This window comes from Pyrgilauda ruficollis, unplaced genomic scaffold (genome assembly GCF_017590135.1).
Source record: "Pyrgilauda ruficollis isolate IOZ18807 unplaced genomic scaffold, ASM1759013v1 scaffold23, whole genome shotgun sequence".
Lineage (NCBI taxonomy): Eukaryota > Metazoa > Chordata > Aves > Passeriformes > Passeridae > Pyrgilauda > Pyrgilauda ruficollis.
The window spans coordinates 14575567-14863924 of record NW_024522539.1 but is presented as its reverse complement, the minus strand read 5'-3'; the positions used below and the strand labels follow the sequence as shown (position 1 = coordinate 14863924).

General features: G+C 39.7%; 5 protein-coding genes across 13 annotated transcripts; 3 read left to right on the top strand and 2 right to left on the bottom strand.

Annotated features, from left to right (window-relative positions):
- The first annotated feature begins 72869 nt into the window (after positions 1-72869).
- BNIP2 (BCL2 interacting protein 2) lies at positions 72870-89687 on the top strand. 6 transcript variants are annotated; one of them, XM_041468742.1, is made up of 13 exons: positions 72870-72974; positions 76784-76921; positions 77403-77533; positions 78233-78300; positions 79182-79355; positions 81167-81343; positions 82116-82218; positions 82336-82467; positions 83109-83195; positions 83327-83425; positions 84825-84860; positions 86793-88356; positions 88436-89687. In XM_041468742.1, the coding sequence occupies exons 3-12, from the start codon at positions 77484-77486 to the stop codon at positions 86839-86841; spliced, it is 975 nt and encodes a 324-aa protein (XP_041324676.1). In that variant the 5' UTR covers positions 72870-72974; positions 76784-76921; positions 77403-77483; the 3' UTR covers positions 86842-88356; positions 88436-89687. The 6 variants fall into 6 exon arrangements, with proteins under 6 accessions (XP_041324676.1, XP_041324678.1, XP_041324680.1 ...); XM_041468744.1 differs by lacking the exon at positions 72870-72974 and adding an exon at positions 73052-73070; XM_041468745.1 differs by lacking the exon at positions 72870-72974 and adding an exon at positions 74500-74589 and having other exon boundaries at positions 86793-88327; positions 88396-89687.
- Positions 89688-91498: 1811 nt separating this feature from the next.
- GTF2A2 (general transcription factor IIA subunit 2) lies at positions 91499-95907 on the top strand. Its single transcript, XM_041468747.1, has 4 exons — positions 91499-91937; positions 92430-92534; positions 93834-93960; positions 95601-95907. Exons 1-4 carry the CDS (start codon positions 91866-91868, stop codon positions 95624-95626), a joined length of 330 nt encoding a protein of 109 aa, XP_041324681.1. The 5' UTR covers positions 91499-91865; the 3' UTR covers positions 95627-95907.
- Positions 95908-101751: 5844 nt separating this feature from the next.
- Positions 101752-103029, bottom strand: GCNT3 (glucosaminyl (N-acetyl) transferase 3, mucin type). Its single transcript, XM_041469139.1, has one exon. The coding sequence runs from the start codon at positions 103027-103029 to the stop codon at positions 101752-101754; it is 1278 nt and encodes a 425-aa protein (XP_041325073.1).
- Positions 103030-135710: 32681 nt separating this feature from the next.
- On the top strand, positions 135711-234694 carry OTUD7A (OTU deubiquitinase 7A). 4 transcript variants are annotated; one of them, XM_041469217.1, is made up of 18 exons: positions 135814-135992; positions 139401-139480; positions 171330-171406; positions 177009-177126; positions 177680-177783; positions 192022-192154; positions 198028-198182; positions 199384-199538; positions 209729-209911; positions 211842-212060; positions 217190-217291; positions 218596-218723; positions 219454-219566; positions 224967-225094; positions 226642-226791; positions 230956-231070; positions 231316-231400; positions 233160-234694. In XM_041469217.1, exons 8-18 carry the CDS (start codon positions 199454-199456, stop codon positions 234591-234593), a joined length of 2742 nt encoding a protein of 913 aa, XP_041325151.1. In that variant the 5' UTR covers positions 135814-135992; positions 139401-139480; positions 171330-171406; positions 177009-177126; positions 177680-177783; positions 192022-192154; positions 198028-198182; positions 199384-199453; the 3' UTR covers positions 234594-234694. The 4 variants fall into 4 exon arrangements, with proteins under 4 accessions (XP_041325153.1, XP_041325151.1, XP_041325154.1 ...); XM_041469219.1 differs by lacking the exons at positions 135814-135992; positions 139401-139480 and adding an exon at positions 135711-135778; XM_041469220.1 differs by lacking the exon at positions 139401-139480 and having other exon boundaries at positions 233163-234694.
- Positions 234695-251008: 16314 nt separating this feature from the next.
- On the bottom strand, positions 251009-284054 carry KLF13 (Kruppel like factor 13). The gene is made up of 2 exons (XM_041468989.1): positions 283076-284054; positions 251009-256536 (listed from the first exon to the last, which is right to left on the bottom strand). The coding sequence occupies exons 1-2, from the start codon at positions 283614-283616 to the stop codon at positions 256244-256246; spliced, it is 834 nt and encodes a 277-aa protein (XP_041324923.1). The 5' UTR covers positions 283617-284054; the 3' UTR covers positions 251009-256243.
- Between the last annotated feature and the right edge of the window lie 4304 nt (positions 284055-288358).

Below are 288358 nucleotides of genomic sequence, written 5' to 3'. Positions count from 1 at the left end.
TTCTGTTTGAAGCTCTGTTATTTATTGATTTATTTTCTTTTCATATTAGAATTCTAGTAGTGGAAAGAAGAGAACCAATGAGTGCAGCTGATTTCATTACCCTAGATAAAAAATAGGGAGTCTGTAGTCATGGTAGTCATGTAATGACTTTGTATCCTAAAGCAAAATCTGAAAGAATCAAAGTGAAGAATCTCTTAGAATAAATATAAATAGCTGGATATGAAGAAGCAGTTAACATTCTCTGTCTAATATCATTGCTAGTCTCAATAACACTGTCTTGTCATCAACCCCAAATCAAGTATTGCATCTGCTTTTTTAAAGCAGTTGACTGAATGAATACAAATGTCTTGCTGTTGTCACTTGGGATAGCACTTCATACATCCCATTTTCTAGCCTCTAATTATTCCATTTGTAGACATGAATGCCATTTAGATGTAAGCTAATTCAGCATGGTAACTCAATTAGATTTGTACTGACTAGGATTTATGAAACATCAATGGATTCTTGGTGAGACCAATGGGACTACCAGTTATTTATCCCTAAGTCTTACTGATACTGCCTCTCAGGAGCTCAATTAAACACGCCAGTGATGAGAATATTTTGTAACAGTAGTCTTCCACAATTAGTCTAAGATTTTTGTAAAGCATATCACATGTAAGGCAGAGCATCATGTATTATGCAATACAAAGTTCTCATCTGACTAGTTCACAATGTTGAAGGGTAAAAGAAATTCCCATCATTGTGTTGTTGTTGTAATTATAGAAGCAAAACTCAAATTGAGTTCATAAGAAAGTATGATGAAAATTCTGCTTTGCTCATTGAAAAAGTAAAACTCAAACTATATTTATAAATAGTATCTGCATCTTACAGGCTACAAACAGGTTTCTCTACTAATGTAAGTCCCCCTGGAAACCATGAGTTCCTTGTGTGGGTTTAGAGCTCTCATTGCGCTTGATCCTGGAATCATTTTCTTGTTCCAGTATCAGAGTCTGCAGTGAGCAAACAGACTGTTGGAGAGCATTATTTTATTATTGCTAAGGACCCAAATTCTGGCAGAAGAGCTGTTTGGGACACACTGTGCTTTCCACACTGTTCTGTAGAGTGAGAAAGTGAACTGCTGCAAGATTGGGATTTTATGTCAGCACGTGGGAGGAGTGGGCAGTGGCATCTGAAATTGGTGTATTGGGGTTAAAAGTCTTGGCAGCTTTGCATGGAGGGATGGACTGTAGTTCTTGTAAATGCAGACTTGACCAGCCAGCTGTGCTGCACAGCTATGGACACCAGCAGGAATAAGGCAGGTTTGTGCATGGCCAAAAACCAGATTTATGCTGACTGGTTCATGGCTTAGCCCCAGCAGGCAGACTGGCAGCCACTGCACCCCCAGAGGAGTGGGAGAGTCAATTGGAAGGACAAAAGTGCAAGAATTTTTGGGTTGAGGTAAAGACAATTTAACAGATCAAGCAAAAGCTGCCCAAGCAAGCAACACAAAGTTAAGATTCATTCACTACCTCCTATCAGCAGGCACATATTCACATATTCCAGGGAAGCAGGTGTCCTCACATGTAAGTGTTACTTGGGAACAAAGGTGCCATCACTCTGGAAGTCCCCCCTGCCTCCTTCTTTGCCCCAGTTTTGTTGCTGAACATGATGTTGTAGAGTATGGAACATGCTTCAGTCACCTGGGGGCAGCTGTCCTGGCTGTGTCCCCTCCCAGGCTCTTGCCCACCCCCAGCCTCCTCCCTGCAGGGGCAGAGTGAGAAATGGAGAAAGCCTGGGCACTGTGTGAGCTCTGCTCAGCAGTAGCTAAAACATCTGGGTGGTATCAGCACTGCTTGGTGACAAATCCAAAGCACAGCACTTGGCAGCTGCTGCGAAGAAAATTAACTGTATTCCAGACAAAACCAGTCCAGCTGGAATTTGGGGATATGGCTGGTGCTGTCTGGCATTGTTAGAGTCCCTTTGCTTTGCCTCTTGTTTATGCTGGGAAGTGGGATGGAGGGAATGCCTGGCACTGTTGCTGCCCAGCTTACCTTAGAAATCTTCTCCCACTTGACACCCACTGAAAAGCAGAGCAAATCTTAAATCTCAAATATTAAAGCCTCTGTACCTCTATTGAATGGACTCAACTTTTGCTGAACAGTGCAGGAAAACCAACACGGGGATTTTTGCCTAAACATTTTCCTTCTAGTAGGTAAATTGCATATTCTTCCTGCAGATTAGACATTGACTAATCAATGTGCATTGATATGGCCCAAGTATTTTCAAAATGATCTGTGTGTGTTCAAACACCAAAGCACTGGGCAGCATGCTCAGTCTGGTGGGCTGTAGGCTTTTGCAGGTGTGATGTCAAGGATAATAAAGCAATATTTAGGCATTACAGTGTACATCACATGAGGAACAGACAGGTCACTGTAACCTATTAACTATGAAATCATATTGATTTCTATGTGCTGAAATGCCATTTCGCTTCTTCAGACTATTTTGTCCATATGATAAATTTGAGTCTGTATATTTCTAAAAGAGCTGTGCACAAATTTTCAAATATGGTTGTTCTCTCACATCCTCTGCTGCTTTTGATGGTACTACCAAAATTGAGAATTTGTAGAAGGAAAATGTATTAGGGGACACTCAGATTCAAGCTGATTTCCTGTGCCAGACACTCTTAGGCTCCCTGACTTGGAGCCCTTGCCCCACGTTGGTCAGAATGCTGTAGCTGTTATGGCTTGGAAGGTGGCTGAGACCACTTTCCTCTAGGAAATATTGACATATTAACATTCAGCAGGACTGAATGTTAATATGTCAGCTTATCTGACATGGTGGCTGCTGAAAAATGAACATATAAAAAACTTATTTTGCATGGAATTACTTCACGGGAGGATGGTGTTTGAAGGGCTGATTGCTGAAGTGGCATTGTATGGATATTGGTTTTCTGTACCATGTGCCATTTCTTTAATCAGATTTACAATAATGTGATTACCCTACTCTGTCACTCTGCAGTTCATACTGTTAACACTCCACTTGTGCTCCTCAGTGCTAGTAGGATTCTGTATTTTCTACTTTTTCTGAAAGCTGTGCAGATTTGTGCTTAAAATCAGCTGGTTAGAGAGTGGCTTTTAATTTAAAAGCCATCCTGCTATTCAAATATTTTCATCCTATCATTCTTACTGAATTTTTGCTTTAAAGCAATATAATAAAATAATTATCCACTTGCCAAATAGTTTTCAGAGGATCCTATCTGCTGTCTTAATTCTTGTTGCTGCTTTCACATAGGATCAGGTCAGTATCTTCTCACACAGGGAGAACTCATCATGGCTCCACATCTAAGAACAAATTCATTACTACATTAATATAGATTTCAGTTACAGTAATTTTTGTGCAAAATAAAGTATTACTAATCTTAGTACAGGGTAGTAAAAATCTTCCAGTAAATGGTTGGTGTGTTAGAAGACATTTTTGTGGGCATTTTTTCCCAAAAACTGTGCTCTTTTTAATGGCTATATGCTTGGGAGAAGAGAGCTCTAATTAAAAACCAAAAACCAAATGCCACAAAACCAAACAAAACAAACCTTGTCAAAATTGAATATTTGCATCTTCTTATTTTAAAATACTTCCTTTCATGTAAATATAATTAGCTGGAGAACAAAGAGTCAGTTGGAACATTCTTTTTCTACACTTTAAGCCAAACCTGTTTCAAAAATATCCCAGGAATATTTGAAAACATACATATTTTGGGTAGAGAGGGAAGTGCTGGTGAGTCTCCACAAAATCACCTCAGTCACTTTTTCTGTTGGCAAACTCAGCAAAGAGGCCGGGCTCAGGCCTGGGACCTGAGCTGTGGTGCACAGAGCAGCTCTGGATTTACAGGTGCATCTGGTGCCTGTGCAGCAATGCTTTGTGTCCCACGCAGCCCACAGCACTGCAAGAGGGGAACTGCTTGGAATTTTACTTTGTCTTCACCTCAAGAGGTTGACTTTCTGAGGTGAACAGCACAAAAAGAGAGGAGGGACAGAGACACCAAGGAATCCTTGGCCCTCTTTGTGTCCTGTTCACAAGGAAGCTTTTGCTTCCCAGCCCTTCCTCAGTCTCTTCCTTTGATTCCAACTCACTCCTCATCCTTTTCACTTCCGTGGCTAATGGGAGTGATCTGCATTCTTCTATGCAGCACCTATAATTTTATCTTCTTAGGGAGCTGAAGGCCTCATTTAAACACTGTAATTCCTCCGAATCCCCAAAACTGACCTTAAATTTCTCTTTAGTCATACTGCCAGATTTGTAGTTGTAGTGCAAAGACACATACACAACCACAGCTTTTGCATAAAACTGAACTCATTCTAGAATCAGGGCTGGGATACTCAGAGAAGACATGTAGCTTGTCTCTCTCCTAAGTCTAGATCAGTCCTACAGAAGTCATTCCTGACTGATATTTGTCTACACTGCTTTTAAACCTAGATAATTAAAATGCACAACATATTCCAGTGCTAATGCTAATATTTAATTTTCCTCTTGAAGTACATGACTAGTTTTTCTTATTACCATCATCATGGATGTGGGGGAAAATAATTTCCCTAGTAGCAGACTTTAGCTCTCTCCTGTGAGAAACCTCCTCTATGGGACAAACAGAACCCCAGTTGTTTCAGTTTTCCCCAATGGGATCTGCTTGCTCTAATGTTGTGTTATGTCTGGTTGTCTTCCTCTGGGTTTATTTCCATTTAGTCTATGTGTTTTTTATATGGTAAGATTACTTGAATTCTACTCCTTGAGAGCATTCACAGTCCTTCCCACCTTGCAGTAGATTTATAGGCATGCTGTCTTGTCATCCAAGTCAGTAGTGAAAGTATGGATTGATACTAATGTATGGAGAGCCCAACCCCACAGTGGAGTTTGACACTGGAACACCAGGAATTGCTCTTAAGGGTGATTTTCTACCTGTTTTAGAGCTCACTCTTGTCCTGGTTTTGGCTCATAGAGAGTGAATTTCCTTCTTAGTAGCTGCCACAGTGCTGTGCTTTGGATTCAGTGCAAGAGTGATGTTGATAACACACTGGTGTTTTAGTTGTTGCTGAGTAATGTCTACACTAAAGGACTTCCCAGTGCCTCATGCTCTGCCAGTGAGCAGGTACACAATGCATTGGGTGGGGTGCACAGCCAGGGGAGCTGACCTGAACTGGCCAAAGGGATGCTCCAAGGTGTGGAATGTCACACACAAACATCGTGAGAGTGACTGGGGAGTGCTGATTGCTGCTCAGAGACAGGCTGGGTGTCAGTCAGTGGGTGGTGAGCAACTGTTCATCAGCTCTTTCTCTTGGGTTTTATTTCTCTCAGGTCTTATTTCTCTTTAGCCCTCCTTTTTGTTATGATTATTATGTTCTATTACGTTTTAGTTAGTAAACCATTCTAGTTAGTAAACCATGAAGTTTGCCTTTCCTTTTTGATTCTCCCTCCCACGGGATGGTTATCCTATTGCAGAGAGATGTTAGATTTGTGAAAGCAAATCATGTCAAGTTTTACACACAGCTTGTGTGTGTAAAAATGTAAAACTGCTGGTGATGTTCAGAGAAGCACAGCTGCACTGGTGCTCTTCTGACAGCTACCATCAAATCCTAGTTCAGAATCCACAGAATTCCATTGTGATGGCTCAGTATGAGCCCTGTATCTTTGGTCCTCAAACTGGGGCTTCCACCTGAGGACTCCTCAGATGCCTTTTGTACTGTGTACCAGATACTGCATTCTCAGAAGCACAGGTAGCAATGAAATGGTGCTGCTGGTAGAGACAAGGAATGGGGAGAAAGGCCCAGCAGGAATTCTCCTCAGCTGCTGCATAAAGTGACACCAAATTACCTGAAAAAGTTTCTTCAATTGCTATTTCCCCTGCAAGCTGGGCCCACCCTCATATTGCAGCACTCCAGCAGTTTCAGGTGATTGTTGCTCCAATGAGGTGTTTCATGCCTGGAATTATTTCTTTGATGGAAGAAATAGAGAGCAGGACCAGGAACAGATGGTTGATAATGACATCTTAATTCTAGAGAGAATGAAAGTGCTATTTCATTATGGAGTGCTATATTTAAATTGCCTTCAGGTGTTAGTTTAAGAGAGTAGAGGAAGAAAGAAAAGTTAAAAAGATTTTTAAGATTTAGTAAAAGGGATAGATTGGTACAAATCAGAGCTAGTAATAATGCCCTACAAACCTGTCAGATTGTAGTAATGTGACAAGTGCTTGCTAAAGGGAATCATTGCCCCATGTATGGTGATGGACTTGTTTCACTTTGATGAATCAACTGGTTTGAATTATTAGAAAAATGAAATGTTTGCCCTGGTTCAGAATTTCCAAATGCCCCTTCAGGATAAAAGGACATGCTTTATATCTTTTTAATAATTTGAGAATCAATTTTATGCTATGCAAAATACTCTCTCTTTAAAGCACTAACATACACTTTAAAACAAATTCATAATCCAACTGAGTTTGGTGACTAATAAGCTTAATTTAAGGAATTTCTTTCTTCCTGCTAAACTTTCCTACTAACTGGACTTCTTTTAGTAAACATGTAATCCTAAAGGTCTATTATGACACTTTCATTAAGCAGAATCCTGGCTGATAGAAATGTTGACATAAATTAGGATTAATCATTCTAATTCCTATGTGAATTTGTGGTATCTGTGTATAAGAGAATTGGAAAACTACCAATTCAAGACCTGTGTGATAGAAAAGCTACACTCTGACATCTTTCTTTCTGTGAAAGATGTCATTGAAGGGCTGTTATTCTGTTATATATGTCATCTAAAATGCATGAAAGATGAATAGAGATCCATACACAAACACTTTTGATCTGTTTGTATGCATTTGAGGAAAAGCTCTCATAGATTTCTTAAAAATACACAAATTAATATTGCTTACTTTTCAGCAGGGGTAAATTAGGGTCTTTGAGACCTTCTTAGAACAGTCTGGAGTTAAATAATATGCATGTTTTTCATTTTACTATGATGAATGCAAGGCTATTAAACAACCTTTTAAAGAGTTGGTGTAATTATCTGTAAACAGTAATGTTACAAAAAAAGGTCAAGTTGTCCTGCCATTAGAAGTTTATGGATATAAACTGGATTTATGTTGCCATAAAATGGGCACCGACTAACTAGATTAATTCTACACAACTAAACCAACTGTAGTAATATTTAGAAACAATAAAGTGATACCAATTAAAGCAATTTTATTTTTTGTGTCATATTGATTAATGGTGCACTAAAATTAACCAAAGACCTTAAAATCAGAATGGTTGCAGGAGGCATCCACATCTCAGCATTATTACCAACAAGAAGGAGCAGTTAAGGGAGATGGCCCTGCAATAGTATGAATATTTAATTAATAATTAGTCATGTAATTTCTCCTCAGGAATTATTATCCCTCAAACTGGTTTGTGAATTTAATTATTAGCAGCCTTTTTGTTTCCATGTCCCCTCATTACTGTCAGGATTGATGTAACATAAACTTCATTAAAAATTAAAGCAAGAGTCTTAATTACAAGGCTACCCTGACTGAAGTCAGAATTAGCCAAGTCAGTGATGTGCAAATGAGTGCATTATTTAAGAAACATGCTGGAAGTAGTTATGCTAATGTGGAAGGTTCACAGTAGCAGACCTTTTCACTTGCAGTTGCATATTCATTAAATGCACTATGCAAATTTAATGTAGCAGCCTTAGTAATGCGTTGTTAATTTATTCAGATTTATTGAGTAGGACTTAAAAAAATGTACAAATTTAATTACTCTATCTGCTAGAATGATATTAGGAGAGATAGTGGAGGTTTAAAATGTGTTGATCTGGATTACTGCAGTTTGATGGAGGATGTAGTATCAAAGGACACAATTTTGATAACTAGGCTTGAAAGAATATTTGATTTACTTATAGAATGATCTAAGAAATCACTAAAATTGCACATGCTACTTCCCAATAGGAAAGTAAAAAAAAAGTCTCAGTTGTATTAACTTAAGAGCTAAAGCAGTGCTGAGTCCACAGTCTAATGGATGTAATGATCCTACTGAGACCAGTAAAGGTTATGTATGGAGATCTATGGGAAGCAAAGTGTCTTTGTGGAAAGTTCAGCGGTTGTTAGGTGTTCCTCGCGATGCTGCTGCTCATCAAGTTTAACAACAGGAATCCTGTCACTTTGCAACATTACTGGGAGCACACGGTCATTTGTTACCACTGGCTGATATGAAGATTCAATTTCTGTTTTTACTTTACAGTCTGCAGAAAAACCCAGCACAAAGACTGCAAATTTACCATTGTGGAATAATTCGCTCCTGGTACATTTTTTCCCTACAAAAGCAATACATATGGGAAAAAACCCTATATGATTGCATTGTAGTATTCCCTTTGAAACCTATCCAAAATTATTTGGTCTCTGGTGGAAAGACTCATGCCAGCAAGTGTGACCCTGTTACCAGTGAAGAACAGAAAAGCTGAGCTAGAACAATTTGTTTTCAAATGTCTTTGATTCTCCCTCATGTAACAGTTTCCATATTTTTATTTCCCACCTGATGTGTGGTTTCAGAAAAGTAATTGCTGCAAGTGTGTCTTGTGCTTTTCAGTAATCGACTTCATAGCTGGGTATCTGTAAAAGTTCAGGCAATTTTCAGACACTTGTAAGGGCTAAAGCCTGGGCTGCTTATCTGGGCAATAAGAGTAGAAAGGACTCCCTCCTGCCAGGTGTGGTAAATCCTTGCACATTCTCCCTGCTGTGGGGTTGCCTGCTTTGCTCACTACTGGATTGTCGAGACATCCAGGCTGTGTCAGGCCACTGGCTTGATACTATGAAAAAGTGACTTCTGTTCCCTTGCAAAGGTCTGCTCCTGCCTCCCCTGTAAGGAAGCAGTGAACAGTCCACCTGTTTATCTCATTGTTAAAACTTAGAGTTTTCTGGCTGCAAGTACGTGAGTCTTCAGGTCAAAGTGCTAGTGCTGGGCACAGCCAGGTCTGCATTATGAAACCTTTGGGTAAAGCTTATCTGAGAAGTTCTTTTTCTTCTGCTCTTGCCTCTTGTTCCTGCTATGGTGAGGCTGCTGTCTCGTCTGTGCTCTGAACAACACTGCAGAAATTAATTTGACTGTTCACTTTTACATCATTAAAAATTAGCTGCCATTTAAAATAATGATAACAATAGAGATAATCTGATGTACATTCTTAAGTCTGCATGGATTTGTTTTACAAAACCAACCCAATCCCTAACACCTTCCTCATCTTTTCACTTTCCCCGTGGTTTACTGGTCTGCCGGGGACTTATTTTCAGCCAAACCTGATCCAGCTGAGAAATGCTCTGCTGCTGAGGTGTGAACTGGCACCACAGGTTTGACATTGAAGTCACTGGATAAGGGAGATGAGGGACTGCCCTTTCTGTCACACTGCCACCCTCTGTGCATGCCATGGAGCAGCCTGAGAGGACAGTATCCACTGGCACCAGGGACGGAAACAAGTGGTTGGACGCAATGTCAGGAGGGTCCTTTTGTGGTGACTCTCCTGTCAAATATGGAATACAGCTTCTCTGCCTGTGTCTTAGGTTCCTTTCATTACTAAAGATTATAATTGAGACTCCCTGTCCATGTTTTTTAATCTATTCTGGAATCCATCCTGGTTTTGCCAGCTGGCTTGAGGAATCTGGAGAAATCTGTCAATCTCTTTCCCTCTGTTCTCCTCATAAACAATTGGATCTATTAGGTTGGGGAAAAAGCTGACTGCCCAATGTATCAATTTTGATTTTCCCTCCATGCAGCAAACTCCTTTCAGATAAACTCTTTTGCTCCAGAAAGTAGCAATCTTATGACTGCTACACAAAAAGGATCTACAGGAAAGTATTTCCCTCCTCTGTTGTCAGGTCTCTCCCCTGGACCACACAAGGCAGTCTGTAGCACTGTAGGTCAGTTCCTCTCGTAGATCACTGAGACATTGCCTGGATGTGTGCACACACAGCCCAGGCTTTCTGGAAGTGTTCTGAGGAAAATGTATCCTCTTTGCCCAAACAAGGATCTATGCAGAGTCCTACACTTTGCAGGAGTGTTGTTTGAAAGGCATTCATGGTCTTGTAAAGCCTTTCATAGTGTGGCCTCTGTAAGTCAGAAAAATCAAGAAGTGTGGGTGTGCTGCACCATAGAGAGATTCTCATTTCACACACACTGTACTGGAAATTACTCTCTCAGTAAATTCACATTCACTCTTCTTTTACATGTTTATCCAGTCATTGGAAATTTCTTTTTTGTGTTGAAAGCATAGGCTGGCTTATTTGAAATAGCTTGATTGCAGTGAAGTCTTAGAGCTGTGCCTTCATTGTGTGGGAGGGGAGATTAAATGATATGCAGTGTATTCTTGGAATAGTTGAATGATTAGGCACTTACATCTGTTTAATTAAACAATGAGCTTCAAACTCTGTTTAATTAAGGCCTAGCTCATTTCAGTTGTGGTCGCATGCTGGGAGTTTTAACACTTCTGTAATTCAAATCCAAGGCTAGAATAGAAATAGGCTGCTCTCCTTTCAATTCTTAATAGCCAGTGGTGCACAGCGCAAGGCAAAGAGATGATCTGCAGGTGAACAATGTAAGAATTTAGGTGTTATCAGGGAAAAAGGTGTGTTTAAGGTAAGAATTGGGTCAATGTGAAATCCTATCTGTTAGATGATGGGGGAACTGAAGGCCAACAAATATCATTCATCAACAGAGTATATTATAGTCTGGCTTTATCCCTGGAAAGTCTTGATTCCTTAACATTATTGCCTTAACTTAGTCTCTTAAGAATTTCACCCACAAGGCTGAGAACCTTGTGTTTTTCATTGCAATCCTCTGAAACAAACTTCACTATGAAAAAGAAATGTAAATGTCTTGGTTTTTTAGAGGAAAAAAAATATTTGAGACATGAGGCTGGAGCAAAGATTTGAGAACCTTGCTGTATCCAATTTAGCAGAATTCACAAAAGAATTTGGGGCTGATCTGGTTTCCTGTGCTCTGGGATTGTCTGCCAGGCAGTGGGTTTTCCTTTCTCTGTCTCAATTATGAATTTGAGACACAAACCTTGTTGTGTAGGGAAGCTCAAACCAGTGTTAACCAACAGGCAAAGACGCAGCAGCTGAACAGAGTGTTGTGTATGTTCTTTCAGTACTGAGCTGGGAAAAGGAAAGAAGAAATTTGCATGGAAATATAAGAAAAATAGGAAGTGTTACAGATCTGTTGAAAGAGATTCAGAAAAGCAATTCTTTAATCAGACTTACAGGTCTAAGTATTCAGTTCAGATTGGTTGGGAATTCCAGCTTCCTTGTGACTTGTTACCTTGACTGTCTCTAAGGAAGAAGCACAAAGACATGGTGCTGCAGTGAGTAAATGTGATTGTTTCCACTTTAATTAGCATGAGCCTATCCTGAAATATTTGGGGAAACTGGATTTACTTTCAAACAAACATGGAGTTTGCTCACCTTGTGTTTATCTTGCACATGTCTGAAGTGCTGGTGGACCCAAAACCTGATCATCTTCCCCAAGCACCATATGAATAACACACAATTGCTTCATGCTTAAGATTTACTCTATTCTGTGACTGGTGAGAAGGGAGGAACCCCTAAATGAGTAAAGCAAGTCTCAACTTGGACACCCAGGGTTTCCAAGGACTGCAGAGTTTCCAAGCTAAACAAGGCAGAGATCCTTAAGTGCCTGCATGTGCCTGTCTCCCAGCAGCTGCAACACACTTTGTGCACTGCCAGTCCACTCCCCATCTGGCAGTGAGCAGTCTTGTGGCAGTGCTTGGTACTTCTGCCTCCAGGAAAACACAGGATTTTGGTGGATGCTTTTTCACAAATGTGCCAAAGTTTAAGCTTACTGAACTTGAATTTTGAAAGAAGCAGTTAGTTGGCAAGCAGCTAATTTTTACTATTCTTTTTAAAAACATTTTCGTAATAAGCAATTTAATACGCATAGGTTTAATTTTGGGAAGTTGGTCTGTGTATGTATATATAACCAAAACAGTACCTTTGTTGGAGAGTACCAATCATTCATTTCAAATGAGAGTTGTAAGGACCAAAAACAGCAAGAATTTTGGCTGAGATGGTCTCGTGTTCTGATGGTTACTGTAACTAACACAGTAGCTAAGCATTGCTCTGAGTGGGTTTCTTCTGGATTTACCTGCTATTTCTTCAGTCTGTCTCTGTTGATGTGTGGTATCTGCTAACAGAGACAAGGTATAAGGTTATGTTGCCTTTTGCAGTGACACTCTGTGCATTTTATTTGCAGTTGTAGGAGCAGCAATTTAGATGGTGCCCGTGTATAACCTGCCCCCCCTGCAGTGACAGCCATTGCCAGACTGTCTCAATTGCTTTACAAAGATGATACACAGAATATTGCAGTTATTGGGTTGAGACAACAGCACATTATTTTACTGAACCTTAAAAGAAAAAGGGATGTGGCTTTCTTGTGCAACAACCCTGTGTTTCAGTTCCTTGCTGGAACTTTAAAAGCACTGGGTTAGTCTGGACCGTGGGCAAGCAGAGCTGTATCCTCAGTGGGGAGACTGTAGCCCAGTGAATAATGGCTCTGCTTCTGTGGGTCTTATTCTTTGTTGCAGATTAAATTAGTTTAATCAACCTCATGTGTTTGGGCAGCCTCTCATCTTCCGCTTCTCTCTGCTCTCCATCCTCCACCTAGTACATTAACTGGAGGAAAAATTTATGATCTCATTAGTTTTGCATATTGGTTCACTTAGGAGCTTAAAAATGTCACTCATCTTCAACCTGTTATGAAAGCATTTAATCCACTGAAGACTACTCAGGTGTTTCTGAGCCATCTGACAGCTCAGGCATCCTGTAAAAGTTACATAAAAAATGGACTTGGTACACGTACTTCTGATCACCAGGATCACTGCAGGTTCTAAGCTGGGCTTCTTGGGCAGGATGTTCTTGGCTGTGCCAAGGTTCACTCTGGGTGCATTCAGAGGTGCTTCCCTGAAGATTCACAAATTCCATGAGAGTGGGCTTGCATGGGGATGAAGTGAGGCAGCTTCTCCCTCTGTTGGCTTAGGCCCTGCATGTTCCAGTTCCTGTTGTTCTCTCTGTGTATTTTACAGCACTTTCTGCAAAGCATTGGCCTCTGAACTCCTGCTGCAGGGAGGTCTGGAAGGTGACTGAATGCTGGTACTGCTGGTGATCCCTTCCTACACAGCAGACCTCTGCTTTCCATGGCACAGAGGGAGAACTGTTGCTGCTGGAGCTGCAGGTTTTTTTTGAAAAATCTATGCTTCTAAGCAATTTCAAGAGTTTGGTTAAATCTTCTGAGTGATCTTTTTATTATCTTGTACCAAATGTATCCTGAAAGAGGACTTCAAGGATCTTGCTGCAGGAATCAGGCATATCTTCCACTTTCAGCCTTTTTCCTTCATGCCAACTTTGTGAATTTTTAACTTGAGAGAATGCCTTGTGTAGATGGAGAATAATCTCCTGATGCAGTTCTTGACAGCACTAACAGGTTGGGATGTTCTGGGATAATGCTGTGTCTTATGCTTCCTGCTGTTTGAAGCAATTATTTTTCATGTAAGATGTGTTGGTCCTTCTCAGGGATTTTACAGGTGTCTTTGTATCCCATGGCAAAGATTTGAGGCCTGATGATACTTTTTCTATGTCATCATCTTAATTCCAACATAGAGAAGCTATTTTGGGGGCCCCTTTTCTGTCAAGTCTTTGGAATTTACAGTCTGTCTCCCTTGCCCTCTTTGTCAGACACTAAGGCTCTCTTGCCTTAACTGAAGATGACTTGCCATATGGTAAAGTGGGTTTTTTCTCTATTAAATGTTTTTAATTGCAGTATGTTTACAAAGAGCTCTGTAAATACTTACATATCTGATGCAGCTAGAAATTAGTTTTATGCTGGGTTTTCCTGGGACTATTCCAAATGATGCTGTTCAGAGAAGTTAAATTGCATTTGCTGCCATTCACTGCTTAATGACAGCATGCCCAGCGTGGGGCTGGATGGCATCGTGCTTGCCATGCATCCATAAATAAGACCTCAAAAGGATTACTTCAAATGATATAGGTGAGCAAGCTCCCAGTGAGGTCTGGCAGGAATGCCTACTCTGGTAGCACTAGTGAAATTACTTGTATGATTTAAAGCCAGAGACTCAGCCAATGTAATTAATTTTAAACTCTGTTGATTGCAGTAGGATTTTACATTCATTTTTTAAAGTTGTCCCAGTATGACTTCTACACATAAACAGAGTCTGTCAAAGCTTTTTCTAAAGGCTGCTTACTGCCCTCCATGAAAAGTTTAATTTGAGGGAGAGATTATTTTCTGGTCTTGGGAAGCCCAAAATCAAGCTTCAGACTTGCAGAAACAATGTTCACATAAAGACCTCAGTCACTGTAATACTGACTTTCATGTAGAGCTGGTGTGTAAAAGCCTACTAGATATCTTAAATATTTACAGTAAGTTACAGATGTGAAGTGCATGTATGCCAAGTCAACACAAAGCACCCCAGACAGGAATTGCAACACAAAGCAACCCCATCCAAGAAACTGTATTATGTGAAGTGCAAAAATTCTTATCTGGATGAAATCAGAACAGGCTAAATTTGTTGGAATACACATTGGATAATTACACAGTTGTCAAAATATTTATTAATCATGTCTGAATCCTATGAAAACCTTTTCTAAATGTTCTTGGAGGAAAAACAGAAAATATCAAGTTATCCAGGGCAACTTAATTCTGTAACAAGTAGAGAATATTCCACTTAAATTACTATTCAGCAGACTAAGTTCCATTTTGGCAGCCAAGTTGTTTCCATGTTGTTCAGCCCAGGTACAGGTATTTAAAATTATCATCTGCGTGGATGGAAAGCTTGTCCTCAGCAGCATCCTGAGAATCATACCTGCATTCCTTCTTTGTCTTCACTATCCTGTTTTGAAGTGCAAGTGAGACCAAATTCAAACTCTTGGGCAATGCTGTCCTTGCTTTTAGGTGACCCTCAAGCTGTCCTGAACTTCTCCATGAGCATTCTTTAGAGACTGCAGGCATGAGAAACACCATGGGCCTGTTTTGTGTTTCCTGAGGCCTTTGGAGTATCTATGCCCAGCAGCACCAAGGTGGGAAGGGCTACCAACAGCTGGATAAAAGCTCTGCTGGGAAAGGGTTCAGCCTGCAGCCACAAGTGTTGGAGTACGGTATGGGAAAGTGTGTGAGGAACTTCCACTGCTGCTTTTTGGAATAATTTTGTGTTGCTTCTTTTACATAAATAGAACTAAAGTGCACTGGATCCTCTGCAAACCGATTATAGGTCTTCATTTGAAAATTGAATGTTCTCTCCCTATATTCTTATCCTTGGACTTAGAATGTATCATATCAAAACAGGTTGTATTTAATGTAATGAAATCTTTAATTTCTGTGTCTCTGTAGCCTGGAGAGGTCAGAGCAATGATGAATGATTTCAAAAAGTAGATTTAGGATTTCATAGCTGCCATAGGTACTGGGCATAAATGCCCTGGGTAAGGGGGCCAGGGGATGCAGGAGCACCCCTGGTGGGAGCACTGGCATTAACTGTGACAGCGTGGCAGCATCTCACTGAGGAAATTCAGGAGGAAGAAGTTTGGAATGAAGAATACTCAGAGACAAATACTTTTCTGGTGTACTTTAGCTACCCTGGCAGGCTTGCACATATGAGGATGTGTGCTTGTATCAAAAGAGAATTTTTTCTCCCAGGATATCTGACTCTGAAATTTAGAATCAAGGCTCTAAAGCACCTTGATTCTCCAGCATCCTTTAAGTTTTAAATGTCTGTCTTTTGGGTATGGTCTTAATAGACTAGGGCTTTAGGACCAGTTTCTCTGAGAAGCAGTTCTGTTCAAGAAGGGCCCTTGACACCATTCTGGCTTAATGCTAGACACATCTGCTGCTACTTGGGCAAAATTGACACTGTCTAGAGAGCAAAGCAATCACCTGCTGTAGCATTACAGAGCATTTACACTTGAGCCATGTTACCAGGCAGTAAATCTTGACCTTTAGGAGTTCAGAGATTAGATTTCTTTGCTGCAAGCGCTCAAGATCTTGTTAGGCATTTGTTGCTATTCAAAGCAGATTTCAGGGGTTACCTATGGGTTTAAATCATAGCCTCAATCATATTTGGAAGGTTCTTTTAAAGCTGAGATAGCTTCAAATAAAAACTAGGATTACTTTTACATTTATTGTTAGTAGTTGTCAAGAAGCAAACGTGGGGGGAAGAGGGGGTTGTGGAAGTGAAGACACTGCTCTAAGTTTCAGTGTTTATTTCAATGTGAACAGAAACTTTTCAGTGTTTGGGGAGAAATGGATTCTTTTCAATATGGACAAAGAGAAGCACTTATTCCACTGGAACAATAAACAAAAAGTTGTATTCAAAATAGCACTGAGGCAGATACAGCTTAAAAGAAGCTATTTTGAAAATAGGCGCCCCTCAGATACCACTGACTTATACAGACACAGTGTTAATAATTTGTTAATACTGAGGAATGCCTGAAAGCTTGTGCTTTACACTGTGTACAAACTGAGCACTGCAGAAGGGGGGTCAGGCAGATGCCAAAAGAGGTCCATGAGTCCTCACTACTAACAGGAATCCTTTGTTCCCATTGCAAAAAGCATTGATGGTCAGGTTTGTGTACGTGCACACAGCAGTTTACTGGGACTCTCATCTCCTTTGACAACAAGACAGAAGATCAAAACTCATAAGACATCTTCTCCTTTCTTTCTCCCATTTCCCCAAACCATTGCAGTGGATCTTAAATCCTTATTTCTCTTTTTTTTTTTTAAATCCCAAGCTTATTTTTCCAAACTAAGAAGAGTTACAGTCATTAAAGAAATCCAAAGTTTAAAAAAAAAATAATGCATTTGTGAAATGTAAGTATAAACTAGATATAAAATGGAAAGCTAATGACTGAAAAGCAATACAGTAAGAGCCTGTTGTAACTGATAATACGAGCATGTTCTGCATGGCACTGGAGTTTAAATGCAGTGGTAATTCTGGAATGAATTCAGAAAAGAATCAGCCAGAAGAATGAGGGTTTTTTGCCCTTTGCTCAGGCCAGTGTTCCAGAGCTGGATCACACTCTAACCCTCTGGGCATTGTATTAGAGAAGGATTGGAGATCACTTGGAGAGCACAGACAGGGAAACTTTTATTGAGGAAAGGAAGCACGATTAAAGTGATTAACTACCATGAAACAGTTCATTACAGAGTCCTTTAAAGTCCAAGTCTCCCAGCCCCCAGGGTTTCACTTTCTTGCTTTTTTTAATCCTGTAAAGTAAAATAATGGTGATTTTTTTTTTTTCCTATAGAAAGGAAGGGAAAGCTTAACAAATGGGAGGAGCTCAGAAGGGGGCAGAACCTTTTGCCTTATTGCTCTTTGGAATCTATAACTGATATTGTAAAACTTCCCAATGAAACACACTTTTCCAGGCCTCCAGAGACCAGAAACTCCAGAGTTATTTTTCTAAGCTCACAACTACAAAGTGTAAGAATGTGTTTGAACTGGTTGGACACTCTTCAGCTGAACAGTTCCCCTCCTCTGTGCAGATGACAAACACCATCCTCACAAGTGCCAGGTCTTGTTCCCTGTTCTGTGATAACTAGGCATTAAAAACAACAGATGGAACCGTGAGTGGTTAGCTAAAGTTGTCTTGGTCTCTCTGGACATATCAGGTGTCTCACACGGTATTAGAGTTTGGTCTTGCACAGCTGGTCTTGCAGTTGTTGAAATCCTGGCCAGTGGAAATGGATTTTGGCTTTAGGAGATAATGAAAAAAGCTCTTGGTGTGTTCTGTAGGAGCATAAAGGCTTCTCTGATGATGCTGGCTCAGCTAGCTTTAGGCAATTGAGCTGTCCCCAGTGTATCTCTGCTTCTGTTTTTCATGCTGGGGAAGATCTGAACTCCCCTGGTCTGTCTTTTGTAAGACATTCTTGGCCCTGGTTCTACATCTGTCTTTGTCATCTGTTGTGTGGTTCCACTTTGAGAACCTAAGGATGTCAGAGTCTACAGTGTGTTTGCAATAAAGCAGTTAGGGCAGTGCCACTTCCATTTTTATGGATGGGAGATTGTGTTCTGTTTTCTGTGATTGGGTCCTTTGAGGAACTGGGGCGAAACACAACTAAATGTCTTTTGAGTGTCTGGGTTTAAATGGGAATTACATTGGCCTTCTGATACAGAGAAGAAAAGGAAAAAAAACCAAACAACCCCAGGTTCCTCACATCTTCAGCTGCAGCCCAGCTTGCCTTGGCAGTCTAAGGGAGATCAGAAGAACTGGAGTACGTAAAGTGCTATTGTATGTAAAAGCACCAAAGGGCTTTGGTACAATGCTGTGTGAAATGTTGACATACTATGTTGTATTTCTAAATTCTAAAATGTTTGCTGCTTATTTGAAACAGTATCCTTAATATAGGATATGGTATTTCAATAAATAAAATGCAGGGAAACATAATCTAGTTGTGCCTGACTGTGCCAAAACTCTGTAGAAGTTTTTGTTTTGACTCATTTCCCTCCCACTTCTTCCCCACAGAAGATTCACTGTTGGTGCCAGCAAATGCATGGTGTGCAGTGGTTGCTATGGTAATTATTCCTTGTAATGAGTTAGTGTTATAAATGGCTAGGATTTAATGAAGAGTTCCCTCAGGAAGATCCTGATCAGTTTGGTTATACATCCCTGTGGGACATGCCAGGGTGCTGGGCATTCATCCACCGCAGAACCAGGGGAGCTGTGGTGGTCCATCACTCCTGAAATCCCCCACACTCTTCACAAGCTAATTCTGTAGGAAATACATGTAAATGATGCAGGACTTACTAATAACTGGGGCTGGCAATCTGCACAGATCTGCTGCTCCGTACCAAGGGGGCACTCAGAGCAGCTTTGTGCACAGCGCTGATTTACTGAAGGGGCAAGAAGATTTTCACATTTACAAAAGCTGAAAGAACATTGCATCTGTTTAAAAGGGAATGATTCCATCCTTGTGTATACAAGTAGTTTTTACTGTTCTGAACGGTCCATGAACTGTGCAAAAGCAAGTGATAGCTTAATGTGGCAATTTGCAGACCTCAAATCATATGGAAAATGTGAGTTTTCTAAAAATATTGTATTTTAACTCTTTATAGAGACTCATCAGATGACGTTTTTAAAGCAGGTGTCTTTCCCAATTTTAATCTTAATGTCTTAATTTCATTTTGAGACTGTGGAGAACTGGTTAACTTGGTTCAGCAATCAGTAATGTATACCTTCCTGGAAATCCAGACCTAAGGCTGTCAAACAGTAACAAGGCTGCTACCAGATATGTTAAAAAACTGTACAGGTGGTTGTAATGCTCCATCACACAGATAGAGGTTAAGGGACCAGTCATTTTATGAGGCCACATGTGGGTCCTCCTGCAGTTTTGTAAAACAGAAAATGACTTAGTCTGCTTAGCAGAGGAGATTCAATGTGGTGTTTATTTTTTGAAAATAGTGTATGGGAGAACTGAGATAAAAAAAGGGGGTTTAAAATGTCAAATACAGATATGGCTTTATTTATAATTTTTTTGAGGCAGTCTCTCTAAAGGTACTTTGTAAGCCATGATCAGTCCATACCAAAAGAAAATATCCAAGCAGCTGCTTCTCTCTGAGGGCACACTAATTATTACAGGTCTGACCTGGGCTGAATCAAAATCTCACTAACTGCTGGTGTTTGTGGTTGGATTTTCCCTGATCAGGAGCTGAGACCGAACACACAAGTTGCAGAAGTAATGTGTTTTGAGCTGGCATGAGACATTAAATCCATTTGTTGTATGTTAATTTATTTGAAATTAAAGTATCTAGGTCATGTGTAACATATTTTTGGCTATTCCACGAGCCAAATTTAATACTTGGGCTGCGTAATTAGGAAAAGAGTGGTTTTTTTTTCTAGATTTAGAGAGCTTTTCAGAAGTGATATGTTTTATAGTGAGATTGTTTAGAATTTACTCTGTCTGAGCAGACATATTTTCATCTCAAGTATTCCAAAACGTGAGACTTTGTTAGACAAGATCAGATTCTTTGGCTGTGTCTCACTCAGATAATCTCTGCTGCTCCCCTTTTACCAGAGGACCAAGGGTTCTTTTGTCGAGGGCCTTGTTTGTCAGACTGTGCTAATGCATCTTTAATCATTCTTCTTCCTCTTTCTTATGCATTTGCTGCACAGTTCTAGGTGGAATTGCCTCTTCAGATTTTTTCTGTCTTGCAGTGGCACATTCGGGCTCAAATTGTTGTGCTCAGTAGTGCCATTGTCACATTGTAACAAGGAAGATGCTTCATCGTGTGTAGTAAAATGAGCTGAAATCTTCTGTTAGGAGCCGAGGGATCGTGTTGTAGAAAAACATTCATTTTTAAGCACCAAGTCATTACACTGGAAAAGGACACATTAAAGCTGTCAAAGTGTTTTCACTCTGTAATGCCAGGGTATCATGTTAACAAGTTGCAGGGCATGAGGTTTTCTGTATTCTCATTTACAAAGGGGTACAGTGCAGATGTTTTTAAATGGGCAGTTTTCATCTGGGTTATGAGTTTGGCAGTGGCTAACAGAAAACTTTGGTTTCAAAATATTAGCAAATTAGATAATGCTATTTGTCAAGTCTAATTAATGCAGTCAGTTCAAGCACTGCCTCTTTTACTGTTGCTGCTATGTAATTATGATCTTAGATTAATCTCATTTAATATTTCCAAAGGAGGCAGCAAAGTAATATAGACCATTTCACTGTTAATACAGTAGTTCTAGATTTCTGCTTATATGCTGGTCAGGAAAAGAAGAAAAGGTTTAAGTGAAAGATAGTGAGGGAAAGACATCTATCCAGGGACAGAAAGACCATATTGTTGTATGAAAAGAAAAAAGATACCTGAGTTCAGCCAGCTGAAAGTTTAAATTACAAAAGTGTGACAGTTCAAGTAAAATAAGCCCCATGAAATGTTGAAAATATCTGCTTAAATCATCTTACTGTGATCATTGGTACAAACAGTTTTGAAATATTTACACAATCATAATGTATCTGTGAGTCCATTTCAGATCTAGTGGGAGCAGGAAAGTGGGACATCCGTTGCTCAAACCCTTCCTGTGGAACTAGGAGTGTTTGGTTATGACTTAGCTGGGTGAGCAAAGAAGTTGCAGCATTTGCTTGCAGTGTCTGCTCCTGGGCTGTCTTGGTTAGTGTAGGTGATTAACACACTGAGCACACAGGAGTAAGGTCATATCCAAAGACAGACCAGGTTGAAGAATCTTTGATAGCTGAAGAAGACAAAAGGGACAGTTTCTGAGGTGAGATACAGAGAAGATACAGGCATTCTACTGGGAGATAGGATCCCAGAAAATCCTTCCAGCTGGCTAATAGAAACAGAAGGCAAGGAACGGGAAGGAAGGCACTAGAGCTGGGATCCTGTGATGTCTGCACGCGTGAGATCAGAAAAGAGAAAGTGGGTCTCCTGCCAAGGAAGGAAGAAATAGGGCTTCCCTTTGTGCAACTCAAGGTACTTCTTCAGGGGCAGAGGAGCAGAAAATGGATCAGAATAAGGATAATAATTAAGGGACAAGATTGAGGCTCCCTAGGAACACTAGGCACTAGTTGGTGGGAGAAAATTTCCTACGGAAAAGGGTCAGATACAGGTGGCAGCAGCCACAATTCACCAGTTTGATCAGCTAACAGACAAAGAACAATTAGAAGATCAGAACCATTACAGTATTATACATTACTGTGTTCAGTATTATGGGAAGAATAGCCAGAGGAGCAAATGGCAGTGAATCTTTCCTATAGACAGTAAACAGAAAAAAAAGAGAAATTCCTGTGATGTTGTCAGAATATGTGCTGGAAGTATGGAGAGAGCAGAGTTCATTTTTTTAGATCATGTCCTGAAGAGACACATGTGGTGATATAATATTAATTGCCTAAATATAGTATAAAAAAAAAAATCCCACCCTTGTACATTTATCTTCCAGGCAAAACTAGATGCTGTAGAGAATGTGGCACTGATGCTAATGATGAGGGATTGTGCTGCTGATTGGTGACTCTCAAAGGATGGACTATTTGCTACTTTTCTCTTTCCAATATTGTGTCCCTCCTGTGTCAGACATGTCAGAAGACATCAATCGGTTAGCAAAGAATCCCACTCGGTAGCAAACTAGACCATAAATAATGCCCTCTGCTAAGGCACAGACCGTTCTCCAGCTGATGAGAACAAAACAATACAGAGGTATTAATTGCCTCTTTAAGAGTATAAAACCACTCTGCTGCTTGGAGCAGTGCAGCTCTTTAGGATCTTTAGCTGCTAATGACCACTGGAATCTGAGGGGCTACAATTGTCTTCCCAATTATTTAAGAACCTGAAGCAGTCTGTGAGTGGTGAGTACTAAAAAGAAAAATCAAAGCAATGTGTTATATTGTGCACTAAAATGATTGGTTTGTATGGTACTGTATTTTTATGTAATTTAACATTTTGAAAACTAAAGACAGCTAAATAAATAAAATAAATCTGTTTTTTTCCTATTTCTAAGTAAAAATTTGTTTTATTATTATTTTGAAGGAATCCTTAAGGAGATTTCTCTCAGAAATGAGGAATATGCTGTTCCTTTATTTCTCTTCATGAGACATAAATTTTAAAAGGTTTGGCCTACTGTTGAGAAAAGCAGTGCTGAAGGACCTGTGCTGCTGTTTGTACAGACACATGAATGGAAATTCAAGCTGAGCAGAACCAGTATTGCCTTTCCTTTGCTGAGTGGTAGGTGTGTTCTGACCCAATCCCAGCTGCTTGGTGAGTGATTTCACTGCCTGGCCCTGGGTATTCCTGTCCAATCCCTCTTGCCCGCGCCAGTCACACTCTGGAAGAAGACTTGTGACCTTCAAATGACTGGCTTATTTATACCTGTGACTTGCAAAAGGGTAGGTGCCCCTCCAGTGATACCAATTCCTCCAATAAACACAAAAAACCACATAATAATTCAAGGTGAATCTTTGGAAGCAGGGCTGGATAGGGTTGTTCATGTCTGTGTCAAGCCCAGTTTTGAATATCTGTAGTGTTGGAGTCTCCACAGCCCTGAACTGCTGTGAATTAGAAATGAGTAACTGAGAGGAATGAGCAGTCTCCACAGCAAAACACAGCTGGATACTTTCACCCTGGCTGAAGGCTGAGAAGCTTCTGCTTGATTTTTGTCTGGGCAGATGGAGGTAAAATACTTAGTGAAGGCATAGTAGAGGAGAAGCAGTCTGAGCTCTCCAGAAGACCAAGAAAACGACTTCAGTTGGATTTAGCCCCAAGAAGGGCCTGGAAAGGATTTTTTTGTCTGAAATGGTTTTGAAGTTACAAAGAAAGGGCACTGTCTTGGCATCTTTGTGCTTATAAAATTGAACTTCCCCCATTTTATGTCTTTGCAGAGCTGCACCAAAATCCCTGATTCCAAACTATGTTTGCTTTCTGTTCATCACAAGTGTTTGTGATTTGCAGCCACCATTGATTTCAGAAAAACAAAGTCAAATTAAAACACATTTGTTAGAGGTCTAGTTCCTGTTTATAGGAACTAGAAGGGTGGTTTGGAAATGCAGTACCAGATAAACATGCTCCTCTAGAAAGATACCGAACACTGAGCTGCTGCTGTGTGTAATAAGGTTGAATGAATTCAGTGATGTTTGACTGTAAAACGAATTGCTGAAGGTTTGGGTTTAACCAGTTGGCCAGACTGTTTCACTGCAGTAATTTTAAGTAGCGTGGGAGTTCATCTTCCTGTAAGAACAGAGATGAGGGAACAGCAACTCTACTGCTTTGTGAAGTATCAGCCAGAATAAAAGTGGCTACTGCTGTACCTGAAGGAGTGTTGGTAATTGCCCAACATCCAAATGAGCAATTAGCTAAAATAATTACCAGCCTTGAGATGAATCTACACACTTTTTTTTGCCTGTGACAGTATCAAGGATAACAGGTGTTGAAAGTGCCTTGAAGGGACAAAGATTAAAGATTATTTCATTATCTGGATTCCTTTAGGCAGAGAAGTCTTGTGTTTTATCCTGTCATGCACAGAAAGGTCTAAGCAGCACTTTATTCTCCTCATGCTTTGGCAATTTTGAAGCTGAGCTTCTGACAGAGAGTGAACGTTGTTTAATCTGGGAGAATTGTCTGTCCTTGAGAATTCAGTAAATTATTTCTGTGTCTCTGCAGAGTCTGCTTCCTACTTAGAGACCCAAAGAAAACCGAAACCAAGGACGCCAAAGAAGCACTAAGCAACAGTCTTGCTATGACTGATATTTAGATTAATTAGGAAAGTATTTGAAGGGTTCCTTTACTTGGAAACTTACTAATGAGACAGTGTGTATGTTTCCAGTAGTGACTTGCAGGAATAATGTCTCTCAAAACTATCACTAGATTATAACATATTCTTGCAGTGTGCACCAGCATTACATCCATGACAGATCTGACAGTGCAAGTCAGTATTTGGATCCCAGGATGATGTGATGGCACATGGAGAGAGATGGGATGGGTGGAACTGATGGAAGCTGGCTGTTGGAATAATATATCTACATAAACATTTTTCCATTAAAAACTTTACTTTGTCCCCTATTTTCTCCTCTAATTCCATTATCATTTGAAGGAGGTTTTTGCCTAGGTAGTACATGTTTGATTTATGGCCTTTTAAATATCTGTTTTCATTTGATTCTTCACCAGGTCAGCATTAGGTGTTATGCATAACACTTAGGTGTTATGCCTTTTTCTGATTCGTTATCCTCTACTTTTGTTTTTCACTAATCTCTTTGTTTCTGTTTTTTGTTTGTTTGTTTTCTATTCTGTTTCTCAGCTGTGATCCATGATTCTCCTGAGCTGAAGCAAGTTAGAAAAAGGACATGACTTGCAGCTAGCATCCAATTATTTGTAGTGGCCCCTGCTAACATGCTGTGATTCCAAGCCCACAGGTTCTTGCTGTTTTATGACTTTGACTGTTCATGGAGCAAGGTCCATTCTGCTGGTGCTGTGTGCAATTTATCTGCCTTTCAGAAGAAGAGACTTGGTGCTGGTGCTAGAGCTGGACAGCACCACAACACTGACTCTTCCTTACTATGAGCTGCCCTCTCTGAAGTTAGTCAGTTTTGGTTTAGGAGTTTTCTGGAAGAAACTATGGAAATACCTTGTTTTCTACAGTGGAGAGATTCCAGCTGACTGCAGCTGAAGATTTCTAGTTCAGAACATTGTACAAACTTGTGCTGCACTTTCCTTAGTACTTTGGTTCTGTAGCCTTAGTACTTTGGTTCTGTACTGCAGGCCAGCATTTCCACAGGAAGAAACTCTCTTCCTTTTTGCTGGATTTCAGTTTTGAGGGTTGTCTGTGCTTTTTCTCTGACAAGTCATGTAAAACCCTTGCATGGCTGAGCACACTTTTTAAGTTACCAGATAGCTGCTCTCTTCCAGTTGACATTCACCTGCAACTCCCTTTGTCTTCAAGAAAGGTCATGAACGTGTCCTCTAGCAACAAATAAAGCAAGCTACACAGACCCAGTTACAGATACAAAACTGGACTAAAGATTGCACTGAGATGTTTTCCAGTGAGATAAGGATTTCTGCTTTCTGCCGAGGTGGCAGCAGCAGCCAGCGAAGATGAGGCAGATGCTTGTGAGCAGGTTAAGTGCAAAGGAAATGCAGGCTGGCTCCTCTTTCCCACTGAGAACAGTTTCCTCACATCTAATTGTGCCTGTCTGTATTTCATGTAGTACTGCTGCCATAGTTTTGAACATGCTTTTAATTTTTTTCTTTTTTTTCCCCCTCTCCCTATGGTTACTTAGGAAAACTTCTGGATGATTAATCCACCTCATAAATATTCATATTTAATTTTATATTTTCAGTATGGATATGTAGTACACTTGCTGAGAAGAGCTACCTACAATAAATAAGTAAGGCTGAGGATAAATTGAGCATTCAGAACTCCTAGAATTTGCCAGGGACTGACTTAAGTGCAAGTGGATGGTTTGAAATTCTAGTACCCACAGGTCTTTGTAAGCTGAAGTTCTCAGTCTCCGTGTTCAAGGAATGAGGCTGTAATGAAAACACTTTGATATTCAGGAAAAAAATTAAAGCTTCACAACACTTCAGCTGAAAAGATCAAAGTCGTTTTTGAATAAATGTGACTGCATTTTGCCTTTCAGGGACTGATCTGTCTTCCCTGAGATGATTCCTCCACTTCTCATGGGATTCTCCCTTCATGTTTGTGGGCTCTGCTTCTAGAACATGATTTTTGTTTACTCTAGTGCTGTAGTTTGATGGCTATTAAATGGCTTGCTGGAGAAATGACAGATTGTGCGACCTTTTTTTGTACAATGCTATGAATAATTCCAGTAACTTTCAATTAGTTGTCTTTTCAAGACTTTGACAGGTTTAACTGCTGCTAATAGTCCTGGAATTAAGCTGTCTCGAGCCAGGTCAATATGACAGAAGAAACATAAGCCTTTATAGCATACCTTTCCTGAAAAACTAGGGAAACTCTACCATTGATTGAGAAAAACAGGGAAATATAAAATATTTGAAATAAGTTTTGGTAAGATCTCATGCTGCTTATTTACAGAGGCTCCTGTGGGAAAATGGAGATACTTAATGTGTAGGTGGGATGAACCTGGACAGTGCAGAGCATCTGTAACTTAGCTTCCAGGTCAAATGGTTTAATGCTGCTGGAGAAGTTAGAGATACTTTCCAGAAGGTAGAGAAGGCAGATGCTTAACCTGTCCCGGGCTTCCCAGAGGAGCTGGGTACTTCAGGGCAATCAGCACAGTGCAGTTTTCATGTTTACATGCCCTGGGGGTAGAAATATTTTTCCACTCTATCTATAGGAGACAGTTATGTGCAATCCAGAAAGTTCCCAGCTCTCTTAGTGACCCTTCCAAATCCTTTCCTTAAGTATTTATACTTTAATAAAATGAACAGTGGGTTACTGAGGTCCACAGGCAGATGGTCAGTGGGAAGCAGAGTAATGGCACCAATCTTAAAACCTTCTGTTTGTGTTGAGCACTGATGAAAAGTCATCCAAGACAACCCTGCAGGTTCCAGCATGGACCCCACTGCTGTGCCTGCCCAGTGCTCCCAGCAGGCAGGATGCTTCCAGGAAGGCTCACTTGCTGCTCTCTGCTTTGGACTGCATTTCCAAGCAAACACCTGCTTGGAAACTCATTTCAAAAGCACACAATGCAGATATCTTTTAGGAAGGAAATTGAGCATGCAAAGAATTAAGGTAGTGCATTGATGAGACTGAAGCTATTTTGAATAAGAACAAACACCCTTAGGCTTTTGGGATTTTAATACAGAATTTTGAAAAAACATCAAAGAGGGAAAAGTAAATACTGGTTTTGCAGCTATTGACACTTCAAATTTTATTTAACAACAGCAATATCAATTGCATGTTTCACACAGTGTGATTTCCTTAGCTAGATGAGCAAGATTTGCCTTTGAATGTAGAATCAGACTTTTTGCATGGAATTGCAGGATGGTCTTGTTTTAACCAAGTAACTATAGTTTGAGCGTTTGCCTCTCCTGCACCTGATCTTAAAGCTTCAGTTACACAAGAGATGTATGACCTGGGAGCTCAAGCTAGGGCAATCAATAGCTAGTAAACTGATTTAGAGTGCCAAATGCCTTTGTGAAGTGTTTGTACGTCATTATGTGTTTGTATAAGTGCAATGTAGCAAATGAAATTTTAGCCACCTGTGATTCATGTGTTCATACCTTTTAAAAATATTCTGGGCTTTTTAACTGTAAATATTATCAGCTAATTTTTGTCCTAATCACTAACAAAAGATTTTGTATCTGCTGACAGGGTTTGACAAGGTTACTCATTTTGCCTCCCTTTTTTATCACTCCAGTCATTTCCATACAGAAGTCACTATTCCTCCATTATCTGGAAAACAGCACCCTGAAAAACAGTGACACTGTGTGTCAGCATCTGCTCCTGTGCTGCCCTGAGATGAGCAAGGTACTCTGAATTTATAAGGTCACTTTTTATAAGGAATTAATTGTGGGTTACTGTCTACTTAACTCTTGGTTCACACTTAAAGGATGACAGCTTTTTAGTCAGCTCAGGATTTTGGGTGGCCCATCACAGTAATTATCCTGCAGGACCCAGACCTGGTCAGTGCTTGTTTGGTCTGGTTTTTATATACCATGTAAGCATTACATACAGTAATAGAGTACTGGTATTTTATAATGAAATACCCCTTTTATTACTGAAATGGCCTATGGAAAAGCTAAACATAGTTGGGATAAATACTTTTAAATAAAATCAAATCTAGGGAATAGTTAAGTTATGCAAAGCTTGGACATTTTAAAGAGAGGTATGAGTCGTTTGATGAATAGGAAATGTGTTAGGAAATTCTGATTAATTATTAATCTATTGAAAAAGGAGCTAGAAAAATTAATATTTTATATCACAGATATATTTATATAAAATAATTCTGTACTTGGTTAGTTAGCTGGTTAGAGTGCAGCTTCAAACAATCTACAGAAACAAGTGAATCCTCCTTTATCTCAAATATAATTAGCCATTTAAATGTCTTGGGTCAATTTATTAACACTTTATTCATCGGGGTGTAACTTTTATTAGGCTTTATTACTATCAGAAATTATATCCTACACAAATACAATAGAGATTTAAATGTTCTGTAGAATGAGCCAATGCTTCCTGACTTTATTGCACAGTATTGTAATGAACCTTGACCAGCTGTAGATTTGATAAGTGTAAAATATTGCTGCTTGCTGCTAATTTTGTTCCTTTTTAATGACTGATAATCCATGTCGATTTAGTGTGATAGTCACAATCCAATGCTGTTTTCCTGCTATAAATGTGATTGTAACAGGAGCTATTAAGTGTGTCTATGTAATAAAATTAGTCAGGGAAGCTCTGTATATTGTTTCCAGGTCTTTGGATTTTCATTATAGTAGTGGAACTTGTTAGACTGTAAAGCTTGATCGTTGCCAGCTCAGACAAGCTCTTTTCTACTTCTGTGCCAAGCAAAGGGGTAATGATGCTGCACTAAGAAGTCTGTTCTCACTGTTCTGGAAAATTCATCATATATAAACATAGGGGATCATTTTGGGGAGAGCAGGAAAGGTGTCACAGGGGAAGAAAGAGAGAAAACTCATCTGGTCAACTACAAGTGCACAAGAGTTGCTTAAAGAGACAAACCTGGCAGCTGAATGTCTTGTGTTGGGAAAGGTAATTGTGACATCTCTTAGCAATTAGGCAGCACTGGTAAATCAAATGTTCCTGTTTGTCAGGATGCCAAACTGTACAAAAGGATCTCAGTGAGGAAAACTCGGCAGAAGACTCTCTTTTTCTTTGGCTCTGTTCAGCAACATATGCCACTTTTAGATAATGAACTGTTGCATTCTGAGAAACACACACCTCCTCATACACTTGCTTTTGGTCTCACTTGATCTTGTCTAACCTGAACAGTTAGTTCTTGGGCCTCTAGGTTTGAAGTGGAAGTATTTTTACAAGAGTAGTTGAAGTCCCAACTGTGAGAATAATCAAAAAGCAGTTTCTGTAGCTTAATATATATATATATATATTTAAGTGAGTTGTTATGTGATCTCCATCAATATCTTGGCAGAATAGTAACTAAAAGCTGTACCCATATCTGGGTAGTATCTCAAAACACTTTATTCTGTGGTAAAGCAGATATCTAACACCTGAATTTCTCTTCCTACTGAAATAGGTAATGGGGGATTCTGCCACTGATGTCAATGTAGGCATGGTTTTGCCCACAGTAATTTTGTCTGGAGAAGCCAGACTCTGGCTCTCATGGTGGGAGAGCTTTGCTAGGCTCTCTTTCTGCTCATGTGGACTGAACTGTACTGACTGCTGGGGTAAGACAAGAACTTTTTGCACACATCCACTGGTGATGTTTGCTCAATAAAGGCTTCTATCAGCAGCTTATAAGGGGCAGTTTATAAATTTTCACTGACTAGATAACAGTTCATCCCTTTCAATACAGGGCAGGAATAAACCTAAAGATTCATAACCTTCTACATTATTTATTTGCAACATTTCCTCCAACACTTGGAAAAGCTCCCCAAGGAAAAAAAAATGCAGAAAGCTGGCAAGTACATGCAGAGAGAGCTGTATTAGCCTAAGGTTTACTGGAGCATGTTTGCATTTTGGTGGCTGTGTGGTAGAAGCTGTGAGGCCCTTCTGACCTTTGAGTTTATGCTTACATGGATGTTTAAATGTCATTGCTCAGTCTGTGCATTATCCAGACCTGCTGTACTGGGGACCATTGAGATGTTCATTCCATATGCCTGCAGTTTCTATGAAGGCTCTCAATGCAGAGCTGTAGGACAATAAAACAGTGGTGTAAAATACATCTAGCATAAGCCTTTCTGCAGAGATCTCCACACTGCCTTTATGGCATACTCCTTTGCAGAGGAATTCTGCAACTACTCCAGGATTCAGAGGGACTTCTGCTTTGCTGGCCCAATCTGCTATGCAGCAATACTTGCATAAGGCTCCCTGCAGCAGTTTTGGGGAATGCTGGCTGGTCAGGGCTGCTTCCTGCCAGAATGCTGAGGCTGGTCAGCAGGTAACAGCAGCTGAAACCCTGCCAACATCACTCAGAGGTTAAGGGGGTAGTCAGTGCACCTGCAAATTAGTGCATCCATCCACAATCAGCACCATTTCATCAGTATTCCTTGTGGAATCAGTGTTCTCTGTGGGAGAAGTCCAGTAACTGCCTCCTTTATGCCTCTACAGCAAAACGAATTTGAGCAGGGAGAAAACATTTCCTCTGCCCAGACAGAGGAAATAAAGAAAAGGGAACTTACTTCACCAATTTATAATTCAAGTTTTTGGAGTTAAGTTCCTAGTGTCCCATTCATTTTTTGCCAGACTAAGATGTCCCATATAGATTTAACTGCGGGCTTTTGCTCTAGCTCAGCTTGTACACTAATACAAAGGGTATTCCTTGCAAATAAACACTGGACAGATACAAAGAAACACTGAGCAAAACCTAAGCCATGCAATGAGCTTCAGAAAGATCAGATCCACAGATGTGCTGACTGAAGTTTAAGAGACAACTTAACAGATGTACAAAGCTGTAGATCAGAGGGGATATAAAACAGTTAAACTTGCTTAAAGGCACAATGTGTCACAATCTAACGATTCCATGCATCCTCAGCCCGACAGAAGAGGGAACATACGCTCAGCTCGGTGCTCTGGCTGTAGGCATGCCAAGAAGATTATAAAAATGCCATGCTGTGATATGTTGCCCTCCTGCCTGAAAGGCTACCATTAAGCTGCTTATTTACTGCACCTATTCAGGCAGCAGTGCTGTTCAGAGTGCTACCTGTCTTCTTGTTGGATAAATTAGTTGTGGATATCACAGGATTGTTGCTGCCCATTGTTCAGTCTGGTGAAGGTGGGAAGAGATGAAAGGCACAGATATGACCTTGTAATGTTTTGTGTAAAATAGGAGATGCCTTTTCTTCATAGTGAGTGTCATGGTTGATCTTGGTAGAACTGACTGTGTTAGCAAGTTTGGAGTTAAATTTAAAAGGCTAACATACTAATGAAGACAATATTCTTTTTTCAATCTCAATCATATATATATAAATATATATATGTAATATATAAATATATATGTGGGGAGAGATATGGACGTGTGGAGGAAAGTGCATGTCATTAGAGCTTTGTGCTCTCCATAAATCAGCACTGTTTGAAATTAAATCATCAAGAGAACACACAGGAAAACTTAGACACCCCTCAATGTAAAATGTTTTGTTGTTGTCAGTTGGGGTTTTTTTAATATATATAAATTGTTGAGCCCTCATATTTTTATGATATATGGAGCTGTGAACTTTAAATTAGTGATAATAGAAATTGACAAGTACAGCATTAAAAACTAAACCATGCAGCCCTACAGGCTTAATTATGAAGTGAGCAGGAAGATAGACACAGAAAATCCTGTTTCAAAATTTTACCTCACATAATATAAATAAAAGATTATGTCTTCCACTGGTAGCCTAAGATCAAAAGGATAATATAAAATGACTAGCCTGTATTTATTTTGCCTTTATTATGTGTATAGATAAACTATACATTTCTCATTTCCTTGTGTCTTTTAGCTATACACAGAGACACTTAGATATAGATTTAATTATGGATAAATAGCTATAAATTAATATATGTAATTAGTTTTAATTTTTCATTTAGTCATTAGAAAGAGGCCTTCTCATTGTCAAAACTTAAAAATAGAACGTTTTTGAATAGTGTTCTAACTGATAGTATGGCAAGTTGAATACCAATTAGGCAAATAAAAATATTAATTAGAATTTATTTTAGAAAATGTGGTTCTGAAGATAAGTTTTAGATAATCACTAACAAACAGAGACAAGTTATAACAGCATTTACTGTATAGATGTATATATGTTATAATGTAAACAGATATCTTCACCACTTAGCTATCATATGTGCTGAACTGATAATTTTCATTGCTATTCTAAAAAAACCCTACTAAATTTGAGTAAGACACTGGAGGCACTGCCTGAGTAAGGCACTTTCTTCTTCCTGATGAGCCATTACTAGCTCAAAACATTTTACATGGCTTTGGAATAGAAGGTTAGTCAGAAAAAAAGAAAAAAAAAAAAGAGAAAAGAATCTCAAAGCAGGTACAACATTCTCCTTCCTTCCTTGAGCTACTTATCTGATCATTTTTGGATGCCAGTATAAAAACTGCCTGAATAGCAATCGATGTGCAGCCAGTAAGGTTTTGTAACATTCAGGGTGGATGTGTTGTAACACAGAATCAGGCTCAAAGGAAGAGTGAAGAAACACTAACACCTTGTTCTAAGGGTTTCCTAAAAGGGCACATCAGTATTTTTCTTGTCCTACAGTGCACAGGCCCTCAGTGATGGGACTGTCAGGAGTGCCAGGCCCTAATACCCAGGCTTGCTCTCTGTAACTCTCTGTTTCCATACTTGTTTGGCCACAGTTTAGAACCATTTCATACAAAGCCTTAGATGCTGGCTGAATCTGAGCTTTTCTGATGCTGCCTTACAGCACTGAGTCCTCTTGGAGTAGTATTTTAACTGGCAATTATTGTATTTGATTATGATCAATCAGGATGAAAATTGACTTGACTCCTAAAAGTCTAAATCTCTTTTTATCATTATTAACCCAACATTTTCTTTCTTGCGTCTCTGCCTCATTGAGCCTCCTCCATATGCGTTTGCTGAATAAAGATGGCCCTTTGTAGAAATTAAATGAAAATGTCATATTGTGAACATTCCTAGATTTAATTTAATACAGAAGACAGAGGATAAAAAAATACTGTTTTAATACTTGTCATTTTTCAGTATGTTTGGTAATATTTCAAAAACTTTTATAAACAAGGAGACATTTGCAGTTATGCTAACTCTCATGAACTCTCACCTAAGTCTCTGCAGTTGCAATTAATGGTAATCACTGGCAAATCTGTCTTAAATGTCTAATTAATCCTAAGCATGTAAGTAGTGTGACTGTTGTAAATGGAACTGCTCACACACTCATGTACTGACATGCACAAAATTAGTCAGGCACTTGGCTCCTCCAGTAGGTCCGGATGGAAATGCAAAACTCTTGTGCTAAATCACTTGGGCTCAGGAGAATGGTGCAGTTTAATTATCTCCAGCCAGGGTTAAAGAGGGCTGGAAGTATCCTTTTGTGCCAGAGAAAATCACCCAGATGTCATTTGTAAGGGCAGCAAGGACCAGCTCCAGGGAGCCAGCACAAGACAGGTTTTGCTGTGTGGCTGTTACTTGCGAAGGGAAACTACTTTAGGATATTAAGGCAAGCCCAGTAATCAGCCTGAGATGGGCTTGAGATGCTTCATTCAAATTTAGAGATTTCTTTCTGTTTGGAAGTGTTGACAGGGAAATTATCTAGGTCATGTAAATGAGAGTAGGGATCATTTGGGGAGACTTCGAGTACTGCAGTACTAATGGGCAATATTGAAGCAGACTTTTCATTTTTCATGTGTACCAATCACCTGAAATATCAACTGTCTGCACATTCCTAAAACAAAGGATGTTGTAAGGCGGAAAAGTGGGAAAAATCCTAGAGCTAACTAGAACAAATTTAGAACCGGGAAAAAATCAGGATAATTGGTGAACAGGAGGATGAAGAAGTATGGCTGTGAGTTTTGCAGCACGATTATCAAAGTTGTTTTATCCCACACCTGCTAAAACTGCAAGGTCCCAGACAGAGGCCAACACTCTTCAGTCACTGTAACTGATAAAAAGGCTTCCAGGAAGAAGAATATGATCATTAAGATCTTGGGGGGTGGGAGTTGGGTGGAATGTTTGCCAGAATTTAAAATTATTAAGAAAATTGGAATTTGGTGTGGATTTGGTATGTGACAACCCTACAGAAATTTCTCCCCAGTTCTAACAGCACTTACATAGCTAAGTAAAACATAAATTTATTGTTTGGTCGTTGTGTTGGACAGTTAAGCCTTGAGAATATTTTTGCGTTTATTACAGACTGTAATAGTCCTTATTTTTTATATAAATCTATTCCATATAATTTATGATGTAAAAATATAAGTGCATGGCAATCTGCAGTTAAATCAGTGGTTACTGCTTCAAAAAGCATCTAATTCTGGTTCAACAGTCAGTAGTTCTGGCAAAGGACTGAACCACTGTCATGTGATGTACACTTAAAAAATAAACAAAAATTGCTGTGATACTGAGCTGAAGATTACTTATAGATTCGTTTTCTTTGAAGGGAAGCTCCATGAGGCTTTGCTGTACAGAACACTCTTCTCCAAAACACAGTGATTCAGTGACTTACTGTATATACAGCATTTTTTACTTAATTTCTTTCATATGTGTATTTTCAGATGATGAGTTTGTGTAACCTCCACAGGATATTTAGATTTTACAGAATCCTGAAGTTAATTGCAGATCTTTTGAATAGTTTTATTTTGTCCTGCTTTGTGTTAACCATGATTTGGTATTTAGTCCTGGGCCAGAAGGATTTTTTCATTGTTTGGAACTTCAGAAAAGGAAATATTTTTGTTCAGAAATTTTCAAAGCTTGTCAGATTTTAGGGCTCCTCTGACAACACCCAGCAGATGACAAACAGTTCCTGGGAGTGCTTGGGTAACCAGTATCTTGTGCATAACCAACACCTTGTGCGCTGCAGTCCAAATGCAGAAAAGTGTGTACAGATGTAAGGAAAACACCTGGCTTTCACAGTCCTTCTGGCACCCAGGCAATGACCCAAACCAGTTTCATTTTGAAGTGTTTTTTTACCCAGTCAGTGCAAGTCTGGTGTTCTGAGGCACCCTGAGAGCTCAGTCTTTCTGACAGGACTGCTCTGGGCTGGCTGTTCCTGAGCTGCAGCACAAGGTTTATGTGCCCAGAAAGAAAAATGGAGACGTGAGCTCAGCTTGGCTCCAGCCTGGTGATGCTTTGTCAATATTGGATTGGCAATCCTGTTATTATAAGAAACAAGGACATCATGTAGCTGTTAGGAGCTAGAAAATAGATTGTTTACTATGTTCCGTGCCATCAATCAGTTTTGTGAGAAAACTTGAGCTCTGGCTGACTGGCATAACTTCTTTTAAAAGCCCCAAATGTCTCTGTTGCTTAATATTTATTGAGATTCAATTAACAGCAAATTAAAACTATTCAATTTTTTATGGAAAATAATTTAGAATATTAACAGAGTTTTGTAAATCAAATTATTTTAATTTGAATCACAGTAATAAAATTGAGATGATGCTTTAAAAAAGACTGGATAGCTGCTGCAGGAAAGTCATACCAGTCAATGTGTATAGATTGCTAATTTACTTCAAACTGGAGATTAGTAATATAATAACAGATTACTTCTTTATTAAGGTATTTGTCAGTAAAATAATGCAAAAGGCCAAATTTAAGTGATAAAGGTTAGTTTCCTTGAAATATTCCTCTTTGGTATGCAGTTTATCTGCAGACTAAATGTATTTTGTATTTTATGTCACTCAGTATTAGACCAAGTCTTCTACATTCTTAATGTTTATTTCTCTATGCAAATTCAAAATTTGGAAAGCTGTTGCCTTCCAAGTCTTCTGTATATAATTATATACATAAGCATATATATAAGAAGGATATAAGAAGTTCCACTTTGCAACAAGAGTTCCTTCTGGTCAGCTGCATAGCATAAATTGAAGCCAAAATATTTAAATTTCATCCTAGGAAAAAAACCAAACTTCTTAGGGCTTACAAAATGCCATTTTTAAAAGCTCACTGTGTGAAATGACCTTAGTAGTTAAGTGACATCCTCCATTTTAACAAAAGAATAATTGCATAATGTATCAAATGTTTGCATTGAAAACCAGAATATTTTAAGATAGGATCAAGGATCAGCTTGACACATCCCAGTAAGAAAGAAAAATGAGACGTACAGTAGAGAAGAACAAGTGTGAAGCTGGGCCTTCCTTCCTGCCAACCCCATGCAATCACTCATGTTACTGTTTTGAAGCCTTAGAGGTTTGATACTGGCCATGGTCTAATTCAAGCTCTAGTGAAGTTTATCAAGTGCCTCACCTGGAAAATGAAATTTAAAAAAAAGGGGTTGGGGAAGCTGAAAACTGGTCAGATTTAGAAGAAAATGTGTAATGGATCATCCAATGAAAACAAGACTAGGAGCTGAATACTTTGCCCTCACTGAAGTCAGAATATTTTACGCCTAAGTTGCTCAGTTCTCTGCACTTTTACATTCCTGTCCTTCCAAGGAGACAAAAGCACAGATACCTGAGGCATTCTCCAAATATTAAGGACAGCCTTCTCTCTCTGAAGTGAGTACACTGTGGAACTTGACGGTGCCATTTGGTATCCTGGTGTTGGACTGGTGACATTGCACACGCCTGTTAGGCAAGTTAGTGTATCAGAAACAAGAAAAGCTCTCCAAGTTAGAGCTGTACAGTGCAATCTTCCTCTTAATTTAATTCTAATGTGGTAAGTCATGGCCTCTTCTTCAAACCCTACCTAGCCTATTCCCTTCCGGGGATCTGACAGCATGCAGCCATGCAGGTATTTTTTTAGGTGGGTGCACAGGCACAACTGCCTGCAGTTCAGTGTCTGTTCAGAAGTGTTCTTCAAACCACTTGACCTGGAAGTGGATATGAAAACCAACTTCTCAGGGCAGAGTCAAATGTTCCCATGGTCTAAAGCTGTCCACACTTCTCTAAACACATCCCTAATTGGTATTCAACCTTAAAAAATGTCTTTCATTAAAAATATAATTTGACAAAGTAATTGACTTGCATTTGATTAAGTCACAATCTATTGGATTAACATGATTAATAGATAAAATTATAATCAAACAGAGCAGTACAAAAGGTGAATTAAGTAATGGGTCACAATAAAATACTAAATTTAAGAAAGATTGATATTGGCAGGAATATTCATTCACAGTATCAGGCTGTTCCCTTACAGACAGTGATGTCATTCAGATGGATTTGGGTAGTCAGGGCTGCTTCAAAGGGCTTTGAAGTTGGTGAGAGTTAGGCCAGAGTTCTGTTTACAGCACATAACACCCACAGTGTAAATATTCACTGCTCCCATACTGATAGCAAAATGTGGGGTTACTATTAGAAGAATTAGTTCTGAACTGCAAAAGTGAAAAAACAGTTTAATGATCTTAGAATCAAAAAAATCACTTAGCCAAAGAAGAACTGCTGTAAGACTTCCTCTTCCACAGCACTGGAATACAGTGTAGCATTTCATTGTACATATCTATTAGGAAGATAACTTAAAATTTGTTATGAATTTTGACCCACCAATACATAGGACACTGCATTGACTGAAAAAAGGTTATTCAGAATAAACATTCCAGTATTGAAGTTACAGTTTTTCTTTTAAGTGAACAAGTAACAACATAGCAACTGACAGCAGCCACATCTTAAGATAACTGTAAAGTTGCAGGTAAACCATTAATGCTGCATGGTCCCCACCTGGATAAACTGTCAGCATTAATGTGTGTATCTGGCTTGTACTTTACTTTGAAAAGGCAAAATAAATTAATTAATTTTTGTCTAGCAACTGGAGTACTCCTTTTCTGAAGCTAAATGTTTTCCTTCGTGCCCACCATGGCATGTCATTTTAGTGCTCCCCTTTTAGGAGTGCCAAGCTAACAGAATGGTCTGTGTGTGGTGCATTAAAGTAGTCATGGCTTGAAATGCATGAAATACCACTGGGTGGGGTGGGCAGCTAGCTGCACCCTGATTTTGGAATTATCTAAAGATAATGTTTTCTCTCAACCTCTGTTTTATTTCAAAACGATAGAGCTAGTGGAAATAACTATACTTACAGTTTCCTAACCTTCCTACACTGACAGCTGGTCAGTAATTAGATCAGATTAGTTAGTAATTAGATCAGCACTTGGTCTGCTACTGAAGTTAGTGTGTGTGTGGGATCTGCTAAGTTCTTTGAAACAAAAAATTGATGGCTAAATTGAAGATACTGGTAAAACATAAGCAGAAAATTCCCACTATTGGAAGACAGACTACTGACTGTTTCAAATTTAATTTGCAACAGTCGTGTTCATTGAGGCGCCTGTAAGATAAGGAGAAACAGGTGAATTACAGACTTTATTATAAGCATCTGAGTTCAGGAAGCGATAAAATCTTTAAGCTGTCTTCAGCATTGTCTCAAGATTCACTAAAACAGAAACTAAGTCCAGTAAATATATTGAGCATCTCAACAAGTTCAAAGTACCCAGGGAGTTATGGGATCTAGTTGCCTATGGAGCCCATCCAGGGAGTGACTTTGTGTTTAGAGTCATGATTGTTTTAGCCTAGTCAAGTGGGGGATGATGATGCCAAAGCTGTCACTGCAAGTAGTTTTCTGCTGGTTGGCTCCCAGTATCCCAAATACAGAGACAAATGAGAATGTTTGTTGCCTAAAGGAGAATTTCTTGTAGTCTAAGTTCACATGCTCTAATAAAATGGAGTGCAAAAAGACTGCCAAATATTTTCCTGACTGTTCTAGCAGGTGCCAAATGATTTAGTCGTGAAACATAGCTGTATTTAACATCCTCTAAATAGTTCCACAAAGTAAAAAAGTGTTATTGTACCAGTGACACCACACACCAGAAAACCTGCAGTAGGTTGGAAGTGCTCATTATACCTCCACAGAGACTCCATGCTCAGATGGCACAGGTCCCACTGCAATTGTGCCCTTTTTTTGCATTTCTTTTTCTTTTAGTTAGAGTCAGCTCAAGTGCTGTTCTGAGAAGAAATGGCATGCTTATTTTTCTTAATGAGGATTCTGTAATTGCAGCCATTTAGTGGCTGCTGCCTCTGATAGACCGGATTTCTAAAATCAGGAAAGTGGAATTATAGAAATGGCACAAATAATGCTCCCTTTCTCTACAACAGCTTCTGCTGCCTCAAGAGCCTACTTCCACCATACTGAAATTTGGCTTTAAAAGAGCCACCAAAAGCAGAATAGTTATTATTGTTTAGTCATTCTTGTTCAGCATTAGACAGCATGGCTCAGCCATATGTGTATTTGCCTATTAAAATACAAAAAAAAGAAAATCTTATTTCACTTCCAACTTTACTTGAAATCTCTTGAACAGTTGGCACATGATATCAGTGTTTTAGTGCCAAAGGTAATAAATTTTGTGGTCCTTATGACAGGTTTGGGAATAGCTTTAGCATTAGAAATGGAAGGGCTAAGCTGGACTCTTCTCTCTATACTAGGATGGTCAAAAATTAACAAAAATTAAGAAATCAATAGAATTTAGCAGATGTATTTTTCAGTAATTTCACTATTGTTTTCAGGATACCCTGAATTTCAGAATGTGTCTGAAATTACCTCTGTCCTCACTCATGAAGCAGAGTACTTGCCAAGGTAAACTTTCAATTAAAATAAAAATTAAGTTAAAAAATTAAAATTAAATGCTACACTTTTGTACAGTGCAAAATGGAAGAAAAAAAAGAAAAAGGAAGACTATGCTGTTTCCAATGTCATTAAACTTAGGCAGGACACTTTACATAACTTTAAATTGTTGTTTTGAAACCACTTGATCTGTTTACTGCAGAAACAGTGTTTTGTTATGGATGAACTTAGCAATGACCAACTAGGGATCCCTGTATATTGATTTTTTTGTTTTATTTAAGAATAAATTTAGATGGATGGATGAATTTGGAATGCTGTTGCTTCATCTTTATCCCTAATTGAGATACTACCATGGATTGTAAGGCTCTGGAGTATAATGATTTGTCAGCACAGGACACAGAGTGGACCAATTTAATAGCTGCTAGAGGGGTTAGGATTCCTAGCGCCTTTGATGAAATCTTTTTTAGGTCAGTAACATTTAGAGATATAGGAAAAAAAATGAAGTAATTGGAGAGAAATCAGATGGTTTGTGGCTAATTTGGAAAAGTACAGATTATTGTTGTGCAGCATCTTATTCATTAAATGAAAAGGCCTCAAGATTTTATAAGGGATAGATTAATATTGATATCATGTTATGATTCACACTGTTTAGTGTGCAAACATCAGCCATCCCTTATGTTTTTCTGCCCATGCTCAGTGCTATCACTGAAGCCACTGTATGATGAATTGCCATGGTGAGTCAGTAGGTGACAGACTTACATGTATATTTTTCATTTATGTTTTCCTACTGTGGAAAAAAAAACATTTGCATGCTGTAAAACACATACCCAAGTATTACAGAAGCAGTCAAATGTATGCTTATCATGGAAGTACCATGGGTGAGTGAAGTGTCACAAGCATAAGCTGATCTCTGCATTCCCTGCCATTTTTTCAGAGTATCTTGCCTTGCAATTTGCACAGGCTTCTCTTCATTACAATTACATCATTAAATATATGTTAATTTTTAAGTTTCTTTATTGTTCCATTCTGAAGTAATACAGGCACACCAGCTAGGAATTAAGGTGTGCTTATTTTAGGATAAAGGCAAAATGTTTACCCATCTCTAACTGGGTAAATACTATTTTACTCAGATTTATTACAATAATGTGCAGGGACTCTAAAAGAAATTGCTGAGCCATTCATAGGTACTGCAAGGGGCAATCTTTGCCTCACACACTTTGTAGCAAAAATTAGCAAGACAGAAAAAAGATGAGAGTGTGCACACAGCCTGGTAAGTGACTCTTTTAGAGAGGCTTTATGAGAGAGAGGTGGAATGCTTAGGAACAGTGTCTGCTGACTGAGCTGAGAGATGCTGATCATACACACAAAGGGCCCACATGTCCCAAAAGATACGCAAGTGAAGTATTTTTAATTGAGGAGCATGTGTCATATAATATATATTTAATACATGAATATATATTTTTATTTGTGTATTGATATATATCTGTGTCTAATTTTGTCACATTTCAAGATGTCATTACAAATTGTTCACTGTATATTGCAACTGGTATAGGGGATTTTTTGGCTCCCATTAGCTTACATAGTGTTCTTAAGGCCTTAACCTTCTGTTGTGGGATGAAGAGATTTAAACTTCACAGCCTCTTGCTGTCACTTGCTGGCATAATTGAGAATATTGTCTCAGATTTTTGGAGAATCCTTTCCATTTGGCAGAGATGTTTGGACACGCTTGTTAGGAACTGAACACTACAAAATAGATGGTCAGCTCTGGAGGGGATTCTTCAACATGGGAATAGCTGTAAGAAAACAGTGCCAAACAAGCAGCGTTTTGCTGAGAGGTTTTCAGAATAACATTCTTGACTTAGAGCCCATTATCTAACAGATGTGTATTGATTTAATAAGCCTCCCTACTGTTTCACTGTAAGCACTTAGTTCTCTCATCTTCAGTGGAGGACGTGAAACAGGAATCTATTAATAAAAAGTCTCTTATTCCAGCAAAACATGTTGGTGACCATATTTGTCAAGGACAGTTAAGTATTTCAAAGCTAATTAAAACTTCATTTTTTTGATTGGGACACTGTGGGCAAGACCCTTAGTTGGATATAGTGCATCATATATATACACTGCTGTCCTTTTGCTTCACCAAAGAATAACATTGCAAACGATTTAATCTACAATATTTTTTCCTGGCATACCTCAAAATGATCTTACAAAATAATATGATTTTCTGTATCTACAGAAGAAAGTACTTGATAACTTGCCACTGTCGAGTCGTTAATTCATTCTCATTTCTTTTTCTGGACATATTTTAATATTTTTTTCTAGATGACTTTTACAGACCAAGAGCAAATAAACAGGAAAGATTAAAATAGGTGTGATTTGGCACAAAATCTGTTGAAAGGATGCATAAGTGTGGGAGGGAAGAGGGAGGGCCAGCTCTACAGCAGCTGCAGAGTTCTGTCAGGTTTAGCAACAGATTTGGTTTCTGTGACAAGGCTTTGGTAGTGGGAGGCTCCAGGACTGGTGTCTGTGAGAAGGTGCCAGAAGCTTCCCCCATGTCTGATAGAGCCAATGCCAGCCAGCTCCAGGACGGACCCGCTGCTGGCCAGGGCTGGCTCAGCAACAGCGGATGGGATAGAGTTTATTCCAGAAGTGGGGGAAACCTGCACAACAGCCATTGCAGCTGGGGAGATGAGTGAGAATACAGGAGGGAAACTCTGCTGACACCAACTTTAGTGGAGAAGGGGAGGGAGGAGGTGCTCAAGCACCAGAGCAGATTTTCCTGCCACCCACGGAAGTTCATGGTGGAGCAGAAATCTATCCACCTGCAGCCCCTGGAGGGAGACCAGGTCAGAGCAGGGTGCCTGAAGGAGGCCATGACTCTATGGGAAATCAGGACCAGCCGGTCAGGACCTATGGAGAAGAGCCCACGCTGGAGCAGGTTTGGTGGCAGAACTTGGGACCCTGTGGGGACCCACACTGGAGCAGGATGTGAAGAACTGCAGCCTTGGGATTGGACTCATGTTGGAGAAGTTTGTGCAGGACTGTGTTCTAGGGATCCTATGCTGGAGCAAGGGAGAACAGAGTGAGGAGTGGTCCCCCTGAGGAGAAGGAGCAGCAGAGACAGATGTCTCTGTCTCCTCAGCCTCTTGAAGAGTACTCTTAATGTTTCCCCATGCACATCCCAAAGCAACAAGTCACTTTGAAAGTCTTGTTCAAATGTTATATCCTTTCTTACAGATGCCTCAGTTAAAAACACTGGATTTGCATTCCTGTATTTCATGTTTCTGTCATGCATACAATGTAAAGCACCCTAAGTCCACCACAGGAAGCATTCTATACAACACAGCTTTTTGGAGGCAAGGTGTGAGTAGTTCAGCAGCTGTTTTGAACATCGGATCTCTTCTTTCACAATCTATTACTACTTTCTGTAAAGTTTCAAGTAATTTGCTTCTCTGAATCAGCCTATAAAGCTTTTAACTGTAAAACTGATCTCCTCATATGTTCTAATGCTGTAATTACTTGAGGCCTGATCTTCCAACCCTTGACAGCCTAAGTAATCTGTACTTGTGTCTAATCTTTGTGATTGAATATAGGGAGAGTCAAGTGATTCCAGAATATCTACTAGGTCTCTACTCAACTTTCCTAAATCACATTTTGTTTTCACATAGATAAGTGATCTAAGTGAAGGGTTAACAGTGTTCTGTCTCTCTTAATTTGAGATTTGGAAGACAATTATAATTCAAAATGTTTCTTCTAGTTGAGACTCCTTAGGAAAGACACATGCATAGCCTAGAGCTAGAAGTCCAACTTTGCTTTTAAATGCAAATATTTTAACAAGTATACACACAGAAGCATGAACTATCAATTATTACTACTAGGCATATGTAAAACATCTTGTTTATCACAAAGAGACCAAATTAGGCTAAAAATAAAATAGAAATTTGTAATTGAAATGTTGCCTGTTCTCCTTTAAAACTGCCCATTGTTCTTCTCAGAAGTAGCCTTCAGGTTGTCTTGATGCATCTAAATAGATCTTTCAATAAGAAAAGATGGAAACTGCCAGTGTTGGCAGACTGTTTGTCATGCAATGAGACTTCCTGGGAATGGTGTTAGAACAGTGCATTATTTACAGCACCAGCCTGTCATTTAAGAGTTAAGGCTTTGTTTCCCCTTACTTTCATTCTCTAGAGATCTTACGGTACTTACAGAATGACAGGAGGAAGTTTCAAGTCGGGGAGAGGGCATTTCCCAGCTGAACTACCAATACAGGAATGTAGACAAAAGTCCATGGAAATTTTGAAAGTGTTAACTTCAGCACATATTTTGAACCCAAATTTAACAGCATTCAACTGAAGATGAAACAAGTGCAAGTTTCAACAAAAGTTGGATTTTTCAGTATAGTACTGTCTCAGCCTCAGTCAAGTCAAATTCTACTGTCTATCTCCAATGCCCAGAAGACCTTGTTCTGAGACAGTAATACCTTGAGGGTTTGGTTGATTTGTTTGTTTGTTTGTTTTTCTAGGCTACGACTACTTATCTTTTAAGCTTCTGGCTGCATTGAGCCCTAGAGGTGATTTAGTCGCATCACTTTGTAGACATGACAGTTTTACCAACACTTTCCCTTTCTCCAGGGTAGTTGGTAGGTTTTGACCAGAAGATAACTGTCTTAATCACCCTCAGTGCACTTTCAGGATGTTCCCTTGAACAGCTGGATATGTGCTCAGTGCTGTGACTTGTGTGCTCAGGGAACAGGGCCTGAGGAATTATCCCTGGAACCGCTCTGGGAAGTCAACCCTGCAGTGCAGCAGGCTGTTACTTCCCCTGTCCCCATGTCTGTGGAGCTCCTCTGGGACTGGAACTCTCTAATCACTCTTGGTTACTGGACTGTCTTGTTTTGTCCTCTTTAGGTTTTGGTACAAATTTCTGTACATTGGCCTCACTATGGAGTAAATTCAGAGCTCCCTGTTGCTACTGGGGTTCTGTATATCACACCTGGCCCTCTGATTTGCTTGAGGTATTTATACAGGTTATTTCTACTACATCAGATACAGTTTCACCTGGGAATTCACAGTGGTCATAATTGAATCTATTTAACGTTGACAAGATTGACATTGTTGTTTAATACCTATTTTACAAAACAGTATGTCTAAGTACTATTATTTAAAGATGTAATGTCTGCATTGTTTCACGGTCTCTTCTCTATTACTGATGACTTCTATGCTTTTTCAGGTTCTGAGGGCTTAGATGTCAGAACACAAACTTTTTTCCACTCTACACTTGTTGGAATAAAAAGAAGGCTACCTCTAAACAAGGCTGTCTCAAAAAGTTGGAATATTTTTGTTTAGTGTATGACCCCCCCCATCATCAGCTGCTTCTAATTTCTCTAAGAGCATACAATTAAGGAGACTTGGCTCAGCTGCAGAGACTTTCACTTCAACTCATTAAGTGGATAACAGCCCAAATAATATTTACCTCTATCAAAATAATCGGTCCTCTATTAGGTGGTGTTACATATTTCTGGTGGTTTTATATATATACACAGCTACTTCTGTATTTATCAGACACCTTGTACATGTATATACAGCATCTGATTTTGCATTTTAGTACAGTCCAAGAGTAGAAGTCAGACCATACCCTCTTTGTCACTCCAGCTTCAAAAGGACATAAAATAGCCCTCACATCTCCATATCACTACCCCAAGTCTCTTCTTTTTTGTTTGGTTTCTTGCACCAGAGAGAAAGGAGTGTACCTGAGGCAGTAGTTGTTTCTTGTCTCTGTATTGTTTGATGTGTGATGAGCTTGGTTATCAGATCTCAGTGTGCAATCAAATATGGCTTCACTTGCTACAGAAAGTGCTTATCTACAAGGAGACAAATATGCCCTCTACTGACTTCATCTGTGGCTAGAGTTTAAAAGCTGCTGTCAGAGAGTACACAATGGAACTGTTTGCAAATAAAGCAAATTAAAATAAACATCTTTTATCATAAGAAAGCAATTAGTGTTGACTCACAGCTTCACTTGGTTTTCTTTCCTGACCTTGACTACATTGTGATGGTTTTGTGCTTCCTCGGACAGTTTCTACTTGCATCTGCATTGATTAAACCTTGATCTCATTTATTATCTCAGGAAATGGTCTCAAGGTCACAGGGCTGGAAATTTAATTATGGTGGCAGTATATTAAGTGGCACATTTAAAGATGCTGAATCGTAGTAATTAATTTTTTGGATGGTGGTCTCTAGGGAACAGGTTTTCTCTACACTGGGTGTTTAGACATCCATCATGGCCATTCAGCTTGGCAGCTGTCTTTTAGCTTTAAACTGCATCATTATTCATCTTTTATGACTGACTTTAAAAACACTAGACAACTATATCCTTTTTTATTGTAATATATGTCAGATGCTTGTATTAAGCTATACTTCACCTTTGCTATAAAACATTAACAGAGGTTGCTAGCAGCTACCTAGTCTGGCCTCTAAATTGAGACAACAATTACCCTTCGCTGACATCTAGTGTCAAGACATGAGATATAGCTGGAGTGCCGAATCCATTGGCCTGGAAATCCTGCACTTCCCCACTGATTCAGGCTCACCCAAGAAGCTGCAGCACTGGACATAATTAGTGGACACGAGGGATTAACTTGGCACACAATGTTGACTTTGTAGCAGCACTAGGTTATAGGATGAAATGCAGCACTGTCAAGGTCTTAAAAAGCTTGTAATGTTTAATGAAGGAATGGTCATTAAACTTGCTGGATCAAATATTAGGCAAGATGGAACTGGGAGGTATTTAATAAAGAGGCCTGAAAATATGAACTAAATCACATATATTCATTTAAACTGCTGGCTAAAGCCCAGTATATTTCAGAATAATTCACTGCTGGTTTAAGCTAGATGGTATGAACTGGGAAGAAGAGTAAGCAAGTTTTAGCTTTCTGCATAACTTTACAGATTTTTTTTTCTACTGTAGATTTATTTTTCGTAAATGAAATAAATTTCACACATTCTGTTGGGACTGCAAAAAAATAAGTTCTCTAGGGAATGGGTGTTAGAGTTCTCAAAGTGAACAAGATTTTCAAGTGAGGCCTTTGTCAAGCTGAATCTTCCAGGATCGATACCAAAATATTAAACAGTGGATTTAAAAAATATTGTTACAAGAGTTGGTCCTAATATCAGTATATTAATAACACTATTTTTTTACAGGCTGAGGTGAAGGTGATCTCTTAAAGCAGCTGGGGCATGGAACGGAATTAAATTCTAGGTACAGAATATTGGGTGTAGCATTCCTCCTGCACCTTGTCACCGCCTGAATTTCACTAGACATAGTTTTTCAGCTGTAAAAGCCTTTGAGCTTTACTGCTGAAGTATTTTACCTTCTGTTTAAATTTGTATTGGGAACCCACCTTGTGCTATTTGGCCCTTCTGGAACAGTAATCTTCTGGAGAGATGAGCTAGATCTCCTTTTTGTGCTGTGTTTTGTCATTAGAATTATATGATTGTGGGTGAGATGTTTAAATGCAGTGGGGCTGAGAAAGACTCATCTTCCCAGGTGTATGTGTCATCTGAGTGCACCTTACTTCCCTGGGCAGTTCCATATGCTCAGCCCATGAAGGCACACAGTGTTTCTCACTTGGGTTTGATCAGAGTGACTGCAGAGGACATCTCCCAGCAGTGTCACACAACGTAGATGGTCTCAAGGCTGGAGAGTGAGCACAGCAGACAATTTGGATCAGGTCAATCAAGCCACAGACAAGCCTACTTAGAAATGGAAATGAGTGATACCACAGTGAATTCTTACAGAGCTGCACATGGAGCTTTGGAGGTGTCCACATTTCATCGAGTTGAAGAGGTGCAGAGAGGTGGGAGATGGCCAATATCTAGTCAAGAGTCAATTTAAACAGGAAATGTTTGCAAGTATAATGTTCAGTCTGGTTTCCATCTACATGTGGTTGGAAACTCCTTGGTAATTCCCTTATAAAAACAGACTATAAGCTTGTAAATTAGCTCTCTCCTACTTTTAAATATTGCAGCAGAACACAGAAATGGGAATAAGGTATCCTTATCACTCCCATGGATCATCATGGTTATGTTCTAAGTGCCCTAGTCTGTTCTAAATTATTAAAATTGGATAAATTGCAGGTATGTATGGTTGCACATCTAGCCAAGCAAATCAGCAAAAACCTGAAAAAACAGGGTAGTTAAACCAGCTTTTTTTTCCCCCGCACAGGTTTCTGAAGAAGCCCCTTTGTTCAAATCCACTGGATTTTGTGAAGAAACAAGAAAATCACAATGTAGGAAATATCGTGGAATTGCAGTATTTCATGGATATTGGTGGATACTGATACCTGGAGCATAGTAAGTGCCAAAAAAATTCAAGAGGATATATGGATATTCTTTTTCTCAAGTTTGTTTTCTGTCTTCTTGTAACCCATTTTAACAAAGACCATGTAGATATTTGGGTTGTAACTCTCTATGCCATTGGCCCATTCACAAATGGTTTGAATATATCTGCATGTAAATATTGCTGTCCATATGTACATATGTGAATATTCACAATGGAGTGTGAACCAGCTCTTTAGAAAAGTTTGAATTTTGGAGCATGTAGAAGAGATACAATCAGTATAGCTGAGGCAGCAATGTTGGAAGAGTGATAGGGGTAGAGTGATAAATAATCCATAGGTTAAGATAAATTAATACAAGTAATTAGATGAGTAGCTTTGAACAACAAATAAACAGAATAAAAAACCCATTAATGCTAACTTCAGAAGAGGCTCATGATACCAAATCACATATTCACCATGACCTGCTTCTTCTGCTGCAGTCATGACACATTCTATTCAGATTACCTTACTGCTGGATTAAGTCACCAGCACTGCTATTGAAATCAAGATAGCAAATGTTTCCATAAATCATTTGCAATTTATAAATAGCAAAATTATTCTGTTTTGTTGGTTTTTATGTCAAAAAGCTCAATAAAACCACTTCTTTCTCCTGTCTAGAGACTTTTTAAAATAAAATGCTACAGCAGAAGACCAGCAGTGAGAGAAAATTGTTGCACTTCAGCACCCTTTGCAACAGACTTGCAGATGTTTGGTAAATTAGAACTTCTACTGTTGAAAGGTCGGATTTATAACCAGTCACGAGAGGTTTGGATCCAATCTATTGTAAATCATCTGAACTTTCAAATGACATATCAGGGTTTTTCCTCTGCTTTTAAAGCCTCTCTTACATTAAAACACCATGTTATTCTTGTACTGACTTCTTGCAAATGCCTCGTTAGAGTAAATATTTTTTTAAAACACTTAAAGCCATTACTCAGTACACTTGCTTTACTTTTATGGTAGTTCTGAATGCCACAGTTTTAGCCCTTATCAGAGAAAGTTCCTTTCAGATGAGGTAGGCAATAATTGGATTTCTATTTCAAAACTGTTTCGGTGCATACTCACATGACTGATATCCTCATAACCATCCACCCTGAACTACATTCAACTTTCCTAAATGAGATTTTATTGGAACTGATTATGATTAGATAAATGGGTGACTTCACTAATGTATAATACACTTTTCAATTATAGCGTATGTATGATAATTTACATTTCTTGTTTGATAGTATGATATTTATGTGACATATTCTGGATGAGATCTGCTGCTGTTTATATAATGGCCTTTTCTTTTAAATTAAATCTGCTTTCAACTTCTTTCAATATATTTAATTTTTTTAGGATAAACAAAGACATTACAAATCCACCTTAATTTACCCTTCAGTGGAATTAAATCTCTTGGTGGATAAATTCTGGTCCCCAAATTTCTTGCCTGAGGAGATAAATTCTACCATCAGATGAACATAATGTAGCTTGGAAGTTCCCCAGTTAAGTGACTGCAGAATCAAGCAGCCATTATCAAACTAACAGCTGAGAGACTGTTAGAGAAAAATGGAACTTGATGGAGAAACAGGGTTTCTTCTTTCTTGCAATAAATCTGATTTATGCTTCCTGGGTTAACAGTTTTCTTTACATGTAGAATGCTTTGCTAATTTTGAGGTGAGAATTAGAGCATCTTCCCTGGCAAAGAACCTCTGGTCTGGGGAAATAAAAAAAGTATGTAATGTACTTTTTTTTTCCTGCTAATAGCCTTTACAAGTTTTTATCTGGTGTGAACACCCAAAAAAATAGCATTCAGTCAGAAAAGAGACATTGTCTACAGATATATCAATAAATTGTATTGCTAAATAGTTTTTAAACTTTGTGTTAAAAAAAAAGAAAAATGTTAGAGTTGTGGTTCATATATGTAATGAATAAAGAATTTTGAAAACTATCATATCACCAAATTTAAAGTGGTCAACATACTAGAGGAATACATTTTTCTAATTTAATATAATCTCTCTGAATGTTTTCAGGAGTTCGCTGATGACACAACGCTGGGAGGAGCAGCTGATCCCCCTGAGAGCTGTGCAGCCTTGGGAGGGACCTGGACAGGCTGGAGAGACAGGCAGGGTGGCTGAAGTTCATCAAGGGCAAGCACAGGGTCCTGCAGCTGTGCAGGAACAATCCCAGGCACCAGCACAGGTTGGGACCGACCTGCAGGCAGGCAGCTCTGCAGAGAAGTACCTGGGGCTCCTGGTGGAAAATGAGCTGTCCCTGAGCCCTGTGGGCCAAGGAGGTCAATGGGATCCTGGGTGCCTCAGGAAGAGCAGTGCCAGCAGGGCAGGGAGGTGATCCTGCCCCTTCCTCAGCCCTGGTGAGCCCACTCTGGAGTGCTGTGCCCAGTTCTGGGCTCCTCAGGACACAGAGATGTGGAGCACCTGGAGGGGTCCAGAGAGGGCACAAAGGTGATGAAGGGACAGATGCACACTAAGTTCCACTTCAACATGGGGAAGAATTTCTTCACTGTGCAGTGATTGAGCATTGGAACAGGCTGCCCAGAGAGGGAGTGGAGTCTCTCTCATATTCCAGAACCCTCTGGACACAATCCTGTGCCATGTGCTCTGGGATAATCCAACTTGAACAGGGAGGTTGGACCACATAACCCACTGTGGTCCCTCCCAACATTTAATTGTTCTGTGATTCTGTGATCAACAAGATTTCTTGAAAGAAAATCACTCAAGATGTAATAGAAGTAAAAGAAAGTTCAGGATAGAAGATGATATGTCAGAAATCCATTAATGCCCCACAGTAGCCTTCCCAAAAGGAGAAACCCCAAAAAACCAGATAAGCTGTGCAGTTGTAGTGAGGTGATCCCTTTGTGTTCCACTGCTCAGTACTGGTTTCTTTTGGAAGTGATATACCTGGGGCTCCTGGTGGAAAATGAGCTGTCCCTGAGCCCTGTGGGCCAAGGAGGTCAATGGGATCCTGGGTGCCTCAGGAAGAGCAGTGCCAGCAGGGCAGGGAGGTGATCCTGCCCCTTCCTCAGCCCTGGTGAGCCCACTCTGGAGTGCTGTGCCCAGTTCTGGGCTCCTCAGGACACAGAGATGTGGAGCACCTGGAGGGGTCCAAGAGAGGGCACAAAAGTGATGAAGGGACAGATGCACACTAAGTTCCACTTCAACATGGGGAAGAATTTCTTCACTGTGCAGTGATTGAGCATTGGAACAGGCTGCCCAGAGAGGGAGTGGAGTCTCTCTCATATTCCAGAACCCTCTGGACACAATCCTGTGCCATGTGCTCTGGGATAATCCAACTTGAACAGGGAGGTTGGACCACATAACCCACTGTGGTCCCTCCCGACATTTAATTGTTCTGTGATTCTGTGATCAACAAGATTTCTTAAAAGAAAATCACTCAAGATGTAATAGAAGTAAAAGAAAGTTCAGGACAGAAGCTGATATGTCAGAAATCCATTAATGCCCCACAGTAGCCTTCCCAAAAGGAGAAACCCCAAAAAACCAGATAAGCTGTGCAGTTGTAGTGAGGTGATCCCTTTGTGTTCCACTGCTCAGTACTGGTTTCTTTTGGAAGTGATAGTTTTCCAGTCAGGCACTATGGCCAGTTGCTTACATGGGACAATACTTACTGATAATCTCTTTGTGTATTTTTGTGTGTGTGTACATATTTATATATCTATATACAGTGTACATATATTTACATGCACATACAGTGCCCTAAAAACTGATAGGAATTCCAGCATCTCTATGAATTTATGTTTAGTCAGTATCGAACTGTCATCTTATACCAATACTTGGCTTTTAATTCCTCAAAGGGTTTTTAAAAAACCCAAACCTGATGCTTTTGCAGAAGCTTTGCAAAGAACTGAGAATTCACAGACGTGTCCTTATGAAACTTTGAAGACTGTGACAACATTTTTCTTTTTTTCCCCCTCCCTTCATGGCAACCAACTGAGGCAATTGGTAATAAACCTATTTCACATTCCAAATTTTCAATTGTTGTCCTTCTACTTTAATCATTCCTGGCACATGTCCACTGCACTTAGAGAAGGAACAAGGCCAGCTCTGGGGTAAGCTCAACAGGGGCATTTAATATGAGCACTGAAATTTCTAAGGTTAAGAGTTTTTTAATAAAACATAATTGTGTGTACATTTTGCTTCCATAAAATGTTTTATAACTTTATTCCAGTTAATATGCTTGTTGTGAGATTGCTGCCATGGGTCTGTAACTTGTAAAAATATGTGAGTTAATGAACAACTTTCACTTGGCTTTTGCCAAGTTAGTGAATTATATTAATTGCTAATTGCAGCCTACTGTTTTATTAGGACAGTATTTTCTTAGCTACTGGCAGATACATTAATGACAGTGATGAATAACTAGCAGTTTTAGATTGAATTTAGGAATTATTTTTATAGTGGAAATTATTTTTTTCCCAATTTAAAGTTTAGTAAGCATAATGGTTTTAAACTAGAAGAGGGCTGATTCAGGCCTATATATGGAAGAAATTCTTTATGATGAGGGTGATGAACCAAAGCACATTTACCAGAGAGGCGGTATGTGGTAGATGCCCCATCCCTGTAAACATCAAGGTCAAGTTGGATGAGGCTCTGAGCAACCTGATCTGGTAGAAGGTAAGCCAGTTCACTTGGAGAGGTGTTGGGCTAGATCTATGAATGTCCTCTCCAAGCCAAACTCTTCTATGACTCTCACTGTAAGTAATTTGAAGGAAGATATCCATATCAAGCTTTTTGTCAAAGAGAGAGGAGTAAGATAAATACTTTGGGATTTCTATTTCTTTAACTCGCACAGCTAACTCACCGTAAGTAATTTGAAGGAAGATATCCGTATTAAGCTTTTTGTCAAAGAGGGAGGAGTAAGATAAATACTTTGGGATTTCTATTTCTTTAACTCGCACAGCTCTTTGAGGAGGGGCATCTTCTTCCTTCTGTTTCTTAAAGTTCCCAGAAGTGTGAGGACAAAGCACAGCCAAAGTGTCCTTGCCTTAAAACTGATGAAGCACTCTGGCTATGTAGTCAGCAATCCCTGAAACGTTTCATTATGTAGGATTGGGAAGCAGGAGCTACAAAATGTTAAGCTAGAGGGCAAGCTATGCTATAAAATGCTGTTTTGGAGGCAGTCTGCATCTCAGTTAGGGTGACTATTATGTCTGCTACTCCCTCACTTGAAGGTCAAAAGGAGGAGCCGGTGACCCCAAGCTCCTCTGGTGTGACATGGGTATGCTGCACTCCAGAGAAGAAACAGGAGGTTAACAATCCAGATGGTGCTTGGAGAAGCCCTATGGAAAGCTTACAGAGAAGGCTGGATCCCATCTCTGTTCTCTCGCTGTAAGGCAAATCAAATGGCAGAAATTATGTCATTTTAGACTTCAGTGAGTAAGCATATGTAGGCTGGAAACAATACAGTTTCATGCATGATGTAATTTGTACAGTTAGAAATGGTAGTTCAGAGGAGGGAAAGCAGACCAGGTTGCTCAGAGTCCCATCCAAAATGGCCTTGAACACTTCCAGGGATGGGGCATCTCTGGGCAACCTTTGCCAGGGCCTCACCACCCTCACAGGGAATTTCTTCCTAATATCTACTCTAACCCTACCCACTTTCAGTTTGAACCCATTTCCCTTCTTCCTCTCTCTCCATGTCCATGTCTGAAGTCCTTCTCTGGCAGCCCTTTTGTGACCTGAATCTGACTCCTCTCTCTAAATCACTTCTCTGCATTTCAGTAGCAAACTACTGAAAATGCAGGTAATTTGATTAGGAAAAAAATCAACCCTTGTGTAAAAGTAGACTATACACATAAACCTGTATGAGGCAAAGCAGCTATAAACATAATTCTTTTCCTCCTTTAACAGGACACCACCTGCTATTTAAGTCACTAACCATTCTGATTATTTTAGACGAATTTCAGTGTGCATTTTTTTGTGCCTCAGTAACAAGGAGTGTGTTTGCTCTAAAAACACCCTACTACAGCTAAATGTGAGAACATGTGTATTCCATTCATATTGGGCTTGGAGTTTTGTTACTGAAACAGAACAGGAATACTCCCAAGAAGTAAATACTTAAGTGAGCAATAATGCTGATGCAAATAAGAGGAATGCTGAGTCTACAGAATGCATTATTAACAGAGTACTAGTACTCACATTGGCTGAGACGTGTAGATAGCTGTCTGTGCATGCTGTAAATAATTCTCTGGCTGTCAAAATAGTAGTGCACAAGACAACTGAGCCCAGTGCAGGCAAAATGGCATGAGCCACTTTATTTTCTTTTAAAATCATGACTCATTCATGAATCAGTAGACAGCTCTTAGATTTTAACAATCTGTTAAAGCTGTTGGCCAAATTCCTTTTCACTGGAAGATTACTGATCACCTCTGGTCCTGTTCTCATCTGAAATGGGGAGTGTATATATACATATATGATGCCTTTATCATAACTTTACATTTCCTTTTAGAGATTTCAAAGTGTAGTTGCTTTGCCCCACTGACTTTAATATTGTTCTTGTGCTTCTCCGCAAAAATAATTTTTCTAGCCTATTTTGGACTCTATAAGAATTTCCCAAGGAGCAACCAAAAATAAATTTGCTTCAAATTAAAATTTTTGAATTCAGGTATGTTCATGCAAACAACAGGCAGAATTTATTTAACCTTCAGCCAGCTGCTTAACCAAGTTGAAATTATTGATAGCCCATCAGCAATGATCAAGATGGAGAACCTAAATGAAGAGGTGCCTTTTCTTTTTCTTTTCCAACCTTCCCTGCATTCCCCTCCCCCCCACCCCGCCCCCGCTTCCTTTTCCCCCCCCCCTTCTTTTTTTTTTTTTTTTTTTTTTTTCTATATAAGAGAACCATTGAGCTGGTAACAAGACTTGAAATTCCATGTCAGCTCAGCCAGCGTGGTCAAGGAGCTCAGCTGTAGAAGGGAAATAAAACTGTTAAGTTATGACTGCCCTCCAATCAGTCACAGGGGTAATGATGTTTGGCTTTAGTCAGGTTATATGTCAGTAAATATACATCTCTCAGACAGCCTTTAAGACAGCCTTAAGATCATGCTTATTGTTTTATATAGATAGGGGTCGCATGCTGATATATGGTGGTCATAGGCCACTGAAATAAATTTCTCAGCATTCAGCAGGTAAAGTTAATCTCAGTAGAACAGAATGTGGCAGCACTTTTGATAGAATATTCATTCAACAGTGATGGGGCATTTTTTCTCTGTTAGGTTTTGTGCAAATCACTCAAATGCATATTCCCCTCCCCCCCCCACCCTTGCCTTGGTTCTAAATTTGCTGCTACCTGAAGTGCCCATTTCCATTTGGTCTTTAGTGTAGAGCTGTGGCAAGATCAAAAATTCCAGTTTATAAACAACAATGTGTTCACCCTGCTCACATATAAATCACTTTCAAAGGTAAGGAAATCTCAGCATTCTACATTCTGCCAATGAAATATCAGTCTTGTTTGGGTGATAACAGGAACTTTTGTCTCAGGAGCAAAGGACTGAGACAAGACCTTGCCAAGAGAGACATTCTAGACTTACAGCTCTGTGAACTAAAATTTTACTATAGACTTAGACAAAAAATTTTTACCATACTGTTTCTGATAATAATATTTATGTTTTCACTTAAGCTTACTGCTAAGGACTTCATATCATTTGCAAATATTGGATCATACCTTTCATTCCTTAGACATTAAATTTGCTAAGTCTCTCCATTGCATTTTTATAACATAAATGTTATAACCATCCATGTTATAAAAATGAGAAGGTTCCCATTATACCAGCTTCTGCTCTCTTATTATTATTCAGCATTACCATCACACAGAGTAAGAAAATGTAAAAATACAGCCTACATGCATTTCATATAACAGCAGTGCAATTAGCTAGAATTTGATAAAGCCATGTGTAGTACTACACCCTAAGTAAAATGTGCTTTGGGTTTTTGAGTATAATGCAGTGTCCATTTTTAAATTCAACAAAATTATGGCTGTAGGCCTAAGGTTAAACTGAAGCATCAAGCTGCCCTTTGGTGTTGGAGCCTTTAATCCAGATCTAGAATAACAAAACTGTTTTAGTTTAATTTAGTAGGATTTATCAGAGCAATGGCTTAATCCTAAAGTTTTATTTTATGTTTAAATTGTCAAATATCAATTAAATTAATGGAAAATAGGTCTGGGTAAAGACAAAAGTGGAAAAACAACAGGCAATGTCTATAACTGAAGGCAGATGTTGTTGATAAATTGATTGTATATCAGGCTTTCAGTGTTAACCTTTGTTGATGTTGTTTCACCAGGTTTTTTTCAAGCTGTTGCAGTCAATGAATGAGTTAAACTCAGAAACTGTAATATTCATACTATAGCTGTTTATATTTGCTAAATGCTGATCCACATCCTAAGAGTAAATTATTATAATGTCAGTACAAACATACCAGGTTTTACCTTTTAAATCTGTCATGAGAATTTTTATGAGACTCTGAAATATTAAAAAGCTTTTTTCTCCTCTTAGATGGTATTAACTAGTCTATATTCACAAATTTAAAATTTTCTTTCCTAATATCTGATTTTCTTTTAAAGAAGGTGCTCTAATATTCTGGGCTTGTACAGCCCTTTTTAGACAGGCACTGCAGACATCACTGAATGATGCTTCGTAAGCTTCTTGATACAAATGTCATCAGCTGAAAAATTCCCACTATTACCAGAATCCCATAGTTCAGTGAAATCCTTTACATGTGAAAACTGAGTAAGAAATGAGAGTTCATGTTGTCTGAACTATAACTAGGCATGAAATTATTCAGAGACTCTCCATGTGATCATCACAGGTTAAGTTTCAGTTAAGGGGAAGGCCCTTGCAGGGAAGTGCTTAGGCAGGTATTTCAAGCTATCAGCTACTGTAAGCTGTGATTAAGAGCTTTCCTCAAGAGTGACCCTAATTATCATTCTGTTTTAAATAAGGTAGGCTGTATCTGCAGACCGACTTAATTTGGGGAACATAGGCTCAGCTTTTCAAATTAGCATATTAAAGTTTTGTATTTTCCTCATTTAGCATATTAAGTTCCTTCAGAGAAAGAAAAACATTTTAAACTATTTTTGAATCCTTTTTTCTCTCCTAGTCACGTTTAAAAAACATTAAGTTCCAGGTCTCTGAATATTCTGTAATAGATTTTACTGGCTAGTTCTGACTGTTCTTCTGCTTAATATTTGATCAGTGTGTGGAAAGGCACTGATCTGAAGGGAACATATGATCAGACATGAGTTTGATACTTCCTGTCTTGCTGAGAGCTGGCTCTCTTGTAGCAATGCTTGAAAGGCTATGAAATTGCTTCTGTGTTTTGCAGTAGTGTACCTTGTATTGGGTTTCAAAAGCTTTAAGTCCTTATGGGACATGGTTAACATCAATGTTATATTATTTATTTTTATTTACCTTTTTTACTATCACCCAGTACCATAACCAGTGCTCCTAAAAGCTCATTTTTCAGATTTCATTTTTTCCTTGTTTTTCTCTCATTTTTAAAGCACATTAAAATAATTCAGATATTCAAAGTAGGTATTATTTAGGATGTCTGTAGCTGAAATAAAATTTATAACCTACTGCATCTTTATAATGATTTAATGAAAAATAAATGTTTCCTTGATGTGGATAGGGATCAGTATGAATTGTTTTACACTGATAAAACAAATTCTTACAAAGGAAACATAAATCCTTCAAAATCTTTAAAAGCACTTTTTAAATCACTATACTTTCATGTATGCCAAAAATTTTGCTGGCATTATATCAGAAAACAAGTCACAGCCTTTTGTGTAATGATCTTGGTGTGACTGGTCAGTATCAATTATTACTTATTTTCTGTTACAGATTCTTCATTGCAGCCTCGTGATCTGTAGAGAACCATGGAAATAAATATTTGCTTTGTTTCTCACAAATTATTTTTCAAGAAGAAACTAAAATTTTTTCTAGCTGTTTTTTCAAAGTATAGTCTTTTCCAACAAAGATACCATCAAGAACTACTAACATATTTCTTTAACTACTAATCTAATTGTTAAAACTCCTAATGTAATTGTTTAACATTTCATAATAGGCTACCCAAGAACTACACTGATGCCCAGAAAATTGAAAGCAAATGGTCACGTAGTAAATTACTAAGTTTACATAAATGATCTGACAGTAAAAGTTCAAATCCATTCAAAAATTATTACTGCAGCATTTTAGTTAGGCTGATAAATGAGATTTTAGCAATATTGTGTGTGGGATTATGAATTAAGCTTTTTCTTCTTCTATCTTCACTGAACAGACCTTCAACACTTGTACATAAAGTATATTTTTCTTATTTTTCTTACCAAGGCTTAACAAACTACAGCTTATTCCCATGTGGGAGGTAGGGAGGAAAGAAAAAGTATTTTATTACTGCACTGCATATGCAGTGTTCAGACACCTTTTAAAATGATGTGATTTTTTTTGTGTTCATGCAGCTAAGGCAGACATTATGCCAAGACTGGAAGGTACTCTGGGAATAACTTTTCATACTCTCTACTTCCACACACGCAGCAGATAGGAATTTGTTAGCTAGTTAACACAGAAGTTAATCAAATCACAGCTGGTTAGAGCCAAGACAGATATGCCAGTGCTCTTTTGCCAAGCTGTCCATTGCAAATGCAGTGACTGACACATGGATTTATCTCTTGCCTACGGAGATCATCAGCTGCAGCATTAAAAGGAGGCATTTCCATGAGTTACTCCACAAATTCAGTGTGATTGGTTTTAATACATTCACTGCACTGAATGCTTCTGCAGTCACTGCTTAAAGAATAAATTGTGAAGGTTGGTTGATGATTCTCAGCAATCACTTCCTAGGCTGTCTTGGCAATGAGAATCAACTGTACCACAAGACACAATTTCTGATTTTTGCTTTTAATGTCTAGTGGTCCATGGCAATTGGCATAGATTTGGCTTTGAAAAAACACTCTTAAAACATTCCAAATGGAGCACTGAAAAATACAAGTAAATGTAAACTGCAGTCTTTAATCACGTGGCCATCGCTGCGCACACAAATATTCTGTAGGAATTTAGTGGTTTTCTAGAACTGACCTCTATTTTTCTTGTACTTGGTTGCTGAAACATAGAAGTATTTATCTTAATTAAGACAAATTATTCTGATATTTTCCATAGGCAGAATTTCTGAAGGCAATATAGCATTAATTTTTTGAGATATTTGTCTTGTCTTATAGGAGGTGTTTCATCATTCTCAGAGAAGCTCCCTGTGTAGTTCCCAATGAAGCCTACAAAAATTTAAATCCCCTACTGGAGGGGAGGTGGATTTAACTTTGAGTCAACATACTTCTTAAACCTCACTACAAACAAAAGAATACCAAAAAAAAGAATACCAAAAAAACCAAACAGAAAAACCCCACCCACAACTATTTTTAATCAACTCTGCTCCTGAGTATGATTAACAGGAAGATTTCTCTTACAGAATTACAAGGAATAATTAAGCTGTAAATGTAGTCTCTGTTTGCCAAGTGGGAAACAATATTTTTACCACAGGCTTCCCCAACCTCAACTTTATCTATCTAGATAAACATAATTAAGTAGTGGATGATGGTTTGTTAGCATTTTATTACATATGTTTGCAAGGGCATTAAGAATAATCATAAAATGCACAACAAATGTTATAGGTATTGAGGTTTTCAGCAGCAGAAAACGTGACTTTTTAAAATCTGGACTGGAAACATGTACTCCTACAAATTAACTATTCCTCTATGCAGAACAGCCATTGAGATGTTGCTGTCTTAGTCGATTTACATACACTAATTGCTAGTTCCTATTAAGCACTGAGTGGTCACCTGCTCAATAATATAAATAAATTAATATTTTCAGATAGCAGTTATTCACAAGTAGTATGAAACATTTAATTTGCTTTAAATTTTAGCAATGAAATTGGATTTTCGTTTTGCTTAGGATCCTGTTTGCTGCTTTGCTATTCAAACAAAATAACCTAGTGAAGCTGTTAAAATTTACAATATTTTGTATGTGTATATTATGTAAATGTATGTCTATGTATGTAGTTATATAATGGTGAAAGTTTCAAATAGGGATGAATTTTTTTTTCCCCTGCACTTTGGCTAAATGACATGATCTAAATGTCTGTACCTGGCTGAACCTTGAAAGTGAATAGAATTTTCTACAGACACAACCTACAGGAACAATTCATATTTACAGCTTCATGAGCTCAAAGGAAAATCTGACCTGGCAGATTTGGTAAAAACACTTCAAGTCCAGGACACACAACCCTTGGAGAGGTGAGTGCAACTTCTGATTCATGATGAAAAAACATGCAGGAATTCCATATGCTGCTTTAGTGACAGTGTGGAGGGACTGTTTTGTGAAAAACAAGTTCCTCAATTTTGGAGATTCAGTTCTGTACCTGACTTCTGAAGACACTTTTTTTTGCGTTGTTTGTTCTGTTATAACAACACTTGCCGCTTAAAAATGTCCTCATTTTTCAAAACTAAAATACCACAACCATCACAATGCCTTTCTTTTATGGAATTCTTGATTCTCTACACAGGTAGTTTAATTTTCTAGAAAATGAAAAAAACTAGCAAGAGAAATAGGTTTTTTACCTCTGTTTAATTCTTTGTGTTTTGAGGAGTATGTTCAGAGACAAGAGGACCTTGGTGCTCTTGCTGAAGGTATGAGCATATAACATAGGATGGAAGGTAGCATTAATAGCCTACCATAAGAAGATGGCAAATACAGACCTTAGAAAATGCTTTTAAAGTCAATCATTACTTCTGTTATGCCATTGAAGAGGCTTGGAACTGCCACTACTGGAATTTCAAGTGAAACCTCAATTTACTCTTGGAAGTTACTGATTTCCAGTCTCATGCACAGCCTAACATCCTGAATTCTGCTTGTGTTGTGTTTCTACTGACTCCACTGAGAACACACTGAAATCCAAGAGGCCATAATTAAGGAGGAAGGGCAGAGCATCCGACAGAAACACTCTTAGGACAATACTGTCGAGTATTTCTGCATGGTTTTGATGATAAATATTGTCCTGCATAAAGCAAAATAGTTGATAACTCGATCTGATGGACATAATTAGTTCTTTTTACTCTCTGTGTCTTTCTAACAGCTACTTGTTCATTACTGTGACACTTCTAATATTAATTACTAATAATTGTTAGCTTGAACAGCACTTTATCCCAAAAAGGTGTGTAAAAGTGCATTGATGTTGTCCTTTTGAAATGCTTATGTGATAGTGTAAAGGCTATAAATCATTCCTGTGAGCCAAAATATAATTTGCTACTGTCAGAAAGCAAGTTAACAGTATTACAACTTTGTTGAAATTTGAATGCATTCCAGGTTCAATTTTTTTTAATAAGAACTGTAAATAACAGGCTATTTTGAAGTATAATAAATGATCCTTTCCAAAGCCTAATGATAGCTTACTTTAGTTACAGCCATTCTTTTATAGCAATAGACAGCTTTAAAAAATCATTGCCACATACACATAATTTTAAGGAGCTGGCATAAAGTTTTGGAGTTAGTCCATTCATTTAATTTACACAGGTATGGCAAATATTTGGAGTATCTTTGATGACCTAAATCTCATCTTACAAAGAAAGCTGCCTTATCTTCTGGGTTTTGCACATAGTATTTTCTTCCCAGGTATTTCATATTCTAGAGATTTCCTTTCTACTTAGGGTATTGCTTATCCTCATTGATAAAACTCATCAATCAGAGGTTAAAGATTTAGTGTGCCTCTGATTTGGTATGTTCAAAAAATAAGATTAAAAAAAATTAAGGCAGTATCTATTAAAAACTTTCCTCTGAATTTGCAATCTCTGAAGAATATATTTTCCAGCTATTAACTGGAATCCTAAAGAGTAATATATATATTTTTTTAATTAAGTAAAGCACCAATTCCAACTTAATCACTCAGATTTGGAAGCTGCAAATTTAAAAAACCAGGAAGATTTATTATATCACTCAGGGGTCAAAATAATACAGCATGTTATTAGCATTAACTACTGGATTATAGTATTCTTTACCTACATAATAACAGGTAGCTATTTTCAATTGAATTAAACTTCAAATGTTCTGGAAAAAAATAGGGTAGAAAAACCAAGTCCCCTTCAAAGAAATCCATGTATTTTTCTGGCTCTGGTGGGGCTGTGATTTTGTTGTTTGAAAGCAAAAAGATAAAAAATACTACAAGTATTAATGTATCATGAAAAGAAATTATAGCCATAAACTTCAGTTTGAAACCACAAATATCTGGTGTGGATGAAGAATACAAATGGTTTTTTACTACAATGTTTTGACTGCTTGTTGGTCCTGCTTTTACTACAGATAACAATGCCCCATCACCACAATATGTGAGCACATTATATGGAAAGTATAGCCATGGAGAACTCTCCAATTGGAATTGTGTCTGAGGAAAAAAAATAACGAAAATTATTTGAGTGGGTATTTTTTTTTCTTCAAATTTTGCTGGTGGTCACATTTATTCTTGAAGAGAAAGATGTGACCTTCTTGCTTCCCACCTTTGTTCCACAGGTCAATCATCAGCTGGCACAGCCTTTATTGTCCTTTTTGCACCACTTTATTTTTTTACAAAGTGTAAATTTCATGGTAGTTGAAAAGATGAAAAGCTGTTTCTGGGATAAACAGCAACACAAACCAGCCAATTCTGCACAGCATAATGGGATTTTAATGTATTCTTCTTGTTGGCATAGTGTATTTCTGTGATAATTTTATGTGACAGCATAATTAAACTGGAAAACAATTCCCATTTCCTATGTATTTTATCTATTTATCATAATTTATTTCTTTACTTTCTTGCTCTGCTATAAATATTATTGTAAGGAGAGTTAAATAAGTTAAACCAATGCAATTACTTTTACAGATTGAAATTAACTTCATATATCAATTTATACTGGTTTGTATACAGCACCTACTATTTGCCCTGTACAAATAAATGCATTTGTTGCAGTATATTTATAGTGTCACTATGGTTTCCATGTTTGCACTCCTTTTGACTAATGTTCTATATGTTAAAACTTGACATTTTAACAGTATTTTCAAACAATTTCATTCATTATCAAATAACCATTTATTACATTGTGGCAATTTCAAACCATTTACTGGACCCTCTAGACATTGCTAAACAATGATTTATCAAGGAGCATGCAAATTTTACTGCTTATCACAGCAAATACAAAAAGTAACATTAAATACTGACTTGACAAGAGCCCTGACTAAATTATTTTCCTTTTTTAATCTTGATGAGTCATAGTTAGTAATAGCAGTTTGCAAATGCACTGGAAATTGAGGCCAATATTCTAGATTGCTCCATTATATGAGGTTCTTTCTGGTTTGCTCAACTCTTTTGCACGCCTGAGGGATAAACTGAAGATTGTGGTACACAACACATGCGTCTCTTACTGTCTTTTTATTTTCTAGTGGTGCTTATGATGCCCCAACATTGTCCTATGTCACAGTGCTTTTCACATTTCATTTGACCATGAATCTAATAAAACTCACCTCTAGCCAAATCTGTATTGATTTTTGCTTACCTAGAGTGAATAGCAGTGAGGCAAAGGATTTTCAGGAAAAGTCTTCTTCCAAATATTCTAGCCAATAAGTAGAACTGATTGAATTTTCTATGTGGACACTTGGCTGCAAAATGCTGCACTTGAACAGCACTCCTTATCTCTCCCCTATTTCTATAGAATTTGAGATCTGCTCCATGTCTGTGAGAGAACTGACTGATACCCACAAATGACAATAAGGTCTCGGCAAGCACCTAGGTGTAAAGCTTAAAGAAACAGTATTTGATGGAGACATCCCCTTTCTCAGAGACCTCATTAATTACAGAGCTCACACATTCAGCTCTACACAAAGTAAATAGAAAGGCTTAAATATTCCAGAGGATATTCACAGAAGGAGTTTCAAGGACTTGGGAGTATTCCTCATTTGTGGGGTTCATATAAAAAGCTGAACAAATACTATTAACACTGAATTTAAATTATCCCTATGATCCCTAAATCAATAGTTTGGCATTGTTGGTTGATGCTACAGTAACATTAAATAGCTCCAGAGAAAGCCAAGGCTTCACTGTGTAAAACTAACAGCTTAACATCATCCTGCACAGAAGAATTTATAGCCTACACTGTTTGTTTGTGAATTGAGGTAATAAGGAACCACAGAGTAGATTGTGATCTTCTTTAGCCAAGGTCATGAAAGGAGCAGAACTGAAAACTACACACAGATTTTCTACATATCAGTCTTAATTTCAAAGGCATCCAAAAGGTTTTGTTTCATTATCTCCAATTCAGGAATGGTTATGAGGAGCCTTGTTCTGTTACTGCTTCCATCCTAGAAGCAGCAAAGACAGCTTTTATTCATTAATCTAATAATGTAGTCATTTAATTTAAATTGCCACAGCTTTGAGCTGGTTCTGGTAAGTCAGGCTGTAAACTGTGGTAGAGGAGAAATAGCCAACTTTCTGCTCTGCACCCCGTGTCACAGGAGGACAGCCTCTGCCAGAAAGGTGCAGTTGGGCTGGGGCACTTCGACAGCCAGTGCTGCAGCAGCCAAGGTGCAGCACAAACTGAGGCCTTCACAGCTGCAGAAAGGTAAAATCTTGTTTGCTTGTTGAAGGTCTTCCAACCCCCAGCGTAAGTACTTCAGTTCTTTAATTTTACCCACATGTATCTGGTATGTTTAGCCGTAGCACCTCAAAGCTTGGGTGCTCTCCTGTGATGTCAGTAAGTAATGTTTGGGGGGTTAGACTGCTTCCTTGAGGTTTTATGTTTGTTTGGTTTTTGGTCACCAGCTCTACTAATGTTCTCTGGGAATTCTGCTAGACTAGTAGGGTATGACCAAGCCCAAAGTATGTTTACAGAGTACAGAAGGAATGTTCATCCAAAAGCAGTAAAAATTATAATTAATTTTCCCCCAGGAGAATTGCTTACTTGTTTTCTCAAGTTTAACAGATAATTTCTAAAAATTATTCATCTATTCCCAAATTTTAGTAATTTTAAACATGTTACTACTTTAAACAAAACTGCCCCTGAATTCAGGGAGGCCAGATCAGGCAAAAAAAGAAAGTCTTGACTTTAACCAATCATTTAAGTGATGTCATATGATGCCAGAATAAATGAACTACTACATCAATGTCCCTGCCTATTAAAAAACCCAAAAAAGTTTGTCTTAGAGAATGAAAATGTTTGAGGACCCTGAGCAGCCAGGAGTAAGCATTTAATCATTGGAGAAACTGAAGCTGATTTCAATCCCAGGACAGAGCAGAAGGGCTGCTCTGAACCAGCTACCTCAATTACAGCACTTTGGGCACAGACGTATCTATAGCCTCACTCCAGTGACCCTAATGCAAGTACAAGTGTATTTACTTTCGTTTTGCTCAGTCTAAATTACAAACTCCTAGGATTTTCAGGTACTTTCAGATCCAACTCTTGTTAATCCAGGAATTGATCCTAAGATGTCTGGTTTTGTTAATCCATTTCCAGCCTCATTTTCTCCACTAGTTTGCCTACTGGAGACTACTATTTCTTGCTTTCCACTGGTCAGATTAATCATATTACTTCTTTTCACCTACCCCTATGAAATCAAGCTTGAGGAGGATTTTTGAGTGGGTTTGGTTTTGTTTTTTTGTTTTGTTACATTTTGTGGTGGACTTCATATGTTACAATCTTCAGCAACCATCAGCCATCAAGTGCCAGAGATAAGGCCTGATTAAGGCAAAAATGGTTTTTAATATAATCAGGGTTACCAGCACTCCCTCTTAGAATGCAAAAATGGAAAAAAATTATTCTCTGTGGCCAGCAGCCTGGGCATGAGGAAGGAAGTCATCAAGGCAAGCTCTTTCCTCACTTAAGGAGATATTATACAAAACATTAAACCCAATGAGGGTATCTGTCAAAATCTAAGAGACTTCATCTCTGCTGTTATCTACCTTCCATTACAGATTAATTTGACACTAATTGCAAAAATGATTTAATTTAGCTAATCTTCAAAAAATACTGTTAGAAAATTAAAATTAATGGCCAGGATAAAATCCAAGTATTCTACCTGAATAAAAGCTTGGACACGAAGGGCCTGATGCAGAAAGCTTAGATAGAAATTACCTCAAAAATTGCATTTAATACATGAAGCAACAGAGAGTTAAAAAATAATTTAAAGATCATGACAGGTATCAGTAGAGGAAAAGTCAAAGTTATGTACCAATGGAGAAGGATGGCAAAAACCAAATGAGGAGCATTTTAACTTTAAAAAGAACTTTGGTACTATATTTTTTTTAGACCTAAAAAACCTCAAGAAATTACACACTTTTAGTTATCCAAATAGCAGAACCTAATAAATCAAGTACTTTTTAACTATGTACTGGACAAACCAGAGAATGTGATTTTTAGAAGTAGTTTTGTAGTTCAAAAGTCAAATTTGTACCAGCAAACTAATCACAGCTTTGTGATGTTCTTCCAAATTCCTAGTTCTGATAAAGGCACTATGTAACATGATAGATTCTCATCTGTACCAGATGGCACAAGTCCCTGAAGAATCATGTGCCAGCTGTTCACAGGCAGAACACAACACACTTCAAGCACACTTGCTCTTTCCTCTCACAGCCTTGCTGTGCTGGCACTGGGGCTGGTGAGCATTCAGAGCAGCAGAACCTGTGTGTCACAGGCTCTCTGTGTAGCTTGTGTGTGACAGGTGACAGCTCCATACTTTGTGCTCCTACTTTGTTTGTTTGTTTTTGTTGTTTAGTTTGTTCCCCTGCATTTCTTTCCCCTGTTAAGTTTAGCCATGACAGGCCTGCCTTGTCCAGGGGTCAGAAGGGAAATATTCCCCAGCACACATAGAATATAATTTCCTTCCTCCCATTTGCATTAAATGAAAGGGTACCATTCCAACATCTTCCCAGTACCACCAGACCTGCCTTGCTCTACAGTACAGTAGACACAACTGCCCCAGCCTGCTTCCCTTGTGCTCCTGTGTGCCTACTTAATGTGATCAGCAATGTGTACAGCTTGCAAGGGAGAATAAGGTTGATTCTAGCACATGGTTAATTAAGACATTACAGTTAGCTATTTGCTAGGCAGGCTCAGGGGAGTTGTAATAGGATATGGAGTCTTTCACCTTAAGTTCAGTCATTCTTACCCCCAAATTCCCAGGTAGTGATCAGTAATTTCTCATTAACCCTGACACAGGCTGAATCCGACTGCACTCAGGCATGTAGTTGAGTTCTGAGCACATGTCTGACAACAAGGAGTGTCAGTATCTCTGACAATTAAACTTCAAAGCGAAGAACCCCACTGCTAGTTTGTTCCCCTGCATTGCTTTCCCCTGTTAAGTTTAGCCATGACAGGCCTGCCTTGTCCAGGGGTCAGAAGGGAAATATTCCCCAGCACACATAGAATATAATTTCCTTCCTCCCATTTGCATTAAATGAAAGGGTACCATTCCAACATCTTCCCAGTACCACCAGACCTGCCTTGCTCTACAGTACAGTGGGAAACACAACTGCCCCAGCCTGCTTCCCTTGTGCTCCTGTGTGCCTACTTAATGTGATCAGCAATGTGTACAGCTTGCAAGGGAGAATAAGGTTGATTCTAGCACATGGTTAATTAAGACATTACAGTTAGCTATTTGCTAGGCAGGCTCAGGGGAGTTGTAATAGGATATGGAGTCTTTCACCTTAAGTTCAGTCATTCTTACCCCCAAATTCCCAGGTAGTGATCAGTAATTTCTCATTAACCCTGACACAGGCTGAATCCGACTGCACTCAGGCATGTAGTTGAGTTCTGAGCACATGTCTGACAACAAGGAGTGTCAGTATCTCTGACAATTAAACTTCAAAGCGAAGAACCCCACTGCTGTAAGTGAGCAGCTGAAGTTGATGTTTCCCTGTGGCATTAACTCCTCTGTTGTTGTTGTTATCTCCAAACTCAACAGCTATCATAAGATGTCATAATATCAGCAGACACAGATTTAGGTTTTGAAGGCTACAAATTGACTATTGTTCTTAGGTTCTACAGCAAGACAAACAGTTAATAGTAATACCACATAAAAGTTGGGAAAACATAGTTTAAAAAATACCCAATCCAACACCTAAACTATAATGAATCTCCAAGAGGCTCCTAATTTCATGATCCTACCTGCTCTGCCAAGAATGTAAAGAATCATTGGCTCTTGACATCATTCTCTTGCCAAAGGGCAATTACCTATTCTGTATGCATTGCCTTAATCATGTCAAGTTGGGTCCCATAAATTTGCATGTCTCCCAAGGAAGCACAGTGCATTGCCAGCAGCCCGATAGGCCAGATCAAAACAATTTCCTGGTGTGTGTTTACATCAGCTTTTGGCTTCTGAGCTGCTTTAGCTGTAGTTGCTCTGCAAAACAGCACAAATTCCCTCTCTCTGAACTGAGCTGCATCAGGGGTAGAGGGGGGAGTAAGCAGAATCTGGATGGATTGCTCAGTTCCTTCCCAGAACTGAGCAATGCTTTCTAGATTAATGAACTGCAAATCAGCTACACAAATGAAACCACATGCTAGAGATAAACACAGTCCTCCGAGATGGGCTTGTTGTCACAGTCAGAGAGGGAGAAGGAGAGAGAGCACACACATGTGTGACTAGGGGCGTAATGAATGCCAGCTTCCCTCCTGCCTCTCTGGGATATGTGAGAATGACAAACTCTCTGAGGAACAATTCCTTTGACTGGTTCGTTGAGGAAAGGAAACTTGTCATGCTGCCAAGAATAAAACTGCTCCTGGGCTTAGTTTTGAATTTTATAAAGTGAATAAGTGAAAAATGTATACACATTCACTTCAGACCCAAGTCATGAATAATTAAAAGAATATATAATTGTACCCAGTTTTCCCCTCAAGCTCAAGCAGCAAAGATATCTTCTGTCCGTGTAACAGGGCACTTCATGTGTTTTGTGTTTTTTTGCAGGAGCTGTTGGAAGTGAGCTGAACTGAATGCATTCCGCATGCAGGTAGGAATTACAGCCTGACCATCAGAGCACACAGAAACACAAATTGAGAGCTCAACTGTTTCGTATCAAGGAAGCTGCAGATTTTTTGATTACACATAAATATTTTCCTAGTGTGATTCATCCACAATTGATACTAGATTTAGACAATATGATAAAAATTACATTAATACAGCATTGTTGTAAACTTTAATACTGCAAATGGCAAAGATCAGATATTTTTATAAGGCACAGGAAGGTAAAAATATTTACCATGTCAAAAATAATTATGCAGAAAATAACCTCAGAAAAAAAAAAGTTATCTGTATCTATTTCCATTTTCTGAGACAGGTACACTTCCCAGTGCAAATTCAGGAATGTTAAATTAACAGTATACAACCACACATTGGTCTGCAATTCTATTGCTGGAATTATCTAGTGGTACCTAGCTGGAAGGAGATGCAAGAGATCTATTACTTTTATTTTTATGCATTATTCCCACAATTAATAGGTTCCCTAATTTTCAGCCAAAATGAAATTCAGGATTAATATTCACTTTTCTTGAGGGCATAGAAGTTAGTAAATATGGTATGAATAGTCATGTATTTACTACCTTTCACTTGCAATACAGGAATCTTATTTAAAGACTAATGAAAAACATGAACAAATTCTGTAAAGAAAACAATCATTATACATCCCCTCCCTTCCAAACACGAAAAGGAAGTTTCTCATGGGTAGCAAGCTGGCCCTTGCTTCCTCTCACACCAGTATGGCTGTTTGTAGCCAACACACTATGATGCTCTCTGACAGAGAAAAAGATATAAAACCCCCTGAAAATCATACACAGAGAGGATCAGTAGATTGTATGTAGTAATAGCTACATCCTTGAAACAGCAAATATGTGGGATTTTGTTTGACTCTTAGAAGAATGCATATTCTATTTTTGTACTCCTGCAGCTGAATTCCAGACATAAGTTCTTCATGTAGACCTGACTTAGAACTTGGCTTCTTTTCAACAACCATGCATTTGTCCAGAGATGGAAAATACAAAACACCAGAGGGGTATGTTAGGGGATGTGAAGTGAAAGTCTGCTTAAAAACGAATCCACCACAGCATCATGAGCTGCACCTGAAGTAGCTCAGGAAGCTTGGGAAGAGAGAACACAGGGACACAGACTTTTGGATCAATAACTTGCCTCATGATATGCAAAGGCTGTGAAACTCAGCTATCATTGCAGTGGGACAACTGAGTGCAACAGAATGGCTTTAAAGAGGAGATGACAGAAATATCAGAAGTGAAGCAGAATATTATACACCACCTACCTCTTATCCACATATCCGAAAGCTGCTACTCTGTAACATGTTGATCTTGTCACTTCATATCACTGCTGTCTAGGGCAGGCGCCAAATTATTTTTATGAACTACGAAAGCAAAGTAAACTACAACCCAAAAACCTTACCATCAAAAAAGGGCAAAATAAAGCTGCAAAAAACCCCACACTAAAGTAGCTGGATTTCCTGTAAAGGGAAAATGGCAAGGAGGAATTCTGTACAAATGCAGTCTCCACATCCACTGGGACAGACTTTCAAATTAATGTTTCCAAGTTCCAACATTTCTGAGCTGTTGCTTGAACCACTTGAAAGGAAGACATTTCCCATCTAGTTGATGGGGTTTTTTTAGATTACTAGAAAATATTTTTCTAATACATGAAATGGGAAAGGACTATAAGAAAGGGGAATGTTTTGTGTTCTGCTATTTTTGATGAGTAATTTCTATTTAAAGGTTAATTGTCAATTATGTCAGACCCCAAAATTGTGTAACAGTTGATATTCCCCCCACACAGGACAAAATGCACATAACAGAGCATTATTCCTTCAAGCCTGCTCTATTTGGTAACTCTTTCATGTCATAAACTGGTTATATTTGCAATTATCTGATGTTTAAAAATATAATTATTCAACATTCCCCAGTAGTTGGCTCTGACCTTTTGTTTGCTTATTTTCTCGGTTCAATGTGAACACTTGATGGATTTCCAGCTATCTTGTGCCACCCCGTGTAAGACATGGGAAATTACACAACTTTCTGACTGCTGTGACCTGAGTTTGGCATTGGAGTCCTGCAGATGAGATTCGTGCATTTTGAATACACTTTTCACTTTATCAGCAACTGAAGCGCATTTCAAAAAGTATTGAAAGTATTTAACATGACAATTTTTCTTAAAACGTGATTTCTTTATACTTAAGCTAGCTCTACCTTCACATTTGTAACTTTTATATGATAAAGTATACAGCCCTCAGGTCATCTGCTGTGCATGATACTAGTTCTTTATGAATATATTTTCAATATTCCAACTAATATGCCTTCATAATTGTGCTTTTCCCCCTGTTATTTATAATTTTTTTATTTGCTGGTTGATGGTGCTTACTTTTTCTTTAGTGGTATTTTTCTTTCTCATGTTTTCCTCCACACATTTTTTGCACCCTTATATCCCTTTTTAATTCCCTCCACACTTCTGCATATGTCACATTCATTCCAAGTTCATTTAGTACCTACAATAAAACAAACTTTGCTGCTATTGTTGTGTCTATTTGGCAATAGAGCAGCTGTGATCAAGTCGGTAGCTGTGTGTATGTGTTAGTGGAACGTTCTAAACCTTAGCCAAAACTTTAATTCAAGTTCTAAACTTAGTACCATTCCAATTTGGCATGTGAAAGAGAGAAATTAGATTTTTCTACCTTTCCATGATTTTACTGTGATGAAGCTCTGTATTTCGAAGGTCTGTATTTTGTATTTATACACGTGAAATTGTAGCTGCAAATGATGTGGCGATTCTGAGGTTTCCATCGGTACTTCTGCTACCGCTCTGTTAGTGCTGACATTACCTGTGCTCTTTTCCCTCATGCAGGAGGTTCCCCTCGTGCTTTCGACACTCATCTTACACCTTCTTGGGCTCCTGAAGCATCAGGCGCGGCACTCCAGCCCTGCACGCACAACTCCGCGAGTGGATTTGACTTTTTCCATCCCGTGTCCCGTGGGGGGCGACCCAGGACAGGAGCTCTGGGCTCAGTCCTGTGACAAGCGGCACGGGCATAGGGGGAGGGCGGTACCGAGTGCAGGGACAGCAGCTAATTAGCGTTAATCACCTCCAGCCGAGGGCTGCCCGGTGCTCGGCCCGGCGCCGTCCCTCAGCCCCAGCAGGGGCGGGCGAGGGCGCTTGGCCGGCTCAGCCTGGGGGAGACTGACGGGCGAGCTCACTGCGGGCTGCGGCTCCCCTGGGGAAGAGCAGGGGCACGCACTGATCTCTGCTCTGTGGCCAGGGACACGGTCCGAGGGAATGGCGGGAGCCGAGGCAGGGCTGGCTATCGGGAAAAGGCTTTCACCCAGAGGGTGGTCGTGCACTGAACAGGCTCCCCAAGGCAGTGCTCACAGCAGCAAGGCTGACAGAGTTCCAGGAGCGTTTGGACAACGCCGCCGGGCACGCGAGGTGACTCTCACGGAGACCGGGAGCGGCTCTCGAGGCTCCTTTCTGGTCCCGCCCTCACGGCAGCCGCTCTGCGGCGCTGCGCCCCGGCCCGCCCTCACGGCGGCGCGAGCCCCGCCCCGCGCTGTTCACGCATGCGCGCGAGCGTCCGGATCCCGCACGGCCCGGGCTGTCACGTGACTCGGGCGGCGGATGCGGTTCCGGGTGAGCGCGGGCGCGCAGCGCAGCGCGGCCCCGAGCGCGGCCCGGCCCCGCTCCCGCTCCCGCCAGGTACGGCCGCGGAGGGGCGGGAGCGCCGAGCCGCGAGCCGCGGCCGGGCTGCTTGGGGCGGGCGAGGGGCGAGGCGGGGCCGCGGCCCGACCGCAGGTGCGGAGGGGGCGGTGGATTCAGCGCGGTGGCCTGGCCTGGCCGGGGCGGCGGTGAGCGGGGACCCCGCGGCCGGGCAGCTCCTCGGCCCCGCTCGGCCGCGCCCGCCGCTGAGGGAAGGGCTGTGAACACGTAAATGTCCGAGGGGAAAATCCCCTGCCCTGGCCCGCGGGATTTCGCATAGCGCGGCTGTTCCGCTGCGGGCGCAGCCGTGTCGCGGAAGTCAGAGTTGCTTTCTAGCGCCTTTTGTCTTAGTTCCTCCTGTTTCCTGTTACTAATGCAATACGCTAAATAGTGGTTGATTATTTAGTGTTGACTTGTATGCATGTTTAAGTCTTACAAAGGAATATCTGGGCAGGGTATAAATTCTTTGGGATTGTTTGAGAAGTTAGTGTTTACCCTTAAATAAATTTGAGTGGTGCAGAAATACAGACCCTCTGTTGCTCTGGATGTGGAATTTAAAGTAGTATCCTCGGGAGGAAAGCAAGAGTTTTCAAGACTTCTCTTTCAGCTGTCTGACTTTTCTGTGCTTTGATGGTGAGAGAAAGGAGCAAAAGGAGACAATTTATCTGTTATTAACTACAGTCCTTGCATTGTCCCATTTGGATATTTGCAAGTGGTAAAGTCTGGAGGGCCATCTTCAGCTTTGGGAAACTTGTCCTGGATTTATATGGCTAATCTGGCCACGTTCTAAAGACCATTGGAATTATAGAAACATTTAGAATTGAGCTACATCCTGTGGGTTTGTGTACCAGAAGATGTGTCTGTTCCTTGCTTTAGGCTTGCTGTAAATGTGAAAATTACTCTTAAAAGCACCTCTTTAATGCCTGAAACCTGGAATTAACTTGACATTCAGTTAATGTTTCTGTTGACAGAATAAAGGTGAAATGTGGGGAGGGGGAATGTAGGGTAACCTTGTTTTGAAGTTGATTTTGACTTTTTGAGATGGAAACAGCTTTCCGTTCTTTGCCTGTCAGGTACACTAAAAAAAATGTAAAAATGTAAATTTTCAGTAAAAATGCTTGACATTGAAGTTGTCCTGCAAAGTTAAACTTTGTATTTATTCTATTTTAGATACGGGGGTGCTGATCAAGTACTGAATATCGGTGTTAGTACTGGATAGGTAGATATGACCATGGAAATGTCTGGCTTGTAATTATTTGTGTATTTGCCTGAGAATTCAAAGGTGAAAACCTAAATAACAATTTTTGCAAGCAGCCTTTAACTTCATTAATAAAATGATCTCATGCTTTCTGTTGTCCTTCTGTCCCACCCCTTTTTTTAGGTCTTTGGGACAGACCCGAGTCTCTCTTTAGCTGTACTGTAAATTTTTATAAATAGCAACTTTTAACAGGCTTCTTAACACTGTTTTACTTGATATTCCAGAACCTACCAGCTAAGGCAGCTTGGTATTAATGAGAGAACTCTGAAAATTATCTATTTTTCTAGGAAAAAAGGATGAAAACACTGATGTTTGACCTCTGGTGCAAGCAGTGACATTCTTCAGATGCAGACTTAAGTAGGTTTAACCTGCTGTTCTGGAATGGAAATTTGTTCATTAGCTGTAGTGAAAGAGCAGTGGGTTTGAGTGATGTGTTCCCTTTTTGTAATACCATAACTTGCCTGTTGAGATACTTAAAAATATAAAAGGCATTGTAGAGTTCTAAAGTCCAGTGGCTCCAGTAAGAGAGCAGAACCTCCTGGCAACCCTGCATCCAGATATTCTTTGATGTGCTGAAGTTTCTGACCTTTAGAATACTCTCCATCTTCCATTTCTTTGTGCAAAATAGAAAGTAATGAGCAATGGAGGATAAGATCAGGCTTGCTGTTCTTGGAAACCAAACCTTTTTGAGCTGGCCATGAAGAGTGCTAGCATCAGGTAGAAATTATTTGCCTTTTTTTTCTACGTGACTGATAAATGCTTGCATTATTAAAATTTACATTTCCCAAGTTACATTTCTAGATTTACAGCTGAATTAAAAAGGCTTTGGCATTTTAAAAACATGTCAGCAGTGCCACAGCAGGGTAGAATGAGTATTCTAAACTCAGCTTTAGTTTGCATAAGCAGAAGTAGATTTTTTTTTTGCCTGCTAGTAAGCATTTATATTAGTTGATGTAAAATAACTGATGTCATCACTTTTCTAACTTTCTTGAAAAGATTACCCTTCCTTCTTAATTTCTCATTCTTCTAGTTGACAAATGATAGTGCTTTTATAGCTAAGACTTGAAGTCAAAACATGCAAACCAGCTACTTAGTCTGGGTGTTAAGTAGGATGCTGAAAACTTAAATTCGGTCATATCTGAAGTGGAACTCCAAGCTTGCCTTGTAAGTTGCTTTCAGGTGTCCTGTGTGGCACTTAGCAAATGATTGCTTTATAATCTACCTTAATGAGAAACTGCTGGTGAGAATTCTGCAAGAAGTGTGAGGAGTGTTCCATAAAAGCACCTTAAGCTTAGGTAACAGCACGAGTAGCTCTTAAACTCTTGTCTTAGTACAACAGGTTTACCCCAGTGTGATGAAGTAAGTGCAGGTGGAAGTGCTTCTGCACTGAAAGGCTGTCCATTTGGAATTAATAGGTGTTACTTGGTGTTGGTATTCTTCAGAAGTGTGGGAAGAAAACTGTTCAAGTCTTGGAGCAAACCTCTGCTTTCAACTGAACTGTGTAGGGAATGCAGTGCAGCTCAGCTCAAGGGGAGCATCTTAAAGCTACCAGCACAGTCACAGGCTGGGGAGGTGAAATTTGGATGTTTTGACTGCCAGTTTTTTGTCCTTTAACAGTGAAGTCATGAGTTAAGATTTTCTTTCAGGTTTATAGTCACCTGCATGTTTGCATCAGCTGGTTTGTTCCATGCTGCTGGAACCAGTAGCCTTCCTCCACCTCTGCCTTCTCCTGACTGCTGAGGGCCCCTGGAGAAGCTCCTTGGGCTTCATCTCAGTGTCCTGAAACAAAGGCATAGAGAGCTCTGCACAAATTCACTGTTACTACAGATCCAAGTGTGAGCTTCCCTCTGAGCAAATATTTAAAACCCGCTGTAGCAGCCAGCAGGTTGGTGGCCAGGAGTATCCACACCTCGTATGCAGAGAACATCACAGCTTGGTGAGAGGCAGGACTTGTTTCCAAGCAGTGCTTTAGTCAGGACAAACAGGGAGAGCTGGCAGAGCACTGGCTGGGGCAACGTCTTCACAGTGCTGAAGAACAACAGCTGAGAGGTGCAGGTGCTGAATGTCTCAAACAGAGTCTGGCCCTTAAGAGGAACTAGGTTCCTACCTTCGAGAAATTTTATTTAAATTTTCTGGATGAGGGAAGCAGGGAAATGTCAGTAAAACAGGCTTAAATTGAGATCATTAGTGTTTAATTTGTACTACTGCAGTTTTACAAAAAGATCACTTAATTTTTCTTGATTAATCAACTTGGATAGCGTAGCTTTAAGCATTGCAGGACATTTTAAAATCAGGTCAGGAGAAGAAAAAATTGGATTTGCCATGAAAGGAAAGCTGGTCCTGCGGAACAGTAAGTGTAATTTGGTTTCCAGCCATGTTAAAAAAATTGTATCTCTGGGTTAATAAGCAGTATTGGTTGCATTCAAACTTTGTACTTATGCTGTTCTGTGTTGATTGGTTCTTTGCAAAATACCATGGTTTCTTGTTTTGATGGATGTTGCTTTTCTTAATACCTTCATTGATAAGTTTACCTGTTTCTGCTAATCTTTAGAGCCAACACAGCCAAGAGCTTCCACTGGTTTGGACTTTTATGTCAGCAGAATGGTTTACCATGTTCTATTATTGGGGATTCCTTGTTGCTGGTGATGGGTGAGCCTGAAAAACAACAGCTTTACTTGCACATCATAGGGTGAGTTCTCCAAAAACACTGTCTTAAATAGTTATCTTTGAAGTGCTTGGGTTATTTGGTTTTGGTTTTTTTTAATGGCTTGTAGTTGAGATCTGACCATCTAGACTTTTTCTCAAAATATACACTTATTAATTACCTCCTACAGAATCTAGAGACACATCAGGTTTCTTACATTTTGGAGTGAACTGGTGTAATAATAAATGATAGAATAGGTTGCTCAAGGCCTTAATTTTAACTGAGGGGTTGATCCTCCTTGACTGCATTAAATCCCTTCCAACCTAAATTATTTTATGTTAAACCATTCCACAAGGAGTTTTGTGTGAAAAAAAAAAAGTAAAATGGAAACAAACACAAAACTTTTCTCTGTATTGTTCTGTTTTTATTCTGCATAATACCTCAACTTGATGATAAATTAAAGGATGTGTTGGAAGCATGGGAATTACCACAGTATTGAATAACACCTTCTGTTATGTTCCTGCAGCTCCTCTTTAGCCCGTTGTGCTGAAGACCAGAGGTTCTGCCTGATCAGGAGTCTCTGTTAGCAACTGAAGTTAGCAGGAGAATGGAAGGGGTTGAGTTTAAGGAAGAGTGGCAAGATGAAGATTTTCCAAGGTTTTGAATTCTTTTTTAAAGTAATTTGGATCAGACACATAACATCAGCAATAAACCACCTCTTGGTCTTACTAGTGAACTAATACTCAGTAATAATCTTGAAGTGATTTCCATTAATATAGCAGTTTTGAAAAGGTTTTGTGGCATATTTCTTCAGGATTGCCACTGTTGATGTTTCCAGTGTTTCTGAAATGAAGATTTGTAAGCTTGGCTTTGTTTATTTCCTGTGATAATATTTTGCAACTACATTGTTTGCATATTACTCCCAGTGCCTCATGGCCCAAATATTTCGTTAAGCAAAATTTCTGAGGAAAGTCTTTTAAAGTTAATGCTGCTTGGGCCTACAAAAAAAAAATTAAATCAGCTTTAGATGCATTCTATGATAACATGACTAAACTACTTCTGTAATTTATTTCATGTCAAATTTTGTCAAGCAAGAATATGACAAGTTTTCTTAAGGATGACACACTGGTAGTAGTCAGTGTTTTGGTATTTGTCACAGGATGGGATGGTCACTTGAATGCTGCAAAGGAATTGTCTGCTGCCTGGGTGTTTGTTAATTGAAACCTTGAACTTAGGCTATAAGTTAATTCAGCACTAACTTTACAGTGGGTTTTTGTAGGAATGTGTAAGTCTTAATATATGGCATAAAAAATAATGTCAAAGCAGGTTTGTAACAATAATTTCTTTGTGTCCCAGGCCCCTGCCAGAGGATGATCCTGTTGAGTCTGATGGATTGGCTGCAGCTGGAACAGAAAATGAAGCTGGTAAGAACATTCCACTCCAGCCCAGCTGACTGCTTTCTACTTAAGTGGCTGCTTTAAAGCTCCTTGGTGTGGGGGGATTTTTTTGCTTGTTTGGTTTGGTTTGGTTTTTTTTGTTTGGTTGTTTTTTTTTGTTTTTTGTGTTTTTTTTTTTTTTTTTTTTTGGGTCGGTTTGGGTTTTTGGGTTTTTTTGGGGTTTTTTTTTTGTTTGTTTGGGGTTTTTTTTGTTTGGTTGGTTTTTTTGTTTCATTGATTGAAGTTTTGGAGGTTTTTACATGTAAAATTTGTTTGGATATTGTCTGTCTGCTTTACTTGTGACATTTTCAGTGCTGGATTGGTAACCTGATTTTATTCCTTGCTTTCAACTCCTGCCTAAATCATGCCAATATTTGCCTTGTACCTCAAAGCATTCTGTGTACATTCAGTGTATTCACAGAAGAGATTCTTTAATTTTACGTCCTCACTGTTGTCTGTCAGTCTTTTTGGTTTTTTTCAGCTTGTACATAATTTTCTGTTTTATCAAAGATGGTCATGATGTCACTGAAGCCTAACAAAAGCAAGTGCTAGGGACATGAATCTGTTGTATTATTTACAAGATTTATTCAGTGTAGTATCTGGAGCAGCTCCTGGGACACCTGGATGCAGCAGACAGGGGTAGTAGTGTCTGCCACCCTGTTCAGACTGTGTGTGTGCAATGGGTAACTTTAGAACTTCTGCCTGCTGTTCTTTCCATCCCCTATTAAAGTCTTATTCCAAAGATACCTTGTTTCAATTATGGGCGTTAATTTATAATGCATATGAGAAAGAACTGTGCTCTTCTGTCTTGGTAATTTGCTTATCTAAACTTGCTTTAGCTTTGAAAAGAAATAATTTGCTTTCTTTAGATACAGAGGGTAATGGAACCAAATTGAGGAAGAAACTGATGGCTCCAGATATTAGCTTAACTTTGGATCCCAGTGAGGAATCTGTTTTGTCTGATGACTTGGATGAGAGTGGAGAGATTGATTTGGATGATTTAGATACTCCTTCAGAAAATAGCAATGAATTTGAATGGGAAGGTGAGTATTTTGGTTCTTTTGTGTGATACTCTAAAATATTTTCTTAGTGTAGGTCAACTGTTTCTCTAGTAAGAAATAGCTATGGCTCAATAGTACCAGAGGAGAAATACAAAGGGATTGATTATATTAGGAATTAGAAATAGATGCAGTTACTTTTTAAAGAGCAAATCAGACCTCATCTGATCAGTAAACAGGCAAACAGTTACTAGCTGTAACTGCAGGTAAACTTAGGTGAAGATCATATGCATATGCATCTATAAGACTTGAAGTTATGGAAAATCCTCTATTGCAGTAAGTTTTTAAGAATCACCCAACAGAAAAAAGTACCCAAGGTATTTTACATGTGTTAAGAATGAGTTTTAAATAAAGGGAGCCAAACAAAGGGATATAGATTAGCTACTTAGAAATTGCTGAATTGCAATTTAAGGAGGACTGAATAGTATTTTTAAAAATACTAAATAATACCTGATCTCAAATCTTCCTGTGGTGAGAATGACAAAAGCTCAGTAGCCTTAGAGTATGCATATTTCCAGACTGACTAGTAGAAGATCCTCTATTTTATGTCAAGGAACTCTGAAACTACTTCATAGGAATTTAAAGTAGCTATAGCCACACTAGTAATGATCTCAGTTTTAAGACATTAATAGGTGTTATAGGCAAAACCTGGAGATTCTAACAAATTTTATTTGAGATAAATGTTTTGTGTAGGAGTTAAAGCACAAATTTTAAACTTGGAGTTTAATGATGTCTTAAGGCCCTCTTTATGGAAGCCAAGAACAGTTGTGTTGGGCAAATTGTTGGAGTCTCTAACATCTGTAAACTTCGTGATTTAGGAATGTCTCTAATAAGTAAATATGTAAATTCAATTATTATTTTCTCATCCTGAAAATAAAATAATTTAAATTCCTGAATAAAGAGGACGTTCTCTTTTCACTGTTATGTTTGAAACACTACCTGTGGAGAAAGAAACACTTAAGAATAAGGGGGTGGTTTTGGTTTTTAAACAGCTAAAGGCATATTGCAGTGGAAGTTTTCTTAACAGAGATTGTGTGTTTAAATTTGTAAAAGGATTTTCACTGTTTTAATGAAAAAGAATTGGTATTTAGGGTTACTTTTGCAGTGATGCGAAGGAAATGTTCCGGATGTTTGTGTCTTGTTTTTAAAAGTGGCTGAAAAGGGTTTCTGTCTTTTCTTCCTTTAATGCTGCTGCCTTCATTTTCCTGGAAGGATAGTTTCAATTAACAGCTTTGTTTCGGGAACAGACAACTAACTTGCAGTAGGTTTTTCTCGCTTTGGGTAAGGTCCATGCAACAAAGTCAAGAATCATAATTTCATTGGAGCAAATTGTCTTACAGATTCCTGTCAGCACAAATTTCATATATTTTGATTGCACATGTGAATTAGATTTAATTTCCAATAGATTTGTCTGCATGTCTGCTTGCAAGGTACCTCAATGTTTTAAATCATGCTTCATGTAAATCTGTGATCAACCTCTGTAATTCTCATTGGAGTTAACCACTTTGTCTATTTTGGTGAAATTCATTAAGGTCTGTGTTCTGAAAGCGTACAATTAATTAGGCTTCTCCATGAATTGAAATTTTTCACATATTTGTAATAGAGAAAATTACAATCAACAGATAACTGCCAACATGAGTATGTGAATTAAAATATCCATGACATCAGCTGGTGTGTCTGACTGGCTGAAGAATACCAAAATAGATTAGACAGCAAAGTGGTTAACTTGTGTCATAGCTGATTGTCACTATGCATGGTATTCATAATGGGTCTTCAACATGTTCTCATTTTGGCAGATGATCTTCCAAAACCAAAAACTACTGATGTCGTTAGGAAAGGCTCACTGGCTGAGTACACTGTGGCAGAGGAGAAGGACGATGGTCGCCGCTGGCGAATGTTTCGGATCGGAGAGCAGGACCATAGGGTGGACATGAAGGCAATTGAACCGTACAAAAAAGTTATCAGTCATGGTGGTAAGGATTGCTGACATGCTCTGGGGAACTGTTGAGTGACTACTTCTTTAAGCTGACTTGGGGAGGCAGAGGAAGAGCTTTGGACATAAAGACTTGTGGCAATTCATTTGCTGCAGCGTTAAGACAATAGTTGATAAAATAATTTTTCTCTATTAAACTAAAGTTCCAAAATGTACACGTGGTCACGGGTGCCAAAATGCACCAATGTAATAATATATGCATAAAGGCTTGTGGCAATTCATTTGCTCCAGTGTTAAGACGATAGTTGATAAAATAGTTTTTCTCTATTAAAGTTCCAAAATGTACACGTGGTCACGGGTGCCAAAATGCACCAATGTAATAATATATATTTATCCTACTGTGTCACTGCTACCGAATTTTTTTCCTGGACTATTGAAAACTTTAACTATCGATCTAGTAAGGCAGAAATCAATTCATGACTCCTTCCAACAGTCTGTGAAGTTTAGGTTGGAAGAAAAGCTGATTAAACTTTAAGAACATAAGATATTAAATGTACTGAGGTTCTACACTGAAGCATTGGTTATAGATACAGTCTTTGACTGACATGAGCTTCAGCTGTTGCTTGAGAAGCAGACAAACTTGAGAAGGATACCTTGATGTTTTCTGTAATTGTATGAATGTGTCCATATGGATGTGTGTACATCTCTTTAAGGTAAATAATGAAAAAGCTTACTGAATGTGCTTGACTTTGTAAATGTAGTCAGTGCATTGTCACCTTTATAACTACTGCTGCTTATTTCTTTGTTTTTAGGTTATTATGGTGATGGGTTAAATGCCATTGTAGTGTTTGCTGTTTGCTTCATGCCTGAGAGCAGCCAGCCTAATTACAGATACCTAATGGACAATCTATTTAAGTAAGTCATCCTCTGCTGTTCTGGGATTTTGTTATTTTTAATATATTTGAGCACTACTAGGAGTTACTTTCAAATGAAGATTGTGGATATTGAAGTTTTCTTTGCTTGTCTCTCCAGGTATGTAATTGGCACTTTAGAGCTGTTAGTAGCAGAGAACTATATGATAGTTTACCTGAATGGTGCAACAACACGGAGAAAAATGCCAAGTTTAGGCTGGCTTAGGAAATGTTACCAGCAAATTGATAGAAGGTAAGAAGCTCTGCAATATTTTCTTACAATATTCACATGCCTAGAGATAGAAAAACTGCTGTTTCATGTGGTGTCTGGTCCCTTCTAGTTAAGACTTAATGAAGGAAATTGGGGTAGTGAAAACCTCTTCCTAAGCCAGGCAATGTGGGATGATGCTACAAACATGCCTGGGTAGTGTTGTGTGTTGGATTTTTTTGGTTGGTTGGGGCTTTTGTGTATGCTTTTTGTTGCTGTTGTTCTCAGGGTGTTTTCTTAGTGCAAATAATACTCTTAGAATACTGAATATTGTTATCCTGTGGAATATCCTTACATCCTTATCCTTAGAATTTAATGTATTAACATAAGGTTAATAAGAGAGGTTCTTTGTGTACCACTTCATCATTAGTTCTGTAAAAAGATTCAAAGGAGCTTCTCCTTGGAATATTATTTCCTTGTCAAATTGATACTGTATCTTTAGTTTTTATTTTACAGTTGTGTAATATTTTTTTCCTCTGATGGAGGCTGACTTCTAATAATGGGATGTTAGAATAATGTGTTTATGTGACAGTTGTGCTCTTCAAAACATACTTCTTGCATATTCCAAACCCCCTGGTCATGCTGCCTTTTTGTTCTAGTAATTATCCATTGTTTAAATCCTTCAGGTTAAGGAAAAATCTGAAATCATTGATCATAGTTCATCCTTCTTGGTTCATCAGAACTCTCCTGGCCATCACAAAACCTTTTATTAGGTAATGCTCTGGAAGCTTTTTCATAAATAATTCTAACAACCGTTTGCTTTGATCTTAAAAGACTGTTTTAATATTGATATAGTGAAAAACGTTTAGAGTTGTAACTGTACCCTGCATTTGTTCTTCCACAGCTCAAAATTCAGCCAAAAAATTAGGTATGTCTTTACCCTGGCAGAACTAGCTGAACTCATCCCCATGGAATACGTTGGCATCCCAGAATGCATAAAACAGTACGTTTCATTATTCCAACATCTTCTACATTGATTGTGGTTTAGGATGGGTAGATGCTGTAATCAGTGTTTGGTTTGAATGTAACACTTGGCACATAATGACTTAACTGAGATTACTGCTCTTTGTAGGAGTGTCCATGTTTGACCTCATTGCTAAAGGCATTTTGGAATGGAGTAGCATGGACAGCCAAAATGTTAATGTATAATCATTTTCACAGTGGAGCTTTGTGCAATTACTAAGTTGTGGTGTGTGAATTAAGTCTTCTAGAGAAGGTCTCATTCCAGTTGATCTGCACCTTGGTGTGTATATTAAACTGGCTTGTGAGTGAGAAACTGTGGGCACGTTGATACTGAAGTTATTTATAATGTCTTCTAAAGTGTTTAAAATGTGGAACAAGTTAAGTGTTGAAATATCACTTGGATTGGGTTCTCATTTGAAAGAAAAGCAGTGATGGGAAAATGCTGAATCCCTGCCCACTACAGTTCTAAGCTATTTTCGTAAAGAAACGAAGACAGCATCAGTGTATTTTTTTTCCTTCCCATCCAGATAAAAATAGCCATTTTAACATCGGCACAATTCTGCTGTCAAACAAGATGATCCTTTTGTCAAAAGCATTTGTGAATGCAGTAATAGAGTAGAAGCCATAAACTTGGATCTTAAGAAAACCAGGTGAAAACACTAACAATCCTGATGACAGCCTGTTAGAGGGTATGACACAAACCCTGTGTTGTCTGCATCCTAATAGGTGACACAAACTGGGGGAAGGTGGCCCAGTGTCACTGAGGGCACATCCATGCTGGACAAAGCCTTGTGCCCCCTGCAGATGGCTGGCTATTTCAGTAGACATCCAGCTGCTGTCAGTTCCACAGTTTAACTCTGTAAGACAGAAAACCAGTTTTCATGGGGTGGGAGTGAAACACATGACAAAGCTGAGGCAGCATTGTGCTGTCTTTAGAATTTTTTCGACTGGGGTTTTATGGGTGTGTTATGAATATTCAGACTTTCATTCTGAGTTTTAAAAGATTTCTCTCTGTATTGATGAACCTTTAACTGTTTTGCAAAGTCTGGACATGGTTAACTTAAGAGTTAATTCACAGAATTCTGTGGAGGGTTATATCTGGCTTTAAACTGTTATGGATACAGACTTTAGATTTTATTGATGAATGCTAACACTATGCAAGAGGTTGTACTGAATTCATTTCTTATGTTGTAGTAACTAAATCTTAATGGTTTTTGTTTAATGCTGATAAATGTTGGTACAGTGTCGTTTTTTTCTTCATTATATCAGTTTGAAAATTAAGTTTCTGCAAACTATTGACACTAATACTGGTTTGCAGCTTCTGTTGATTTTGGCCTCTGTGTGTTGTATTTACTGAAATAAAACTTTTCCTCACCAAGGTATGAAGAAGAAAAGTTTAGAAAGAAACAGAAAAGGTATATTCATCTTTTGATTAGGGTTGCATCTACATAAGACAATTTGCACTGCAACTAACTCCCAGTTGATTGGCTTGCATAAAGGAATAAGCATTTGTAAATATAAACATGCACTAGTGCCCAAGTGTTTATGCATGATAGCAACTATACTGTACTTGGAGGCAGTATGGAATCTCTTAAGAACTCACCCTAGGTGTTCAGACAGCTATTTGTAAATAGTTTCTATTACACTTTTTTGTGAGATGCTCACTGTTAAGGGGATACATGGGTTCTCAACTTGAAGTCTTTAAGAGGCAGAAGTAGTGCTTCTGTATGAACCCATTAAAGCAAATGTCATTGTTTCTAACAGGAATTATCTCTGGAGATGAGCTGTATTTAGTTCTAAGCTGTAGCTATGCATTAGCAGAGATGCAACTCCGTAAGAAGTTTTAATACTGAGTCTTGTATTTTTGGTATTTGCTACCTTTGTAGTTATTAACTTGCATAGATGCAATCTAAATTAGTGTTTTAGTGCTGTTTGTATTTGCAGTGCCTACGTTCCTTCCTAATAAATACTAGATTTCTACTTTGTTAATTTCTAGTCTCCTGCTAACTATTCAAGCTATTCCACAGCTGATTAATTTTTTGAATGGATATGTTATTTTTTCACTCACTAACATATAGACTGAAAGATTTTGCTACTAACTTAGGAGTTTTTTCAATTACTTTTCCTTTGTGTGCCTAACTATTAAGGAAAGGCTTATTGTCTAAATTGGGTAGGGGAACACTGAGATTGAAGTAAAAGGAATTTAAATTATTTCTTGAAGCTCATATGTAAATCTAGGCATGTGTTGAACATTCTTCAGGAATTACTCCAGTTAAGTGACAATTTAAAAGATCTCCAGTAGAACAAGCACATTTTAGTGTCCCTGTTGACAACTTCACCTGTATTACCATCACTTTTGTAAAAAGTAGTATGTTCTTCAGTGAAAATTAGATACAGAGATCACAGACAGAATTGGATACTGAGCCTTCAATCAGGTAGAAAGCAGCTCCTTTTTATGGATTTGTGGCCCAAAGGAGCTGTCACTGTTTCTATCATTTTGAAAAACTGGCTGGTTATAGTTTGAGAGACTGGACAGGTATGTTAGGCAGATTGTTAGAGATAGTCTCTCACTTTGAACTGCTGTTGGTTTTAAAATTAAGTTACCTCCATGCACAACTTATTTGCCAGAAGATGTTATCAAGATTGTAGTTTGTTCTTACTGTAAAGAGGAAAAGTACATTTTATGCAGGGCTTCCAATCCAATCATCCCCTGGTTTCTGCAAAGCAGCATTTTGTTTGCTGGTCCCAAAGCAGATAGTAAGAAATAAGGTACAAAATGAAACCCACTTTTATCAGCACGATGGTGAATTTTTCCAGGGTACTTGCAAGAGTTTTAGAACATAATAGACAAATTATTGTAGTTAAGGAGCCTCTTCACTTTTGTTAATTCAACTAGTGCTATTATCTTTAATGTTATAGTAATTAAGACAAGAAGGTAATTCAGTGCTTATGAATTCATCAGTGGCAGTGCTTGCCAGTATTGTCATGTTACCTGTACTGTGTTTCTGCTTGCATTTGTTGTTATGAGCACAGGCCATGCTTTTTTCTTCTGTAGTCAAACTTGACTTGCACTTTTTAAATGCTTCCCCTCAAGTTCTGTAGTTACTTAAATGATTTCCTAACAATTTTAATTAATTTCTAGGGGGTGGTAGGAAAATAGATGTTTAAAAGAACCCAAACATCATTACTACATTAAATAAAAACCTTAATTTAATATTTATTTACTAAAGCTTTTCCCATATAAAAGCTTTGTGTTTTCCTGTTAAGGTTAATATTTTTTTCTTAATAAGATTAGCTGTCAAACTATGTTAACATAGTTTAATCTTACTACTTTCTTTGCTAAGCAGAGTTGACCAAGAGCTGAATGGAAAACAAGAGCAGAAAAGTGAACAGTAAATTTGGAGTCCAAGCAAGACTGAAGAATACGCAGATGGAACGATGCTGTTTGTGCTCCATTACAGTGCATTCTCTGTGTGTATGTATTATATAATCTGTTGCAAAAGGTGCTTTGGACTAGCACACAATGAACTGCTTACTGCTGTATTGGTTTGTCTTGACTTTATTTGCTGTTTATGTAATCCTTTTATACTGCTAAACGGCAAAGAACCCTGTTTTCAGAGGATGTTCTTGCAACTGTTTATCTAAATGATGCATGTTCTTCAGTAAAATATTTATATACCTAAATGTTAAAGGAAAGAGATAATATATATATATTTTTATGACTGAACAATATATTGTGTGTACCTGCTGAAGGAATTCATTTGCAGGTAGACAAGGCCATAAGTTACTTCTTGTTATTGTATAAATCTGTTTTGCTGTAAATGGTCAAGTGCATTTCTTTGTTGTCATGAAAACTTGTTTGGATATTAACAATCAAATTAACTTGGCTTTCACAAATACAGAGATCGTTATTTTTGTTCATTTACCTTACACCAGCTCACTCCTTTACCTCACCAAAGTGAGCTTCAACTTTGGTGTCTTTCAGTCCATCACTCAGGATGCAGAACTGCAGTTCTGTGGTGGCAGTTTGTTGGCCAGGAGGTTTAAGCCTAAGCCACAAAAGCTGAACTGTCTGACTGGTAAGATACCAGACCTTTTTCAGCTGAAATTGTGAATTTAGATTCTGCTTCAGTATGTCAAGACTGTCTCAGCTAGCAGTGGGAAATGAGTTCGTTGCAGTTCTTTGTGGATGAATCCTGGTTGTTACTGGTGGGAACTCTGGTCATGCTCTGTAGAACTCGGGAGCTACACAGGTATTCTAGTCACAATACCATTTTCTGGGCAGAAATAAGAGAAATCTTACGCTGCCTGTGTCATTCCTGTAAATGAAACATCCATTTCTAAACCTGTTAGGTACATGTTACCAGCACTAATTCAGTTTTTAAGAAGTGTTTTAAAGGTTGGGGTGTTTTTACTCCCTGCAGTGGTGGTAAATCTGTGTCTGCAAGAGGTCTTCTTGGACACATAACTAGTGTGTCTAGGCTTACTGGGACAACAGTAATGCAGTGGTTGATACCTTGTAAAAGTTTGTAACATCTTTTTATAAACATTGCATTTTCCATGTAAGGGCAGGTGTACGCAAATAAATTCATTCAGGAGTTGAGCAATATAATATTGTAGCAAGTATATTAAATCTTTGCTTTTGGTGTTTACTGTGCTCACAATTTTGTCTTAATGCTAAAAAAATATCACTTTTGAACTATATTTAATGTTACTTAGTTACCTTATTAAAAAAAAAAAAAAAAGTTATGTTCAACCAGATTATTACATGACACTGATAAACAGCAGTAGTGAGATATCCCTGGTCAAGACTTACCAAATAACAATTAATCCACTGTATCCAGTGATACCTGCATAGACTCTGAGAGCATATGGATGTCAGGTGAGGGAAAAGTGCTCATGCCTCTGGAGGTTTACTTAAGTCTGCAGTTCAGATACTTTCACTGTCAGGTGAGGGAAAAGTGCTGGAGGTTTACTTAACCATCTGGAGGTTTACTTAAGTCTGCAGTTCAGATACTTTCATCTCAAGATCTAAGTCCTTTTGTTGCAGTAGTTGCTGTATCAGAGTTTCAAGGAGAGTGATAGGCAGGATGTATTCACACAACAGACAATATCAATGCCAAGTTGCCTTGCATCCACGCCATCAGGTTTGGATCTTGCTCTGAAGCAGAACACAAATGCACTTTCTTTGGGGCTGTCTTATCTCCTGCTTCAGTTTTGATGTTGCTGTAAAGTTCAAGTCAGTACATGGAGCACTTGCAGCCTGCTTACTTTCATACTTTCAGTGTGGTCTGTACAACCGTGCAAATCTGATTTTTACTGGGTTTGCATGTGCTCTAAGCTAAAAAGGAAGCATTCTGATTATCTCATTTCCATTTTTTCCTAATGGATAAAAGGAGTAGTTAGTCTCAGTAAAATTATATTCTTAATGGAGGGAATGCAGTTCTCTGTGTCCTGTGGCTTCCTGTGTGCATAGTGCAGTACAGAGCATGTGTATATTCCACATTTTCCAAATGATGGGATTGTTATTGTGTTTCCTGGTGGCCAAGGATTCTACAGTTTCATGCTGCAGTAGTATGATTTCTGTTGGAAATGTGTATGTGCTTATAAATGGTTTATTTCTCTAGCAGAAGTTGTTCTGAATGAGTATACAGCACAGCAGTTGTTCTGTCCCTAAAGATATGCAGCTTGAGAAAGAAATGTACTAAAGAATTATTCCCTTCTGCCTCCTTGCAGCTCATCATTTAGTGGTGAGGTGGATGTTTACAAAAAGCAAAGTGGTCCCAAAGCTATGGATAATGTTTTGTCAAACTTAACTTTTTTGAAATCTATAATATAATGTAATATATTTTAATATTTAAAAACCTGAGAAGTTGGAATGTCATACTTAAATAAAAATTATTTCAAAACTTGAATCACTTTGTGATAAGATATAGTATTGTAGGGAATTCACCTTTCAATGCCACTTCCTTCTAAAAGTATGAGTGATTTTGCTAGAATTTGGTGAGCCCTGTCAAGAAAAAATTCCATGAGTCACTGATTTATGTCTGATGTGGAGGTCTCTTTAGTTATATATGTAGTAATAAGTCATTACCCATCTCATTATTGCTGTGCACAGCTGAAATAGAGATATTTGGGCCAATGGCCTCTCGATGTGACATTCTGATGATTTCTGCAACGGGGTAAACTCAGAAGTGACAAAGAGATTCTAGAGAAAGTGTCATTAAAAACTGTTGAGTAGACTCTGGATTTGCTTGAATGTTCTTGATCTGTGTAATATGGCAGAGCCATGTTCGGATGGAGGGTAATGGGAAAGGATTTAGTGCTGAAGCAGACTGAAGAACTTTTATTCCAAAAAGGTAGAACTAGTTAGAATAATATATAACCTTGTTCATAGCAACACCGTTTGGCATACTTTTTTCCTTTACTGTCAGTAAAGAAGTGAAGAACAGCCCCAGTTGCTGTGAGGAACATTGCACTGAGAGACAGCAGCTCCACTCCAAATCGCAGCCCACGAGGATATTGGAGCCTGTGTCTGTTCCAGCAGCTTTGTGCATCATACCCTAAGAGCTCTAATGACAGTGTAAAACTTTCAGCAGTTAGTTGTGTCACACTTCAAGGTTAGATTACGTGTGCTAGTAATGGAATCTTTTATGAAGGACCTCAAAGTGTCATGGGCAGGAGAAGGTGTTGGTGGTGCCTGGTCATGTCAGCTTCACTGATTCATCTGCTGAAATGTCTGTAGATGACTGAAAAATATTGAAGTACATTGTGAATAGGCACTTTATTAACTAAATCTGTCACAAGGTGGAAAGTTTCTTGGTAAAAAGCGTATTTCTTTCAGTGCCAAATTTTTGTCAGTGTATCCTGCAGATTTATGCACTACTTATTATCTAAAAAGATGGTTTAAATTCATGTCTTCTCAAAAGCTGTTGTCTTTGGAAATGACTTGAATTCTCAAGTCATTCCAGTCTCCCTCAAAAACCTCATATGAGGAATGGAGAGGAGAGGGATAACAGCTTGCAAGCTTTTTGTAACCACAGAAGCCTTACAAATCTTGCAGTCAAAATTCTCACTCAGTCCTTATGGATGCAGGTCATTCTCAAGAGAATTTGTTTCACTGACTGCTTGTCAGAAACACTTGAAACAAGTGCTTTAATTATACTTTTTAAGGACACCTTTTAGTCAGAGTAACACTCTGAAAGGTAAGGAATATTTAAATATTCATATTCTGAAAGACATCTTGCAGCTTTCCTAGCTTCAAAATTCTGTGTTGAACTACACTGTTTCTTTTATCACATCTCATTACCCATATTAAACTAACAGGAAAAAAGCATTTGTGAGGAGGGTGCACTCATGTTAGTTTTTCATCATTCCCTTCAAGCATGACCGAGATCAGTGAAATTAAAGCCATTCTTTGCTCAACTAGATTTTTTTTCCAGTTTTGCAATTTGAACTGCCCAGATTCCTGTGATTTACATGAATTTTTTTAGTATTGAAAATGATCTGAAGAGAAGCTATCAGAATGCTTTCCAAAAGTCCTTACCTTACCATATTCCTTACTCTAGCTTGTTCAACTGCTAGTCAATACTGGTAAGATTGAATTCCAGGTTAATAATAACAAATAAACAATCACGGAGGACAGATGCTTAGTTTACCAGTGGCTCTGCAGTTCTGCAATGTTTCTTTTCATTAACAAAACCTTTTTATTAACAAGCAAGACCTGAGCAGTAAGGTGCTCTAATGGTTGAGTGGCACATTGAAGGGTTAAGATAGAATGATTACGCTCTCAATTAGTGTCTGTAAACCTTAGTGTGGGTGATAACGGGAAACGTGCAGTGTTCAACCAAGTGAAGCTGCAGTAATCATGCAAAAGCACCGGTTGTGAGTCACGGATAATAGCACGGGCTTCATCGGGCTAGTAACACCCTTCACAGATGTGACTATTTTCCTTTGTCCCTCTAATAGAAGAAATGTAAGTAGAAGACTCTTCACCTACCTCTTAAGAACATATTTTCTTTTTAAATGAGCTTGTTTTCTGGCTGCAGGCCGTGGCGGGCAGTGCGCTGTGCGGTGTGTGATTGCTGAGGGCGGCTGCGGGCCGGGAGCGGGGCCGGGTGGGGCTTGGCGGGGTCGCGCGGTGCCCGGCTCCCGCCCGGAATGGCTCCCGCCGGGCTGGCTCCCGGAGCCGGGCCGGGCTGTCGGTTGTGCGGCCCCGCCGGCGGGAGCGCGCCCGCGGGTCGGGCGGTGTTGCGGGGTTGTTTTTTACGCTGTGCGCGCCCCGCTGTGTGTGCCCGACGGGCTGGGCTGCGGGGCGTGGAGGGTTTTATTGTTACCTTTGTTTGTTTCCGATGAGAGCGAGGACAGCCCGGGCGCGCAGCCGTGGATGACCAGGACGTGTCCAGCGCTCCCAGCAAACCATGGCGTATCAGCTCTATAGGAACACCACGCTGGGCAACAGCCTGCAGGAGAGTCTGGACGAGCTCATACAGGTTGGGGGCCTGGGGTCTGGGCCAGTAGCTTAATAAAGGCAGAAGTTTTTATCCAAACGGCTTTGTCGTTCCTGTGTCACGGTACTTATAGCCAAGGTTTGGGAAACTTCCTGATTGAAATCGTAAGGGTTTGGTGCTCCATTCACTTGTGGTGTTTTTTTCTTTACATTCTAGGTAAAGAAATGTGTTTTCTATAAGTGGCATAATCTCATGTGGCTCAGTAAATTACCAGCCAGCTTAACTGGAACATTGGAGTCAATTTGCTGTTTCTCTGGTTATTTCCAGTAAATATTTGTTATGAGACATCTTTGTGTGATACAGGATTGAAATACAAAAATGGAAATAAATACAGGAACATAATTTTTTTGTAGATTGTTCTTCTAGAGGTCTGCTTCATTGAAGTGAACTTTGTTTTGATGTTTGTAACTTAAACTGCATGTTTGAGCTTACTTTGAAACAACTCAAAACTTGTTTTCTTTTCAACTACTTCAGTCACAGCAAATCACACCTCAGTTGGCCCTTCAGGTGCTCCTTCAGTTTGATAAAGCTATAAATTCAGCACTGGCACAGCGAGTCAGGAACAGAGTCAATTTCAGGGTAAGGAAATGATATCTTAAAGTTTTACATGAGATACAGCAACTAAGTGTTGATGCAGAATGTCATTTGAAGCTGTGTGCTCTAATCAAGAGCTTAAGAGGGTTGGTTTGGGCTCTGATAATGACTGTTTCCATGTACATTGTGTATGCAGCTGTAAGGCTTGTCACCTTGTTCTGCCAGGGATCTTTTGAATGAATGCAGAAATCAGATGCTGAAAACAGGGAAGAGGGAGTTGCTTTTTTGGTGGATAACATTGCCATCCTCAGTGTTTTGCAGATGAGAAGGGAGACTTCTGCTTCTCACAGCTGTCCCTAGCAAAAGTGAGATGAGGCCAGAGTTTCAGCCACATGGGTATTGTGAAGAGAGACTAGAGAGTTTTAGATCCACTCTTTTCACTGGATCATTTTGTAGCTATTTTCTGTAGGTATCATAGAAAAATAAGTTGGAAAATAAGTGTTCCCAGTCAGCCACCCTAATTGATCCTAGATAGCCAGCAAGTTGTTAAATGTCAACTTGAATGTAATGCTAAGGAAAAAAGCACAAAATCCACCTTCATGTTAACTTTTGCTGTAATACTTCTCTGCAGTCTATGTAGAACACATTCATGATGTGGGTTGCTAAAAGACTAGATTTTTAAACAATACAGAGATGTTAAAAATAGCATAATTTCTCTAGCACACCTAAATTGTTTTGTATATGTTGCATGATATAAAAAACAGTTTAGCATGTGTTTAGTGGATAAACTTTAAAAATGTTACTTGGAGCTTAAGTTCTAAGTTCAAGATTGTCAATTTAAAATATGGAAAAGTGAAGGTCAGAAGTTTTCCATATTGTCATCATCAGTAATACATCAAATAGGAGAGATACCCCTTTCTATCACCTATGTCAGTTTTGTCATGATTCTTTACTTAAGCTACCACTTTGTTTAAGCAATTGCAGAATTCACGTATTGTTATGATCACTGCTGTATCTGATTTTTCTAATGGCCCAATATTTTAAGAAATATTTCCTGCTACTGATCCTTTGTATACATTAGAAAAATTGTAAAACTTCTTTGCCTACCTGAGGAGCCTCCCCTTGGATATTCTGTAACTCCATGGTCTTGAGAATTTCAGCCACTGGAGGGCATTTAAACTCCAGTTTTCCTCAGAGCTGCTTGCTTGCCAGTTTCTATGCGTTCAGGTCCACTGTTGGCTTTGTAGCAATCTGTTCTAGAAGGGACATAGTTCAGTAGATACTCATCATTTTCTGTTGCTTTTGAGATGCATCCTACAGAAAATGTCTCTTGTGTTTTTATAGGGGTCTCTGAACACATACAGGTTCTGTGACAATGTATGGACATTTGTACTGAATGACGTGGAGTTTAGGGAGGTCACCGAACTTGTGAAAGTGGATAAAGTGAAAATTGTAGCATGTGATGGAAAAAGTAAGTATGAAATATGACATAACTAGGCTGAGACATGAGACTTGATTGTTTTTAGAAAGCTTTGACTAAATGTCTTACTAAAGCCAGGTAGACTGTATGACACAGATGGAAGTAGGGCTTTGTATTCCCTTTTACATTTGATGAGAGATGAAACAAAAGCCAGCTAAATGCTTCCCTGAGGCAGGCACTGAGGTAGAACCGTGTTAGGGACTGCTGTGCACCTGTTGCTGGGAAGTATATAATACTAGAGCAATTAGAAGTCAGAAGTAATCTTTATTTTCTTTGCAGTGAGTTTCCTAGTACTAACTTATTTGTTAGGATAGCACCATGTTTTACTGAATCCAAAGAGTGCTTCAGCTGTCTGAGCAAGGAATTGTCTGAGAAAAGTGTCTAAGCAGTCATTCTCTGGATTTGATAGTTGGGGACACAATCCCATGAAAAGCTTTTGTGTGCATTTGCAAGTCATAAGACTTATTTGTTGCCTAACAGACCCTCTGTTTGTACACTGCTTGTGGGAGTTTACAATCCATATCTGCTTGACTGGATTACTTTTGTCCATGTCCCTTGAGATTCTTTACTGGGAAAAGTAATTCAGTGACTTTTGTGGCAAGCTGCTTTATAAGTTTTAAAACCATCAATGTGGCAGAGTATTGCTAAAGCTGTGTGAAATAGTGCTGCTTGTTTCATCCTCAGAGAGTGATGCTAAAAGCAGGAACCGAGCATGGAAAAGGCTTTATTTAAATGCACCATAGACCTCTGTAACAAGTTCTTCATGGCTTCCTGACCCTGGCATGCTTACAATAGTCCCTTCAAGTTGTAGTTCTAAAGAGTTGACAGAATTTATTGTTTTCTCAACTTCTGGTATTAGCCAAGCATATAATCTTACTGCTTGGTTTTTGTGTGCTTATTATAGCTAGTTGAGGAAACTTTACTTTCCAAGTATTAATCATTTTCATTCCTGATAAATTGTGCAGATAAGATTTAAACTGGCTGACTCGAAGTTGCTATTAACATTACAACCTTTTTTTTTTTTTCCCACGAGAAGCTGACTTGTTGAAGGAACGGTACTAAACACTGGCTTGTCATTCTCCATATTTGAGTTACATACATACTTTTTCCACAACTCTAAAGAAAGCAGTAATGGTAGTGTATCAAAAAATGCACTGGCATTAATTCTGACAAAAAGTCAGAACAGAGAATTGGCCTGAGTTGCTTTATGAAGATCCTGCTCATTCTTGCATCTATTTCAAAATACATGATAAGCGGCAGCCCACACTCCACCAGAGCTTATGGTGCTGGATGTGCAAAAACCTTTTTCCTTAGTAGATGATAGCCAGATGTACTTGTGGCTGACTGCAGTAAAGGGTTTGTGTATTGTTACATGTTAGAGCAAAGCTTTTAATATTAATACAGCTGTGGAGTTCTGTGCTGGCTCTTCTCAGTGTTGCTAAATGAGGTGAAACAGCACAAGCAGTTCATGCATGGCATTGAGAACTGTAGAGACAATAGGGTAGGTACAGAACATGTTCTAAAATGCTTGGGGAACTCTTTAGAACTTGGGGAAGACACTAGAGAAAGTTCTTGGTTCTCTGTTTCCAGTGGAGGTGTATATTTGTCTCACTTTCTCTTTTCTTTCCTAGACACTGGTTCCAATACTGCAGAATGAATAGACCTGTGGTTTGTCTGCAATATTTTCTGTTAATATGCAGCACTTTCTGGAGAGAAGCATGGAAAGGGACTGATCATACTCAATTCCTGTGATGCAGATGTGAGTTAATCCATACTAGAAAGCACCACAGAATGACAGTGGAAGAAATTCCTGTAGCATTTCTTCATTTCACCTTATAGGGCATGAATATAATGTTACCTTTTTTTTAATTACAAGAGATACTGTTGTCTTTTTTTGTTCAAAATAATTTCTGTAATAAACTTTTATTTAAAAACTTTTGAAAGAGTGATCATTGGAAAACTTTGTTTAAAACTAGCATTAACATACCATATTTCCCCAAAATTTTCTAAGTGTGTTTACAGAAATGTTGCAAATGAAGAAGTCTTTCAGTTACAGGGTTCCAAGTGTGGTTGCACTATTAGGTATTGCAAGAAATGTCTGTTACAGAATGCTGGAGGAGGACATCAGCAAAAGCTTAGCAGCTCTTGCTGGGCAGCATGTTTGTGTGTTTGTGACTGCATCTTCCTGATTATAAATAACTCTGCTACGTGCCCTGCCCTTCACTGCACGCTGCAGATGGTAAGTAACCATTTTTGAAATGAAAAGAACAGACAAGTTCCTTTTATTTCAATTGCATAATAAGTATCTGTTTTTGTCTTAAGGGATGCAAATGTGTATCTGTACCATGGTCTTCTGTTGTTCTACATCAGACTCAATCTTCTAGGTTGAAACTTTTTTTGTTCTCTAATAATCATGTGGTAAACCGAATTTCAGCTCATACAAGTATAAAAATTTGCTCTTCTGACCTCCAACTAGTAATATTTTCCTGTCTCTAGACAGACTTCTCCATTTCGAGTTCCCTGTAGGCTTTTGACTCTCCTAATGCAAATAATTTTATCTTTTATTTTGTTCCAATTAAGTGTGCATTAGAACCATAGAATGGCCAGGGTTTGAAGGGACATTAAGGATCATCTCCTTCCAGCCCCCTGCCATGGACAGGGACATTTTCCACTATCTCGGGTTGCTCCAAGCCCTGTCCAACTTGGCCTTGAGCAATTCCAGGAATGGGGCAGCCACAGCTTCTCTGGGCAACCTGTTCTAGTGTTTCATCATCCTCACAGGGAAAAATTTCCTCCTGTTATCTAAACCTACCCTCACTCAGTTTGAAGGCACTTCCCCTTGTCCTGTCACTCCAGGCTTTAACCGTATTTCTGGGATGGTGTTTGTGCTGGATCTGCTCCCTCTGTGGAGGTTTTCTGTTCACGGAAGGAGCAGGGAGCAAAGGGAAGTTAAGCAGTCTGGTGCCAGTGTTCTTTCTGCTTTTTGTTGCTTTGCTCTCCATAACTTTCTTTCCACTTGCTATTTTTTGCTTTGAATTTCAGCTAATCCTGCCAAGTTCATGTGATTAATGTACTTTGTGGTCTTGGAAGATTGAATTTACAACTAAAAGCATCAGCTGCACTTCTGCTGTACTAAAGTATTGTAATGTCTAGTGGAAAACACATAATTTCACTTGCTGGAGCATCAGCACACTTGCTGCTGCCTGTCTGGTTCTTCTTTGCTTGTAGCGTTCCAGACTTACTCATTTATTTATTTCATTGTTGATTTTCTTTAGAAGGATCATAATTGCTTCCACTTCTCGGCAGCAGAGAGAAAGTAAAATATACCTTTGCACCTTGACATTGAACTGGAATAGATGTTTCTATTTAGAAAGTAAATTAACTTAAAGAAAGTGAAGGGAAGAGTAAATACCAGTGCAGAACTGGCTGTGGATGACTGCCTGTTTAAACATGGCTTACAAGAAAAAGGATTTTGTCAATTCCATAGGTGTGCAAACCAGGATGTTACCTGATGTAAGCTGTTTGCTCAGTCAAGGATGTCAATACCTGACTTCAAATGTTATCATAGAGGCACAAATTTAAAGTGCAGAGCAGGAAGAATTTATGATGAATTTCCAGAAGACAAGTTTAATCAGGATCATTATGTACGTCTGCATGATGACTAGGCACAGTGAGGTAGAGGAGGTTACTCAAAGCACAGATACTTGTCTTTAAGGATCTTGGCAGCTTAGGGGGTAGGATTTCAGTCAAGGTCCTACTGACCTGGGTTTGCTTCTTTGTAGTCAAAAATTTTGGGTGGGGAGGAAAGTAGGAGCATGTTACAAAGCACTTTAGTAAGACTGTACTGGGAGACGTGAACTTTGTCTCCGCTGTAACCTAAAGGGTGGTTTTTGTTAGGATTAGCCATTGTGGACTAGGAGGTAGTAATTTACAGATATGTTAATATATGTGTTTGCATCTTGTGCTAAAAGAACCTGCATCGTTCAAGGAAGTGGAATATTGTTCACAGAGGCTAGTTAACGTTTAATGGTCACTGCTGTTGCAGTCAGAAGAAAAAGAACACCCTAACCCTGCTCCCTGAATCAGTTTTACTCATGACTGCAGATACCTTTATTGTGTTCATGTTGTTCATGTTTACTTTTTGTTTCTTTAGAATTTATTACCTGTTTTCCTCCAAATTCATTTTCATTGACCCATCTCTTTATTATAGGGTATCTCAGAGATGATCATATAAAGTATCAAATGTCAAGCAAGAAGGAAATAGATCCTCCTAACTAAAGCTAAAAAGACCTGTTGTGTAAGTATGTAATAAGTCACATTGTTCTTGTAAAAATAAAGTGAAAACCATTGGGAAATAAAAAGACAGGTTTAAACCAGAAAAATAAATCTGTTGTTACATCTCAGAATTATAGTTTCATCTGCCTCCCGTGCACTTCTTGAAAGGTAGATTTGCAGCATATTACCTCCTTAAATAACTGGTGGCTTATCTGGAGTTCAAGTTGTTGGTTAACAATTGTAGACAAAGTGTCAGAAGTAGATTTTTTACTACATAAAGTTAATATTTCTGATATGACTTCCAATTGGACAGCCCATGATTTTACTGATGAATTTCCTATGGGATTTAACTGATTTTTGGAGGTGGTACTATAATCTGATGTGATTCTTTTACTTTGGGCTGGTCCTACTCTATTCCAAATTCATTCTTTTCTCATTTCTACAACTAACTGGCAAGTTACATGATCTCTCTGTGCTCTGTTGCCAGCTTTCTAAGACGCCAGCTATCTGATTTCTAACATCCTTTGAGATCTCTGGAAGGCAAAGTTCTGTATTAGAGTCGAGTGGTGGTTTTTACTGCCATTTCTAATGGCAGAGACATATCACTGCTTTGATGTATGACTGCACTCATAAATGTGACATTCCTAATGTCTTTGAAAGGAGGATATGCTGAGAACATTCCTTTGTAAGAATCTTTTTGTCTTAGTTCACCTTAAGCACTTGGGAGTAGGCTCATTCTTTCAGAAGAAATTAGGTCACTGCTAAAAGAAGTGATTTGAAAATAAATTTGCACAAGATAGCCTTTGTTTTTGCAACCAAATCATCTGAGAGGAATTCTGGAGAGTAACACCATTAGAAACAGGAAATTTCCTCTGGATCAAGAAAATTGGACGTTGAGGTTTGCAGGTTGTTTTCCTCTGCAGGTAATGACGCCAGAAGAGTCATTTTCACCCAAAGCAATGATCTCTGAATGGGAGGGCTGCCGAGGCTGTGTTGTTAGATAACTGCTGTCCCTCCAACTGAGTCACCAAGCTGCTTTATGGTATGCTGGCTTCACTTGATGCCTTCCTATTCTATGAGCAAGCTCTTTCAAATCTGGATAAATGCTTAGATTCTCTGTCTTCAGGTCTAACCAGGAAGGGCAAAGACTGCAGTGAGTAACATGAAAAGAAAAAATATTTTGACGTTGCTGAAAGGGTTACCGTGGAACAGATTTGAAGTGGCACTTTGCACCCCCAGTGTTGTCTCTGCCTCTCCGTTTATAACATTTTTGTGTCTGGCAACAAATGAAGCACTGTTATTACAGTGTGTACCAGCAATACTTCATGTTTCTGAGAGAAGGAACAGCTGAAGAAGTTCAACATATTTACAAAGTAAAGGGGATAAAAATCACTGTTGACAAGTCTGTAAGTAACTTGTAAGTATATATCTTTCTCTACAGGTACATTTGCAAAATAATAGAGAGGCCCCTCATTCAGTGATCTTTCACTATTTCAAGCTGGGATTCCTTCCAGCCCCTCAAACACCTTTGTTCTTTAAGAAATAAATTATTTAGTGCTTACAAACATCCATATCGTGGATGGATTTGGGTTTGATGCAATTTCTTAGAACTGTTAAGTATGGGCATTTTTTTGTCTCCAAGAATATGCACATTTTTCCTCCATTTTCTAAGGGAAAAAGACAACACTGTGCCACAGTTAGAAACATGGTGACCCTTCTCTGCCTGTTTCAGTCCAGAAACCTGAACATATCCCAGCCCCCAATGAACCCCTTAGCACTAGTTTGCCATTTTGAACTAATATGTATTAATTTAAGTGAAAGAGTTCTAAGAAGCAAAATCAGGCTAGGCAGCAGTGGTTTGATGCAGTCTTCTATGGTGGGAGACTTGAGTTCTTACCCTAAGTCACCAGAGAAGTTTTGTTTGTTCTAAAAGAATGTACTAGACATGGAGATAATTTCTATTTAATGTTGAATTTGCTGCTGAAACCATTTCAAAAGCATATCTGTTACCATCAGGTTAGCATAAAGTTTTAATCTCTTAAGCAAATGTCTGGTTACCTAAGTTGGAAACAGCTCCCCCCTGGATCAGTAATTCTATTTATTTGCTCTTTTTGCATAAACAAACGTCCAATGATACATTGGGTATTTATGTTTGAGAGCTTTTCTTCCCAGTACTTGCTGTTGCTGTCTGTGAAATCACCATGGTGTTTTAAAAATCACTGTTTTACATCTAAGTTCACTTTAAAATGTCTAACAAACTTGCGATGACACACCTTTTCCAGTCAGTTACTTCATCTCATCCGATTTAAATCAATGTTTTAAAGATCCATGTGACTGCAGTCATAACTTCATCTAAATGTAGCCTGGTGTTACGGAATTGCTTCAGATGTTTTTTGTATACTTCTGATTCTCCACTGTAGACCTTAAATTTGTAAAGGTGAGTGTTTACTTACAAGAAAGTGACTTGAGTAGATTTTTTTTTTTATAAAGACAATGGCATTAATCCCTTAGCATTACAGGTAGTGAAAAGCTGTTTGATTCCTGGAAAGTGGCAAGCTTTAATATAAGAAGGTGAGAAAAATACATGGGTGAAATACAGAAGTTTGTAAATCTTCCTTTCAGCTACTAGAAACTTAAAAAACCCCAATGTGTTAAGTGATTGGTTTCTTCATTGTCCATTACTGGATATGGTAATTACAGTATCACCAAAATATCTTTTTTTGGGGGGTGGGGGGGGCGGTGGGAAGAGAGATGTAGATTTTAGAAAATGATGGTTTGCACACCATTGTGTGCCTGTGTTTCAGACGGAGAAGTGGGTGCACAGAGGTTAACTGGTTTAATGCTGCCTGCTTTTTTGCCAGCAGGAGCACAAACCATTCTCCTCAGAGGACATAAAACACCGAACCGCTATGTATTTTACTATCTTGGATTTTATTGAAGCTTGGCTTTTAACGATTAACGGGCTTTGATAGAGTAAAAGTTTAAAGTGAGGCAAAAGCAGCAGCCAGATGTTCAGCTGAGCAGCTCTGCGGGTGCCACGAACGGGCGGGTGGCTGCCAGGTGCTCTGTGGAAAAGCAAATTAATGATTGTTTCAGCTCTGCCCCTAGCCGGACCTGGGGGCACCGTGACTCGGGCCCGCCGGAACAGCCCGGGGGTCCCCTTTGCCCAGACTCCCAAGGGGCTGCACAAGGCCGCGCCCGCCTCCTCCGGCGGCTCTTGGGGAGAGCGGCGCTCCCGCGCCCTGTGAGGGACCGCGGCCGGGGCTGAGCCTCCCGCCCTTCCACACCGGCCCTCCCTCCGCCGGGCCGCCCTGTCCGTCTGTCCCTCCGTCCGACCCTCGGCGGGGCCGCAGCCCCACGCCCGCCCGCGGGGCTTCTCCTCGGGGCCGCGTCGATGCGTGGGCCCCTCAGGGCCCAGGGGATCCACTCCCGCTGTCCCCGAGGCGCCGTCGCTGGACTCGCCCACGGAAGGCAGCAGGTGCTGGCCAGAGTCTCCGCGGCTCCCCCTCAGAGCCCCCGGCCGTACAGGGCCTTGTGGCGCAGGTACGCCTCGAGACACTGGACGGCCGCATCGTCCACCTCGGGGTCGAACTTGTTGGCCAAGAGGTGGTGTTGCTGCAGCATCCAGGGCACGTCACCCACCCCGTAGATGCAGATGGAGCGCTGGTGGCGGCCGGTGCAGGGCGGGTAGGGCGCGCCCTTGCTGATGTCCCCCTCCAGGTACTGCCACTTGACCAGGCGGGGAAGGGCGTTCATGTCCGAGAGCTGGAACTTATCGCTGAGGGGCGTGCCCCCCGGCACGCCCGGCATGCGGTTCAGGGTGGCCCAGACGTACTCGTCAGGGCTGTAGGTGTCCTTGGACCACTCGAGGAACTTTTGTGCTGTGGGGTTCTCGAAGACGTACTGCACGAAGTCCCGTGTGAGGGCGTTGTACGCGCTGCCCGTGAACATGGGGTAGCTGTGGGGCGGGGGCTGTTTCTTCTGGGAAGTGCGAGAAATGGTCTCCCCCACCGTGTAGTGGTACTGCCAGCGCTGCTCCTTGGCGGCCGAGGGCCTCTCCGACTCCATGGTGTTCTGGCCCTGCAGCAGCTGCAGCGCCCGCACCATCTCGGCGTTGGTCTTGATGGGGAAGTCGGTGCCGCAGGTGTTGATGAGGTAGCGCCACGGCACGGGGCTCTGCAGGAGGTCCTGCATGCAGTTGAGGTCGGCCTGCACCCGGGACCAGGAGGCATAGACCACGCTTTCCAGGCGGCTGGCCACGAAGACATTGGGGAAGCAGGCAGCAATGGCCCTCACGGCCTCCTGGAAGGCGGCCGGGGCTTTGCTGTCTACATGGACACAGTATACATTCTGGGGGGCGTACACGGACCGCAGGAGCCGCTCAAACATGTCGATTTTGTGGTGGATGATCATGGAGTAGGCGATGGGGAACTCCTCCTCCTCTTGGCTGAGCGGGAACTCGATGTAGCGCCGGGTCTCCTTGAAGGCTCTGCAGTCCTTCGTAATGTTCAGGTACTCGCCGGGCGTCGGTGAAGCCCTTCTGTTCGCCACTTCCAGGTTGTTGAGCTGCGCTTCCTGGATGGCTGTCTGGTCCCCGCGGACGACCCCCGAGCAGTTGATGCCGCGGCTGGGGGAGAGCTCCAGCCCCCGGTAGAGGCGGGAGTGGTCGGCGGGGTCGGGCCGGGCGGTGCCGCGCAGCGCCAGGGCAGCGGCGAGCAGCGCCAGCGGCCCGAGCAGCAGCGCCCAGCGCCGCCGCGCCGCCGGGGCCCGCTGCCACCACTGCATCCCGCGCGGGCTCTGCCCTCGCTCCCGGCTGCGCTGCCCTGAGGGAGCCCGAGCCGCTGCCGCACGGAGCAGCCCGGCAGCTGGGCACCTGCTGCCTCTGGGAGGTGGGGAAGCAGTGCCCGGGCGATCCCGGTGTGACCGCAGGTGAACAACAGTCCCCTCCCTCCCCGTGGCGTGGCTCTGTGGTTTTATCAACACTGGGGGTGGTTCTATATCTTCTGTGTCTGTTTAAAAGATGATATTTCATCTTACCCCTGTCCAACACGTAATGCAAGGAGAATTCCTCTAGAATTCAACCCTCTGTAATGCACTTTTTGAAAGACTTTACTAGATTACTTTGGTGTCTAACCTGCTTTTCCAGTGTTCTGATTGATAGGGAGGATGTGTGCTAATGTCTTCACAAAAAATTCGATGGGTGCAGGTGTGGGTGTTAACGTCTCCACTAACTTCAAGCAGCAGGTTTGTTAGAGTCCAGACAGTTTGACTCCTGGAACAGGCAAGGGTCTGCACAATCTGAACTTTTGTGGTTTAGCTAATGTGTCAGAGACATGTAGATATGCAGGTTTATAGGTAATAGGTAAGCTAAACTCATGGTGAATCAGCTTGCTGCCTCTCTCCAGAGTTAGTTGGATTGGTTATGTGAGAAATACCTAACCCTGCACGAGGCCTGTAAAATTATTTTGCAGGCCCACACCTAAAAATACTTAGGGCTGGCTCTGGTCTTTCTTTAATTTTTGGTTAATAAAGTATTAAGCAAATATTTGGTAATAAAGTATTAAGCAAAATTTGTGATACTGTCTATTTAAGCAAAATTTTTCCTAGGTATACTTTGTATGTAATTTGCTGTCAACCTTTAATTTTTGGTTATGTAATAAAGTATTAAGCAAAATTCGTGATACTGTCACTGACTGCTATTTAAGCAAAATTTTTCCTAGGTATACTTTGTATGTAATTTGCTGTCAAGTACACATCTTGTACAAAGATACAGTATCCTCTTGTGAACCACTTTTTTCATTTGTGTTCACATAAGGAATGTTATTTGTGCCAAGTAGTAATGGCTCTTTTCAAAATAACTATTCTTTTAAAAAATCAGTGTTTGCTGTGAACTGTGACAGAAATTGAAAAGAAATTACACGTCCATCTTCTTGGCTGTTCAGATTTTTTTTTTTTTTTTTTACTGTCTCTGCTGGTATTGTGATACTTATCTAAAAATCATGGGATTACGTTTGGCTTATAGTTTTGAGATTTACAGTTTTAAAATTACCAATAAACATTTGGAAAATTTCATGATAGATTTCTCATTATGTATCTTCAGACACCAGAAGTTCAGTGTTCTTTTTATATGGAGTATTTGGCACATACTACAGAGTGGGAAAGTGAACAAAGCACAGGTGGGAAGTGAACAAGGAAGTATTGAGGTTTTAAAATAAATAATATGCAAATATAAGTATATTGTATAGGTACACTTTGTCTGTAAAACTTTAACATGATGAACCTTGTGCAGGTTCTGCTTTTTGAAACTGGAAACTGTCTGTTTATAGACTTCCACTTTTGTTTGCTTTTGTTTAATTTCAGCTGAATTACATGTCAAAGTCCTGTACTGTCTAACAGTTCAAACTGTATTGTTACAAGCTGCTGAGATTGCATGCCCACTAGCAGAGTCTTGGGTCAGTTTGATGATAAGATAGAGGTCAAGTTCATCTTTGAAGAAACTGTTGGATGTTAATTTTCCTTTCAGAGTTCTGCTTCATTGCTGGTTTGTGACAAATGGTTTGAAAGCACTACATGCAGTACCTCTGACCCTGATTCAGAAAGGACATGAAAAGGTACCAGGAAAAAGCAGTAAGTAAACTATCAAACCACAATAATTTTTGTAGCATGCATACCAGTTCCTGTTATTTAACTGAGCACTGCCTGATGCTATTCACCTTACAGCTGCAGACTCATTGCTCTGCTCTTTCTGGACCTCTGGTGCACTTTCACCGAAGTCAGAGGATTTCTGCTTTGATCCAAGACAAAATTGCTGGACTGAAGAGCATAAGTGGAGTATGGCTTAGAAAAAAGCCAAAGCAGACAATCATAATTGACATATAGTCTATAGGATAGGATAGTATTGGTTACTTGAAATTTTACACAACAGCTGAACACTGCTCATAAAGTATAATGAGTTTTCTCAGTTACATTTTGTATAATAAAACAAAAGAGGGTGATAAGGCATTACTCACCTTATACAGATTGCTGAAGAGACAGGCAAATAAATAGGATGATGCTGGTAAAGATATTTAAAAGAATTTCCTTTAAACTACTGTTAAGACTGGGACTGTTTCTGACTGTGGTGCCCAACACTCTAAGCTGGACTGTGTCCTTGGGCAAGAAAACCTGTTTTTTTCTTGAAGGATCTAACACAAAGAAAGCACAGTGATACTGAGGATCATAAATACATTACCTCATGCTGCATTGTTTCCAGAAAAGGGTTGCTTCATACATCATGAGAAATATAAACAAAACAGAAAATAAAACTCTTTTAGACAGATGATAGAGGAGTTCAGGGCTACAGGAATAAAGAACCAAAAAGAATGGATTTCATTTTGTACATTTCCACCAATGAAAACCCCATTATAACTGTCCTATTGAAGAGATTGTTTCTTAAGAGATAAGGGACTTCCTGAAATAGACACAAATGTTACTGAGAGAAGTTTTTGTCTTTTACCCTTAAAAGCATTTTAGTTTTATTTCTTGCCTTGTTTTCAGCTGTCTAAATAGTATTCCGAACTTTAGGTGTTTCTGTTCTGTGGTAGAACTTTTATCAATTCATCAATGTTCTGTGCAGTTCGATTTGGTCACAAGTGGAGAGTCTGCCACAACACACAGACACATGCAGAGTGAGGGCTGGCACACAGATCATGTCCAAAGCCTGTGTGTAATGGAGATCATTGCTTTCATGTCTCTGTGGCTGCCCAGAAATATTTGGATATGTTTAGACCTACAGCTGGTCTGGTTGCCTGTAGGTAAACAGTTCATGGTGATAGGGAGTGGGGCTGAGGCCCTTGTCCCCAACGGGCACAGCTGTGAGCAGCAGGTGAGAGCACTGACAGCAATGAGCCATGGAGTGCCCAGGGGCACTGACCAACCCCCAAAGGGAGCAGAGGCACACAGGTTCAGTGCATCAGCATGAGGGGTGTAAAAGGTTGGGCTGAAGAACAAGAATGGCAGATGCTTGCAGCCTTCTGATGTTGCTCTGTATGGTTTGAAGCTCTCTGGAATTGTGTGGGGATACTCTGTGTATTGTGGCCCTCTTGACTGCGAGGTGTGCTGTGAAGTATGCTGTGATAGTTTGCCCTTGAATGTCCCACAGCTGGCTAAGAATACTTTGGGCTGGGACTTTATCCAGTTCCTGGATGGGTATTGCTGAGTTCAGTAAATTCTCCTTCAATGCTTGGAGGATTCACACAGAGCACTCCTTACCTTCACACTCATAGAATGCATTACAAGTGAAGGAGAAGGAATCAATGGGGGAAAGTGATTGTCATCTAGAACTGCTGTGGGCTATTCAGTTCTGTCTGAAGTTCCTGCCATGTGCTGCCCTTGTTCTGGCTGCAATTCTGCAAAGAAACCCAAGTATTTAATAACAGCTTGAGTGCCTTGCTTTTTCTGCCATATGTTCACAGCAAAATTTAGTATGAAATTACTTTGTAAGGGAAAATGCAGTTGTGGGGTGTGTAGTACCATTTTTTCCTTATTTCAGGTGATCTATTTGCTTCATATTTTCACCCTTTAAAATTCTCCTATACACTTGACACTTCTGCTTCCTTATACAAAGCTAGGAGAAACATTAGCTGCACTTATGTCAGAGAAAATCCTTAAGGATTTTTTACTGTTTTTACTGCTTATTGTTTCATTCTTTTCATGCTTATAAGATGTCTTTACAGCTTGTCTGTCTGTGATGTTTTCACACTGCTGTAAACTATCTCCAGGGAAAAAGTTAGCAATAGCAAAAAAGAAGCTTTCTGTACAGCAGGTAAACAGCTGAGGTCTAGAACCACTGAGGTATTTGAGCATCTCACCTCCAAGTAGTCAGTGCCTCAGTATGTGGATCTGTATTCTGGAACAGTTCTGTGCTGCATCTGTGGTGCTGATGCAGCAGACAGCAATTGCATCTTTCCTCTGGCACTATTATGTGCTGGTGTGTCCTGCCCCTGCAGAGGGGGCCAAAGAAGGAGCTGGGTTTTGAGGAGCATTTACTGTCCAAAGACTGAAATATTGATTTAGCTGACTGAAGGTCGTGCTCCTCAGTGTGTGCAAATGAGCATGACTGAGCTTATCTTTGTGAACAAAGATGGTTATGGTAGTGCTAGATGTCAGTAAATCAAAGATTGGCATATGTATTTCTACTTACTATTCTTACTAAAAAAATATACAACACAAAAACTCCCAAAACAAGCCAAAAAACCCAATAGCTTCTAACCTTCTGGTGTGAATTTTCTGCCTACAAAGTGATGCCGTTCTCCATGGTTTTGGCACTTGTTTTAGGCAAATAGTGTGCTTTGGAGGAGTACCAAAATGCAGGCCTATGGTAAAACACCTTAATTACAAATTCAACAGTGGGAAGGGGAGTAGTAGTTCATTCTTAAAAAGACACAACACTGGCATGTCCCTCTCTTCATGTTATTTTCAGTTTTAGATTTGGATGAAGTCTTTTTTGCTACTTCTCCTTCTTCTGTGTTTCAGCAGTGAGGGTGTTAGAAGTTCAGTTCTAACAGTGGCAATAAATCTGAGTGGGACTGTGTGAATTGAAGCACTCTTTCTCATTGAAATCAGATGGAGAGGAAGAAAAGAAGTGTATTTGTGTTTTACTTCAATTGGATAATTTCATAGTTTTTACCTGAACCTTTGAGCTCAGCTTTGCTCTGATATTTGCTAAGCTAAAAATGTGCAGTGTCTTTTCTCGTTGGAATAGTCCATATACCTAAATGAGAGAGTTTCAGTGATTTGCTGGTCTTTAGGTTACTTCAGTATTGTCTAATTCTGCTATGTGAATAGCTGTTTCCAGGATATTTCACCCACCTTTTTAAAGCAATTTTGCTTGTTGTCACAAGTAGCTATTAATCACTTAATCTCTGGACTCTGTTGGAAATTGAAAGTCAGAGAGCCAAAGTCTTTATGATTATGAAATAAAAATAACTATTTGAATATTTGCATCACTAGTTATTAGACAACTTGCAGAAGAGTGACATGGTACTATAAAATATATTTTCAGTTAAAAAATGATTCAGGTAATTTTTCTTAGTCACAACCGAGATGAAATTTTGTGGGCTGTTTCAGAGAAAAACCACCGGAATTGTCACTAAAACCATACCAGGCTCCTGAGTTGTATATGTAAAACAGGCTAGAAAGATTTTGCCACATGCTAAAGCATAAAAATTTAGAATGTTTGCAAAATGTGTATTTGACTAATTGTGGAACAGTTCTTGGACAATAAAGGCTGGGTTCATCTAAGCTGGTAATTTGGAACTGTTCTTCCCTCCCATCTTCCCCAAGCAAACTTACAAAAAACAAATTTAAAAAAAAGAATGCCGAGAAAACTGTCACCCTTTGCAAGGGTATAGTTCAGCAAACAATAGATTCCATACTGAAACAGGGTGTTCTTTAAGAGCACTAATGTCCCTTTATTTCAGGAAGGTTATGGTTCATGATCTCCTGGAAACTACTTGGAAATGATACAGCAAAAAGGGCTACACTGTTCCACACTGAAAATTGTGAGATCCCAGCACTGATGTGTAAATCCTGACTGGTACTGTGGCAGGATGCCCTGTGCTGTGCCAGTGTGGGACAGAGTTCCTAGAATACAGATGGCATTGTCCACCTGCTGCTCACACAAGGTGTTAGCCACCATTGCTAAAGCTAATGGGCAGGAGGAAATGCAGAGTATTGGCAATCAATTGCTTGGTGGTTTGTTGTTTCCTTTTTTAAAATATATATTTATATTTTTTCTTATATGAGTGTTAATGTAGCAGAAACCGTAAATCTGACCAGCAATATGGCTGTGTCTCTTTACTGCTAAGACTTGACAGGCACATATATACTCACTAGTGTGAATGTTTAACATGTAGAAAAGAATTGGGTCAGGAGATGTGGTCTTTGTGGTTGTGTTCATTTGAATAAAAATACATATCACAGACTAAACTCTCTTCACCAAAAAAGAGGGAAAACCTTCACACACAGGAGGATATGAGCTACAGTCTGGGTAGTTTGGGCATTTTATCTGGGTAGTTTTGCCCTTTGAACCCAACCCATTCCATTGTTCTATTACCTCCATAAAAGGTGTGGTGAGCTGAAAACCGCGTTAGAAAAATTCTTGTTTGAAACAAGGTACTAAAAACCCAAAACAAATGCTAAATACTTGGTAGTCCATAGAGTTTTCTAAGACTGAACAAAAGATTATCTTTTCTAGGATGATGGTAGAAGTCCATTTTTCTTTCCTTCCTCTGTAAGAGGATTGGTTTAAATTACTTGTCCAATGTTTTGGTTTCCAGCTGTGTTTGGATCTTCCATTAATGATTAATTTGGGATTATCTTCAGGCCATCAATTTTGTTCAGTATTAATACTTTGTGTGTGCTTAAAACTGCCAATGCGGTCAAAGGCCTTCTAGATGGAGTGCCAAGTTTCAGCTGCAAATGTAAATAATACCTGCAAAGTGTGCAAGTCCCACTTTGCAACTCCAGCATTTTTAGTGCAAGGTGAGTAAAGCTGAAGGGAGGATATAGGTCTTCAGGAAAAGAAAAAAAAACCAACAACTGAAAAACAACCAAACCCAAGCAACTCTGTTTTTAAGTCACCTAAAAGGGAACACTTGAAGCATGTCATACTTGTAAAAAGCAATTCCTCTGTATTTCAGAGTAATCTCAGCATTGTCTGCTTTTCTTTTCAACTTCAGAATCCATGAAAAAGAGTGCAGTGCTGGACTCTGCAACCATCAACACCAACTGAATGGCCTAACAGAGGGACTAAATTAGACAAGCACTTGAAGTAGATCTAGCGTTGCCAAATTACTGGCTGTATCAGCAGCACCTTCTGTCTGACAGCTGACAGAGAGGATCTGGCAAATCCAGTATATTGCAGGATCTGCCTCTAATACTGTTCCGCTCTCACCTTGTGTTTCCAATGAAACTGAAGTTAATTTACAGCTCAGGGAACTGGCTATATTCCATTGACTAGCCCTGTTGTTCAACTCTGGGTGAAGAGTTCAACTGTATTTCAAATTCTTCTATTGTTTCCAGCAGATGATTCAAATAATGAGCATGAGACATTCTGCCAGTTACTAATTCTGAGCTTCAAGTTAATTATGTTTGTATTGTGTACAAATAAAGATAATATGCCTCTTCTGAGCAGTGTCACGTGATAGTTGATAGAATTACACTCTTTTATGGTGAAAAAGCTGTATGTGTCTTATTAGTTAAATGTGAACTAGTAACTCCTTGTGTTTCTTTATAGCTTGTCAATGGTTTTCAGTGAGGAGCTGAGCAGTATCAACATGAAGGCATTGTGAGGGAGAACTATCATCCATAGTAACAAATCCTGTTCTGTCTCCTAGTGTATGTTGGGACTTGACACTGCCTCTGACACTGAGGGTATGTATAGCACATTGCCTGTTACCTTTTGGATATTCTTGAAGTCTCCCTCAGCTAGAAATTACTGTTTCCTGTATACACATACTCCCATCTGTCCAAATCTCTATCCTACTGAGACACAGAATGTGAATTTTAATGGGAATTTATAGGCTAGTGCTACTGGAAGCAAAAGGAAAAGGAAGCTGTTCTTCTCAAGAGGAAAACCAAATAAAATATGACTAAAATAATCACCAAGACCAGTACTGCTGGTTAGAAAGAGAGAACAATTTTGTGCCAAAACTCTCCTCAAACATTACAGGTTCTGTGTGGTTTTATTTGGTTTGTGCAGTACTGTTTTTGAATCAAATCACAAAGTAATAGTGACAAAGTGAACTTTATCTTTTTAAGTTAAAAACTATTGTTTGCTGTATACAAACATGTCTGTTGTTCAAGCAATACCAGCTGTCTTTTCTCCTGCAGATTTCTAATTCATTTTATGACAAGAGCAAATTTGTTTTTGTCACCTTGCAGAATCATAAATTACTACAGAATGAGTTTTATGTTTTTAAAATATGTGAATACAATGTTCTTGGGCAAGTGCCTGCTTAGTAATGCAAGAACAACTCAATGTCTCCTTCCTAAAGAACACCAGGGCTTTTAGCTCAGCACCTCTGGATGCAATAAACCCACTCACCTGGTGGTTAAAGGAGGGACGGTTCTGCTTGCTCTGAGTTCCCTTGTCAGTGCTAGCAGGATGACTGTAACGAGAGCAGCCACATCAGGAAAGAGTCAAGATTTCCACTTACTCACTTCTCTCTATCAGATCATTTCAGTGACCTAGAAGTCGGAGTCACATAAGCTTTTTTTAAAGGCGTGAGACAGGGACAACAGGCTGTGTTTTCTCTGCAGTCCTCATGCTTTCTTCCACAAGAATTTAACTAAACTCCTGAAAGGAATACACTAGAAATTCTTTTAATGGGAGCTCATCAGTTTATGCCTATACTTGGAAAATAATTCTTTTAAATTTACTAGAATAACTAAAATGAAGTCATTTTCCAGACAAATTATGTATTTGTTCAGTTCTTTCCATGCCTTCTTTTATGCTTTGTGGTGCTTTTATAAGAAAATAGAAAACTTTTGGATTAAAAAGGAAAATGTGTTTGTGTGAGAGAGAGAAAAGGGAACACTTTCAGTTGTCTCTTCTGATGTCTATTTAGATAACTGTTACAAGTTCACATTAATGACCAGTAAAACACAAGTGTGCCTGTATGTAGATGAAATCTGAACTTTTAGACAATCCAGAAGCTGTATACTTTTTGGTTAAAATCAAAAATGCTTTTCAGATTATTTTTTTTAGCCATGCTGTCTGACCTTGCTTTATCCTAGTTAATGACATAAATTTTGGTCATGCCATCTTTCAATTAGCCTACACATTTGTCAGAATTTAATACTTTGAGTAAAGGTGCAGTTTGGATAGACTCTGGGCATATATTTCAGTGTTCTTCCAGTGCTATTACTCTGTCTAACAATAAAGAAATAAGGTAGTCAAAAAGAAGATAGACTGTTGCTGCCTCAGAGAAGACAAGGATGTTCAGAGTGCTAGGCGGGGAATAAGATTCATTTTCATTTTTAGACTTTGCTTTGGTGAAAAACAATGTAATGTAATTTTTTGATCTTCATTTTTGATCTTTCCTTTTGTGGAAGTGATCTTCTGTGTCTCACAGGGTTTTTCATAAGTTAAATATTTTCTCTATGTAATCTCTTTTACAGTATGAGGTGCCATGTGAGTACGTAAGCCTTAATCATAATCTTCCTCATTTAGATTGGCATTTTAGCTCATGAATGTTCTTGGGCACCCAGAGGCATCAAGTCTGCAAATACATAAGATCTGCTGAAAAATGTGCACTTAGTATCTTCCCTGGCTAGGACCTATGAACTTAATCAGAGCACTGGATATACAATACATGCTTTGGAAATCTCTGCCTCCTACAGAACCTTGTGTAGTCCCTATTGCAGAATCATAGGATTGTTTAGCTTGGAAAAGGCCTTTGAGACCACTAGGTCCAGCTGTCAGCCCAGCACTGCTCAGTCCACCACTAAACCATGTCCAAAAGTGCCACATCTTGCTTTTACTGTACACATTTAGTCTTTTATCTCCAGGGTTGGTCACTCAACCACTTTCCTGGGGAGCCTGTTCTTGTGCTTGGCAACACTTTTGGTTGTCACAGTCTAAACCTCTCCTGTTGCAGCTTGGGGCCATTTCCTTTTCTTGTATGGCTTGTCACTGTTCTTTTCAGCCTTGTGCAAAGCACACACTGGCATGGAAACTGTGTCATGTCTTCAGTGTTTCCTTGCTTGCTTTTGTGACACCTGTGTCTTAGCCAGCAGATTTCTCAAGAGCAGCTTATCTGTCAAATTTTTTTTCCTGCTGTCTTGTGTTTGTTCTCAGGATGGGAGGATCCAGGAAAAGCGTAAGTGCCACAGCCTGGCCTCTATTTGCTTTAATGTGCTGTGTGTAATTCCTTGTGGGTTGACCAGGGGTTTGTCATACAATGCTTTCTGACACAGTTTCTCTTAAGTTTGCAAGGCTGGGTCACACCTGTGTCCCTGCTGCTGTCCAGAATGGCCACAAGCATCACCCTCTGGTGGAGAAATTTAGCTAGAATTCTGTCACTTGGAGGCTGATAATGGAATTAATAGCCTGGCTTCAAAAGAGAGCTGCCAGCAGTCATGCTCAGAAGGCAGCCAAGGTGACTTTCCCACAGCAGATTCTGGTGCTAGCTGATGCTGGGATTCAGAGTGGGCTGGAGGCCCTGTTCTTTGTACCTGTCCCCTACTCTGCCCCTGTCTGCCGCAGCATTGGAACAAAGAGGATGGAGGCCAAATTTGCAACCAAATGGAAAAGCTTTGTTAGGAAAGGAAAAGGAAGTGAATAGAACAGGATTCTCATCCAGTTTAGATGTGAGGAGTATCTACCACCTTACAAAGGAAAGATCTTGCTGAAATGGCTTAATCCTTCACCTCAGAGGATGTGAAGTGTGCTGAGCTAGGGAGGTGCCCTAAGCAGTACCCTGAGGTGGAGATATTGAAGGTGGCACTTCGATAACCATAGTGGGTAGTTGCATTTGTGGGGATTTAAGTTTAGACTTGGCCTGGCAAAATACCTGTCTTAGCAAACCCCCCAGTGTAAACATAATTTTGCCAGCATGGAAGTCAGCGGTTAGGTCAGTTCTCCCTATATCACTTAAGGGGGTGACATAATCGTTAATTTCAGGATGAACTGCTCTCAGTACAGGCCAGCAGCTCTGCTGGTGTGATGATACAGGCCTTTCACAGTGCCACAGACCATGTGGTGTGCTGGGAAAGGCCTCATAGTGCAGATGTGCCCTCAGCATTGATTTGTGGTTTCTGCTCATCCTCATTTGAAAAGATTTTCTTCTACTTCCTATGGGAATAGTATCAACCCAAAGAGGCTACATCACTGCTGAAGCTATTTAGTTACTATATAGCTGCCTTATTCCATTGTATAAAGAATTTATATGATGTATGAGAAACAAATTGACTGTAACTAGATTATTGATCTTCATTTTCTTCCATGAATAATCAAGCTATTTCTTGATTATTGTAGGAATTGCACTCTATCTCTTAACAGCTGTGTTCATGTTTGTTTTTAAATTATTTGCATATTTACTACATAATTCTGTTCAGTGCAAGGGGAAAAGGGCACATTTGGTATCCCTTCTGGGCAGTTTAATTCCTGGTAAATCCTGTCACACCTTTCTGACACTGTCAGTTCAGTTTCTCTTTGCCAGTCTGGCAGAGTTACAGACTTGATGACTGATTTTGTGGGGTTTTGTTTAGAATAGTAAAAGGCTTGACAGCTAAATGTATAATACATATCCAAGAAATGTTCTTTCCTATAATGGAAGTCATAAGTCCTGTCATCTCCGGGGGAAATTTTATTCCGTTAATGTATTCAGAGTGAGAAGAATCTTCTCAGTTATCTTGGTTTTCAGGTCTTAGTTATTAATGTATTAGTCACAATCTCCCTGTAGGTGTGTGTTACTCAGCAGATTTTTGTTTGGTTTTGGGGGGTTTTCAGGTTCATGTGGTGGGTAGCCATGGCAGGGTGGAGGTTTCTTTCCTGTGCAGTGAAGGCGTGTGCTTTCCATGTGTTATCTCACATACCTGAATAATTAAATAGCCTCTTTGACGTCTACTGCCTGATAGAAAATTTACCTTGTCTACATTACTTAGTCCTAGTGTGACCTATCCAACACTTACCTTGAACCTTATAGGTACATTGAACCTTATAGGCTTCAATGTATATTATGCAAAACTTTGGTTATAATCTCATTACTGATGATCATTAAAAAAATATTTATTGGAATAGCGTATGCATTAGGTTTCTAGTTCTGCTGGTCATGAACAAAGTAAGCTCAGGTCTTCCTATGCTGTGCATCTAGAACTGGAGAAGACATTTTGCTTTATATATCAGTTTAACTTAATTTGTAATGAATGGTTCCTGGTACTCTTGTTAAATGTTTAACCAAAATTACTAAAATAAAAATCCAGTCATTCTTCACCACCAGGCATCATACATATACTAAAATACTTCACTGTTTTGGAACATGGCATAATTTTTAAATGCATTTTCCCTCTCAGCATCCCTCTGAGGTTGGAAGTGCTAACAAACACTCCATGAACTTATTTCCAGATGAGAACTGAGGTGCAATGAGGTTGAGACTTGTTTTTTAGGTTTGCTGAGTTAGTCTGTCCAGCAGAGGAGGGAGCTGAATTTGCCTTTTCTGGAGGTCAAGAACGGCATTCTGCCCACCCTGATCTGTAGTGGTCGGTCACTTCACTCCTCTCGGAGCTCCCAAATCCCAGAGCCTTAGGGAGGTCACAGCCATTTAGCCACCAGTTTTCCCTCAGACAACCAAATCCTTCCTCCTCTTTGAAAGAAATACCAAAGAAGGGAGTGAGTTATTGCCTCCAGGGCCAAAGTCAGCAATTTTGCCAAATACAAATCACAGAAGCTCTGTTTGCTTGGCAGTGCTAAGTTGTCTCTTGCTGTTGCTGGGGCGGGGGACTAGGTGTGGATTTATGAATTATTTAAACTCTTGCACCATCTAGTGGTACCTTTTCAAAAAAGCCTCTCAATCATTTAAGATAAAAGCAGATAATCTATTTAACTTTCTATTTTAGATTCCAACTGCATGTATAATTAAAAGCAAGTAGCTGTATAAAAGCGAATATTAAGCATCATCTTTCCCCTAAGAAGCCTGATGTTATATTCCTTAACATGTGTTTTAATATTTCTGTTTGGTTTATCATCTTAAGCAAAATGCTTTCAGTTGCAGAAGAGGGAGCTTTCAGAGATGAGAAACCAAGAACAGTTTGTGCACAAAATAATATTTCTTTTTGGTTCAAAAGGCCAAATGTTCTCTTTAAAAGTATGACTTTTAAGAGAAGCTGTATTGGTATTCTGAAGAGTAAGAATATCCACTGCATAGAAAGAGCAGTGACAGTGGCGCTGCATATTTTTTCCATGTAGAGCTGCTGATGTGCCTTACATCTGCTCTGGAAAGATTCTGAGGAACAGTCAGCCATGAGGAATCAATGCATTATCTAGCTTCTGCCACTCAGGCAATCAGCTTAGATATTGTGAGCTTTTTTAAGAACAAAACAAAACCCACCCTGAATTTCTTGTATTATTTCTAGTTTTTTAGCCTGTAGGCTGCAGTCGTTTCACACTTTCAAGCTTTTCTCAGGATGCAGGGGAGTGGAAATGTTTTCTTTTAAAATTAATGCTGAGTCTCAGACATGATTCCAGTAGCAGACTCTAAGCAAAGCACTAAAAATAGTGAGAGTCATGATAAAATTGCAAGAGCAGGAAGTGTTGCCTCTGAGAGGAGTGGGGAGGAATCTCAATTTGCATGCATTCATTAACTTGGTGTCTGAAGTTAAGCTGCTTTTTCTAGGGTGCTGCTTCTTTTTTTGCTGTAAGAATTTAAAAAAACTTCACAAACCAGCTCCTGGCTGAATGCTCTAAGGTAGTTTATTATTACCTATTACAATAACATGCTGTTTACAATATATTGTCACAGATCTAGTACATAAATCAGTTTATTTATAATTTCCTGGATGGCTTTGATTTTGCAAGAAGACTGAAGCTGTGTGCATGCTTAATTTTTTTGGATAAAATGTCATGGGTGCTAATCTCTGTTAGCGGTAATGATCTGGATCATGTTGGAAAGATAACTGCATGCTGGGCACAATGATCTCACTGAAACTGGTGATTGTGCTGCTTGATCTTCATTGTAATACCTATGACTTCAAATAATGCTGTATTGGTACTTCTGCATAGAAATAAATCTGTATCTGGCAAGGTTCTGCTTGCAGCTATTTATGCTCACACTCTTTTAATTATCATTTAAGTATAAAAGCTTTGTAATTGCTGCCAGGTGCAATGCAAATAAAGTGCATTACAACTCACTTAGAAGGAGGGAGGCCACAGGGCACCTCATAATTCTACAAAACAGCATGAAAGGAGGTATGAAAACAAACATGATGGGCAACTTGGTTTGGGGGATTTGTTCTGCCCAGGGTCCTTAGACAGACTAAGGACTGAGCCAGGTCCTGTGAATTGGAATGGTTTATGACACCTTCTTTCTCTCAGGTAGTATGAATCTAACAATTATACATTAGAAAGGAAATACCCTTGAAAGTGGGAATGGCTGTTGCCAAGCTTGTGATACTTGGTACTGAAGGAAAAATGTCCCATCTTTACCATTAGCACTGGATGTTTGGTAAGTGCAGAAAGACAATTTTCTGGTTTTAATTAATAGAAACTTCTGCTCCTGAACAAACCCAGAATTTAAACTTTTGAATAGCGATTTGTACCTGATAGTGGTATCTGTAGGAAGGTAGGTAAGTTTTCTCACTGTATATTTGTTGCTAACAAGGAAAGCATATTTACCTCTGTCCATGTAATACATGACCTTTCACATTTTGATTTTACTGTATCACACTTTAAATGTGGTCCCCATCAATACTTTGATAGTCTTTTTAAAATTCAGTTTAATTTGTTACAGTTTTCTTTTGTGCTCTAATTTTGCTCAGTAATTCCATACTCCTGTTGACTTGTTTGTGGTTGTACATAAAATGCTATAAATTGTCTTAAATTTCACTAAGATTCTGACATTGAATTGTGAAGAGGCTATGGTGTCAGTAATGGAATTTTCCTGTTTGCCATATTTTATTCTTTCCTAGACAGTAGTGCAGTGATATATTGGTGGTAATGTTTTCAAGGGAGAAAGACTTTTCCTGCAGATCCATCCTTGTGTTAGTACACTGAGAAATTCTGAAGAAAATAATAATCACAGTCCTTTCTACATATCAGAAGCAGTTTGTCGAAATGCTCTTTTATATATTGCTGAACTGAATGGTTATACCTGGTCTTTTATTATGTGTATTTGAGTGAAATACCAACAAGGCCAAAATGAAATCTAACAACCAACCACTTCCTAAATCTCAAAGTAATCCACAAGTATAATGTCAATATTATCTTCAGTGTTCTTGAGCAATGATTAGCTTACATAAGCAGCTGATGAAATTGTCCATGCTTCCCTTTTCATTCCTTGGTACTAACTTGGAATTTGAATGTTTAAATTATTTGAATATTCGTTTAATTTAATGTTATTTGAATATTTAAACAGATGAAAGTCCCGTTGTAGTCTGAAAGAATTTCTAGCTATTGTCATTTTAAAGCAATTATTGGAAATAAAACAGTGCCTCTCTCCTAAAATGATGTCCAGCTTTAGTAAAGTTCAACTCCTGATACAAGTGATGTCAGGCATCATAAATATCTAAACAGGCCTTCTATTTGCATTTCTTTGGAGGAACTCAAATACTCTGTACATTTCTTTATTTTGAGAGCTTTTAAAAAAATCTCTATTCCAACATCTAAGTAACATTGGCTAAATCCATTAGCTGGCCAGTGGCATCCTTGTTCCTGAAACAGCATGACAATCTATTTTCAATAGACTCCCAGCTACCTAAATGATTTGATGAAGGAACCAAAATTGTACGTTCCCTTTCCCAGGGATTTCAGGGGAGGGAGCAATAAGCAATGGAACTAGAGTTGCAAATACTTCTAATATTATTTGAGGATTAATATTATTAATTCTTATTTAGATCTTAGGAATCAAATCATCCTAACAGTAAGACACTGTTATTGAGTGTGGGAATGAAATAAAGATTTAGTATAACCATGGTTTTGCTTCTAGAAATGCCCAACATTGCATATAATTTTCTTGTCCTTTGTATCTGCCATTTTCAGAGTTAAATGTGTGCTTCTACTTGTGATGGCAACCCCATAGCAACACCATCTGTTTATTCAAATTGATGTTTCCTTACAAGTAAAACGTGGTATTTAAATATAGCTTGACAATTACCTGACATTTTCAGAATTTAGTTGTTTTTCATTGCCGCATAGTAAAAAAGCAAAACTGGAATTAATTTGGTTGTCAGACACTAACTGTATTGTAAATAATATTTCACAAAACCAAATACCCCAATTTTCTGTGAAGAAATGCTCTTATCTCTCACATTCACCTATGACTTGCTTAGTGTGGGTGGCTGTATAATCCAGATAATTGAGTAAGGACTGAGAGTGGGAAGTACAAATTCATAAATGTCAAAGTGCCTAGACCAGCTTTGGTTAGCTTTGGAAAACACATACCATAGTCTAGTATGTCATGGACTCAGTTTTACCCTCTCACGTTTATATGGATGAATGAGAACTGTGTTCATGCTACAGTTGTAGCTTTGCCTATTTGTAGATGTAAGTTCACAAATGTCAAATAATATCAATCAGCATGAGAGTAAATTTTTAGATCCCACCACCTCTTAAATTATAGCTGTGCATAGGAGGTGGTTTAGCAGTACTAGTCCTGAAAGATCTGCCATAATTTCTAGGAACTTTGGAGTTTACTTTTTTGTTTGGTTTTTTTTTTCCTCTTTAAGAATAGTGTGTATTTCAGAGGCCTGCTTGCACGCAGAGTTCATATCCCTGTGTTTAAGTATCCAAACCCAATTTAAGTCGGAGGCAACTGCAGATGCTTAACAGAAATATGTAATGGAAATATCTGTCCAATTTCTGTTCTGCCAAAACACATGGTTTCTGTTCCAGTTTCTGCCAAAACACATGGTAAGGTAAACTGGTATAATCTTTAAATGATTAATGAAAAAACAGTCTGGTACGGTCACCTCGAATAAATGACATAACAGCCTTAATCATAGGAACAAGTGCAGTTACTCTGTTTGAGCAGGAAAGTAAAAATATCAAAAATATCAAGCACTTCAGGCTTAGATTTGAATGCCAATTTTGGCTCTGTTCAGTGCACAACTCAAAATGGAAATGTGGCTATTCTTCTCATTTCTATAGACTTCAGCATTGTAGGGAAGGAAGCAAGAGGAAAGAGAAAACAGGATAATTCCTTCTTAAAGCCTACTACTCTGTGGCAAGCAGAGTGGCATTACTGAGAGTTGTTCCTGTCTCTGTTCCTTTTGTTGAAGCTTTAGAGACACTATAAATTGTTAAAGGCTGTTATCACAACAGCACAAGTGCTGCCAGTGACAGCCAGTGGGGGCTTTGTGCTTGTCCTACTTAGTCTTAGGTACAGGGGAGAGGCAGGGGAGAAGGCTGTAATGAAACTGTACAACTTCAGTTCCTCAACATGAAAGGAAAGGAGATTAAAATGAAATAAGAGGCATGAGTCATCAAATTGACATGCACCACTGGATTTAGCAGTCAGTATTGGTAGGGTTTCTGTAGGAAGACCTGGGGTATTTTTGGCTGTTGCTGTCAATAGCTGTCAGAAGAGTTGGACTGAGCAAACTGAGATAAGAAGGAAGACTGTAATACAGAAGGGAAGTTTTAAAAAGAAACATATCTGCTTAATTAATTGCAGCCTACTTATATATTCATTAACTGATATTATGAGTCAATCTTTCTTTGCTTCAGATTTCCATTCTGAAGGTAGAAGCTAAAGAGCAAAGCAACTGTTCTCCAGCCACTTCCCAATACCATTTTACATTTTGTCACATTTTTGTACCTCTCATTTAAATAATGAAGTACAATTTTGAGAAAAAGTTTCTTAGGGGAAACAGGACTGATGTTTATACAGGAAGACTGTGCTATAGTTGAGATTCAGGCAGTCATAATCTGAGAGTGCTTTTAAATAAGACTATCTATTAGCAACATTATTAGAACTAGAATTATGTGTGCACTTGTGTGTGGGAAATAAAACTGGCAAACCTGTAAACTTAAAATTGAGAAATGTATTTATTCCTCTCCCCTATCCCCAAGGTTGAAATAGCTGACTCTAAACCTTGTATGGTTTGGTGGTGGGTTTTTTTTTTTTTTTCCTACTTCAAGCTACTTTTAAAAAAGGAAAAATCATTTAAAAATTTAGAAATTCTATCATGGATTGCTTGAGATGGAGTTAAAGTTCATATAACACTATAGAAGTTGTAACACAGGCTTTTCACATGAAATAAGGAAAATACCATTTTAATAACTTGATTTGGATAAAGTTCTCTCTTCCATCTTTTCTTCAAGTACAGTTTTTCTTGCCAGTTGTTATTCTCTTGCAAAATGTGCTTAAGCAGCTAGCATAGCATCCCAGAAAGGTCTATATAATAGTCACAAGCCACTTACCTTTCAAAGTATTTTTCTTCAACACCAGTGGCTTGTTTACTTCACAGTGTTTTCAGCTGAGCCATGCTTAGAGATGGCACAGGACTTTTCCTGGCTTGTTAGAGAGCAGCATGTGCCTGAAGCAATCCAAACTGACAGAACACCTTTCTTCCTTCTTTCTTTCTTCCCCTTCATGGAAATTCTTAATCCTGGCAGAGAGCTGTGATTCTGATAAGTCATTCTCAAAGCCCTAGTAACTGTCCTTGGGGAACATGAAATGTCCTGGATGGTGCTGCTTCAGAAAGTCTTACCCCACGTAATACTGGGAGAAACACACAATCAGTGGAAGAGTCTGTTTCTTTTTGTTGTTTTCTTATGCAGAAGCAGGTAGAAGTCTTCCCTTTATGGCCCAGTATAGTTTCCTCCCATTGCACAGCCCTACAAAATAACCTCTGCTCCCTTCAGAAGTGCATGTTTGTTATGATTATGGTCCTGGTCAAGACAGCTGTTACAGTGAGACCCTCCCCAGTGAGAGCTTTACCTCAGGTCACTTCAGTGAAGTCCTCCTGAATCACTCTTCACTAAGCACATACAGGGTGGTGGCAGGCAGCACAAACCCAGCACTGCAGCCTGTGGAAGAGGAAGCATTTTCCTGTAGTGATTGTCACTGGGAAATACCTTTGACACACTTTGGGCTGAAATGCTCCATCTCTGTGAGGTGCCTCAGTGCACCCCTAGAACATTATAGGAAAAAGGAGTTTGAAGATTGCTGCCTCAAAAGTATTGACTAGAGACTCTCCTTAAAGATGGCCTGCAAAGTCAGGATTATTTAAACATAGAATTGAAGATTTAGCAAATTATGGAATTGTTCTGTAGGTGACAATAAATCTCTGAAATGCTAGATTGAGACTGTGATCAGGCTGCAGGTCTGGTAAGCTTGGGTTGGATTTGTAGTGGTAAAGAGCCAGGGAAAGAACTTGACAGTGCCAAATTGAAGTCATTGCAAAGACCCAACCAACAAAGAGCTCCAGGTCAAGAGACCTGGGTGGCTCCCACTCCAGGGGCAAAAAGAGCAACATAAACAGCCAAAAACTCTATCTTCTAGGAAGGGTAGAGAGTATGCTATTGCTGATGAGGTGAGTAGAAATAAAAGCAATTTACTGTCTGGAAATTTGCCATTTGTTTGTATTACTATCTCAATAAAGAGACTGAAGAGACCATGAAGTGCTACCTGTCCAAAGCAGAGCTGCCAGTATACATCTGAAGGCTATATTTTCTTTTTATTATTATTTTAATTTGCAGCTAAGAAATAAAAACAGAAAAGGGATGGGGAAAGTCTGATGCATTTAAAATTAGTTCCAGGCAGTTCAATTCCTTTGGCTTCAGCTGAATATGTCTTTTTTCTAAAATGTTTACAAGGGGTTTTGTGTTATTGTATATCTTTCCTGTTGGTGATGCTTATAACAAAATTTACCTTGAAGCAGTTGTTTTGAACTCTGATCTGAATTGCCTGGTATTGGCAGAGTTTTGTCTCTGTAATGGTTACATACATGGGTCTAATTATCTGCTTTTAAAACATTTTGGTGAGGTAGCTTTATGATTTCTCCTATTTTTCTTTAGTTTAAACACCAAAAGGTGGCCACCCTTGCTGATAATAGGGAATAGGATAAATGTGTTACATTGAAACTTTAAGATCACTGAGTCACATGGATAAATGTTGGAATTGTTCTTTTTGTACCTGGACTTTGGCTTCTGTACAGTTCTTGCAAAATGAGTGCCTTTGGTTTAACAGTAGGTTTATTGTGTGCTGTATATATATATATGTAGATGAATGAGGTTTCTTTTCTATTTCTACCTTTACCACAGTAAAAAAGAAGGAAATTGCAGATTTTTTAAAGCCTAATGCTCACCTCAGTATGATCTGTGGGGGTTTTTTGCACACAGTGCAAGTGTAGGCCTGCTGAAGTAACTGTTTGTCTTTCCACAATTAGAATATCTCACTAGCAAGTTGTGTCTAAAAATATAAAAATACCATAAATTGCTGGAATTAATTCATTATTAGGATCTATTTCAGATTGGAATAGTGATGAAAGGAACTATTATCTAAATTCTACTCCTTCATGATTTACTGCAGAGAACAAACTCCCTGCAGGGATATTGCACTGCTTCTGGTTTATGGCCATAAGACACACAGCAAATGGCAGTGGCCCATAGGAAGCTCACAGGGGATCTGCTAGAGATAATTAGTGCATCTGTTTCTCTTCCCAAATTCATCTGTGGTACTGAACTAGCTGATGATTCTGTTTTGCTTGCTAATTGTAAGGAAGGTTATTTGACTAATGAAAGGTTCAGGCTTCCCCATTCAGATAGGTAAATTCATGTTACATTGAGAAATGTAATGTGGATAGCAGGAAACAGGTTGCTATGAAATACTAATTTCTTCCTAATGCTTTGCCCTGAATGAAGGTTTATAAAATGTGTGACTTGGAGTTAGGAGTGATGACCCCTGTGAGTGCAGAGGGAGGTTCTTGAGAAACAGTGCAGCTGCCATACCTGGGAGGCTGATTTTTTTTGAGGTCATGAGCTGCATTAGGTGAATACTGTCTCACTGACTCTTAAAAACTTTCATTTAATGAGTCAGAATCAATTCTATGCAAATCTGATTTCTCCCTTACTCTTTTTTCTAACTGTCAGAGAGGAGGAGGAGGAGGAAAATTTTGTAAAACACTTTTTGCTTTAAGAGTAGAATTTCAGATGAGTTACATAATGTCCATGAAAACTGAGAGTGAAATGTACTATTTTGACCTTCACAGTCATCTGATAAGTGTTTTACAGCCATTTCAATTTTGTCTTCTTAGTATCATTAAATTCTAGAGAACTAAGTCTAGTCAATTAAGATTTACCCACTACTTTATCTAAGTTTAAAATGTGGTTTTGAAAAAGCTTTTGATGTTTTAATACTGAATGTATTTTGAGAACAGAGAAAGCTCATAGCTCTATTTCACATCCCAAAGAATATATTTTTTACGCCTCTCTTTCTTAAGAGTACATTCTCTTGGATGTCAGTCTTAAACTACTCTTCCTTTTGTAACTAATACCTGGGTTTGTAAATAATATCTGGGTTTGAGTCTATCTTGATCACAGCACTCCTGAAAGTGAGTGTCGGTTTATAGAGTCACAGACCATCCGGAGCTGGAGGGACCCCCAGGAGTCAGTGAAGTGCAGCTCCTGGCCCTGCTGGGCACCGCAGCCCCACCGTGTGCCCGGGGCTCTGTGGGGCTGGGGCTGTGACCACTGCCCTGGGCAGCTGCCCCAGTGCCCCAGCACCCTCTGGGGGAAGAGCCTTTCCCCAGTGTCCCACCTAAACGTGCCTGACGCAGCTGCACTGCCAGGTCAGCACGGAGCAGAGGGCTGTACCTGCAGTGAGGGCTGCCCTCCATCTCCTCCAGGCCCAGGGGCCCGGCGCCCTCGGCCGCTCCTCGCACGGCCTCCTCAGACCTTCCACTGGCTTTGTGGCCTCCTTTGGACGCTCTCAAATAGCTTCATGTCTTTCTTATGCTCTGGTACCCAAAACTGCTCACAGGACTCGAGGTGAGGTGCACGAGTCAGAACAGACAGCTATCATTTGGGAATATTTTGGATTGGGAAGGGAGTCGTATTTAAGCCCTTTCCCCACACCTGAAGTTACTTATAAACTTCATAGGAATTACTACCAGTGAATATTTTTAATTTCATGATTTTGTGCATGAAATTAAAAGACTGGGTGTAAGCTCAGGCTTTAGTTGCCTGGTAATTTCACTATAAAATTATGATGTGTTATGGTAATTTTAACATTAGACTTTGATCAGCAAGCTAGACTAACTACCTTCCTTCCAACCTAGATTTTTCTGTCACTTCTAGAACATTATCTGTGAGCTGACATGAGTAAAAGGGACTAAGGATGACTGAAACAGTTATTTATATTTATGTCCAGTTAGGTTTTAATTTTAGTGTAATTTTTTTTGAATTTGTTTTAGAGGCAGGAGGATGGAGAATCAATACAAGTCGGCTCTAGGGAGTGTTTGAGTAGGAAGGGTTTTAACAGAGATGGTTCACCTAAGGCAAATAACTTTCTCTTATTTAGGGGAATAGCTGTGCTAAGTCTGTTAAATGGACATTAATGGTATTTTCATTGCTACTTCTATAAACAACAAAATATACACAAAATTGATAAAAATTATTTTTAATGTTCTGGTGTTCTTAACCTTAGTAAACTTAGGATATTTCTGTTATAATAAGTAGTTTGCACTTGATTGTCAGCATGAAAACAATGAAAAATGAAGTACAGAGTTCCTGCCCAGTGCATCAGCTGTATGGAATAGGTTGCCTTCTGTAGAAGATGATGTTCATGCTTTCTTTTTCCCCTCTGAGGTTCAGCAGAGCAAGACAGCCTTTATGACACTTACTGGATAGTTTAATTAGGCCATTTGAGGCACTTTGGATCAAAGTAAGAGAAGAACCTGTAACTGCAGGTCAAATTTCTTAGTCCCAAAGGCCACTGGAACACTTTCTGTAGACAATTATGAGAATGAAAGCATACTATAATTTAAAAGGCCTTTTTTCCCCCTTACAATAAAGGCTTAGTCTTTTTGCTGAGTGCAGGGAAAGAAAGAATGCTGGTTCAGAAATAGAACTCTTGTTGAAAGTAGTGGTGTGTCTCATGGGCTGATTTCAGTCTTCCTGCAGGGTTCCCACTTGGTATGTATGATACATTCTGGTGAAAAACTAGGTATAAGCCCCATTGTGTTGTGTTTCTTTGTTTAAAAGCAAGGTGAGAGTGCCTCTGACCCATCTACTGGAATAATGTGTGAAGTGTGTTTGACTGTTTATCCTGTGCCATGTGCTTTTTGCTCTTCAGGCTGTGAGCAATGCGCTGGTAAATCTCAGAGGAGTAACAGTAGCAGTCTCAGAAACAGAAAAGCCAGAATTAGGAAAGGCAAACTCTACAGCAAGCTGATTTCATTCTATTCTGTTGTATGTTAATGGTAGGAGAATAATGATCTCAGGAAATAAATTGTGTCCCTGTGGACAGCTCCAACTTACATCTCCAGAACTTGCACCATATGTGCAGGGGCAAACCAGCATATGTGTAATGTGAAATGTTTAATGTTTGTTGATAGTAATTCCTCTCTATTTAAAATTGGTGAAAATTAGTCTTATCATATTTTATTGCAATTGTAGAATCCAGACTCATGGAGAACAGCTGTGCATTGCTGTGTATATGTGTCAGAAAGTAACATCCTTGCATGACAATGGAGGGGAAAAAACCCCCAAAAACCCACACAACAGACATTGCTGTCACGCTGCTATCTCTATTCTACCTGTGTGTATACATATTTTGGTTTAATTACAAAATTTTCAGGCTTGCCAGTGCAAGTTCTGGCTGCAGTTATGTGAAAGAATTCTAGTTGATGGCAAAAATATATTTGCCCTAAGAAAATTTTATTTTAAATTAAGTCAGTCTTAACAGATGTTGACAGACTGAAATCACCAAAGTGAATGCACGTCTAATTACTTTCCATGAAGTGTCTTCTATTAGAAGCAGTGTAAATCAGGAGGTGTCTCAGAGAGAACTCTCTTAAATTACATGAGAACCATTTTCATGAAAATATGTAGAGGTACAACGTATGATTTTCTGTAATAAATAGAGATCCCTGAATTGTACACGTACAAGAATCCTATTCATTTGAGAACTTAATCTTGTGTTATATAAGGCTTTTGCTGTTGACTTCCCCACAGTCAGTATCAGCCCTCTCCAGGTGCCTCTTGCACTTAGTCACATGTACGATTGCGACTCATGTCTCAAAGATCCTGCCTTGTATCTGAGGGTAATCCATCTTAAATGCTGTCTTTTTGAAAATTAATTATTTTTTATTATGTCTCTTTTTATTTGTTTTCTCTCTTTGTGTTACTTGCTTTTCTTCTTTCCCATCAGCAGAAAGATGAGTTCTGGTTTTGGCACAGGAATGTTTTTAGTGGCTGCTGTGAGAAGATCAGATGTAGTCTTTCAGCTTAAGCTGAACTGTGGCAGGAGAGAAACGTGGATATGTAACTGCCCTTCTGCCTTTTTCTTTCTTTCTCATTCTCAAACACCCTGAATACATCCCGAGTTTCTCCCTCAGGATGTGGGAGAAATTTGAACAGAGTAATGTGAAGACTTGGTACTCTTGTTTCATTCCACTTGAGCACCCTGATTTGAGCCAGAGCCTGGGCTGTGGCTCATATGGGAGTATCTCACATACCAAAAGTGCATGAGCAAGTAAAGCCTCTGGCTTTGAGAGCAGTGTCTCCAGGAAGCATCCAGCCTCCTGGACATGTGCTTGGCAAAGTTCTGCACATTGCAAATCCTTAAACTGCTGCATGTGAGCTTCTCCTGTCATTAAACCCTGGAGTGACGTGTGGTGTCCACCCATCTGCCCAGGGATTCCTCCTGTCATTAAATCCTGTACTGATGTGTGGCATCCACCCATCTGCCCAGGGAGTGCTTGTTCGCTCAGTAGTGTCACAAAATTACTGTGGTGAGTCATAGCTAAGTGTCCTGAGATAAACTCCAGCCATACAGTGTGCTCTGTGCTCCCTTCAAATTGAAACCCCAGAACTCAAGATCAGCGCAAATGGGGTAACTGTTGAAAACTCACTTCTTCAGAGGATAAAATCTTATCTCAGATTCACAGACCCTCTCTTAGTTAAGAATGTCTGCATTATGTGTAAGAGCAAACTGGATGAGTTCTATGGTGTTGTCATTAAACATTCTTTCTATCAGCAAACCTCTGATGGGACCTAACTCAGCTCTTTTCCTGGAGAGAAGGAAAAAAAACCCAACTATTTAATTAGGTCTTCTGTACTCTCAGCCAAAGTTGAATTATTTTTGTGATTTTTTTTTCTAGGTAACACTTCCAGCAAATTCTGTTGGTAGAAGCTGCCCACTTTTCATAGTCTATACACGTGGGCTAAGCTCTACTGGATTTGCCAGCATGGGACAGTGTGGAAAACTGGCCTGACATAGGGGATGGGGCCAATGCTGTAGAATCTTTTGCTCAAATGTATTCTTTGATTGCTTTTAGTCAGCATATGCCCTGTTCCTGCTTGAGGAGAAGGGAATAAGAACTGAGAAATACAAGAGCAGCAATAAAGACTCAGGATTTTCCCTCCTACTGTCCAGTTTCTGAACTTCACCAGAGAACTGGATAAATGAGTCATTTTCAGCCTGGAGTAAACCCCACAGTAATGACTGGCCTTAGAAAGCATCCTGCCCTTCTGTGTTTTGAGATGTACATCAGGGTTTTTTTAAGAAACAGGTTTGTCTCCTTTGATATAAAGAACTTCCTGTTTGCTGTTTCTGTCCATAAAACCTTCCTCTCATCTCCAGGGACAAGTAATAGCCCTGTGCTGAGCCAAAGGGTAAACATAGACTTGTAATCAAGGAGGTGTTAGCAACTAAGTACTGGTCTATTAACTGCCTGTTAGTACTCAGTCATTTGTTTGCAATTTTTTAATTTTCTTTTTTAAATGTCTGGGAGGAGCAGAGAAGTGATGATTTTTATTTGCCATTCTATATTGGGGAAAGAGCTGAGCAAGAACATAAAGGCTGATTTAGGGACTAGTTACCACTGAAGAGTGGTTTTACAACATCTCTTATCTGAATAATACTCTTTTCTGTGGTTTTGAGTTTTGCGGGGTAAAGCAAGAAACATTCTTTTACAACCTGGTCTTGAAATGTGTAGCACTCTGCCATGGTTCTGGACCTTGAGCTAACAGTTGCAAAACTAGCTCTATGTACACCTAATTTTGCACTTCTTATATTACCTTCCTTCTCTAACTGATGGGAAGAAGAGCAAACCTGCTGTTGCAGTAGATGAATTTCTGATTGGGATGGTCGGTAATTAACTTGTTCATTTTTCTGTGGGCAAATTTTCCACTGTATTTAAAATATCGGGGGTTTTCCTATCATGTTGTTTTCATAGTTCCTGTAAAAACAACTATTGTTCATGTGACATGGGACTGAGATATTTCATTGCTGTTGAGTGCACGTACATTAGTAATTGTCACTAGTGTTGTCACAAACCTGCACAGGACAAGTTTCTATGCTGATCCTCAGCTGTTGCTTAGAAGGTTCTTTCAGAAATCCCATTCTGTTCCATGCTCCACTGACCTACATGCATCACACAGAGTGTTCTTGGGTTCTTCTGCTCTGCCATGGTGCTGCAGTGCTTCCCAGCTGTTATGTTCTCCTCCTTGTGTGCACGTGGATGCGGGTGAGATATGTGGCAGATGCTCCAGGAAGGGATAAAGCATTTCCATGTCTTCTGACTTTCTGTCCTTCACACGTCTTAATCTCATGACCTTGCTTTAAGTCTTTGCTGTAGAATGTGGTGATGAGACATCCCTGCAGGTAATGTTTCCAGGGAGCTCTTCTTTCATTTTCAGTTGTATTCATTGGGAAGGGTGAGCCTGCAAAGCCTTGATGCAGGTATATACTGAGCCATTGTGCCATTACTCAAATGTGAGGTGTTCTGTGGTTTTTCATTTGGTACTTCCTCAGCCAGTGCTTTTTCCCTCCTGCAGAGTAAAAAAATAAACCACTGTATTTTGCTGCTAGTGGAAATGTAATAATTTATACTTAAGTGTTTGCAGCAGCAGTCTGGCCTTCTTTAACACTCAATGGAGAGTGGTAGGTTTAGGTCTGGGAGTCCTCTAAAGGCTCTGTGACTATAATGAGTGCAGGCTTCTAATTTGGACTCCTGTAATAGATGGCACTAATGGTCTCTGAAGAGATTAAGCTGTGTGTGTGGTTAACCATGGATCCATCCCTGGCATGAATGAAGTCCATATAGCCTCATTCCCAGTCCTGTCCATGCTCTGAAGGAGAGGATTCCTGGGGAATGGTATTGCTCCCTGAAGCCCCTTGTTTCCAAAGGCAGGCTTTCAGTTCTCTTCTGTGCCATGCCTTCATTTAATAGCAGTATGTTCTTTCATGTTCTTCAGAGAATCAGTGTTGAAAACTTCTATTTCGTCCATCTAGGATGAGAAATCAGACAATCTTTTTACAACAATGTTCACATAACGGGCCAGCTTTCCTCTTAGTGTGTTTGGTAACCACATCAATGTATTAGGAACTACATGTACATGCAGGGAATAATGGTCTCCAAAATCCCTATGACAACTGCTAATTCAGTGTGACCAATGTATAATTTCTGCTTCAAGTCTGAAGCAGTCTTTGGACCATTAAGTTACTCTTACAGCCATGCAATTAAGGTGTTAGAAGGGAAGGGGAAGTATTGTAATTTCAGTCACTGGGGTTCATTTTAATAACATCCTCCTTTGGATTTCCTCACTGAGGATAACAGAAGCCCACCACTGTTGTCCTATTAACTATATAGCTTGTAGTGTCTCTGCACCTAGAAGTCTGTTCTTTCTTTACATCTTTCTGACTCTCTTCAGCTTCTGCTCATAGATAGCATTTTCAGGCTGAACACAATAATCCAAAAGAAAATTTACCTTTCAGTAGTAAAATATTTGATATTGCTACTACCTTTGAAAGCCAGTGTTTTCTTTGCTCTTTCCAAGGCTCCTGCAAACTGAGCAGAACGTATCTCCCACTTTTAATTCTTAGGACTTTGTAAAAGCTTTTAGTTACTAAAATCTATAGCTTGTTTCTTTTCAAACTAATTGTCACAATCTGCTAATTGGTTCTATGATTTTTGGAACAGTATTGCTGTACCTCTACATAGATGTGAAAGATATATTAGGAGCTTGCAATTCAGGAGGAGTCAGGAATGCTCAGGGATGTTCTTTCACTACTGTTGGTTTATCTGGTAAATGAACAAGTCCCCTGTTTCCCAGTAATATGGTAATGCTCTATTAAACAAAGCTGAGATGATCCTCATTACTGGATTATTGTCCATATCCAGAATTGACTGTTCCAAGTGCTCAGTCATAGCACATAGGCAGTTATCTTCTTCTACAAGTTCTAAATTTTGTACTGAAAGAACTCTCTGTTCATGGAGATCCACTGGATTAGGAAGTTTACTCCATTCCTGAAATATCAGCCAAAAGGGTGGTCACCCTCACAAAGCAAAACTTTCCCATATTATTTAAATCAGGAATGCTTACTGTGTTCCTTATGCATGTAGTGTTGATCTTTTAGCTACTCAACTTGATATTTAGAAATAAGAAATAAAAAAATTTTAATTGGAATGTCATGTCACCTTTGTTTGTGCCAAACAACTTCCAGATCTACTTTTCTCTACAGTAAACTGCAAAGGCATTGCAGATTTGCTGCAAGTTTCAGTGGAGAAGTGTCATGCCGTGGTGATTCCGTTCTGTACCAGGTTTCACTGCAGAATTAACTCCAAAACATCTGTAGAACAAATCTTCTTGCATGCTGCATAAAAAAAATGTGTTGCTAATTGTGTGGGTGGCATTTATCAGTCTGCTTGTGAGTGTCAGGAACCATATTGTATTATTTTTAAAGTTTCTGAAGGCTGATAACAATCTGTCTTTAACTGTAAAATAGTAATCTCATGTAATGACAGGAGAAATAAACTTCCCAGCTGACCCAACAGAAAAATGTGTTCTTGTTGAGTAGATATTTACAGAGTCAACAAGTCATAAAAGCAATTGGCTGGCAAGAAATGCTGCTGATTTCAGTGACACTTAATAATAATGAGCTTTAAAAATCAAGTTAATTAGGAAATAACATCTTCTTGGTCCCAGTCTCACACGTCAGAAGGAAGAAGAGGTAACCAGTCTGATTTCTTGTCCTGCCCTATTCTGTCCGGCCTGCAGCGTATGTGCTTTAAGCAGTGCAGGACTGAGCAGCAAATATTCTGATTATTTGATTTCTATAAACATAAGGAGGGGAAGCAGCAGCTCATAGTAACCCTAATTTTATGTACTACTAGCTACAACTACTCAAAACCAGCTAAAAAAAATAGTTATACACCTCCTTTCTAGTTCAAGTTAAATATTTGGAAGTATTCATAACGTATGTCCTTCTTGCATTTTAACTGGCCTCCTTGTGTCTGTGGTTTTATTTATTCAAAGCTTTAATTTGTATCTATAGGTAAAAAAGATTCTTCCTAAACCTTCAAGGAAATATTTTTTGTGGATATTGTGTGTTAAAATAAAATAATACTTCTTATTAAGAGGTATTTCATTAGAAACTTTCCAGGTGCTTCAGACCTACCATCGAAGTATCACTAAGAGCTGAGCTATTTTTCCTGCAGCGACCACGAAAGATGACTAGAGTTTCTTGGAGACAGTTGGTTGTGTCTTCACTGAATTAGACGAAGCTAGAGTTCCTGAAAAACTTTCTGTTGTAATCTAAGCATAAATATCTCCTTACCTTACCCTGCAAGATGAAACTGTTGTCTGTCTATTTGCATCTAGTCTCTAATGGTCTTGCAGATGGGTGTTTGTGGTGATAGGGAGTGGGGCTGAGGCCCTTGTCCCCACTGGGCACAGCTGTGAGCAGCAGGTGAGCAGCACTGACAGCAATGAGCCATGGAGTGCCCAGGGGCACTGACCAACCACCAAAGGGAGCAGAGGGCACACAGGTGCAGTGCATCAACATGAGGGGTGTAAAAGGTTGGGCTGAAGAACAAGAAGGGCAGATGCTTGCAGCCTTCTGCAGTAGCATGGTGTTACTCTGTGTGGGTTGAGGCTTTCTGGAATTATATGATGATACTCTATGTATCATGGCCATCTCAGCTGTGACAGGTATTAGCAGAAATAAGAGCACTGTATGTTGTGCTTACCATTTGCATTCAGTATCAGTTGCAATGGAAAGGGATCCAATTTGCATTTCTGTTGGGTAGTTTAAGTTGTGGTATATACCTCCTCTTTAACAGCTTTGCCCCAGTTTCTGTGTGTTCTGAAGAGGGAGATTAAAGTGATGCTTCATTATATTAAAGACGAAAGACAGGGAATAGAAACAAAGTTGTTTTATAGAGGCAAAATACCTAACAGAGCAATGAAGCCTGATTAGATACCTTATTCATATATATGTATTTATATATTTTTGTTAGCTGCAGCACATCTGTGGTCCTCTAAAGAACTTCCTGCATTCAGTGAGGTGTAGAAATATGGACAGGCTAAAGAAAAAAGTATGATGGATGAAGAAAACATCAAAGTATGTCAAGGAGATATACAGCAAATCTTGTGGAGGAAACCCCATTCCCCAAGCTGAGAATTCAGCAGATTTTCATTTAAGCTCATTTTATCCGTTAAATGTTATGAATTCTGTGTTTTTATAAGTTTCGACAAAATAACTCTTTCCTGTGAAATTCTGTGAGATACTATCACTTCCATGGAGGCAGAATATAATGGCCCCAAAGTATACTTCATCTAAATCTAGCATCTCTGCATTTTGACACTTCATCTGGGACTTTGTTAGAAACATGTTTGTTTTCCCATAATGGTGGCATAAAGAAAGTTTTGCTTGTAGGAAGAAAAGATGAAGAATGAGGAACTTTCAGGACTCAAAGGATAGCCTCTTCTTGCATGTACCTGGCCACCCTTTCCTTTGCTAAGCCCCTCAGACTTTTGCTGGCGTCTGTGGCTTTGCTTGACAGACAGCTGGCCACTTCCTTTGCAGTGACCATCTAAATGAGTCCCCAGCTCTGTGTCACCACGTGGCCAACGAGAGCCTTCACATCACACTGTGTTTGAATATCTGGCGCTACATAGCTTCTCTGACTGCTTTTAGAGTATTTTCAGTCCTGGGAGATCTGGAGCAGCCACCTGAGGGTCACATATTCACTAATTAATTTCCTTTGCAAGGCAAATGGACTAGAGCTTTCAGCAAAACTCTGCTAAACTGTTCTTTCTTTTACCGACAGAACTCTTCCGGGCTGGGAATCATCTGTAGGACAATCTGTACAGACAGGCACGTAAAGGATAAAAGTATGTCTTTCTGTAATTATGGTTGTTTTTGGGTGTGTTATTCATATATTTCACTATTTTTTTTTTTTTTTTTTTTTTGCCGCATTTAAAAAAAGCTGTATTTTTTTTTTTTTTTTTTTTTTTTTTTTTTTTTTCCGCATTTAAAGAATGCTGGACTGGTGAAGAAACCAAGGAACTGTTCTGCTCATTGGTTTTTTTTGCTTTGAGATGAAGTAATCTTCAATCCTGAGCATAAAAAAATTCTCTAAGGAGAATCGAGAATGTCAGGGGCAAACAATCAGAGTTCATTTTGTGCAGGCCCAAAACAGTATTGGACAAAACTGTTTTGGTTTTTGCCTGTCATGGTTTGCCAAAAGCTAATAGCTCAGTGCATTTGCAGCAAAAGGTTATATGTACAACTGTTGGGAACTTTTTCAAATGGTTTTTTCCTGTCCTGTTTTTTTCACATTAGCTGCAGAAGGAAATATTTTTCAAAGGTAAAATGAGATTCTTTTGGGACTTTCAACGATATTCTAAACTGATGTTGGGGGTTCTATCAGAGAACTAGATCAGGTTTTTTTCCCTAACCATCAACCCTCACTTGCTTATGATATCAAAATGCATATCTGCAAAACTGTCTTCATGTGCCACCAAATGTACTTCTCTGGGTGTGTTGGTGCAAAATGTATTTAATTGTTTACGGCTGGTGTTTCTTACTGATTCAGGGTTGCTGTATCTGTCACTGATTGCACATCATCTGTAGTAGGCTGATTTTAGGTGAGAATTCTTGCTGTTTCTAGATAAGGTGGCCCACATATTTTGCCTTCTTAGTCTCGCATGTTTCCAGTTTTATCATATTAAGTGAAAAAATTGAGCGCTTAGTTCTAGAGGTGTAATCCTTAATCCATTTCCTTTTCAACTCTAATGTTATTGGAAGAGTAACAGTGAAAGACTGCTTTGGTGTGGGGGAGGAAGATTTAACCGAGTGAGACAGAACACACCTGTGTGCACACTGGAATAGCTGGAACCAGGTTAGTTGAGAAGTTACTGTAACCTGAAGTAGACTTTCATATCGAAATAGAAGGCACATCTAAAGCAGTAACTTACTGTAACGTACCCCACTTTGCAGTAGGCAAAACCGGGCACGATGATTTCCAGAACGAGGATGGAAACGGAAAGGAAGCGACGCTTCCCATCATCTCCCCCTGCCGCGGGACACCGCGGGGCGGAGGAGCGTTCGTGGTGCAGGGGCGGCTGGGGCCGTTCCGGGCCCTGCTCTGCCGCCGGCATCGTCCAGGAGCGCCGAGGCCACGCTGGCCCAGGGCCGTCGAGGGAAGGAGGAAGGCGGCGGCCCCGCGGGCGGCCCCGGGCAGGGCTGTGCCGGGGGCTCGGCGCGGCTGCCGCGGGGGCGGAGCGGGGCGGAGCGCGGCTCCCCGGGCCGCTGCGGGCAGCCAGGGGAGGGAGGGCCCTGCGGCCGGTGACTTCATGAGAAGGAGGCGGCGGCGGCGGGAGGTGGGTCTCGCTTTCCGTCTCCCGGTGCCGTCTGCAGGGCGGGAGAGAGGCGGCCGCTGCGCCGGGCAGCGCGGGCGGGGGACAGCGGTGACGGAAAGCGGCAGCTGGGGGGGGACGGCAGCGCTGGGTTGACTCCCTCCCCCCCTTCCCCCTCCCGGCCGGAGGAAGATGGAGCTCGGTTAGTGAGGGCTTGCGGGAGGAGCAGCGGGAGCAGGTAAGAGCTGCTACTCCTCCTCCCGCGGCCGGGCTGCGGGCGGGCCGGTGTCATTGGCACAGGTGGGCCCGGCGCTGCCGTGTCCTTGCCCGCGGCGCCCCGGCCGCAGGAGTTCCCGCTGCGCGGAGCTGCGGGCGGACAGCCTGAGGGCAGCGCCCTCGGCCGCAGCCCGTGAGGGCAAAGCCGGGCGTTCAGAAACGCCCCCCGCCCCGTGCCTCGGGGTGTCGTGGCGGGGATGCGGGTAGGGCTGTCGGCTCTGCCCCCGCCCCGTCTCCCCCGGCTCATTGATGAGCTCCGGGAAGGGCTTCTGCATTGCAGACTCGCTTCGCTCCTGCATTCGCGGAGCAGCCTGCATTCAGCCTCTCAAGGAGCCTGTTCCCTGGCCGGGTGGTTCGGTACTGCTTGGGCAAGAGGCCGATTCGGGCAGGTGGGATGTCCTTCTGTGTTTCTTAGACCATGTCAGGACATTTGGGAGGATTGACCTCATTCGGTAACTATTAGATGTACATATGATATTTGTTCTTCTGAAACAGCTACAAAAGGGTACTGCCTGGATTTGTGGGGATAACGCTCATTAGGAGTTCACAGGGTGCAGTGTAGTGCAGTGAGATATAACATGTATATAAAACATAATGCAGCGAAGCACACGACCTTACATAATCTAAATTAAAAAAGCTCACTACCCCTACGCTTACCCTGGAGGTTGTAGGAACATGTCTGTTCTAAGCGCTTTCTGGGGACTCGTTCGGTACCTATCTGACATAAAGATACAGCCTGCCCTATGAGCCAGTGCTGAAAATAAAAGGATAAATTGTTGACTACTTTTGCTGTAGTTCTGTCACAGTAAGTTCCTCGTTCATGGTCAGTGTCTCGCACACACAGTGATATTCATGGCTACATGGGCATACACAGCTCCCACAGCCAGAGGGAATGGTCTCTTCTGTTGTCCCTTGGATGTGTCTTTAAATTGACCAGCTAAAACACTGTCATATTTTAATAAACTCTTGAGGCTTCTCTCCTAGGCCTGAATAGTGCTGCATTTTCTAGCATATGGATATAAATTTGATGTAAACAGAAAGAAACCTTTCACTCTTTTCATTTGACCTTCACCATCTCAGACAAATACTCAAAACAAATGATCAGGGAAAGTATTTTGGAGAGGCCTGGTTTAAAATATGTTGCTGGTTGCAATGTATGCAACTCATATCTAGGGTGACATACAGTCAGTGTTCTGAGCTCTGTATCAAAGGGAAGTAATGTCTGATAAATTTGGCCCACATTTTATTTTAACTCAGTCCTTACAGATGACATTGACTTTAATAAAGGTTGCTATGGCACAGATTTAAAGCAAATTGTATTAAGCTTCTGGAATTGAAACTGCTGTTGATAGGAAAAGTGTTGTTTTGTTATTTACAATCTGTTATTAAAATATGAGTGTGTTAGCTGTTAAGGCTGGATCTGGCTCTGTTTTCTGCTGTTGGTGTGAATTGACTAAATTGTCCCTTTCTATGGATGGAGGCCAGGTTTTTCCCTGGTATGACTGTGCTGCTCACGCAGGGGCAAGCTAGACTTTTCCCATTTGAATCTGGAATATAGATGAATATCAGTGCCTACCAGCCTCTGGAACACTTTCTATTGCAAGGCTGCATGCTTTTGCTGAAGCTGTAAGGTTGGTGTGGAGTACAGAACCTCTGTGGGCTGTGCGTGCCCACACAGCAGCAGTCGTGGTGTGACGTGGGGTAGCAATGGCACCTTTGTGAGTTTGGCTCTTTTGTGATACTACATTTTCATGTCTGTAGTTTTTACAAGAAACTCAGTCATCTTCAGGACAGTTTAATTCAGGTATAATATAATAACTGTTAAGGGAATTAGACTGGGTAGGGATCAGGTCTTAGAGTCATATTTTTGCATATGTATAGTGCAAAAGCAACTGATTGTTTGCTTAATAATAATGTATCTGATTTTGGAAAAGGTTTGTTTGGGGTTTTTTTTTGCCAATGGATTATAGAAGATTGTAGTCTTGGTTTAATCAGTACATATTCATGTAGTGGTGATGCTGGCTGGATGTTACAGACTCCAAGGAAGCATGTAATGAGCAGGTAGAAATGAATTTAGTCCTTCCCTAGTAAGCTTCACTCTGCATCTTTCACTGCCCTGGCACATCTCTCTTATTGTCATGTTGGCAGACTCAGCAAAAAGGCCATTCAGTGAATGGGACTCCAGGTAAGGCATTTCATAGAGCTGTGCACATGCAGGCTCTGAACACTGATGGTACTGGTGCAACCATTGTGCTAATTGTTGTCATAGTTGCCCTTCGTGTTATTTATTTAAAAATTAGGGAATCTATGTTTTAACCAGCACTATACATAGAACATCCAATTTAAATTAAAGCTGCATGTTTTAAATATAATCCCTGTGGTGTTTTCAGATCATTTAGAGTCTTGTATGAATTCATTATATCTGTGTTATTTTGGGGAGAATGTTTTTATTGACTTTGTTATATACTGCATAAACTCAAGAATTAAAAAAAATGTGTATATCATTGTGCTGTCACATACGGTTATTTTGCCTGTTCTTGCCTTTGGACACAGTAACCCTCTGTAGTCTTCACGGGAGGAGAAGAGCATTTGCGAAGCATAATTATGTATTGAGTTATACAGGAGAGAAAGTTGGACCTGAGAGAAGGAAAGGACCAAAGGAACTAGCAGAGTGTTTGTTTCCAGACAGTCTACACCTCATATCTTGCAGTTTTTAATGAAGTCTCCTTCTGTTTAATATTTTCTGCATTTCAAAAACATAGTGAAATCTAAAGCTCCTTTTGACTCAAATTTTGTAACATATCTTGGGATTCATATTAAGTAAAAATTAAACATGAAATTAAACATAAACTTTAAATTAAGCAAATGGTAAGCTTAAAATACCAGGTGCAACTGTTATTAAATTGAGGACTGAAAATAGAAGAGGCTTTGTTGTTGTTGAAGATTTTGTATTCTACTGGTTCATTTATCACTGACATGACTATACAAGCATTCATAGATATTTAGACTAAAGCATGGAGCTAAATGGTATGTGGACCTGCTAAACAAATAAATCAGGTTGCCCTAATGAAAAAGCTGGGAGATTAACCTGGCTGCTTAGATGGTCTGAAAATTCAGCTGTATAGACTTATACAAAAGTAGTTTACCAGTTGAGGTGTGGTAGAAATATTGCATGGATATTATATTTCATTTTCCTGTATTTCTTTATCATTGTTTTCCTATGGCAAAGCAGACACAAAAGAGAAGTTGAGTAAGATGGCAGAACTCTTCTCAAATCGTAGGTGGTAATTGATTGGTTTTAAGGGCAGATTAATTAGTATATACATGTAAATGTAACAGTACAACACTCTCACTGTCAAATATTTTCTAGACCTTTTTTTGTTGTCTTTCCTCAACTACTGACCCAAGGAAGGAAAAACTGTAAATCTGACAAGCGTGGAGGTACTGGAGGTATGAAAGACTTGACTTACTGTTCTGTTTTCATATTGTTCTCCTAACATCACTGTTTTCGTGATTATTTCTGAGTTTAAGCAGTTTGAAAAGACAAAGCTAATTGTGATGTATTTAGAGTCTCATTCTCAGTTTACTTAAGTTTCTTATTCCTCTATTTGATGTTGGTGCTGTCTGTTTTAGGATGCTGTTATACCAGTGATTTTTAGCTATAGTGCTTTGCTGTAGTGTTTTACTGTGGATTGTTGACATTATCTGTATTGACACAATAGAGATATCAATACAATATCTGTATTGACATTATCTGCAATATTGACATTTTCTGTATTTATTTAATATCTCTTGGATGGACCTTTTGAAAAGCTTTAGGCTTGAAACAAAGAATTTGTTTAGCTTGCTTACTAGCTTTTATTAAAAGGGTTTATAAATCCATTTATTTAGAGTAACTCAGCCTTTTGAAATATGCTTTCAGTAAAAAAAAACCCAGAAATCTCAGGACAAAAGTATGAATTTGCTCTAAGTTAGTTTGAGAAATTATTTTCTTATGTGTTTTATAGACGACATGAAGGATTGGTGTTGCTGGAAGTATTTTTCAATACTTGCAGGACATTTTCCAGGCTGAGCATATTTGCAAATGCTTCACAATATATTTTGTAAAATTAGAATGCTTCCTGTTCTACATTGAAAATTCCTTTGGTCAGAACCCTGAGATTTGCTGCTCTCTGCTCACGATTTCAGTCTTGTATGCAATGCTTCAATTTAGCCTGTACACAGAACAAAGTATGGGGGTTTTGTACAAAGGGTAACGTAGCTATTTTTATTTGTCAGTGCTTTGCAGATACTCAGTTCTCTACAGTGATTTTTTTTTTTTCATTTGCACATTCTCTTATGATCTGCTGAGTAATCATTTGCATTGAGTAGTTAACCAAAGATGGGGCAAAACCCATGTAGGAACTGGGCAAGCTGTAGAAGAATTTTCATTCTCATTTTGGTCACAATGGTTGTATTTCCACTATTGTTTTCGGAATTAGAGTAAGGAACACTGAGAACTTGTTCTTTAATTAGATGCTTGAAATATCACATTTCTAATCCTGGTGTCTGCTGACATTAGTGGCCTCTGTCCTATGGAAATATACAAAGTGGTTACTGCTCTGTGTGCCCAGGAGATGTAATACTGTGATGTTATCAAAAATGTGTTCGAATGCCTTTGATTAAAATGGCTAGCTGCCATGGTGATAGTGCCATAGAAACTGGTAAAATCATCAGTGCCTATTAGGAAATCTGAATGAAAAATTCTTCTCTAGTTTTCTGTCTTTTATGTTTCAGCACCTAAACAGGAATGAAACTCTGCTGATGTTGTATTTCTGATTGAAAAACATACTGAATGAATTCCTTTGTATTACACAGCAGACCGGGCTCAGGTTGTTGTATTGGTACTGCTGAAACACTAAATGCATGAGTGACTGACAATTCAGTCATCCCACAGATGACTTCTAGTCCCAAGAACAAGGGCACTGGGGTAGGAGACCTTTCTTACAGAGCTGCTATTTATTTTCATGTCACTTTACTTTTCTCCATTGTATTTACTTTCTAAATAGTACAAGAAATATAATTTCCTTCAAAAGCACTCTTCAAGCAAAGAAGGGCTGTGACTGTGTCCCATAGCCAGTGTCTACACAGACACAGCACAGCAGTGGAAGATCTTTAATTTGGGAAGCCTGACTTTGTAAGGGTTTTATCTGACTTGAACTATGCAAATCTTGAGTACAAGAGTGCCCAATAACGTCATATAACACTAATATCTTTACTGGCTTAGCTTTTCTCATCTCTTTTGGGATCTATTGCAACAAGAAACAAGGTGCAAGAAACAGTGCCTGGCTTGTATTGCTCTCTGTCTCTGGTTGGACTGGGTCATTTCACTGTTGCTGATTAGTGACTCTGTAAGGTACTTAGACCCCGTTGGAAATTGCTAGGCAAGGATATGGGGGGATGAACACAGATGTATCTGACTAGCTATATACTGATTAAATTTCTGTGCAAGCACTTATGTTGCCTGCAGAGTTTGAGGTAGTGCAAACGAGCTTTTATCCTGTGTTAAATAGTTTTCCCTCTTAGAGCTGAGATCAGCGTGAAGGACAGTTGTTTGGTGGTGGTGAACTTGAGTTTATTGCTTAGATTTATCCTGTACTAAGCAGCAGACAGTACAAGAAAACACAGACTATCAAGCTGTACTCTTAGATACAGAGATGATAACACACTTTCTCTAATCAGAATAACATACTTACCTGAGAACAGAACCCAGACTAAAGCATTGCAGATGGATGTGTCAGGAACAGTTTCTGCCATCCCTTAACAACTGCCCATCTCTTACCTGAGAATATGTAATATCCCAGTAGCTTCTGTTTTAAGTCTTGGAGCTGTTACATTGTCAATTCTTAGGAAGAGGAGGACATACAGGTGTATTAAATAAAATTATGGTAATGAGACAGGATTGTTTTAGTGTAAATAAAGCATTGATTTAACAAAATATAATTAAGTGTGAAGCAATGAAATCACCTCCATGTCTCTCTAAACAACTCTTTACATATTTGTCTCTGGAAAAGTACAGCTGGTTTAAAGGAAAGACAGAGTATAAAGGGAAGGCAGATTTATGTAATTTCAGCAGAAAGAATGACAGAATATACAACCTGTAGATAAAGTTCACATGTGGGAAAGATTCAGTTAGAATGGCGTGTTCATCTGTTCTGCCAAGTACAGCTGAGTTAAGAGCTGGAGACAGGCTTCCTTTCAGAACAAATTAACAGAAGAACATATAATGGAGAAAGGCACGAGGATAAGGTTAAATAAAACCAGGTTGATACACTGTTTGCACTTTGCTAAATTGAGGTTGTTTGCTGGTAAGAAATTGCCATTGAAAAGTATCCGTTTTCATTACCCTGAGTGCCGTGCATTTACAAGGAGGGGATTAAAACTGGAGATTGTGAAGTTAAACTGAAAATTCAAAATTTAAATGAAAAATCATGAGAGCTGAAATGGTTTATATCAATGTTGGTGTGTCATGTTTGGTTTTCCAGCAATCATAAAAAGCAAGGTTCAAAATAAAACTATGGGAAGGTGTGCCAATGTTAAGTTATTTAGGGTGGCATTTCCAGGTTTTAGTGATGGTTTTCCACAGAGATTTGAGGCCCTATGAGCTATTGTCACAGCTTCTTATCGTGTACAGTTTTGATATCTCAGGATGCAGGTGAAGGAAAATTACATATTCTAATACTGGACTTTTTGCAGTAGTACTTCTGTACTGAAAGAAGACCTGTGTGAAGGAATGAATTTTTGACCCTTGTAGTTGGGAGTGTCTCAGTGGCTGACGAGAACTGCAAAAGCCAAATGTTTCTTATTCATAGACAGTTTATGTCTTCAGGCTTCTTTATATGGATGCGTATGAACCTCAGATGTACAGAACTCACATCTGTGTTTATAATTGAAGTTTTCTTAGATGTTTGTGTTGTGGTTCAGTTCACTGTTCAATTCTTCAAGACAGAGTTTCAAATAAAGTAGGAGAAGTTGCTTGCACTCATATGAGTAATCCTCCTTTTCTGAGAGGCAGCCAGAAGTGCTTTGCTGGTTTGCTCTTTCTCTCATATTTCTGTCACTGTGTATAGTCACACTTGTATCTCTCTGCTCTGGCATTCCAACCTGAGCATGCTTAGTAGATAAGGACTGTATAACAGTTTTGGGCAGGAAATACAAAGGTAGCTATTCATTAGTGTATAGTCAGGATGTAAATACTCAGCAGAATTTAATCAGGATTATTGAAAGGATGTCTTTTCTTGGCAAGAATAAGAGGAAACAAAAGGCTGTGAAAAAATGTTATATGAAGGTTCTCTTAAGAAACCCCATGTAGAGATCTGTATTATCTCCTGGGCAACACAGTTTACATTTTTATAATTCTGCATTGTTCAAAATTTCTTCTGACATTGACAGATAAAAGCCCATGCAGAAGAAAGAGCAGCATCATAAATCCAGAGCTGTGTTGTTTGTAACAATAATCACTATGTTATCTCTCTCTGGGCTGCATCATCTTTGTAACAGGAGATACCTGTTTCCTGTCCCTTAATCCATCCCAAATGCTGTTTTCTGTTCCTTTACCTTTCAAAAGGAAGATCCCTGTGATTGGCAGAGGAGGATGTGTCAAACAGTGGCTAGTAGTTGGAAATTAAATCTCGGTACTTGTGACTGGGAGAATAATAATAATTAATATTAATAACAACAATTAATAAGAATTTTGTAGTAGGGTCCAAGTCTATTTGAACTGGTTTTGTGGTTAAAAACACATGCTACAAACTATTAATTACTTATTACACATGGGGGAATCTTTAAAGCAAGCCTGTGTCACTCACTGACACGTGCCCCTCACTGCTGTGGTGTGTTGCACATGGGGCTTGGTAGCACTCTGACTTCAGAAAGATGATATTCTCCTGTCTGCAGATAAGCATTATGTACTCATCCTGGAAAACCTGATGCATGTGCTTCCAGTTGAGGTATTGCTGGCTGCTCCCCCTCAGTGCTAATGCAGATCAGGTGCTTGATTATGAGCACACAAAGCTGCAAAGTGTAGACCTCAATTAGCACAGAAATATAAATCATTACCATTTGCTACCACCAGGAATGAATACTCACTCAGCCTGAGCAGCTCAGTTCTAAGTGTCTGGAGTTGATGACATATTTGCATCCAGGTGATAATCTCTTGACTTTCTTTGATACAGAATTTGAGAAACAGAGCTGTTAGCATGTTCCTTCCTCCAGTTTTGTGTCCTAAAATATGCTTTACATGAGAAATGGCCCCTTCAAGAGCTATTCAGTTGTCAGATTTCATTCCACATGCCTCTCATATTTAAGATTAAATATTTTCCTATCCAGTATAAATAGAGAGATATGTACTCATGAGAGAAGATATCTCTGAAACCTTTTGGTTATCATTAAATGCATCTTTACAGAAAGAAACGTGGAATATCCTTCTTTGGACTTCATAATTAAGTTTACTTCCATAAAAAGTTGTTTTATTTTTGTGAGGTAAAGTTTGGGAGAGCACATAAATTTACTGTATATTTTGGGTAGAAATAGTCCTATGGCTTTACCCCAGTTAGTTTCCTACAGAGACTATAGTAACAGGTGTATGTATGTTTTCTGTGCACCATTTTTTCTTCTATGTGTCTGAGACTTATCAGTAGAAGAGAAAATGATTCTTTAACAAATTCCTTGACAGTCAAGCTGCTATGCTCGTTAGGAGCTGGAGAAAAAGAGGTCTGGGGCTTTAAAAATGCAACATCTGTCTGCCCTCTCCAGGCCACTGAAATGGGCCTTCTCTCCTAGTAGAATAAGGCCAAAAAATAGCCTTGAAGTTGTGGAGATCTGAGTATCTCTGGCAGAAAGTTACCTCAGAGAGAATCATTGTGGCAGTAAAATACATTTTGAGCTGAAATACTAAAAGAGTGGATGGACAACAAGTGGATTTAGTTCACCGCTATTACCAATAATCTGTTCAAACCCATAAAACTGTCTTTTACTGTCAGAGAGCTGCAGATTAAGACCCAGATATTTTAAAACACATCTCATGACTAATATCTATGAAAAAAAGTCTATTTTGAGCCATTTGAAATGATGCCATGTCAGTATATTCACTTTTGAAATGGGGCGAAATGTAACTGTATAAAATAGTTTGCCACATAGGTGTGATTTCTGGTGATACTTTATCTCCAAGCCATTTCTTTCTTGGATATGGCTATAAAAATATGTTTAGGGAGAGGAAGAAAAAAAGAGTAGATTTTCATGAAACCTGTAACTTCATCACTATTGTGTTTTTTGTGGTCTTAAGAGCAGCTAATTTTAAAAGTGTTTCAATGCTGTAGAGTGAAATCCTGAGATCTAGATGCAAAAATGTCTACTAAGTGAAAATCTAATTATAGTATCTTGTGGTTATCTTATTTGTTTTTATTGCTATAGCATGATAAATTTAACCTGGTGTTAATTGTAGTTTTGTAATTTGAGATAATGAGCACTGCAGACAAGGGTTCACCAAGTGTTGTGAAGATGGAAATGCCAAAGCGGAACTTCCCTGTCTGCACAGCTGTTTATGCAAAGTGCGACCTTTGTTTGATCTTCTAGCTGAAGTTACAAAGCAAATGAAATGCAGTAGCTGTAGGTATAAAACTTTATGTACACAGTCATAAGGGACTTTCACTACTTTCAAAAGAAAAGGTTGTGGAAAAGGTAGTTGAAGACTCTATGGACGTGTTCTAGAAGCATGAGTTACTGTCAAATTGCAAAAATATTTGCTGAAAACCTGTAGAAATCTTTAAACCTTGTAAAATTATTTTCAAGTAGGAAATTAGCTAATCCTTCAGTAATTTGCCAGGGAAGTTGTGTAGGGTGTTTTTTTGTTGGTTGGTTGGGTTTTTTTAATTTTAATTTTTAGAAATTCCTAAGCAGCCAGGTAAATGAAACTTATGGTCTGTTTAATAAAATATCTGGATGGAGAGAACTGCTAATAATATGCAGTTCTCCTTCTTTGAAAAAGTGTTGCTTTTTCACGTTCCCACTGTTTGCTTGGCTGGAATGTAGTGGTGTTACATATTTGTAGATCTAACAGCCCTTCCTCAAGCCTTGCACTGTAAAATTGGGTCACTGCATATAATGCATGTTAAATAAGATAAGAGAGTTTGTTGTATTTACAGAAAAAATTAGCAGCAGGATCTCACAGTATTTACAGGTAACATATTTTGGTTAAGAATAAGCACGTTTCCTTTAAATAAATTACTAGCCATTCACAAAGTGTGTTCTTCTGGAATCTTTCTCTGTGTGTAAATGGCTCAGGATTCAATAAAGTTGACCAAATGTAGCAAAAAGCAGACTATAGCTCTAACATCCAGTGGCTTGATAGCTCTTTTGTTAATGTTTTGCAATAGCCCATTTAAGTTTTATGTGTGAATAGTTGAGGTAAATCTGATTTGGGATTTTTTTTTTCAGAGGCAGATTAAAATGAATTATTTTATATCAGTAGCCATACAGGAGAAAATTGTTTCAAAACTTTGCAATGCTCCTTGCCTCAGTTGAAAAGCTGACTACAGGTGCTTAAGAGATCACATGATTTCTTTTAATTGTATTTAAGCTTCTAGGTCCAATGAAGTACTTTTAAAAAGTTTATTATTGTCCTGATGATTAAACTTCCACATAAAGTTGAAACTTCATTAATAGCCAATCTGTAAAACCCTGATTCTGTAGCTGAAAAAGTAGAGTTGCACCCAAGTCCCAAACCCATGTGTGCTGTCTGTTCTTCAGTACTGTGGAAAAAGAAACATTTTCCTAGCTCTTAGATAGGCCTGTTTAAAACTGAACCTGCAAGGGTGTAGTCTTTGGGATATGGCAGATATTTCAGCATTCTCTTCCAGCCTTTCCCTTTCTGGACCCATCTAGAACTGCTCTAAATCCACGTTTTCCTAGGAATCCCATGCTTGTCAATCAGAGGGCTGTAATTGCTTTGTGAATGATGATCAGTCATGAAACAAAGTTTCTAAAATATTAATTTTCACTACCTCTTAAAAAACTCCTTCAAATGAAATGCCCAAAGAATGGGAAAATGTACTGCTACTATCCGAATTTGCCTTAGTGTTAAGGGGACTAGGGCTTAAATGTTATCTTTTTTATTTCAGAGTGTAGTTTCTATGTATCAAAGGGTAAATTCTTCAGAGACTTTGCATCTGTGGTGGAGATTTAGTATTTTAATGGAGAGACGTCCAGGACATGACTCATTAGTTTGCTGAGGCTGGTGGGACATTTATGAGGTTTTATGATCTGATCTCCTGAAATCACTCTAGCTGTAGAACTCAGTGATGGAATTTCTTCTTAAAATTCCATGGGTCTTGTTGAACTCTAGCATTCTTTTCAGAAAAGACTCTCACTCCTAGTTTACAGACTCTTAGACTCATTAGATGAATATCATGACTCCACAAAAAGTAGCAGCCTTGGACACACAGGTTGTATCTTTGTTCAAAGAAGCCCTTTTGTATCACCTTTCTTGTGACTAAGAGTGAAGTTGAGTGAAGAATTTGGGTTTAAAATGACTGAAAGAAAAGGATTTTCTTTTGTGTGGTAGCTGAGGTCGTGTTTCAGTTAAGCAGTAAGTGTATGAGGGTTTTAGAATTGTCATGACTTAAAACATACAAAGTAAACATCCTGCATTTGTAAAAGTGATCATAAAGTGTGAAATGTTCTTTGCTAGGACTTGCTTTCTATCTACTTGCATTTTATAATTCTATCCTATGATAAAAGCTCCTGTTGGCTTTGCTGAGACCATGGGTAGCTTCAGAGTCCTGTATGCAAAGTCAGGCTGCAGAATCAAGGCCAGGATGGAGAAGCTGCCACTGCTATTGCACATGTTGGCACTTAGAGTATTTTATATGTCTAGAATAGTCCAATGCCCAGGGTAGCAAGTGTTTGGGGAAAAACGTCTTCTTTCTTGGCAGAATAAGCTAAGACAGCTGTTAAATTTCATGCTTAGCTGCAGAGCTCATATGTGATCACTGAAGATGAGTATCTGCCTTAAATAAAGGAGCAGGTCATTAATCTTTTGAGAGCTGTTCATGCAGTCTTTGCAAATACAGAGGCCTTGGGGATAACATAACTTCAGTAGCAGAACCTGCTAGCTCTTGTGTGTCAGGGTGGTGCTAACTGGAACAGAATTAGAGTCAACTTGCATGCTTTCTAGCTGAATTGTCACCAATCTGTTTAAAATATTTTAGTTGCCTTCCTCAGATCTTTACTGTTAATGAAATTACCTCTAAGATTTTATGCATCTAAAAAGATGCAATAACAGTGCCAGAAATTAAATTAATATGCCATGGGAGCTTTCCTAATGAAATTAATATGGTATTTATAACCTTTTTAAAGAGGCTTTTTACCAGTTACAGCATAAAATGAACTCCCAGGAGAATAAGATGCTCTTTGTTCAAGCTTTTATACTCCTGCCTGCTTCTTTCCATGAAACATGAAATAGAAATCTTGAAATGAAAATTAATTCTTTGAGATCCTTCAATGGATTCCTAACTTTTTAATTATTAATTCTGAACTTCAGTTTTAGATTAATCTTTATTTTTTTAATCTGTTAGGCTGTGTTTTCCATGAAGTAGCAGCAACTATCAGTATAAAATTAATTATTCTTTGATTTGGGGGAATTAGGTGTATATATTTTTTTCTTTACTGTTTGTTTTTATTTTGTAACTGGTGAATCAAATGTGCTTAAACATCTATAAACAGGTAGTATTATTCCAAAGGTAGGCCACAGCTTGCTGAGGAGAACTAAGAGGAAACTGAGTATTGCTGCTGTCAAAGGTGAGGCAGAGCTAAAGCCAGCATGAAGTGGGTTTATTGTAGAACCAACAAGAGTTAGGCTTTCATCACACTGGTCCCATTTGGGATATCCCTCACCTGCTCTGCTGCCACCTCTACGTTCAGTGGGTCTTCCTTTCCCTGCAGGGTGAGCACTGCTAGGTTGAGAAGGTTGGGTAGAAAGTTACATTGATTTGTGCTGTGCCTCCCTTTGAAGTTACCAGTCTTGGAAAACGCTGGCCAGGGTTCCTGGGCATCCCCTGGCATTCATCTCCATTAATCTCTCATCTCTAGGATTTTCTCTTGTTGCCAGTCATGATCTTTGTTGCCTTCTTTCCTTGGCCTCTTCATTCTGAGACTGCTACTGTTTTATTTTCAACACTTCAACTCCTGTTTTTCTCTGGTTGAAACAGTTAATGTGCAGAAACACAAAGTTTGAGCAGCCTTTTTAACTGCACGTTCTGCCTCTGTGCTAGCTGGAGGACTTGGAATGTGACCCTTCTGTTTAGTCCAGGTGTCACTGAGGTTTACAAGCCGCCTGTACAGACTGCAGGGAGCAAGTACCAGGCTACTGCTGGGAGTTCAGAATCCAGCTTCACTCACCCACAGACCCCCACACATCCCCACTGCTCTGCTGCCTGTTAGCATTTGCAGTTGAGCTGTTCTTTTCACTGATGCACTTACGCCAAAAGCTACGTTTGCTGCCATTAGAAAAACCTCATTCACCTTGTCATAGCCTCTGATCTTCACTAACCTGAGTATCTTGCCTTTGCAGCATACTTCCACACAGAATTTCTAAGTTTACTTGGTTTGTGGATTGGTGCTAGAACAGGAGGGACAGCATGTGACTGTCATTTTGCACCTCACACGACAATTTCAAAGTTTACTCTATGTGAAATGTGAGAATTCTAACGTGAGAACTTTCACATGCTGCAGTACTTGACATGATAAATTTCAGGTAGTGTTGTAGTCCTTTAATGATGCAAAAGACTCCCCTATTCACTGTAAGTGTAGAAACATACAGGTAAAATTTAAAAAAAAAATTAAGGTGACTTAATAGTAGCAAAAAGATGTCTGTTCTTATTACAAATTTTGATTATTCCTTTATATCTTTTCATCTAGCTTTGTGTTGATGGCCTTTTTCTCTGGTGCTTCTGACATAGTTAATGTGAGGGTGTCTCTGTGGAATGGGGAAGGATCACATTTCCCCTCACTTTTCAGAGTCAGGAGTCCAGCTGGATGCTCTCTCATGCCTGGAGGCAGCTGACCCCAGAAATAGAAAGTGTTTGGGGGCAGTCAAGGTCCACAAGCATCACTTGTACCTCTCACTGCTGGCTGTCCAATTTTTTTTCCTGTTACTAAGGTGCTTATAAAAGAAATTTAGAAAGAAATGTTAGTGGGCTTCCTTGAACTGCATTGTAGAAGCAGCAGAGCACTTTCTCTGGCTGTTATTTTTATGCTTCAGGATATGTTGGGGAGAAAGCATTTGGAATATGAAGAACAGTTTCAGAGATGAGGAAACTTCTGATTTTCTCCTGCCACAGGCCTTTCAAGGAGCAGATACTCATCTCATGTTCTTTCCTTGTAGGGTTTCTGCAGCTTTTGGTTCTGCTGATGTGTTTTAATCAGAGGGTTATTGGCACGTCCAGTGTTCCCAAGAGAAAACAATGTGGAGCCTGATGGTTTCTTCTGTTGGTTTAGCATCCTTTCTGCTGCTGAATATCAAATTTAATGGGAAGGTTTCAACCAGCTCCAAGAGCTGTGCTGCTGACTGAAGCCAAAGGAATAGTAGCAAAATGTGTGCTTGCCACAGTTCTAAACAAAAGCACTTCTGCGGTTTAACTTAGAAGGAAATTACAAAGTACTGCTTGGGCAGTTTGCTCTGCTTCTGTGAAAGAACTGTAAGAGATGTCTTAAGTACTTTTTGAATTTATTTTTCATTTAATCAATTAGAGAAAAGGGGTCAGGAGCACTTGGGGATATAAAATATCAACCTTCATGCAAAGACAAAACGCATTCTAGTGGTAAGCCTTCTCTGTATTTGTGGTGGAGAAAGATCTTTGCCACACAGGGACTTACACACTGTTAGGGTGGAATAAATGTCGATGCATATGTGTGTATATGCATGTACATGTACATCTAGAACACAATAGTTTCTGTTCCTGCTGGCCAGTGCAAGCTTTTTCCATAGTCCCTTCCTTTCTCTTTCACCTGTGTGTCCTAGGCTTGCAGCAGGCGATGCTGGAGAGGTGTAGTGTGTAGTGGAGCTCTGGCCATTCTGGCTTCCCAAGGGAGCTGATTTGGGATCCAATGAGATTATTAGGGAGTGAATGATGCAGGATTTTTTTTATGCTCTTCATTATAGGTTTTCTTTGAATTTGGGTTTGTTCTAATCTTGTACTGGGGGTGGGTATTTTTGATTTGGTGGTTTTTTTTTTTTCTTTTTTTCTCTCACATATGGTTTAATATAAAGATCATTAACAGCAAGGATTTGCAATGCCACCTCATTATTTCATTCTTACATGACCTGGGATGAAAATAATCTCACAGGTGCCAGACATGATTGAACTGTCACAGTTTCTGTTTCTGCAGGACAGCGAATGTTATGTACAAAGTGTGTGAGGTTTGTTGCTGCAAACCTGGCACTGAAAGGGCAGTTGGGTTCCTGCTGAGTGGCTATGTGGTTATTGGCTCATCAACTAAGATCTCTTGTTATTAAAACGTTTCCTGCCCCAGGAAGAGCATTTGCAGAATGATGTTATGATAATCACCATCTTGATGTATCCATCAGGTGCTAAGTGCAGACATGGAAGAGTAACAGCACATCTCTCCTCAGAGTTAGAGTCAGGTGCTGTAGCCAGGAGACGTAATAGTCCACTCAAAAGTGTACATATTTTGTGGTTGTCTTAAAAACTTCTCAAAGATGCAGAAGAAAGGAGAGTAAAAAAAAAAAATTAAAATGACCCTTTAAAATCAGGAGTTGAGCTTCTCAACTCCTATTAACCTGTCATTGCATCTTCTGACAGCACAGTTCTATAACTTCCAATCATTCCCAACTGTAGTTTACTAAATATTTGGAGGATTAACACTCAGATTCCGAATTGTACTTCTTCCCTTGATAGATCACTTAACGGGGCTGGGGATGGGGGGGGAGTGATGGAGTGTATAGAAGACAATTGCCAAGTTTGTAAAAACTGAAGGGAACAGCTGCTTAATACATGTGTTAATCAGCTGTATTACTGCCCATGGCAAGTGAAGAGGGTTTTTGATATTCAGAATATTGTGAGCAAAGATACCCCTGTGGCTGAGGCAGAAGTTTTAACTTCAGGGAAAATCAGTGCATAGAATGCAGCAAATCGTTATATGTTAAACCTGGGCTCTTGAACTTAGGGCATGATCTTTGTGATTTGGTTTGGGTTATTTTTCTTCACACAGTTGAATAATGGTACAGTTTCTTAAATAAACTGGAAAGACAGACTGTTGACCCCTTAGGCCCTTTTAATTTTAGACACCTAAATTTAGAGTTTGGACTCTCATTTAGAGTATTGGATTTGAGAGATTTGGACTGGAACCCAAGAGCTTCACCCTGTCCCTTCTTACATTAGTGTCATCTCTCTGAACCTCTCCCTAATACTAAAGTTAATAGCACTTCTTTCTTTCTTTCTTGAGACCTCCTCAAATTGCTTTATTTATATTTTCACTCATTTTGCTTCAGAAGGTATGTATGTTGCAGTTCCTTTTATTAAAAGCAAAATTTGAAGCAGATATGGAATGCAGAGAATTTTTTCACTTATAGTTAGAAATTTACAACTGTCTGCTTTAGGTGAAGCTTACCATGGAGCTCCTCATATAGCTGTGCTATGAGTTCTATCACAAAATGAATTAATAGATTATCCAAGGAAAGGTTGCTTGTTATGGTTTTTTAGAGTTAACTAATGTGTTCCGATCATTGCCTGGATTGTAAAGTAAAAGTTACAATAGGTAGTGAATCTTTAGGATTTCATAATCAAGAAAACATCTTCAAGTAAAAAAAGTTACTACATCTGTATAGAGGAGAGACTGACAGAAGGGAAAATAGTCTTTGATATCTTCGCAGAGGAGAGACTGACAGATGTTTGTGTTTTAGAAGGGAAAATAGTCTTTGATATCTTCAGCACTATTGCATATTCAACCTGTTAGGGGAGTTCAGCTTTGGAAGTCAGATCCTGCACATTCTGTGCTGGGACTATTAAAATCAGATCAGTGCAGCTTTACATGAAACCAGTAGTCTCCAGCTATATAGAAAATGTGGCCTAAAGTCTATCAGGCAGATTTGTGAGTTGGGGTGTACAGCAGACACATGCTGGAGTTCCAAACTACGTTGGGGATGCTGATCTATTATATTGTCCCACTATACGGCAAAACCAGTATTGGAAGTGACACTGTATTGCTTTAATCACTCTCTTTTGTTCTCAGCAGCTCAGTGGAATTAAGCTTTGGGCCAGACAGTGACAGCTAGAAGCCATTTATGTGAGCTCTGCAGAAAGCAGCCATCATGAAGGGTTCTTTATTTTTATGTCTCTTTTGGGAAGAAGGTAGTGTTATTTTCCAGTGGTGTGGAGAAACTAATATACATTTCATGACCCATTTTTGTTTCATGTTTCAATGGTGTCCAAGTGCAAATGTCAGCAAAATCACTCATCCCCACCTCTCCAAAGCCATAAACAACCTCAGCAGTGCCAGTTCTCTGAGATTTGTTACTTATGCAGTCTTTTTTTTTCTTTTTAAATTACACATATCAACAGCTGTACAATAATTCTGCATGGTCGTTAAGGCACAAAATGCAGAGATAAAGTATGTGACTTTCATGAGCCCTCTCCTGAACACAGCCCTAGAAGAAAGCAGCAGTGTCAGAAGAGTGAAAGGGTAAGGAAGCATAGCCAGGGTATCACTTGAGGCCTGCAGGCGTGTGCTGATGAGCAGTCACTACACATTTCCCAGATTAAGAGAAGTAAGACAGTAAAAAATATGCTCACAGTTCATGAGGGGTAAAAGCTTGCTTTTTCCTTTAAATCACTGGTATAATTTTCATTTCTTCCAAATTATGAGAAGCAGTAAGGTTGTTCAAAGTTCCAGCATGCTGCCTTTCACACAATTTTTTTTTTATCACAGTTCTGATGAATATTTTTTTTGGCAGCAATATTTTACTTTTCTACATTTTAGAAAGTCCAAAGTAGCTTGACTTGGATGATTGGATACAGCTTTATCTGAGGAATACGTACTTCTGTATAATCAGAAATGCTATTAATGGTCTACAGCTATTAGATGGCAGATATAATATCCAGTTTGGGTTGTGTTCTAGATAACAGAATAGATTATGTAGGAAATTGTTTAGGACAAGATTAATGGCATGTGTTTCATAGATGTTCCATGGTTTGGGTGGATACGTGAAGACTCAGTTTGAATAGTTTATCTTTTTCAATAGGCTGGATTATACAATCCGAAAGAATTTCAAATACTGAGAACAAAAGATTTTCTAATTCTGTTGACGTGTTTTTTCTTTAGAAAGACCTGAGTTTGATGAGATGCCTTTCTGAAAGGCAATCAAATTTGGTATAGGAGATTCCATGTATTGGAGAATGAAATGTGATAGTTAAGGCTAAGTGAGAAATGAATTCTACAGATATCCAAGGGAAAAATCTGTAAATCAAAGCAGCTGCAGAATGCAAGCCCTAGTACTGTAGCTTTCTGAAAGAATGCTGTACAAAAATAGTTGTAAAATGTATTTGTAGCAGTGGGAAACAAATATTTCAAATAAGCAAGTATAAATTTATGCCTGAATACTTCACCATCCCCTTTTCTGGGGGTTTCAAAACCTTCCATAGGTTTTGAAAATAAATTCTGGTTTGGTATATCATCCAGTTAATTTTAAAATTAATTTTATTATTCAAATAAGAATCGTTTTGTAATGCAACAGCTTAGACTGGGAGTTTGAGACAGAATTTACTGAATTTTCTATCTAGCGTACTACTGCAATCTGTGCAACTGGTAGTTAAAGATGCTGTACAAATTCAGTAATTAAATGATAACACTTATTTTTCTAAAAAGCTTGTTCATCTATCAGAAATCATTATTTTCTTTTTCTTGGTACACATATACATTTAGCCTACAGTGTGTGGGGGTGGTTTTGCTGTGGGTGTCTGAGAATGTGCTTTTGATTGATGAGCTAAGCTGTTTCTTCAGGTACTGAAGCAAATAACTTCGGATGCAGCACTCCAGAAAGTGCTGCTCCCAAAGAGAGAGGAGGAGAGGAGCTGCTCCCACAGTGCTCCTGCTCCTGACACAGGCTTGGCTTTGCTCTGGGAGCTATCATGGGAAAAAATATCTGCAGCTTTCCACTGGTGCACTCAGGATTGTCCCTCTCCAAAAGATGAGCCACAGCTGTGGTCAGTGAAAGATGGACAGAATGCAAAAGTAATGATTCTGAGCTGTGGGGACTCTAAAATGGGATCTTTTAGTAGGAAAGGGAATTGAGCAACTTACTACCTAATAAAATACTCACATTACTGCAGTAGCTTTGATTTAGTAGTTGTTGTGTTTCAGGAAGTGTTTTTGATTCGTTTTTCTCTCTAGGAATTGGATGGAGGACTTCCTATAAATAACAATGTTATTTCTGTTAAGTTTCATCATTTGACATATTCTCTCCCCTTTCCTGTTCTTTTGTTTTCTGTGTCTCAGAAGGATTTTCTCAATAATTTGGCTGATGGAACAAAGGTCAACGGGTTTTTGGGACTGTACATTGGTAACTTGGTTTACCAGCTTATCTTAAGTAATATTTTCACCCCTGGCGATATATTCCCCAATTCTGCACGTGTTACTGGTTCACCAAGGCAGCAACTTTATTTCTACTTTATTGTAATTTTAGAAGGTGTTTTCTTGTCTTCAAGCTTGAAACATGTTTAGGCAGCTAATATGACTCTAAATGAGAAAGCACGAAAAATTGGAACATGGCAAAGAGCATAGCTGTAGCATGCTGTGTTAATTTTTGGAATATCAGAAGTCCAAGCAGCTTTTGACATGTTTTCTTTCTGAAGTTTGGGGAAAAAGGGCTTCTGGTAAGGGCCTAAATAAATGAATGGTGTGTGTTTCCAAGGTTTTCAGCAAAGGAGCACATTAAGTGTGTGAGTAGCCAGAAGACTCCTTGTTAATCCCTTTCCTGCCATCCAGTATCTACAGGCTGGGGAGAGGGACTTTATTTGGTGCAAATTTTAACAGAGCTGGTTTTCCTTGCATCAGTATATTCCTATTTGTGGAATATTTGTCACATGGTCTTATTATAATTTAAAGGAAAATAATTTAAATAATCCCTCCTATGAGCTATGATAATTAAATTAATTTTACACTAAAATATACGCTTCCCTCCAGGCTTAGGAACAGTTGACTTCACAGCTTTTCCAGACAGTCTTGTCCACTGTTAGAGAGGCAACTGAATCTCCCAGATACAGTACAGTACACTAAATATTTTGTTATTTAGACCCTGGAAAACTCCTGTTAAACTTTCCTAAGTTTACTAGAAGGATGTCTACTTGCAAAAAAATCTCATCATTTCTACAGTGTCTGTGGTATCACTTAAAGTTGCAGTTATTTTGCCCCATCAGTCATTGAGCAAGAAGACCTCTGCAAAAGAGCCATAAGCTGCTGTGTCTTTCATTTTGTTGATACCTGTGTGTATTGGTGTATTGGCAGGGTTTTGGGCAGGTTTTTTTCTTTTTTTGCCTTTTTCTGTTTTTTTTTTTTTTTTTTTTTTTTTTTTTTTTTTTTTTTTTTTTCCCCAGAAAGGCTGATGCTTTTGAATAGCTGGACTGTCTGTGATAGGGACTCACTATTGGGTATATATACAGTGTCAGAGTCTTCAGTGAACAAAATCCCTCTCTTGTTCTTGTCATTTGTTATATTTGAAAGCCAAGTAACTTGCAGAGCCTGGGGTCTCACTCGCATCCTCTGGGTGCCAAAGGCTTTCTTTGCAGGATTGGTATTGCAGCACTGGTGCAGGTGTCCAAAGAGCTTTGCCTCTGACATTGAAGTATCTCATCTAATGAGTCCTCCAATTCTTCAGAGGAGTGGCCAGGAAATAAATAGATTTTTATAAAAGGAATCAGCATTTCTCTTCCTCTTGCAGTAGATGGTAGACAAAATGTGTAGGCTCATTTTGTGACATGGGAAGATGTGTGTCTGCTGAGGTACAGCTCTGCCAACAATAGAACATTGCAGGGGTTTTTGTTGCCATTTTGACTTCAGAGATTAGGATCCATTTCACTGCTTGCTGGATGCCAGTGAACATAAGATTCGTTTTCTGGACTTAAAACCCACTAATTGTACCCCAGTGCTTGGTTACCTGCTTCTATCAGTAGTTCCTAAATATATATAATTCTACATAAAACAAAATTTCTAGGGGCTTGGTAGAATCCTTCTTGAGGTACAGATTTTTCATGCAGTTTTGTTGGGTTTTATTTATTCAATAACACAAAGAAATTGCATATTTTCTGAACGTACTTGGTAATGAAAATTCACCTTATATTTTCAGCAGTTTGACTGAAAACTGCATTGCCTGGTGTGCACACAGCACTGTAAAAGCTGTTCTGAAAGCCTGCAGTTTATTATTTGTACAATAAGCAAACAATACAAAAATCCATACTGCAAGAGCTACCTTAGCAGAAGACTGTGCTTGCAAATCCAATGACTAAGAAGTTAGGAAGCGATAAAAGAAAATTTATCTAAATCAGTGTCTTATGTTTACTTATTACAATACAACCTTGTAATAAAGTCATTTATTATGTATCAATTTCAAGGTTATAACTTGAGCATTTCCAACATATCTGAAAAGAGTGACCCCAGAAGATTTTTCAAAATAGCGCAATGTTTTTTAAAGATGACCTAGCTTTTGTTCATCAGTTCCTCTTCCATATCAGTAGGTGTGTTTTTTTTCTGCAAGATACTCTTTGTAAGTTTTGCCTAGTACTGGTTTAAATAGGAAGGCCCTTCACAAACTTGTTGAGGTTTTTTAATAAATGTTTCTGTGAGGTCAGAGATCTGTGCAGGCTCACAGCCCACCCATGCAAGTGTGAGGGGCAACATTCAGCAGTTGAGAGAGCTCTGTATTTGTAACTGGGATGTTTTCTAGTCAGCCCTTTATGAATGAAAAGGAAATTTGTCTTCTTATGAGATGCTCTAACAACTTCCAGACGAAGAAAATGTCTTAAGCTAAAAACCTATTGCCATGCCTGACTGGCTGAAACAGGCAAGGTGGATAAGCAACTGCATTTAATGGTGTCCTTGGCTGTCAGTGTGCAAACTGCCAGTGAACACTTGGGAATGGAAAAGAGTGGCAGTGACTGTCAGGTGTGACTGTCAGGGTCCCTGTCCTGACTGCCCAAAGGTCCTGTACTGTCACGTAGAATCCTGCTGGCTGCTTGCAGCTCAATAAGGGACTTTATTGAGTTGTAAAAGTGTCTTTTTAAAGCCTAAGGGTAAATTTCATTGCGTTCATTTTTTTGAAAGTGGGTTTCCAGTACTGTAGGGGCACTCATCTGCCTATATGTGAGATGAGAGCTGAAAATTCTACAATCTCTTAAAAGACAAGCTTTGCAAAAGTAAAAATTAACTATTTACTATATGGGGGGAAGAAAGGGTAAGAGGAGATTTAATTGTTGCCTAAAATTACCAGAACAGAAAAGAAGACTACTAATAATAGGAATATCTTTTTAAGCATAGACATGGTATAATGAGCTCCATGACTTAGAAAATGGGGCTAGATAGAGCAGAATGGAAGCAAATGACCAAATTTTCGGTGGCAAGTTTAATTAACCAGCTGGATTCTGAGGGGTTTTCCACTAGCTGAAGTCGTTTATCAGTGCTGGTTGTCTTCCTAAAATCAGTGTTGTAGCTTAAATGTATAGAATCATAGAAGTGTTAACGTTGGAAACGACCTCCAAGTTAATCAATCCAATCTTTGACCGAACACTGCCAGGCTCACTAACTGTGCTGTGAAGTGCCACATCTACTCATTTTCTGAACTCTTGCAGGGATGGTGACTTCACAACTTCTCTGGGGAGCCTCTTCCAATGCTTAACCACTCTTTCAGTGAAGAAATTCTTCCGCATATCCAACCTGAACCTCCACTGGCACAACTTGAAGCCATTGCCCCTTACCCTGTTGGTTGTTATTTAAGAGAAGAGGCTGACTTGCTCCAGCACCTCATTGTCCTTCTTGTGACACTCCCACCCAGCTTGGTGTCATTTGCAGCTGGACTGGCCCCAAACCTGAGCCCTGGGGGGCACCTCTAGTGACTGACCAGCTGGATTTAACTCCATTCCAATGGAAGTCATGGGCTTCATGCAAAGATGACAGAATTCATGTCTTTGGCTTGCCTTATGCAAGAGATAGGCAGTCAGAGACTCTGAATTACACCACTGTCCTTTAAATTACTACTTTGACTTCAATTTCATTCTTAAACTTAAGAGGATAAAATGCCAATTTTTAAAATTATATATTTAGAACAAATTTAATTTGTTAATTTGTCAAAACTCTAGTTTTAAAAAAGTCTTGTTTAATTCTCCCCTTTGTTCACTACAAAACTCTGATGAACCTTTTATTAATAATTTTTCTTAAAAAGTTGTATCTTTAGTAAATGACAGAATCTACTCAGTTTTGAGAAAAATGTAGTGAAAGGGGAGGAAAAAACCCCAGTAAACACCTTTCTGTTACATCTTTGTAGGTGTCCAGGGTGTTGGACATCTAAACAAAAATATTTCAGTTTACTTTTGATATGAGTCCAACTGTAACTTTAATTTTTCTGGTTTACGTTTGGTGAAATTTCAAAATAATAATTCATTGCTAGTTCAGGTTAAGAAAGCAATACTTGACCAAGTTTTCAGAGTGATTGACTGCAGTTCCCTGCTTATGATTTTTTGAATTACAGATCTTGACAACTGAAAGAACAGCTTTGCTGTTTTGTAGAAAATTAATATTCCTGTGGCCATTGCACTTAATGGAAAAATTAAGACAAAAGCTTTCTCAGTGTACACGTCATTCCATGTGCCTAATTGGATGAGTAAGGAAAAGTGTGGCTGTTCTTTTCAGAGGAAGTGTCTTATGGCATGAGTTTGTTCATGTTGTAAGTCACAAGCTACTGCCCTTCAAGGCAGCCCACGGGCATAAAAGCCTGTGACCACTGCAAGCCTCTTGCAGGAATGTGCAGCCTTCTGGTGTGTGCAGCTCTGTGATTGTTGACCCCTTTTCTTCTTAATTTGTGCACAGCATTGTATGAATGTTTCTCCACTTGCATGTTTCACCTTCCTATTTTAATGTGGCCAATTGTGACTGCAATTGAAGAAAACCAAGAAAGAGAAAAATTCCTTCCCCTTCTGTTTATGAAAAAATTAATTTATGGAAGTGTATGGGAATATGCTAATACATGCTTCTTTTATTTATACATGCTTGTAAATATACTTGCTTTTTCTAAGAGTCCATGCTTGACATAAACCTGGAAACACTGGAAAAATGTACAAGTTCCCTATCATGCAGCTGATCTGTGTCCATTACGTATTTTGTACCTTGCTGCCATCTGTCCACTGGCACACTGCATGGGTAGAATAATAGGGGAAAATTCCAGTTAACTGTAAGCAGCATACAGCAGATATTGGTGATTTTCTGATCCATGGAACAGCATCAAGTGCACCTTGACTTAAAGACTTCCTAAAAAAATCTTTCGACCTTTTCTTCATATGATATTGTATTAGTTCTAAAATATGTTGCAATAACTAAACGTTGTTTTAAACGGAATTTAAGAAATCTAGACTGAAATATTGAGAAAATAATGTAAACTGTAAAGAATGTATTACTTTATATATATAATCTCTAGAGACAGAGAGTATCTACATTATGCTAATTATCTGGTTTTCTGCACTAGTTCAAGGGTTCAGCAGTGATCATTGCTGAAAACCTCACTCCAGCAGGGCTCTTCCATAGGAAAGCTTATGTGCTTACAATCAGCCAGCTGAATTGCACATTATCTGCAATTTTCAGTAACCTGCTCTACGTGACCTGTCCGAGTCAGGTAGCACTGCAGCATTTTTGGATGGGAGTGCTTACAGCCCTCAACTGAGTCTGACAAGTGCCTGCAAGGTCAAGGGAAGCATTGCTCAGGTAGATTTTGATTCTGCAAGCTGTTCCATTTGGCTCCAATTGTCTGTGCATTTGGAATATGAATGTCCATGGGGGACAGGATTACCAATGGACTAAATCCTGGCCCTCTCCAAGAACAAATTTCCGTGTTATTACTCTTTGCTTTCTTCATTCATTCAGGGACAAATGTGTTCATTGAGCTCCCAGACAGTTCTTTGCTATTTTGTTTGGAAATCATTTGCAAACCTTTGTTAGGAAATGAAACTGAGACAGGAAGTGTAGATAAAACCATGAGGGTGCATGTACCAGGGTGGGTTGTAAAAGCTCTGCGTAGACAGCTCCTCTGGTGGAAGTCCATACAAATTTACACAAATTCAGCAAAAATCTTATTTCAGGTTATAGTTTAAAAGTTATTTTCTTGGTCCTCTGGAGACATTAAAATATTTTAGGGAAGAGCTGTTGCAGTTTAGTTCAGTTTTCCCCAAGACATCTCTTTAATGTTTATTCCTCAGATAACACCCCTCTGTTCAGGTCACAACACGGGGAGTCAGCGGTTCAGTGTCTTTGGCCAATACTATGTTTGTTTTGTCCCTATAAGCAAATCATAGAATTGAAATTATTATTTCTTCTTGGTGTCTCAGATGGAACATGTAGTTATAGAAGCAGAATTTTGTTTTTACTGTGGCATTGACAGTATTCATAAAAGTCTGTGATACACAGATGTACACCCTTAAGCTGATCTAGACAACAAATCCCTTATGAAAGATGGTAGGGTTTTTTCCCTTCTCCCACAAGAATTGCCTTCCTGTGGTTGGGACATGTTTTTATAAGGGAGATAGAGATAATCTGAATAGTAGCTCACTCTGTCTTGGAATATTGATCAATATCTGCTTCAGCAATAAAATAACATTTAGCTAGAGTGAGAATTTCCAAAGGGTCTGGAGAATATTGACAGCCTTGCATTATTTATTTTTGAGGATGAAGCTAGAGAGAAAAAGTGGTTTTATTTTCTTCTCTTGGTAAGCACACACAAAAGCTTCTAAATTTTAGGGAAATTAAAACAAATAAATTAGCATTTTAATATAGTGAATTATTTCATCTGTGTTCTGAAGATTTTGATATCCCTAGAATGATAATTCTTCCCTCCTGAAGCCAGTGTCAGAATGACCAGTTCTTAGGAAGTTCAACCTGTAACAAAGAAGGGCATTCTGTCCTGCTCCAGTGATTTGTTCTCTGTGGGATTCTGTGTCTGGAACTTGTGTGAGGCTGGTTCTTGTCTGGGTGCTTTGGAGGCCTTCGGAGGATTGCCTGGGAATTCCTGTAGTGACTAATCAAGCCATGGGGCATTCACTTGGAGTCACAGTTCCTCTAGAGATGCAGCTTGGCTGTACTGTGAGTGTGCAGAGGGAGAGATTTGCACATGGCAGAGAAATCCAGCTTGTCTAAGACAGAGAACTTGGCATCCTGTCTGACCTAAACACTCAGTTTGTTTTCTGACAGAAACTCATAAATGGCAATGTAAGACGTAATTAAAGCTTTCTTCCCATATTCAATTTCCAGTGCATCAGCTTCTGGAGAACCTAAGTAGAGATAATGGGGGTGTGGAAGGGACCACACTGCAGTAGGCAGCAGATGGACCAAGCCAGTCTTTACCCTGTTACATGGGTAATTGCAGAGCTATGATTTAGAGATGGAAAAATGTGCATGTTAATCTAGAAACCTTTTTTGTCTGGAAAAACTTGCACAGATTCTTGAGAAGCATAGTGCAAATCATGAGGACAATTTGGGATTCCTGTTCTAGGTTTTTTGTTCTGAAATACTTGGTCTGCCCTGAGCATCAGGAAAATGTGGCTACCCTATGCAAAGTGTATCTCAGCTGGCTCTTTGCTAAAGGTATTTATGACTTTTGTAGATGTTATTGCAATGATAATCTACAGTGTGTCCTCGCATCTGCTCGAGTGTTAATTAGTTTATTGTTTTACATAGTGTATTAAAAGCTTTTCTGTTCCATTCAAAGTTTGAATGTAATTCAATCCTTAGGATGTCCCACATGTAAGGCAGAGTTACAGAGCAGGAGCTTAGGATGCAGTATCCCTTTCCTGCTGTGTTGCTGCCTTGACATTTTATCTGTTTGACATCTTTGGTAGATGAGTGTCTGAAAAGAGAGTGAAAGATGACAAAGAGATTTTGTTTTCTCATTCTCTGTATTAGGCATCTCACTCTCCTCTTACGGTGGGTTTTTCTGTTTCAGTTTGTGTCTCAGCAGGAAATATTCCAATTAATTTACGTCACAGATGTACCTTGTTGAAGATCACCGCTCATTTTGCCAGGCACTGCTACAGTTTTGTTACGTGGAAATTTTTTTTAAAACGGCAATGCCCTCTCTTTTTGCAATTTAGTGTAATAATGCTGGAACTCTGTAGTACTTGAAACTCTGTTTATGGTCAGTTGCACTGACCTATTGCTCAATTCCCTTCCAGCTGTAACCCCCACTGTATTTTCTCACTGCTGAAATCGGGGCTGGTTTTCTCCTGTGCTGCCCAGTGTCCTTCCAGTCAGTGACACAGTTACTCTGTTGGAGATTCAGGCAGACACAGTTCTGTTCATGACTTGAGCAGGTTTTTACTTCTGCAGATGACAGTCTTTCTATTGAACTATTGCCTGTGCACCCTGGATGCATTTCTGTTTCATTCATATGTAAAGATGCTCTGCCAGTATAACTATGGAACATCTTGATTTTTTCTGGAAAAATGTCATATTTTGCTGAGGTTTACAAATTATATTTAATTTGCTGTATATATGATTCGTCCTTAGCCAGCTGACAACATAAAGTTCTGGTCTTTTAACTAACAAAATGATTCTTTTTCTTTCAGTGAAAGGTAGTGTTGATGACACTTTGCCAGGTCAACCTTGGAAATGTTTTATCCTTGAGCAGTATTCAGTCACTTGTAGTCAGGGTAAAGATACTTTTTTTTTTTAGTAGACTACAGTAATATCTATATTAAAAGGCAGTAGTGGTTCTATATTGCACTATCTGTTCTTTCTAAACCCATAATTCATCATTCTCCAACTGTCTTGCTCACAATATGCATTTCAGACAAAATACAGTCTAACAAACAAGTGCAAAACCAGCTTAAATACTTACCTTTAGAGGTAATAATAGCCATCATACTCAGTTTAGTTTCTGATGGATTTCTGCTATTGGCCAAGCTGTTATTTTAAATGTTGAGCTTCCTTAAATTACATGTTACTTGCATCTTGTCACTATGTTTGAATCACTTTGCTCTGTAGCTCTACTGAGGATTTTGTTCTCTACTTTGACCTTTGTGTTGCACTTCAGAGCTCTTTACTTTGTCTAACACTATAGCAAGTGAGTGTATTTTGAAATGTTGCCTTTAGTTTTTTGACAGACTTCATGTGTATAGTCTCAGGTGCTCCCAAAGTGCTTCTGTAAGTGGCTGGTCCCCTGATAGTAATTACACACATTTTGGATGCAACTGGCAAAGGAACAAAGCCGAGTGGGATGGAGTTCAAGACACCTGGCAGTGTTACCTTTCTCCAGTGCCAAGGGGACATGTGACAGGTTCACCTGCCCCACTGCCAGGAGCGGGGGGAGCTGTGGCTGGTACAGACTCTGCCTCTTGTCATTTCCACCTCTGGCACAGTGTGTGTGTGTCCTGGCTGGGAAAATCCCTCTGAAGAGTTTCTCAAGATATTGCAGGTTAAATAAAGGCACAAAATCAATCCTTCTGGAAGGTTTGGGAAGTAAAATGGAACATAATGACCTTACAATCATTTTAGGGATTATTGTAATTTTTTCTTGTTGCATTTTGTTATATACTGCTTCATGCATGGGATATGACACTAGAAAGAGCTATTTGTCTTCTGTTGTAATTTACCTTCTTTCTGCTAGAGGGGGAAGAACAGAGAGATGATAAGTTTAGGGGGATAACATGGAATGTCCTCTAGAAAATTTCATACTGGTTTCTGCCACACATGGTGCCTTAACACACAAAATAATTTAAAATAAAAAGAAAAAAGAGACAAGCAAGCCAATGAACCAAGAGTGAAGTACTACTTAGGATATTTTTTTAAATTAATGCCTCTTAATTTTTGATAGAAATTAAAGCAAGGGCCATTTGTTGTAAACAAATTTCCCATCCCCCACTGTAAAAATGTGGAATGTCTTTCTTCTGCTAAAACATACAGGGCTCCGTGAAATCAGCCTTTGGAGAAATTAAATGAAATGTTACATTTCTGTGTTGTCAGATGTCTGTCAACTGCTAGTAAAAAGAATATTAAATAAATCCTTTAGGCTCTAACTGCATGGCTTACCATAGGATAAATGTGTATCAAGTCCTCTGTTTTAAATTGGCAGCTTCTCCCAAATGGGTAAAAAAATTGGTGGTAGTGATGTTAGTGAAGAGATCCATATTATCTAGAGATAAGGGAAGTCTATTTCTATCTGTATAAATATATCAATAATACGCAGGCATATAGAATAACATAGATGCAGTATGGATGTAATCTACCTATTTGTTGCTATATAAATATCTATATACATTTTAATGTGTGCATAGCATTTTCTTTCTGTCCATAAAAAGTCACTTTTATTTTTTATATTTATGATGCCTTTATTCTAATGCATTTGACTTCTACTTATTAAAATATTTACTTATTTCTTTGCATGTTACTTGATAAGCTGCTCAAAAATTATAGCAGATGTGGGGGTATTGTGCTCCTTTTATTAATGGGTAGGACAGTTGGGAAATAAAAATCAGTTCTAGGATTGAAGTAGGCAGTTCATCTACAGAGAATCATGTTTTTCTTATTGTCTACATTTGTAATAGAAAATATGGAAATCATTTCTCTGACTTCAGCTGAAGAATATATGAAGGGGATAACATAAGAAATCTGTGATAATCTTATGTACACAGCTCTCTAAACATGACATTTAATCTTTTCAGTCTATGGCAAGGTTACATTTCTTTCCATTTGCATTAGGTGCTCCATCATGTTGTCTTCCTTAAACCTTGCAAAAGATCTAATTTGCTGAGACAGTAACAAAAAAAAAAAAAAAATTCTATTTATTAGTTTCTCCTACAAGATCTAATTTGCTGAGACAGTAAAAAAAAAAATAAAATTCTATTTATTAGTTTCTCCTAGTCATTTAAAAGATGGAAGAAGTGAGACGATTGGGGGATTGTTTGGTTAATAAGTTGGTTGGTTTGATGGTGGATATTTTTTCATCTTTTTCAATGAGTTTTGATACCATCTACTTGTGCAGATATGTGTTTGTATGCTATACAGCAGAGCAGATCCAAGAAAATTCTTATTAGGAAAATTTACAAAATGTTCAGTGTGCTTTCTGGTAGGCTTTAGTAACAGATCACATTTGTCACTAAGCTTTACAGCACTTTCCATGTGTAAATATATTTTCTTTAATGTATTCTGGCCTGGATGTTGTGTCTCAGATGAGAGAATTAATTAGATGGGGAATTCCATGGCTGGATTATGTCAACAGCAAGTAAATCGTCTTCTCTTCAGTTGATGTTAAGTTCTTTTTAAGATTAGTATAATTAGTCTCATTTTACAGGTGTAGGAACTGATTTGGAAAAGCAGAGTTACTCTCATGGGTTTGTAGGAGCCTTGAGAGGCACATCTGGGGCCATGTGAAGAAGGATGCTGCTGGAACTGCAGCCAGGGTGTCTGTGGGTGCCAGTTCAACATCTGCCTTGCCATGGCCAGACAGCTCCAGAGCCTTTGCAGGTCAGCTCTGTGTGTGGCACTGTCTGCTGCACTTAATAAGGCTATTACTTGAACAGTGTGGGATCCCCGCTGTAAATCCATGGCCCCTTTACAGTGTTTAGGTGTGCCTGAGATTTTTCTCTTTCCTCTCTTTCCTCTTTCTCAAAGCAAGTTTTGATCTTGTCCTCGACAGCTGGTAAGGACCAGAGTGAGGAGAGGGATTTGAGGCAAGGGTTGTTTTGTGTCCCATTGAAATGCAAGTGGCTCTTAATGTGTCAGGATGTACAAGCAGGAGGAAAAGAATAGAGAAATGTGTGAGCAGAGGTGAAGAACTGTCATTGCTCTCCACTACTGAATAGGCAGAGTAGGCTGATGTCATTGCCACCATAGGAACAAAAAAACCCCAGAGAGATGCTGGGCTTGATTACATCAGTTCATAAAATGGGCTTTGCTTTCCTCTTTGCACTACCAGCTTTGATGCAAACGCTGAGGTAATGCAAGAACTCTTACTAAAAGTGCAAAACAACCATGTTGTAATTTTTTTAGCTTCAGAGAGGATTCATTGTTATTGAAGGAGTGGTGATTGTGCCACTCATTTTAGTAAGTACCTTTTATAACAGTTGACATTCAGCTGGACTGGCAGAGACAAATTTTCATCCTTTGATGCCGTTTCTAACAGAGTCCCTACCTGAAATGGAAAATTTTGCTTCTTCATCTTTTACACATACACAGGAACTTGAATAGAGAAGAATGGAAGTCCTGCATTATTTTAATGCATCAAAATATGCAAATATACTTCCTTTTTTGTTGTCGAACTTCCTGCTTATTCTGCCAATATATATGAAAATTTGAATGGGTCCTACTAAGAATGCTTATTGAAGCAGGGTTCCCAGCTTGCTGCAGTGGGGGACCTGGGCTCAGTTAGAACACCTAGACTGGCCAATATTGAAACAGCTGCCTTTGCAGCTTGTTTCAGGAACATGGGTAAATAAGGCTCTGCACCCTTACTGAGCTATTTGCAAAATGAGAGCTTAAATGTGTTTTGATGTAGGTTAATGATACACAGACACACAGATATTGTAATGAACTTATCTTGGGGTTTAGTAAACGTGTAGTTGTGTTGCAGAACTCTACTGTCTTTGTTAAATGGCAGCTATCAGTGTAAAATTGGTTATCCTGTACATCACATCTGAATTTCATATTTTATACCAGCATGTTTTGAGAAATATTTAGAATGGGGTTTTCACAGGGACTGAGAAGACATATACTGGGGAATGCCCTTAATAAAAGGGAATCATTAAGGGTGTTGTGAAAATAATATTCATTTAGCACATGAGAAATAACAGTAACTATTTTATTTACCATAATAAAAAATGTGGAGGAGGTAATTTTTGGAGCAAAACGGCATTGTGAAGAAGTGAGTGCATCCTGGGTCATTTTGCCAATGAAACTCTATAACCATATAAACATAAAACAGCAGCTTGAAACGTTTAATCTAAAATCTTGGGCATTTCTTCTTTAAAGCTCTGTCTTGCCTGCTTTTGAAAAAATAGAGTTAAGCAGTTAAAATTTTGTTTCTTATGATATAAAAATATGTAAGGACTTTCTGTTAATATCATACTAAAATCATTAGACAATTCCGTTGTTTACAAGAGAAAACAATTTTGTGATGTATTTCCCTCTCATATGCGGAAAAAACCCACATCTGCCCATAAAATTTACAGTTTTCCAAAGGATACAGGAAAATTATATTAAAAAAAAAAAAGGGAGGAGGGGTGAGAAGCAAGCGTTCAAATTTCCATGGAAGCTCTGTGTTTATGTAAAGTACAGCAGCTGCACTGCAAATTCCCCTCTCTGGATGACCTCAGTTCTGAACAAGACAGACTGTTCTGGGTGCAGGTGTGATTACTGAATTATTTGTTCTGTTTTAGTGTCAGTCAGTTACAGAGAAGTATTATGGGTAAAATTTGTATCCACTGAATAAAGTGAATTGGTAGATTTGGTATTCCACAGTTCACTATGTGCCTTCCTGCTATTGCAGAAATAGTTTATTTTATTCTCTTGAATTGCATTAGTTAAATGGGACAGACAAGAGGAAGGGACTCCAGCAACAACCTCTGAATACATCAGGCAAGCAGAAAGGCAGGATTGCACTGAAGATAGTGCTGGACATAAAAGACAGTTTTGACAGCTGAATTAGGATATTTTTAAAGAGAATTGAGAATTTTAATTTTTTTCTCCATGCTTCTTGAGAAATATAGCTGTGGAAAATGCTCACTCCTAACTAATGCATCCAGTCAGCCTTGGTTTGAATGGGATTGTTCTTGTGAACCTGCCAGCAGTTTTCCAACCTACCTTTGATCACATTGGTCTTTTCCAGGTGTCTGCACTTATTTATGTTCTGTGTGCATTTTATCTCTTACTGATTTATGCAGTTTTCTTTTCTTTCATCAGTGTTTGGTGTAGACTACCAGAGAACAGGACTAATGTACTGAAATGAGGCTCCTTTTCTCACACTTGTCTCTAACCAGACAGGTGCAGCCAGCCTGGGGAACCTGGGTTCCTGAACACCTCATGTGCAGCATGTCAGCTTTTCAGGGTCTTGGAAGAATCAGCACAGATCTAGAACCCACAAAAGTGAGTCCTTGTAGAAAGATGAGTATAGTTTCCTCCAAATAATTAACAAATCCAGCCTCTGCTTTGACAACCATGTAAGAGAACTATTCACTGTAAGATGTGTGACTTCAGCAGCCAAGGCAAACTTGCACTTGTAGGAGGTTCTCCCTTTTATTGCTGAAAGGACAGTAAAAGGACATGGCACTTCAGGTGAGTGGTAGTCTTGTGAAGGTGAAGGAGTGATGGCAGTAGTGTCTTTATGCATCCACTATTCTGATTCTTCTCTCTTCAAACATGGTCCTGACAGGTCTGGCTTCGTGTGAGGCACAGAGCATTAGTACAGAAATGTGTGTGAGAATTTGGAAACTTCTTTTTAAAAGGAAAGGGGATTAAGATTCCTATCTTAAAACAAGGTACTCATAAAAAAAAGGTGCTCACAAACACTTTTGTGTTGTGTTTAATAAGCTTGCATTATGCTGTGTGCTGTAAGTAAAAAATAGACGGAAAATGGAAGGACGTTTGCTGAGACTGATTGTAAATACTGATCTTGGTTTTGATCCAGTGCAATTTCTCTAAATGATCTGACTCTAATTGAAGACATATAGGGAAACAGATCAGATTGAGGATTAACAAGGGTTTTAGGTGAGTAGTGAATGATAAATAGGTCAAAGGAATGTGTGATTAGTGCAGTCACAGTATAGCATGGTTCTCCTGAGCATGACAATTGCCTATTTTTCTTTTAAAGCATCTGAAGCAGATAGATCTTCCTCATGAAATTGGTAATGCATTCATGGTAGGACTTAGAAATGCATCAACATTTCTAATGGTGGGAAGTAGTGGAAGAGGGGTTTGGCAGGGTCAAAGACAGCTCTAGCACCACCCACTGCTGTTGGTGTTGGGAGTAGTGAGACACTGGTGGTAAACAGCTGGGATTTCTCTGAGTCATTCATTCTCCATTCCCACCTCATTGCTCTGTCTACCTGTGTGGGTGGCCAGGTGCGCTTCTAGGCAAGGAAGTCATTAAAATTGATGTCACATCTCACAGTCATGTTGTGGGGAGAGGGGACATGATCACATCTGTTTCTTACCTGTTTTGGAGCCTTTGTGCACTCACCTGTGTGTTGCATGTGACCATCAGTAAAAAGGGCAGGGGACCAATGCAGAGATTGAAAATTATTGTCCCTCACAAGGACACCATAGCTTGTATCTTTAGTCTCACCTGTCTGTGACATGCCAGGCACTAGGCTGCACATCCCTATTAAGGTGCAGGAAGGGTCTTTTTCAGAAGCAGAATTGTGAATATCTTTGTATTGTGTTCATCTGCCCATCTGCTTTCTGGGGGGTGGATGGTGGTTTTAAGTCAATAGCAGTTGATCTGATCAAGGGTATAAAGGTTTGGGTGATACAATTAGGGACACTTAACTTCAGCAGGTAGCATGGCTTGTGGTTGAATCAATTCTGCCTCCTGCTGAGATAAATTGGTGCAATAATAAAGTGTCAAGGCTGGGTGTCATCAAGGCTGGGACCTTTTGATGAAGGTCCCAAGTCAGAGTTTATGGTGTGCTCACTGTCCTGCACTAACAACTTGTGTCTGTTAACACCAGGGTTGGACATTTTGCTTCAGAAAAGGCACCTCCATGTAGAAACTCAGGGTAAGATTGCTACCTCAGCATGAGGCTGCAGTAACCTGGAATAGTATTTTGTGTATGTGTTCTTTTGTTAGATGGTGTAAGGTAGAGCACAGAGTCATCCTGCTTCTTTTAACAATGAAATCTGACACACCTGAGCCCAGGGATGCCAGCTGGAAAAATATATTGAAACCCCCCAGTAAGTGAGGTAGCACCATGTAGCATTCAAACAAGTCATATATAACTTGAGGTAATAAGAGTTGTTTCTTTATGATCTTTGAACTTGTTTGCATGTTTCGCATTTGTTCTTTCAGGTAAGACAGTGAAGTCTTTAACTGCTCCAGAAGAAGAGGGTCTGGAAAGAAAATGTCTCTGGCAAAAAAAGTATCAGGTAACACTGGTAGTGGGGAAGATTATTAATTTTTAAAAATATTTATTTGAACGAGTCTTGATGAACTGAGTTACATCTGAATTTGAAGTTACAGGTTCAGAGGAAGGAAATCTTGAGCTCTTGGTTACTGAAACCAGAAAAGTGCCTGTTTTTATGTAAAGTGATACTGCTTTTGATATGCAAATGCTGCACTATACTCTGCAACCTCAGCCTTCTAGAGAGCAAAAGGAAGGGCAGAGAAAAATGTGTGTGGTGCAGGAATTCAGATGATATGGAGACAGGGTTCCTATTCTCTTTCACAATGCAATCCTAAATTCCAGTAAAGCACAAAGACATCCAATCAGCTTGGACTCTGAGGGCAAGGATTGCCCTGTGTTGTAAAGGGCATTTGATAATTCCTGCATGCCATGAGTATAAAAGGTAACTGAGATGACTGAATGTTCAAGTAGCTGGAGCAAGCAGTAATAGAACTGAGTGGGCTGTAGCCGAGTGACAACTCATCATATAATCATCATGTTTTCCACTTAGAGCATCTCTGAAAAACAAGAAAGATGGTTTAATTCTTTTTGCTTTTCCTCTAAAAAGAGATTTTGAATAATTGTTTTTTGGAAAAACTTTCATTGACTTCTGGGCTATGGGTACCTATTTTGAGTGATAGAAGAGTTATTGCCTGTGGTTCAAAATATATTCTCACACACAGACACCCCTCATTAGATCATAGGAGAATTTCCCTTAGTAATTTTTCTTTTCCCTTAATTGGCTTCTTTTGCACAGAGGTCAGGCTGGCTCTGCTGGCATTTCATGGTGTAGAAGCAATCACTGAGGAAAGCACAGATTTGTGCATGTTTTGGTGTCTTTGATGCACCATTCTTCCTCCTGCCCATGTCTCACCCCTAAGGAGCTGCCAGAAGAATCCTAGATGGGCACAGATGGACCACCTGTGTGGCTTTTTGAGAGCAGCCCCCTGCCCTCCCCATGGCTCAGCTGCACCATGGTGGGGAACCAGGCCACTGTCCCCCTTTCTTCTCCCTCAATCCTCAATTCCAAGAAGCTGATTGAGGAGAAACAATGGTTCTGTGATTATACAAAGCAGAAGCAGGTTCCCAGTTTTTATAGGAAGCTCTCACTAACCTCTAAGTCAGTCTTTTTTTTTTTTTTTTTTTTTTTTTTATATTATCGGGGAAAAATCAGGAGAATGGCAACTGGAAAATGGCTTTATTAGGTGAAATAGGATTTAAGGGAAGATGGGTCTCACAAGATGAAGTTAAAATCAATAGGAGATTGCACTTTATGCTGTGAGCCTTTAAGACTCCATATGTACTTGTGGTCTAGTTTTGGGCTGGGGGCTTGTCAGGTTTTGTATCCAGAGGCGCCTTGCAGTTAATAAAATATGATTTTTTTTTTTAAAGTGAAATTCCATTTATTATTGGTAAAGGTGGAGCTGTCCCTATGAAGTTGATGAAGTGTTGTAAAAATGTCTTGAAGGGTGAAGCTATGGCTGTGTTTTCCTGTGAAGTCATCAAACTGGGTGGTTGGTGCAGAGTGTGAGAGTAACTTCAATTGTTTGCTTTTGTATTCTTTCAGAAGGGGTAGCTCTGTTAGCAGCAGTGCACTCCACTGATTTGCTAAAGTTTGTGCAGCTCTCTAGAAATAGGTTTTCTTACTTAGCCCACCACTGAAGTGTCTATATGCCTGTAACTTGCTTTGCTGTTGGCTTTCAATTACTGTTGGGGGGATTGTATAAGATTCAGAAATAGCTTTTTCTCAGAAATTTAGGGCAGATAAGTTAACTAGAAATCATCAGAAATTAGGAATATACATGCCAAAAGTCATTTGTCTTCTGCCACCTAGGAATGAATGAACGAATGAAGAACATACATTCTCATTTAATTGAGAATTCTGAGTTTTCAGTGGCTAGGGGGAAAAAAGAGCTACTTATTTAATAGTGTTTTTAAAAGATGAATATCTTCAATAAAGTGTAGGTGTTCACAGTATTGGGGAGGCAAAACCAAGCTTTATGGTCTTGTATTTATTTCTCGGTCATGTTTACAGACTGCTCAGACAATCAGCAGAGCAGGTGTCACCAGGTGGCCCAAAGCCAGTGGTGCAGAGAAGGAAGGAATCCACCTGCTCAGGCCTTCTGGGATTTAGCATCACCTTTGAGTCAGTGCAGGCTGCTTTTGCTGGGGAAGTGCTGTAAGGCAGATAGGTGGAGACTGGGGATAACATCATTGTTGGTTCAATTCAGATTGTACCTGTCTTATTTCAGAAGATGAATGTAGATAATTGATCAGCTTGAGAGCTGAGATTTGGTATTTTTCTAGCATGGGCCTGGAAAAGTGCCTTTGCTTTTTGTGATAAAGAACTATGTGTAAGGTCTTAATTAAAAAGAGTTTTCCCTTGTGAAAAGGTGTCTCTAGCTTTTGACCAGTCAAACATTTGCTGTGTTTTCTGTGACTTCATGCTATTACTACATTACTACAGATGTTGATGCACAACCAGACGTCAGCCTCAAAGTGACACATGCTCTGGGAGCTAAAGGGACTGTACAGAAAACTTCCCAATATCTTGGTGATACTGCTTCTGTCACCAAAACCTTCATGAGTCATCAGAGATTGTCACATTTTGGTTATGTCATAAACAAGACCCAGGTTGAATTTTGAAAGTATTAATAACCTTTATAGGAGCTTTCTGTATATGTTTCATGTTCTTTCCAGAAAAATTTTCTTGAGATTATTTCAGTTTGACTCTAGTGCCATTTGTTTTTCTTTCATTATGGATGAATAATCAAATAGCTGAATGTAGAATTGAATTTGACTGAGGTCAAATTCATTGCTTGTATTGGCAATTACAATTTCATTTAAATCTGTAGTTCACACTTGTAAGAAGCTGTGGCTTTTGCTTTAGCCTCTTCACTGAAAGACACATTTTGCATCTCCATGCCCATTATTTGTGTTGTCATAGGAATTAAACCCAATTAGGATGACACCAATATTCTTTTTCTCATTTTCCTAATCTCTGTTTTATTACCCAATGGTTGCATGCAAACATCCAGGGATGGTGCTAACAGGAGGCAGAGAACCACAAGGGACTTTTCTCTGCAGCCCCTTATGTATTAATTTTTTTCCTTCAGGTTTTTACTATCTAAAGAGATATTTGTTCTGGCTATCTTTTAACTTCTGCAATTGGAACAGCTCTTTTTATTGGCCTTCAGAGAGACCAAGGGGCACTTTGATGGCCAGTGACGCTCTGGGAAGTCCTTCCATGTGTGCTGTTTCTCACTGAGTGTTGTGAGTGTGCAGCAGCTGAGCTGGATGAGAGGGCACCAGGACAGCACAGCAGCGTTACTGATACACCACTTGCTCTCAGTGATTTGTGGGTGTGGCTGTAATGTGTGTGTGAAGGAAATACTGCTGTTGCAAAGGAATCACATGAACTCACACATCTTGAGCATCATTTTTCATTTATAATTGTGTGTACTTGTACAATCTGCACATAATAATAAAAACACTACAGTGAAACTGAGGTGGAGTTTGGGTAATGTTTCAGTCTAGAAGTTTGAAATAAAGACTTTGGCAAGAGTGAAAAAAGTATCTGGACAATCTCTTTAAAATGTCTAAATTTGGCATATTGGATTGTTTCCAGTAATGCTGAGACTTAAGGATGTATTATCTGTAGTAAAAAAAAGTCAGTAAAATTTTGCACGTGAAATACAGTAGAAATTTGTTAAAATGTACATGTAAGTTCCCAACAGCATCGAGTTGTATCTTCATTTTCTAAATCTTCAATATATTGGTTTTGTGACCACTACCACTACTTGGAAATACTCTGTGTATGACTGTCGTGGTTCAGGGCAAATTTGGGAGAGAACCCCCAAAGGGGCTCCGCTACAAAAGCAGATTCAATTGCCCCTCCCCCGCCAACCGCTTCGGGAGAAAATATCTCCTTGGAGAAAAAGGGGAAAGAAACCTGTTTATTAAACAATAGTACCCAAACAATATTAAACAATAAAACTCTTGCCTCTCCAAAGAGATGACAAGCTCAGAACAGTCCCTCCCCGGCTGCAGCTCGGCTGGCTCAGTCTCTGATCGGTCGCTCGGCGCTGGAAACGCCGCGGCCCAGGCCCGGCCCTGCCGCTGCGCTGCTGGGTGCTCAGGCCAGAGCAGGCTTCAACAGCTCCAAGAAAAGGAAAAACCACAGTCCAGGGAACTTCTCTGCCTCAGCTAGCTAAAACTAACTGAAAGCAAAAAAAGAGCTCTGTCCTGCTGTCTGTCCATCCACAGACAACACAGTCCAGGAGCAGGAATGCGGAGGAGTGAGTGCAGTCTGAAAACAAACTGTTTTCCCTTCTTCCCTCCCCTCTTCACTCTCTGGAAAAGAGTCTAAAAGGTGTAAAACTTATTATTCAGTATAAACAGAACAAGGCAACTGGGGATAAAAGCATCATATAGTCAGCTCAGGACAATGACTATGGAGACTATTTAGTTCTTTCTGGTCAGGTTACCAGGGCTCTTCTCCCTTTTCAGTGCAGTTTCATGGAATAGTGAATTTAGTACTCTAGGTGGCTAACATGAGTTCATCAGGTGAGCTCAGCTCAGCCTGTGGAGCAAGTAGTGTCTAAGGGCTTTAAAAAATGTCCAGCAAAGGTGGGTTATGTTGAAATCAATTTGTGCAACAGTATATACTTGGAAAAAACACAGCTAAGAGAGTGGAAAAGGAAAATAGAGTGGATTGGATTTTCCTTTTAATAAAGGAGAAAGTGTAACTAGGAGGGATATAACTTGAAAGAATTGTGTGAGTTCACAATTCATATTCTTAGTATTAAAAAATTATAAGAATGAAAGCCCCAAAAACTTTAGATTATGTTTTAAGGCTTTGATGAATGATGCATAGACTAATAGAGAAGCAATATTTAATCAGTCAAAGAAAAAATGTTATTTGGTCATAGTATTGCTAAACAGGCTGTAAAAGAAGAATATGTGCAGGTCATTTTTGCTCTCTTAGCAGGTCAAGCAGATCAAAGCTATATAAACTACAACATATCCAATCAGGATGCAAAACACTTGAGATAAAGCTCATTAAACCACCCAGGGTCTATGCTTCATGGTTAATTTAATTAATATTGGGGGTTCTTTTAGATCAGTCTGCAGTGGTTGTTGGTTTAGGGGTTACTGGTTTTTTGTTAAATCACATTACTTTTTTTTTTTTTTTTTTTTTTAACCAAATGTGAAGTTTTCAATCTGCAGGTAAATTTTTCATACGTAGAAATGGACTAAATATATTGGATCGACTGGAGTATTTTACTCAGTTCTGCCATGGACAGAACTGGTCAAACTGGTAGAAAACCAGCCCTGTAAACTGATTTTGAGGTGTGTTTCTTCTGTGTATCTATGCCAGACAGGAAGGGGGCTGGATTCCTAAGAAGCTGCCATCTGATGTAGATAGCATAGAATTATTTTTTTTCCCTTCATAATGCTACAGAAAAGTATTCCAGGGTCAGAGCGTGTAGTGGGTATGACAAACGGATGCAGAACAGTAACAGTAGTGTCACTTCTGGAATAAAATAGTAAAACTTGTTCTGCTTTTCTCTCCATCCTCATAGGCACATGATACTGCAGAGATTAAAAATCAGAAGTAAATCAGCTGGGCAGTTGCCTCCTGCCTTCCTAAATAGGCAAACATATTAGAAACAGAAGAAGAGGCCTACCTACCTCATTCCTGTGAGTAGCTATAAACATCCCCTCCACCCCTCAAATCAGCATCTGGTGGGTAGCTGTTTTGGGAAGCTGAGCATAAGGATGTGGTGAAGAAAACAAAAATTTTAATTTGTTTTCTTGTTGACAACAATTAAGTGTAGCCAACCAAAGAAACCAACTAAAATTATTAACAGGCTACCAGCATGCCTATTGCCTGTGGCTACACAGAGCTGATGGATGATGCATTGCTACTCATTAAATGAACCTTTATCTGTGCTTCCTAAAGCTTGCATACTGCATAAGTTCCTAAAACCATCCATATCATTGCCATGTTAAACTGATGCTGCAGTTGATGTGTCACTGCAGAAGCTGTTTGGGGCTTACTTCTTTGCTTTTGTATTTCTTAGCAGTTCATGCTGTAATAATGTGGTGTAACCCATTGTGAGGCTTGAACAGAAGATCCCCAGAGTGACCCCTTGGTCAGGGCAGTGAACAGAACAATGTTTGCTGAATAGCTGCTGTGTAGCTGAAACTCTGAACTGCCTTTTCCTTGCTGGCTTCTCTTTCCTTTCTCCAGGGAGAAGGTGGGTTTGCTGGCGGGATACTGCCTCGTTTGCTTCACCAAAATGAGTTAGGGCATGCAGGAGAGAAGGGAGACTTTTGCAAGTAGAACCTATCATGGTGAGTCAGATTTTGTCCCTGCTTTTGCTGTAAGAGCTTCTCAGTGTCGCTACATTGCTTAAACCAAACTGTTCACACAGAATTCTCTCTTCCCTGGATGTATGTTACAGGTTAAACATCCTTGGCAGCAGTGCGGGATTGAGAGGTTCTTCCCTACTGCTTTTGCCTCCCCTGCCCCATGAGGTCCATAAAAGTGCTTGGGGGGACCTTCAGCAATTTAAAGCAGCAAACTGAATGGAGCTGAATATAATTACTCTCTACCATGTATGCATGAAAAGTATGAGAAGCTGTGGTCTGTAGCTTTGATTTGGAACCATCTGTCTTGAACATTATCCTAAAATTACGTACACGTGAACTTTAATTTTGAGTTGTTAAATACCCTCTAAAATACCTGAAAGAGATTAATTCTGCATGACTATAGATGAAGTTTCTGTCACTGTTCACTGTGGTTGTGAAGGAGTCCCAGGAGTGCAGTCCTAGTCCATAGCACTGCAGCATGGACATTGTATCTACCCTGGTATCTTCGTGTAATAGATTTGTTTCTAATTTTGAAGCTTAACCTTAGGTTTGAAATTCACTGCAAAGAACTTTCTCAACAGCAATAGGGAGTAATGAAACATAGTTTGTTATAGAAGCATTGCCCTTCTCCCTCCTCCTCATGGTGATAATTCTGTCTCATGTCTTGCCTTCTTTATTGCCTTCATTTCTCCAGGTTTTCCCAGCCTCCTACTTCTGTGTTATCTCAGTTTTCACTCATCTCAGTACCTTGTATGGATGTGTCAGATCAGGCTTCTGGGCAGAGGGTTCCCACATACTGCACTCAGACAGGCCTAAGCACTTGTGTGTCTACAAATGTGACAGTTTTGAATTGATTCAGGATTCATTTAAACAAAAACGAATGCAATATTTTCTGAAAAATGTTCACTTTCAAGCAAACCTTCATACCAAATATGTGTAAACAGACTGGAAAAAAGTAGAGTTCACAAATCTTTCTTTCCTACTTTCAAGCATTAATTTCTCCAGTTCCTGTGTTGTTTTGGGGTATGTTTTTTTTTGTTGTTTTTATTTGTTTTGATGTTGGGTTGTTTTTTTGTGGGTTTGCTTTTTGGTTTGGTTTTTGGGGGTTTTTTTTGGTTGTTATTTTTTTGTCTCTGACTGCCAGAGGTCTCTGCTTGAACACAGTTTCCATGTCTGTCTCTGCTTGAACACAGATTCTTTGTCTCTTCCTTTCAGAAGTGGGACTTGATGTTCCAAACTGTCTTAAGGCTCTTGAACTATTGCTGAGCTCATCAGTTCTCTCTATAGCTGATGCACAAATTTTTTCTAAGCTCCACCCTCCCCTGTGCATACTGGATTTTATTTAAGCTTTTGAGGATTAAGTATGGTATTAGTAAAACCTTTGGGGCTCTTGCTGAGAATTGTATAAGTATCCATTTTGATCATGGAGAGCCAGCAGTATCCATGTGTTGAATAAAGAATTTTTCCTTTGGAGCCATTGTCACTTCAGAAGTCCTTGTGAGTTTGGACACTGCACTCAGCATCTGTGAGTCCCTGTCTTTCTGCTTGGGTGTCACACTACTTTGATTTGTCCTTGCCAGATCACTAGCACTGAGCAGATTGCATTGCTCTGTTCTGCTGGGACAAAGTCAATCCATGTTAATGGCTTCTTTAATCTTTTAAAAAAGTGATTATTTTATTTGGGGCAGTGGCTCCAGCCAATTCCATTCTCTTGCTAGGGATAGTAGTCAAATAGAGATAAGCAGTGCCTGCATAAAACAAGTCAGACTCTAATCTTGCCTCATTTTGTGCCTAATTTAACTGAAAAAAAGATTCTAAACTTGGTTCTCAGAAGTCGTATCATTGCATGGCTAATGTGGTTTACCTTCTCCAACCTTGATTTCAGGTAATACTGGTTAGCCCTCTATATACTATTAACTCCTATGTATCTAATCTAAACCAGATTTATCCAATGTGTCTTGTTTGTGCATCTGATTTGTTTAATTCTACTGTATACTTCTGTTAGATTTTGATTTTTAAGGTCCAGAAGAGGGGAAAAACTAGAGTAGACCAAGGAACCTGCAGACTTGAGGAAATTCAATTATCTATTATTCCACCTTGCATAAGTCTCTTTTTAGCTACTAATTGTTTTTGTAGAAATAGATCCTTCTTGGATATTTCTTTCACCAACTTCACAGAACTTACTTTTCTGTGTGTCCCCTGATGCCCTGGTTTAGATGGCTAAATCTTCAAGTCACAGGTGCTGTTAGTTGCTGTCTTGAGCTGTGGGAGCCGTTCAGGTCCTACTGAGCTCAGTTCTACCAGAGCAAGGTGGTGTTCTGGCTTGTAAATAAGCCCAAGTATCTCTCACCCTTCCTCTATAGCCTCCTGGGTGCTTCTCCTTTGCAAAGAAATTTCTAGGTTCTACTTTGTTTTGCACATCTGCATCAGGCAGCTGCAAGGGAAAAAGGGGCTGGGGACAGCATCACCCAAAGCACAACCAACTCCTGCCTACGGGTTGTTAGCAAACTGCCTTCTTTGGGATGTAGGCCATGTCCCAGAACTTTCCTGTAGTGAGGAGGTGGTTATCACTTTTAATTTTCTGATGCAGTTACTATAACTTGTAGTCAGAGTGATAAGACACAAATGTTATTCCAGTTTATTTAAGTTCCATCTTGGTGGTTGCTGTGGTAGTATTTTTACAGAAGTTGGCTTATTATAGAGCAGTGGCATTTGGTTTTGCAAGTAACTGGGACACATTACCTGCCACTACAGGCAGTTTACTCTTGAATTCATCATTTGGCAGTTACTGTTCATTTTAGGCTGATTTAAGATGATGTACGCTTTGATTATAATCTGAATTTCAATATTGAATTTGTCCTAGGAATCCTCATTAAGATACAATTAATAAAGACTAACTGCTGTATTCGGATACTTGGGCAGCCCTGCCTAACGTGGGTGGAAGTATAACTATGTTATAATTACAGACAATGCTCTGTCATTTTGAGATTTAATTTCTAGTTGGATTGGTTATTTTAATAACTGTCTATTATCAGACAGTTATATTACATAATAGCAACAATATTGTTATGGCATGAGGTACATACTGTGACTGAGTGCAAACATGGAGATGTAGAAAACATAAACATTCCAGTTAGTGCTCTTCTACATGCCTATACAGCTTTTATCGCTTATTTTGTCAGTGTGAACTAAACTAATTTACTCAGTTCTCATGAAATCAAAATACTTTTGCTATATTTTAGAAGTAAAATACTTCTAAGTCCTATTCCACAGTGAGGAATTAGATTCATTCTCTTTTGCACAAACTGTTTAAATCCTGTTTTTTACCACTGAATCCATGTCCCTAAAGCACAAACTTCACAAAGCCTTTCAGGCCAGTGTATTTCTTCTCTTAGCCAGTACTGTCCAAGGTAGTTTCTCGTGGAATTTCAGGAAATTTTTGTTTGTCTTTAAGATTTCTTTTTCACGGTAAACCTGTTTTTCTGAGGTAGGTGGTTCTAGACTGGGGTGAAAAGAATTAAATGTATCCTTTAAAAAAATGTTCTCACTGGACAATCTGACCATTTAATTTAAAAATATGGACTGGTTCAGTTCAGAGCAAGATCCTGTCATTCTACAGAAATATATATTAATCTAAGAATCTTAATCCATTAAAATTACCAATGTAGAGCAGTAGAAGGATACAGTTTAAGTATTTGATGCAGTGTACATTGATTGTATTTATACACTCCTTTTATAGTTATTTAGCATGAAGTCCATGGGAATTTCTATTTCATTAGTTTTGCTGTTAATAATATGATGTGCATATTAGCATGGTGTCTGCAGACAAAAATAGGGACAGTGGCGGCATGATGAGAGCATGATCTTTGTCTCTCTTGGGATATTACTATTTTAGGTAAGGTGATTAGAAACTCTTTAATTTCTAATGTATTAAACCTTTAAAATAAGAATGGTTCAAAATAAATACATCCATCTGTTCTAGATGCTGCATGGATTCTGTAGTAGAGTTTTAGCATTGCACAACTAAATTATGGCCCAGCCTAAGTTCATTCAGAGTCATGTTTATCATTAAATTAATGTGGTTTTTAATTACCTCTCCTGCAAAGCCAGAAAGGATTTCAATAAATTAGACAAAAGCTATCCATCCCTGATCTCTCAGTGTTTTTAGTGTATATAAGGGCAGAGAGCACATGGCTGGAGAAGCTGGCACTGTATTGCTAAAAGAAGAAAGAGCCAGTTCATAGACAAGACAGGGAATACCTTGTTTCCAAGTAAGTAATCTCCTCTCACTTTGTTTTTTTTTTTTTTTTGAGCTACCTCTGTATATTTAAAGCATGAAAAACTGACATCATTTGTTTCACAAGGATGTTTAAAATCTTTGGAAACGTTACCCTGAGAGAATAAAATTTTGCATAACTAAAATAAGTTACAATGTAAATTAGACCAGCAAGATTCTAAAAGCATCTCTTCATGGAGCACTCAATTCTTTACAGAGGACTAGAGGAGCCTTAACACTCTTATAAGCTGAAATGACGTTTGGCAAATAGTGAATTTCAAGGCTGAAAAGGGTCAAACAAACACTGTGGTGAAGCTCCAGATATTTATTTCCTGGTCACATTTTGCTAAATTTGAAACTGAGTCTACATCCTTTGCAAAATGTGTACTGAATGTAATTATATTCCAAATATTGTTTCACTGGAGGCTATGAGATTTGACTGTTTAATTTGTGTTATTTATTATTGCTGTGTTACAAAACTGAATTGTGTACTGCTGGTATAATAAACTACCAAATGCCTTATCAAATGGGCAGGGATTAAAAGGATGTCTTATTAAAATGTCTTGGTTGAAAAGTTATGTGGGTAATTAGATAAATTTTTATGGTGAGGTATTTTTTTTTTCTGAGGGAATGATCTTTCCCTTTATGCAGAAATTAAGAGAGATTTACATTCTTTTCAGCAATTGTTAACAGAGATTTTACTGCATACAAGAAATCATTTTAGCATTTTTTCATTGATTCTGGAAGCATCTGCTGGATTGCTCAATACTGCGATGAGACAATTAGATACAATTTTCATTCTTGTGTCAATTAAAGCATCACTGAGAGGAGGCACCCCCCAAGAGAAAGCCAATTGTCTCTTTTGGGAAAGTTTGGCTGGTGAAGGAAAAAAATGCCTGAAATTAGCACGATATTTCTTTTTTACTCTGTTTGACAGAAGTGCATGCACATGTCTGGGCTAACTCTGGGATGTCCTGGTGGCTGCACAAGTTAAGGGTGTTAAAGGACAGAAATCCAAAGAAAATTATGCTTCCTTCTCTCTCCTGCTTGCAGAACAATTTCCTGCAAGCTGATAGAATTTCCCAAATAAATTTTCTACACATGGAGCTGGTTTATTCATTCTGTGAATTCATAGATATTAAGTGTGCCTTGAAGCATACTGATCCTTGTGTGTTAACCAAAAGTAGATAGATGGGTCTGGATAAAATTGAAGAGATTGGCACCTGCAGCACTGAGATCTGCCTTCTATTTCTGAAAAATATTGGAGCTATTTATAAATTTGGAAGATTACAGGACTGTATGTGGCTTATCATGCTTATGCTTGTTAGTTAAGCTTCTGATGTACTATTGTAATTAACTTTATTCCTAGCTTTCACAATCACAAGGCTGTTTTTCTATTTTTAAGGCCTTCTGCAAGAATACTGGATATTTTATCTTCACTGAAGAGCTGTGGCACATTGCAAGTGGTGTATAAAGCTTTCGTGTTTCTTTATTTCTCTTCAGAGTTTGATATCACAGCCAGCTTAGTAATGCCCAGGAGAAAGTTTCCAAGGCCTAGAAGGGAGAGCAAAAGTACTATAAAAGCTAAACTCATCTTTATGCCTCTACCTACAATGAGCAGGGAGCTGAAAAAGTTTTCAGTGTTTTTTTCAGGCTGTTTAAAATACAGATGCAGGAGAAGGAAAAAGACTGCAGCTCCTCCCTGCTCTTCCTTAGCACATTAACACTCTCTAGAGCAATACATGCTGTCCATTTTTCCTGCTCAGCCAAGGCACGTTGAGTCTATCGACCTGTCTACAATCTTTCCATTGCAAACATTCCTTCACTCCTGCTGTTCCATGTTAGCAAGGCAAAGTGATATAGTTCCAGCAGTTCTGGTATTTTCTCAGCCAGGTTTCTCCAGTAAGAAACCTGATACACTACAGCTTCAGTCCTTAGCTTTTTGTTTCCACAAGGAAAAAAATGTGGAAAAAAAGGCCCTTGCTGAAGCCTTTGGTCCCATTGATGTGTGTGCCTTCATCTCAGTGTTTAACAGGTGGATTAGTTCATGGAAAGAACTGAGAACAATGTGAGCAAATCGTCCCTTAGTAAATTCTTGTAGTGGTTTGTAGTATGCCTGATAGGACAGGAAGATTTCCAAGGTCAGCTTTCAGGGGTGACACCGGCTGGAGTGACATTCTATTAAGTGTCTGACTTTCCAGAGGTAAAGTATTATGGGAACATTTAATGCTTATCTCAAAGTAGCAATTGCAATTATAATATAAATTCTCTGAATGTCTTTCTGTTTGAGAGCTTAAGTTCTATCATTTGAATTACAGAGAAGGTATAGAGCCAGATTTTCAACCTCCTGCTGGAGATGGTTTGTATAACTTTGGGCCATTTGGCTGTGGCTTTACTTCAGGAGAGTGACAGTCTAATTTAATCAAGCAGATGTGGATTTGTATATGGAGACTAGATATTCAGTCACGTAAGCTGTGTAAAAATTCACAGGACAGATTCAGAACTGTTTGAAGTTGCCCAAGAAGTTCTTTGCAACTAAATTTCTTTTGGATGAAATCTATTTATGGAAGTGGTATTTTTTTTCTTCGTTTTATTTAAAGTTTCCAATCTATAGAGATCATAATCACAGAAAACATCTTTGTTATACATAAGAAAATAGTAGTTGCTGTGTAGTTTCCAAGTTGCATATATTACAATGCACATAAGCAGATCAATTTCTTTATTAAAACACAAATACTAGTGGCATGAGTTTCATTCTGATCCAAGTTTAAATATTTGACTGTTTGATGGTGGTGACCTTCTTTTCTTGACATACCACTTTTACATTGAACTAGTGCTTGAAAAATCAAATTATTATCAACTGGGTAAATTTCAGCTTGTACCATTTTACATTTCAAGTATCATGAGCTCCCCACAGATAGTTTGCTTTTCAGTGAGTACTGACTGCAGCTCCAAGAAATGAGCTCATTCTGTCTGTCATGAAATGGAGAACACTGCTGGGTAATCGACTGGTTCAGCAAATGGAAAAGCAAGTGGTTTTTCCCAAACATTTGTACATAAGAGAAAAGCTGACTCAAGTGAGTCAATATTGCATGTCTGCTGGTTTTGGCTGGGCTAGAGTTAATTTTTTTCACACTGTCTGGTTTTGGATTCGTGTTGAACACAAGGTTGATGATATAGAGATGTTTTTGTCATTGCTGAGGGGAGCTCGCACTGAGCCAAGGCCTTTCCTGCTTTTCTTTCTTTTAGTCTGGGGAGGGATCTGGGTGCACAGGAGGTTGTGAGGAGACACAGCCAGGACAGGTGATCCCCACTGACCACAGGGATGTTCCAGACCCTGTGATATCATACCCAATGTATAAAGTGGGGGAAGAAGGAGAAAGGGGGGGCATTTGGAGTGACTGTCTGTCTCCCCAGCCACCATTCTGTGTGTTGGGGCCGTGCTCTCCTGGGGATGGCTGAACACCTGGCCAGCCATGGGAAGCACTGAACTGATTCCTTGTTTTGCTTTGCTCTCCCTGTTAAACTTCATCTCAACCCAGAAGTTTTCCAGCTTTTACCTTTACCAGCTCTCATGCTGGTGCTGCTGGAGGGGAAGCGGCCGAGGAGCTGCTTGGGGCTGGGCTGCTGGCTGGGGTTAAAAAACCACAGCATCACACACTGCCTGTCTGGCAGACTGACTGGTTTAGTGCAAAATGACTGACGTAAAAAATAAAACCATCATTTTTTTAAATAGCTTTCTGCAAAGCTAAGCAGGGGAAATGGGAGTTCTGCTTCTTGCACTGTGGTTGGTCACTTCCTAAGTCACTAATTTGAAAAGCTTATAGCTGGGTTTTTTGCAGGTGATGGAAGAAATGATTTCAAGCCAACTCTTTTGTTGTTTTGTTGTTTTTTTTTTCTTGGTTGGGTTTTTTGTTTTGGGGGGCTTGAGGGGTTTGTTTTGTTTTTGGGGTTTTGTTTCACTTGTTTGTTTTTGGTGGGATTTGTTCAGTTTTTTAAAAATTCCTTTTGTGTGCTTTATAGTCTTGTCTGTCTGTTGAGCATCTGTCTTCCAAACACTGTTGTTGTGGGACCAGCTCCCTGCATCAAATTGTAATTTTCTCTCTTTCCCTCCCTCCCACACAGCCATTTCTGTTTCACGTAAAACCTAAATGAACTTAAAGATCTTCATTGAAATCGTTCCTGTTCCACATCCACAACTTCTTATTCTGAGCTAACAGTAACAGAATTCTCTCTCTCCTCCTTGCATTTCTGGATAATAAGCAGCCTTGCTAGTCAGGCAGAGCCATTTTCTGCCATGAGTTTTTGAATAATTTCTAATAAACTGACAGTGGGTATTGTCCAAAGTGCTGAAACATTTGTTTCTAAAAATAATCAACAACAACTCCCAATCAGCTCTGCTATGCATCTGGCTTCTGATCAGCAGCAAAGCAGAGGAATTTGATCAATGTCTTGAAAATAAATTTAAAAAAATTAAATGTATGAAAGAGAATAGTTTTTTTGGATAGCTTAAAGGATTTTTTTAATATATCTGTCAACTTTCCAGGGCTTTTATGACAAAATTCATGGGAAAATACAGGTATTTCTGAAATCCCTTCAGAATCCAATTTCAGATGTTTAAAAAAGTATATAAATATTTTTCTCTGCAGCAGATTAAATTGAAAGATATTTATATGCTGAAGCTTGCAGTAAGCTCTACAAATATGTCCTAATTCCTTAGAGTGAGGTTGTCATCATGTTTGTCACTTAAGGCTCAAGGAGACTGCAAATTCTTTTGTATTTTCCTCTCTTTTTCCTTCTGGGAGTTCATGATGACCTGTTTGTTTCAGAAGAGATTGTTCTTCATTTAGTTTACAGGTGCTCTTTTCATATGTGAATTTGGTACATAGGTTAAAAAAATCCAGGCACTGGTAGTTTTTTCTTTTTTTAGCTATTGCCTGTAGACAGTAATATTCAATGTGGTGAAGGGCTTTATTCCCCCACCCCTGGCTCTATTTTGCAATCAATAGCCTTTTCCATATGTTTTTTCCTGGCATTATGAATTTCCTAGTTGGTACAGTGCTATTTAATTCCATGTCCTGCTTTTCCATAGAATGCAATAATAGATGATGACGACAGTGGCAATTAGAACTAATGGGCTACTTAGAGATGCTGAATATCCATTAATCCTGTTGAACTTGGTCAGAAATTAGGCTATGTTAACATCAAACTTGGAATATCTGTTAGTTGCTGTTGCTTTTTTTGTGTGTACAATTCTGGTGCATGTTTCCTTATAACACTTCCCTTGATTCATCAGCTTTTAGTTCTCCTTGTTTAGCCTGAGTATTTCCTGTTAATTATTATTTTTCATATTGCCTGAATTACAGGAAAAATCATAACTGTAGAGGTAGTTACAGCTCATTTATGGCTGGAGAAAACAAAGTCTGTGTTACCAAATTTATTTGACTAAATGAAAGAGGGATTTTTTTTTCTTTTTTTTTTTACTCTTTAGGGCAGGTTTTTTTTCAATTTTTGATGAACAACCATTCTTAATACTAGGTAATTTCACATTCATTTCACTGAATGACTTTCCTACTGCAGGACTTTTCAATTACTTATGTAGTCTAAGTGAAACACACAGTTGCTACACTTATTTATTATAAATCCTCAAAATGTTGTGAAATGAATCGTTCTAGATGCCATGTCTCAAATCTTTATTTCCTCATTTGTATCTCTAGCTCTTTTAAAATCTTGGAGATGATATTAAATGATAGGCTTTTTTTAGGATAAAAAGGAATTAAGTCTTCTATTCTTCTTAGTTTCATTTCTAAACTGAATGCAGTAACTGAGGAACATCATGTTTCACAGAAATAAGGGTGGGAGTCTCAGGGTTGGGGGGAAATTACCCAGTTCTGTTTTGCTGCATGATGTGTGTGTTCTTCCCTGCTGGGGCTCATTTAGCTCAGCACACACCGGGCTGATATTCCAGCTTCTGCTGAATTCCAGCACGTTTCACAAATGCCTGCTCATAGCTTGCTTTTCTTTCTAACTTATGCACACCTAAGGACTTAAAAGGACTTGCTTTTTGTACATAATCTGAATTTCAGAAGTTAAATCCTGCTGCTATTTTTAGGGTACTTATAAGAGAGAGAATTTCTCATCAGTCTGTCACTGAAGCTGTGGGATGAACCAATTGAGAGGATCAGTATTTTTAAGAGGAATGTGGAAAAATCACCAGTATGTGTTTTGCCTTGATGTGAGGAACAATGTCACGTGCAGAGTAACAGACAGTCCAGCCTTGTGTTTAAAACACCAGCTGAATTGTCTCCATAAAGGTATGGATGTGCTGCAGACTCCATTTTTAAAGACTGTACTGAACCCTTATTTGCTGACTGTGCACTTGACATACAATTAAGCATTTGAGCTTTCCTCTAATCTCTGTGTACAAGAAGATAAAGGATGCTTGGAGACTTGTATCAGTAAGACTATTTATACAGTGCTCATTCTGCTAACACTTTTGATGTCCTTTAAGCTTCTGCCTTCATATCCCTGTCAGCTCAATCCACTGCACACATTTTCTGAGTCAAACTGGCATAAGCTGGGAAGGGGAGAAATGTGTTCACATGCAAGAACACTGGTCACAGTAAGACTTTTCTAGCAGGAGGAGAAATCCTTTTCTTCATCAGTAACTTGTGACAGACTCTACAGACTTAGGACATAGATAAAGCAATAGGTGTTTCTCATGCAGTGATTATAAAGAGATTTCAAATGATGAAGGTTCAGAAAAAAAACCAACCTGAGTTTGTGCCAGCACTTCAGCCTGTGCTCAAGAACTTGTCTTTGAAAAGTTAGATCATTGAGGTGCTGCCTTACTCTGGGGAATGACAACTGTCGCAGATCTGCAAGAACATGAAACATTAGCTAGTCATGAATCTTCTGTAGCTGAGCTGCAGGCAGATGCTGTGTGTCAAATTTTGCATCCTTCCCCCCCATAGTTTTCAACGCAGACGTCTGCAGGACACAGACACAGTTCCATAGCTAGAATAGAATTATCATTTCTTTGGTACTTGTTCTTTGTCTTTAAGAAGACCAGTACCAACAGTGGCTGTCTGTCATGGAAACCCCTTCCTGCTGGTGGTCTTGTTATTATTTCTTGAATGTTATTGCTTCCCTATTATTAGGGATAACTTTTCCCTCATATGTTGCTTGAGCTGAATTAAATAATTGCAAAGAACCAATGAGCAGTGGGCAAGGCCTTGTACTGGATGTAGAACTTGCATTGAAGAAGCCAAGCCTTGACAGAATCAAAGCACAAAGCTGATGCTACAGAAGGTGATTTGTGTCTGGACTTACAGCTGCTTCAGTGTGCATGTATGTAACAGAAATAATGGAAGCAAGCACACATGTGAGATGTGCTCATGCTTGGGGAGATGCTGATCCACATTCAGCAGAGCATTGGCAGGGGTTTTCAGCACTGTGCAGCTGACCCTAAGCTGCTGAGAAAATTGTAGGAAGTATTTGAGTCCTGTGTCAGAAACAGAAGTGGAAAATGGAACCCCCTTTTGAGTTCAGAACAAGCAGTGCATGAGAGTCTTGGGAGAGAATTGAGGTATTTCTAGAAACTGAGTGGAGGAAGCTTCTTCAGCTCTTTGTTAGTGACTGCTTTGAAATGTCAGATTAAAAAAAGGGGGAAATGAGAGTTAATGTGGATATTCATTCTTAATAAAGAACACCTCTGATCTCTGGCCTCAGCTGATTCTGTCCAGACTCTTACATTCAAAAGACCTGTTCTAGACGGAGTTCTTTGGTTTGCAGTACGTATGTAGCATCTTCAGTCTGTGCTTCATTTCCTTTGCTAACTTCACACAGAAGCTGTTGCAGGGGCCATGCAAAGCTAAAAAGATAAATTCAAAATTTGTGCTCAGAATGATGAAAGAATTGCAACTGAAATTCCATCCTGAACCTTTTCATATCTCATGATAATTTTATTCTGAGCTTTTATGTAGTTTGTCACAGACCAAGTTGGGGTCATATAGGGAGAATTCTTCAATTTCTTGGCCCACTGTACAGGGGAATACAGCAGAGTAAGCAGTATTTAGGGTTGATCTTAAACTCCTGAAGCTACAGTGCACCTGTGAGAGAGGCTGAAAAGGGCTGAGCTATGTGCATGTCCTTGTGCCCTGATCATTGCAGTATCCAGGGTAATATTTTAGATAACTTATTTGCAACTGCAAGCTAAGTAAAATAATTTTATTTTAGTTTAAATGGTAAATTGTGATATAATAAAAAAAAATTACTGCAAGCACATAAGTTGAGTCAACTTTCAACTTTTTTGGAAAGTGTTTATTATTCTGTGCAGCAGATGTGTTGAACAAAGCTATTAAAACGTTTTGATCACTGTTTGTTAATATGTGTTAAAAAAAAGGAATAGACTTTGCTTATTTCCAGGGCAATGATAAAAGTTACATCTCCTTAGAAGGAGAAACATCATCATTTGGTTTTGAGGGCTGGATATCAGAGTTTTTAGATATTTCCTGAAGTTAACGGGAGTTTCATAGTGTAGATATTTCAGTTTGTTAATATTGTGTAGCTGGAAATGTGGGGGCATATTCACACTTGATGATTATTTCTATCCCCTGAAGTCCAAGTACCCTTGAAAGTGCTAAGAGTTATTAAAAGTTGCTTCTGTAAGTTGAGGGTTTTACAGTTATTTTTAAGTTCCCTGAGGGTGATAAAGAGAGGGTCACAGGCGAATGTGGTTTGACTGCATTTCCTTTGCAATGTATGAAATTAAGCTTTTTATGCTGTTACGAACTTTGAAATAATCTGCTTCAGTGTGAGGGTATCTGTGGTGTGCTACATCCATAAGTGAGTTCCAACAAAGAATTGAGGATAATACTTTGGTCATATTTATGGCTCTTGCATGAAAATGTCATGGTGAAGAAAAAAAAGAAGGTAGGACTTATTAACTCCACTGTGTTAGTTCACATGCACCTGAATTAGAGTTGGGTAAGTTAACACTTGTTAATTGAGGTACTTATCTCATGTTACAGTTGAGCTGTCACACAGACTTTTGGGAGTTTTACATAGGAACGATTATCTAATGAGATTTGGTTACTTGTGTATGTCTTTTAGGAAATACCAAGAAATAATGTTATGTTCTGTTTTCATATCCTAATTATCAAAAATTCTTGAAAATTGTGGACCTTGTTATAGTTTTGCCGGTTTAAAAAGCATTATCAGAAGGAATGTTTTCCACCATAAAACGATTTGGGCTGTTAAATCCTGATTTTAGTGGGGTTGCGCCCAGTTACAACTGTATGTGTTTTGTAAATGGATTAAAAACCCAGAAACAATAAAACTGATTGTAAATGCCTTTTAGAATGATAAGGTGAAGCTTATAGTAATTGGATTATGTATTTGCAAGCAGCAGGCTTTATTCTTAGGAGATGGGAATAAATATATGGAAAGGGAACTGCTGTATCCTTCAAAAATAAATATACCCCCAAAAATGGTGTTCCTTCTTTCTTCGTGTGCTTGTCTTTTTATTTTCATCAAAATGAGTGATTATCCTGCTTGAGTCTTCTCCTGGATATCTCTTCATTAGTTCATTGCTTCAGATTTTGGAAGCTTATAAGAAGAAAACTCAAACGCGTATTTGATGAGTCTTAGGACAAAGAACTCTTAAAAGAAATTCCAAGTGCAAGTTGCCATTTTCACGTAGGAGAGCCATAAGGACATTTTTGTACAATCGTAATTATTTTTTTATTAATTGTCTGGGTTTTGCCCAAGATTTTTGCATTCTTAATGCAAATTACTGTATGTGGTAATTTATCTGTATTAAGAGAAGTATCCATTAGGCTTCTAAGGTCAAAGGTAAAGACTATTTTGGCAGTTACTATTATTCAAATAGCAGAAGTGTAATGATTAATATAATACTACTTTTTCTTTTTTTTTTCTTCCAGATTTCTCAGGGGACAAAATTTTGCTTATTCATACCTTCTACTGTGGCAAAAATGGATTCTTTTCCTCACCAAAAACCAGCAGCATAACACCCATCCAACACCTGCCTCAAGGAACTCTTATTTAAAGTCTATTGTAAGTCAAATTAACCACTTGCTTAATGGTAGCTTTAATCAGCTCTGTGTCTATTTACAGCTCCGGACCAGCAGCCTTCCCAGGAGCGCTGATCTGAGCAGGGCGGCTTTGCTGCAGCTGCTCCTGCTTCTCCAGCGGCACCAGAGGAGGCGGGGAGCGCCGGCAGGGCTCGGGCTGAGCCCGCGGCTCCGCTGTCACCCGGGTGTCACCCGGCCGTGCCCTCAGGGCTCGGGCTGAGCCCGCGGCTCCGCTGTCAGCCGGGTGTCACCCGGCCGTTCCCTCAGGGCTCGGGCTGAGCCCGCGGCTCCGCTGTCAGCCGGGTGTAGCCCGGGAGTGCCGTCAGGGCTCGGGCTGAGCCCGCGGCTCCGCTGTCACCCGGGTGTCACCCGGCCGTGCCCTCAGGGCAGGGCTCGGGCTGAGCCCGCGGCTCCGCTGTCACCCGGGTGTCACCCGGCCGTTCCCTCAGGGCTCGGGCTGAGCCCGCGGCTCCCGTGTCACCCCTGATGTCCCCTCAGGAGCGGGCTCCGCGCAGTGCGGTCAGGCCCCGGTGACAGCGGCTGATCAGGACGCTGATCTGCCGTGCAAATGAAGGCTCAGCCTCCTGTTGCTATGACGATTGATTTCAGACATCGCAGTGGAGAAACACGGGGGTAAAGAGCTCAAAAAGCAGGAACTGCGGGGGGTTCAGCTGGTGGTGTTGGCTGTGGGGCTGAGGGCTGCTCGTGGTGCCCACAGGCCATGAGAAGGGTCACTCCTCATGCAAGGCCGACTTGAAAAAAAGTGATGAAACTCCACGTTATAGATTATCCAAAAATGGCTGTTCAGAATGCATGTTTTTCATGCACTGAAGTTGATTTTATGCAGGCAGAGTACATGAGAGATGTTTTGAGAGAGAAGGCTGTGTTCAGAGTAGAGTTTTGGCCAGTATACCTTCTATATCAGAAAAAAGGATGGCATTTGGAGAAATTTCAGTAGAATATGATCTTGCTGTATTGGGACAAATTTGTAAACAAGGAAAATGACGGGGAAAAAAATAAGGAAAAAAATCCAAATGAGGGAGCAATCTAGTTTGTTCATTTTGCTTCTTTGGAGATATATTCTAGTGAAGGAGATGTATGTTACTTATGAAACTGCATTTAATAAGAGGCCTCAGATGAACACCTGAAAGCCTAATTGTCGTTTTTCCAGTGTAGTATAATACTGCCTACTTCTTTATCAGTCTCATAGATAAAAGAATAATGAATACTTGAATTGGTTTTAAAATCAAGGTATTTGTTTCAGAGAAATTCCGGCTTTATCAGTGGCATTGCATTTATCCTTTGCACAGCTGCTTTCTGTTAGAATACAATTACCACACTATGAGGGCCCTTGTGAATAAAATCAGCACAACGTTGTAATTGACTTACATTCCTTCTCCATATCTTGTTTTATCTTGTTATCTATATCACGTTTTCTTGTTTGAAAAAAAAATACTGTAGCAATGGTGGTGTTTTGTCCTGAAGGAGTGAGGGTGTAGGAGATCCTCACCTGAAAAGGTTGTGTCTCTTGCTTGGTTTATTCCAGTTCAGGACCCCTGTTTCTATGGGCTTCTTGTTTATCTGTGACATTTTTTCCTTCTGAGAATGTAATCACTCTTAAGTAAGAAGAATGGTGTTATGAAAGCCCTCTGAAGGTCCATGCAAATACAGTTGTAAAAATCTCATCTAAAGATACTTTAGTTGTGTCCTTCATTATAGCTCTGTCTTGAAATAATTCAAATACAAAAGCAAATAGTAGACACTTTAAATAACATTTCTGAAAATTGAAATGTACCTGCATTTTTAAAATATTTCCTAGTTGGTAACCTTGATGGTATTTATCCTAGAACTGGACTTGATGTACTTGAACAGTTCTCTTGGACAGCTGTTCTTTGATGGTTCCCACAGAGCCGAGGATTCTTCAGCATAGCTTCTTTCTTTCTTTCTCTGTTTTTTCCACTTCTGTATCTACTGTGTCTGTTCAAGATTTGTCTGCACAAGATACCAGGGAAAATTGATGCAAATCAACTAAATGCAGGAATTTAAAGAGGGCAGCTTAAGTGCCACTAAGTCCCTGTGTGCACTATCCCATTCATAATTAAAGTGGTCTCCAGTGAATTCAGTTTAACTCACTTCGAAGGCAAGATGAGCCAAACCAAATTAAGGCCAGCATTTTATTCACAAATGAAAGTGTTTGCAAAGGAATTTAATGGATGCAGACAAATCCAATTAAATTAATTGGGTTAATTTTCCTGAGTTCCATTGTATAGATAAAACCTTTGTAATAATGTCTGATTTGAGCTTTTACTTTTCGTCTTTTTTGTTCTTCTCAGTGTTCCAAAACTCTGATATTTTAGACTTGAGAAAGTAGATAGCCCTCACCAAATGCTGTCTTGTAATTTTACTGTGTTTTGAGAGTCCACATTTTAACATATAAATGCCCCACTTTGCCATCAGGTCTAGTTCACAGTAACCTTTTCTTTAGGTAATTACCATCGATTTGGCTTCTTCAACTAATGCCTTTTAATCCAGTTAGCAGAAAAAATACCATCTCCACTTTCTTAAGTAGCCTGCATTAACTACCACTTCCCTTAAAGCTGCTGTTCTCCTAAACAAATCTTCTCTGCTGAATTTGATTGTTTAATTATAGATTTCTGTTTAATAGTTTAACCTAATAAAGGGTGGTTTAATTTCATTATACTGTTAAGATTGTAGAATTATGACATTTCCCATCAATTGTGGCCTGCCAGAAAGAATAACTTTCAAAATCTCAAACTGTGCACAAAGAGGGTCTTTCTGCCTTTCCAGGTAGTCCAAACAGCAGGAACATTACACCTGGGAGTTGGCTGCACCTTTGTGCATTGCCAGAGCAGCTGGGAGCCAGCAGGGATGTTCAACAGGCCCTGAGCCCTGTCACACTGCAGGGACATAAAAATAGCCTGGGGGAACTGTTTTAATGCAATTGCTGGGTGTCTCTCCATTGGTTTCCCAGAGCACCAAGACTGTTCATCTTATTGATGGTGCTTATTTCAGCCTTTCTTTGAAAATTAGTAAAGCAAAAGATCTCAGTTGCAGCTTAGTCATTCTGTCTTCCTGAGGCTTTGTCCAGTAGCTGCTGTTTCCTCTCTGTTCCTCACTTTGGTTTTGTCACCTGTGTCCGTTCTGGATGCATGGGATGGAATTTGTTTTAATTTGGTTGCTTTTGCTTCATTAGTTAGCCCTGTGCATCTCTTTAAGCTTCTTTAGAGAAAAAACCCTTCATATCATTTAACTGGGTGAAGCTGTTTGCTTTTGAGGAAGCTAAATTTAGATTCAGGTGAAGACTGTTCACTTCCAAGTATGGCTCAGCTTTGAGAGAGAGGTACTTGAAGGAGAAGAAAAGATCAAATATAACTGAGATTGTACTAAATTGATTTCAAGTCCTATTAGCTCATCTTAACATTTCGTAATTAATCAGTATCTCCTTTTAAATATTTTAAAAATTATTTTTCTTATAATATAAAACAAATTATCCCATTTCACTGCCTCTTGTATTTGCCCTGTATAAATAAAAAAATTTTTAGGTAAGAAGTTTGTCAAGAAAGTGAGTGAAAACCTGTGTTTTGATGGCCAAGATGTGTCAATATCCATTCAGTTCCAGTTCACATTTGTGTCTCATGTGTGACACATTTGAAATGAAAACTGCAGGTGTCTGTAGTGTTACCCATGAGAGGAGTGGTGTGAGGTGAATGATTGTGTTAGATCTGCTTCGTGTGTGTATTTGAAATATAAGTTGTGTTAACGCTTTGACAAGCCTTTGAGGGCAAAGGTGGTGCTGATGGTTCCTTAGGTGAGGAGAGACCAAATCCATCTGGGGAGAAGTGGGTCTGAGCCACCTGCCTTCTGAGTCACTGCCTTCTTTAGAATTTATAATTTATTTTCTTTTTTGCTTACTTTTTACACTTCCATCTCAGTGGGTTTTCACAGCTGATAGCAGTTTTCGGGCAAAGATAATATTTTAAGACTTTTTCTGTTGGGTTTTGTTCTTGTTTTGTTTGGTTTTTTTAATCTAAGTTTTAGAGGGCTGAACAAATGACTTCCATAGGGAAGAAACCAGTTTTAGTTCAAATGCACGCAGAGAGGATCCTGCCAACTCTGCTCTCTGCTTCCGGAGTGTAGATCCTATGTGGTAATTTTGAGGTGATGGTGACATCATAAATGCAGAGATTGGTGTTATTCTTTGCTCTGAGAAGGATGTCTTTTTTTACTGTTGAAAATACTGAAGTAATGCTGATTCTGAGACAACTCATGAATTGGCTTCTCCAAGCCGATATACACTTCAGCTCCCCAAACTTATGAGCACTCCAGCCCCCACACAGTGACTGTACTTGAGGGCCCAGCTGGTGCGTTTTAAATTAACACTCATTATACTACTGAGTCACTTCTGGTGGTGGTCTGAAATGCACCAATGCTTTGTATCATCTCTGGCAGGTTCCTTTAGTTTGATCCATATGTTTCCATCCTGCTGGCTAAGATTAATTTCATTCTTTCTTGTACTCACTAAAGAAATTAGTTGTGTTCAGTTTCTGGTGATCTTTTTTGTACAGATTAGTGCTGTTGAGTACAGTGCGTCTATGTATGAGTGTTTGTTAAACATAAAAGTAGCACTTTTGTCCTCTATTTGCATTGGAACAGATTCAGTTGAGACAGAGCTTAGATGTCAAATTTGGCCATAATCCATTAAGGTAGTTCTTTTTGCAAAATATCTGCATTCCTTTTTAACTAGTCTCCTCAATATTTCCAGCTTTCCTTCTGTTACTACACTTTCATTAGGATTACCATATAGAAGTGTATCCCTTGCACAGAGGTGATCCACTGCAGTTTGTGGTCCTTCACTGGACTCACTCCAATATGTCCATGTCATTCTTGTGTTGCAGATCCAGAAATGGACATAATATTCCTGATGAGTCTTGCCAGGACTAAATAGAGAGGAAAAGATCACCTCCCCTGCTCTCCTCATGTGGCCCCAACATAATAATAGACTTGCATAAATAGTACAAAAGATATGAAACATGCTAGTGGTACAGTGTAGAGGCCAAAAGAGTGGGAAGTAGGTAGAATTAGCAGCAGTGTAATCTACCTTTGTCCTGAAAAATGTGGAATTGGTATCCAGGAGCACAGGTCTGATGAGGAGCTGTGAGGGAGTTCGAGTTGTTTAGCCTGGAGAAAAAGGGGCTGAGGGGCACCTTGTTGCTCTGGCCTGAAGGAAGGTTGTGGAGAGATGGGTGTCACTCTCTTCTTCCAGGCAACAGTGACAGGATAAGAGCACATGGCTTTAAGGTGCCCCAGGGGAGGTTTTAGTTGGACATCAGGAGGAATTTCTTGATGAAAATTGGAATGGGCTGCGGAGTGAGGTGGTGGAATCACAGTCCCTGGAGATGTTTAAGGAAAGGACTGGACGTGGTGCTTACTGCCATGGTCTAGTTGATAAAGTGGTGTCAGGTCATGGGTTGGATTTGATCATCTCAGAGGTCTTTTCAAGCCTCATTGGTTCTCTGATCTTAAAAGTATCTTCCAACTGTAACAATTCTGTTCTGTGATTTTATATCCCACAAATGTTTAGTTTGTTGGACTGAGCTGGGTTTAGTGGCCAGTCCCCATGGATGAGGCTGAGAAGGACCCCACCCTCCTGAGGCAGAAGGTAAATGGTGTTTGAATTGTAGCAGAGATATGTACTTGCAGAAAAAGGCAATGTCTAAGAAAGCAAAGGCATTCAATTTTCAGGCTAAGTATAACCAGGTAATTACACATGAAGTAGGAAAGGACTGTTTCATGTGGGAGACAGTGAAATTAATTGGATTCCAATTTCCTTCACAGTTTATTTCCCTGTAGCTGTGGTGCAAGCAAGAGCCAACCAACATCATCTGCTGCCAATAGAAAATCTCCATGCCAGACCTTACCCTGGCACGAGGTAAAGTTGCAACTGAGGCTGTGAGGAGGAATCAATAGGAAAAATCCAATTCAAGCTCAAGGTAAACTTTGGCCAGTGAATACCAGCATGAAAGTAAAACATATGCTTTTCCTTACCTTGTGTATTGTTTAATTTCCTTCTGTTTTCTTTGCTTTGCACCATTTCAGCAGCAGTGCAGGCAGGGTTGAAGTATGGAAATACATTTAGGATGACTGTGTTTTAAATTCCAGTTGTTTTAATAGCTTGCCTAGCATGAACTCCTCTTGTGTGACTGCTTTAATTTTTATTTTATGTTTGTAAAGAGCCTTGCCTAGAAGGAGGAGGTTTCTGTTTTCAGGAATGAAAAGAAGATGCAAAATGCAGTAGAGGAGACATATTTTTTGTTGGCTATGGATTTGGCAGGAAAAATTCCCTTGTGAGACATTGTCACATTTCACTTGGGGCAAATCATGATCTGCTTCCTAACAGGTCCCTGGGTGATTGTGCCACCAGGAGAGCACCCTGCTAAGATTGTCCCCCACGGACTGCTCATAAACACAGTGAAAATTGTTCAGCAGCTACAGCAGTGGTCAGCAATAAAAGGAAATAAAACAAAGAAACCTCATAAATTACTGTAATATCAGCTACTATGAACATTGGTTTAGCCACAGTTCTAGAAAAGAAAAGAAGAAAATTAACTCCATCCCAGCCAGACCCAGCACAGCAGAGAATCTGTAAATTACAGAAGCTGTATTGGCAAGGCAAATAAAGGAACAAATACTAAGCCCTGCTCTGTGTGTGTTGGTATTAGTAAGGCAAAAGAGCTCTAGACATTTAAATCCTTTCTAAACTTCAGTTTATAAGCAGTGACAATGATCTGGTGATTGTGCTTTTAATAAACCAATCTTATGTTTAGCTGAGTTGGAGTCAAGTTGCAAAGCTATTTATGAGCTGCACATAAGAAAAATCAACAAAAGTATGAAATATTAGGATAGAGAAAACCTTCCAGTGTGAGTGACCAGCAGCTCTAGGCTAAGGCAGAGATGGATGACAAATGCTGTTTATTTTAATATGCCACAAACTTTTTTAATAGTCTTGTTTAGGGAATAGATGAAAAATATGGTTTATGTCACCGGGGAGTATATTCTAAACCATTTTTCTTCTTCTCCTTGGCAGATGGAGACATTTTAGCCAGCCAGTATCTTGTTTAGGGAATAGATGAAAAATGTGGTTTATGTCACCTGGGAGTATATTCTAAACCATTTTCTTCTTCTCCTTGGCAGATGGAGACATTTTAGCCAGCCAGTGAGTCCAACTGCTGCTGCATGTCTGGCAGCACCTCTGAATGATCACATGACTCTTGATATGGATGCAGTCCTGTCAGACTTTGTTCGGTCCACAGGGGCAGAACCAGGTCTGGCAAGAGACTTACTAGAAGGTAAACTTCTTGGACCCAATCATTTCCTGTGCTCACTGCTTGCTTAAACCAAGAACCAGTCATAATAAGAGAGCTCTGGCCTAAGGAAACAGATATTTCTTGGTATTTTTACCAAGACAACTCTTGTAATAAACTGACCCTAGATTATACTAAGGCAGGTGTTTTTAACAAAACTCTTAAAACCTTCTTAGTATTAGATTGCTGTGTTTGAAGTTACTAAGAGTCAAGCCCTATATGTTTATGTGCCAGTGAGAGAGGGGAGGAGACTAGCGGAATTTTCATATTCAGCTGCCTGAAAGTAGTTGTAGAAGTTTCTCAGGTCACTCTATTTAGTCTGAAAGGGATTTACTATACAGTGATAGAGACACCAGAGATATTTTTGGGTCCCAGTGGTAATATGCATACCTGAACTTCACAGCATGGGAGCCAAGTGACTAGGTTGAAAAACAACTAAGAAGCTGTAACAGAAAAATAACTTGTCTATTTATTAATTTTGTTTTAGTTGTTTTAGGTTTGTAGGCTTAAATGTGGAAAGACACCATTGATATTTGAGAGTATTTCATAGTAGTTGGGTTTGTTCATTTCTTCTTGTGTGGGCTAACAATAATTGTGAAGATGGGAAAGTTGGAAATGAGTAGATGATATCTGCAAATTGCAAGGTGGTTCTGTGGGCTTGAAACTTCCATACTGAACTTACTCCCTGAGAAGTATGGGGTTTGCTTTATTTTTTTTATCTTAATGTGCTCGAAGAAATTGTGTTAAATCAAAGTAACTGAACAGCTACAGCAGATGTAAAATTACACCTTGTGTTATGTATGTCCTTTTTGCAAGAGCTGCTTCACTTTATGTACGCTGAAAGTTTTATATTTTGTGCTAGGTTCTTCCTTTACTCTGGGCTTTTCAGTAATAAGACATGATAGATTATTAACACAGAGATGCACACAATTCTGCAGCATTTCCCAAGTCATCTAATGCATGAAATAAAACCTTGGAATGCCTAGCAAGGAATATTAACATAGGCTTGCTATATTTAAGAGCCCTCTGTTTTGTCTGACTGATTTGATCAACCTGTCATTCTCACCTAGAGTCTGTCTTAGTCTGATGGTCCTTTAGAAAAAGAACATGAGAAGATTTTTCTCAGCTATGTCAGGACAGATTGTCAGATATTGTGCTGATAGAGCATTGCCAAAATTTCAAAGGGTTCCTACATATCAGAGGTCTTTCAGAAGAGAGTTACTTACCTTTTTTTCCTTTCTATAAAGAGCAATGCTTTCAAATAAATATCTAATAGAGTTTCTCGGTGTTATACTTCTCATTTCTGTAGATGAATAGATTCACATCGAACATATTAACAAAGAAATAAACAATAAACAGTCTAATTATTCTGATAGACATATGCATCTGCCCCAAATAATTTCCTCCTACACACGAATTTCTCAAAGTAAAAGGCCTTGTTGCTAGTTCTGAACAAGATGTGCTCAGACAACCATTTCAGCACTTGTGGCCATAGTTACAGTTGATGTAACAACTTCTAGCACTGGTCATATCTTGTGCTGGGAGGCAGTAATTGATGGTGTGGTTTCTCATTTGTTTAAAAAAGACACGACAGGGACTGCCACCCTCACAGCATTTTGACTATCACAGTGTGTCCATTCTCTGTGAGCAGCACTGAAACCCATAGAGTAGCTTCTTAACAATAATATAAACAATATTCAGAAGAGCAACCCCCTCACTCCACCCCATGGTGCCGATGCCTTGTACCTGGCCTTGGAATGATGCTGCCCATTGTTACAATCAAACTTCAAAAACAGGTATACACAAACATTTCCCAAAATTTTCAAGGTTTGGTTGATCATACCCCTAAAAAGGACGGTCACAGTGAACTTGGAGCCAAAATAAGCTTGTGTAGAGCCTCATTTCCATGGAACCACAAGTTTTGGTCAGATCTTTTATGATCCCTTAGCCCTTTGCTCTTTCTGACCCACTCAAAAATTCTATTTTTATAACTGGCTCAGACTGGATTTTCACAGTGTGCTCCTATGGAGTAACACCTCCTTTTCAGAGTCATTGCTGTTTCTTTTTGTTCATCCTTGGGGGAAATGTCTTCAATTTCCTGTAGATATTCAAGGATACCAATTTCTGCTTCCTTATCCAATTATTTTAACATATTAATTGTTTTGCTTTGATTGTGTTCTGCTACATCCACAGCATAGTTGTGCACAATATGTATTGTTCGTCCTGGCAGCAAGTGGGTGAGTTAAACACACACTGACTGTTGTGCAAATAGCTAAAAAATCTATACATTGCGTATAGATTTTCTACATTGCCAGAAGCTGCCCTAAATGTTGGCTCACTTGATGTTTCTATACTCTGCCTATCCTGCTGGTAAAATCCCTGCAGTTTTCTTCTGCTGAGCTTTATATTGAGCACAGCTGCTTGTCTCTTTATCTCAGAAAACATTCTGCTGGTTGTGCTTGACATGAATCTTTCAGAAAGTGTCCATTCTACTTTTGAAATGAAGAGGCAAAGAGATTTAAAAAAATAGTTGTATAACATTTTCATGGCTGGTATAAAAGGTATAAAAGTCTAATATACCATATAAATGGTATAAAAGTCTAATATTGGACTTCCATATTTATTAAGATGCTTACAGCTATTTCAAATTAATTTTAAATTAATATTCCTACATTTCAATTATGTATCATTAGCTATACCAATTCTGTGTTAGTGGCTTATACACACATGCTAAGCATTTGTTCCTCAGAAATGTCATTTTCTAACTTTGCTTACTTTGCTTTCAGTTTTGGATGATTACTTACTGAATCTTTCATGTTTAATTTCCTATCTCTGAGATGCTGTTTGCCACTTCCCAAGATTTTTACCTTGTTTATGTGCTCTTAAAAACTGAAAGCATTCTTGTGTATATGAGGTGATGAAAAGTAGAAATTATATTTTTTGAACCTTCACTGGGTCTGCCTTTTCTGCCTTTCATTCTCAGCCTTTGCTGATTTCTGTAAAAACAGCCTAAAAAAATCCCCTCAATTGAGTGGTTAATGTTGACAGAGAAATTTGACAATAAATGTCACCCAGGTGACAGAAACAGCAATCTCAGCAAAATAATTTGAAAAAGCCCATACTGACAGCCATGTGTATCCCTGCTTTGGCCAGGAGTAAATTCAGAAATGGATCAGCCTGGTGTCACAGGGAAACAGGAAATCAGCTGCAAGACTCTCCAGATGTCACCTCTGTGTGCAAGGCACCTTCTAGTCACTGGGAAAACTCCTTTGGCTCACTCAGCTTTGGGAATCTTCTTAAGCATAAACTGAGTGCTCTGCATGGTAGAGAATTGATTTCTCTTCAGCTGTGTGAGCTCCAATTTCCCCAGTGTCCAGGAATAAGGAGGGCACGTCCCTTTCCCTCCTGGATGGTCTGGGCTGGCATCTTGGTTCTCTCACACATAGGGTAACAGTAATACTGTTTATGTATAGTCTGTTTAAAATGTGGCCTAAGGCAGAAAGAAAACCATTACAGAAAATAGTTTAATCTTTAAAACAAGTTGTACTGTATGTGGTTCACAGTGTCAGGGCTGTAGGTGTGGATGAACTCAGAGATCACTGATGAATCAGGAGAAAGCAGCTCAGTTTTCAGGGAGCAGCAGGTGTGCAGGCAGTGACCCCTGGAATGGAGGGGGAAGACATAGGATTAAATACTTTAAAATGCCAACAGTGTAGGCAATCATCAGGTATTGCAGAATTTATGAAATAATAGTAATACAAATTGATTCAGAAATAATATATTTAACTGAAAAGTTGCCCTTTGACTTGTATAAATGGTTTCATTTATTTAAATAAATGATGTGGCGTTTCACCATTATATAAAAATAACTGCTGTCTATTTCCAGCTTCAAACAGCACTTAATTGAAGGATATATAGCTGAACATGAACTCAGGAACTGGGACATTGGCTTTCCAGTCATGAAATGTGAGCAGGAAAGGTGACTGACCCCATGGAACAAGACAGAACTGCAGCACCGAGACATCTCCTCAAAGAACAATGTATACAAGCAGAATTCAAAAAAAGCATGTAATTTATAGAGAGGGAGAGAGACATTTACAGTGCTGTCATGTGATTGAGTGTACAAAACTAACTCCCCAAAAATAGTCTCTTATTCTCCTCTCCCTCAGATGATTCCTTTTTTAGTTCTCTTGTGGAAGGCTTGGCATTGGGAAGAGGAAGCTGAGCTGCTACCAATGTCTCTTTAAACAGGGAGCAAAACTGTAATTTCCAGCTGCCTGTTCAGTTTGGAGTGACTTTGCATTCTAGCAGAAAATGAGGCATGTGCTAACAAAATGGCCTTGCTGTATTATTTTCCTTTGAGAACATGGACCAAAATGAAATCTCGTTTTAAAGCACAGGGTCTAATTTTATCCTAATTTTGTGTATTAGATTTTCAGAAGGAGAAAAAAGTTGAAGTTCTTCTTACCTTTTGCCTCTAAATATTTGTTAATCTACTTCATGCCAAAGAGGAAGCAGTGCCTGTGTTTAAACTGAACTTGATTGCTTTATTAGCAGTTGGTTTGTAAGAACAGACTTTGCATTAGCCTGGGGTGTTTCTGTGTTGCCTTCATGTTGCACTTACAGTGCATTTTATAGATACTTTCTTGATGCTGAGTGCCTTCCTCATATGATTCTTCTCTTACTGAAAGTTAACTTGTTGCCCATTCAGTTGATGTTGTCCCATAGCGGCTGATCCCGGTATTGGTCCTGTTTCACTCTAGGCAGTGTTTCATGTCCCTTTGACCATTTCTTCTGCTGAAGTCCTGTCTATACAGATTGGTGCTGCAGGTTGCCTTTCATTGTGGTTCCCACTGTTTAGATCTTTCCTAGTTCCACATCTCAAATTGCATCCTTTCCAGCATTTTATTTATCATTAAATCAGGAATTTTGGTGACCTTTCAAATGTTCTTTTAACATATTGGAGTAGGTGGATATTTGAAAGCTTGGAGGGGGGGAGGGAACTGTGTAATAGTTGCATGTTTGCTTTTCCTACTAATTAATGATAAAATCCTCTTGGTTTTCATTATACCTGATTTAAGAAGTGAAAGACAACAGATTTATTAACTATTACAACCCCACTAAGCTATAATGTTTTAGCAATACAAAGGAAAAAAAAACCAAAAAAAAACAAAGACTAAAGAATATCATGTTGCTCTGGGGTTTACAGCACTGGAGAATGCCCTTGTGACACCCCCAGCTGGAGTGATGCATCCAGCTTTGCTCCCCCAATGGACCTCTCAGGACATGTCCAGAGGAGGCCATGAAGGTGCCCAGAGGACTGGAGCACCTTTGCTATGACACCCTTGGGCTGTTGGGGAAGAGAAGGCTCTGGGAAGACCTTAGAGCACCTTCCAATACCTAAAAGGGCTCCCAGAGAGCTGGAGAGGGACTTTTGACAAGAGCACGAGTGATAACACAAGGGAATGGCTTCAAACTAAAGAGGACAGGGTTACATTAGATGTTGGGAAGAAACTCTTGCCTGTGAGGGTGGTGAGGCCCTGGCACAGGTTGTCCAGGCAAGCTGTGGCTGCCCCATTCCTGGAAGAGTCCCAGGCCGGGTTGGATGAGGCTTGGAGCAGTTTGGAACAGTGGAAGGTGCCCCTGCCCATAGCAGGGGGTTGAAATGAAATGATGTTTGAGGTCCCTTCCAACCTAAACCATTCTTTGAGTCTATGATGTTATCAATGCTTCTAAGGTGAATCCTAGTTGTGCTGTTCTTTAGCACCTTGTTTGTTAACCCTCTGCTAATCTATTGTGAGGGTAAGTGGCTACTTAAACCATATATTGTTTTATCTAAATCTTTGCTTGTTCTTCAGGCTCATGATGCCTCCTGTTGTTATTCAAGGAACCATTATTTAGGGCAGAAACTTCACAGTGTAGCTGTGTTTATTTTTGAATTTCCCTTTTATGTAGGTGTCTGCTATCTCTGACACTAACACATCAGTACCAGCCTTCAGCCACAGTGTATCTTCTATTCCTTACTCAGCTGCACTTTTTTTTTTTCTTTTTTTTTAAAAAAAAGTGTTTTGTTGTTTTTCCTCCAAACAAGAAGGACTTGGTTTCAAAGCAGAGACCTTTGAGTGTTGTTAAATTGCACACCTGCTGAGTCACATAGCACATGAGCTGTTCAGGAAGCAGTTGCTCAGTAAGAGTGTTCTCTCTGTTCAGTCAGTGAGTTGATTTGGTTCCAGCACCCCGATAATGATTTCACTACCTGTGTTTTCTAACCAACTTTGTGCTTCTCCAGCTTTTTTGCTGACTGATGTTCTGTGGCCATTTGAAACTGGAAGGCTTTCCTGCAAATCTGCTGTGTTGGTACTGGTTTGGGGCAATCAAATTGTTACTGATCCAGAGCTGCCAGTGGCTTATCCGATGTGATTGTATGCACTGAAATAATGTTGTTAGGCCTCTGAAATGCCTTTTTAAATACAATATGTCATATAAACAAAGAAGCAGTCAGTGAACAGAGTGCATCAGATAAGTAACAGTGAAATGAAAATAGCAGACAATCTAAGAAATAGTCTTGTGTTGGTTTTTTCTGTCAAATTACAACCAAAGCTTTTACTTGACTTAAATTAATTGATGAAATTATGAAAAATAAATTATTTGCCTGTTACTTGTCCTTCAGACATAAGCTCTGTGGGGGTAGGAAAGACTGGCCCTTTCTCTTGGGTGCCTGTGCAGGAGATGGCAAAGAAAAGATGTGACAGAGAAGGGAGTTGTGTGAGGAGCAGGGTCTGTGAGATGTCAGAGAAGAACATGGGAGACACACACAAACAGAATTTAGGAGAAAACTTCCTCTTTCCTTTCTCTAGGGACCAGAGGGACTCTGCAGTCTGTCCCAAACCAGGGGGCCAATGCCACTTGTTGGACAAGGGGCAGGACTGGAAGGAGGGACCTGCCCTGTAAGCTTTGGGTGGGAGGATGTGTTTGTTTTCCATATTATATGAATTTTTTTTTGTAATTTCCAACCAAGCATAACTCAGGGGGTTTTTGTCTCTCAAAACTTGGTTTGTGATGTAATAAGATACAGTTTTAGAAATTTAAAATCTTTTAGTATGCAATGTTTAAAGGAGGAGAGATAGGCAGTGTTAGTTCTGTTAATCTCCACAACCACAAGCCCCACTAATTTCCTCAGTACCTTGCAGCTGAAACTTTCTCACCTACTTGTCACACTGATAGAAATCCTTGTTCAGATCATCTACTCTGGACATTTATGAATTTAATAATTTTCCTGATTGGTTCCCAGCTTGCCTCTTGTTTCTGCAGTCTATTCCTTTTGCCCAAATTACATCATATTTTTTATTAGATTTGTTAATTTTTTAAAATTTATTTTGCATTGCATTAAATTTTTGTACCTATTTGTATTTCTTCTCTCAGAGTTTTTCATAAAACCCTTCATTTTGTTCTCTTTTCTCTCTTTGTCTTTGCTGCCTCCAGTTTCCTTTACTTTCACTTAGTATTTTTCTTTGCTAATTCTCCCAAACTGATGAATTCTCCTCTCTTTTTTTTTTATGGGAGGTGGGGAAAACAAGACGTTTTTTGTTTGTATTTACTTGTGAAAGTGTAGACCAAACGAGGAGGGGCAAAGGGGGAAACCTCCCATCTTTCCAGTGGAGAGGGTAGCTGGGAACACTTATGCTGGTTATTGAGGGTGGCTGATTTTCAAAAACACTATTTCGTGGGGATGGAAAGGTGCTGAATATGTTCTTTAATTTGGTTGAATGTTTTTCTTGCATTTCAATGCTTGGAGGCTCCAGCAAATTCAGGGAAAGTGAGTCCAATAATAATTTCCTGTGTCGGTTTTCTGAAGTTAAGGGCTTTGGTACTGAATTGCTGCTTCTGTTCAGGAGATGGGGAGAACTCCAGGGATATGAAGAGATTGGAAAATAAAATATTTCTGTGTTAGGGATTGAAATTTTAATTTTTGTAAGGTTTCAAGTCTGTATTAGAAGTTCAGTTGCTGCAATGTACTATACAATGTAACTCAAGAGCCACTGTGCAATCCAGTTTTAAATGCAGCACACTCTGAGCCTGCTTTCTGAAGGCTCAATGTAATTTTTATGAGAGAACTTTTATATAAGATGATTGCATTTGGCTTAAAACTGAGGCCAGCAGGATTTTTGTGACTCTGCTGATTTTCTGCTTTCCTCTTACATACGTCAAAGCCCTGTCACACAGCAGCCACTTCAAGCACATGCACTGGGATTTTGTCAGCTTCAGAATTTAAACATGAAAAAATCTTGAGCAGGGGAACTGCAGGGAATACCCTGAGAAATGCTGTTTGTGTTCCACTGCTACAGGTCTGGTACTCAGGGATCTGTACTCAATGAATCCAGGATGTTACTGGGGGTCACATAGCCCTGGGTTTGTAGCATTGCCAATACTGGAATAATAATGTTTTGTTTAAAGCTACATTTCCTGGAATTATACATATTGTCACCTTCACTTTTTTTTTTTGTTTTAATTTATTTTATTGTTTTTATGGTTGAGAAGAAGAATTTAAAAATGTGTGGGAGGTGCCTCTTAAAACCAGCACCAAAGAAAAGCAGTTCTTACTCCAAACACTGATTGGATTTGGGAATGCATTTATGGCTGTGTTTGGGTTGTGTAACTTGCTTGGGATGTGTGTAAAGTGTGTAGAGCAGAGCCCTGACTGGATTACAGCCATTCACTCTACGTGGGCTTTTTAGTGAACAAATGCTGGCAGTAGCTGACGTTCTTGTTCCAGTATCTCTGACAATTTGCACTGAATTTACATTTTGTCCTACAGACTTTCTAATAGGCAATTACAGCATTACAGAGCAATTCTGTATGGCTCACATGGTGGTTTATATTATACTCTGCTCAGAAGCTAGATAACATTCTTGCTCAGTGATACCAACTCTCCTTTCAGAATTTTGTTAGCACTTCAAAACCCAAGGTAGTTTAGCTCAACCCTGTAGGTACCAGCTGTTTGTGCTGGTTTTTTTCCTTCTTTGGTTAGGTTTTTGTTCTTCACAGATATGACTGTAACAGTAAAAGGCTTTCTTCTATCTGTTTAAAACTGCTTTGTACTATATTTAGCTTATCTCCTTGGTGTAAGCAAGTAAGTTATCTTTAACTGCTGCTCAGGTAATGTAGCTTCTCAAAGTACATAAAATGACAACCTTCTGTGGTGTAATAAATCATGTATTAGTCAGAATCAGGTTACTTTTGAATTGCCAGGAAAATTGCTTGTGGAATGCTCTGAAAGTCTCATGTAACTTGTAGGGTCTCTCTTGTTATTCAATATTTTAAATCTTCCAGTTAGAAACGAGTACTTGGAGAATGGTAGACATCTCTGTATCTTAACTTAGCAGGATTATTTTGAAAATAGCAGGCAGACATCTCAGTCTGTTTTTCATGGCTTTTTGAAAATTAAAAGTCCTGTTTCACCACCTGTACTAAACAGACTTGTGCATCTCTGGATATTGGCCTTCATTCTGTGGTTACTGGTCAGAGCAATATGCTGAAGTGGAAGATGGAAGCAAATCCTTTAGAGGATTCTGTGCTAACAGGTTCCACAAGTAGCTCTCACAGACATGGAACCACACTGGCTGAGTCTCTCGCTGCAGGTTTTGTTACAGAGCACTGTCCTTTATTACCTGCTTTCTAAAAGGCTTTTTAAATCTCTAAGAGAGTGAGTTCTCTCTCATGTATGAGATTAAGGGACCTAAAATATTTTGTGTTTGCATTTTAGCTGTTCTGCTAATGAAAGATAAGAAAGTTTCTCGCTCTTTTGGGCTATGACACTAGCACTCTTATCTTTCCATCATTGCTTCTAATTATTATTTTTTATTAATACAACCACACAATTACAAATTATTGCTCCCTCTCAGTGGGATTTAGAGTTCATCCTAAATTGCTAATTTCTGGAGCCATTTGATTGGAATCTGAGCAAGGAAAGTCCTTGATCACTCCTGTGATGCAGTGTCATAGATTTTGGGTTTTGGATGAGAGGAGAGCAGTGGATGGTAGCTGGCTTTGACACTTCTTCCCACAGTGCTGCTGTGTTGGGATGCCACAGGCTGGGGGGGGGTGTCCCAGGAGGGTGGTGGGGGTGGCTGCTCCCCAGACAGAGATGAGCTGAGCGTTCCTTTGCTGTTTTGCAGGCAAGAACTGGGACCTGACAGCGGCTTTGAATGACTATGAGCAGCTGCGGCAGGTGCACACGGCCAACCTGCCCCAGGTGTTCAACGAGGGCAGGTTTTACAAGCAGCAGGAGCCAGAGCAGCCTCCCCAGGTGACCAAGGCTGAGAGGCCCTGCCTGCAAAGGCAGGATGACATCGCCCAAGGTAGGAGCTCCCCTGCGGGGTTTCAGGGGACAGGTGGGTCTCCAACCTGTCTGCTTGCAAGTGTGCTTGGCTCCCACTCTTGCAGAGAGTGGGAGGCCATGTGCCAGCAGCGTGTGAGCTGTGTCATTGTCACGGGGCTCAGAGCTGCTGCTAGACCCTATTTTTCATGTTTTGGTGGTTGTGAGCTCTGCCTCAGTTCTGCAAGTTGTTTTTTTTTAATGGGTGATTAAAGTAAAATATGTTGTCCCAAGCAGTCCTGTGGTACTCATGAAAGGAGTTAATTAGAGGGTGTCACAGACTACTCTTGTATATAGTTTTCTATGCTTATTGAAACAAACAAACAAAAAGGTTTAAAAATCTGTATTTCACTCTTTGCATTCTTACTCACAGTGTGTGAATAGGGTGTATGCAGGCTATGAATAACTTTCAGCTTTAAAATGTCATTCTTTTATAGTTTCACAGAAACTGCCTCCTATCCCCTGCTGAATAGAAATTGAAACCTTAAGAAAAATTAGTCAGCTACCTCTAACACTTAATTTCCAGTACAAGATGATCAGCATTAGAATTTGCTTTTTTGTTTGCAGACCTCTTATGGGTTTTATTTCAGATCTCTCTCTCTCTCACTATTGAGTTGCAATTTTTTTCTATGAATTTCTCAAGAAGCTGTAGTTTGCACCAAAATAAATCTGCAGGTCTGACAGCTTGTCATGTAGGCAGGTAGAGCAGTAGCCTGGTGATGTCTTTCTGTGCAGCCATTAAAAGGAACAGAAGGGTTTCCCTTCCCCTGCTGGCTCTTCCCTTGTATTAAACAGGAAATAGCATCAGTACTTACGAGTTTCAGTAAAGCTTTCTAAAAGTCGCTGACTTCCATCAGAAGAAAAGGAACTGTGGTGCTTCTTAAGACTCCTTAAAGCACTGAATACAAATACAAGGAGGAAGAGCAGCACAGTTGATCAAACCATGTCCCTTCAGCCTCTTTGGGATACAGTTTGCACTGAAATGTCCATCTGATGTTTAGTAGGTGCAGTAGGTAGTGTGAGGCACGTCTGGCTTTGACCACCTGGACTGACAGGAATTTGGCTGCCAACTCAATGTGTAGCTGAGGATCTCCTGGTCAGAGAGCCACCTCTGACTGACAGGTGAACCTAGGGGCGTTCAGGGAGGAGCAGAGAAGGGAAAGGAGCGCCTTGGTTTGTAGAAAGGAGGGGAGAATGCGGCCAGCAGGGGAGGGCTGGGCTGTGCTGGGAGGGGTGATGGAGTGGCAGCAGGGGATGCCACATGGAGGTGATGCCCTGCACTTCAGTGTCCCTGCTTAGGGGATTTAGCTGAGATGTACAGGGAGAAGAAACAAATGCAAAATCAAATCTTCTACCTTCTCCCTCCATTTAGGATAATTTGGGGAGTACAATTTAGCTCTCAGAATTAGAAAGACTTTGATCCATTAGAGAAATAAAAGTTCACAAACTGCAAAAAAGTTAATTTTTAATAACCATTAGTCAGTTTGAGATGTCTTAAAAACACCATTAGTCATAAGTTATGTTAAACTAAGCTTTAATTAGGAATTCAAAACTTTAACTGATTATCATCTGTCTGTCAATAAAATTTTCTTCCAATGAATCCTTAAAAACTTAAGATAGGGTTAGGGTTAAGATAGAGCAAGGAAAAATTTTATAGGAATATTTATCTTTCATATTTTGTTACTTTTACTGCTGGTCTTTTTTGCTAGAAGGAGAGTCAAGTTCCTCTGGCTTGCCAAAGGGACCTGTAATAGGAACGAGCAATCTTTCACAGTAGGGAAATAACCTGAAAAAGGTAGCAAACAAGATGTGGAACAAATTCCTAGTGAAATGAAAGTGCATTGACCAGCCTTGGCATTGCTGGCCTTTTGGGCAGTGGTACAGGCTGTAACTGCTTTTTGGTTTCTCGACAGAAAAGCGTCTCTCCAGAGGGATTTCCCATGCCAGCTCAGCCATAGTCTCCCTTGCTCGCTCACATGTAGCAAACGACTGCAGCAATGAGCAGTTCCCTTTGGAGATGCCCATCTACACATTCCAGCTGCCAGACCTGAGCGTGTACAGCGAGGACTTCAGGAGCTTCATCGAGCGGGACTTAATTGAGCAGGCCACCATGGTGGCATTGGAGCAAGCAGGTGGGTGACACCTCAGGTGTCTGTCGGCAGCTGGGTGACACCGTGGGTGTTAGTAGGTGGCCAATCCAACATTTGGGTTGGCATTTCTAATCCTGCTTCATGTTCAGAGCTTGCACATCCTGCCTGGGAAATAAAAGCCAGAGAGTAAATGTAAGTACTGTGTTCTTTGCCAAATGACTCATATCCCAATCCTCTGTTTCTTTTAAAACATTATAGAAAAAAATGGTCAAATTTAGTTAATAAAACAAAGAAATTGAGAGAGGAAGGAAGGGACTGGTGGGGAAGTCATGTAATAGACAAGGACATGAGTCTGGATGGTCAGAGGGAGTTGGTACTTCCAGTTCTTATAAGGAAATTACATTGCAGTGACTGTGAAAGGAAACATCTTCAAGTTCAGTTGCAGCTTGAGAAAATAGTTTTTAGATACGTATTTTATGTATTTATTATTTTTTTGTAATGAGAAACTACATAACTTTAAAGCAATACTTCAGTGTTGCCATGAGGAAAAAAGTGTAGATATTTAAAATTAATGTTCATTCACATCTATTAGTAGTTTAAAGTTTTAAGCCAATTTTGAAGGATATGGAAAAATCTATTTAAAATTAGTATTGGTGCCTTATGAAACAGCAGGAGTGCTAATGAGCCATGAAATGAACACATCTGTATAGTGAAATGCCCAACCCTGGTGATATAAAAGAGTTGTAAAATCAGATTTCATGGTTGCTTGTGGAATATGGAACAGACAGTTGCTTTTTTTTGTGTGTGCATTGCTCTACTGTGTAACACTGGATTGATTTGGGATTCATTCTCCAGCCCTGGTGCCCTCTGTGAGCCCAAACTGATAAAGTGCAGCTCTGGTTTGAGGCAGGAGCTCTGCTAATCTGGTGTCCCACTGAGTACTTAGGAGGTGTTTTCATGTGCTCTTTTTTGGCTTTGGTAATTGAAAAGCCAGAGATACTTAGATAAATGCCTCAAACAGTACATACTTAAAGATAAATAAACAAAACCTATGAACCCCAAGCAGTGTTCAGAAGGCCTTTAGGCCTTTTTCTGGGAGAATTAGCAGTGTTAACTAAGGTAGGAATTCTACCAGGCAACCATGAAGCATGAAAACTGCAAGTCACCTATGAAGAAAATATATCCAGTTTCTCTAAGAACTAGCTAACCCGAGCAGGACAGGGAAAAGTAGGATGATTCTTCCTCTGGCAGCTTTGCCAAACCCTCCTAATTCAATAGGGATAGCAGAAGATACCTTGGTACAGTACCATACAGTTAACCTACCTGCTTCAGTGCAATTACAGCCTTTAGAGTCTAGTATGAACTAGAAGATCACAGAGGCTTTCTGACCTTAAATTCAGGGAATATGTGAATTAGAGCTGACATCCTTTAATCCATACAGAGCTGGCTGGCTTTGAACTTGAAATGGCTGCAGAAACTATTGAATTTACTGCCTCTTAGCATTCCTCTCTCAAACCTCTCTGAAAATTAGAACAAATAATTTATTATTTTCTTCATATTAATTAGGGCAGTAATTTTACACACACTGGAAAAGTGCCTTCATCCCCAGAGCCTCTGGCACCCTGGAAAGGAGAGGGTTTGACCATTTGAAGTACTCAGGGTTTTGATCACTGGTGTCCTGTAGCCTGCATAGACTTAGTTTACATCATGAGCATTTCATTCAAATAACCTGGAACTTCCTGGGAAACACTTCTTTATTTCAAGTAAGTTAAACAGATCAAATAGTTTACTTAAGAAAATCAATGTAAGGCTTCATAGAAACTAACCTTTTGTCTTTGTTTTAGATGTAAAGATATTCAGTTTTCTGCCTATTTTATTTGTTGTACAAAATGAAGATAATTAATTAATAGGAAAGCCACATGGTATTAGACATTTTGTCTCCTACCAACAGTTTGACTATGGTTTGGTCAATGACATAAAAAACCCTAAAAGACAAGGTGCATTCCCTGCAAAGAGCCTAAAATATGTTTCAAACCAACCCATGAAGAACAGTAGCTTTTGTAGGTGAGGTTGGGGATGTTGTTAAAGGAAGAGGAGAGTGTGCTTGGGTATAATACCATGAATTTCAAGATAAAAGAAATAGAAAAGGATCTGATTAGGCATAGGAAGAGGAAATTTGCTAGGGACTAACAGCTTACTACTCCCAAAACCTGGACTGGGAGAACAGAATTGCCCCTAACAGTGTCACACGGGTTCTGAAGTGGCCATATGAGCTGGGTGTCTGTAAAAGCCTGTGAGGTTTTTATGTTCTTTTTTTATATGCTTAAACTCTTGCTAGCTTGACATCTATATGTGACATCATGTCCTGGTTACATCCTATCTGTATGAAAACTCAGAACAAAATTCCCAATTTACTGCAAAGTGCTGTGAGATGATAAAGGAAAGGCCCTGACAAAGGCAGTGTGATTTACTTACTTCCCACTGCTGCAGTGTATTGTTTACTCCTTAATATGATTGCTTTCCAAATATTCCTCTGAAAGGATAGAATGCATCACATTCATAAAAACGTTTTGAGGTTTTGTCCATCTTGTAAACTCAGCTGTTGATTATTGCCAGAATTGGAATGAGGTCAGCTCCTGAGTAATGGGCAGACTGATCTCTGTGAGCTCTGGCAGGAATTGCTGTGGTTCTTCAACAGAGGATGGCTCGAGGTACTGATAACACTAAATGAAGTCTGTGTGGAAGCAATTTTATAACTTTAAATATTTTGCTGCAGCAAGTTGATTTTCATTGTAGACATGTGCTCCCCTGTGTGTTGTTAATGTGTGGGTTGACACAAAAGGAGATGTTATGAAAACTTCTGCGGTGCTGAAGTAGTGTGTTTTAAAAAACAGTACAGGCAGAGGAATGGCTGGACTAACAGTGTTTTTAACTGAAAGAAAAAACAATTCTGCAGTGGAGAAATATAATTCAATACAAATGGTCCAAGTATACCTTATGACAGTCCAAGAACTGTAAGTAGTAATATGCTGTTAACAGTGTTTTTAATTGAAAGAAAAAACAATTCTACTGCAGTGGAGAAATATAATTCAATACAAATGGTCCAAGTATACCTTATGACAGTCCAAGAACTGTAAGTAGCAATATGCTGTTAAGCCTGGGCTTCATGTCTCCCAAACCAATCCACCAAAATTGTGGAGATGTTTGATCTCAATTTTCATCTAAGCTTAATTTTCCTGGTTTTTCCCTAAAAGAACCCACTATAACTACTAGATTTGAAAAATGAAAATGCACCACTTTTTTGTTATAATCCAATAATAAACCCATACCTGCTATTTTTTCAGTCAGGCATAAGCTTTGTGATGTTAACCAAGCCGCAAACGCTTTTTGCAGGATGCGCTTGACAGAAGATCACTTTTATAAAAACCTCCTGTTACTCAAAAGATTCATAAACACCAGACTTTGACATTTCTTACCAATAGATGTTAGTTAATCTGCAAGGCAATGCCACTCATTATTTCCTGAAGTCCCACCTAAGGTCTGTCTGTTTTTAGGTATTCTAACTAGGCTTTGCACACAGCACCTTGGTGCAATTTATTGCTGAATATGATCCCACCAAAACGTTCTGCTAAAAACAGGTGGCAAGTTGTTATTTCACAGATGCAGGAGTTGCTAAAAATTATCTTGTTCTTTCCAAAGACTGTCTAATAGTGCTTTAAATTAAGCTTCTTTATTGCATATTTAATTTAGAACGCAGTAAGCTTAGTCTGAGGTGTAGTGCATTTACAAACCAGCTGCTAAAATAATTTGAGGATTACAAGATGTGCTTATTGATCTGCTATGCATCTTTACAGTGTGGTACTCTTAACCCATTTGGACCAATTGCAATTTAATTTCATTTTTCTTAGTACCCAGAACAAATTACTGGGGTGCATAATAAATACTGCTACACTATTTTTTCCCTAATGTGTATTATCTGTAGTTACAAATAAACTTCACTATGATTTTGTAATGAAAACTTATTAATGGAGAGGCGTTTATTTGTTGTTTGAACTTCCTCCTGTTTTGGGGTTTAACCTTAAGTGCAAGACTGCCTGTACATATATATAGATCCTATTTATTCCCAGCTTCCCAATCAAGAAACTGGGGGAGAAAAAGTCTGCCTATTGCATTATTCATTCAATTATTCACTTGTGCATTACCCACAGACCTGCAAGTCTTGGGAAATGTACCAGCTCTACTCATCCCTGTTAATCATCTGCTCTTCCTCATCCCCAGAGATGCTACACAATTACTCCCATTTGCTTTCTTTCCATTAGAAGTGCTCCCATGACCTTTTAACCAAGACTTAACACTCCAGTTTGCTACCACATGGCAACCCGTGTGCCAGGAATTACCTACTTTTAGTGTGGGCTTGGGCAGTGATAGTCTTTATGACTTATTTCTTCATCGAATAGGTGTCCTTTTGCCAGGCTTTTCCAGAACCCATCTCTGGTTTACAATCTGTAAAACATGTTTGGCATAACAATGATGGATAAGTGATTCTGTAAGTACTCCCAAAAGAGAAAGGTCACATTCTATACTGCACCTCGGGCTATGCTTTGGTGTCATTTTAATTCTCTGGTAGCGTAGCTGTTGGTTTTAGTAGATCTAATAATGATTTACACTATGGGAAATGAAAGGAGAATCAGCTGTTGAAGCAATCCATCTGATTGAAATAATTTACTTAATAAACTTACCTTTATAGTAACATATCTTGATTACCACATACATATTGCTTTTGTCTGTAGACAAAAGAATAATTCTTTATTACCTTAATGTAATCTGTCATGTGCGTGTGGGAGGCCAATGTCGATTATGTTTGGGAACTGACAGCAAGACTCATAATGGTATTAAGGCAATAAACTCCTTGGAAATCCATCACTGGATGCAGCATATGAGACTGGAAGATGCTAATTAATTAAAGGTGCTCTTTTCTTTTCTAGATCCATGTAGAGAACAGTTTATCTGCCTCATTTCTAATCTTCTCAGTTTTGACTTCTAGCAATACATTTAAGCTTATTTGGTAAAGAGGGTGCTCATGGTTCCCCCTGCTGCTCTGTGTTTACCTGCCCAGAGCACTGCTCCTGTTCCTGGTTCCTCTCCCCCTGTAACCAGTGTTTCCTTTCCAGGACGCCTCAATTGGTGGTCCACGGTGTGCACCAGCTGCAAGCGCCTGCTGCCCCTGGCCACAACGGGTGATGGAAACTGCCTCCTGCATGCTGCCTCTCTAGGTAAGGGGCAGTCTGGGCAGGAAACCTCCTGCCAGAAATATTCACTGCTCTTCACATTTCACTGTAGTGTTGTGTAGGGAACTAAAGCAGGAAAGGAAAAGGTTTCTCAGGATATAAAAGTATAACTGGAACAGTATCCAAACCCATGTATCACAAACACCAGGGATCTGTATTTTCCTTATATTTTTTGTGTTCCTAGCGTAACAGGTCTGGAACAGACAAATTCCAGGTGCTTTTGTTGGATTGTCCTCATTATGTGTAAGGAAATTCATTAATTCTCTTGATTTTCTAGAAACAGTTTTGTGCTGTTTCAAGAATGCATTGTCAATCTCTGTTAGTTCCTTGTAGAGTTTAAGCATATGTGAAACAGCATTTGGGGTGAATTGAAATAATTTCCAATTGATGAATTAATTGTTTACACAAGATTTTTTAAGCCTTTCCGCAAATCATTAGAAAGCTGTGAAGCTGAAGGTCTTTGTGCTTTCTACATCCTAACCTATTTATGAGGAAAGTTAGATTTTTTGCAACTGCTAAAATCTTCCACAGAAGTACTCCAAATAGTGATTTTTAAAAACACAGGGTTTTTTTAATATTTTGAAGAGACTCCTCTCGTTGAAAGATGTAGTAAGGAAAAAGTTTTTGCTGTTTCCAAGGATCCTTTTATCTTTACTTAATTTTGTATGTTAATTACTGTAAATGTTTGGAGTATTTTGACCTGAACTCAGCAGCTGACAATGTAGTGACTGAAACATGGCTGTCTGTAGGCCCAGGACTGGGGACAGCTCTGCTTTCTTTTGGTGTAGATTACTATCCCCAACCATATAAAGATGTTTCATTATATAAAATGAACTTGAAAGCCTGTGGCTGGTGGTATTTTTAGACTTTCTATCATCTTGAATGCTTTTCTCTTCATTTTGAAACCAGAGGAAATTTCCTGCTGTGTAAGAGCCGGAGCCTTTGGGGGCCGGCACCGTCTGTGATTCCAAGGGGTGCCTGCAGTGCTCATTAACATCCTTGTGCCTGCTGGCAACTGCAGCTAAAACCAACCTGAGCACTGAATATTCCATGGTTTGCAGCAAAGCTGGAGTTGCCTGCAAGCAAACACTGAACCAGCTCATATCCTTGGTTGTTCCTAATCAAAGTTTAAATTGTGTTAGAACTCGTGTTGCTCATTAGTTTATTTGCGATTACTCTTTTGGAAATCTTAAAAATAGGGGGTGAATTATTAGCCAGGGAGAATCTTCAGTTATGTATTTCTCTTTCACTGTAGCTTCTTTAAAACTGGATGTCTTGTGCTGCCTTAGGGATGTGGGGATTTCACGACCGGGACCTTGTGTTACGGAAAGCTCTCTATACTATGATGAGAAGTGGAGCTGAAAGGGAAGCACTGAAAAGAAGATGGAGATGGCAACAGACTCAGCAGAATAAGGAGGTCTGTATGGTTCAAAGACAGCCTTGTTAATATCATTTAGGGTTACAAGCATTCTTCTGAAGTTTGCTGTGAAAGTTTTAATCGCTATCAAATTCCTTGAGCTGTCATTTTGTTTGGGGAAAGAGATACTTGTATTTGAAATTTTCATACCAGAATGCAAATGTGTTTGTAGCTTTGTGGGTATAACTATGCAGAGTTTTGTGCCTAAAAGGTCTAAGGTGCATTTGGAACATGTAGAAAAATAAATGTATAATTTAGCTATCAAAAGCATTTAAGTGAGTGGGTGAAATTCACAAAAGAGAGAGAACCCCATTTAGGAAAGATTTCCTAGAATCTTGAAATAGAATTTTTAGAGCTGTGGCCAGATATTGAGTGGAAGTGTTGTAACTAAAAATCATCTGTAAATTTGATATGATTTTTGATTAAAAGCTGTACCTTCAGCATGTAACTATTTCCTGAAGATGTCTGTGCCTAAGCAGTGGCTAGAAAAGCCAGTTTCAGGAGTAATCCTGAAGGCAAACAAGTCAATGTGCTAACTCTACAATTGGTATTTTAGATCTTTTAGATAAATTAATATTCTTTCACCTGAGTAGAAATGTTGAACTATTAATGGTCCACGATACTGAACTGAGTCATGTGTGAAGCTCAGGTGAGTTGTAAACGCTGGTACAGAGCTCTGCTTGTGCTGTGAGTCAGCAGAGTGGTGACAGCATTTCCTTGTGCCCCATAGTCAGGTTTGGTATACACGGAGGAGGAGTGGGAGCGCGAGTGGAACGAGCTGCTCAAGCTGGCGTCGAGCGAGCCGCGCACGCACTTCAGCAAGAACGGGGGCACTGGTGGGGGGTAAGTTCACACTGTGACAACCCCAGGCTTGCTCTCAGTAGGAAAACAGCACAACTGGGTGAAGGTGTTCATAGCACCACCGAACTGCCTTTGCAGCTGTTGTACTGTTTTGACACAGCAGATTTATATAAATATCCCATTATTTGGGATCTTTAAATAACTTGAGGTTACTTTTTTTCCAAAAGAGTCTGCATGTAATCAATCCTAATTGTTTTTCTTGTGGAACAAGCATGTTGGCAGTATCATTTAGCTTTTTTTCAGGAATATATTTGTGAAAAGACTTGGGATGAAACAGCATCTACAACATTTAAATACCCCTGACCCACATATAGAATCTGCTTTAAATAGCCACTGTTATAAACCATCCCTTGCTTTCAGTGCAGTTATCCCCAAAGGACAGGATTATTGACCAGCCTTCAGAATGCAGAAGCTTTAGTTTTTGTGTCTAGTGTTTATCACTAAAAATATTTAGTATTTGCTCAGTGCATAATTTTCTCTACCTATTGTTTCCCTTGGAGAAAATAATGTGTGGTGATAAATAAATTGACAAAATAAAGCATACAGCACAATGTGAGTAACAAAGTTTGTAGAAAATATTCTTTGGGCTCTGAAAGAATATTTTATTTTCCCTTTAACCTTGTGATTTTAAGGATAGGTAATTCTAGGAATTCAGGAGAACTTTGCTTTGAAAATTATCAGCCACAGTGTGTCTCATTTTCTTCTATTCTGAAGTGAAAAAAAAAGTATTTCCATCTTAATCTCTAGTTTGTTTCTTATGTTTGTAGATATTTTCCTGTTGATACATTTCAGTTTTCTAATGCAGTTCAGTTCATATTTCTATTAAATCTGGTCATTCAGCCCAAATTTTCTCTGACTTGTTCTGTTTCATTCTGTATGTTCCATGTACCACATATTTTCAGTGCCTTTTAGTCAGAGATGCCCTCAAATGTTATGTTTGCCAGGCAGTCAACCTTCAGTTCCCAGGTACGTACACGGGGAGTATAGGTAGCACATAAATAACCTTCTCTTCATGGTTTGCATTTATCTTTTTTCAATCAAAATAAAGTAAATAAAAATAGCCAACAGTTAATGTTTCATTTGAAATAGTGAAACAGATCAGGCAAGAAATACTTATCCTATTAAAGATTTGAATGTATACTTCTCTTTACATTCATTCCAAAGACAGAATGAATGTGGCAGAATGAATTATTTTTTCAGTTTAATGAGCCCATGTTCAAAGTAGGGCCCTTGACAAGGAAAAGGAATATCAAAATAGTATTTTTAAGATGGGGTGTATTATGTCCTCTAGTTAGTTGCTATATTAAGCAAGCTTGCACATCAGTCTTTGAACTGTAGATGAGACGTTTTCCTTTGGTGTCAGAATTAGCTAAAGCATCAGAAGTTGTATCTGCTTCAAAAGAATTCAGTGACAAACGTAAGGCTGGAATTGTGCTGCCTCATTCACCTGCAACTTTCTTTCCGTTATTTTTCAGTGAGCTACGTGCAAAGGAGATCAGCAATTGTTGCTAAATTTCCAAAGAGTTCTCCTTTGAGACACTCTTATTCTGAGGCTGGGAAATTGGAAAAAGGGAAAAAGGAAACACAGAAAAACCTGGTTCTTAAGTTCTTGTTTCCAGCCTGTAAAGCAGAGCAAGCAGATTCTTGTTTTGAAACAGATTTGCACATCTTCCTGTAAATGTAAAAAATGAATTGTAGATTAACATAATTGCTTCATTTATCTCCATTTACAAGCAAAAGCAGGGGCACTGAATTGAAGGAACTGCAATGAAAAAAAGGAAAATGTCTGGTACCCTGTTTTTTTGTTAAGAACCTAACTATTGCCATCCTGCTCAAAAGAAAATTTCATCCCCTTCCTTCACTGAGCAATTGTCAGTCAGAGTCTGTTCTCATGTGAGAGTGAATATCGCTGTTGTTATTCACTGTTGAAAACCCAGGTGCTGTTGTGGTTTGAGCTCATACAGACCCTGGAAGTGGATGGTATTTGTACTTATTGTCACCTCCCAGCTGTGTCTGTGCTGTTGGCATTATCTTATTAATAAGTTCAAGGGTCTTAAAATGGGGAAGAAGGGGAGGGAATACTGCCGTAATCTTCCTGTAGATCACTGGAATTGAGTTCGAGGCAGAAACCCAGAACATTTAAACAGGAAGTACCTCTCAACTACAAGTGTCCTCTGAGGTTTTGGACTTGGCTTGGTATTCAGAGTGCTTCAACAAACAGCTCTTCATACACAACTCCTGCAGCCATGCAAGACCCTCACCTTATACAGAAGGTAGTTTAGACCACTTAACAAGATATTGCCCTAAAATGATTTTTGTTTGATCTGGTGTCTGTTACAAGAGTGCTATTTCTTTTAAACTGTTCAGTATGTGCAGCAATTGTAGGGTGCAGATAGAAATGGTTCATTATAACATTTATTGATTATTAGCTGTAGTTTCTAAAGGCTAGTACCTCTTTTTATCTGGCCTATTTTCAGTTCACATAAAGTACTGAAGCCAAGCACAGCCAAATTGCTGTGGTGATTCAAATATGGAACCCAAAGCATTCACATTCTGTGTTTCCTTTCCTTTAGTCAATTCAATATACCTTTTTTTCCCTGAAGAATGAAAGAGAATGTTCCACTACTGTGCAATTTCCTGTGTTTGAATTGAAGCCCGTTGCTGACAAACACTGTAAGGAAATCAAAGGAGAGGTTCCTACACCTACAGCTGCAGCTGTGGTTTCTGCTGGTTTTCATTTGGGGATTGTTAAGCAGGAAAAGTGTCAGAAATGGAATGGAGGCAAACTGAGCCCTGAACTCACCTATCATTCTGATCTGCTTCTGGCAAATCACCAGGTTGAAGAACTTTATCCCTGTCATGTTATTTCAGTGTGTCCCAGCTGTCTGAGGGCATTGGTCTCTTGCTCTGTGTGAATCCGAAAATGAGTCCTAAACTCAGAAGAGCTGTTAGAGTTTGTTGGACTGAAAATCTGGAGCTGTGTGTGGGGGAAAAAAGCAATGTTACTATAGGGAGCTGTTAGAAGGAAATCCAAGGACATGAGAACAGAATTGCTCAGAATTTACAGGTGAAAGAGCAGCAGCCAGCCAGGTAGAACAGCAAGGTAGGTGACTTTTCCCTTCCAGCTTTTTGAAAGAGGTTTGCTTTCACTCCTGACTGCAGTACAAATTGGATTTCCCATAAGAGAGGGCATCTCTTTGGGGTGCTGAGACCATGTCTGCTGTGTTTGGACTGGACATACCAGTGGTCCTGTAGGTCAGACTGAGATTTTTATTTGTTTTTCTTTTTATTAGCAATTTGCTCTTAGAATAAAGATAATTTATTTAGTCAGAGTGCTCTGGTTGAGCAGGATTCTGCAATGCAGATTTACATACTCTTATATAAGTGGATTTCATTATTTAAAGTTAGCTTTACGTGAACAGAGGAATTTCAGTTTCTTAAATTTTCTTTGGTTCTATGTTTTATTGACAAAATTATTCTGTCCACAATTTTCATGGTCATGTAGCCAGCATACATAAAAGATCTCTGAAAAAAAGTGGAATGATCATTGTATCAAAGGATGTGGCAGGTTGCTATGGATACTTGTTAATGATGATTTATCATTCTCATTAATCTTTAGGAAAATTCATACTGAATCCTCAGCAAGTGGCACTGAAATAATATGAAACAGGCCATGTGAACAAGTGGCAGTGATGGTAGAAAATTGAGCATTGAAGAGGTTTCCCAGAGAGGCTGTGAACTCTCTCTCCTTGGAGGGACCCAAAGGCTGTCTGGACACAATCCAGGGCTTTGGGTGGCCCTGATGGAGCAGGGGCTGAATAAGGGGTTCCCTAGAGCTCCCTTATGACCTCAGCCACTCTGATCCTGTGGCAGTGAGCAGTGGAATGTGTAATAGCAGAGAAGAGTTTGAAATGTGTGAATATGATCAGAGATAGTGAATCAAGCAACATGGGGATGTGATACTGAAGAGGAAAAAAGCCCAGTGGAATTTTGGAGTTTGTGCAGTCAGGCATGGCATCAGCTGATCAAAGGGATAGAGATCTCTCTGATAACAGCTGTATCTGGAATATGCCTTTCACTTCTAGAAACCTCATTAACTAGGAGATGAGGAATAATTAGAGGATTTGAAGGAAAAAATTAGGACTGATAGGCTGGAAATACTAATGTGAGAAGATAGCTGGAAATCTTTCTGTCATATTGTCTTGCCAATAACCTGATTCCCCTGAGTTGCTTTTGGCTGAGAGATTACTCTCAGATGACAGAATGGACTGCAAATGCTGAAAAGCTGTTTCAGCCAGCTGTGGAGAAGAGTTCAGTAAGGAACGGGGGAAGAAATTGCAAAATGGGGAATTTGGTTTGAACTTCAGGAAAAATTTCCTGATGAGTGTGGGTAGCAGGAGGAGGGATGCAGGGAAGGAGAGGTGTCACTGCTTGACCAGTGAATGTCCTGCCCCAGGATCATTTCCACCCTGCTGTGCTCCTAGGCTGGGATGAAGGATTTTAAAGTGATGTTCCAGGGAAGGGCTGGATGCTGTGAGACCTCTGAGAGGTTGCTGTGTTTGTCCCACACACTCTGGAGCAGTGTCCAGGCACTTCTGCTCTGTTACTGTTCTTCACATACACAGAAAATTAACAGCAGTCAGTTTTGGAGGTTCCCTGCACAGCTGGCAGGAAGAGGACAGGAGCTGCCTCCGTTTAAGAGTGTTCCTGTGTCACCTTGCCCACCTTCATTTGTCAGGGCTCACAAAAGCTGGGCTCTGGGTGTATTATAGTCTTAAGTGGCACTCAGCAGTGAATTATCATCTTCATTTTTGTCTGCTTCCCACAGCCCTCCCATTTTTTCAGTCTTCTTCCATCTAGTTTGTTTTTGTTTTCCAAGCAGAGGCAAAGCTTTGAAATGTGGTACTGACATTAATGACGTTAAACTGGGAAAACGGAAAGGGAATAACTGAAACAAAAAATTCATTAAATTGTTTATGCAGTCATAGAACTGCTTGGAAATGGTCAGCTAGAGAAGTGGGGGCTACCAGATTTATTCTTGCAGTCCAGATAAAAGAATGACCTCTTTAGTAGAAAATTGACGTTCTAGGTTGGCTTCTAAAGGTGCTGGGCATTTCCATCTCCTGGAAGATTGTGGGGCTGATACTAGTGATACTAGTTGGAAAACTTTTTTTTTTTTTAAATGCTGCTATTATTTTATTTACAAAAGTGCATTTTCCTTTCCATTTCTTTTTACCTACTTCAGTGATTGAAATATGGGTTTCAGAGGAGTGGGGATATAAGGGACAGTGAAGAAGAAACAGCTGCTGGGGTGTGCTGATCCACCAAAGTCTCGTGGTTGGTTCAAGCTGGCTCATAAAGTCTCAATGCTGTGTCTTCCAGGGTGGACAATGCAGAAGATCCAGTTTATGAAAGCTTGGAAGAATTCCATGTTTTTGTCTTAGCCCATATCTTGAGAAGACCGATTGTTGTAGTAGCAGACACGATGTTACGAGACTCAGGGGGAGAAGGTAAGAGCTTTAATTAGAGATCCATGCGCCTCTGTAAACTGAATCCATTGTAAACTGATACCAGCAAAAGACCCAGCTGTAATATACCAGCTGTTATATGTATGTGTTCATGGCAGAGCTGCTGCCTTTTTCTGAAAGGAAAAAAAACCCAGAAAACACAGAATGATACTCAATCCATTTCTATTAGATAAAAGTAAAAAAATACAGGATAATTATATAATGCTTGCTGAAAACCTCTTTATCCTAGATATTCCCTATTTACTTAAATAACCACCAAATTACAGAACACAATACATTTCTGACTGGTCTAAGTGAATAAAGGTCTAATTTTGCCGTGTTATTTAGGTGCCCCTTAAAACTCAGCAGAAATCAATCTAATCCGACTTTGAAAAATTGAATTTTAAATGTGTGTATCTCAGATTTTTGTTTTTAGTGACTCCTTTGCAGCCTCTCATTCAAGTCCAGAATGTTTTATTCAGTTTGCCTGTGTGAGCACAGAAATGTTAGGTCCTTATGTGGAGCCAGCTCGACCCTGTCAGAGCAGGACTCAGAGCATTAAATTCAGCTCACTTTCTAACAGGAACTAACAGAATTCTAATTCATGATAGGGTGTTACTTAATTAAAGGGGGATGTTTGGCTGATTAAAAGAGGATGTTAAGGAGGGATGGAGTTTACAGAAATTTACTTCCACAGGAAAATACTGCATAATTTCAGTTTCCATTGCAAATTATGAACTAGAAGTAACGGTTGTAGATTATTCTGTAAGTTTTTGAGAAACACGCTTGAAAGACAGTGCAGTGATTGGTCACAGCCAGAATGAGGAGTTCATGAGGGGAACTCATATTGCAAATATTTCAGCAATAAAGTCTCATATTTTTACAGCAAAAGGAAAAATAATTGGTTGGAAGCAAAAACAGTGAGTTTTCCTGCCCAAACTTGCTGTTTCCCATAATTATATGTATAAACAAGAATCTTTCAAAGGAAAATTTAGCCCCTCCAGATGGAGCATCCCATTCAAATTCTACTTGTAGGATTTTTTTTAGTCTTTCCTTAACTTTATCATATATACATGTGTATGTACATTCAGATATATAAAATGTGTGGACTGTAAACCTGTTTGTAATGTTTCTTATGGAAAACTGTTAATGGAAGGCACAAGCAGAGCGTGTTACTGAAAGGCCTGACAGTGTATTTACTGATGGTTATTAGAAAATGATTATGCCTAGAAGCATTACAGGAAGGTACAACTCTGCCTACATGCATGAGATCATCAAGATTTTGTTACAAGACCATAATATCTTTACCAATAAACAATTAGAGCAAGAAAATTATGTAAGAGTGGAAGATCTTCCTTATGTATATTTCTTCTTTGTGTATTTCCTGACATTTTATAATGAAATTTTACCTGTTGTTGTGACTGTTTTCTGCACTGATTACCCCACTTTAAGCTGCTCTCCTGGAGCTCTGATAATATTGCAGCACAATTGTTTAAACAGCTCTTGTCTGTTCTTTCATATAGTTGTAAAAATCTCCTTTTTCTCTGCAGCATTTGCACCGATACCATTTGGAGGAATTTATTTGCCACTTGAAGTTCTGCCAAACAGATGCCATTGCTCACCTCTTGTGCTGGCCTATGACCAGGCCCATTTCTCTGCTCTTGTCTCCATGGAACAAAAAGACCAACAGAGAGAACAAGGTATGCTTTAAACACAGCAACACTGGTATATATATTGAATACAGTGCACACAGTATTTTCTTTTACCTGTAGATGTATTTATCTGTCAGAAAGGAAGCAATACTCACTAAATTTTATTGCTGCATGTTTAGGAATCTGAGTGGCTTAATCACAAGACAATGGCACAGTCCGTTTCTTCCTTTCTAACAATTGGAATAATATCAACAGACAGGAGCCTCATTTATCTCAGGCACATCTCTCTGCCTTCAGTACCCCAGGTCTTAAAAGAGCAGTAATGTTACAATAACATTAAATGTCCTTCTTGAGGTTGGTAACTGCTTTTCTGTAGGATCTTCCTATACCTGTACTCCCACAGGAAAGGTGCCTGGAGAGAACCCTGTACCAGATATCCAGGACAGCATCAGAAACATGAAATACTGACTTTCATGTACAAGTTCATCCAGGTTAATTACAAGAGTTGGTGAATCAAAGTGGTGTTTGTTTTGTGTGACCTGCTTGTACCTCTCTTACTTCAGGGCCTTGAATGCACAGGTTTCAGTTGTGTAGAGCAGCAGAGAGCATTTGGCATTTATTTTGGAATGAAGGGAATGCTGTAGCTGTAGCTGCCAAGCCACTTGCTGTTGGAGACTACAGCAGTCCAGCAGCAACCACAGCATTGCCCTTGTCCTCCATGTGATAGGAGGGAAATGGGCACAGGGATGCTCCAGGAGTGCCTGGGGTTTGCACCTTGTCAGCAGAGCAGCTCTGGCAGCTTTGGCACATGGCAGGGGAGAGAGAGCCACAGTTGTCAAGTGTCAGCAGCAATGGCACAGGGGCCTCAGCACGTGGGCAGATTTTGAGCTATCAGAATGCAGCTTAGAGCTGCACCTTCTTAAAAACAGCATCCTGGAGAGCCAGGCCATTCATTACTTGTAGTATTTATGCTCTAACCCAATGTCAGGAGCAGCATCTGAAGGTGTCTGAACTACTGCAGGTACATACACACACATAAGCAGCTGCTGAGCTCTGTAGTGGAGGAGACAGTTATGTCTGCATTTGAGAAGTATGTGTGGTCAAATAAATACTGATGTGAATGCCTGAAGTTCTGCTTTGGCATAGAGTCCTGTATCAGAACATTTAAAACACTACTGTAAATAGGTATAAAGAGAAAACATGCTAATAATCCCTTGTCTGAAGAGGATTTAAGACACATTTTGACATTTCTTATTACGCACAGCACACAGCCCCTGGCATTCTGATGGTTGCCAGGGGCCCTCTTTGAAATCCAGTGTCTGATTAAAATCGGGTAAATACTTTTATATTAATGCAAGCTGTACTGATGCAGATCTTTGGTGACTTTGTTTATGGAAAACACAGACTAGGTCTCAACTGTCCCTGAGATGGCTCCCTTGGCACTGGAGCTTTCCATGCTGCCATGCTCAGTCCGAGTAACACTGTGAGAGGTGTGGCAGTGGTCTGGAACAGCACCATGTCAGTTTCTGTGTCAGCATTTTATTGTGCTGTCATGTTCAGAAAGAGTTAAAGTGTTGTTCTTTTTAGATGAATAGTGGCACTTGAGGCATGAGGATGAGAGCTGGGAAGTGCTGTGACTTCCTTCACAGCACAGAAGGCAGCAGCACACCCAGCTAGGGAATGGGAGCAGAGTCCTCACTGTGTGTGTCACACTGCCGTGGACCAGCCAGCGGCTGTTGCTTGTCACTTATCCCATCTGCTGGAATTAGGGCTGGTAGGCTGTGCTTGGAGAAGTGAAGTTCCAGCTAGAGAGCCACAGCCACGTGGGGCCAACACCAACCACAGCTACAGACCCTGCTGGGTGTCAGGGAGGTGATGCAGTCTATGGGGTTTGCTTTAGAAATGAATGGGATGGACTCTGCTTGCAGCTGTGACAAAAAAATACTTTTCTATCAGGAACTTGGGGAAATGTTACATTAAACCCCAACTATCCAACAAAATTCCCTGAGAGAGAAAATCTCTTGCAGTGAAGACAGAATTTGCAAAGTCCCTCACTTTAGCAGGTTTGTTTACCATGAAAACAGCAATGCTTCACACCAGCCTCAGACTATACCTTAGAATGGGGATACAGTCAAGCACTCAACTCAGTGAACACATTTCTGACACTCAGAATGTGCACAGGAGTTAAGACAACAGTGACATGCTACAGACAATCAGCTCTAAGCTTTGTTTTGTACTTAACTTTGTATTTTAATAAAATGGAGTATCTCTAAGCATTTTTAATAGGTATTTTCAGTATCAGTAGAAATAGCAAGGTTTAAAAAGGATTATTTTAAAATTTGTTTATAAACCAAAATATTTATTTAACTATGTGAAATTTAGTTAGTTTCAAGCTGCCCACAGAGAAGAAAGTCACATTTACTCTTTGAAGTTTCTATCCCAAAAAGAGACTGCTTCAACTCTCTGGTGGTTCTTTGCTCCAAGCTTTCCATCACCACCTGTCCTAGGATTACGTTCACAGTTTTTTACCAGACTGTACCCGTAAAACCAGGCACTACCAGAAGGGAACTGCTGTGTTGTAAACTTAAAACTTTACTCTTTCCTAAGTTGCTTTCTTCCTTTAAATGGTTGAGGTCAGATGTCAGTCCAGCCAGTGCCTGCTGGTAACTCAGTTAATTGGCAGAATATGCATTTTCCTTGTGAAACACGTTCAGTTAATTGTTTTCTCAGTTATTCCAGCCTCTTGGTTGCAATAGTTTCACTGAATGCATTAGGCTAAGCCCTCATATTACACCAGGAAGTGTTAGAAGTGCATTCATCTGTCACACCAGCTGTACGTTTGTGCTGTTCCGCTTCCCCAGGACGCCGCAGTGCAGTGCATTCTGAACTGCAGACGTGGGCGCCCCGCGTGTGCCCCGGAGTTTTCCCGGGGAGCTCCAGTCCCGCTGTGTCCGTGCCTTCGGGAGCGGCGCTGCCCGGGCCGGCTTTGCGGGGCAGAGCGCGGCGCTTCCCGGCGCGGCCGGCAGGGGGCGGCGCCCCGCGGGATTTGGGCCTCGCTGGGCAGCTCCGGCAGCGGCCCCGGGGCCCGGGAGCGGCGTGTGACCGCAGTGCTGCGCGTCCGCCGACAGCGCGCGTTTGCTGCACCGCAGGAGGGGTTACAAACAGCACAGAACCACCAGGGAAGTCAGGTGTCAGTAACTGAGCGCCACGATGTTTGGGTGGCTTCTCCAGGTTTCTTTGCCCTTGGATTGTCTGGAATGAATACTCAGGGCAAATCCTGAAGAGCTCTAGTGCGCAAAGGTAAATGCCTTGATTAGCTGTGAGAGGAACACCATGCTGAGGATCCTACCCAGGCCCTCAACAGCTTTTACTTGTTTAAATGGAATGCGAATTTAATCAAATGGAAACGAATCAGTGGCTTTAATTAAAACCGACATTGCTTTATGTCTTAGTCTCTTGCTGGTGATGAATGATAGACACTCTGTGACATCTGAGTGTGGTCCCTGCATGCTGAGTATAAAGAAGAGGCAGAGCCATTAGGGCAGAGCCTGAGCAGAGAGGGGAAAGAGCAGAAGAGCAAAACTGCTGGGCAGTGCTGGGCTGTAAGAACAATAATGGCCTTTGCACTGCACTCACTCAGTGGCCTCAAACTGACCTCTTCACCCATATACATGTTGATCTCTGCTCTTCAATTATGTTAATACAGTGTGAATCTAAAATCACTGTAGCTTCCTCTTGCTTTCTTTCTTAATGTTGATATCAATATATTTTTATTTCTTTGACAGTACAAAGGTACTAAACTAAAAAGACAAAATAATTAACAAACATGTGAATCTGATTCTGAGAGATAGGCAGGAATATTGCAACATTTTATTGCCTTCTGCTATTCTAATGGCTCTGTCTCCAGGAAATGTTGATTCTACAGTACAAATGGCCATGTGCTCTCTCCAGAGGTCTCCCCTCCTCCACAGGTGACTATCATTCACTCCAGGAGCAATCAGTGTATTAACCTCTCCCTCTTTTATTGCACAAACATGAAAACAGGCAAATGGAGCCCAATATAAATCATTTGTGGTGCTCTGGATGAGGCAGTTCTGCAGCACAAATTCTGATCTTCTTGAAGCAGTGATTCTGCTTTTCACAGCTGAGTCTTTTCTTCTTTTTGTCATTTTTTTTTCCCCCACCCCAATCCTTGTTTCTTCTCTGCTTCAGCGGTGATCCCCCTGACTGACTCTGAACACAAGTTACTGCCTTTGCACTTTGCGGTCGATCCTGGGAAAGACTGGGAGTGGGGAAAAGATGACAATGATAACACCAGACTGGCCAAGTAAGACCTTTCTGTAACTTTGGTGTTAAGCAGTAAAATGCCTTGAGCTGTACCTGGTTGCAGTACTGGGAGAACTGCAAACAGTGAGGGCTTGGTTCATGTGCTCTGCTTACATGGCAGAAGACATGGGGGGGTTCTTCAGCTGACAGTCACTATCAGGCTGCTCTTACATCTCCCTCTGTTATGAAGTATTGCTTTTTCTTTCAAGCTTTTTGACTGCTTGTTCCCTTCTTTTTTATCTTTAGTTTGATTCTGTCTCTTGAGGCAAAGCTTAATCTTCTGCACAGCTACATGAATGTAACCTGGATCCGCATCCCCTCTGAGACACGGGTAAGGCAAACTTTCCCCTTGGTCCCACAGCATGGGAGATACAAGGCACAGTAGGACAGGCTGCCTGCAAACACCTCAGTGTCCTGGCTGCAGGGACAGTCACTCATGGCTCACTGACGCCAATCAGGCTTACAGATTTTTCTGGTTATTTGTTTTAATAACACTGTTGCTTGTATATTTTTTGCTGAAATGTGTCTTCTAGCTTATTTTTTCTGGTATAAATTTCAGTCGTTTGCGTAATTTAAAGAAACCTTTTCTCACCATTGTTTTCTGAGAACTTTGTCTTGCTCTCCTGATGCCACCGTTAGGTCACCAATTTCTTTCTGAGAGTGCATTTGCACTTGTGGACAGCTCCCAGTTTAGAGTGGCTGACAAAAGGCCACAGACTGGCACTGAACTGGAGCTTGCCTCTTCCAGAGAGCTGTTTTAGAACCCTGCCCAGCTGGTACTGAAATTTCTCTGCAAATTGCATTGTATGGGTGGAGGGGTTGGGCTGGAAGCAAAAGGTTGCTAGGAGAGGATGAAGGTGATTTAGATAGCCTAAACAGATGGGGCTTGAACAGCGAAACAGAACACAAAAGGAGAAAGTATTTTAACAAGCTGCAAGAGGGGAAAAATCCATGTTTCTATAGTAGTAGCTACCACATCTGAAAAAGTAGAGTCAAAATGGTCCTGCAGTTGTAAGTGGTGAGCCCTTGTGGAACCTGGGTTACCTCCCAAATGCTCACATTTGCTTCATGAGCATGGTCAGGTCACTGCAGCACTTTCCCCTCTGCTCCATGGGAATAACACCTCTGCTCCCAACGGAGTGTTGGGGTGCTCAGGGCTTCCTGGGAGAGAGGACCTACAAGTCCCCAGGGACAATGGTAGGCAGGTATTTCTGTACCAGAAGTATATAGATGTACAGAGCTTACCCCTCCCCATGTCCTTGTAGTCAGTTGAATGTTTCAGATTTATCTCTAGTGGATTTTAGCTTGAAGCAAGGCTGTTATGCAGCAGTACATGAAGAGTCCTGTTTTAAACTACCCTAGGATCCATGTTATTGCATTTTCAAGGAAGATGTTTTATCATGTTACCTAAAATATAAAGTGGATCTCAGACTTATGACCAATTTTATCTGCATTGCCTTTCCAATAAACATAAATACACATGATTGTATTCCTTGCTTGAGTTTAATGTCTGATATTTCAGATGAGATGTTTAGCTGTGGTGCATTGAACCTTTAGTTTTCATGCACCAGAGACCTAAATAAATAAAAAGTCAATTTAAATAAGGTGGATTTTTAACATAATCAATTTTGAAATACTGCTGCACACAGCTTTGTGTGCTGTATGCCCCTCACAGCTTTCAGCAGCAGCTCATTCCCCCTCCATCACATCCTCCCCAGCTCCTTTCCCATGGGCTGAGGGACAGCCTGCACTGCTGATGCTCCCTGTCCTGGCTCACCAGGGCAGGAGAGAACTCGCTTCCCCCATGACTCAGGCACTGACTTTCACAGAGCATCTGAGTGACTGACCTCTATTCTACAAATGTGCCTGAAATGAGCCAAAAGCTACTGTAGGAACAAGCAAAATACATAGTAAGCACAGCCAGAAAAGCTTTATTTAGTGATGAAACCAGTCAAAAATGTCAGTGCATAAATTAAAAAATGTATTTAAAATCAGTGTCAAAATCTGTATTGAATTTGGGTGGGTATTTTTGCACCAGCTCCTGTATGAAATGGATTTTGCTGTATCTAATTGTAATTCCTTTTCCATAGCAGGCCCCTTTGGCTCAACCAGAATCCCCTACAGCTTCTGCTGGAGAAGATGTGCAGTCTCTGGCTGACTCCATGGACTCAGACAGAGATTCCATCTGTAGTAATTCCAATGGCAATAATGGCAAAAACGGTAAAGAAAAAGAAAAGGACAAACAAAGGAAAGATAAAGACAAAACCAGGACGGATTCAGTTGCCAATAAAATAGGAAGCCTCAGTAAAACCCTGGGAATTAAACTGAAAAAGAACATGGGTGGTCTTGGAGGTCTGGTGCACGGGAAGATGAGCAGAGCTAATTCAGGGAATGGAAAAAATGGTGACACAGTAGAGAAAGTCAAAGAGAAGAAGTCCAAGTCTCGCAAAGGGAGCAAAGAGGAATCTGGACAGTCTGCGAGCACGTCTCCGTCTGAAAAGACCACTCCATCTCCGACTGACAGAGCCAGCAGCTCCCCCACTGAAAAGGTGAACACTAAACCCTTCTCTGACAAGCAGTCTGACCCATGGAAGTACAGCACAGACGTGAAACTCAGCCTAAATATTTTGAGAGCTGCCATGCAAGGTGAACGAAAGTTTATTTTTGCTGGCCTTCTTTTGACCAGTCACAGGCATCAGTTCCACGAGGAGATGATCGGCTATTACCTGACCAGTGCCCAGGAGCGCTTCAATGCCGAACAGGAGCAGAAAAGAAAGGAAGCTGAGAAAAAGGCTGTGCTGAATGGCTCCTCCAGTAGGAAACTGGAGACAGAGGCATTTTCAAAAGAAAAATTAGAACCATCTCCTCAGGATAGGGCATCACCCGTCTTACCTCAAAGCCATACAACCCAACTGGTTTTAAAATTTAAAGACCGCACTAGTCCCACTCCGGGGTCCTTTTCTTCACCCAGCAATGGCGCCAAGAAAAGCGGCCCCATCCCGGTGTCTGCCCACTATAGCCATACCCCCCCCGTTCAAAGGCAAAGTGTCATCCATTTGCATGACGTCAACTCCAAGCCATCGAGCTTCCAGGATGATACCTACAAGCCAGTGGTTGGCACCCTGAAGACCTGTGCCACCTACCCCCAGCAGAACAGATCGCTGTCCTCGCAGAGCTACAGCCCCGCGCGGCTGCCCGGGATGCGCACGGTGAACACGGTGGAGTCGCTGAGCTACGCCAGGCCGGCCGAACACAAGTCCCAGACCTACACAAACGGCTTCAACACCGGGGACATCAGAGACTGCTTGGAGTACGCTGACGAGGACGCTCCTCAGAGCTGGCTGAACAACAACAAAAACCAAGGCAGAAGCACAGTTTGCCCAATATATTCCATCCAGCAGAACCGCTGTAAGAAGGAGAACTGTTCCTTTTATGGTCGTCCTGAGACTGAAAATTACTGTTCCTACTGCTACAAAGAGGAGTTAAAGCGCAGGGAGAGGGACAGCAAGGGACACAGGCATTGAGGATTCTTCCATGACTACTTAGTTTTACCATTTTCTTACTTACAAAGTAAACAGTGTTGGATTGCAGTAAAAGGAATCCTTAAGGAATAAAGGATTGATGAGTAAATAGTGTCTAGCTCTTCGCTTTTCTGGGGCAATGAGGAAATAATAGGAATAATTTATCATAAAAAGATATTATTTTCCATTTTGTCAGTGTCTTTTTTACATGTACTGGTAAGCTGAAGGGTTGTTTACTCCTTTGTCAGTGCTGTGTATATGTTTGGTCAAAAATTTACTAATGGTGCCTGAATTTACACTGACATCACTCAGGTAGTAGAATGATAGGGGAACGTCATACTAGTGAAGATGTGGTGTTGTAGTAGGGTAGTATCTGCCTTGCAGACATTTGAAATGATATAGCTATAGAGTATTTTTTCCTCAGTAAAACCTAAATTTTTCATAGCCTTTTTTTTCAAGAGGGTAGTGATTTTTGCATACTGCACATTTTTAACATGGCAGCATATTGCATTGCTACTAACGTTTGTATATTTCAGTCTGAAATTGAATGATTCTGGAAAAATGAGAGTGAAAGGTCTGAATTCATGAGGGCTGTTGGTCATCTTAATTTTAATTTTAAGTTCTTACCAATTGTTTCTAAATTTTCATTGAAAAAAAAAAGTAGATTTGAGCCACTTTTATTTGCACTGAGTTTTTAAAGAGGTTTTATAAGAAATTTCAATATGACTTCATGTCCCCAAGTCCCCACACAGTATAGTTTTGCACACCTGAATTTCAGAAGTATTTTAGTTGATATTAAAATGCAGAGAAATATTACAATACAATTAAAATATTAAAAAAATACTAGATATGAAGAATTTGATGACCAACTAGGAAATCTAGGATCATTTTAGACTCAAACTGCTCGCCAAAACCAATGTAATGCATCATTTTATTGCCTTAGCTAGTCACTAACCTAATCATTATTTACTTATTCCTTCTGAACATTATTGAGTGATAATTATTGCAAATGTAACTACTTGAGCCTTTCTTGAAGACTGTTGGCTCCTCTTCTTTTCAAGTCTCCTAGAGTGAGTCATCTCCCCCAGGAGGCTCCCAGATGGCTGGAAAATGCCTCCAGCAGGAATGGCAGCTCCTAGCACAGATTTGCACAAGTCTGAGATCCAAATATTTACGTAAGTGTTTGCAATACTTCTGAAAATAAAACTTTGCTCACAGAAGCATTTCTGCAAAGCAGACACTGCAGATACTGTTGAAGTAGACGGATGACATGAGGAAGTTTTCTGGGATGCAGCTCTGGGTTTGCACCCCTCCACCATCAGCTGGCAGAAGGTAGAACAGGAGCTCTTTGGTGTTGTTACCCTTGTGAACAATGGCTCATTTTAAGAGCTAATTTTGCATAACAGGTGAAAGTACTGCCTTCAGGGCTGCTCTCTGCCACCTCAAGGTGCACAACAGGAGTTCTGCCTTCCTCATAAGGGAATAACACTTTTCTGGCCCGCACAGCAAAGATTCTTTGCCAAAGAGTCTTCATTTCTGATTATTTGCTTGCTGCAGCCCAGTTTTAATTCTTGACATGGGTGGCACCGTTGCATACAGTTAATCCTAATTAACCCTGAAACCAAGCCTAAAGTCCCCTGTGAAACAAGGTGCACAAACTTCTGCTGCTGTGTCCTGGCTTTCAGAAAAAGCATGTGAGTTTTTTCCAGTGTTCCAAATTGGTAGAGCTGAGCACATACTTAAAATTGACCATATTTTTAGGTTTTCTTCTGAATGGGAGGTTTCAAAATAAGTCCCCTGTGTAAAAAGTTTGGGTCTTTGCCATGTTAGCTGTTCCATGAATCCAGACCTGTACTTTGTATTCCTTGCTGTATACTGAGCATACACTGAATCTTACTGAACTTGCATTCCTTCATGAAAGGAAATGTTGGTATTTGTTAAAGCTCCGTGTGACTTCTGTCCCTAAGGTAAGCACCTTCCAAATCCCATGTCTCCTGTTGCATACACTGGTAACCAGTGTCTTGTTTTGCTTTGCTGTTGTGATTATTACATTTAAGTTCTAATTGCCAAAGAAAACTGGGATTGCAAATTATGCTAAAACAATCCAGACCATGTTAAAAGAAATTCAGTATTATACTTGATTGTATTTACTGCTGAGACTGAGAAAACTGGCAGGATAAAGCTTCAAGAAAACCAGAAATATTTAAGAATTCTTAGGGTATTAGAGTAGTAGTACTGTGTGATACTCTAAGAATCATTTCTGTGTAAAGTTGTAGTTAAGAAACATTACATTAGCAGCAAACCACACCAGCTCATGTTTTTAAGTGAGTTGTGTCCGTTCTGAATGAGGAAAAAAGCAGTACATGTGTAAAACCAATTACCATGAGATTTTGCTGTTTCCCATTTTCATAGGATTTGTTTCTATAGTATGTTTTTTTATGAGAAGTATAGATCTTCTCATAAAAGAAAGAGATTTACAACTGGTCAGCATGTAGGTAATTATTCTGAATTATTGAATACATTGTACTTGTGTGTTAGGTTATTTTGAAAAGTTAGTCAGTCTTGTCTGTTTAGGATACCAAACCTGAGTGTTCATTGTCATCCTCAGGACACTCAGATATTTCCATAAATATTTACCTCTACTGAATTGCTCACTTTAAAATATCTGTTATATGAAATACTGACAGAACCCTTTTTAGTTGTGCCTGTTTCCTTAGAATCTTTTTGTTGGGATATCTTGGAATAATTTTCTAATTGCTGTTTTCTTTTAGAATTCTCTTCAAACATTCTTTCTGTTTCTGGGCTGTTTGTGGCAGCTGTGCCATGGCTGTCAATAAACAGACCAAACATGCAGAAACTGTGCCCCCCTCCTGAAGAAGAGTTGTTCTGTTAAAAGAAGACTGTAGCTGTAGAAGAAAATTTTCTACCTATTTTTTTAGAGAGAATTCCCAACTGCTCATGAGCTGCATTCACCAGCATTGGAAGACATTGTACCATTCCTCAGCTACATGCCAGAGGCAGTTACCTTCACATGTATTTTCTGTTGTGCTGCATGCTCTAACCTCTTTTGGGTTATTTTTCCTGACAATTGGAAGTGTTTGCAGCCCACAGGCCAGCCTGCCCTGTGCCTGATCTGCTCTCCCTACACCCTCCAGAGCTGCAGAGTTCCCACATAGTCCCAGATGTGGAGAAATCAGCTTTGCTTTGGAGGGACCCTACTCATTCCTTCTGTTAGCCTGAGTGGCTGCAATGCACACACACATTTTTGCATTTCTATCTGCTTTTTCCCCCCTCTCTTCTTGATAGTGATGCAGCATTTGTCACTGTAGTCCAGATTTCAGAAGTACAGGGTAAATACTGGGTAGGCTGCACCTTCCCAGATGGATCACCAGGAGATACTTAGATTGGAGGAAGCTGGAATTCTTTTAAAGTGTGAATGTGCATTTTTTTCTAATTTAAAAAAGGCTTAAACCTATTATGCAAATTTTTGTTTTACTTTGTTCTAAACTCTGATGCAAAGGTCTGTTTGTAACAGAGGATACCTGTGATACATAATGGGTTTCAGTCATGCTTTATATTAAAGTTTCATTTAAAATTATTTATACAGAGTTAATAAACCACTTTTAGAGTTGAATAATATATTTTCAGAAGTGAATATCAGTTGTAGCATATGGCTAACAAGCATCTCATTCAGATGATTGTGTAGATTATCGAAAGTAACTTCAGATTTTGGATTTTAAAACAATTGGTGAACCTTTTGTTCTATAAATACAACGGCAGTATTGTCCCAGCTTTCTTTAGCAATTAGCTGCTTTGTCCTAAATCAAAGGTAACATGAGGAGCATCAGTAAAAGAAAGGTGCTGTACTTGCAAAGCTTGGTGTTGCTTGTGTCCTAGAAGTCTGAGCAGGCCAGGTGGAGCGTTCAGGGTGTTTGTGGGGCTGGAGCTGAGGTGGGAGCAGTGCAGGGCGCTGAGGACACTGCCCAGGACCGGTCACAGCCCAGCCTGTCACTGCAGGGCCCAGGGGGCTGCAGGGCCCGAGCGCCGCTCCTCACAGGGGCAGCTGCTCGGTGATGAACGTGTGGCTGTGAAAGCAGGCAGAGCACAGAGCTGGCAAACACTGCCCGCCTCCCGCCTGGCACAGCTGCACTGGTGCTCTCCCTCACCAATGGGACTGGCCGCCCTGGCAGCGAGGACCCTGCTTCTCTTCAGAAACTCTCCCCGAGTGTTACAGAAGAAATGCTTTTGCTGGGGGCCCGAGCCTTTGGCAGTGTCTGTTCCCCACTGGCTGCCTACTTCACTCTTCCAAGGAGACCATGGATGAGAGTTCTGCCTGGGGAGTAGAGAGAAGCCTTAGGCCTCTTTGGGCTACCTTGGCTGTCCTCTGCAGTGTGTGGACACAATCCCATTAGCAGTGGGGGCCTTAAACCAGGTGCTTCATTGACATGTAAAACATTGCAAACTGGCTAGTAAGGGAGTACAGTCTTCATAGCACTGTGAGTGTTTTGCACAGGTGAAAAAAAACATGTTCATAGAAACCACAGTGATCTCAGATAAACATAAGTCCAGAGAAGCAAAATAACTGATGCTGATTGTAGATGGCTTTTTAGCTTAGTGCATTTTAAGTCTCTGTCAGTGTATTTGAAGAGTATTTGTTTTAGGGAATGGCAGCTCATGCGGAGGATCACCAAACTATAGCATAGAAATGAAATTATTTCAGTAACAGACACTAATACCTATTTTAATTTGCACACGGATTTCCAGTGTATATGACTAAAATATTATATTGTTAAAAATGAGAGGAAAACAACACTAAGGTGTTTGTAAGTATGTTCTATTTCTAGACTTAAGGCTGTATTATGTTGGAATTTTACAAGCCAAGTTTAAATTGTAATATAGAAATTATTTTTATATTATTTTCAAAATACGCTACAGAGCAATATTTTGCGCCTTTATTATAAACAGGGTCATCATTTTAGTAGGTTACTTTCAGAAATGCTGGTAGAAATTAGCCATGAAAAGAAAGCTTTGTAAATGTACTTGTTTCTATCTGCTCTGTCTGTTGTGCACATCTGTATCTAATGTGAGTTGAATATACAAATTTTTTTTTTTAATTGAAAAGCTTTAAATTTTTCTTTATATATTTTGGTACAACACTGTTCCTCTCTATTTAATTCTCTTCCAGCCCTCGCCAATAGCCACTTTTATAAGCAGCTTCTGAATAATGCATCTGGAAAATTTCCTTACCAGATGAAACATTTCTGCACAGATATTGACTGATGTGGGACATTCATAATACACCCTGAACCCACTGGAGTAGGATTCATGTGCTTTTTTAAAAAAGAGAATCAGCTATTTATTCCTTCAGAATGAAAATCAAGAATTAATGCAACCATTTAGCATCTGGAGTAAAAAAAATCACTCCAGATCATAGAAATGTCATCCCTAATTGGTAGATACATCCTCTTAATATGTATCAAATATGCATTAGCTTCTTGCAGATTGAAATGTTCAGATTTTATTTCTTCATAGTTCTTTGTACTGTACATATCAATTACTGATGAACTGTGCAAAGAAAAAGACTTCACAAACTAATGCATATGTTACATTAGAAGACTGTGTAGTTTTTAAAATTCCCTGACTTTTGTGGTTTAGCTTGTTGAGATTTGTTTAAGAATTACTATTGAGGTATTTACTGCAACCAAAATTTTCAAACTGGATACCTAATGATTGTGCATCTGGGTTTGTCCTGATCAATAGACTGGTTTTAAGGTGTACTGAGCATCAGTTTGTGTGGGAAGAAAAGCTCCCTCTTGGTTTCAGAAAATCAGTTGAGTGTTACTCCAACACATATTCAGGTCTTTTCCTTATTAACACTCTACACTTCAGTCAATGGAATTTACATTTTATCTTTAGTGATCTTCCATGTGGGAACAAATAATTGGGCTTATTCATAAAGTGATTGTTTGAGTTTGGAGATACTTGCCTTGTACCAAAACACCACATAATTGTTTAACTGTTGCATTCTTAATGGGGCTCTTGTATTCCACTGCCGGGGTGGGGAAATAAGACCTTGTTTTTTCCTTGGGTATCTGATCCTGTTATTTGTCTGGTTGGGTTATTCATCTCAAGTGAATATGCTGTTCTGATTGCTGTTTTCTGATGGTTTATCTCCCATTACCTGAATGCCTGTACTGTACCAAGAGAATTGAAATGGCTGATGCACATTTGCACTGTGGAACAGGCCATGTGGGTTAAAGCCACCGTGTTCCAAACAGCCTTAAAATTATGACTCTCTGGGGACTGAGAGTCACTTAACTGGATGCAGCCTCTGTCCTACTTCCTCATTTAACCATGACTGTAAAGCTTTCAAGCCTGCTGTAGTCTGTGTGTCTCTAGATGTATTCATCTGCATACCCTGTAATCTTAACAGAAAATTTTGTTTAAAAAGTAGTGATTCTTTGGTGAGTGTTAGTGTGTCAGGAAACCTTAGTCAAAAGAGGAGATGGAGGAAAACTAGAGACATTGTCATAGCTAGTGGAGGAACCAGGGCACCAAAATACTAAAAAGGGGGAAAATAGTTAAGATGTGTCAAAGCCCATTTCTTGTCAACATTGTATGTTTTGTAGATCTCCCTGTATTCTGGGAAAATAGAGAAACGTTTTTGCTATTCATCTCTGCATCTAAAGGAGCCTCTTACTTTGTTGCAGATGTCTGCTATTGGGGAAGAAGGGAGAAAAGGAAGTTCTCTTCCCTTCTTAAAGCAAATTCTAGTGGCAGAATCATCTGAGATTGCAAAAATATGATCCAATGTTGGAACTAAACAGTGCCTAACTCCCATGTGCATTCTGTACCTAATTTCCATTTTGCCCCTTTCGAACACCATTTCTTTAAAAAAAGAAGGAGGAGGAAGTTAAGAGACTAAGCTTGTATGTTAATGATCCAGTTCTTCCTTCTGTCACATGTGGAATCTATATAAACATGAAAAGAATTACACTAGAGTTGCACTACCCCTGCTGAGAAGTAAAAGCCACCTTTATAGGTAAATTCCATGGAATTGCTTTACCACAGAGTAAAATGGAACCTCTGCCTGATGAAGGCTGACAGCATGTCAGGAGCCTGGGAGCCTTGGCTGCCGTAGCCCCAACAGCAGGTCTTGGTCATTCTTGCCTTCAGCTCTGGCCTGTGGTGTCTGAACAGTATCTTTGTAGTAAAGGTGAAGTGGAACACTGCCTTCCTGCCATTTGCTTCCAGGTTTGAGAAACAAAAAGCCTCTTCCCCATGCTTTTGGTTAAAATATGCAGGAGATGCAGCAGCAGAATGTGGCATCTCAGGCTTGGAGAATGCCCCACATCTCCTCTAAATGGGCTTTGCAATCAGGTAAGAATTGAAACACAGCCATGTGGGCGTCACAGAAACGCACAAATCTCTCAGCTTTGAAAATTGTGTGCACTTTTAAACTAACAAAAAATAAGCAATGGTTTTATTGTTTATTTGTTCAAGATTCTGAGTACTGTAAATACAGTCTTTGTATGATGCACAGTGTGTGTACAGTACAGAAATGCTTTTCCCTCAGAGCCGCTGGAGAACTTGGCATGCACACGGTGCCCAACTCTGCCCACTCACCATAACCAGGGGGAACAAACAGGATTTAGGCCTAGACTAAATAATGGATGAAATTAGCTACATAGACCTAAACAGCTGCAAGTTCCCAACCGTGGTGTTCTAGGCCAGCTTTGACAGCTTTGTACAAAACTCCATCCCAGTGACTGAGATTAGGTTTGCTCTTTCCTGGGGAGGAGCAATTACTTCTGTGTCTTTTCCAAGCCCGTTGCTCTTAGTCTCTAACTCCTGTGTTTGTAACGTGCCAGGCTTAGCATGATTCAGCTAGGAAGCAGTTTTTAAAATCTCCACAGAGCTCTTCTTTTCTTTTTGGAATCCATCTCCAGTTTTACTTTGCATTCAATTTTAAGACATAAAATACTGTTATGAACTTTTCATAATGCCTTGAATTTGTCGCTTGTGGGGCTGACAGACTTTGTTCTCCTTGGGAGGCCTTGTTCTTCCTCACTGATTCTTGTGACTAACACTTTTGTATGGAAAAAGCTGAACGAACCATTGAAAGTATCACTGCTGTTTACATGTACTTCTGCCATTTGGTACACTTTGTGTTGGTAAAACCCAACGCCTCTCAGACATGGGCAAAGCTTGAAGGACAGTCTGAAGTATTAGATACAAAAGGTATATGTAGTTAACTCATCAGAACTCTACTGTTGCTGTTGCATAATATGCCCCCCCCCCCAAGTGTTTGTACATCTTTTTTCCTATTGCTAGCTTTTTAAAAAATCTTATATTTTCTTAGACAAATTCTAAAGCTCTTTGTCCTTAAAGCCTGTGATAGATTTTCCAATAAAGATTTGGCTTTTGCAGTTCAGGTTGCAATATAGAGTGGCTTGTCTCCCAAACAAGAATTAAAGTAACAGATGTTGCACCCTTGGCTTAAAGAAGTATATTTACTCATTAACTGAGAGTCTCTGTTCAATTATAACCAAAGCCAATTATATAAAGTGTCAGGAATGGTAATGTGACTCTATCTAATAACCTGGCCAGCTCAGCATTTTTAACCCATTGAAATGTACAATAATTTAATTTGTACTTGAAGTCTATTTCAAAGAAGGTAGTTGGCTCTCACTGGGGCTTAAGAAAATGTTAATAAGGAATAAAGTAAGTCTCATTGATTTTGGTTGGCTGAGAATTCAACTTCTTCGTAGTCTTACCACTCTTCTCATCTTTCAGAGTCGGAGTTTCTTGTTGCCTTCTATAAGTTTATACTCTTTTAGCAAATACTGACTTAGGCTTTCAATAAACTATGTAATAGAAATTACAGAAATTTATTTATAGCTGAAATTACTCTTCAGGTTTTTTGTTTGATCATTTTCATGCAAAAAGGAATGAATTTCTCTTTTCCCATTCCCCCTCCCTATTTATAATTTCAAAACACAATTGGTTGCAGTCACCTTTCTCTGCAAAAGAAAACAGTTGATCATTTTTAAGCTGACTGCCATATTGTTTGAATCCACTGTTCAAAAGAAACAGAAGCATTAATTAACATTCAAGAATAAGGAATATTTCTTGTTGTGAAAAATGTGAGTTCTTGAGAACCTTTTCTACATGCAGTTTTCATTCAAGTTAAATGTCATTTTTAATCTGATCCATACTTTGACAAAGATGATGTGTAAGAGCTGTTTTTAGCAGTTGGATTGTTACTTTGTAAAGTATTAAAGCACTAAACCAATTTTTGCAATAGGTAGTAAAACTTGCTTTTGTTTTGAAAAACTTCCAGTTATAACTGTTGCACTTTTTATAGCAGAACTGTATTTAATTTCTTTCTTTTATGAAAGATTACTCAAAGTAACTGATAGCTCTGTAATCTGTGTGAATTAGCTTCTCCATTATTTGAATCTGAGAGAAGCTACAATGCCTATTCAATAAAATTAACTTATTTCTAAAGTACCTGTTTGCTGGCATTCTTGTTTGTGCTTTCTGTGTGCTCTCTCAGGGTGGTGCTGGACAGACCCGAGGCCAGGGAAGGAGGAGGGACAAGGACGAGGGGCTGCTGCGGTTTGGGGGGGCAGTTGGCTCAGCACAACCTTCTGTGCTGCTGCCATAAAGTGCATTTAAATAACAAATTAAGTCCCTTTCCCAAAACTCCACCTAGCTTGGATACCTTGCTGAAATCAAGCTGTTAATTCTGTTACCTCAGAGGAAACAAAACGAAAGTAGTTCAAGCAGCCTAACATTGCTGCAAACCCCAGATCAAGAGCAAGTACAAGTCCTGTGGGAAAGATTTCATTTCTCTTGCCTGTTGTAGGGGCTGACTCTCTCTTATCTAATTTCAGTGTACATCAGAAATGGTGACAATGGAATTGCACCACTGAAAAATGTCTGTGTCACTGTTACTCAGGTCAGGGACACACTGGAAATTAAAAGGACATTGCAGGGGCTGCCCCTTGAAGGCAATAATTGAAGGGAAAAGACCAAGGGTAGCTTGAGTGAAGAATTTAAAGCAGCAAAAGGATCCTGAAATGGAAGTAGAAGCTGTGGCTGACATGCCAGCCATGTGCCTCTGAGCAGGGATGATGAAGGCCTCTTCAAGGAGGACTTAGAGGGCTACACTGGCACCTGATAATAATGGTTTACAGGACTACTAAACAGCTAATCAAAACTCACAAAGTGCTGTGAATCTAAGACAAAAAAAAAAAAGCAAGTGGCAATGGCTAGTGAAGGACCCAGCTATTAATACATTTTAGTCAGAAGGTAGGAAACCAAGGTGACACTTACCTTGTTGTGATAATTTTCCAGAATTTCTGTGTGCTAGCTGGGTTTGAATACAGTAACACCTTCCAGAAGGCTGGCTGCTGTGTTACCAAGTGTGTTATAAATTTGCAATTAGAACTAAAGAATTTGTGGGGTTGAGAGAACAGGACGCACCCAAGAAGGAAGATGGATTTAGGCAGGGCTGTGCTTACAGGCAGCACCGTTTCTGCTACAGCATCCAGATCCTTTCTGTGGAGCAGAATGGAGCTGTGGAGCAAAACACCCATGGTCACGTCAGCTCTGTCAGTGTCCCCCGTGGTACCCACAGGTGTGGATGGTAGTGGCTGCTGTTTGGTCATTGTCACCTGAGAGCTGGATGAACTCACCAAGCTCATTTCCCACGTGGCAATTGAATCTGTTGCTGTCTGATGGTCTGTGAGGTGTTTGAAGTGCCTCTGCCTTAGATCTGCACAGTCATGGCAGGCTGTGTATCTTCATAACTGATAAAACCTGTACTGCAGCCACTCTGCCTTGCCTTTGGCTTCTGTTCTTCACACAGTGACTCTTGTTTTTGGAGGAAATTATCAGAGAAGCCAGGAGCTCATTAGCTATAGCATAAACATCTCACAAATCTGGGCTTCTAAGGTTTGTGAACAATACTGCTGTCACATTTTATTATCAAAAATAATTGAAAGCAAATGCAAAATATACATGCAGCAGCGTCACATTTACCATATTGTGCTTCTTATTAAAATGTGGGTAGCACCAAGTAGCTGATATGCTCATTACCCTGTGATGTGTGCAAACCTTTCTAGAATTAGAAATATTGTTCATTAGGAAAAATACTCTGTAGTATGTCCTCATTCTTTCAATTCTTCTATTTATTCATGGGAGATGGCACTTACCTCCCTGAGCTCAAAAACAGATCCTCATCCAGCATGTTTGCAAAGAGCTTTTGTGGAATTGGAGACATGAGGGCAAGTGTTTATTAGGCAGGAAAGGTATGATTAAGAACAGTACTGAATAATTCCCAGGGATTTTCCCCTGGGAAAATTTTTGTGTGATGCTCCCCAAAGCAAATCTTTTTAGAGGCACCTCAAAGGAAGGTACAGCTTTATATCCTGGCTGCTGTCCCTCGACACGTTCCGCTTGTGTCAGGTGTCTCACACAGATGTTCCCTGTGCTGTGAGGAATTTACAGGCTGGGCTCAGTCCAGACTGAGGTGCCCCCTACAGTATAAAATCAGTGTATGTAACAGTGCATGCAGATTGCAATTGGATAGTAGAGAGCCAGATTTTTCCCTTGGAGGAGGGCAAGGATGCCATCCTCGTGTGTGTTGGTTGCAAGGTGCTGGGCAGAAGAGGCTGAGCAGGCAAGCAGGGAGGCCCTGCTCTGAAGCAGCTGCTTTTGGAGTGCAGTGGGATGTGAGCACACGAACAGAAGATGACCCAGGAAAAGCTTTTTTCTTCTGTGGTAACACTGGTAGAAGCCTATGTCGGCTGAGGGAAGTGAATATAAAATCAGTAAACCAGCAGAAATTTGAAAGCATTGCACACACTGTCCATCACATTTCAGCTCCTGTAACCAATAGGGTGGGGTTTTTTTCCAAGAATCTCCTATCTCAGTTCCTAAAGCCACTTTTCTGGCCTTACAATTGCCCTGTACTTCAGGCAGATTATTTGAAGGACCTGGTGAGGGTGCTGCATAGCTTAGCTGTGATTTTTCTTCCGCTGTGTAACTTCATGCACAGGCCTGGGCACGTTCTCAGGTCCCAGCTGGCCCTCCCAAAGCCAGATCACAACACCCAGAGAAGAGGGAGCCTAAGCACAGCACAGACCTAGCCAAAAACACAGCCACAGCACAGCTGCGATTTAAGGCCGGCCATTCAGCTATGCCTTTACTCCTATTTAATAGCAGTTAAGTGGTGAAGTGCTGTCTCCTTGAAAAGCTTCCCCTCTCTTAGCAAACACCACATAACATGCAATTTTTACAGTGACTTGCAGCATATTTTTACTCCTGAAATACAACCCTTCCGTTTTAGATCTCCTTAATCACAGTGATTTTGTAGAGAATAACAAATTTCCCATTCCTGGACTTAAAACTTGACTTTTTTTCCTAATTTCCTTCAGCGTTAATTATCCCTCCTAAAAATAGACAGGTGTGGTCCAAAAATATCCAGTGGAGCCTTAACGAAAGGTTTCTTGCAGGGAAGCCAACAGCCAGACCTGATTTATTCACCCAGTCTAGTTGTTTTTGCAGACCCACCCTGCACCAGGTTCCTGTTTCCAGGCTTGCCTCTTATTTGCTCACATGGTTAATCAGTAGAGCTGCCTGCGAGGACACGTGAAGGGGAAGCCATCCCCCACCAGCCTTCTGGGGAGCTTGCAAAAGCTGGGGAGTGTGGCTGCCTTCAAACCTTGTGGCCCCGAGAGCAGCTGCTCTCGTGCAGAGAGGAAGGTGCATGTAGGCCATTTCCTTTGAGGGACCTGCCAAGCTGCTGTGCCTGGAGCACGGGTGTCTCCCTTGGCTGGCCCTGCGAGCTGGCAGCAGAGGAGGGACAGCATTCCTGAACAAAACTTTCTTCTTCTGTCAAGTCATCCTGTTCCTCCTAGCAGGGTGCAAACACCGTTTGTACAGCAACCCCAGAGATGGAAACCTTGGGATTTGTTACAAGACTTCCAAAGTCAACAAAACACTTGGAAGTTAAACCGAACCTTGCAAGGCCTTGCAACTTCGTGGATCATTTCAAAGGGTTTGAGCTGTTCTCAAAGTCGGTCTGAGGAGTGGTGATTCTGTGTTTTGGTCTAGGAAGTCTTGATACAGCCTGGGTTTGGGGCCAGCCACTTGTGGGTGTGCCCATGTCATTACTCCCCTCTGGGCAGATGGTAGCTGTGATGTTGATTCTTAGACCATATGTGAGCTTCCAAGTGTGGCATTTCGAGAGTCCCAAACTGACATCTTTTTTTGCAAAGGGTGGGGCATGAGGCTTGAGAAAAAAAAAATGCAGGGCCTTTGAAGTGCAAGGCTTTGAAGTTAAAAAAAAGCTAGCAAATTCTTGTTGCAGTTCACTGTCTGTGGAAAATCTGGAAGTTAAGACTTTTGACCAAAGAGGCTGGATAATGTTTAAAAGTAACAGACTGGGCAAGTGTGGCTTTAATGTTTTAACTGTTCATGTAGTGGTGAAGAAGGTGAGCTTGAGTCAAAGAGCATGTACCAAAAACCACTGTCAGTCTCTGCCTTCCTTCTCTTCCACTGTGAGACTTTGAGTGCATTCAGATCAGGGACATAAAATGTGTGTGTGGTGGAAGGGGGAGGGAGGAATTTCTCTCTTCCCGTTGCTATTGTGTTTTGTTATGTTTTGTGTCTGTTCAGTTTGTCTCCAGGATCAGAGAAGTGACTCAGAAAGTTATTTCCACAATAGGAGAGCATGGGAAAACACAAACATTAGTCTCTTAAAGACACACAGCCCTGTTTATCACACACTGACATGCCTCACCTTCTGACTGCTGGAATTTCTACCACATGAGCTACCTTTTTCTTTCTTTAGAACCCTGTTAAGATTGTGCACCTTAGGCCTTTCCTTTTGTCTCTAGAAAATTACATCAAATTCTCCTACCCTCTACTCCTTCCTTATTTTTCTATATTTATCTTCCCTCTCTTTAACTTACCTTCCCCATTTATTGCACCTCTCATCTGTTCCCCACATTGGCTCATCTCATCCCTCTTTCTGTGCTACAACATGACAGCCTCTAACCAGCACCATCTCTGATGTCCTTCAGCTGGGCCTTTTTCCTCAATGGTGTCCTCATATCCACCAACTTGGCAATACCACAGCTTCCTGTGGGAGATGTCCCAGTCCCACCTGGTATGCCTTGGGGAGAACACTTGGGCTAGCTCTGAATAAGCCAGCCTGGGCTCTGTGAACCTTTGGGACCCTTTGGAGTATTCTCTGTAGGTCCTAGAGCTGCAGGCCCAGACCTGCTGTGCTGTGCTCAGCCAGGCACGATCATCCAGTGATGCAGAGAAGAAACATCAGCTCAGCAGAAACCTGGCAGCAACAGCATCCTGGAGCCTCCCTTAGTCCAGCCCCTGGTGCCAACCCCTCCTTTTTGACTGAATATTTGTTTCAGCCAGCAGGAGCCAAAGATTAAATCTAACTCCTGCCAGTGCCAACCAGGTGGGACAGGTTGATCCTTTATTTGCAATTATGATGAGGTAGCAATTATACTCTCGGGCTCTTTTCTCTTGGTGAGGTAGAGCTGTTACTAAGCTCGGTGGCTCGGCTTTGTTAGCAGACCTTTGGGGCCTGCTCTTGCCTATAACCCTCCTCAGGTTTTCTTGTGTCTCTTTTCTTCTCTTGTTTTTTTGTGGCTTTTTTTTTTTTTTGATGACTTGTTTAACATAATCTTGTTCTCTGAGTTGCCCAAAGCCCAGATCTGCCCCATAGTCTCTGTTCAGTCATGCTTCTCTTCCCCCCTTGCTGCTCACATATCTGGGCATCCAGACTCCATCCTTTTTCTGCTGTATGCATTGAGAAACCTATTCAGAAAATTCCTTCCTTTCTCTTTATCCTCTTAGCTGTGTCCTCACATTGCAGTGTAGCTGGCTAAACACGTGCTTGCCTGCTTCAACCACTGCTTAGCTCCCTTCTCTGCTCCCTCACATTGCTGCATTGCTGCATTGCCAGCTACAGCAATGCAGTGTAGCTGGCTAAACACGTGCTTGCCTGCTTCAACCACTGCTTAGCTCCCTTCTCTGCTGCTCTTGGAAAACATGCTGCAGTTTCTGCTCATCTCCAAAGGTGCTGCCTTGCTTGCTTGCTCTGAAATTCTGTAGGAAGCCCCACGTGTGTTCTGGTGCTGTACAAGCCTCTCAAGTCAGTTGCTACAAACACTTGTCTCATTGTCCTCACCTCATTTTTATTTCAGTCTTCATCTTCTCTCACTTTTCTATCTCTTTCTATTGACTGTGTATTTATATTTATGTCACTTTAATGTCTTGCAGTCAACTAGCAAAGCATGCCATGGGTGTGGTTCCTTGAAAAGCCAGTGCAATGAATCTTAAGGTGGATTGCTTTGAAGCCAGATATTATAGACAGGTAAATGGAAATAGGAAAATCCCACCCTAATTCTAGCATTATTCTTGGTTCTCTTCTGAAATGCTGGACTCCTGCCAAGTCTATGAACATTTTATGGCAAACACTGAGTCACAGGCAAGACAGAAACCCTTGCAAGACAGAAAAAGGAGGCAGGAGAGATGCACACTCCTTGCATTTAGGAACTGCAGAGGAGAAGCAGGACAGAATGTGTTAACGCACATTCAGAGCGTGGGTGCCTGGGCAGGGAGGCACATTACATTACAGCATCAAGGCAGCAACTCCAGACTGTGTACAGGCACAGTCCTTTGGAGGGAATTGTTTTCCTTTTCTTCCTGCTAGCGAGTTTAGGAAACAGTCTCTGACTGCTCTCCTGTTATCAAACACGAGGTGGATCTTTCATTGTAGGAAGACTTTGGGAATGCCACAGTTCAGGGCCCGTTGTAAAAAACAGTGCCTACAAGGGTTGTGTAACCTGTATTCTCAAGAAGCTTCATTCCTTCTCATCTGCCAATGCCTTATGTTTTTGAGAAAGTGGCTCAAATTTGTGTTTCAATTTTCTTATCTTTAAACTTAGGAAAGACCATTTCAGGATACTGTGAGGTTACCTTGTCGCTGTTTGACATGGTATTGCCACTTGCAGAGATAGTATCAGAAATTCGCAAAAACCTGAGCTTTGAAAGAAAGGATGGCTGACTCTCTGAACTTTAGGTCACGCATATTAATCCCATAACCACCTTGTAAACATTGCAATATATATTCCACCTTTGAGAAAGGAATTTCACTATGCAACTACAAAATATCAGTTAAAGCACAGAATACAAAACAAACATCACAAAAACTTTCTCTCAAACGTTAAAAGAAATCCCATTTTAAACAACAGCACTGGGTGAAATTTAAATAAAGACACCAAACAAGATATCAAGTCTCAAATTAACAGCAGAAATATTAACAATTGATGGTTTTTAGGTGGTAAATATAGAAGGAAATTAAGAGAAAACCAGTATTTCATAGTTATAAGTTTTATTTTGGAAAATGTAAACCTCACTAACCATGCATACAAGTTAAGACAATATTTTACAGTTCTTAATTTTCTTCCTTTTTTCATTTTTTTCCTTTTATAGTTGCATAGGACATTATCACAATATATAATCTATGCAATACAAAATACATAAAAAGTTACAGCAGAGCAAGAATAGATGAACATATAACTGTACAACTGTAATACTTCAATGTAGTGATTTAAAGAGTTGAAAAGTGAGCCACAGAAGCTTTCATGTGCTGCTGACAAACCTGTACAAGTGAGGGTGACACTGGCAGCTTTACTGCAGCTGCAAGTTTAGCTGTGGACACGTGCACACTCCCTGGCACACGCGTTCCCCGGCCCGCACTCGGGCATGTGCTGCTGGAAAAGCACACGTGCACGCACACACACGTCCCCCACATGCACAATAACACCAGTAAATGCACCTGTAACCAGAGATGAAACTCAACCACAAATCTCCAACAGGTTCAAAATGTCCAAATGCAATGGCATTTGGATCTAGGAATTTGGTTCAGGCCCATCACTAGTTATAATGAAATGGATACCTATTTTTGCTCTGTAGACATCCCTTCATTAGTCAGTGTGTAGTATAGACACACTGCTGTGTATTTATGTATACACACATACACTATACAATATACACATATATATCTATTTATATATATATATATGTGCATATACTTATATAAATCCATATATATAAATATATATATATTTATAAAAACCTATACCAGTGGATGGGCTTTTGCATTCTATATTCTGGCTTATGGGATAAACAAGAATAATTTGGGTATTTTCTTCTGCCTAAGGCTATAGCTCTTATCCCCGAGAGTTACAAATACAGATGTTCATCATACCATTCACTGACATAGACTAGATGTTAGCACCCAATGCACAAACAGATGGTGTGATGGAGTAAAAGAGCACCTGAAAGTTAGTTTGTAGGCATGACCTGATGAAATTAGTAAATCTAATGGCAATGAAAAGGCAAAAACAACACTGCACTTCACAAAGTACAAATCCCGTAACTCATGACAAAACACTGGAGACGAGCAGTTGTGAAACAGGATGCTCCTCACACAGCCTTTACTGCCTGGCTGTGAGACAAGGAGAGTGCTGAACGTCTGGGCAGAGGGTAATGAGGTTTAAAGGTGTGCAGAGGCTCTCAAAGCTACAACTTCTTGCAAGGGTTAATGCAGTAAAGAGGGTGGGATATAGACAGGAATTAGGTGTTACCATCAAAAAGAGGCTTCTGATGACTTGTCATAAATATATACCTTTGCAGTTATGTAAACAGATACTAGGCATGTATTATAAAAGCAAGGAACAATTAATTTGCAGATACAAAAAATTCTCACAAAATCTAGCTGCCAGGAATTTACCAGGACTGCTTTCTAAGAAGCAGGATGAAAACTGAATTCATGTTACCACTAGGCCCTTGCACAGGGAGAGGTTAATGGAAGGGGTGAATGAGTTTCTAAGAGCATCTTCAGTTTCACCTGGTAGCAAGGTCATGATTTTCACTTGCACCAATTTCCTGTAGAAAGGCAGTTGAGCTCAACACTTAGAGAAGTTAGAATCATGGCTGGAGAAAAACAAACTTTCCAGGGCTTTCATAATAAATAACAAAGCTGTTGCTATCACCTCAAGGGAAAAAAAAAATCACGGCGATGTTGTATTTTGTGAGAACACCTCAACAGATTGCATGAGGAAAGGAGGAGGCAGGAGAGATGCACACTCCTCCAGATGGAGAAGCCTGCACCTTGCCAGAGCAGTATTTCCTGAGTGTGACATGTTTGCTCCTGTGCCAGGAGACAGTTTTAGATTACACTGCTGGGTGAAACAACAGAAGGGTAAAAATCTGAGGTTAGTTTGGATCAGCAAACAGATTTCAAAACATAATTTGAGCTGTGCTGACTTCTCATGTCTGCAAAACTCAGGAGGAACCATCATGAGAATGGAGTCTAATGACCTTGCTGATCATCAGACATTTCTAGCAGATGCTAGAAAACCCCACTCTTTTCTCATATGAAAATATTAAGGGAAGATTTTGTTTACATTTAATTTTGGAAAATACTAGTGGTTTGGAATTTATCATTTTATCCTAAAACTACAAAGTATTAAACTTTTAATCGAGATATTTGAAACTCTCTCTGGGATTTTAAAACACAGTAACTTCACTGTCAGCCTAATACATGCCGAGGTATTTACAGCCAAGATGTAAAAGCAAAAAAGTTTTAACAACCAATTTCAGAGTATTTCCTGAAAGTGTTGCTATGTTGGCTATATACAGCCCCATGGTGTTCTCATTAAATTAACTGACTGAAATGGGATTTTGACTTTGAACCAATTTATTTTCTCCTGCTTAAACTTGAAAAATTATTAGTAAAATCTATGAAGAATATGAGCAAAATATTACTTAACTGTTTGAGTTAAAGATTACATAGTTCTGTGTCCCTCAGAAGAGGTTGTCCCAAAACCTTTATAGCCTATAATCTCAGTACTAATAAAACCTGGTGCAAATATTCCTTCTCCAGGCTAATAAAACAACTTGTTTGTAATAAAGCTTGCATAAACTGATTCATGCTGAATTGTTAAGTCCTAAATAAGTGAAATGGAGTGGTTCCTCCTTTCCTGAAGATTAAATGATGCTCCTGTTGGAACAGGTGATTTTACAGCAAAATGAATTTGGAACATGAAGCCTGTAATGTTTGCCAGTACTTAGTGCTCCTTTTGATTTTCTTGTTCCCCCCCTCCTCCATATACCTCACTCTAGGTATAATGATAATGAGAAATGTGTTTGACTTGTTTTGAAGTATGTGCACAAGACAGAAGTGACCTGTAGAATTCCTTGAGCTAGGTATCTGAAATGCCTCTCTACTAACTACAGCACAAGAGCACTTCTAGGAGTGACAGAAATTATTGGAATGTGAATTCCTGTTACCTGAATTCTATCAAGTTGTTAAAATTTTGCATCTTAGTACATGAGATTAAAAAAAAAAAAAAAAAAAAGGAAATCTGTTGAGGCCAACAGATCTGCTTTTCCCCCAACTCCAGAGCTTGGGTAACTCATCACATTAACTCTACCTGTCATCTTGCAAAAAACCCTTACTATGTTCTTTCATTTTCTGTGAAATGAAACAGTAGAATTGTGCCTCTCACAACTTCCAATTCAAAGGGGGAAATTAACAGAGGTGAAATCTGAAGCAAATGAACATGAAAAAAATACTGAAACATCTGCACTTGTTTAGATTTATAGTTGTATTTGTATTGATAAATACTTAGAGTATTTATCTGGACAAGTAATAGAAGGTGTAGTATTAGGAATAATGTACATTATGGAAGTACCTATGAAACTACTTGGAAATCTATATTAGCTTCTCACAGTTAACATACAGTACAATAAAACCTTGCAAAACTGGATCAACGCAAAGCAGCAAGTAAGATACAGGTTCATTGGGAATCTGGAGGCATTCACTTAATATCAAATTACAGGTTTGGCATAGAGAGTTTCTTTTCACCATGCTACACTTAACTGCATTTAAACCCTACAGAAAAAACAGCAAACACCCCAAAATTCCAGAATCAAAAGGACCTGAATTGATAATATGCACCATCAGACCCAGAAAAACCAAGGAATGTGTATTTGCTGCCAGTGAGGTTTTCAGTACATCACTATGCTTCTGGTCTGTTACTATATTTTCTACCATATAAAATATAAAAATCCTTGTGCTCTATCTAGTGTTAAATATTTGAAAGTTATTGAAAACTAGCCAATATTCCCTTTCTGTTATTAAGCAGTTATTCAGAAATAAGAGCACCTTGCTTTATGCTGGCATGTGTATTTTTGAGAAACTTGAAGTAGTGCTGAGCTATAATGTCATTTTATTTTAAACTTAAAAATGCATATTTTATTATTCCAGTCAGAAGATATCTTATGATTTTCACTTCCTTTTATCAACTACCACAATTTTGATGTAACAGAATACAGAAACTATGTCTTGGCCAATTTTTCTTTCTAAGATACAGCTGTACAGTAGGTAAGTACCTTGATAACAGTTTTGGTGGGCATTGGTTCAGTAATGCTATTTCTGTAGGTAAAAAAACCAAACAAACCAAAACAAAACAAAGGAAGAAGAAATAAAGGAAATTGTTCAAGTCAGTGTGGTTTGATTTAAATATTCTGTTGGTCCCATACTGAGCAGGCAGTGCAGACAGCTTAACAGCTTGGAGAGTGACAACAGAATGCCTTGGAGATTCCAGGCCACCTTGCCATAAAATGTTACCCAGTGTAAATTTGTTTCTTTGTCATTTAGGTTACTCATTTAAGGCATCTTGTTGACAAATTTTTCTCAGAATTTTATCTAGCATGAAACAAACCAACAAAGAAGTTTATCAACCTCACAGAGATTTTTGCAATTGGAAGTTGGTTTTGGAGCATCTTCAGCATGAAGTGAGAAGACAGCTTGCTACCACAGGCAGAGGGCAGCTTGAAGAAAGACAAGATTCCTGCTTGGAGACTCCCCAACACAGGTGTATCATCAGGAAAATGAGCAATGGAAGAGTCCAGTACTACATTCCAGTATTGGGCTGGTTTCTGTATTGTTTGCTTGTTTTTTATTTTTTCCCCAGTGTGTGAAAGAACCTAACAAAAAGCTTCTGAGTGCAATTATATTTACAGAGTAAGGCCGTGGTTAGGGTGTGTCTTCATTGTAATTATTGTGTAACATAAATATCCATCCCTGAGAAAGGAGAAGGGGGACACAAATCCAACACAGTTGATTTTTAAGTGTATGTATGCTTATATTGTGCAATCTGGTTTTACAAACTACTTCGACACCTGAGGTGAATTAAGCAGATTTTTTTCCTTTTTTTAAGATTTTTTCATTTTCTTATAAAGAATAATGAAGAGGATCCATAAATGGTTGCAAAATATATGAAATATTGAGACAGCAGGAGTCACTAAGTGTAACATGTAAGTTTGTCTGTCCATGAGGTTAGAATAGCCACTTGTGTGGTTGGGTAAAGAAAATCTGACTAAAAATTGCAGTGGGAGGCAGCTATTTACTGATTTTTAAAAAAGAGAGGGTGGGAACTGAAGGAGGGGAAGCAACAGAGTTTTTAAAATGTGTGCAACACAAACAAAACTCCACGTTAGGCATTAGAGGCAAAGTGCTGACATCCAGTGCAGGTAGTCTACGGGGAGCTGGCGGGGCTGATGGTGGGGCTGGAGGCGTCCGAGCGGCTGTAGTCACTGACAGAGCCTGTCCTGGAGCCGCTGCCGCTCCGCCTCTTCAGCATGCTGGGGTGGAAGTTGGCGTGGCGCCGGGCGTGCTTGGTCAGATGGTCGCTGCGCATGAAGCGTTTCTCGCACAGCGGGCAGCTGAACTTCTTCTCTCCGGTGTGAGTGCGGTAGTGCCGCGCCAGCTCATCCGAGCGAGCGAACTTCTTGTTACAACCCTGCCAGTTGCATTCAAAAGGCCGCTCACCTGCAGGGAGCAAACACGGCACGGTTAGAAGGGAGAGCAGTGTCTTCCATGGGCTATTTTTTTGATGCAGAATATAGAATAAAAAGGTTGGAAGCAGGGTGAATGCCACTTGGCACTGAGTGGATGGAGGTGTTACCCTCTGCTGGAATAGGCTGCTGTGGTATTCCAACCCATTAAAAAATGCTGTCAAACTAGTCATGCACCTTGTTTGATAACTGGGTCTTCAGGGATGCTGGGCTCCTGATCCTTTCATGGATATCTCATATCTCTTGTGGTCTGTTGAACTTTATGACTTAATAATATCTGTACTGAGCTTTATAGTATATTCATTTATTTCTCCAAGCTGTCCCTATGTGTCTGACCAAGTGCTGAACTTCAGAAGTCATGATGGGGTTTTCTTCTTCAGCTGTTTAAAAAGTTATGGTAAAACTGCAAAATGGCAATTTTGAGGCTCTGGATGTAAGGCTCTCCCCTTGTATTCTCCACAGCTGTGCCTGTTTTTCTGCATTTGCTATGAAGTACTGCAGTTTCCCTTGTTCCCTGCCTTGGGTCTCACTCAAGTGAGGCAGGGAGTGCTGTATTCCATCAGGGGACAGGTGTCACCTTGAAGGCACCAGGCTTTTTTGAATAGCTAACATAAACCTCATGAGCACTTAAGCTGGGAGCAATGAGCAGTGAGCTCTCAGAAGGAGTGATCTGGTGACCTGGTGCAGTTCTGAACAGATCTCAGCCATGGGACAGAGGCCTGGTGCCATTTTAGGGCCATGCACTGTGGTAGATGTGCAGCCTAGGAAGCTCTGCAGAGGCTGCAGACAGAAGTATTGTTTTTGGGTAGATGGGTTTCTGGAATCTATTCCCAGCTTCATCACTGATGTGCTGCATAGCTTGGGCACCTCATATTATCTGCTTTCATCCTTAGTTTCTCCATTTCATAAAAATGAAAATGTTAAATCATTAAATTTGCTGTCTACTACGTCTGCTTATTAGTTTGGTTCTTACTGTCACTGAGTCTGAACATCACACGTTCTTTAATTGTTATTAATTGAGAACATCTTATTCTTTTGTGAATACCTAAATACATAGACTTAGCATTTTTGGTAGTTGTAATTTTATTAACTTCCTACTTGCACTAATCCTAACGTTTCTAATTCTGAATAGCCTGTTCAAGAGGCCCAAAGAGCTACATAAATTCTGGGCCAAAATAAGAATTAAAAGTTCTCTCCAAAGTACACTGAATAGGAAATAAAGAAAGAAATTAGCCTCCTGGAGAAATTCGATACACCTTAATTAAAACTGTCAGAGATAAAAATTGACCCCAGCAAATCTTTAATCTAAGCAGCCAATAATCTGCTTTAAATTCACAGATTTGGCAATAACATTTATCTCCAGAATCTGCTCAGGAAAATAGTTTTATAGGTTCCTTTTCTCTCTGTTCATGAGGCCCCCAAGATACTTCAGCCAAATCTCAAACAGTGTTTCAATGAACAGACAAGCAAGGATTTTTAAAATAGCATTTTGTTCAAGAATCTGGAGAGAGCAACTGTCCCTGATATTTCCTTGATTATTTAGGAGAAAGACCAAAGCTCATTAAAACCAATTGTTCTTAAGCACATTTGGTGGATTTCATGACACCTACAACCAAAATGCATCGTGCAGTGGTTGCATCTGTCCAGTACACACAGATATTGTTGTATGGAGAACTGTGACCATCCCACCTAGGAACTGCATAAGGCACCAAAGATGAACAGAACTGGCTTCCCCTGATGTAGAGCCTAAAAAATTCAGGGTTACACAAATGAATTTAGGAATAAAACCACACCAACTGGATTTAAAGGATATAGTCTTGTTGCATAAAATAACGCATGCAAATCCATTCAGTGTCCTCCTCAGCCTTATTCTGCCTGCAAATTGTCAGGGACTGAACTCTCCATCTGCTGCTAGAAACAGGAAACAAATGTATTCTGGCTGTTTGTCATATATCCAGTTGTGTTCTTAGATATGTTCCTGCCTGTGGTGGGACATGCCTGGGGTGTGACAGCCCTGTTGTGTGACCACATTCACTGGTCTTGTCCCTGTGTTTTGTTCATACTACAGATATACATCTAGGAGGACTTTCGAACCCTTGTAAGAAGGACAGTGAGGCACTGTCTTGGGGTAGATCTGGCCTGCAGAATCAGAGCTCCTCATCCCTGAGCTGTGGCATCAGTTTTTGCTAAGACAATGGTATTTGGAGGTTTGTATTGCCTGAGTTAACATTTCTGTTTATTTCCATTACAAATGGTATCAGCCAATGTTCTCCACTTGAAGAACTGTCCCATGAAGTGAGTGCTTTCAGACAAGGAAGGCACAAGTTTTCATGCAATGTTTTGCATTGCTGTTGACACCACCCTGAAGCACAGGGAAAATGGTACCTTCTGTTCCAATCAGTTTAATGGCAACAGCTGCTCCTGTCCATGATTCTAGCATTTGGGAGCCAGCAGTAGGCACAACATTCCAGTTCCTAAAGAGAGGTGGTTCTGAAGCAGGACTGCGTAAGCTCAGTGTTATCCAGCACTAGCAGGTGATGAAGGTATTGCACAACTTATCTCCCCTTCTCCTCACTGCACATCAGGTCTGGATGAGAACATTCAGGTTCCCAATCATGTGTCTGATTTGATGTTGATGATGGTGAGGATTTGGGTGCTGAGCCAAAAAATGTGGTATTTCTTCCACTATATTTCTACAATCCTGTACTTCTCCCTCCTAGGGACTATTTTCCTCCTCAGTCCTCTCTAGTCTTGATTTTATGTCTTCTTGGTACTTGGTTTTAAGTTTCTTGGCCAAGGGATTTTCCACTGACAGCTGGCATCACTCTAGCAGTGGTAACAGTTCTCTAGAGTACTTCCCAGCTTTGTTGAGGTTTAGCAATTCCTCTTCAAAGAAAAACTGTATTGTGAGGAAATGCTGTGTGCCTTGTGTGAAGATATAAGAGTCATTATTATTGTTCATAAAAAATTAGTACACAGTCTGGAAAAAAGTTGCTAGGGGGTATTAATTAAGGCAAGACCCAGCTGCTGCTCCAAAACCACACATGGAAATTCACAGTCTGTCATCATTCTCATCTTTCAAGCAGAAGGGATGTGGTTTTCTGTGCAGGTGAGTTATATAAATGTCCTTTTACCAGCAGTAAAGCAATCAACAGAATGAGAGATTATATGAATTGATTGCCTAATCTCATTAGGGAACATGCAGCCACAGTACAACGTTCCTGCATAAGCAATAACCCATGGACATGTTGTACTCAACAGAGAGTTTTCACCATTAAATGGCTGTAACACAACACAATAAGGATTCTTTCAGCTCCATTTCAGGAAATGCTGAAGTCAGAATTTTACCTTTATACACTGAGTGAAGAATTTGATCTTATAGATAATTGTAGAAGTGTTTTCACATATCTTAGATATGGCAGGAAACACATCAAACATGTGAATATGTATACTGAGAGTCTTAAGGCTGTGCCTTGGCAGCAGCAGTACCTTTGTGCATTATGAGCCTTACTTACAGGTCTCCAAGAGTCCTAAGTTTCCAAAAGATAAAGATGCTTGAATGTAAATTAATCAAAATGCAACTCTGCCTTCTTTATCTTTGGAGAGGCAGGCAAAAGATGCCTTTAAAAGATAAGGAATACTGTAATTTTTTTTTTTATTATTTTTTTTTTTACAATTTTAAATAGGTTTGGATATCCATGTTCCAAATCCTACTAAATGGTAACATTTTTGGCTCCTTTGTCAGGGCACATGGCATCTAACTTGTGTTTAAGTTACACAAACTGATGGAAAAACACCACACTGGAGAATTAGATTCAGCTGATCTCAACTGAAATTTACACAAGCAAGAACATTTTTGGCTTTTTCCTGAACTTCATCCAGTGGAAAAAAAAAAAAAAAAAAGCAGCAGGTAGTGTAAAGCCACATTAGGAGACTTGCAGTGCTCACGAAGTGAAAGTACGTGAGCTCTGCAGGTGCACGGAGTTCTGAATTGCTTTCAGGGGCACAGGCCTTGCTGCTCATTGTCTGGCAGAGCCTGCCAAAGGAAACCCAGAGTTGCCTGGGCTATAGGAACAGCATTAAAAAAATGCACCTCTATCCTCTCTTGCTGGAAAGGATTCGGAAGTAACTAGAGCCAGCCTGTTCTTATGATATTACATAAAGGTCCTTTGTATTATTCTGTATTTTTTCAATCATTATATAGTGAGGCAACTGTATGTAGATGTCTACTGCACTTGATTTGTACAAACCTTTTAGTGCACATACAGTTTTAAGGACTCTTTTCCTATATAGTGAGCCTCCTGTACAGACCCTGGAGTAATCTGCTTCCTGCTTCACCAATGCATCTGGCTGATATCCAGCATCTGAATATCAATTTAAAAAAATAGCAAGTACTGTATAGGCCTAAGAATACTTTAAAAATAACCTACTAATGACTGAAATGCCCAAACAGTCTGAGACAATTGTGAACATAACCATTTTCCAACTTAAAATGCAAAGATTAGGCAATTGTGTGTGAAGAATTTGAAGTGTCCTATCCACTGCCCTACAGATTAGAGTATTGTCAAGTCAAACCACATACTGGGGGCTATTTTTTTCAATTTAACTCATGTAATAGCTCTGCACATTATGTTAGCATCTTCAAGCACATGTCAAGGCCATGCAGTAACAAAGAAATTTGTATCCTGGGAATTCCATGAGTGTCTGCAAAACCAGAAGCAGTAAACCAGAAACAATTTTCTGTGATCTTTAATCTGTTCTGCTGCTTCCCAGAACAGGGTTGAATGTTGTTATAAAAACAGACTAGAAGCCTGAACATGCCGCTGGATGCTATTCTTATATTTCTACATTTTCATATACATAATTAAGAGTATATTTGGAAACACAGATCAGCAGGCTGGGTGGGGAGGATGAGGGGCAGACAGTTAAATAGAGATGTGATTGAAGAGGCCTTCCTCCAGGAGAGGAAATGCTATCTTGGGAAAAACATTCAGCCAAGTAGACTATGTTCCTTGAGACTGGGCTGTTACTTGGAAAAAAAAAAAAAGAACAAAAACCCCCTCAAAAAAATGAGGAAAGTTCATTCTTCAATAGTACTGATATGTATTTATGGCTGTTTAAATTTCTGATATCCTCTTATTTATAAAAAAGTCCTTCTGCATGGTCAAATAACAAAGCCATAATCTCAGTGCAAGAGAGAATAAGGCTTTGACGTTAGGCGAATGGTGGTTTCTTTATGAAGTATTTAAAAAGGGATCAAAAATTTCCAAAGCCTCAGAATCTCGAATTCCTATAAGATGAAACCACTTAGTTTTAAATTAATGATTTTAGGGGTGATATTTCATAACCAAATAAGCCAAATGCAATCAGGTTTTTTTTAACATCTGCTTTTTGTGTCTGTCCAATGGCTTTGGAATATCTCGGCCACCTTCACACACATCTAACAGAGGTAGCAAATTCAGCAATATTAAGGTTCACTAGTTCCAGGGAAATGAGGATGTTTTAGTAATGTTCTCAGTGAAAAGTTATAGGGTGAATTAGACTGTCACTAGACACCGGAAACCCAGTGTGGGAGTGTGATATGAATGTCCAAATCCAAGAAAAGCTCCCATTAGAGTTCCCATGTTACTGGACACTGGCACATAATAGTCCTGTGCCCCTAGGACACACAGCAACAGCAGCTAGGTTGCATTAGGACCTGCAGGCAGGAGCATGCAAAGTCCTTCCTGCTAATTCCATTATCTGTCATGTGACCTTTTTTCAGGAACTGGAGTTCTCAGAATTCCTGCAGGCACAAACCCAGGCATCTACAAAGTTCATTCACTTTGAAGTGTGCACGTCTTTATTTTGACCTTAACAAATCCAGTCACTACATTTATAAATTACTGGGTCTTATGTTTCCTGTGTGCTTAGGAAACTACTACTGAGCAGGAGTGCAACAGCTACCATAACATCCATGATTGAAATCCTTGGTTTATTTTCTGTACTTCAACGTTTTCGTTAAGTTATTTAGACATGAATGTTTCTTGAAAGGGGAATTTCCAAGTGGCAAGTTTATATTTGAAGTCCATGTGTGTTACCGTTTGCTGTGGAAGTGTTTGTATTACTCCATCTGGGAGCACAGATTACACCCTGTGATTTATCTGTTACAGCCATAGTAACTAGAACAACTCAAATAGCAAATGACGAGCACGCACAGTCAGATACTATAATAACAGCTACAATGCCAGAGAAACAGAAGTAGTGAAAAATTCCTGCCCTAGCCTTAACCACAGACAGATCTGTCTGAGAATCAAAATAGCTCATTTGGTGAGTTCCATGCAGATATCTGGTCCTCTTAAAAAAATAAAAACTCACTTTCACCAAAATGGAAACAATTTTTTTAAAGCAGATTGCGTTCTGTCAGTTATATTCTCAGCTTTTATTTCAAACTTGTTCGATGATGTCTTAAAAACACCATTTATAATAATTTTAACTACTTAACTGTATTTTTATCAGCTACATTTGCTTCTCTTTTGTCAAAGCAGAATCATTCAAGCCTATTCCATCTTTTTTTTTCCTCCCAGGATCCTCCATCACATAATCTTTCTATTGTCTAAAATATGCATTCCATCATATTTACTGAATCTCTTTTCAAGCAGGGCTGCCCAAGCTGAACTGCTCCAAGTATCTATAGCTTACCATTTTTAAAATATCCATGGTTTTTATCCTGTATTTTTGCATAGTGAATTAAGAATCTGAAATTTGATTTACCAAGTCATTTTCTCCCTGCCATTTTAACTCCTGATTGACTCCTGTTTAGTTCTTGCTTCATCTCTGCTGCACACTACTGTGTGTACAGTAAATTAAGTTCTGTGTTCCACTCCCAGCTGAAACCTAGTTCCAGACCATTTCACACTAACAGCAAGTAGTTAGAAGTTATGTTTCAGGATCTGGAAAATAAATCTTACAGCAAATTTGCTTTAAAATTAAATGGCCTCAAATCTAATAAAAAAAGTATTGCTATATCCTTTGCTAAGGTTTTGAATAGAAAAGGGAAATAAAGGCTAAAACTATGTGGATAACTTTTTTCCTGCTCGATTGAAAAATTTTAAAAACTCATTGAATTGCAGAGTTATGCAAACAAAGAAACCCATAGTAATTTTATTTTTAGTTGACCAAAATGTTTTACTTCTTTCAGTATGGATTTTGTAACACTATTTAAATTCCTTTTGCTTTGGAAACAGTTTTCAAGACAGTGAGGATGTTAATCTGAAATGAATTAATAAAACACACTAACACATAACTTTTCTGAAACAAAAAAAAAAAAGTCAGTTTAAACAAATAACTTTTCTGAAACAAAAAAAAAGTCAGTTTAAACAATTTTCTGACTACTTGTCATTGAAAAACTGTTCACCAAAAAAATGTAGTTCCTGTAGTTGTTGCTAGTAAAGGAATACAAAATTTCTAATATTCTTCATTAACATTTCTTGGCAGCTTTCTATCCATGAAGACATTTTATTAAGTGACTTACTGGAGATCTGATCTTCAAAGGAAACAATTTCATTTGTGCTTTCTACTTCCACTAAACTCCCTGTGTTTATAAGCACAAGGGAATTCCGAAGACAGCCAAGGGTAATGACCATGAAAGTTTATCTTCCACAGAGAAATCTTGGAATAGATTTTAGATCTATGCTGAAAACGTGACTGAGAATATGCCCCGTGGCATTGCAGTTTGACCCAAAAAGCCTTGGGTGATTCCCTACAGCATGTTAAGTACAAAAAGCATTTTCCGGAGTTACGCTGAGCTGCTTTCACTTCCTTCTACTTTTGTCCTCTGGAGTCATTTTGCAAACTGGTGGTAAAGTGATGCAGCCTTCAAAACACTGTGTCTGTTTTGAGTTCCCCCTTCAAAGAGTACAAAGATTCACTAATGTGCCATGCACTGCCACGACAAAGAAACAACCAGCCCAAAGCTCATGCTGGAAAGACCAAGCATATTTTCCAAATATGTATTTTTATGATCTCTGCACTGTTACAGTGTAATTCCATAGATATATAGTGAATTTTATTTTGGTTTTCTTCTCTCTAGCTATGTTCACACTGCTCTTCCTCTCTGCTAGAGAGTACTCCAAAACATAGGTAATCTTGCTGGGAAATTGAGAATTTCAATTCTTTCCTATCAACTGAAGATCACAGAAAAGCCATTAAAATCCCTTCAGGATTTCCAATTTGAAATTCACATCTGTAGACCTGAGCAATGAGATGCTACTTGTTTTACTGCATCCTTGTACTAAGACACATAATGCCAATATTTGGCTTTCTCCTGTGCAGTTTGTCACTTCCTGGTTTCAGAAGAGTTCATGCTCTGTCTCCTCCTTACACAACCCCTCCCTGTCTTGTGTATTCCTTTCTCTTTCAAAACTACAAAAATCAGCTGCACTAGGCCAAGGCTTTGTGAAGCTCTGAAGTCAATTATATAGACTATATGTAGTCTATATAATTGATAAATAATAAAACACAGCTGGGGTGGGTGGGTGGGGGTGTGGGTGTGTTAAATATGTTAAAGAGTTTTTCTCTTGAAACACAACCAGAGACAAAATCACTAAGGTGAGTTTAGCATTCAAATTCCTTCCTTTTATTATGGGGCGTAGATGTATGGACACAAATTTTGAAATCATCCTCTCTAGAAGTAACTGGAGTCTTAAAAGCTATTTCAGCAAAGAAGCTGAATAACGCATAACATTATTAGCTGAACAACACATTGAAACAACAGCACTTCCATAACTTTCTGAATAATTAACAAATCTGGTCATCCACTCATCACTTAGGTATGAATGTGTGCATTTGATGACTTGATCTGATGCATCAGAAGAATCCAGTGGAATAGAAAAGCCAGCAGAAAGGTAACTCTCAAAGTGAAGGCTGAGAAAGGGAGTGTGAAGGAACAGAGCCATGTAATGTCTAAAACAGCCCTATGGCTTAGGGATTCCTCATCACTCTTTTAAGCAAGGGTCACAAATCTGCAATTACTAGCGAAATGATGGGAGTTCATTTAGTAAAAGTTGATGAGGGAATCTTTGGTTTTGCTCCACTCCCCAGCTTCCCATCACAAAACTGCTAGGAGCTGCAACAAAGAAGGCAAGAATCAGTGCTCTTTCTTGTTGGTATCTAAAGCACTGAAATTTAGCAAAACAGCTCCAAATCCTACCAAGGTGTTTCTGGGGCCCTTAGGGTTGATCATATACAAATGTAGTAAGAGCAGGTCCTCTCGGATGTAAACTTGCTCATTGATACTCTGGGTGCTCTGGATAGACATGTTAGCTAAGGAAGAGATGCACACAAGTCTTGTCCTTACAGGAGTATGAAGGATGGTCCCCACATCTCACAGGGCAGGTAGTTTTCTTTTCATGGCTAGAAAAAACTTTTTGGCAGCAACTGCATTACTGCTGTATCTTCCAGGAGGTCTTGTCAAAGTCTACATAAATATTATCTCTCTCCTGACCCTTTTCTGTCATATTTGCTGTAGTTTTGCTATGTGACTGTACTGATAGCATGGACACTTACAATGCACTACCAGTGGAGAAATACCTGTTAAGTCTGTAAAGCTGTGAGCAATCAAAACTCTAGCCATCTCCTACAAAGGAGAATCCATCATCAAGAAAAATGGTAATTTACACAATTGTATGAGCTGGTGTTTACAATGCATAAAATTTCAAAAATAAGGTATTAATCTCCTTATAGTCCAATATGGATTTATCATTGTTACCTAATGCTCTTTGTGGATTCCATTTTAACTCTGAAATAGTAAAGTTCACTATTTCACTCCTTCTCAAAGGTTTGGACACATGACCAAAATGGAGACCTCTCATCTATGAAAAGAGAGACATCTGAGCCATTAGGACACCCATGAGGCTGGAAATGTACCCAACTAGCAGGGACAACTTCCATATCTAGGAGAGTGCAGACTGGAATGGACCCTGCCTGCCCCACAGGAATAACGCCTATCGATCGTGCTTCCATTAAGTGCAATGCCTTTGTTTGCATGGACTTTGGCCACATCCAATTATAAAAGCAGCATTTTTTTACCTTCTTGCTGGAATATATGGGTAAATAAAAGCTCTTACACTGAATACCAATGACAAACCTAACTTTAAAAATGAAAGGCAGTGGCCTCAGTGATAGAGTTTAAGTTCTAAGATAATGACAACTAAATGTTGGGTTTTCTATCAAAGTGAAGTACCAGCAATCGCTGCATATAATTTCTGTTCACTAAGCCTAAAACTCTTACTGAGGCTCCTTATCTCTGAGGCATTAAATCCTAGACCAGTGCTCAGTAAAACAGCTGAAATCCACTAATTTAAAAGAGCAGCAACTTCCACTTGATTTTCTCTCTCCTGTGGCTTGTTCCAAGAATGGAGATCAATAGCTGACCCTTTGACTTTGCATTTAAATGCCAGATAATTAAATTGTGTTATGCTGAAATGATGAAGTGATGAATTCTGGGGAGAGGAAGATGTATCTTAGCTATGTGTCATTTGCAAACCACACTGAAGTATGACACTCAGCAAAGAAGGGAACTCTAAAGTTTACTATAGTAGCCCTTTAATTACTGCATTTTTCTAATTTTTTCTACTCAGCTGTATAAATGTAATAAAGAAGGATGATTATTTAAACATCTATTGTGATTAGAAAAGAAAAAAACATCTGTAAAAGAGCCTTGAAACACATCTAGGTATTACTGAATGACAAAAAACTAAATAATGGTGATTTTTTTTGCTTTTCCATTAGTCGATTAAACTTTTAAATAAATATACTTGAAAAGAATACTGAAAATCCAAAAAATCCATGTGCTAATCAGCAAATCTGACCTATTGCATCACCCCAGCAAAGGAATTTCAGCCTAGAGTTCTTGCCTTGAGCCAAAAATTTGTTGTTTAAGGGACTTTCTTCATTCCTTTCATACAAAGATTGGGGCTTCAGCACAGGTCAGAAAAGTCTGGCCTCTTCAAACAGACTAACATTGATGAAGGTATGTGGGATTTTGTTCTTTTTCTGTCTTGTTGATGAACCAATTCAAACCTTTTAAAGTGACAAGGGACAAGAGTAGGGCTTTCCAAATGCATGTAATAATAAGCACTGTTTTTATTGAACGAGTCCAGTTAAAAGCTGAAAGTAATAATGTGGCCCTTGATGAATACACATGCTGGACTGAGGCCTTGTTCAGTCACCCGAGGTCTCGTGCTACTCCTGTTGCAGCACCCTAACAATGCTGATCTGTTGTCTGCTACAAGCTTTTCAGCTGCACCACTCACCCTATGTTAGAGCAAACAAGGTGATTAATGACAATGTTATGCAGACAGCAACTGGAGCCAAGAAAACAAACTCCCCAGACTAGATTCTTTCTTCTCCAGAAAGGAAAAACGCCTTTCTGATAGTGGAAACAACAGATCCAAATGTATTTATGGGGAAGGTGCAGTTAAGGTACCAACAGAAGCACAAGGTTTCCATTACAGACTCCTGTCCGGATCCCTCCTGTGCTACCTCAGAATTGCTCAGTCTGTTACCCAGCCCACTCTGCAAACCCAGAACAGCTCCAGATCAGATATCTGACTGTTAGCAGCTCCATGGGAGCTCTGGAGCATGACACTCCTTGGCATCCCATCCTTCTTCAGCCCACTCTTTACAGTGGACAAAAAGACTACATTCTCACTTATAGGACACTTGCACCTCTCCTTCCAGTCTGCGAATTTCTCTTTGTGAAGCCCAGGATTACATGCCGACAGAGCTCACAGGCTCTCAAGCCATTCATTCTCAGTGGTGTGGTCACTGCATAGAGAAATTCTATATGTAGCAGAACTAACCAATAGGTACTCATAGGTCAAATGGCAGGAACCAAAAATGGCACACAGTGACTCCTTGAAGTCATAACTTTTTTCATGAGATTCTTTTGCAAACATATATCCATAGACAAAAACTTGAACCTGAAGATGCTTGTATTGCAAGAATGTTTGAAATCAAACCGAAACTTCATAAACCATCCCTGTCTGTACAGTGACCACAGGAACGACCTCTGCAATGGTTTAAACTGCTTTCAGTGGAAGTCTACCTCACAAATTTTTAGTTGTGGTGGCTTTTAAAAAAATGTGCATGGTAATGCTCATGATCTCTGGTTAGACAATGGAAAAGTTTTAAGTGGGAGAGCAATTAAATAGGTAACAACCAATTATATTAATCTGGTGTGAACTGTGGGTGAATTCATGCTGAAACTGGGAAACTTTGGCTTCATGAGCTCTGCCCAGCAGTTGCATGAATAGCTGCAAAGAAGAAATCATATGACCTCATGAATCAGTCTTTTCTCTGTTGACATATCAATGACTTTTTTATTATTCTATTCTACTAAAAACAGGATAATGCTTGTAAAAGCAAAGCTTATCAAATTAATGAAAGGCTGTCCTGCTATGCAAAATAACAGACTAAAGGATTATTCATTTAATCTGAGACCTGCACTTTATTTATCTGAGTTCTGGAAGACGTTGAATGTCATTTGCCTCCAACTGAAGTGCACATACTTTGGCATGAACAGACCTTGCGGGTAAGTTATGACATTTCATGTGCACAGCAGCTCCCAGGATTTGGGGACAGGATGAGATTTCATTTTGCTAGAAGCCAAGCAAACAGAAGTTAGTGAAGTTGTCTTTGGCTGTAATTGTGAAATGTCTCCTTGTGAACTTTTGAACTGTTCAATCAACAACATCACAGTAACGCAGCATGCCTGAAACATGGGGCTTTAGCATTTATAAGCACAGCTAAAGCTGTAAAGCTAAGTGAAAAATGTGATATTGAGAGTTTATTGCAACTGTATGGAAGAGAGAGGGAGTGGGATTTCATGTTATTTTATTCTCATTCTGGCTGGATTCTTTGCCAGAGAGCAAGGTGGTGTTGAAGTAGTTTATGAGCAGCATCTGCCAATGGCCATACTGAGCATCCAGCCTCAGGGAACAGGCAGCTCTGGAAAGTAGTTTTATGGGCTGATAATCAAACACTAGATCTGTTACTTGACACAAGGCAGCTACCATTCAAGGTATGCATAAAACTATTGCACACACACCAAAATCTTCTGGCCAGATTGTTAAACCACTCTCCCCATTTAAACAAAGCTTCAAGTTTTTTGTACAATAGAGGAATTAGATTATATTGTAACAGCTGTAATGTTCTAAACTACCCACTTTAAAACAGGTAAACTTTTTAGAAAAGACAATTTGCAATTCAACTCTTGCAAGTCTCATTTACATGTTCTATTTTGTAAATACCTTCCCTGTTTATTTTATATTGCATCTCCTTGCAGCCCCTTCAACCACAGCTGTATGAAAAGGAAAAAAGAGCACGTTACCTGCTCTACAAATGTTTTAAGCACATACTCATGCAGGCTTCATTCTTATATCAAATCAGAAAATAAGTAAGAGACGGTTTTCTCTTGTTAACACCCTGGTGTGACACAGCCCAAGTGCAGCTCAGCTGCTGCGAGCACCCGCCCTCCTGCCCGTTTGATGTCGGTTTTGAGGACAGCGGGTGCAGGCTCCGAGGGAGTCGGCCCCACCAGCTGTGCCTGACATGTGAGGTCACGGCGTAGGAGAGAGGCCATGGCCAGGGCTGGGACTGAATGAATGGAGCATTTGCTGGATTGTGGAGGATCCGAGTCATGAGCTAATTATCTGAGTATGACTCTGGATGTGAGACATAACTGAAAAGCTGAGGTCTTACGTAGAACACAGACATATTCCAAAGACAGCTTTTCCAAGGGCATCTTGAGATATACAACATACCTCTCAAAAATAGAGAGGTGTTTTTAAAAAACTATTTTACGATGGACTCACAGAGAGAAATCAACTGGATTCCTTTTTTCCATGAGCAAATACTTATTTTATTACTTTTCCATCTCAGAAGTAGCATTGAAAGAAACTTCTATACTATTTTAAAATTTCTAAAATATACACATGTATGTCATGGTCCCTTTAGCAGCTCTGTCTTCCCTTGCCTGCTGCACCTATGTCTTCATTGCTTGCCTTTACAGAGCACTCTGTAAAGTGTTAAAACTCTGTTAAACCCAGTTACATGTCACTGCAGAATATGGTTTATATGTATGAATCATGCCACAAGGGCTGCCCAGCAGCCACCATTTTCTCTGTAAGGATTTAAAAACTTTATTCACATGTAAAAAACCATTTCACCTTGTGAGAGATCAATGATTCTTTAGCAGAGATTCTCAGTTCTATGGGTCCATATATGTCAGGTAAAAATTCAGCAGCTGTAAATGCAGGCAAGCTGTAGTAGAGGTCCCTATTACTTCCCAAAATAAAAATTCCTAGTGCCACCAGCACATTTATTGCTGCTCTTCCACACTTGTTTGATCAAGTGTGCAGATCTATTCTCTAACAGACCTGCTCTTCTGGGCGAGGAGAGGAAATCCACTGGCCTTTCTGGATTTTTGAGGTGGAGCACCTGCTTCCTGTGTTTGCAGAAAATTAGTTGACCACACTTAACACGCCTGACGCACAGGGGCTAATGAAGTACTCTAAAATATGGGATCTTATTTTTTCAAGAGAAGATTCCTGGGATAGGGAACTTGTATGAAGTATAATAGGAATTGCACCATTACTATGAAATTCTAGAAGATATCAGTGTCATGTAAGTCTGCAGGCTAGTTCCAAAACCCTATGCACAGGATATGATTTTTACTTTGAAAAAGATCACAGAAGTTCCCTGCTGTTCTTACTTCCATTTGGACTCTTGCTTAATCCAGTCCTAAATCTGAGTACCACAAAATTATTTGAACCTTATTTCCTGCCCATATTCCTAGCTCCTGCTGAGCACAACTCTGGCAACCATGGGTCCTGGGCGGAGATTCAGGAATTGCAATATGCAGAACTGCATGGTTCATAAACTTGAGTAACCAGGAGGTTCTGTTACAACAGACAGACTGTGAATAAACACAAAGAATTCATGAGTTGTGGTGTTGTATCCTGACTTAGCTTTGAGGGATTGATATGATCCAATTATTGCTCTTGCAGCTTGACAGTGCCACATGGGATAGCTTATTATTCCTCCCAAAAGATGTGATGCACAAAGTACTCTGAACTTGATTTTCAGCCAATTCATTGGAACTTGTTTCTACTTTCTTTTTAAAATTAGTTTTTAGAGCTTAATTTTAGATTTTGTGAATAATGGACAAATAAGAGAAAAACATAAATCTTAGAAAAAACAATTAATCATTATACTGCACAAAACCAGGTATGTGTTTAGCGTTTTTTTCAGAACAGAAGTACTTCAGCACTATAAATTGTATACCATGCTGTCTGCATGCTCATTGAGCTGTGTTTTATAATCAGAAGAGTCAAGCACAAGACTCACCTAGGAACTTAGGACTCGTTTTATATTTTTAAAAATTAGATATTAAAAATCCAAAGGTGGTCTGATTTCCAAGTGAGAAAGAGCTGTGCAGTGAAAGTTACTGTTCTTACTGTGTTACTCTGTGAAACCACAACATATGTACTCAAATGAAAAAAGTACCAGCACAGTCACTTCTTCATAAAGGGAATACCACAGACCTTACATGGCACAGATGAGAATGGTACAGCCTCCTTAGAACTTGATTGAGGAAACAATTATGTGATAATTTGGATTTCTTTGCAAATGAGACTGCAACTCAGTTCCTCCACAGCATTCAAAGAAGAAAAACTATCAAGCACACCAATCACACCAGGTCCTTGTCTTTCTGTAATAAATTTGTGTAAACATCTAAGAAAGCAATTTATATGCCAACACCAGAAAGATGTAGCTTATACTGAATGAGTCTGAGGCACTTGCAAACAACAGTGGTCATATCCAAGTGACAGTGTATATGTATGATTTTTCCAAGGATACTCTACACACAGAACCAGAGCTGGCTCTTGGAAAGAAGCTTTAAACAAACATTTGGACAGAAGTTCAGCAGAGGTATGGAATGTTTTTCCAAACTAATTAGTCTGTAATTCACCTGCAAATGCTAACCTTAGGACTACAATCTGATGACATAACCTCAGAAAGTATAGTAGCTTTTTTCAAGAATTCATTACAAAAGCAAAGCACCAGCCAGATAACATTCTCTCAGAACATTTTTGTAACTTATTACATTCTTGACGGCAAAAAGTAAATTTTAGTAATTTTTGCCTTAAAGACAAAAATTAATCTAGAGATTTGTACAATCAAGGGGGACTAGTCTCTTGCATGTAGAAATTAAATTATGTTCCTGTAAACAATCTGTAAGAACACCAGTCAGGATTCTTTTTTTCACTGAGAGGTTTAGTGTTAGACTGAGAGGAGGGAAGTACTCAAATCCTTATGAATCTATCAAACATGGTGAAAAGGAGAGCTAGGATTTTTTCATGTTACAGAGTCCTAAGACTTCAAGGAATTAACAGCAGCCTATTAAACAATCTCATTTGAAATTAAAGGGGAGAGAAAAGGAAGTACCAAGCAAAAGACAGAGGTTTATACCAGCATTTTATCACAGAGGTGATTCTGTTTTGATATGGTTTTTTTCTGAGCCATACTGCTCAGAAAAATCACATTCAGAAATGCAGAGAAAACAGATGAGTTCTACATGACTTTTCACCAGTAAGCACCATTAGCAAAAAGTCTCTAAAATGTGTAGCCCTTCACCATGCAGGCCCTTTTGGTATGAGTCGGGTGAGAGTTTATGCTTGGAGAGGAAAGCTCTATTTGCTTAGTCCACACTGCTTACTGGAAACATCAGCCAATTCCAAATACTGCAGTAGGGTAAGAAGCAGAATCACAAAATGTTCTGTTCTTTTTGTTGTCTTTTTTCTTTTTTTTTTTTTTTTTTTAAGAACACCCCTTTGGGGACTGACTGAAACTTTTCTTAGAAGACACTGGTGCTGAACATCTGCACTTTGACAAGCAGTGTTTAAAAGCTGTTTCTCATTACACTTTTGTCTCTGCAGTATATAGTTAGAGCTTTGTAAATTATCACTTTAGTATAAGGTATCTGACAGTCATGTTCCTAAACACATTACATCTGCACGTCCCAGTTATAGAAGTCTGGGACAAGGTTCATGTAAAACATCTGTGCCAGCTGTTGTACAATATTTGCTTACATCAGTGAGCACAGCAAAGATAACATTGTAATCTGCCCAACTGCTTCATCCTCTGAAAGTGACCAATGACACTTAATTAACATGGCTCCCCAGAAGTTACACTGCTAAATTTGCACTCCAAGCTCCAACAGATGTTAGCTTAAATCATATCTGATTTGGTCAGTGAGGTGGTGCCCTTAATGATATTATCCTGCAGACTGAAAGGAGATGCCAACACAACAAAACTCACTCAAGCTGAAGGAATATGTGGAAAACTGGTGTAAATCTTTCAGCATGGTAATTACCTCGATCTCGTGTGATATCTGAACTCGTTTGCAGATGAGCCGTTAAGAAAGCTGTGGAGCACCCCAGTGAATGATGAGCAACATCGTTCCCACAACTTTCGGCTAAGCTCCTCTTAAGGTTACTGTTTCAGACCCCCAACAAACTCTGGCAGTCATTTGAAAACTTACCTTAGCAACAGTGCAAGGGATTCTGCAGTGCAGGTAAGAGCTGGAGGTTTTGGGCACAGGGAGAATTCTCCCTCCAGGTTCCACTATTTGAGCAACGCTGAGTTAAGCTACTAAGTTGCAACAGGCCTATTTCCCTTTCAAAGTCTCAGCAGCACACAGAGGAGCAGCAGAATCAGTTAGGGTTCACAAAAAGTTATATTTAACTGTGCAAACCCACTTTTATGTGTATTATTAATGCAATACTATATATATATATATATGCATATTATATTGTCAGGTGGTTGGTTAGGAAGAGGTTTCTTTCTCAATGAAACACAAGATTCTGTGCTTTAAAAAAACCCATGTGTGTTTCCTTATTAGGAACACTGAGAGTTGTTTTTTTTTAAGACAAGGGGTAGGTGATTAGCTAGTCTTACCTCATATCATATAGCTTGAAGTAAAATTTACCCTATTAAATTCACACCTAGCCTCTACTAAAATTAGTAATCAGAATTACTTTGTCCCATGATCAAATTCTACATCTTCTCTGTCATTTGAAAAAGAAAAACAAAGAGCTTTTTGAAACATTTCTTATAGGTCTGTTTATGCTAGTAACATAACTATGTAGGGGTACCTATAAATTCCAAAGCATTTGCTTTTCTGGTTGCTCATATATTTGCTCATACATTTCTATTCAAGCTAGAATTTGGTACCAGATGTTGCCAGTCTGAGTAATTCTTAAATGTCAGTGCAAAGAACACAGTAGTTTTCAGTGATGAAAGCTGGGGGAAATTGAAAGCATAAATATGGTACATCTTTGCATAAAGGGGAAAAATGTATCAATGAGAATCCTGTCTGAAAGTAATCCTTTAGGGTATCTAAGAAATTCAGTTTTGTTTTGGCCATGTTAGGAGAATTTAGAAGACATATTTACAAATACATCCTGAATTTATTACACAGTCAGGCTAAACATTCTATTGGCACTGCTTGTATAGATATATATACAGCAAATGGAAGTTTCCATTGACTTTCAGGGCTTTCAGTGTTCTGAAAGTGTAAGAAAGCTCTATACAATTCACATAGGGCTTGGAAAATATAGAAATCACCAGAACAATCCAAAACTGCCATGGCCCTCATGTATTAATGCTCATCTGCAGTCCTGCTGGCATTTAAAAGAGAATGCAAATTAAAATTCAGTAAGCCCCTACATATAAATGTGAGGTTTCAGCAGCATCTCTGTTCTATTTGTTATAGCAGAATAAGGCCTAAATTACTAGATTAGGAACATAGGAAAGCACTATATTCAACTGGGAGGTTTGCAAGAATGTGAAATAGTCTCTAAAGTCCCAGTATAGTATGCAAATTCGTACCAACGTAATTTCATTTATTTACCCTGAAAATGCAAAACAAATATTTCCCTGATCTATTAACAAATAGCTCCTAATTTCACCAAAAATTTGCAGGAATCATCTGAAAATGTACTAATCTTTCTCAGCTGCCTCCATTCTAAGTTCCTGTAGTGGAAATACTGACGGCTGTTTACTTAAAAAAGCTCAATACATCACTTCTGGCTGCAGTACCTCACCTGATCTTACTCTGGAAGAGTTAGCATTTCTGCTGCTCTCCTTTACCTGCTTTAAAAGCTACTGTTGAAGGTAGTAAGGACATAACTAGCATGCCCATTCTGCTTGGGTATTTATTATCAAAGGGTATTCTAGCTAGCTGCAGGACCCAGGCAGATGGAAAGATGCAAAACATGCTGCAGCAATACTGTTCTGTCATCTGACTTTTTCAAGCTCCTCTATCCCAAAAACACATATAACTTATAACCAAATAATAGAGAGTGGTCTGGTAGAAATATAGTGTGCAATAAATCTAAGATAGCTTATTGGTCCATTGACAGCAACATCAGCAGATACCCAGTCACCAGTATTTTGTCTATATTTCCTGAGAGCACCACAAAAGGACTGTAAGTGATTACAGCAAATCTTTTCCTTGCACTAGAGGTCATTTCAGGATATGCTTACTTTAATACCGTTTGACTTGTGCCAAGTTCTTGGTTAGTAAATGCTTTTTATGTTTAGGCTGCAAAAAAGCTTCTGAGGTCGTTTTTCTACAAGTAACCACAACGGTGGCACTCTGAACTTTTAAAATTTTTCTTTTATATTAAGTGGAGGCCCTGTAAGATCTGCTGAATCTGCAAGACCTGAAAAATACAGGATATGTGTGTCTGACTTCAGTGCCTGCACTTAAATAACCCACATTGTCTAGCTATTGTTAAACTGGACACAGCAAGATAATGATCTCACTGCCCATGCAAATCTACCTCATAAAAGCCAAGTGGGTAACAAAGGGAAAAAAGTATACCTATAGAAATCCTACAGAAAGGACCCTTCAAAAGTTGTCCTGCATTTGAACAGCAGAGTATTTTTCTGGCTCTGTCAGCACCAACTTCCAGACAGCTGATCCAAGATTGGAAGGGGGTGGGGGGAAGTTGGAACACGCTTAACTTAAAAAACAGAACTAGAAACCACATGTCCAATATAAACAAGTTCCAGGTTTCTGGTCTTGGACGTGCCATAAGCATGTTCAGCCAGACAATAACACAATGGAACAGTTGTTTTAAATAGTTAAAGGTGCCTTCTCTTCAGATGGAATCCAATTGTGAGTTTGTTTCATAAGGAATTCCAGTTTAGCAAAAGGTTTGTTTATACAAAACTTCTGTCACATACACTTTCCAGTGTCTTGCAGAGAAACGCTACTGCAGGAAGGTCTTCTGCAGATCATTCTGAACACTCTTGTCCATAGGGCTGTGATCAATTTCTAATACAAACACAGCAATCAATTGCAACTGTCCATTCATAAAAACCTTGCTTGCCAGTTTACTCCCAACCATTTGTAAGACCTAGGTCTTACTACTGAGAAGGAAAGTGTTACTAGCAGTGTCTAGGATGAGGAAAACAACTGGAGGGTCATCCATCTTCACTACTTCCAATAGTAATAGGTTTCATTACACTGGACCTAAGTCCCACTTCCATACTAAAAGAAAAATGGTTTGTGGAAAGAGAAGTCTGTGATGTTTCTGATTTTTCATTAGACACATAATTGTAACAATGATAAATACAGTTTTATTTTAAATGCTTTTTAGCTACAATATCTAAATTCTGTTGTTACCAGAAACTTCATTTCTGTGTCCTCTGCATGATTAATAGCTCCAAAAAGACTGGGGAGAAAGAGGGGGAAAGGAAATAAAGGGAAGCTTTTTGCAGAGAAACCTGTATAACCATCAGGAGAGGTAGCTCCCCCTCATAGCTAATATTAATCAAGTGTGTGGTAAATACAGCTGTTATCCAGCTGGATTCTCCATGCAACTAATTTAGCCCTAACTCTTTTGCAGCTGAATTAACTGAGTCTTATTATTCAGTCTTGAAACAGTCATGAAAAAGCAGTGAGTAGGAATCGTTGTACTCTTCTTCCTGACATCAGGTCCTTTTGAAACATGTTTTAAAATTTGCTTACTCTTTAAGAAGTTTATGCCCTGTATTTATTTCAAAGGCTTTTACATTAAGAAACTTACAGCATATCTATTTTTTTGTTCTCTTCAATGACCACAGATTGTTTGATCCAGGCTTAAAGTCAATAGTTTTAAGGAAGAATTTTAGTCTTGAGAATTGTGTTGTAGGGTGAAGACTCAGGCAGAACTTTGAGGGAAGCTGCTCTATGTTTTCTACTGACTTTTTCTGACATGTTGAAATTTTCTTAGAGGAAGTAAGAAAGGAGTTGCAAAGCTCTTTCAGAGAAAACACAAACAATGCTTTGAAAATCTGTATTGTTTTTAAAAATACAGGCTTATTAAAAGAGTTAAGATTATCAACTTTCAGAGAAAAAGTAGCAGGCTGCTGAAGTTCTTAACACTGAGAAAGAAGGGTTACACCTTAGGGTGGAAACACAACTGTTTTGTGAGGCTGATATTTGAATCTGTCCAGAAGCCACCATTTGGGCCCATCTCAGAAAAAAAAACAAAAAAAAACAACTTGTAGAAAATGTTTTGATGCACTCAGCAAAGTAAGGAGGCGGAAGGCATTTAAGGGACACAACAGCCTAGAGGCACCTTGCAGCTTTTGGATAATCTGGGTGTATGCTAATGAGACTGAAGGAAGCATGCACACCCTACGAGTTGTTTCTAACTTTTAACACAAGAAATCAAACCCAGGAGGCCCAACATACAGAGGGACATATTCATTCAGTCTGTCCTTTTGCCTTTGGGAAATCTGTGCTGGGGAAAGGCCTTTCCAATTTCCCCTGGCATTCTGTTCAGAGGGAGTGCAGCTCCCTCTAAGTCCCAGTGTGCAGAGCAGCCAAACTGGCAGTTCAGGAGGAAGTACTGAAGCACCAACACCACTCATTTCATCCTGCTGTAGACAAGAGCTGTCTGCAGTCCTGCTTTGCACTGCTCTTGAGTGGCACAGAAGGCCCTAGATTGAGTTTCTTCTCTTGTAATCTTTTCCTGCAAAGCCTTGGGTCTTCACCAACACTGCCCACCTGCTACACACATACGCATATACACCTTCAAGAGTCACTGTGTGCCTAGAGACAAGTTAAAAGAAACCTCAGCCAGGTCTAGTCCACGGGGTTTTATTTAACTAGCAATGTTAAATGTTTGGCAGGTGCTAAAACGGAACATAAAGTTTATTTTTATGATAGAAAAACTTGCTTCTTACATTGGTTAATTGTTTTCTACATGGATAGCATCTTGATACAGAACTTAAGGGAATCTGTGCTTTGCTGTTTTGTTTTGAATTAACATAGTGTGAGCAAATCAGACTTACTAGAACTGAAAGTGAAATCCAAACCCCTATTTAAAATGGGTAATTTGTACTTTACATAAAGGCCTCTTTACCAGCCTGAACACAGGCCATATACTACTCCTGTTTGTCCAGCCTAATTGTTATGCTCTTGTCATACTTGTCACAGTGAGGTCTGATTGCTTTATTCTCAGATTGTTTTCAAATACCAATTACTAGGACTCCAGGCTGAGACTGGTGCCCAGCTCTCCTTAACTTCTGCTAATTTGTGCAGACTCATTTAATTCTGATGACTGACTGAAAAGCTGTTTCTGTGTTATGATGTGCTGCTTAGTGCTTAGAACTAGTCGATTTAGAAGGACAATTTAAAGGAGTTACATGAAGGTTTATTTCATGCTTCCTCTGCATTCCTGCTGGTGATGGTGCGCTAATGGAGATGGCTAACATCTTGAGAGGTCACAGTGATTTGGTGGAGAGCTGCAATACAGAGGATTCTTGTGATTCCTGCCCAAAATCCCATCATTTTTTCTCTATGCATATATAAATATGTAATATAATGCAATAAGCTGGGACTCTCTACAGCCTCTCAGAACACAGCGGTCCTGGACAAGGCTCTGTAAGATTGTAGCCTGTAGATTGCTATTAGGCTCTGTACTGTCTCCCTTCTACCACTGGTGCATCAAGAGACTAACTGGTTTCCAGTAACTCCAGAAAATATCCAGACCTTTGTGCTGAAAACCAGCTTAGATGAAGGGGAATTCTGTAGTGTGAATTGTTTATCTGATTTTCTGTAAGTCCTTTGTGTTTAGGAATTTTCTCAGTGGAGAGGATTTTTAAAATCCATGCATCAGTGAAACATTTTTTTATCAGTGGGGTCAGTATAGCTTAGAATAAATAGGGGCATTGCCTCTGTGGACCACAACAGAGCTTCTGAGATCCACAGGAAAAGTATTTGGACTTGACAACTACCCACTGACACTAAATATAACCTTCTGGTAAACATTAAAACTTCAAGGGCTTTGTGGCTGATGATCATGTTGAACTCCAGGACATTCAGTAAGAGACTAGAGTGGAAAACATAAACATGAAAAGAAACATAGGGGGATGGGAACTTAGAAAGCTGGTGGAGAGAACAGAGAAGATTTTGGTGAATTTTTTTTTTTGTTGCCTGGTTCAAGAGTTTCCAGTGTAATAAAACTGAAGTATCCATAAGGCTGAGAAAGGTTAACCAGTAATGTTCCAAAAAAGCACACAAGAAACTGTGGATTGCTCCAGCACATTTTGTCCTAATAGGAGTACTAAAAAACACTGTACACTGAGTAAAGGACAAAAAACAGATGCTCTTGGCATTTCCATCTTGGTTCTTCTGCTTTAAATAGGAGAATTATCATCCTCTGCACTATGGTTTTTACTTCATGTATTTAAGCTCTGATATCTGGCTATAATTATCAGAAGGATTTCACAGGGAGCATCAAACAGCTGGAAAACAGCTCTTAGTCCCCATCAATGTGGGCTGGATTTGATACAGTAGTACTTGGAAGACTCTGTATCTCATTGACATAAGCTCAAGGATCTGGTCTATCCTTCCTCAAACCATGAAGAGCAAAGCCTTTTTTTTTCTCCGTAAAGTAGCAGACAAGGACAAGCAAGTTTCTAAAGCAGATCATAAACTGCTCAAGTATCTCTTGCATGATCATCAGTTATCTTCTAGCCTGCACTGCTGTCCTCAGCTTTCAGGTCACCCCTAAATACCAGCTCATCTAGTCTTACAGCACATGGAAGAAGTTCTGCTCCACAGCAGAAGTTTTGACCGTTCTTAGCAAACATGGTTGGGACTTAGTTGGATGGGTGTTTAAAGCAGCTTCCATGTGTACCTGGGGCACTTTCACCACTGCTCTGCGAGTTGGTAGCCATCACCCTATCTACCTGACAGCTGGGCAGACTGATGTGTTACTTAACTAGTTCAGGATGACTAGAAAGCAGAGAAGACCCAAAGCCCTCGTTCTAAATCAGTAAAACACCATTACGTGTTTCGTAAGAACAAACATTTACCAGTCCCGGAAGTGAGTTTTTTTTTCTGTTAGCTTAACTCTATTGACTTACAAACTTTTTTCAAGGCTGTGACAATTTCTTTTAAACACAGAAAAAAATGCAAACACCTTAGAAAATATTCTGCAAGGAGAGTAAGAGGCATTTAAGCCTGTTTAAAACTCAATCCAAACAGAGACAGACCTGTTGCAAGTGAGGAGGGAAACTTGGCAGCTTTGCTTAAAGCTTCCCACACAGACACTGGAGACGAAAGAAAACAAAGAAGCTGTAGTCCCTCAGGGTCCTGCCACTCCCTGGGCAAAAACAGTCCCTTCCTTGCTTTTCCTTTAGCTCTCATACACACACACGTGCTCTCTTAGTGCCATTAGCCACAGCAATAACCGATTGAGCACTACAGTCCTGGAAAAAATACAGGAAATGAAGAGTTAAAAAAAAAAAATAAAAAAAGAGAACTTGGAGGCGAGCCAGCGTCCCCGAATGACTCCGCTCCGCCGGCAGCCTGGAGCGACACTCCCCGCCGGCCCTGCCCTCCCTCCTCTCCCCGCAGGGCGGGCATGCCAAGCCCTCCTCTCTTTATCAGGGGCTGGAGTTCCCCTTCTTGGTCTCTGGTTGGTTTGGAAACCCAGAAATGTTGCTAAATTTATCTTGCGCTTTCAAGACAATGGCAAATGCCAGCAATAAGAATGCAAAAGAACTGAAAATTAATGGAGACAATTCCCTGCAAGCCAAGTGGAAACACCTTTTCTGTAAAACTCCCAAGGCGGCAAAAAGCAGTTACACAGAGCAAAGCAGGACAGGCTGCCTGGGGTGCCAGGAACACGCTGTTCCTTTGGCTGTGTGCCACAGGGAATTGTCCATCCATATGCTCCAATTTGATGGGGCTTTCTTCTCTCCCACAGAGAGCAAAGCATACCATCAAATTAGACTGGCTCTTACTTTATCTCAGGAAGGCAACAAGAAAAGCTGAAGGCACACTGAAAGTAAGGCCAGCATGGGTGAGGCTGACACCTCAGAGCTAAAACTGCTCAGGACTTATGTCATGTTTAATTCTGAGGGTCTCTTTCTTACTGCTCTTTTTAAGAGAACTGACCATACATCTTAGTAAACTAATTTGCCATCTGAAATTACTCAGTGGAACATTTTGCACAAGTCTGCTCTAGTCGGTGTGGTGCCTCGACACGTGCTGTGATTGGTGCCTTCAGCACAGGCTGGACTCCTCAATTTTTGGTGTCCCCTTTCTGACTGGAAGCCATCCTGTTTCCCAGCACCAGGCAGAGGCGTGAGGTGTGGCAAGTCATGGGGCCTATTTCAAGATGGCCCTCCTAATACTTTCAGTGCAACTTTCTCAAGGCTTGCAAGACTTCCACTTTTTCTGTGGGTGTGTATCATAAATTACAGTAGCAACAAAAAAGTGCCCAGCCTTCACCAAGGAGTAAGCACTGAACACTGATGAGTAAAAGTTACTGGTTGCATTCAAATGTTTTTTTCTTTTGAATTTGGTTCTACCCAGCTGCCAAGAGCATTTCAGACACTGCCCATATCCCCCTCTCTCCTCACTCATGGTGTCTCCTTGTGACTCGTGTTCAGCCTCTCATCTACCTTCTGCTTACTCTAGCTTTCACAGTGTCTGCTAAAGAAAGAAACAGATACACAGCCATGTAGGTGCCTCTAGAACATTTAATTTTAAAATATCAGGAGTATCGATACTTGCATGATGTAACTGGTATAAAAAGAGGGACTGGAGCACGGAGTAGGAAAAAAGGGGAGGTGAGAGGTACTGGAAAGGGAAGTAGAAGACACACAGAACAAGAAGGCCAGCAGCTAAAAATTACAGCTTGGTACAATCCACACAGGTGACCCGCATGCCGTTCCCTATGACATTAATAAAAAGGGCAACACTGGCTTTGAATCTATGCCCAGTAAGGGTTTATTCCCAGAGGGTTTTTTTTTTTGTTGTTGCTGTTTGGTTTTCCCGAGCTTGAGTTCCGAGAGGTGAAACCATAACAGTGGCCAAATAAAAGTTTGTTTGGTTTTGTTTTTCATTGTAATTACCAAGCTGTAACAAATAAATCTCTGGCTGGATTGTAACTAACCTGTATGGGTCCTTAGATGAGCTTTAAGATGGGAAGATTTGCCATAAACTTTTTCACACCCCACATAGTGGCATTTGTGCTTTTTCTGGGGTGATCCAGGGTCAGTCCAGCTTCTTATGCGTTTGTTCTTTTGTCTGGGGCTTGGCTCAGTTACTGCAGCCAGGCTAGTAGGTGTGGCTGCTCTTTCTCCTCCGCTCTTACCAGCTGAAGACAGACTTTCTTCCCCAAACTCCTTAGGAGCAATAGAAAAGTGTATTTGTTCTGTTATATCAAGCGTCTCTGTTTTTTCCGTCCTTAGAGCAGGTGAGTTTGGGACATGCTGGTTCAGATCTGCTAAAATGCTAGCTACCACAAGTAATGATGATCCATTGTCTTTCCCGGTTTCTCTGACTTCCCGTCTATCTTCTCCATTGGATGAAGGAAGTATTGCTGCATCAGGTTGGGGATCAGGCTCCCCTTTGGGACTATGGATAACAGCACGACTTGACATAGAAACAAGGCACTCTGCTGCAAAATGATCCACATATGCTGCTGTTGCCATTTTTCATAAGTTTAAAAAGAAATCCAAACTGACGAAGACAAAAAAAAGAAAAAACAAACCCAACACAACAGCGCTCTTTCCCTTTTTAAAAAGATTACACAAGCAGACTTTTCCCTCCCTTATTTCTTAGGATCGGTTTGTAGGAGTAAAGGCTGATATCGCAGCCATCAAACCCACACTTTGTTCGTGACGATCACACCCAGCTTGTCACTAAATCGAAAAAGCGTTGGCGGTCCAATGGAAGAGAAAAAGAACAGCAGATAGATCCTGGCACTGGCAGCTTGTTGCTCGGAGTATGGATTAACGCCGTTTTCTCAAGAAGGCAACGAGCTGGCGGTGCGGTCTCGCAGCCCTGCCATCGCGCTGTGACAGCGGACCCGGCGCTCCCCGTTATCGCTGCCCGGAGCCGCCCGGACCCCGCGGGGCGTGGCCTGGGCAACATCTGGGCGTGACGTCAGCGCGGGGCCGCAGCCCGCGCCAGCAGGTGGGCGGCGCGCGCGGACCCCTCCGCCGGCCGCGGGCGCGGCCGGGGAGCTGCCGGGCCTGTCGCTGGCTCCCTCCTTCCCTCCCTCCCTCCCCTGCGCGCTCCGACGGACAGCAGCGACTCGGTAACAGCCGAGTCAGAGCTGCACTGCCTGGGACAACCCAACAGGCGCGGAACTTCGCAGGATGAAAACGCTGTGAAGTTGGCACTGGTGCAAGTGACGGGAAGGAGCGAGGCTGCACGGCTGGGACCGCAGCTACACAGATGGAGCCCGCGTGTGGATTTTAATGGGTTGTGACAGGTTTAACCTGCTGCCAGGGAACACACTCGAAATCACCTGCCCGTCAAAACACTAGCACCCCGCAGCCTCGGAATTATTTAAAAGTACAAATGCAAATAGCTTGGGTTTCATTATTATTCTCTGCTTGTAAAAGATACAGCTCGGCCAGTTTTATAGAGATTAACCTGAATCAAGGAGTTGTATGTGTAACTTACCGAGTAGAAGTAAAGAAATGCATCTGAATGGAGATCTGAAAGCACTTGTGACACCTATTACCTTTTGCTAGAACATATTTCTCCAGAGATATTCCTATGGAATTCATGTCTTTAGCAAAGACTTTTTTTTCCTCTGAGACAGAGATGATCAGAGGAGGGCTGCTTTGGAAGCCCTTCTTTCTGGAGGAAAAGTTTTGTGGAGTTTGAGGTGGCGTGAGTGGAAGTGAACATCTGTTCCAGAAACCCAAATAGTTCTGGTGTTAGGTTGAGCAAAAAGTTGTTTTTGTACATGTGAAAATGCCACATTCAGGAGTAAAGTCTGCTTATGCTACCACTGTGCTTTGTGAAAAAATGGAATTTATGTTCCCGTGCAGCATTGCCCCTCAGGGCCAGGTCATGGGGTAACCAGTGCTGCATGCCTGCTCAGAACAGGGCAGCCTGTGGGGCTGTCTCTGCAGCAAAGAGAGAAATAAGGTGCACCCAGTGCAGGAGGATGTGGTTTAATGCTGAATTGAGGCAGCACATTTTGATGCACACACACCACACTATACCATTTGTTCTGAGTAGATCTACAGGAAATGTTAACACAAATAAAACAGTTGAGTTTGGGACTTAACCTGTCAGAGGAAAAAGGAACTCTGTGGAAAACATCTTTAAAAGAAATACTAGCTGTGCTCAAGCTCAACCTCCTTCTTGAGAGAGAAGAATTGCTTAAGCAGACCTACCTGGTGGTTCTTTAGTAGTAGATTCAGAGAAGAAACGGGCCATTTTCACGGAAATGAGGAAAGGGCAATACTTAGGCTCAAGTTCTCAAGTCTTAACTCGGGGATCAAGGACAATGATCAGAAAATGTACAGTAAAAGGGAGATCTGGACTATTCTAGTTGCCAACCAGCAGCAGGCTCTGATGGGGGGTTCTAGAGGCTCACTGGTATTCTCTGTGCCCTCAGCCCTCACAACCTCCTCAGCGCCCTCAGCCCACACAGGCGCCTCAGCGCTGCTGGGCCCCTCTCCTACCGCCTCTCCTCGACGATTTCTCACCCCGTCACGCGCTGTTCTGGTCGAGCCCTTTCCCGCTGTGTAGCAGTGCCTTCCCCTGGGTCAGAGGGGCCGGTATGGCCAGTCCCAGGCCGGGGCAGAGGCGCTGCCACAGCCGACAGAGACCTCGCACACCTCGGGAACTCCCGAGCTCAGCGCGGCCCACACCGCCTGCCCGCCGTGAGGGGAGAGACGAGAGCTGTGATTGGCTATGCCGGCCCCCTCGGGGCGGCCCGGCCAATGGGGAAGGCCCTTACATGCAGTGCGAGGTGTCCCTCGGGCACGTGCCGGCGTGGACGGTGCGGGCTTTGGTGTCCCTGTGGCCGGGGGCTCTGTGCGGGACAGTCTGCCGCTGTTCGTGTTTTGTGCTCATGCCGTGAGCGGGCAGGACACGGCTCACCGCGTTCCTGCCTTCTCTGGCCGGCAGAGAGCGGCGCAGCCTCGAGTGCGCAGCCGGGCCCGATGGCAGAGGCGGCTGTGAGCGGGTAATGGCTGGTACAGCTGATGGCCGGGAGAAGGGCGGACTTGCTTTTTCAGATGATCTGTTGGGTTAAAGCCTTGTCCTGATAGCAGCTCTGGTGTGTAGGAGTGCCTTTCTAGTACAACCCGCGGCCGTGACCAGGTTCCCCGTGGTCCGTGGCCTCTCCCGTTGTCCTGCCGCTCGGCGCCGGTGTTCGTAGCGGGTGGGAGCGTGGCACAGCGGCGTCCAGCCGGGGGCTTCGGAGAGGAGGTGTGCTTGGATGAGAACTTGCTCCCGCTTGGGTTGGATGAACCCTGTGAGCTGCCGTCTTCATTTGGGAAAGAGCAGTGTTGTGAAGGTTACTTTTAATAGAAAAGCTTTTAAAGAAAAGTTAGTGATATTCAGCAGATGTTTATATAGTCCAGTTAGGGTTCATATATTCCTGTCTTAAATCATAGTTGTGAACAAAAATGCACTTCTGACTTCATAATAGCTCACTAGAAGTAAAAAAAAAAAAGTAATGTCTTGCACACAGTTAGTATGAAAATCACTATTGGTGCATGTGCAAGAGCAGGGTGTGCAGTAAGTGTATTTGTCACCTGGACATCATTCCAGCTGCCCAGTGGGACCAGCTTTGGCTTCAGTGCAGGATTGCAAATCTCAAATGCAGCTGTGTGAACCAACAGAGTAGTAAATAACCTCCCTGCAAGCAGCAGGGGTAGGAGGTCAGTCTGCTTTGCAAGGAACTTCATTCGTTCCATTAGATCCCTAGAACAAAAATAATTTCTGGAAAATCACTAGACAAAATACTGTGCCCATGTATCAACTCCTCTTTATAATGATATATATTTACCTGCCTCTTGGTTCATGGATAATTGTTGCATGTTATTTTTTCTGATTAATTGGAAAAGTGAATTTCTGTAAGTACACAGTAAATCTTGAATTCACCTCTGTTGAGCATCTTATTCCTGAGTTGTTCTTACCAAAGGACATGAACTTTGAAACTGAGATTGCAAAAAAAAGTAATAAAAATAGATCCTACCGCCTTATTTAATTTTCTTATTTGATTATATTGTTGATGTGTTATCTGCAGGCATTTGTCCCAAAGACTGAGGTGAGAATTTTTCCCTCTGTTATGGCAATATTCTTCTATCCCCTCAAGAAATACAGCCTGGTTTTTGGCAGAGGTTTTAATATTTATTGTTTTCGTATTACATAATTGAGAGTTTTGTTTAGCTACAAGTGCGTGGCAGCAGAATAATTTTACATGGAATCCACTCTGTTTTTCCCTTCCCAAAATAGCTCATTGTTTTAATTTACAGGAATAAGAAACTCTAAAATGCTTTGTGAAATGAAAATAGTTTTATGGACTCTGTTAACAGGAACTTTAAACAGAATAGAACAAAGTCCTTCTACAAATGCCAGACTGATGGCATGGCCAAAATAAAGAAATAATTGAGCTCTAGCAAAATTTTTTTATAACTGGTGCAAAAACTGTTACTGCGATTAACAGTTTGCTGTAAACCACATAATAGTGGAAAACTGCCACATGCAAAATTGGGCAATCTGAAGGAAGAATTTTATGAGTGGGAAATATGAAGAAATTTATCTGAGAGAAATTAGTTTACTATTCTGAAGAACATGATAAGATCTAAATATGTAGTTTTATAGTAGCAGATATTTCATCAGCACTTTTCCTGCCTGAGTTTGCTCAGTAATTTTTTCCTCTTTTCATACACTTCTGTTTTAGATCCAGTGAGTGAGATACAAGAAGCGTAAGCCACAAGAGCTGTGTGGACTTCAGGGAAGTAACATTATTTTATATCATCTCAGGAAGCTCTGTATGAGAACAGGAAAAGGCCACATGGATGCTCTCCTTGTTTCAGTTCCTACAAAGCATCTGTAAGATGAAAAGATGTAATTTCATTTCATTTTGTCTATGTAAATAGTTCCTTTTCCAATTAAACAGAAGAAACAAGGAAAAAGGGAAACAGGGAAAACAGCAGATGTCTCTGCCTGCGTTCCTGCAGTATTTGTAGGAACAGTACTAAAACTATACTTTGACAGAATCCAGCAGTCTGTACTGATGCTTTCCTGTGGTTCTTCCTTAGTGGTTTTATGGTTTGAGGGGAGGCCCTAGAAAGAAAAGGGAATGAAAGAGGACAGTATTATAAAGCCTGTGGCCTGCAGCTCTCTCACAGATAAGCTTGCCTAACACTCTGTTTTGTTGGTATCGGGTTAATAATAATGCAGAAGTGCAGAAGAG

Bases quoted from the DNA above. Each gene is read 5' to 3' on its own strand.
- BNIP2 (XM_041468742.1), top strand. From the start codon at position 77,484: ATGGAAGGGGTTGAGTTTAAGGAAGAGTGGCAAGATGAAGATTTTCCA. The intron at 79,356-81,166 runs GTGAGTATTTTG...TCATTTTGGCAG, and splicing joins CAATGAATTTGAATGGGAAG to ATGATCTTCCAAAACCAAAA. The intron at 82,219-82,335 runs GTAAGTCATCCT...TTGTCTCTCCAG, and splicing joins CTAATGGACAATCTATTTAA to GTATGTAATTGGCACTTTAG.
- GTF2A2 (XM_041468747.1), top strand. From the start codon at position 91,866: ATGGCGTATCAGCTCTATAGGAACACCACGCTGGGCAACAGCCTGCAG. The intron at 91,938-92,429 runs GTTGGGGGCCTG...CAACTACTTCAG, and splicing joins GTCTGGACGAGCTCATACAG to TCACAGCAAATCACACCTCA. The intron at 93,961-95,600 runs GTAAGTATGAAA...TTTCTTTCCTAG, and splicing joins TGTAGCATGTGATGGAAAAA to ACACTGGTTCCAATACTGCA.
- GCNT3 (XM_041469139.1), bottom strand. From the start codon at position 103,029: ATGCAGTGGTGGCAGCGGGCCCCGGCGGCGCGGCGGCGCTGGGCGCTG.
- OTUD7A (XM_041469219.1), top strand. From the start codon at position 199,454: ATGACTCTTGATATGGATGCAGTCCTGTCAGACTTTGTTCGGTCCACA. The intron at 212,061-217,189 runs GTGGGTGACACC...TTTCCTTTCCAG, and splicing joins GGTGGCATTGGAGCAAGCAG to GACGCCTCAATTGGTGGTCC. The intron at 225,095-226,641 runs GTAAGAGCTTTA...TTTTCTCTGCAG, and splicing joins ACGAGACTCAGGGGGAGAAG to CATTTGCACCGATACCATTT.
- KLF13 (XM_041468989.1), bottom strand. From the start codon at position 283,616: ATGGCAACAGCAGCATATGTGGATCATTTTGCAGCAGAGTGCCTTGTT. The intron at 256,537-283,075 runs GTTAGTTACAAT...TGCTCCCTGCAG, and splicing joins TCATCTAAGGACCCATACAG to GTGAGCGGCCTTTTGAATGC.